This window comes from Girardinichthys multiradiatus, chromosome 20 (assembly GCF_021462225.1).
Source record: "Girardinichthys multiradiatus isolate DD_20200921_A chromosome 20, DD_fGirMul_XY1, whole genome shotgun sequence".
Lineage (NCBI taxonomy): Eukaryota > Metazoa > Chordata > Actinopteri > Cyprinodontiformes > Goodeidae > Girardinichthys > Girardinichthys multiradiatus.
Window position 1 is genome coordinate 32280472 of NC_061812.1, and position 288358 is coordinate 32568829.

Sequence of the window (288358 nt, forward strand, 5' to 3'; positions counted from 1 at the left end):
CTCAACCAGGAAAGTATTGGGATATGCACACTACAAAACTCTGTTCATTCATTCTGTGTCAGAAGCATTAATGGGGCAGTTCGGGGTTAATCGAAATTGCTCACGCAGTCGACTGTGGCTTGTTGTCTGTCTGTTGTGTAACATGGGGACACACGTGAACCGAGCGCGAGTTCCTCACAAGCCGAGGTGTAAGACACGCCCACATGTCCAATCACACAACAGATTCAAGTACTGCCTGTCCAATCACCGCCGACCGGGCGGGGCTATTCTACACCGGTCTCACGTTGCACATTTGTGGACAGGATGACGTTATAAGATGCGTAACTGAGTAACAACTAAAATATATTCTTATACTGGATGGACAATCAATTTTGTGGACGCCTAAGTTTTGGATATTAAACCTAAGACTCACGTGGATCTCAAAAGGTAAAACTTTCCCAAAATAAATGTAATGTGAGATGTAGTTCCAGAGTTGGCTAACTGGATAAGCTAGCTAAGCACACCAAGAGGAGCATATAAATGTAAACAAAATAATGTAATCGTTTTATTTTCATTGTCTGGCGCTAAGACAGTATTATGAGTATGTAACATGCGACTTTGGTTGGATGTTTGACGTTGAAAAAAAGAAAGGTTATTAGTTTGCATTGCTAATATCTTTGCCAAATAACATGTTTGCTGCTGGCGAGTTGCGCAAAAAGCAGCCGATACTGTGGAGCGTCAGTTTTTATGTTAAGCATTTGCTTATTAAACTACATATTAAGTCAGGGTTACGGTATTGGAGTTTTCTGTACAACATTTTAACCATAGTTTAGTATACACGCTATAACAAGTCACTAGCTGTAGCAGGGAAGATAATACGTGTCACAAAATGAAAAACATTAAAAGACGGATTGTCTGTATTTGATATTATTTACATTTCTCTTTGCACGTATTGGGTAGAGACGTGCGGTGATTATGGACGCTATTAGGGTCAGTGAGTTCTTCATGGGAGCGGCGAGGGAAATGTCAAATCTGTGTTGCAGTCGTTTTAGGTTGTTATGGTTTATTATCATTATTCTTCAGAATTGTCTAATTAGGATCCTGATTGGGTGCTTAGCCCTGCCCAGGAATATTTTCATTTTCATAAAAGTAATTTCATGTTAATATAGAACATTTATAAACACTTATAGACCTGTAGGCTTTTATGATGAGGACTTGTTAATACTTGTACTGATAGAAAATGCTTTCTAGTAAAAACAGTTGTGTTGGTTTTAGGTTGTTGTTCTCTTTTTTGTTATTTTGTTTTGTTGTTACTATAGGATTCTAAAACATTGGGGGCTTACCCCAGCAATAATTACATTTTCATACAACGGTATTATACATTTGAGGTAATTATATATATATATATATATATAGAACAAAGAAATGCAGACCATTTATAGTATCCTTTTGTGTGGCTATTTTGTTGTTTTTCGCAGCTATAGTAAAGGACTAAGAAAAATATACTATTAAAATGTTATTTGGTAAAACAAATAATTAAAACATGTGATACTTTATAAAACTTATTGGAAACGGACTGCGCTCAATGTGATCCTTCATCTTGTTCAAGTTTCTGTTTAGATCTTTTGGTCCCATCAAGGTGTTGCACACCTCAGCTCCTATTTCCTCTTGATTACTTTAAAAAGGATACATTTTTATAGTAATCATTCTCTAACCTGATTTTCTCCAGTATTTGTCAGAATAGTTCCTAAAAACAAAAATATTTTTATAAATTTTGGCCTTTTCAGTATTTTAGACTATATATTTCTTTCCAAACTTTTTAACAGGGGAGGCGATATTTTGATCTACCTATGTGAAATCTTGTTTTGGTTGTATTTATATCTCTCAATCCGTTCATTCACTAACTTGTTTCCAATTAATTATTCAGGGTGACAAAGTACATATGTAGGCAAGTGTGTAGATGAACAGCTGAATAATGGTTGATGCTTCTCAAGTACTCTTTCTGGTTTTTGTTGGATTTTTCTTCTCCCTATCCTAGATTTATATGCCTAATTCTTGCTGGCACTCCGCCCTCTAGTTTGCTCTTTTTGAAAGTGCATACTGTCCGATATGCTGACAGCATTTGGTACAAATCCTTTTCTTCAACTCATATTCACAATGAATGTCAGCTGAAGAGACTTAACAAGACTGATGGATTCCATAGAAATATTTTACTAGGATTGGAGATAAACTAAAAAGACCTTCCCTTTAAAATGTTAAAAGATGGTCTTACTCCTTTGTCAGAGATTTTTTTTTAAAACTAATTTGTGTATATTGTTTTAGAATATAGACATATTTCGTCTTGGTTTTATAGCTATTCTGCCTTGTTTGTTCATTAATTTGCTCTTTAGTAGTTTTTCATTCATTTTATAAATGGTGACAGAAGCATTCCTACTGCCTTAATGTGTCCAGCTGAATAAAATCTGTCCAACCTGTTTATGTTGGAGGAAGCAGCTCAGATCTGTTACTGAAGCAACAGGAGAGAAAGATCATCAGCCACATGTGTGCATAGTCACGCTGCTGTGATGATGTCGCATTTGCCTAAATCACCAGTGGTGACAGGTTGTATGGAGTGGACTTATATGAAACGTAGACAAAAGGGGAGCAAATGTTGTTTTTAAGTAAGTATATTAATTTTTTGTAGTATTTAGCTGCTTAATGCAGGTTTTTAATAGATATGCATTTTTTATTTATCTCTTCATGAGATCTGGGGTCATTCAAAACAGCTGACGCTTATGTTTTCTTTAGGTAAACGTGCATTGTGTTTTGCTGCCTGCTGAGCAATAGACCTGATTTCAGCGTTCAGGCCACACATAGCCCTCATTTACACAAGTCTGACGATTTGTCTATATATAACTGATTGAATAAATATGCTACTATATGTTTTTTGTTTAGACCAAGCTAGTCTGTATTACTTTGCATGTTTTTGTGTGTTTATTCTGCTCTCTGCCACCATTCTGTGGTCACTGATACTAGAGAGGAACTCCTAAACATCAGACAGTCCTCTAGACATTTTTCTCCATTTTTCATCAACCCAAACTTCACTGAGATCTTGGTTTGTGGCGCAACGGCTCACTATGGAATTTACCAAAGACACAGACGAGGTAAATGGGCAGGTGCACTCGTGAAGCTTCTGCAACACTGACTCCACACACCCTTCCCCTCAATCCACCTGGCTAATCTCTGCTCCCTGGCTAACAAAATGGACAAACTGCTGCTTCTCAGCTCTAAATACTCAGACTTTTGCCGATCTGCTGCCCTTTGTTTCACCAAATCCTAGCTTGGTGAGCACACCTTGGACAGCACACTTCTGATGCCGGGCATCCGGCTGTTTGGAGCCGGCTGCAGTGCAGAGCTCTTGGTGTAAAAAGTGAAGAGGTTGAATGTGCCAGGATCCTGTTTTTAGATTTCAGCTTGGCCTTCATCACCCAGACATCCTCCACCAGAAGCTCATCCAGCTCAAAGGGCTGGCCGCTACCTGTCAGTGGATCACCGGCTTCCTGACTGACTAGCGGCAGGTTAGGCTGGAGAGCATCTTCTCTCGACCATAACCATCTGCACCGGCGGCCCTCAGGGGTGTGTTCTCTCCCCACTCTTCTTCTCCCTCTACACAAATGAGTGGACCACAGCGGACCCGTCTGTGAAACTACTGAAATTTGAAGATGACACCACTGTCATTGGTCTAAACAGACAGGAGGTGGATCGGTTGGTGCGCTGGTGTGGTCAGAACCACCTGGAACTTAACCGACTCAAGACAGTGGAAATGATGGTGGACTTCCAGAGAACATTGCCTTTACATTGTCTTCCCTCACCATTCTCAACAACACTGTCTACTGTGGATCACTTCTGGTTCCTAGAAACCACCCTTTCTCGGGACCTGAGACTGTACTTCCTGCAACTTTGTAATGAAGTGTAGTTTGTCAAGGTATTTACCCTGTAACAGTTGCTTTATTGTACGAAGTTTTGTCTTTTATTGTAAGAGAATAATGGCTCATCATGGTTCACTTCCACAATAAAGAGTATATGAAGTCATGTTCCCACAAACCATTTTATAATTATAGGCGAAACAATTTTTTGCAAGAAATAAAAGGCTAAAGGTTTCAGATTGCATAATAGGCAATGATGCCAACTCTAATAAACTGACATGCATTTTTGTTTTACATAACTGCAGGTTCCTATTTGACTTGTTTTGCCATACTTTGTCCAAAAGCCATCTACCAAAATTTAGATTCAGTGTTGTCGCCGTATTGTTTTAGGATTACAATTTCTAACATTATTTGAACATTTCTTACAGTGGATTTTTTTATATTATTTTCCCATGTTCCTTTCAAATGTTTTATTGGCCACCAATGCAATTAGTCTGAGTTGAAGATCTATTGAAGGGGGAGTAGTATGCTTTCAATCGGAGCTCTTTGAAGAATCAGAATTTTGGCAGGTTTTGGCTTTAGAGAAACAAAAGATGTGCATCTGCCCGACAACCGTTGGTGCAACTCTTTATTTAACTTATACTAAAATATACTAAAATATGTTTCTTTTACAATAGGATTTTGCTACCCAAAGTACAATTTGTTTATGGAAAGCATTAACGCCTTAACCACTCTCAGAACCTGGCGCGGCTCAATTCTGGACGCTCAGAACCAACACACCTCCACCTTTATTTTTTTACAGCACTGGCAGAACTAAAACGTCTTCTTCTGCCGTTGTTTTATGGAAATTTGACAACTCTGTGCATATTGAAGCGTTTCTACTCTGAATAAAGCATGGTAGCATGTAAGCGGGAGATCGACAGATGCATCGGTGCGGCTGCCGCAGCAATGGGGACACTGTGCCGGTCCGTTGTGTTGAAGAGACAACTGAGCCAAAAAGGGAAGCTATCTATTTACCGGTCGGTCTACGTTCCTACCCTCACCTATGGCCATGAAGATATGGCCTTAGAGATAGAGTGAGGAGCTCGGCTATCTGTTTAGAAGAATGTAACAGAGCTGTTATTAAATGAGTCAAAACTAGTGTCCAGAGAATAATCATATGCAACATCTATAAATCATATTGCGTTAAGACAAATGAACTGAACATAGCTGTAATAGATAGCATTTTAGCTGCATTTCAAATCTGCTCTCTGACCATCGCTTGAAATTTCTAACTTCTATTTACCGTATTTTCCGCACTATAAGGCGCACTTAAAAACCTTTAATTTTTTCAAAAAATGACAGTGCGCCTTGTAATCCGGAGCACCTTATATATGGATCAATTGGTTAATTGGTTGATCCATACTGGTTGTACACGGCGCTCTGTCAAAATGTTTCAGTACGACTGGTAAACTACAAAGCCGCACCGCTTGCAGCATTACGGCTACTGTAGTCAGGGGTGTCGCCGAAGTAATAGCGGTAAACACCTGTACTGAGCTTACTCCTAGTCCAACACCACTTGTGTGTGTATAACGTTTGAATGTACTGTTGCAGGAATTGCCTGAACTATATGTGATTAGAAGCTCAGTGTGTGGGGTGTATGTTTCGTGTGTGTGTATGGAAGATGTTGACATTACTCCTCCGGACAGAGGTGGCGCTGTGTGCTGCCGTAGCTGAGAATCAAGAGTGAAGGAGTGACGTCAGTATTATTGTGTGTGTGGGGTGGGTAGAGACGGCGACCGGAGCAGCGGTGTATGAGTCTGTAAGCCCTGTGTTTTTACGTGCTGCAAAGTCATTAAAAAGAACCCCGAATCTCGTCAACAACTCAGTGTTTTGATGCTGTTTCTTCATGCTCAACTCAGCAACGTATGAGTGAGGGAGTTAACCCTGAGGAAACTAGTAACTTCGGCCCTGGAGAAAGCGTCTCCCCTGTGTCATCAGACTACGGTCAGGGGACAGAAACAGGAAAGGTTAACAGTACTAATGTTTGATTTAGTGCATCAAACTGTTTCTTTTACGTGTTTACTGAATCAGGGAAAAGTTCCCTTTCACGTTTTAACTAACGTTTGATTTCAACTTCAACTTCATAGACTCCAATGCATTCCTAACGTGCGGTTGGCTCTATTCAATAGAATTCTATGTAGAGGAGACCTTACCATGAGAGTGAATGGAGTTATCAGAACGCTGGTTTGTAGTGTATTAATAAAGTTTGACTGACTGACTTATCTGACTGTTTTGTTGACATTCTCTTTAGCACAGCTCCATCTAGTGGATGCATAACGCAACCCCAGTCAAACGTTCGACTGCAGTAGCTTCTATTCTATGCGCCTTATAATCCGGTGTGCCCTATATATGAAAAAATTTCTAAAATAGGCCATTCATTGAAGGTGCGCCTTATAATCCGGTGCGCCTCATAGTGCAGAAAATACGGTACTATAATTTTGTTTAGCACAACATAGTTTTTTTTTTTTTTTTTACTTTACGTTAAAAAAGTGATCAAGTGTCAGAAGTCTCATGTGTTTTTAAGTGGAGACAGTATACTGAGGTGATTGCAGTTGTAGTCTATTAATGCTCATGCCAAGGTCCTGGAGTACACATTGGGAAAATGTAATGTTTAAAAACAAACATTACTTCAGAATCTTTCACTAGACATCTATGCTGTGCACATGACTGAGTTGATGTTATAATTTATTACTCAAATCACTTGCAGCTGTTGCATCACAGTGTAAATGGATGCTGATGGGAGTGAGTCAGACAGCAATGAGTTGGTGTGATAATCAGACTGACCAGTAGTTTTACATAAGAGGGCAGATTGTATTTCTTCATGTTTGGAAAATTAAAAACGGTATTGCATTACACAGAGCATTTTGTGTTTTTGTATTTTGCAAAGGTTGTAAAATAAGGACTACATTCGGAAATGTGTGTTTTTCTTCTTTTGATTTGAGTATCAAACAAATCAAATGACACAAGTTGATTGTAGGTAAATTCAGGTTTTCTGTGCTTGGAACATGCCTAAAAGTGTTGATGGTTCTGCAGCAGTTATGCATTAAGTACAGGATTCCTTGCTCTCTAGACTTTTGGGTAATTTGCGGATGTCAGGTCAAGGCATGTCAGGGTGTTTTTGAAGCTAATTTTAAAGACAGCAACTTTAGACCAAAGAATTGCATGTCCACAGACATGTTCAAAGAAATGGTGACCTAAAAATGTTATTTACAGTAAAATGACCAAGACCAATGGTGATCCCTGATTGTCCCTCCATTAGTCTCAAGAAGTGACAAACCTAATCTAAAAAATCCAGTAAAGACAGATAGGTGCAGGGTGCAATTGAGCCTCAATGCCATTGTGTATCAATAAGCTATTTAACGTGTTGCCACAATGACAAGAGTATATCCAGTATATAGTGCCATTGAGACCATTTTACCCAGTATCTTTGTTGTTGTTGAGTTTTTAACACTTACCTTAACTAAGGCACTCAGGCCTGCAGTGCTTTAGATGTTGCTTTAGAAGAGACACTTTGTTACTTGTACACATAAATCAGGAGGTGCTTAATTATGTTGGTTGTGCACCTTTGTATGATATAATCTTATTTCAGGTGTTGCACTGTGCTGACTGGTCATTCTTGCATTAAAGTTAAGCCACACTTTCGATTGCCGCTACACACTGTCCATGGATGCAAAGACTTCCTGTGGATTCTTCTTCGTTGATGATCTGTGGTTTCTTCTACCAGTCGGCAGACTGGGTATTGAAAACGACATTTAAAAATGTAAATGATTCCAGGAGAATAAGTATGTTAGTCCCGATTCCAGTCGATTCTCAAGACTCAATGCCCAACCCTAAATAAAGCATGACTCTGTACAGTAAGAAGGCTTTTAATAACACTGAAGCGTAGGCGGAAGAAAGTGTAAATGAACTGATTTATTTTCATTGCATACAGTGAGGCAGTTTTTGTCACCCTGTCTAGGGATTTAGTATGTCATACCATAGATGCTGAAATTTCTCCTTGTTTTGTTAAGCTTTTGCCCAGAGCAGAACGTTCTAGGATGGAGCACACAGCACGATGTCTTTCCTTAACTCTTAGTGAAAGTAGTTTTTTCTTCCAGAAATAAAAAAATGGTTTTGAAAGGCAAATTAATAACCTATAAAAACAGGTGGTTGTCTTAGAGAAACTATGTTCCTTGTCCTTATTGTTTGAGCATTAACATATAATGCTTTTAACAATGTTATAACATAAAACTAATTACTCATGCTGAAAATGACGTTGTTAGTGATGTTTTTTGTCGAAAATGTGGGTGAGGGATGGTAACAACTTATTTCATTATATTCATTTGGAAAATGTGTTTTCAGACACACATTTTCAAACTTCCTGTTGGAACCAAAACATTTATTTTTAGAGGTTCCACTGTATTGCTAAAAACTCAGTGTTCCGAATACTCTTTAATGCAACTTATTGTAACAAATACTTCAAAAATATTGTGATAAAAAATGTTTTGTTCATATCCTTAGTAAAGAGTCACTTGTGTGAAAAACATAATATAATAATGACAGAGAGCAAATCTGCATGTTTTTATTCACTTATTAACAGAATCTGTTGAGTTTCTCAGAAAAGCTAATCTGAGGCCAGTCTATCAGAGACAGGCTATGTTCTTGATTGCCAAAGCAAATGCAGCAGTTGACACTGATGGGTTATTATACGTCATATTTACCATGTAAATCTTTTTTGTCACTCAAATAAATGGGAAGCCATGCTGGTGTGTCTCGGCTTTGAACAGAGAAAATATCACAGTGATCTTCGACTGTTTTAAAAGGCAACTGTTAATTCCCTTGTAGCTGACTTTTAATAATTTACAGTAGCAAGCAAAAGTATTTCTAGTGCTTGAAATACTGAAATAATGCGAGTTACAACCAAAAACTTAAATGTGTTTTTGAGGGATTTAATTTGATAGACCAGCACAAAGTATTACCTAATTCTGAAGTCGAGGGAAACAAGTGACCAGTTTGCAATCATCCATAACGGCAATGCTACCAAGACATGGCGGTCTGCCTAAGCTGACAGGCCAGGCAGTTATTTAGAGAAGCACCAAGGAGGCCCATGATAACTCTTGAGGAGATGCAGAGATCCATTTTTGGTGGCAGACCCAATTTTAACTTTATGGCCCATTTGGTCCACAGTTGGGGTGGGCGATGTAGACTTAAACTTTTATCACAATATTATATGGTATTTGTGTGAATAACGATATTTAAGTGACGATAGAGAAACAATTTAGAACTTCTTTGAAGCCTTTTTTTAGCCAACTGTTGATTTCGTATCATTGCAGTCACAGCCCCACAAACACAAATACAGCTCTTAAAATACATTCCCATTTTGAATTAGGCTCTTTCAGGACATCAGTAACATAAAGAAGCATTATTGTAATAATGAAACTGCACACATTTGCACTGCTCGTACTCGTACTCGTCGTCTTCCGCTTATCCGGGACCGGGTCGCGGGGGCAGCAGACTCAACAGAGACGCCCAGAAGTCCCTCTCTCCAGACACCTCCTCCAGCTCCTCCAGGGGGAGCCCAAGGCGTTCCCAGGCCAGCCGAGAGACATAGTCCCTCCAGCGTGTCCTGGGCCGTCCCCTGGGCCTCCTCCCGGTGGGACGTGCCTGGAACACCTCCCGAGGAAGGCGTCCAGGAGGCATCCGGTATAGATGCCCGAGCCACCTCAACTGGCTCCTCTCGATGTGGAGGAGCAGCGGCTCTACTCCGAGCCCCTCCCGGATGGCCGAGCTCCTCACCCTATCTCTAAGGGAGTGCCCGGCCACCCTACGGAGGAAACTCATTTCAGCCGCTTGTATCCGGGATCTCGTTCTTTCGGTCATGACCCAAAGTTCATGGCCATAGGTGAGGGTAGGAACGTAGACCTACCAGTAAATTGAGAGCTTTGCTTTTCGGCTCAGCTCTCTCTTCACCACAACGGACCGGCACAGCGCCCCCATTACTGTGGCAGCCGAACCGATCCGTCTGTCGATCTCCCGCTCCATTCTTCCCTCACTCGTGAACAAGACCCCGAGATACTTAAACTCCTCCACTTGAGGCAGGAACTCCCCTCCAACCTGAAGAGGACAAGCCACCCTTTTCCGGTCGAATACCATGGCCTCGGACTTGGAGGAGCTGAGCCTCATCCCAGCCGCTTCACACTCGGCTGCGAACCGCCACAGCGCATGCTGTAGGTCTTGGCTAGAGGGGGCCAGCAGGACCACGTCATCTGCAAAAAGAAGAGACGAAATCCACTTGTCCCCAAACCCGACTCCCTCCGGCCCTTGGCTGCGTCTAGAAATCCTGTCCATAAAAGTTATGAACAGGACCGGTGACAAAGGGCAGCCCTGCCGGAGTCCAACATGCACTGGGAACAGGTCCGACTTAGTGCCGGCAATGCGGACCAAACTCCTGCTCCGCTCGTACAGGGACCGGATGGCCCTTAGTAAAGGGCCCCCGATTCCATACTCCTGGAGCACCCCCCACAGGGCGGACCACCACCCCAGTCTGCCAGTCCAGAGGCACTGTCCCCGACCGCCACGCAATGTTGAAGAGACGTGTCAACCATGACAGCCCTACAACATCCAGAGACTTGAGGTACTCAGGACGGATCTCATCCACCCGCGGCCTTGCCACCGCGGAGCTTTTTAACCACCTCGGTGACTTCAGCCTGGGTGATGAAAGAGTTCAACCCCGAGTCCCCAGCCTCTGTTTCCACCACGGAATGCGTGATGGCAGGATTGAGGAAATCCTCGAAGTACTCCTTCCACCGCCAGATAATGTCCTCAGTCGAGGTCAGCAGTCTCCCGCCCCCACTATAAACAGTGTTGGCGAAGCACTGCTTCCCCCTCCTGAGGCGACGGACGGTTTGCCAGAATTGCTTCAAGGCCAACCGGTAGTCCTTCTCCATGGCCTCACCGAACTCCTCCCAGGTCCGAGTTTTTGCCTCTGCCACAGCCCGGGCCGCAGCACGCTTGGCCTCACGGTACCCGTCAGCCGCCTCAGGAGTCCCACAAGCCAACCACAGCTGATAGGACTCCTTCTTCAGCTTAACAGCATCCCTTACTGCCGGTGTCCACCACCGGGTTCTGGGATTGCCGCCGCGACAGGCACCGCAGACCTTACGGCCACAGCTACGGGCAGCAGCATCGACAATAGATGCGGAGAACATGGTCCACTCGGACTCTATGTCTCCAACATCCCCCGGGATCTGGTCGAAGCTCTCCCGGAGGTGGGAGTTGAATACATCCCTGGCCGAGGGCTCTGCCAGGCGTTCCCAGCAGACCCTCACTATGCGCTTGGGCCTGCCAAGTCTGTCCGGCTTTCTCCTCCTCCAGCGGATCCAACTCACCACCAGGTGATGATCAGTGGACAGCTCAGCCCCTCCCTTCACCCGAGTGTCCAAAACATACGGCCGAAGGTCTGATGATACGACAACAAAGTCGATCATCGACCTCCTGCCTAGGGTGTCCTGGTGCCAAGTCCACTGATGGACACCCTTATGTTTGAACATGGCGTTCGTTATGGACAATCCGTGACTAGCACAGAAGTCCAATAACAAAACACCACTCGGATTCAGATCGGCGAGGCCATTCCTCCCGATCACGCCTCTCCAGGTGTCACTGTCGTTCCCCACATGGGCGTTGAAGTCCCCCAGCAGAATAATGAAGTCCCCGGGAGGGGCACTATCCAGCACCCCCGACAGGGACGCCAGGAAGGCCGGGTACTCTGCACTGCCACTCGGCCCGTAGGCTGAAATGATAGTCAGAGACCTCTCCCCAACCCGAAGGCGCAGGGATACGACCCTCTCATCCACTGGGGTAAACCCCAACACGAGACAGCTGAGCTGGGGGGCAACAAGCAAACCCACACCAGCCCGCCGCTTCTCCCCGCGGGCCACTCCAGAGTAGAAGAGAGTCCAGCCCCTCTCAAGGAGATGGGTTCCAGAGCCCACGCCGTGCGTGGAGGCGAGCCCGACTATTTCTAGTCAATATCTCTCGACCTCCCACACAAGCTCAGGCTCCTTCCCCCCCAGCGAGGTGACATTCCACGTCCCTAGAGCCAGCCTAAGCATCTGGGGATCGGGCCGCTGAGGTCTCCACCTTCGTCCGCCACCCAATCCTCTTTGCACCGGTCCCTCACGGTTCCTCCTGCAGGTGGTGGGCCCACTGGGGGATGGCCTCGCGTCTCTCGTTCGGGCTTGGCCCGGCCGGGTCCCGCGAGTAGCAACCCGGCCACCAGGCGCTCTTCGACGAGTCCCGACCCCAGGCCTGGCTCCAGGGTGGGACCCCGGCTCCGCTGTACCGGGCGACATCACGTGCCTCGATATTTTATTCTTCATGAGGGATTCTTGAACCACTCTTTGTCTGACCCATCACCTAGAGCCTGTTTGCCATGGGAGACCCTACCAGGGGCATTTAGGCCCCAGACAACATAGCTTCTAGGATCATTTGAGCACTCGAACCCCTCCACCACGTTAAGGTGGTGGTTCAAGGAGGGGACATTTGCACTGCATTTAATCATATTTCCAAATTTATTTATATTTATTGATGCTCTCATGCAATCAACAGTGGAGAAAAGGTTAAGGTGACATTGCTGATAATACTTTTAATTGTTGGGGCTTTCAAACATCATTAATAACAATTTATTGTTGTCACAATAAGATATTTTTTGGGATAATGTTAAAAGATATGATAAATTTCCGTCCCTTGTCCACAGTTCATAGATATTAGAAGAAATCTATGGGTTTTAGTTGTTCCAGGAAGTAAATCTAGACCTTTCTTCTGATTATATTTCTTACAATCTTTCTTAATCATCTTTTATCTTTCAGTGCTGGAGACACAATGTTACATCCTATTTAGCACTCACCTGAACGATTGTTAATCCATTGTCACCACATGGATCCTATTTCCTCTAAACATATGAAGACACCGTTAACTGGCCAGTATGCTGTTAATGAATGACCAGAGTGCGGTGATGTCAGGAGGTGACAGTGGTCAAAATGGGGAGGAGCCAGCATTGCCATCGGGCACAGCAGAGAATGAAGGGGCAGACGGGGCTGCATCAGGGTATCAGGATGGACACATGCAGTTGCAGCACCTCGCGGCAGAGGGACAAGGAGCTTTAACAGGGGAAGTGGGGCAGGAAGATGAGGAGATGACCAGTGCCTCCAATGATCTTTCCTCCTCGGCCAATGAAAGCCCTGGGAGTGCCAGGGGATGCCCCTCACCTTCGACCAAGAGGTAAGTACTTTTCATATATATACATATATATATATATAAAAAAATTATAATACGGGCTCAAAGAAAACCAAACAAAACCTGTTCACTACACAAATGCATGTACATTTTTTTAACTCAAGTCTCAGAAACAATCAATAACTCAGCAGAGTCATACTAGATATCTCCAAACCTGGCTACCATTACACAAACAGAGCAAAATGCATGAACAACATTAAGCAACAACTCTTACTTTTGGGATGTCAAAGTTGAACGAGGGCAGTCATTCATTAAACTCACCTGATCATTACAAACCAAATAATGGTTAAAAACATGTTTTCCTTTTAAAAACCTTCCTCATATCTCTTTTATTGTTGTACTTTTGATTGTCTAACCTAAAGTGTTACTTCTATTTAGTTTCTGACTGATTCCTAATGTTTTTTTTAGCAGTGAGTTGGATGTTAGAGGAAGAGGACACGCCCACAGAGAAGTGATGAGCACAGTGGCTGAGATGAAAAAGAAGCTTCCATCGGACAGACGCAGCCACAGCAAAGCCAGCACTGTAGAAGCCTTAAATTACGCTCTCAACTGTGTCAAGCAAGTACAAGGTAGCCCTGCTAAAGCAGATGTTGGTGTAGAGTCATCATAAACTATTAGCCTTTTCTATTTCTTAAGCTGTGTTTGTGTTTGTGTGTTGTCATACGTAGCCAACAGTGAATACTACAAACTGCTGATGCAAAATGGGCAGGATCAGAGAAGAGATGACACTGTTTGCACCTTGGAAGAGCTGGAGAGGGTCACCTCTGAGCACAACCTTAAAAACACGGTATGCCCTCACATTTGCATTCGGATCCAAAACATGTGAAAGATGTCACTCCTTATCTTTTTCTCTGCAAAAAGTGACCTCATGTTCAAAGTGTTGCCTACTGAGCATTTGTATTGTTTTATGTTGCTTCACCCTTAAGCAAATATGCTTATATTGATTTACCTATGTTCTACAGTTAAGTGGTTGTTCTACAGTGGCTTGTAAATGTATTTATATTCTTGAAGTTTTTCTGCATGTATTTCTTGAGGATTTTATGTGGTGGACGAACACAAAGTAGTGCATAACAAAGTGGTGGTAGAATCATGCTGGGGGGATGCTAAAGTTGATGGGAAGATAAATGGAGCTAATTGCAGGGTGAACTTGAAAGAAAACCTGTAATGGGACATAAAATACTTGGAACTAGGGCAGGGGTCCAACTTCTACGAGGACAACAACTATAAACATATAGCAAGTACTACAACAGAATGGTTTAGATCAAAACATAAGTAAGTGTTTGAATGGCCCAGTCAAAGTCCAGAGTCAAATCTAATTGAAAATCTGTTGCCAGACTTAAAAATTTATGTTTACAGATGGTCTTAATCCAGTCTGGCTAGGCTTGAACTAATTTATAAAGAAGTATAAAATCTTCCCATCAGGTCCTCCACAAGATGATGCTGCCACCACCATGTCATGCACTACTTTGTGTTGGTCTGTCATACAGAATTTCGATAAAATAGACCAAGGCTTCTGCTTGTAATGTGATAAAATTAAGAAAAAAAGTTCAAAGGCTTTATATGCTTTTGGAGGGGACTTTATATCAGCAGGTACTTGTTTTATGTTTGTCTCTTTGATCCATGTCCTTGCTCACCTGTGTCTGTGCAGGATTCATTTGTGGTGGTTTTCTCTCTGTTGAGCGGTCGCGTGTTGTACACTTCAGAGCAGGCTCCCAGCTTACTGTGCTGCAAGAGGAAGTACCTGGAGTCTGCAAAGTTTGTCGAGCTGCTTTTCCACCAAGACGTCAACGTCTTCTACACGCACACAGCGCAGCCACACTTGCCGCCGTGGAGCAACTCGCACTCTGGTAGGTTTTTGAAACCTTTTCATACTGCGTGTCACATATTTGGTCATTTTTAGGTGATACTGTATTTGATTATCTGAAGAGAGACTTTAAGTGCCTTTTATTCATATGCAGTATCAACCAAATCGTTTATGCATGATCAGGAAACATTTTAACATTTATTTTCTTATCAGACAAGAGTTCCAGAGCAAAGTGATAGAAAGTACCACCTTGGATCTCATTATCTAACTATCAGCATGTACCACAAGGAGATGTTTTATACCTGGAGGCATGCGAAAGATGAATAAAGTTGCTGCTAAACAAGACTGAGCTGTAATGTACAAAATGGCAGCTTTTTCTAAAGGTGTATGGACAGATAAAGTAGTGTTCTTAATGGAGAGGGTGGATGGACTCCTGTGGGATCAGTAATGGACAGAGGCCCCAGCAGGTTAAAAGATTTACATGGTAGCAGTTGCTAGAACATACCACAGCCAGCAAAGCCCTCAACCATGACTGAGTAATGACCTTGACCCCTTACTCACGTGACTTGAATTCTATTAGGAGCTCCCAGGCTCTTCTTAAATGTCGCTTTTAGAGGGAGAAAAGCACAAGAGACATCTTTCAGCATATATTGGGGGGAGCTACTTTTTGATTTAGCTACTGTTAAGACATTTGGACATAGAGAGACAATAAGAGATTCAGATAAGTTAGACGTTAGTTAGATATTTAGGTGAGTGAGCAACAGAGCAAAAATCTCATCCTAGTTTTTTGTTATAAATAACAATCATGATTTTTCACAGCTCTTAAAGAAATATATACACCACTGCAAATGAATTACTTATACAAATATTTTAACCAGTTTGTGTAATTTTTGCCAACTTGTGTCAAACACAAGTGACATTTAATAAATGTCCATATTTAGGACTGTCTTGGACAGTTTTGCCTAATCCAATCCAAAAATTTTTAAAAGGAAACTGACAACAGCACAACCCTAATAAAGCTCACTTTTGGTACAAAAAAAGTGTTAAAAAAACAGAAGAAAAGCGCAACTGGTTTGTCTGCACAAAAGCATAAAGCAGCAACAGCTTGTGCGAAATGGACCACTGTGTCTCTTCTTTTACAAATCGTCAATGCAGTCTAACCCTCCACGACCCAAAATTAGCACACAACTACAAACCAAAGCAAAAACTGTTGAGTTTTCCCCTCTGTTTGTCTCTACAGCTGGAGTTCTATTTGACAGTGCCCAGGTCAAGTCCTTCTTCGTCAGGATAAGGTCAGTTTTTCCTTTCACTTTCATTGTAACATTCAGAAGTTATACTTTGTATCACCAGGGGCTGCTCAACTATGAGAAAGTCACAATCCTGTTTAAAAACCACTGGTTGTTGTCTTTTAACAACAAATTTAGAATATACTTGTGAAGTCAGATGTGGTTAAATACTTATAATAACACTAGTTTCATGTTGATTGCATTATTTTTCCATCGTTTTGTGCTAAAATTAAAATTGAAATACACATTTTATAATTGCACAGCCCTTGTTTTTCCAGTTGATGTTGGTAAAACACAGCTGACAGCCACTTTAATGTAGGTTCATAATATTTCATAAGACTTTAAGAATGAGTGTGCAAATTCGATGGGTTTTTAACAATTTGTGTTTATTCTTTAAAAATAACAATACAAAACTGGAGTCACTGAAATGTAAGTAACTCCCTATAGTATTTTTTTAATCATCAATAAGTGAAATAGTCATTAACCTAAAGTTAATTAATTTTAATGACCAGTTAGATTGGTGATATTGAATGTAGCTTACCTGTGCTGCTTGGAGAAGTACACAAATGGCAGATGTGTAAAGTTCCTACTCAACTGTTCTCAGTTTCTTTTTTAAAATGGTTCCCAGTGTTGTGCAAGTTGATCCTTAACATGAACTAGTTTCTAAATACAGTTTAGCCAGGTTAAAGTTATTGAATTAATGGCCATAATTAATGCCATATTAAGCAATAAAATTTGGGTACAAAAAACTCATTACATTAGTTTTGGTGGTTAGGGCATAATCCTTTCAATTAATATTCTTACCTTTAAAGCGAAGCCAAAACCATTATAGTCCAGTTTAAAGTGAGGAGAAAGCAGACACTATCAGAATTGGATGACCGCAAAGATTACAAGATTACAAAATCACATGGATACTCACCACTCAGCCAGCACTCGCCTTGAGGGAAAGTATTGCATGAGGCTATTTCTCCATTAAATATCCCTAAAGTTTACCCCGGGAAAAACACAAAAAATCTTTTATTTACCCTCGAATAGAGTTAAATGAGGTTAAGATGAGCTGCGCTTCTTAAAGATCTTAGGTAAAACAACAATAAAGTTCTAGTCAAATTCGCTCCACTCATTCATATGCACAACACTGATTACCATATTACAGACTTCTTGGCATATCCCTTTGAAACTTTTTGATAGCAGCTGTGTTACAATGCTTCAGACAGTACACCAACTATGCGGATCACATTAGGGTTAGGGTTCCATGTTGGAATTGGCAGGTGGTCATAATAGTAAAGCTGGTCAATTTATTCGGGTTTATATAAGTGGATGAAGTTAATAAGCATAATAACCTTCTGACTGACAAAACTTAAAAAAATAGATGGATGTGACAGCAACAATATTTGTAGTTTTAACATATTTTGTGTTTGTATTAAAATTAAAAAAATTTGCATATTGTTTTAGGGGAATCAAGGATCGCGAAGGTGAGATGCGTTACAATCCTTTCAGGATCACCCCTTACCTGCTGAAGGTGCAAGGAACAGGGGGCAGAAACGAGGAGGAGCCATGCTGCCTGGCGTCAGCTGAACGAATCATCTCTGGATATGAAGGTACAGTAAATTATCACTGCAAATAGCAAATCAAACGTATCTTGTCAATTAAATAGAATGAGCATTTTTTCTCATTTCTATGTAGAACACCATGTTTCTGTCGAGATCAACTATTTTCTTAGTTGTTCTAAATTAAAAATGATTCCTTTATGCAGCACCTCGTATCCCTGTGGACAAACGTATCTTCACTACAACACACTCCCCTGGCTGTGTTTTCTTGGAAGTTGATGACAGGTGAGCTCTCATACAGCTATATGGACCAACAAAAAATATTTTGTAATGTGATGAAACATGACAGTGACCTAATCTCATCATTAATGTCTTCAGGGCTGTGCCATTGCTGGGATACATGCCTCAGGACCTGATTGGCACATCGTTGCTGACTTGTATTCACCCAGAGGACCGTCCCCTCATGCTGTCGATGCACAGGCAAAGTGAGTGTATATAGGTATATAGGCAAACCTTTTAACCTTATGTACATAAAGTCTATATAAAAGCAATATGCATTGATGTGCAGATTTTCCAAGTGCTATGTGTATTTCAAGAAAAGTACAGAAATGTTAAATATTTAAACTGAACAACGAGGAGACCGTCTGCTGTAGTTTAAAGAGGAAAATGTTGTTCACAAAAGAATTGTCTGTTTTTAATGCATTGCTCCCTAAGCTCTTTTTACAATATTGTTTTTAAACTAAACTTGAATTTAACGATTTGCAAATTACTGCATTCTGTTTACATTGCCATGTAACACAGCCCTGTCTTTGGAAATTATGTTGCAGATGGAAAGTTGAGCGACAGAGGGGTTTCTCTCCTGTTCTGTACTGTGTGAAGACAGTGTTTTTATGTTTTTTTTGTATTTCTATGCTTTACATAGTATTAAAGTATGCAGGGCAGCCTCCATTTGAGCACTCTCCAGTACGTCTGCAGTGTCAGAATGGAGACTACATAACCTTGGACACCAGTTGGTCCAGCTTTATCAACCCTTGGAGCCGCAAGGTGGCCTTCATCATTGGACGACACAAAGTCAGAACGTATGTTGTGACAATACTTTGTTAGATTTCTTTGTCATCTCACTTAATGGTCTGATAATGAAGATAACACGACTGTGCTCTTGTCTTTATAGGAGTCCTCTGAATGAAGATGTGTTTGCGGCTCGGACCAAGGACTACGTTCCTGTCACTTATGAGGAAATAAAAGACCTTCAAGCCAAGATCTATAAGCTTTTCCTCCAGGTAATATTATTTCATTTATTAAAAAATAAAAAATTTCTATATTTATTTAATTTATTAAAAAACTAAAGCAAATTATCTTGTCCACAGCCGGTGCACAACAATGGTTCCAGCGGTTATGGCAGTTTGGGGAGTAATGGCTCTCATGAGCACTACGTCAGCTTTGCTTCTTCAAGTGATAGCAATGGGAACCTGTGGGAGGACTCAAACCGGGAACCGGTGAGCCATCTCAGACAGTAAACGCACCTGCCCGGTGTGCATCCTCAGAATTAGTTGCTAGGGTTACTCATGCCTATATGATCTGTGTGTGCTTCCGTACATTTTCCAGATGACCTTGCAGCAGATCTGTGCTGACGTGAACAAATCGAAAAGTTGGGGCCGACATGCGTATCTTGATTCCAGCCAAAGAAATACTCCTCCTGGCAGACATAACATAGGTGAAGCAGCCATAAAAACACTAAATGCAGTCATCTTGGCCTTTACTGTCATGGATTTAACATGAATTTAAGGCTTTAAATATGCGTTAGAAATTTTCTTTTTTTTTTTTGCATTTGTATCAATCAATTTTTGTTTGGGGTTCATAGCAAACATAGACCCCAAATAATAAAGAATCTGGAATAAAATGTTTGTTTCCATCTCAAAAACAAAGTTTTATTGAAAAAGTTGCTTTTGGCTTGTTCCTGCTCTTTTGGTACTTTACCACATTATCACCACTTTACTTTAAAACTTTTATGCTGCATTAAACATCAAGTATTAACTAAATATATTACAGGAATAGAGAGCCTGAATGTATGGTACTTATATATTAAATATTGAGATCATGATAAATTTGTGATAGATTTTGCATCTCTTGTAAAAACTAAACGTTAAAGTTTGTTGTGTAAATAAAAAAAAAGAAATTAAGCGTTAAGACATTCATGGGCATAATCATCATATGTAAGCTTTCTGAAACTGTTGCTAGCATAGAACCATGAAACACCTTTTTAATGGGCAGACTATCATTGAAGGCTAAGTTTGTGGAGCTTGTTTCTGCAGTGGCTCAAATCCACTCAGCCTCCAAGCCTGAAGTCAGAGGAAATGAAGAAAGCAGGAAGCAAACACACATTCCCTCCTATCAGCAGATCAACTGTGTGGACAATATCATCAGGTGTGTTTTCACAGATTCATCTCTTTTTTTCTTTTAAACTTCAAGTATTGTGTGTTTGGTTTTGTCACTAAGACTGTTTTGTGCTGCAGGTACTTGGAGGGCTGTGTGAGTCAAGTCCTGAAGCGAAAGAATGAATCTCCTTCCTTGGACACAACCTCTTCCTCGTCCTCTATCTCAGAAGAAGAGAAGCCCATAGGTGTGTCTCCAAACGCTTCAGAAGGTAACAGCATTCATTACTCAAGTCTTCGTAATCGACTTTAACAAACGTTCAACCTCTGTTAACATATTTTCACCTCACCTTCCAGTGGTTGTGTTGGTCAGTGAGGTGTCAGTGGGCCCTGCAGCTGCAGCAGTTGTCGGGGCACCTCTGACAGACATCACCATGTCCTCTAAGGCCATGAGTGTTGTCTCGGTCACTAGCCAGTGTTCGTACAGCAGCACCATCGTCCATGTGCCTCAGCCTGAGTCAGGTATACAAACCTACTTGCTTCAGTGAATCGGCTCATGGAAGCTGCTGAGATTTTCTTTTGGAACTTGTGTGTTGATCTGATCATTTATTAAATTGATTTGAAATAAACTTCTGAATTGTATCAAGAGGTAACCTGCACATGGTACATTTCACTACGTTTTAATAGTCTCTTTAGATTTTTGCACAGAAGAGAAAGGTTCACTTCCCTTTTCCCATTTTTCTTGCAGAGGCCACAGCACTGGAGGATGCCCAGATGGGTAGCGAGCCTGCTGAACCTGCTCCCACTCCCGTCCGACCAACCCTGAGCTCTGCAGCGGAGGAGAGAAGGTTGGTAGGTCTCACCAAGGAGGTGCTGTCAGCTCACACTCAAAAAGAGGAGCAGGAATACGTTGATCGCTTCCGCCATCGCATCCTTCAGAGTCCCTACAGCTCCTATTTACAGCAGGAAAACGGCTCAGTGACTCATTCTCACCAACCAGGTATGTGCTTGTTGTTGCTAAAAGACCGGTTACTGTCGGTGCTCCTGCTGGCTTCCTTTTTGCTCTGCGGAAATGTAGAGAAGTTTGTGTTTTTAGACATCCATACATACATCCCCTGTTTCATCCAATGGTCCATCTTCTTATCAATCTGTTTCTCCATCCGTCCATTTGTCAGTTTTTCTTCCATCTATTTGTAAATTTCTTTGTTTGTCCATCATCTGTTCATCCGTCCCACAATTAGCCCATCTCTCCATCCATCCATCTGGAAACGAGAGTCTGAGAAGGTCTGGAACAATCTTGAGAACCCGGAGGAACCTGCATTATTTCTAGTGCAAAATGAATGTGCAAAAGGACAGTTATACAATTGTAATAACATTATTTTTGGTTCTCTCTATTATCACAGGGGACTATCTGCGTCCGATAAGTGCTGGAGGCTGGAATCGCTCTCGAAAAGCAAAGTCCAGACACAAGCGACCCAAACCCCAGGGATCCTCAGACAGCTATGCTTCCCCAGCTGGCCCCACTCGCCCTGTTCCTTACTCATCATGGCCCTCCTCAGAGTCATCACAACCTCAGATGGCAGAGACCTACAGCCAAACATCCCCCGTACCGGTGCCGTTCTTTCCCGTCCTGGGGAATCCTGGTACAGAGCAGCCCAGACCACAGCCTCTGCCTGCAGCAGCTCCTGCAATGTTACAGCCTCCTGAACAGCTCAGTTACAACTTCAATGTCATGCCATCCGGTCAGAGCCAGCCGACAATACAACCAGTTCAGATGGAGCCCATGCAGAATTTCCAGAACTTTTACAGCCCACTCCCGCTAGTTTCACCCCAAAGCTTTAATCCATACATGGCTCCTGTCATGGCTATCATCCTACCTAGCTATCCAAATTTAACTCCAGGCTTTCCGTCTGTGCCCTCTGCAGTACTTCAAGGATCCAACATGATAACAGGTTACGCTCCTGGCAGTGCATCTTTCCCTCAGCCTCAGTTCCAGGTCCAGACTGGCCCCCACACTCAGACATCACCGGGCCTTCTTCTTTGCTCTCAGAAAGCTACCTCCTCTGTTGGGGAGGAGGAGGAAACGGCTGGGCCTCAGCCTTTATTCTCAAGCTCCCGCTCCAGTTCTCCTTTACAGCTCAATCTCCTGCAGGAGGAACTTCCCAAACTGAGTGAGGGGCAGAGCAGCACTGGACTCAACCACTCTGAAAGTCTCCATGAACAACATGCCATTGAGGTCAGTTTGAACTTGTCTATTCTCCTTTAGCTTGTGACTCAGTTGGTTAGACTTAACACTCAATTAATGTAAGATAATCAATTAGCTAAAGACCTATGCTTTGTTAAGGGTGATGCCCCAAGTGAATCTGGCAACCAGGATGCCCAGTCAACATCCAGTGAGCTGCTGGACCTGCTCCTGCAGGAGGACGCCAGGTCAGGAACTGGATCCAATGCTTCGGGATCTGGATCAGGAGAATCTGGAGGTTCACTGGGATCTGGATCTGGCTCCGGCTCCAATGAAACGTCCACCTCACACACTGGTACGAAATGCAACACATACAGTCAGTATTTCAAAGTTAATATTTCGTCATTTTCATTACTTTCCCTTTTCAGTTTTTAGTCTTTTGGCTTCTAATTGTTATCTTCATTTCTGAAGTGGAAAAATATGTGAATAAAAAGCATAACAGAAACCACACAAAGCACATGGCTGCCAAGAAAGCTGCCAAAAGTTGCGGAAGAGTGAGAACATTAGATAAAAAGCTAAACTTTGAAGAGAGAAAGTATAAAGTCTCCTGCTTTGATTTGAGTTCCTAAGGCCAAGATCTATCCAGTAGGGAGGATGAAGTCAGGCGACATTAGCTTACCTAACAAACCAGCACCCTACTCAGGGATTTAAAAGGGCAAGAGAGCCCAGGCAGCCTGTAATTAACCACAGCGGTGAAAGGCCGCTTGTGAGAAGAACAGTAAATAAATTTAACTTAAATACTCTCAGCATTTCAGGGATATTAACTTGTGGTCTGGCTCTGATAAACAGTTGTTTAAAATTCCCCCAAGAACACAATTTTTCCTCAGTGTTTTTCTTTTTTTTCTGTTCCATATTGTCTCCATTTCTAAATAATATTTATCAATGTGGTTTGCTTAAGTCCCAAAATCTTTGAAATGGCTTTGTGACCCTTTCTAGACCCCTAGATGTCAATTAACTCATCTGTTCTTGGATTTCTTTAGATCAAACTACTTGGTGATGTTAGGCAGGATAAGGATGTTATCTGTAAGTGATTTCTTGAGCCTAGAGTGATGCAAAATTCTGCGGATCACAGGCAGCAGCAACAGCAGCAAGTACTTTGCCAGCAACGACTCGTCAGACACATCCTGCAAAGCTCCTAAGAGCCAGGAGGCACCAGTGGAGCGACCACACAGCTTCGAAACTCGGGTGGAGAACTCCTTATGGAGCATGATCCAGCACACGCCTGAGCAGGTTATGAAGACCTACCAGATACACACAAGGTACACATGAGACATTTATATGTAATTTATATGTAAGATGTAGTTTACTGATGCATGGATGAGAGATTTGTGGCTGGTTTCTGAGATCTAGTTTTGTAAAGCTTTTGACCTGTTGATAAGATTTTAGCCAATTTCAGTTTCTCTTTAAGAGCTATAATTATCATCATTCAAAACATTTTTCTAGCCTTCCTGCTCTGAGCGCTCAATAAATATTTTTTTAGTTACAAACTCTGCGTCACACAATGTCTGAGAGAGAGTAGTTGCTGTCAAACAGGGTTTCAATAATATTTGAAAAAAAAAAGACAGGTAGATAACGGAGATGAAATTTAAACTAATTTAAGCTTCTGATGCTGGATGTTGGCCTGGTTAATATTACTAACATAAAACATAAGTCTCTCTGTGCTTAGGCGCATCCAAGGTAAAGCGAGTGCAGCAACTGCTCCCCAGTTTTTAAAAGTTAAGGAGAATTTATGGCTTTCCTGCCCTGTTTTTTGTTTTTTTGGTTATGCTTTGAACTGAGCCTAGCAGTAAACTTTATAACAGGCTGAAAAGGATAAAAATAGATCAAATTTGCTGTAATACGCTCAGCCTTCATGTTTTCTGCTGAAAGTCTCACTTCATGTTTAAAAATAGACGCGTGACAAAATACCGGCATTCCTTTACAGAAAATAAAGTTTCCTTTTTATATAGATTCACTGGAAATTGATAACTTTGAGTCATTCTCTTTCAGTAACATCATCCACACAGAAGAGCATATACAATCATGTAATTGTAATAGACTGTGTGTTTTCATCTTTAGCATACTGTTAGGTGGAAATAATTATACTTAGAACTCTGTTGTTATTTTTTCTATTCTTTAAAAGTATCAAAGCGAAAATCTCCCACCATTTTGATTTTATAAAGGTATTAAAAAGCAGCATTTACTTTGATGCACTTTTTGATATGTGATATAATTCAGATAAAGGTCAGGGGCATATACTTTATTTCATAAATGGGAATAATGTAATTGCTTCATTTTCTGTTGGATTTAAAACGGTCACCTTTTTTAAACTGCAGCACAATTATTCCTTTTTATTTATTATAGTCCTTTTAAAATAAATTATTTGAATCAGCAGGTTAGAAGAAAACTGGTATCGGCCAGGAATAAGCCTGATCAATGTCCCTTTTAACCATAAGATCGCTGAACTTTCCTGTATCTAATCTCATCTGACAGGGACCAGAATGAGGTGCTGGCAGAAGACAGAGAAAAACTCAGAGTGCTTCAGCCATTCCAGCCGTGGTTCAGCCAGGAGCAGAGAGAGGAGCTGGCCAAGGTCCATCCTTGGATCAAGCAGCACACCATCCCACAGGAAATAGACACACAGGTAGCACGGAGCTCCTAAAGTACTCCCCTTCCCATCTATCTTTACATTGAGCCCATGTGAAACATATTTTTCTGTCTCCCCTCAGGGTTGTGTGAGCTGCAACTCAGGGGCAGACCTGGCCTACTCCTCCCAGCCATCAGTCCCAGAGAGTTTATTACCTGTGGAGAGCCTTCAGCGGGACTCTATTGGACATGTGGCTGACACCTCAAACAGCTCACAGTGAACCAGCCTTGTCAAAAACCTCAGAAATACTCACAGTGCATCTCTTTTCACCACTCCACAATAATGGATCTAGTGCTTTAATTTAACATGTTTTGTACAGACAGCAGAAACCAGGTGAGGGCCTCAAGGAGTGGAGGAGAGAGGACATGTTACTGGCCCCTTAAGGAACTACTAAAGTCGTACCTCTCTTCTTTTGCTGTTAATCAAGCCCCTGGAGGGATTTGTGTCACAGTAATGACTCTCCAGATCTTTTGTCAATGAGCCACCTTGTGCTCTGTATATATAAAAAGGTCTGAGCATTGTGTAAAACCTGCACTTCTGGTGTTGTACCAGTGGGACAGGCTGAAAAGTCCAAAACGATGCTGACCTAAAACACACAGTAAACATTTCTCCAATGACACAAAGTCCAGGTGTACAGTTTATAACCCACATCAACTCTTTTAGCAACACACAGCTGTGACCTACCATGAACGCCATACAGGAAACTACTTTTTATGTGATGGACACGAAGACAAAGACATCATTGATGCTCTTGGCTGTTTATAATGTTCAGGTAAAATCCTACAGGTTGTCATTGGATTGTTATGATCTCCTATTCCATAACCTGGATTCCTCTTGTCCAAATCATGCTTTTTGTTGTGTTGTGTTATGTAATGTTGACTCATGAACAACAGCCAACCTGTTGATAACCTCTAATGAAAATGATTCCCGAGTCGATTCTTGTCCTGCTCGGTCATGACCCTGTTTATACCTGTTGTCTGGCTGTGTTGCTGCGCACAGGCACTACGCAGCACCAGGTCTCACTTTTACTGACTAAAGAAATTCCCCGCCAGACCCTGTAGCTGTATTTTGGGCTGCGTATGTGTTTGTGTGATAGAAACAGAAAGGAAACGGACCAATTCTGTGAATGTTCCTGTACTGAAGTAAGATTGTGGGTGTGAATGCGTTGACTGTCTACTTCCTTTGAAACACTTGTCCAACAGTGCAAGACAGAGCAGGGTTTGCATCATTTTTGGATCAAAAATATATACCAGTACTGTGTATTTTATAGAAAATGTACACAAATACATGCTACAAAGTGTATAAAAAGCCATTTGTCTTGAATTCAGGGACTGTTTGTGACACAAAGAATGAATAAATAATCTATGAACTAAGATGCATATGGGGTTAGTTTTCTTTTATGCAGATTTTATATCATCTTTCTTATACCCTCCCCATGTGTCCTGTCTTGGCATGTTAGGTGTACCGTAGGGAGAAGCTGGTTGCCTACACGTGCCAGGGCAGTTTTGCTCTACAAAAAGGATATTAAGATGGTATCCTAATTGCATGATTGACTTTATTAAGACTGCATCTGGTATCAATGTAGACAAGCCAGTGAGGTCAATGAAATGAAAAACTGCATTTGTGACCTTCAGCCATTTGTATAGTGTGTGTCGGTGTGTAGAGGAAGTTTCTGTGTGAATTTGTCATCTGGAGGAGGTAAGTTTGAATAGTAAGCTGCGTAGAAATCTCACAATACCCAAATGATCGAAAGTAGCAGAACAGGGCAGTTAAACTCAACCCCCGAAGGCTGCAGCAGTCCCAAGCAGGAAGACACCTGGTACCCCCACTGAACGCTTTGACCTGGAGGTAGATCTGCAAGGAAGCACAGGTGCAGCAGCTCTCATGCAACACGGCTAGAGATACAGGCTAGACCCCCCCCCAGACTCGGCATCACAGCCATGTCCCTCAGTGCAGATCGAATCCCCATCTGGTGGTGGCCAGAACTCAGAAGGACCTGGAGATATTTTATGTAGTCAAAGAAATTTTAATTGCATGATTGAAATCAAGATGGCCATTTTAATTGAATCTTTGATGCAAATTTGCTGTAATCACTGCCAACATGTAATCTTTGTACTTTACACAAGTCTCCATTTGCCAAATAGAACGCTTGCAACAATACTCCATAAACTTTGTCAGTTCTCTATTATATTTTATAGGTAATACATGTGACAGCTCAATACAAAGTAGTGGCTAATTGTGTTTTCACTAATAATGTCAAAGATTTTGCATTCTTTTGTACTCAGACCATTGTATTCAAACACATTACTTAATATGACTTTGACAGGACCATTCTATAACATTAAAATGCTTTAATGTAAACCAGGTGTCTCCAATCCCAGTCCTGGAGAGCTACTATACTGCAACTTTTAGATGCATTTCTGCTCCAGCACACCTGAATCAAAGCTGCATATTTACGGTCATTTCCTTAAAGGCGACCCTTTATCTCAGTTTTAGATCTTTTGAGGCCTCTTACAGGGGTTGGACAATGAAACTGAAACACCTGGTTTTAGACCACAATAATTTATTAGTATGGTGTAGGGCCTCCTTTTGCGGCCAATACAGTGTCAATTCATCTTGGGAATGACATATACAAGTCCTGCACAGTGGTCAGAGGGATTTTAAGCCATTCTTCTTGCAGGATAGTGGCCAGGTCACTACGTGATACTGGTGGAGGAAAACGTTTCCTGACTCGCTCCTCCAAAACACCCCAAAGTGGCTCAATAATATTTAGATCTGGTGACTGTGCAGGCCATGGGAGATGTTCAACTTCACTTTCATGTTCATCAAACCAATCTTTCAGCAGTCTTGCTCTGTGTATTGGTGCATTGTCATCCTGATACACGGCACCGCCTTCAGGATACAATGTTTGAACCATTGGATGCACATGGTCCTCAAGAATGGTTCGGTAGTCCTTGGCAGTGACGTGCTGATCTAGCACAAGTATTGGGCCAAGGGAATGCCATGATAAGGCAGCCCAGACCATCACTGATCCACCCCCATGCTTCACTCTGGGCATGCAACAGTCTGGGTGGTACGCTTCTTTGGGGCTTCTCCACACCGTAATTCTCCCGGATGTGGGGAAAACAGTAAAGGTGGACTCATCAGAGAACAATACATGTTTCACATTGTCCACAGCCCAAGATTTGCGCTCCTTGCATCAATGAAACCGACGTTTGGCATTGGCATGAGTGACCAAAGGTTTGGTTACAGCAGCCCGGCCGTGTATATTGACCCTGTGGAGCTCCAGACGGACAGTTCTGGTGGAAACAGGAGAGTTGAGGTGCCCATTTAATTCTGCCGGGATTTTGGCAGCCGTGGTTTTATGTTTTTTCGATACAATCCGGGTTAGCACCCAAACATCCCTTTCAGACAGCTTCCTCTTGCGGCCACAGTTAATCCTGTTGGATGTGGTTCGTCCTTCTTGGTGGTATGCTGACATTACCCTGGATACGTTGGCTCTTGATACATCACAAAGACTTGCTGTCTTGGTCACAGATGCACCAGCAAGACGTGCACCAACAATTTGTCCTCTTTTGAACTCTGGTATGTCACCCATAATGTTGTGTGCATTTCAATATTTTGAGCAAAACTGTGCTCTTACCCTGCTAATTGAACCTTCACACTCTGCTCTTACTGGTGCAATGTGCAATCAATGAAGACTGGCTACCAGGCTGGTCCAATTTAGCCATTAAACCTCCCACACTAAAATGACAGGTGTTTCAGTTTCATTGTCCAACCCCTGTACAAGGACTAAGAGGCTTGTCCAGATGCTTTCTCCCCTTGCTGCCTGTTTTCTTGCATTCTTTTACCTTTAGATTCTTACCTGTCAGCTAAAGACTACAGAAATGCTGTCCTAAACTACTTTAAATCAATGTCACTCAAGGATTTTTCAGAGAATTCTTTCACTTATTTTATTTTTATCGCTTTTGAGACAAGGACCAGACGACGTCCGGAGCTGCTCCACTTTTCATGGCAGCACAAGCTAACCCGTACAAGATTCCTCCCTTTTCCACAGATGACTAGGACAAACTTCTTCAAAAAATAACAGTGATGGAAATGAAAATTATTTGGCTTGAAGTGAATGTGGAGGTAAATGCTGGGTATGGAAATGAAACTGCCTTACCGATGATTCAAAACAGTGATAAAACTGACAGGCAACTCAGTAGCACACCAAGAAACAGAATGTTCCAATTAATGAGAGTAAACTGAGCAGTCCTCCCTAGAACTCTCAGCACAAAGCCAAAAGATAAATCCCTTCCTTCAGATCTGGAAAGACGACTAACAGGAAGAACGAAACAGCTTGGGTTAAACCCCAGCAAAAAGGAGACAACAACAACGGACGGTTCTCATAACAAATGATGAGAGTAAACCAACTGAAAACAGGAATTCCTCTAGAAAACAGATTTGCTTCACTGCAAAACTCTGACCCCTTAAGGAAAGTTCATCTTTCACCGGAGAGAGGTATGAGAACAGATTGCCCTTTAAACGGTTTCCTTCTAAACGGCTTCAGAAAGTGCCAGCCACCAGGTCACAAACCCTAATAGTGGGTGATGGAGCCATGAATAAAATAAAACAATTCTGCAGCAAGAAAAACGCCAAAGTACTTAGTTTTGTCAATAGCACAGTGTCTGATATCTTAGAAAAATATTGATGAATATAGAACAGTAAAAAACCTCATCATACACACAGGAAATCTTAAAAGAGGATTTTATTCAGTTGCTGAACAAAGTTCAAGGTCGCAATGTCAAGGTGTTGTTCAGTGGACCTCTGGCGACAGTTTGTAGTGGAAATGAGAGATCCAGTAGACTGCTGATGCTCAACAAATGGCTTAAGATAGCATGTGTGGCAAAATCTTTTAACTTTATTGACAACTTCAATATTTTCTCGGAAAGAAGGTATCTTTTTTTGATTTTGGCTTAAGTCTGGTGTTCCAACATTCACCCCCAACATTTTCTATTCTGTGAATCAGACACCAGCTGCTTCGTCCACAAACAGGAGACAAGAGAGTACGAAACAACTGATAGAAAGGCGTTCTGAAGGACAACTGCAGCCTACTGAGATAAGGATGAACGATGGGAAAAAAATGCCACAGTAAGAGACTCCCCAGACTCCAACAGGACAAGTGGACCCCCTCTTAGCCCCAACAGAGGACCCCAAACCTCTTCCCCCCTAGAATGGTCAAGATGGGAATACATACAACTTACTCGCGCCCAAATCTCGAGTAAGTTGTATTTTCTTCTCAAAACCCCATGATCGTCCAGCTTATGACAAGCCTGTTTGTGGTCAGGATGTTCCAAAAACATATTTGTGATATCTACAGGACCCATGTGATAAAACTAGCAGCAGTGATTATCTCCAGGAAAAGCTTGGGCTCCCAATAGGAGAATGCTGTAATATCTCTGTGCTTATATGTAACGTAAAAATTAAAGCTAATAAGACAAGAAACAGACAATATATTAAACCTAAAATCTATTCCTTGTCATGTGCAACTTGCCACAGAAATCAATTAGATCTTTATCAAGAAAATCATTTTTAATCAATAACTTCATTACTGAGCCTAATCTTGATGTTTTAAACATGGCTAAAGGGATGGCCCCCTTGTTTCATGATTCACTAAAGTGTAAAAGGGTGTTCCTGGGCTAATTTAACTGATTCGAATATTTGGCTGTCCAGGCGAAAGGGCACTGATTGAGCCATATTTATAAATGTTCCCAGACCTCTGTAATCCAAAGCAAACTTTTTCAGTGATTTCAGTTACCTTCTACCAATGATATGTGTTGTTTATGACTGTTTCATAAGTGTGGGAGACTTCAACATCCATGCTGACAACCCTCAAGACAAAGGGGCAAAAAAAACGTGTTACACTTAATCATTTTGGTTCAGTGCAACTAAAACCTTTAACCAAGTTTACTCTACTATTTCCACTTTGTCATTTAACACAATTAATGAGCAAATAGATACCTTACATTTGAACATTTCAGACATTGTTGATTCCATTGCTCCCATTAAGGTGAAGGATGTCTCTGGTAAGAAAAAATCTCCATGTTGAAAAGTTGAATATAGGTAAAAGACTGAACTCTAGGTTCACTATGACATATATAGGCTTTACAGATTTAATTCACAACCGAAAAATACAAAGGAATCTTTCTTTTCTGAAATCATCGACAACTTTACTAATGCTTGTGCCTTGTTTGCTACAGTCGACAGGTAAAAAAAACCCTCCTGCATCTGTAGCATCAGAACTCCAGACTAACAAGTAATTAATTTTCTAAATTCTTTGCTGAGAAAATTCAGAAGATTCGAAGAGTAGTTCGTACATCAATATCAGGTCTAGCACCAATGTTGTGTCCAACCAAAACAGATTTTGACAAAATGACACAAATCTACCAAATCAACTTCAAAAACCTAGATGAAATTATACATTAACTAAGCTCTTCCTCCTGCTGTCTCAATATTTTACCCACAGCTTTCTTTAAGAAAGTTTTGCCTGTCATAACGTCTGATTTGATTCAAGTAATAAACTCACCCCTTTTTTCAGGTGTTATTCCCCCCAGGTCTTAAAAAAGCAATTATCAAACCCCTGCAAAAACCAATAAGCAGGGCAGGTTGCTGTATCAATTACAGGCCCATCTCAAATGTCAAATTCATCAATAAAGTTCTTGAAAAGGCTGTGTTTCAACAGTTAAATACCTTCTTAGCAATGACCAGCTGCTTGGACGTCTTCCAGTCAGGTTTCCATGCTCACCACAGAACCAAAACAGCCCTTGTCAAGGTGTTTAATGACATCCACATAAATGCAGACTGTGAAAGAACCACAGTGCTGGTATTATTGGACCTCAGTGCAGCATTCGACACTTGGTCAGGGTATATTACTAGAGTGACTGAAGAACTGGGCCGGTCTTTCTCGTACAGCACTTGGCTTTTTTGAGACTTACTTCTTACTCCATCCTGGGACCCCTCCTATTTAATATCTACATGTTCCCCCAAGCTCAGATCAACAAATTCAAGCATGAATGTACCAACATTTTCGTTAGTTGAATAAAAACAAATCTACAGTCATTATTTTAGGACCAAAGAAGAAGCAATCAAGAGTCAGCATGTAGCTTCAGTTACTACAGCTAGAAACCACTGATCAGGGATAAAATCTGGGTGTAGTGATGGACCTGAACCTTCAGATGCACATAAAGACAATTACTAGATGTCCTTCTTTCACCTGAAGAACATTTCCAGAATTTAAAGGACTAATGTCCCACCAGGATCTCGGAAAACGTATCTATGCATTTATCTGTGAGGATAATGTAATGATAATGCACTGTGAGGATCATGTTCTTTGATTTCTCCAGTGCATTTAATACAATCCAACATGATTTGCTTTGTCAGAAACTCCAGAAGACTCAGGTGGAGGCCTCAACAATCTCCTGGATTAAAGATTAAAGACTACCTGACAAACAGACCACAGTTTGTGAGACTGAAGGGTTGTGAGTCTAACCAGGTAGTCAGCAGCACAGGAGCACCACAGGGGACTGTACTCTCACCATTCCTTTTCACTCTGTACACCTCCGACTTCCAGTACAAGACAGACTCCTGTCATCTGCAGAAATACTCGGATGATTCTGCAGTCGTGGGGCGGATCAGAGATGGACAAGAAGCTGAGTACAGGAAGGTGGTGGACCGCTTTGTGGCATGGTGTGGAAACAATCATCTCATTTTGAACGTGACTAAAACAAAGGAGATGATTGTAGATTTTAAGAGAAACAGGAGAAAGTCAAAAACTATTTCTATCATGGGAGAAGAAGTGGAGGTGGTGGAGGAGTATAAATACCTCGGTGTTCACCTGGACAACAGACTACAGTGGAGATGCAACTGTGAAGCCATCTACAAGAAGGGACAGAGCAGACTGTACTTCTTGAGGAAGTTTAGGTCCTTTGGTGTTTGCAGCAAGATGCTGCATATCTTCTATAAGTCTGTTGTGGAAAGTGTGATCTCTTCTGCCATCATCTGCTGGGGAAGCAGCATCAGAGCCAGGGACTTAAAAAAGCTCAACAAGCTGATAAAAAAGGCTGGCTCTGTTCTGGGGACTCCTCTGGAACCTCTGGAGATCATTGTGGAAAGACGGATTCTTAATAAAACGAAGAACATTATGGAGAACCCTGAGCATCCTCTTCATGAGACTGTCCTACAACAACAGAGTGTCTTCAGTCAGAGGCTTCTTCAGATCTGCTGTAAGACAGACAGGAAATCCTTCCTGCCCACAGCCATCAGCATCTACAACGGCTCTTTGAAGAAACCCTCATAATGAGCTACAACAACATTTAATTTTCCTTTGGGATTAATAAAGTATTTTTGAATTGAATTGAATCTTTAGTAGATAGACACATGTCTGCCTAAACAGTCAATCAGAACACTGCTGCCTGCATCCTCACTAAAGCTAAGAAAGAAGAACCCAACACCCCAGTTCCGGAGTCATTTCAAAAGCTCCCTGTATCTCAGAGAATAGACTTTAAAAGACTTCTGTTAGTTTAAGTCACTGAATGGCTTAGCACCAAAATACATCAAAGATCTATTGCTGTTGTATCAGTCTTCTAGACCATTCAGGTCTTCTGGTCTATTCTACTCCGCATCCCCAGAATCAGAACTAAACATTAAGAAGAAGCATCCAGTTCTTATGCTCCACTAATCTGGAACAAACTTCCAGAAAGCTGCAAAAATGCTGAAGCCCTGAGTTCTTTTAAATCCAGGTTAAAACTAATTTACTTAAGAGTTGCTTTTATAAACTATTAACTAAAACATACTGGTGAAAGTTTCTACTGGGGATAAAGATGAAATAGGATTTTCCATCTTGGAACAGCGTAAAGGACCTCGATATCCACAGTGAGAAGCAGTTCACTGTAAAAGACACCTGTCAGACAGAACCTGGTTGAACTGGGCTAGGATAGGACAGGATTAGAAAGGCTAGGAGGAAGGTGCAGAGCACCAGGAAGTCTCTGACTCTTGGACTCTTAAAGGGAAAATGTCCCCATTATCGAGATGCATAATGGGTCAAAACTCTTCTAATGAGTTGCCTCCTCCCCCAGGGAGTAACATTTGATTTTATGTTAAGAATATATGGTCCTACAAGCATTGAATGCATAAAATTAACACAAGATATAACAAGAGGCCTAAAAATCAAACCTGGCAAAGGATTTAAAACTATAAAAGTTTAAACGGTCCTGCTAATTAAATTAAAAGTTTAAAATTATAACGAGGTTTTCTACTGGGGACAAAGGTTATTTGGTAATTTCCACCTTAGAACTGAGCAAGGCAGACCTTACTGTGTGCAGTGAGAAGCAGTTCATTGCAGAAGACCCCTTCCCAACAGACCGTGGCTGAGCTGGGCTCTCCTAACAATGGTTAGGGGGAAAGTTACAGAGCAGAGAGAAGGTTCTGAGTCTTGGTCCAGACAAGACAAGTTTAAAGGAACATTCCCCCATTACCCAGATGCGTAATGGCCCAGAAGGGTTCTAAGGAATTACCTCCTCCACGGGGAGAAAGGTTTGATTTTATAATAAACAAATATGGACCAAAAAGCACAGAGTGCATCAATGAAAGATTAAAGATTAACATTTTCCTGCAGGGGGTTTGTTTAGTTTTACAACTTTACAAAAAGTTGAGTTCCTTAATGTCAATCTGTAGCCCTACTTTTCTTTACTTTCCCTTGTCATGCCACTGCAATATACTTTTTAATGTTTTTTGACACGTAAAGCACATTGAATTATCTTGTTGCTGAAATGTGCTATACAAATAAACATCCCATCAATTTTGACCAGTTGGTCCCTGCTGAAGAAAATAACCTCCCCAGGATGATGCTACCACCACAATGTTTCATACTGGTTTTAGTGAGCTCAGGGTGATGTGCAGTGTCAGTCTTTTGTCACACACATATAGCATTTTGCATGTGGCTCAAAAGGTTAGATCTTTGACTCATCTGACCACAGCATCTGCTCCCACAGGTTTGCCGTGTCCCCTACGTGGCTCATTGTAAACTGCACATAGCACTTCTTATGGTTTACTTCCAACGTCGGCTTTTTTTCCCCTGCCACTCTTGCTTTAAAGCCAGATATATTGAGTGCATAACTGAGTTATCTTGTCAATAGATCCTTCTGAGCTGTGGATCTTTGCAGCTCCTCCAGAGTTACCATGGGCCTCTCGGCTGCTTCTCTGATTAATGTTCTTCTTGCCCTGTCTGTCTTGGTAGGTTTCCAGCTGAGCAAAACTTTTCATTTTCATATGATGGGCTGAACAGTGCTCTGTGAGATGTTCAAAGCTTGAGTTACTGTTTATAACCTAATATAAACGGCTTTATACATCTCCACAACTTTCCCTGACTTGTCTTCTGTGTCATTTGGTCTTCCGATGCTTTTTATTCACTAATGTTCTCCAGTAAACGTCTAAGGCCTACACTGAGCACTTGTATTTATACTGAGATTAAATGGCACTCATGTGGACTTTTCACTAAGCAGGTCATTTCTGAAGGCAATTGGTTGAACTGGATTTCATTTTGGGAAATTAGACTAAAACCAACACAAATCAAATTTTTCTGATTTCTTCATTTAAAACAAAAATGAAAAAAAAAACAAAAAAAACAACAAACATTAAAACCATAATTTTCCTTACACATCCCAATTGTGCACTACTCTGTGCACATAAAATCCACTTGTATATAATTTATATATTATAATCCACTTATAATATACAATTTATCAAGAAAATAAACACGAGGAATGTTTGCATTGAAGAGACCAAGGAAGATGAGTTTTTAAAAGCTGTGAAATGACCATTATATAAAAAAAAAAAAAGTGATAAATGGAAAACATCTGTGCACATTTATTTCTTTATTGTATCACATTAAGGTGCAGCCACACAAATGGCTGAACAAAGAAAAAGCTGAATAGTACTCTTGTTACCACACTAGGGGGAGCTCATGACTATGGAAAGTGTGGACTAAAACTCTACACAGCAAAAGTTAAGTGCAGCTTTTTGACATCTATAATGACTATAAGTAAAACACCTAAAGCACAACACTGGAATTCCTAAAGCCATAGATGCCACGATACAAGAATAAACATTCAACAACCTAAGAAAATGAAGACTCTGCTGTTAGAAAAAAGAAAGCTCTGTTCAAATGTTTCCCTTGTCATTGCATTCCTGAATGACTCCATTTGTGTTTGATATTTGAAGAGTTAGTAGCAAAGCAGCAGGGTTAAGGTTAAAACTGACTTTATCTTTTAATCTTTAAAAAAAGAACTTGACAAAAGTCATTCTGACTATTTAAAAAAACTGCTTCATTGGGCAGTTTACATTTGCGACATTGTAGATGAGCTTCTGTCCACTCAACATAGGATTACTAAAGTTAAGAACAAAGGAAAAAATAAAAAAACAAAAACAGCTTTTAACCAGATTACTCTCAATTCTCAGATTAATCTAAATCCCATTTACCATTTAGCTTATTTACATGTTTTCTTTGCGAAGCATTTAGGGTCTGATTTGTGATGTGCATGACACTTCCTGTCTCTACCGTAACTGAGTACAATTGAAAAGATGGTCTTTTTGTGGCAAACTGGCAATTTTATAGCAACAATGTTCTAATACTGGCAAAATAAAAAATAAAAAATCCACCCTGGTTTCCTCTCTCGCTACCACAGAAGGTAACGTGGATGTGTTTTGTCTGGAGAAAACACAGCTTCTGGACCCGCCAGTGACTCAGATTTAGCTTCTATCTCGTTTTCTTACTTGGAAAACTTCTGGATCTCTGCAAGAAGCAAAAGCAAACCAAGACTAAAGTTAAGGAAAAAATAGAGAGGTAATTCAGGATAACTGACTTTGAAGACTGTTAGCATACCTTTGTCAAGATCAATGACTTTTGGCTGAGCCTTCATCAGGGCGTTTTCTTTCAGCAGGTTGTTTTTGTATTCTAAATAATGGAAATGATCAGGTTTGTACCCTATGAGGAGACTGTTTCTTCTCTTTCAGTGAGAACAGAAATTCTTACCATGCATGCACCTTCACAGTTTTTTAGTTTTTCTTAGGATAAACTGTGAAGGTCATGCATCAAAAACCCTCACTTCCTCACTCGATGCTCAGAAAGATGCCAAAGAACAATAAACTTTAAACTTACCAAAGCCTTTCTCCTCCTGACTGCTTATGTTAACCTCACCGAGGTCGATCTCGTACTCATCTAAGCTACTGGGAGTTCTGCTGGACCTGTCAGAGTGAGGATAAATCAGACTGTATGTGAGTTGAAGACTAATGCACCAAATTTGTTAAATTACAACCTAATACTTCGATGCATTTTATTGGGATTTTACTTTACCCAAAACTGTGCATAATTGTGAAATGGTAAGAAAAGGATACTCGCTGTTGAGATATGCATGCAGTTGTATTTACCAACTTTACTCTGAAACCTGCAAGTAAAATTTACTGAAACAAATTGTGTTCAGAAGTCATGTAAATAGTAACCAGAGACCAATTGTGTGTACTTTACTGTCAGTGTAAATACAGCTGTTCTGTGAAGGTCTCAGAATATGGTGGTGTCTTCAGCAGAGGCAGAAGCACTGGCACTGGAATAGGGGGGCCCAGGGGGCCATTGGCCCCTCCACTTTACAACCCTGCCCCGCCGTGATCTGTTCTCATCAAATATTCACATGGGATGGAACCGTTGTACTGAAAACCTGTAACGGATCTCTCTCTCTCTCCGTCTCTGGCGCTCTCCCTGTCTAGATGGAGGCACAAACTTTTTGCACCTCCGTCTTGACAGCACCTCCGAAAACCCGCGCAGCATGTTTTATTTACATGCGCAATGAGATCAGAAGCACAAAAAACACACCTGTCCAGTTAACACGTTTTCCTTTTCACCTAAGCTCTCTCTTTACCACAACGGACCGGCACAGCATCCCCATTACTGCGGCACCCAAACCGATCTGTCGATCTCCCGCTCCATTATTCCCTCACACTTGAGCAAGACCCCAAGACACTTGAACTCCTCCACTATAGGCAGAAACTCCCCTCCAACCTGAAGAGGGCAAGCCTTTTAGTTTAGGCGGTTGTGCAAAGAAGAATGGGCAAAACTTTCAGCCTCTGGATTCCCAAGACAAGTGGAGATGTACCCCAAAAGACAATTCTAATCAGGGTCCCTCACACAGTCTGGAAAAGCACAGAATTTTACTGAAGTATTTTCCAGGTCTGGAAAAGAATGGAAATGCAAATTGGACTATGAAAAAAACAAATTAGCATTTACAGACCCTTCCTTATGGCGACCAACCTACAAAGCTTTGCTTACAAGCTGCGTTCGGACCGAACACGATTCCAGCTAAATTTTCACCTCATTTGCATGTTGTTGCTCGCCTGATATTTCGCCAGCAATTCGCGTGGCCAACGGGCGACAACGCTACATTTGCTTCACCACGTCATCAAATAGAAGGAGCTCTGCTGCTTACCGGTTTCAACTCAACATGGCGGACCTGGATTTTACAGAGCGAGTCACGGTGCTTTATTTGCGGAAAGCCATACAACGCCACCGGCGTCAATGCCCCTAGGCTCACCATATTCTCCAGAGATGGAACCAGTTTGGGGAGTACCACCACCTACTCTAAGAGCTGCATCTGGATGACGGTCACTTTCAGCGGTACTTCCGTCTATCCATGGCCCAGTTTGAGGACCTGCTGTCCCGAATTGGGGGTCCGAATGAGCCTCCAGGACACTAACTTGGTCCTGTATCCCCGCTACATAATGCCTGTCCATCTGTCCGCGGTGAATAAATAAATCTCAGCTCAAAAGAAAGCTGTGTGTGAAGGGCACATGTGTACTTCACAACTTCATGCGTGCCTTAGTAAATGATGAGCCACCTGCTGTGAGGGTTCCAGCAGCTGGAGAGGTGCCACAGCATGGTTTGGGTCGGGTAGCTGCCAGCAACTCAACTGAGGCAAGGTGTGTCAGGGATGCCCTCAAAGACTTCTTCTTGGCGTACGGACTGATTCGTGACGCGAACTGACAGAAAGGTTCTGATTTTTCAACTCCAGCGAAATTCGCTTTGCGTCCATAGCGGATTTCACTTCACTCTTGCTTCACTCTATTCGCCCTTTGCATCAGTACGCTCCTGAACTTGCCTCTAAATGGGGATAACATTAATCAGTAATAGTCAGTAATATTGCTCTGCTCTGGTCAGACATGGAGCTGGTGAAAGGGAATGATATGGAGCACAGCCTGACAATATGCTCTGATGATGTAGCAGACTTACAGTCTGTGGTTGGTACATTTAAGGCAGAGGTGAAAAATCTGCAAAAGAAGCGTGTTGATATGGAAGGAAGGATGAGACGATCAAATATTTGCATATTGAATGTTCTGTTGCTGAAAAGCGCTATATAAATTAACTTGACTTGACTTGACTTGACTTAAATTGCCCTTAGTGTGTGAATGGTTGTTTGTCCTGTGTGTGTCAGTGTTGCCCTGTGATGGACTGGCGACTTGTCCATGGTGTACCCCGCCTCCCAACCATAAACTGCTGGAGATGGGCACCAGTTTCCCTGCGACCCACTATGGAAAACGCAGTATAATACAACTGACTGACTGACTGACTGACTGGTTGCAGACCCTTTTGGTACATTTATCATAGTAACGGGTAGATTATATGAGACTCCTGTTATTCTAGCAAATCTTTACGCACCCGATTGGGACAATCATGTCTTCTTTACAAAATCTTCTCCTGGCTACCTGATATGGACTTGCACAATCTTGTACTGGTGATTTTAATTGTTGTTTTTCCACTCTGGACCGTAGTTCAACCAATTCTTTAGCTGTATCTAAAGTTGCCCAGACAGTACAACTGTTTCTCCGCACATTTGGTATATGTGATATTTTGGCGATTTCTGAATCCCTCTTCTAGATCATATTCTTTCTTTTCCCCTGTCCACAAATCGTATTCACAGATTGATTATTTTTTGCTCCACTGTCCTTAATGCTATAAATACCAGTTTCCCAATCTTCATATCATCCTTGGCGCTTGAATAGCCAATAGCTTTCTGATGATAAACCTGTAGAATTTATTTCAGCGGAAATAACGTCCTTTTTGGAACATAAAACAATGCTGGGAATGTCAACTAATGACAAGTATGGGAAGCCCTAAAACATATTTGTGGACAAAATATATTATACTGTGCCCAAAGAAATAACACGCAACATGAAAATCTAAAGAGAATAACAGTGGATATACTGAAAATAGATTCAATGATTGCTAGTACCCCTTGACAGGATTTGTTAAAGCAGCAAACAATTCTACAAACTGAGTTTAATCTATTGTTGACCAAACATACAGTAAATCTAATAACTAATAATGAAAAGGTTGCATCCTCGCTCATCAGCTACGTCAGAAGACAGCAGACAGCAGATCAATGTATTCCCGAACTAAACGTTAGGCTGAAAGTATACAAATCATTTTCAAATTAATCAAATATTTTACAAGTTTTATTTGACATTGTACACATCCGCGTCTTTAAAAGATTCAGTTTTATTTGCATTTTTTTTGACAAATTAAATTTGCCAACTGTCCATGAGCAAGCTGCAGTCAACTTCGAAAAGCCATTTACGAAATCAGAGCTTCTGTCAGCAGTAAAATCTATGCAAAATGGTCAAAATGCAGTACCTGACAGCTTTCCTAGTGAATATTTATATATATAAGTTTAAGGAGCCATGTCCTGCTTTGTTATCTGTATACCAGAAATGTTATTGTGTCTGGTATACTTCCTCAGACTATGAGACAAGCAGCAATTTCTCTCATTTAAAAAAAAGACAAAAATCCATTGGAGTGTGGCTCCTATCGCCCCATATTGCCCAATTTTCCTCCAATTTTGAATAGTTTAAGAAAAGACCTGGACCATTGGAATCTCTTACTATTATCTTTGGGAAGTAGAATAAATATTATAAAAATTAATATTATGCTGCGTTTTTTGTTTCTTTTTGAATATATCCCTATCTTTTTGACCAAGTCATTTTTTCTTCTATAAATATGCAGATAACCAGTTTTATATGGAATAATAAACCTTCCAGAATAGGAATAGAAGTATTTCAATGGGACCGCATGCATGGTGGACAATCTCTACCTAACTTTCATGATTATTACTGCTCTGATAATATTAAAAATGGGTTTTACGGGATTCATGAACCTCTGGGTGATTGCGATCCAAAGTGGTTGCCGCTTAAGCATAATGCTCATCTATTTCTTTACATGCTCTGGCCTGTTCTAAGTTGCCTTTTTCAGAACATTTATCCTAATATTGTAACAACCCAGTTGTGAAGCATTCTTTAAAAATATGGGCCCAATTCCAATGTGCTTTCTCTCTGACTGACATGTTAAAATATACTCCAATAGTCAGGAATAATATGTTTAGGCTTTTCAAAAACCCTAAAAACGTATTTGTTTAGAGTGGCCTTTGACTGTGCTATCTAAACATTATTAGTTAAGTTTTCAGTCCAACTTTACTTTCATTTTCTTATCAATCAATTTCATTCATTTTTCATTTCTTATCTTTTTTATTATCATCTTATCATTTTAATAATTAATTTTATTTTCTTTAATTATATGTGTTCATTAATTATTTAATTACCTTTATGCCACTGTAATGTACTTATCCTATTATGTCTCTTTTTCTTTTTTTCATGTACAGCACTTTAAATTGTCTTGCTACTGAAATGTGCTATATAAATAAACTTGCCTTGCCTCATCAACAATTAGTGCTTTTAAAAGTTGGGCCAACTGTGGGGTGAGGAAGGGAAAAGATTTGTATTCAAATGGGATTTTTGTGACATTTGACTATTTGGTTACATGGTTTGGTATTCCCAGGTCACATTTTTTAGATATCTTCAACTCCGCAGCTTTGTCTCATTTCATCTGAAGGGTTTTCCTTCACTCCTGAAGGAATCCTTCTTAGACAAAATTTTTAGAATGCTTCCTTGGTCAAAAGAGACAATCGGGGGTACAGCGCTGGTCGTGTAGGGGGTTAAGTATGCGACCCATATACAGAGGCTTTAGTCCTCGACGCAGCCATCCCTGGTTCAGGTCCTGGCCCTGGCAACATTTGCCGCATGTCTTTCCCTCTCTGTCCCCGCTTCTTGTCTATCTGCTGTCAAAAAATACTGGGAAAAATTAAGGCCACTAATGCCGCAAAAAAAAATCTTTAAACAAAAGAGACGATCGGGAAAATCTATTCATTACTTAGTTTAGATAATTTAAAACCTCTAGATATATTAAAATCTATATCGGAAGAGGAGCTTAATTTTGAAATGAGAGATGGGGTGTGGCAATTTATTCTCGAAGGTTTACATTCCTCTTCAATTTGTCAACAACATAGGGTTATTCAGTTTAAAGTAGTCCATCGCTATCACATGTGTTTTGGAGCTGTCCAAAACTGGGCGCATTTTGGAAGTGTGGAGATATATTATGTGTGTGCATTATTATTATTATGTTCATAACCAGTGTGGGAAATAAAATGTATAACCTGTGTTAGTGGCCTGCAGAATAGTATTGCACAAACTTGGCCTTGAGTGTGGTGAAGCAGAAAAAGACTGAAGAGCTGTAGGGGTGAGAAAAGGATGTGAACAGATTAACAGGCCAAGTACTCCCTTCTCATATCAGCAGAAAAGCAGAGTGCAGGTGCAAAATATGCAGAATAATAACTTTCTAAATATGGTCAGCTGGAAAAGTGTGTACGTAACTATATGTGTGAAAAAAAACTGTAAACAGGGGCGTTGCCCATTCTTCATGTGTGTTTCAATAAAAGACATGAGCCCAGTAAAAAGCTCAGAAGACATCTCTGCGTGAGCTCTTCCCCTGGGCCCAGGTATTTTTGAATACAGCTGTCTCCGTGTGATTTATTCTAATGTGTGTGATTCTTTCAGCTTACGGTGAATAAACGAAGGCGCAGGAGTTACCCGTTAAAGGGAAACTTCAACAGAGGCCAGTTTTTCAGTTTTTTTCTAAGGTCTTAAAAACCCATATTGAATTATCCTCAATAACTACTAGTTTTTGGGGTTGTTGAACCCAGACTGGGATTAAACACTGCTGGTAAAACAATGACAGCATTTGCCACTCTTTTGGCCAGATTACTCATTCTTACGAAGTGGAAGGACCAACCACATTTAAACATTGGATTAATGATCTCTTAAACATTTGATATACAGGGCAATACGCAAACATTTGCTGCCATTTGGTAACCTGCCCTCCGGACTATTGAAGAAATGGACTTTGATGCTAAGGCTCCATAATATTTCATTACTTTTTCTTATTGGATTGTGTACACTGGCGCAATAGTTGCCATTTTGTCATGATTTGGAAATTGTGATATTCATTCTTTCATATCTCATTTTATATGTATCTATGTCTATACACGGGTGCAGAGGTCTGCTGGGTGGGAATGAGGCTTGTTTGTTTGTTCTGCTCTGTTTTATGCAAGGAAAATACATTAAAGAAAATAAAAATAAAAAACTTCTGTATCTATACCCTGGATATTTGAGTTTGGAAAAATATGCAATGTTAACATGAAAATGTGTAGAAACTTTGTGTAATTTATGCAAACGGTGGTTCTACAGAGTTAATACCTCAGGGGGGCTGAATGTTAATTTTCAGATTTTTATTTCTAAAACATTTTTAAAACCAATTGTATTCTTTCTTCCACCTCACAGTTATGTGGTACTTTGAGCTGGTCCATCACATTAGATACACTGAAGTTTATGTGATGTGACAAAATGTGTAAAGATCTTCTACAACACACTGAAAAATACATTTTTGTCCATTTAGCACTTACCTAACAGATACTTTAGGAAACAAATCTGAAATAAAAAAACATTTAATAAGAACATGAAATTATGAGAAACTGAAAGAGAAATAATCTGACAGACGGCAGAACAGGCCTTTGGCTTTACGTCGTCTTGTGATGAGGATGATGATGAGAGTAATGAACGCCAGAAGCAGGAAGGAGGTGAGGACGTAGCCAAGCGGCAGGAGAAAATGGTGTCTTTGGTCAGGCAAGATGACGTTGATGACTCGCGGCGCCTCAGCCTTGGTGGTGTCTGAGTGGCACACAAAGTCGAAATGTCAGCGTGTTTCCTTCCATTTAACAAGCCCTGGAGAGTTTGAAATCAACAACAAACTTTACACATGGATCTCATAATAAGCCTCTTTCTGTCCTGACCCAATGTCTCATTTGAGTCACCTGGTCTCATTTGACTTGATGGCCAGCTTCCACGTGTTTGGCTTGTCCCCTTTTAGTTTTCTTTTAACAATTCTCCTTGCCACTCTGTATAAAGGCTATATTTGTAGATTGCACAGCTAATAGTCCAGTAATAATAAGCTGCACGATGCAGCAGTTAGTTGCACTGTTACCCTTCAGCAAGAAGGTTTTGGGTTCAAATCCCAGCCTGGGATGTACTATGAGAGAAAACACACAAGGAGGACATGCAAACTCCACACAAAATGGCTGGCATGCAGCAAATTTCCATTTTCAGATGATGGATGAAACAGTACTGTGTGAGATGTTCAAAGCTTGGTTTTTAACCTTACCCTGGTATAAGACTTTTCCACAACTTTATCCCTGACCTGTCTGCTGTGCTACTTGGCTGTCATGATGCTGTTTGTTCAATTATGTTCTCTAACAAACCTCTCAGGTCTTTACAAACAGTTGAACTGGTACTGAGATTAAATTACACATAAGAGGACTCTATTAGTATTTACTAATTAGGTGACTTCTGAGGGAAACCTCATTTTTATTATGGGAATCAGATAATTGCACACCACACTACAGATTTCTATTTGCAAAAATAAATTTAATCTAAGTATCTAAACATACACTACTTTGTTATGGTCTATCAGATAAAATCCCAATAAAATACATAGACGTTTGTAGTCGTAGTGTGAAAAATGTAAATAGGTTAAGGAAGTATGAATATTTCTGTAACCCACTTTCAGCCGTGACTTCCAAACACATAAATACATTTTTTTTTTTAAATCAATACCAAAGCCCAAACACAAAAGGGATGTGAAGAGTTTTTACTCTGCCAATTTTACTGTGTTACGTGAGGTTCTGCTGAGCATTGAAAAGCAGAGGCTGACAAAAGAAGCTGGTTTCACTTAGTTTAAAAAAAAAAAGACTGCAAGTCAAGAAGCAGCTGTGGACCTCAGACTCAACATACTTGAGCCAAAATCAGATCCAGACTGGTGACATGCTGTGATTTACTTTTCCTGGCAGTAAAACATAGAATAAGCCAAAAAAAAAAAAAAAACAGGAGGAGTGAAGGAAGGACAGAGCAGGGGTGGAATGAGTGGGAGGAGAGGGTGAGAAATTCCTCCAGTGAGAAGACCTTGCCGCAACATCCCAAAAGCCAGACTGTCTGTAGTGTACTTATAATATTATAAGTACACTACAGTTGTGAAACTCAATAGATCTTTCTATTGAGTTTCACAATACTTTTAGGTACATAAGAACATGAGTGGTGTTGTCCTGTATTAAATGTACAAATAAGATGGGCAGATGGGAGCATCAGACTGGGTAATCTGATCTCATCTTTCATGTTTAAACTTCAAAACTCTTTATGGCGGGTCATCAAAGAAAAGGGAGTGAGCAGAGGAAAGATAAAAGTGGAATAAAGGAAGGGGGAAACTTTCGCTGAATGCAAAGGTTGAGCCAAAGTATACATGGCAGCAGACAGCAGAGACGCTACAATAAAGCAGATTTGATCTGATTACACTAAGAGAGACCTCTGAAAAAAGCAAAAATATGCCTGGAAATAAATCCTTACAGGATAAATTGTATGTAAATCTTCCCAAGAAGCAATCCTAAAGTATTACACCTCAGGAAGAGAAGGGGGTTATTTTTGCGGACAGAGCTGGACTTCAGTCAGAAGATTCCACCGAAATGAGATCAGCCTTCTATTAAAGACATGAGCTCGCTTATAGACGCACACGTAGGCGGTCGCAAGCAAAACGTCACTCGGACCCAGCAGGTCAGAAATGTTTGACCTGCTGGATCAGGAAAAAAAACATCCCTCAAGAAACACAAAACATCAGGAAAAAATTCAGTTCTTCCTCCTCTGGTGCTCTGCTGTTTGGAAAGTCTGAGAGGAGATAGAGAAACAACAGTGGAAACAGTGGAGGAAAGACCAGATGTCTACAATGTTACTCAGTTAAGTGCTAAAACATCTGCTCTGCTTAAGAACTGAAGATGACCTATAAAATCTAGAGAAGGAAGAGAGGTTTGTATGTGTTACCTTTGTCTTTGGGAAGTGATATGACCGGCTGTGTGTTCTCAATCAGAGGGGCTTCGACGGTGACCCGAAACTCTCTTCTTTCGTGTAGGCCGCAGTAATGATGGTGAAGGTGACAGGAATATGTTCCCTGGTCTGTAGGCTGTCAAACAAAATGTGAAATAAGCTGTAAAAAACAAAGCCGTGTCTACTTGCAGGACTGAATACTTTTTGTTTAGATAAAGCTTAAAGTTAAAGTTGCAGAGGCATCCCTTGGTTATCTCTATATTTATGATGCTATAGGGTTAGGCCAATAATCCTCACTTTTCTATTTTCTTCTGCTGATCTTTGTTTATGTAACATTTGCAATTACAGCTCCCATTACCTTTGTTTTTTTCATTATAAAGAAAGTACTTCTATGGCCCGGAGCTTCATGTATGTAGCTGTGTCTTTTTCCTGGGGTGATTTGGTCATCCACAGTGGTATTGCTACCATTACCTTTGTGTTCTCTACACCTGAAACAGAGATTTTTGTTGCACAAAATACCTTACATGGAGAGAAAATGTCCTTTTCTCCGAGAGAGCCACTTGACTGAACTATTTCTGCCATTACCTTGGCGTACTAACTTTTATTTTTATTTTCATCGCAAGAGCTCATGGTCGGTGATTCTGTGTTTAGCTGTGTCTCTGTCCTGGAGAAACCCATTGATGAAGCTATTGCTGCCATTAACTATGTATACTATACTTGTTCTTCCATCCATAGAAAGTATCCTTGGCTCAGAACCTCTACGTTTAGCTTTGTCTCCTTCCTACTGGACATAGTAGTTGGCAAAGCTATTGTCACCACTATGTTTAATCTCTTTGTCTTTCTTTCCCACAGAACAGTTCTTTTTTTGTTGTTTTTAGGTTCTCCTTTCTTCTTTCAACCCCCAGTGGGTCATGGCAGATGACTGCTCATACTGTGTCTGGTCCTGGTGGAGGCTCTTTTCCTATTAAATTAAACTGGAGTTTATGTTATTGAGTTTATGTTAAATGATTACATTGGGTTGAAATGATTTGGTTGATTATGGGCTCAATAGGTTGTTTGTAATTAGATACGAATTAAACAGGTTTGTCTTGTAAAGATGACATTTGTTACAAATTGGTCAGAGTTTAATGAACTAAACTGATCAGGACTCAGCTGAACCTAAAGGCACAGGATTATTTTCTGCAAATGATTTTGGGTAGGGTGAATGAATGACAATATTACCCATATTACACAATATTAGTCAGACCCAAGACTTCTGAGAATGTTTTGAACAAACTTGATTAATTCAAAAAGTTCAACATCTGATCTGTTGGTGACAGACAGGTCCAAATTAACTACGCTTAAAGCTGATTCTGTGCTCCATCACATTACTTTATCACCATGAATTATTAAGATTTCCTAGCTTACAATCAGAAACCTTCTTCTACTTGTTGTTGTAGTAACTGCGGCTCCATACTTTTATTCATCTGATTGCTCAACATGTTGTGGTTGCCAGCTCCCAGGTTCCCTATATATTTTGAGTTGACAAGAGCTACATTGCTGATGAGCTTTCCACGTGTTCATGCTCACCATTATAAAACACCTCCAACCACGTGCATGGCTGCAAACATTTTCTATAGTTTAGCCTCTGATTACTCTCATCGAATGCATGCCCCCCCAGGCAACATGAGTATAGCATACTATATGTTTTTCACCTTAATGCATGCATGCGTACCTGCAGATCTGTTATTGTTAGAGAGAAGTCACCGTCTGAGAAGGCTTGATTGCTGATGTTCATCTTCCTCTGCAGGAACAGAGGCCCGTAGCTGCGCTGCTCCCCGGAGGCATACAGGTCCACTAGCCGATCTGCACGATCATGCTGGACTCCCGGGGACTGACGGTCCCAGTGGACAACCTAAAAAGGTTACACAACTTGATAACAATATAATGTAACGACACAAGAATAAAAGCAGATCTATAAACCTTATTTATCCACTCGCCTGTTGGTTCTCCTCCTCGTTGCTCCAGTCTGTCCAGACGCTCCGTCTGTTGATGCAGGACAACAGCACAGTGGTTCCCTGCAGCACCACGTACACCACTTTCTGTCCGTCCCAGAAGCGCTGCTGTTTGCGTCCTGTGTGGAGAAAAGACAAGTCGTCAAAGAGAACACTTGTGTAGGAACACCGGCTGTAAACCTTGACTCACGGTCTGACAGTTGGGGAGATGCAGTACATACTTGATTTGGTCACATTGAGCTGAATTCTGAAGGTTTCATGCAGGTGGCAGTAGATATGGTGGAGGTTACAGGAGTACAGGCCTCTGTCATTCAACTTCACATCTGTTATAACATGGCACAGGTAGGATTAGATGATCATGACACGTAGAAGCAGGAAACTCTATGATTCTTAGATAAACCATGGATATTTTATATAAGTGAAGACATTTCTGCAGTGTTGGTTGTTTACCATGAATACTTTAAACTAGCACTTAAATAATATTTGCAATTGTTGGTTGCCATGAACAGTGATTGAAGATGTCTTCTGTTATTGCTTTTTTGTCATTTCTAAATGCTTTAGATCATCAGACACGTTTTATTATAATGATAAAGATAGCATGAGTTAATACAAAAGGTATATTACAAATGAATAAATTCATTAAGGAAAAAAGCTATCCAAGCCAGCCTGGCTCTATGTGAAAATGTAAAGCTCCATAAACCAATAACTGGTTGTGTCACCTTTAACAGCATCAACTGCCATCCAACCTTTGAGACAACTGATCACTTTTTACATCCCACGTCATGTAAAAAGTGTTGTGATCCACCCTTCTTTAAACTTTTTTTAAATTCGGCACAATTTTAGGATTTTTGAGCATGAACTGCCTATTCATCTAAATTAGATTTAAGTCCAGAAATTGGTCAAGAATCTCCAGAACTTTTCCCAGATATTTACAGGTGAACTTGCTGATGTGCTTTGGATCATTGTCATGCTCCCAACCCAACCCAGGTGCTTCGAGCTTAAGGTCATGAACTTATATCTGCACATTTACCTTCAGCGGCAAGAGACTAGAATTTATGGTTTCATCAATTATTGGAAGTTGTCCAGGTCCTGAAGGGGCCATTGTTCCGTGTTTTTTCTATTTTTGGGTAATGGCTCTCATTGTAGGTCGCAAAGCCTTAAAAATGTCTTTGTAACCCTCTCCAGGCTAATACTGTGGATGTCAATGACTTTATTTCTCATCAGTTTCCTTTTTAGATCTCTCTGCCTACCTCGTGTTGTCAGACAGGTCCTATTTAAGTGATTTCTTGACACCACAAGTCTGATACTAGACCTGGGTGTGGCTAATGAAATTCAAGCAAAGAAATGTTGATCACAATTATTTTTATATTTACACAAAGAATATTTGTGTAAATATAAAAATAATCATTAGTTTAAAATTGCTTCCTATTCAGGTTATCTTTGATTGATCTTAAAATAAGTTTGTTGATTTGAAACATTAAAAGTCTAACAAAAAAACAACAAATAGACTTGCTGTACTGAATGTACAACTGACAAATTTATATATTTACATAAATAAAGTCTAACAAATGTTAAAGGTCATATGAAGCTTGAATACAAATGTCACAATTTAGGCCTCCTATACATTTGTTTCTGCTTTGACTGTTTTATCCTACCGTCTTGATTATACCTTATATTATACCTTATATCTACCTTATAATTATTCCTTACTTCCAAGGAGCCAGACTTTGGAAATTTAAACAATATTTCCTCAGGTTTTCTGGAGGTCTACCTACCTAACCTTTTTTAAAACTATAATATTTTTAAGTGTTTGCTAAGTTATTAACTCTAAAGTGCATTTAGCAATGAGAGGACTCCTAAACTAATGGACTATCCAGTCTTGTTTTGGACAACTTTTCAAAGTACCAATTTAAACTGGTTCTTTAGACACTTTTTTCCTTGCATCCTGTCATATAGTCACAGTTGGTTCCCATTTCTTTAGTTTAATTTGTGAAAAAGACTAAATATAGAACATTGTGATGGAGAGAAAATACAATTTTAGGAACAACATGACTCCCAAAGAGGTATTAGCAATAACTGGTCACACAGTAGATGAAGAGCTGAAGGACGATGCATCTTTAAGGTCCTGTGTCCACCTTTTGATCGATTTTTATCCTGTTTTTAAAAGACATGGGTTTGACCACGCCATCGCTTGAAAAGATTACAAGAAGGAATGATATAAAGTGATAAAGTGATGTAAAGGAATGAGAGGTGACACAAGGTCATCTCAAAAGCTTTGAACATTACTACATGCAAAGAAAAACAGTAATGGAGTATGGAAATGTTTTAACTAGAACATAGAATCAAATCATTGACCTTGGATGACCAGTGAGAAGTTCCCATCCTTGAAGGCTGTAGGGTTGAGGCTGACCCTTCCCAGGTTGTGGGCGTGGTAGAGCCTTTGGTCTCCGGCCGAGAACATGTCCACCACTCTTTCTATGGCGTAGTCTGGGGAGTCCCGATAAACATCCCAGTGGACCACCCTCTGTCTGTCCCTCACTCTGTCCCTGGTCCACACCATGCGACCGCTCATGCACTGCAGTGCCAGCTTGGACCCGGCAGGGCCACTGATATTGTAGCCGGCAACCACCACACTGCTGCTGCTGTCAAACTGACAGGACACTGGGAGAAAGAAGAGCATTTTCAACAATTCCCAGAGCAGCAAAAACACAGATGTAAATCAAAGGTGCCCACATACAAAAGAGTCACATACCTGCCGCGAAGAAGTACACCACTGCGACTAAAACAAAAATAGAGACAAATTAATGTGTTAATCACTTAATGAACAAACAGGAACTGGAAGTTTTTTGTTAGTTTGAGAATATAAACTAACACCCAAGTGAAGTGTGCTTTTCAATGAAGGCCACTGAATGGTTGTTGTCAAATGACTACAAACCTACCAAGACTTGGCTGTCCACCTTAACTGACAGGCCAAGCGAAGAGAGCATTAATCATGAAAGCAGGCAAAAGCGCCATGGTAACTGGAGAAGCAGCAAAGATCCACTGCTCAGGTGGGAGAATGTGTTGACGGGACAGTTTCTAACTGTTTACTTCACAAATCTGGCTGCTATGGAAGAGCGGCAAGAGTTCGTTACTAGCCAAGCAAGTGAGCGCAGCAAATATGTCGACCAAAGCGCTTGGTCAGATATGACCTACATTGAATGCACATCAATGCAAATCACTCTGAACACATCACCCACACTATAAAACATGGTGATGGCAGTGCCATGCTGTGGGGATGCTTATCTTCAGTTGTAACAGGGAAGTTGCTTTGTGTTAATGAGAAGATGGATGGAGCTAAATATAGGGGAGATGGTCCCGGAGATGGTCAGTCATAGACATTCATGTGTTAGAACGGTTCAGTCAAATTACAACCCTAAATTTAATGTGGCAAGACTGCAAAATTGAGCTCCATCCAATATAACTGAGTCTGGGCTATCTTGCAAAGACAAATGGGCAAAAATATCGACATGTGGGAAACTGGTGAAGACATCTCCAAAAACATTTGCATCTGTAGTGCAAAACATACTATTGACTCACGGAGGGCTGAAGACAAATTCATGCCACATTTAACATATTTTGATTTGCAAAAAAATATTTCCTTGAACTATTACCTGAACTAACTAAGCTGCAGATCAATTCGTGAACATTTTACTTTGAGTTAAAACTGGGCAAGAGTCGAGAGTAAATTATTGATGTATTTTCCTCTTTTCATTCTGGAGGAGTTTTAAGAAATAGTTTTCATCTGAGCTACATGTCAGAAAAAGCATTTTCATGTTTCTTTATTTTAATAGCTAGACTGCGGAGACAAGTTACCTTGAGAAACTTTAAAAAAAATCTACTTTGGCATGGATTTTAGTTTATTAATCCAGCAGAAAAAAAATGGCTGCTTTTGCAGAAAGCTCTCACAGCACAAGTAAAACAGTAGCCTACTTACTGTAGATGGAAAGAAGAGCCTGAACAAAGACAGCATCCCTCATGTTCATGTTCCTCCTAAATGCAAGGTTAAATCCTGGGGATCACCCGTCTGATGTTCGTTTGGGAAAGACGTCCTGTTTTGAATTTGACAGCAACAGCATCTGTCAGAGTAATTAATTGATGAGGAGCAGCATAACATAACCAAAACAGGACCGAACGGAACTGGTTTCTTTCGGGAAATGCAACCTGACACTGTCCTGAAATCCCTCCTTAAATCACCTTATTACAGTGAATCATCTCGGATGGACTCAGCAAAAACTGGCAATGGGGGTCTCCTTTCTTTACAACTTACTTACCTTGCTTACATAATGGCCATTTCTCTTTATAAAATGTCTGATTCTTTAGTGTAGCCAACATAAATGTAACGACAAGTAGGTATATAATAGTAAAATCATTGTCAAAGACATATTCTTAGTTTTTGGGATTCCGCGTGTTTATGAAACTAACTTTGCTTCAGCCTTTTAAATACGTTAAAAAACATACGACCAATAATAAATAACGCCTATATAACCAAGTTCTCCATAAAACAGACTATAATTTAAAATGTACCACACCATAAATAAGCCAACTTGGCTCAACGGAGACCTCTAGTGGCTGAGCTTTGCAACAACATGCTGAATCAATCTGAATCGTTCAGCAGAAGTTTTCTGTTGCTTTAAATTATTGCACATAAATAATTTTTTTTAATGAGTGGTGTTGTCGTGACACAAAGCGAAAATTTTATTTTTTGGGTATATTTTACTGTACAGGGTGAAATATGTAGTTTTTATTAAGCTAAGCATCAGAAGGTAATTGCATTTATTGTGGAAGAATGTTTGGATTTGGAATCAGTTACAGTGCCTTGCGAAAGTACTTGGTCCCCTTGAACTGGTCGACCTCTTGCCACATTTCAGGCTTCAAACATAAAGATATAAAATTCTAACTTTTTGTGAAGAATCAACAACAAGTGGGACACAATCGTGAAGTGGAATGAAATTTATTGGATGTGTCAAACTTTTTTAACAAATAAAAAACTGAAAAGTGGGACGTGTAATATTATTCGGCCCCCTTGCGTTAATACTTTGTAGCGCCACCCTCTGCTGCAATTACAGCTGCAAGTCGCTTGGGGTTTGTCTCTATCAGTTTTGCACATTGAGAGACTGAAATTCTTGCCCATTCTTCCTTGCAAAACAGCTGGAGTTCAGTGAGGTTGGATGGAGAGCGTTTGTGAACAGCAGTCTTCAGCTCTTTCCACAGATTCTCGATTGGATTCAGGTCTGGACTTTGACTTGGCCATTCCAACACCTGGATACGTTTATTTGTGAACCATTCCATTGTAGATTTGGCTTTATGTTTTGGATCATTGTCTTGTTGGAAGATAAATCTCCGTCCCAGTCTCAGGTCTCTTGCAGACTCCAACAGGTTGTCTTCCAGAATGGTCCTGTATTTGGCTCCATCCATCTTCCCATCAATAGTGACCATCTTCCCTGTCCCTGCTGACGAAAAGCAGGCCCAAACCATGATGCTGCCACCACCATGTTTGACAGTGGGGATGATGTGTTCAGGGTGATGAGCTGTGTTGCTTTTACGCCAAACATATCATTTTGCATTGTGGCCAAACAGTTTGATTTTGGTTTCATCTGACCAGAGCACCTTCTTCCACATGTTTGGTGTGTCTCCCAGGTGGTTTGTGGCAAACTTTAAACGAGACTTTTTATGGATATCTTTGAGAAATGGCTTTCTTCTTGCCACTCTTCCATAAAGGCCAGATTTGTGCAGTGTACGACTGATTGTTATCCTATGGACAGACTCTCTCACCTCAGCTGTAGATCTCTGCAGTTCATCCAGAGTGATCATGGGCCTCTTGGCTGCATCTCTGATCAGTCTTCTCCTTGTTCGAGATGAAAGTTTAGAGGGACGGCCGGGTCTTGGTAGATTTGCAGTGGTCTGATACTCCTTCCATTTCAATATGATTGCTTGCACAGTGCTCCTTGGGATGTTTAAATCTTGGGAAATATTTTTGTATCCAACTTTTTAAACTTCTCCACAAAAGTATCTTGGATCTACCTGGTGTGTTCCTTGGTCTTCATGATGCTTTCTGTGCTTTGAACAGAACCCTGAGACTATCACAGAGCAGGTGCATTTATACGGAGACTTGATTACACACAGGTGGATTCTATTTATCATCATCAGTCATTTGGGACAACATTGGATCATTCAGAGATCCTCACTGAACATCTGGAGTGTGTTTGCTGCACTGAAAGTAAAGGGGCCGAATAATATTGCACGCCCCACTTTTCAGTTTTTTATTTGTTAAAAAAGTTTGACACATCCAACAAATTTCATTCCACTTCACTATTGTGTCCCACTTGTTGTTGATTCTTCACAAAAAAAATAGAATTTTATATCTTTATGTTTGAAGCCTGAAATGTGGAAAGAGGTTGACCAGTTCAAGGGGGCCGAGTACTTTCGCAAGGCACTGTACATCAGAACCTGATGTAATGAGCTGCTTTTCTTCACAAATTCTCTATACTCTTGATGCCAATACATGCCATATTTGTTAGTTATAAATATAATGACTAACTGTATTTTTTTTACTTTCTCTTGGCAGGATTTTCATACACAGATGTGAAAAAATATTTGGCTCATCACAGATGTCTTCTGTTTTTACTTTTTGGACACCTAAAGGTTTTAAAATTGAGATCATTAAATCAGTCATGGCCAGAAGAATCAAAAAGTCCCTTAAATGGAACCTGTCTGACAACACGAAGCAGCCTAGAAGATCTCATAGAATTATTTTTCCCCAGAACCGTCATCTCTGGTTACAATCGCTTTCTCTTAAAGGAATGACTCTCAAACTGTTTCATACTCTCAACACTTGTATTCTAAATAAGGCAGAAGAATGGTTACAGAGATCAGCGCTGATGGTTCGGTGATTGAAGTGACGAAGCAGCCCCAAAAGAAGGTCACACATGGTTTTGTACATCCCTCCATGGGATGCACACTCCCTCAGTGTTTATCAGTAGACTATATGTCACCATTCTGGTGTCTATATGATAGTGTGTAATAGCAGGTGTCCAACCCTGAATCTAAGTGTGGCTGCAGCAGTCTATTGATCATGATCTCAGTTTTCTAAGTGTTAAGAACCTGGAATTTTAAAAAGTCATCTGTACAGTTTTGTACAGCATATGTGTTGCCCTTCTTCATCTTTATTTGTTTTCACCAAAAATTTTTGTTTTATAGCGCGGTCTTGAAACTCTGGGGGTGGTATAACCTGCACTGCTTCCCAGATACCAAATAAATGATAATAAAAAATAAAAAATGCTGTACATTTCCCAGTTTATATTCTTGTTTAACTACTATTATTATTATTATTATTATTGTGATTATTGTTATTGTGATTGTTGTTTTTGTATGCTTCTAATTGCCTATCCCTTTTGCTGCTATACAAATAATTATATTCTATTCTATTCTATTTATCTGATGATCCAAATTCTGAGAAATACAACTGCTATGTTGGCCATTTTTCAAATGATGAATGCCTAATTAGGGTAATGAAATATAAAAATAAAATATTTCAGACTAAAGGCGACGCGCTTTAGTCATTTTACATAAACGGAAGAATGACTCACAAAGTTTACGTTTATGTGCTCGCAGTAAAGTTACTTTTAAATCATTATAATATAGCAATGCAAAACGGAACTTTAGTTTGTGAAATGCTGTCGCCCGGTCAAGAATCAACGTCGCACCACGAAGCTTTCCCTGAAACAAGCGAACTCATTCAGGCTTTCTGTTGGACGGTAAACGACCCTTGCAAGTTTAGTTATTGGAATGAGATTTACAAATTGTCGCAAAAATACTTAATGAAACACAACTGAGCTGATTTACTGTAGATGTTTGACATATTTGATGAATTATATGAATTAGTTTTCTTTGGTGCCTTCGCTCGGTAGCTAACACGCTTGCTCACTGCTAACTTGCGACCCGCTTTCGTGAACAATTTGAAACCCAGAGGCTTAACTATATCATTTACTTGGGTCTTTAATTGCTTTTGTGGATTAAGGTTGTTTAATAAATGCCTAATATGTGTTTGCAGGCTCAACGTTTAAAGATAAAAGATGTTTTTGACCAGATCGGAGTATGATAGGTAAGAGCTGCACAAACTGCTTTGTCATTTATTGAGCGCGTCCCAGTGGTAAACTACAAACAAATCAGAGGACTGTGGTGCTAAGTTTTGCGTTGCTTTATGCACGCATGGGTAGGCAGTATGACTAAAGAGATACAGGCCAAAGTGATTTTCATTCTTCTGTTTCATGTTGAGCTTGGATGTTTTGATAGTTAGCTAACCGCTAACTGCCCTGCGTTATAGGCGAAAAAAAGTTACTTTCACTTTCGTTATTGGATTTTTTTCCCCTTCCCTTTAAATCTTTATTTTACTCTGAATACATGTTTATGATTATGTGGTTACAGTTGTTTTGTCAAAGTCAACATAACTCTGTAGTTAAACACATGGGTTTTGAAAAAAAGTATGAATTAGTTTGAATTGTTAACCATGATTAAATATATATATTTTTTTTTTCAGAGGTGTAAACACATTCTCTCCAGAGGGAAGATTGTTTCAGGTTGAATATGCCATAGAGGCAATAAAAGTGAGTACCTCATGCAAAGTTGTTCACATTGTCCACTTAAATTCAAGCTTATTGCTTTTCTACGGCCTGATTTTGCTCTCTTAGCTTGGCTCCACGGCCATCGGTATCCAGACATCAGAGGGAGTGTGTCTTGCTGTGGAGAAGAGGATCACCTCCCCACTCATGGAGCCCAACAGCATTGAGAAAATCGTGGAGATTGACAGTCACATCGGTAAGTGGCAGCATGAAGAGCACTTGATGTTAAAAAACATTTGTGAATGTTATGAGATGGTTATATATAACAATATTGCCTTTTTTTAATCAAAACCATTGAAAATAAATTCCAAGTGGGTCAACTACTTGGTTGGTTGTATTTGTTTGGATTATGTTGAATGTAAAATGCAAAATAATAATAATACATTTTATTTAAAACTGCCTTTCAAGACCCCTGGGAACTTTGTACAACAATTAAAATATCAAATCACAATATGCAGAAAGTGTCTTTTACGAGCACCAAAGGGGGGGAAAAATAAAGGTCAAAAAGATGTTTTCAGAACAGCTTTGAAAGTAGGAGCAGAATCTATGTTACAAATGTGATGCAGGACAGAGATCCAAAGACGAGAGCTACTCTGCTAAAAGCAGAGGAGGGGGATCTCAGGGAGCATAAAGATGTAATGATGTGCAGAACATTAGAGATGTATGGAGAAACTAGGACAAAAGAAAAACCTTAAAGTCGTTGTGGTGGATTCCAGGAAGCTAATAAGGTTGTTGAAGGAAAAGAGGAAAGATGTTTGTGCAACTGCGTTTTGTTACCCTTGAAGTCTGTGTACAAGTTTGCAGCAAGGATGCAAGAGTAACAGATGAGCATAACCAACTATTGTTACATCAGGAGAAGCGTGAACACCAGATATCTTTCTGTTTCATTGCTGTTTAATTTAAGAAAGTTAGCAGACAGCCATGCTGTAATTTCCATAGAGAATTACTGAGGGAAAGAAGTGGGAGAGTGGATTTGGTTTTGTAAATATGTTGAGCTGGGTGTCATCAGCGAACGCATGCTTTATTTTCTAAATAGGCGAGCAAGAGGTAGAAGATAAACAATCAGAATCGGCTTTATTTGTCAAACAGGGAGACAGCCTTGGGAAAGAAGCTGTCTCTGTGGTGGCTGGTTTTTGAAAATAGCATATTTTAGTGCTGACCCAAAGGAAAAGTCTAAACAATTTGTGTCCAGGATGTGTAAGGTTTGCATAGATGTTAGCTTCCCTTTTCCTGATGCTAAACCTGTACAAGTCATGAATGGAGGGAAGGTCAGTTCTAATGATCCTCTTCGCAGACCTGATTGTTCATTGTTGTTTGGACCTGTCCTGCTTTCTGGATGAGCCAAGCCCCACAGAGATGGACGAACACAGAACAGACTGACTAATGGCAGTGTAGAAGATGACCAGCAGCTGCTGTTGCAAGGATGTACTTCTTGCGTTGCTGCAGGAAGTACTGTCACTGCCGAGCCTTCTTCCGAACAGTGTCTATGTGTGAGGACCACTACAGGTTCCTAGGAACCAAAAGAGATTCACAGTAGACACAGAAGGGAGTGTGGGGGGTGTTCTCTGGAGGTCCACCAGAAGTGAGGACTAAGAAATAGCTCTGGGGAACGCCACTGAAAAAGGGTGAATCTTGTGATGTGAAATGTTCTGGATCTCTGTTTGGATCTCAGAGGTACGTTTTAAATCAGCAATGTGAAGATCCAATGGTGCCAACAGCTTCCATTCTCTTCTGAAGAAATTCATTAGAGATTGTATCAAATTCAGAAAGCGCAAGTGATTAAACACACATTTCAAAATATTGATGTATTTCATGAAGAAACTTCAAAGTCCTTGTTTAAACCGCTGATCGCCATTCATTGCATATGAAAGCCCTTTTTGGGATCTTTTTTATACATATATTTTGGAAGTATCTTTTTTGTTTAGAGCACATTACCCCTGTATAGCTCTTTGGGTCATAACTGTGTTGTAACGTCTAATAAAACTGTGACTCAACTTCTTAATGTGTTACACGAAGAGTTAAGTTTGCTTTAAAAAGCAAGCATCCTGCCAGCAATACCATGTGTTTTTTGTTTTTTAACTGAAGCTTTACAAGGATATAAATCTGTATCCACGCCATATTTATGGATCCTTAGCTGGTTTGGTTCTGATCCATATATGCATTTATTTGTCATTTTATTCCTTTTGTAGATGAAGATACCACTGCACATAGTGGTCTGTCTTTAAAACGTGTTTTCTGAAAAATAGGACCATTCTATGGGATTTATTAACTTAGACGGTAACAAACCATTTTAATTATATTTCTTATAACTGATGTGGTACAGTCTTTCTTTTTAATATTCTACCAGGTATCTTTGTACAAGTTTGACATGGTTTTCTGTTGTTAAGGGCAGAGTATTCAACGAATATACATCTGCCAATTTCCGTCTTTCTTTCTGCGCTCCAGGTTGTGCCATGAGTGGCCTAATAGCTGATGCTAAGACTCTGATTGACAAAGCAAGAGTGGAAACACAGGTATGAATTCTGCGCTATAGTGTAAGTTAGACGGCAGGCTTAAAGTGGGTTTTAGATGATGTTAACTTGTTCATGTTAATCCCAGAACCACTGGTTCACCTACAATGAGACGATGACGGTGGAAAGTGTGACTCAAGGTGTGTCCAACCTGGCGCTGCAGTTCGGAGAGGAGGACGCAGACCCTGGTGCCATGGTCAGTCACCTAAACCGTCTCCAAGGTTTCATTACCAGATGCAGATGAGTAAAGCAGTACAAGGTGTGTTTACCTGCTTTGTATTTTTGGTCTGTGTTTTGTCCAGAGCCGACCCTTTGGTGTTGCGTTGCTGTTTGGGGGTGTGGATGAAAAAGGACCCCAACTGTATGTATTAATAATGTTGCAGCCTTTTATGGTTTTTATGATGTGTTTGCACATACATTTCTCTTTCCCTTTCTCTTGCTTGTAATGTAGGTACCACATGGACCCTTCGGGAACCTTTGTGCAGTGTGATGCCCGGGCTATCGGTTCTGCGTCAGAGGGAGCACAAAGCTCTTTGCAGGAGGTTTACCACAAGGTACTGGGAACATTTCCCTTCCTGGTCGTCATGTCCTCTTAAAGTCTTGACACATACTGTCTGGGACTGCAGGTTTTCATATCTTTTGAACTCTCTACATTTTGTCACATTATAACCCCAACCTTCACCGTGTAACCGTGTTGTAGAAGTAACATCATTATCGGTTTTCCAAGTGAATTAAAAAATCTGAAAACTGCGTTATGCATTTGTTTAAGCTCTCTTTACCCTAATACCCCAAAATACAATCAAGTGCAACTAACTGCCTTCAGGGCTCACCTAATTAGTAAAATAATCCTCCTTTGGTAATCAAATCCCAATGTAAACTAGGGCTACTTTTGATACGACTGCAAAAAATTATGATGATGACATAAATTACGATTTACCCACATTTTGAAGACACTTTTCTTTATTTACCATTAGTCAATGCCTCCTCCACTCTCCATGTGTTGTAGCATCTCAGCCACTAAAGATATTCATCAGCTGCTGGCATTATGCAGTTTGAGTCCTTCTAATTGGCCAAATACCTTAATAATATGCAGAGTGTAAATGCCTGACACATAAAACATGGTATCCTATCAAATATTGTCTTGAAGCAGTCCTTTATAGCGGAGTAGCAGGAAGAAAGACATTGTTGAAAGAAAGCCATTAGAAGTCCCATTTGCAGTTTGCCACAAGCCATGTACGGGACACAGCAAAGTTGTGGAAGACGGTGTTCTAGTCAGATGAGACCAAATTGAAACTTTCTGGGAGTGTGATGGAAAATTAAAACTGCATGTCATCCCGAACCCACCATCCTCAATGTGAAACTTGGTGATGGGAGCATCATGTAAGGATGCTTTTTGTCAGCAGGGATGGGGAAGCTGGTCAGAGTTGATTTTAAGATGGATGGAGGTAAATACAGTAGAGTTAGACTACCAAAGACTTGAGACTGGGGCAAGGTTAAATTTCAAGCAGGGCAACAGTCCTAAACATGCAACCAAAGCTACAATGGCATGCTTTACATCAAATGATATTCATGTGTTAGTGGCCCAGTCAAAGTCTTGGCTTAATTCTTATTGAGAAAAGTTTAAAGTTTACAGATGCTCTTCACACGTTTCAGCAAAAAATGAATTTACAAAATCCTTGCTAAGGAAAGCTAAAAATGCAACAATACGTGCTGCACTTTTCTGATTTGTATTTGTAAAAAAAAGAAATAAAACCATGTATAATTTTCCTCCCACCTCACAATTAGGCACTACTTTGGTCTATCACATAAAATCCCTGTAAAATGTATTGATATTTGTGATTGTCACATGACACCACATGCAAAAGTTTAGTTAGTGCTTATGGTTTGCATATTTAGTTCAGGAGAAGGGTTGTTTTGTATTTGATCTTTATTAAAATCGTGTATATTCTGACACTCAGAGTAAAGACATCCAATGGGATGTACAATTATATGCAAACATCATTTGTTGCTGATAAGTGACATTTGTTTTAATTTTCTTTCTTTTGCAACTGACAGTCGATGACATTAAAAGACGCCATCAAGTCCTCTCTGACCATCCTGAAGCAGGTGATGGAGGAGAAGCTCAACGCCACCAATATTGAGGTTTGTTCCTGAATTAAAGCTTAATTATGGTGCTGTTAATGTTGGTTTGTGTGAGCCCACTGTTTTCCTTTCTTTCAGCTGGCCACAGTAGAGCCCGGTAAGACCTTCCACATGTACACCAAAGAGGAACTGGAGGATGTAATCAAGGACATCTAGAGTAGAAAACTCTTGGTGGACGTTCTGGGCTGAAAAGAAAGGGACACATAAGTGTCACTACATAGCTACAACTTTCCAACCACCTGCAGCTTTTAGACGTTCTGTTAGGAGGTTTCTATTTGTAATGTAGTAATTTGCCTCTTGTCTACCAGTGTCTGAGCACCTCTTTCCAGAAGGGCGACCAGCACTTTCAGCCGAGTTAGGGGAGGGATCATTGAAGGGGTAGGGAGGGATATCTTTTGTTACGGATCAATGCTATAATAAAAGCTGTTAAACTCAAAAAGTGGACTGACACTTTTTTAATTTTCTTGTTTTGTTCTACGCAGCAGGGTTTATGTTAACACATTTAATTTATTAAATATGCAGGATTGGTTAATGGATTTTAGACATGGTTGTAATAAAATCAGCACTCAGACATGCAAACGATATTTAGCATTAAATTATTACCGGCTGTATTTACATCATTAGTTTTGTGCCTAAAGGTTTGTAGTTGTGTGTGTGTCTACACTCTATACCAATTCTGTGAGTTGGTAACCGCTTCCAGCTAAAAGTAAAATTAAACATTATTCTCATCAAATAATATATTTTCAATGGATTCTGTATTTTTATATTGCGTTTAAAATTACATTGTTCACCACAGTTGTGAGGGAAGAAAATGAGCAAACAGGCGATTTCCTTCCCTTAGGGTGTCTCTCTGATGAACACTTAGTGCCACATTTCTAAACCAACTAATTACTCAACCTTTTCTTCCTTTGTTAAAAATAAACAACTACTAAATAAAACGCTATATATACATATGTACAAGGAAACAAAAAAACTTTTTTCCCACCCAATTGTATATATTTATATTCAAAATATCTGACATTGAGCACAAAACTGGAACTGAAGTCAGATTCTTTGTGTGCACTAATTTGGTGAACAAAGCCGATTCAAGGTATCAGTAAAAGTACAGTAAAATAGATTAGAAATAGACTAGAACAAGGAGATCTAAAAGATCTTAAAAGCCAATATAACAAACTAAGTTTTACGGTTGAATAGATTTTGCTAAAAAAAATCATTACATTAATTTGTTCATCATCATGCCTTTGGAATGTAGACAGAAATAATATACTCCCACTGAGTTGAGTAAATTTTTCAAGTCCTTATTGGTCAGAATTGTTGACCTTTTTAGCTGCCCTGCTCATTATCACAAACATAACAATCTATCTGCTGAGATAGCCTGCCAGCAGTCGGCTGAGCTTAGCGAATGTATTTTTAGAAGAGTATTAATATGACTGATGCTCTTTTACTTGACAGTGGTTATTTTTCCCAAACAGAATTATTTCTGTCTACTCAGCCTCCCAGGTAAGGCCTACGCCAGGGTATTGGAGAGGAGAGTCCGACCGATAGTCGAACCTCGGCTTCAGGAGGAGCAGTGTGGTTTTCGTCCCAGCCGTGGAACACTGGACCAGCTCTATACCCTCTACGGGGTGCTCGAGGGTTCATGGGAGTTTGCCCAACCGGTTCACATGTGTTTTGTGGACCTGGAGAAGGCATTCGACTGTGTCCCTCGTGATGCCCTGTGGGGGGTGCTCCAGGAGTATGGAATCGGGGGCCCTTTATTAGGGGCCATCCGGTCCCTGTACGAGCGGAGCAGGAGTTTGGTCCGCATTGCCGGCACTAAGTCGGACCTGTTCCCAGTGCATGTTGGACTCCGGCAGGGCTGCCCTTTGTCACCGGTCCTGTTCATAACTTTTATGGACAGGATTTCTAGACGCAGCCAAGGGCCGGAGGGGGTCTGGTTTGGGGACCAGTGGATTTCGTCTCTTCTTTTTGCGGATGACGTGGTCCTGCTGGCCCCCTCTAGCCAAGACCTACAGCATGCGCTGTGGTGGTTCGCAGCCGAGTGTGAAGCAGCTGGGATGAGGATCAGCTCCTCCAAGTCCGAGGCCATGGTACTCGACCGGAAAAGGGTGGCTTGTCCTCTTCAGGTTGGAGGGGAGTTCCTGCCTCAAGTGGAGGAGTTTAAGTATCTCGGGGTCTTGTTCACGAGTGAGGGAAGAATGGAGCGGGAGATCGACAGACGGATCGGTGCGGCTGCCACAGTAATGGGGGCGCTGTGCCGGTCCATTGTGGTGAAGAGAGAGCTGAGCCGAAAAGCAAAGCTCTCAATTTACTGGTCGGTCTACGTTCCTGCCCTCACCTATGGCCATGAACTTTGGGTCATGACCGAAAGAACGAGATCACGATACAAGCGGCTGAAATGAGCTTCCTCCATAGGGTGGCCGGGCACTCCCTTAGAGATAGGGTGAGGAGCTCGGCCATCCGGGAGGAGCTCGGAGTGGAGCCGCTGCTCCTCCACATCGAGAGGAGCCAGTTGAGGTGGCTCGGGCATCTACACCGGATGCCTCCTGGACGCCTTCCTCGGGAGGTGTTCCAGGCACGTCCCACCGGGAGGAGGCCCAGGACACGGCCCAGGACACGCTGGAGGGACTATGTCTCTCGGCTGGCCTGGGAACGCCTTGGGCTCCCCCTGGAGGAGCTGGAGGAGGTGTCTGGCAAGAGGGACGTCTGGGCGTCTCTGCTGTGTCTGCTGCCGCCGCAACCCGGTCCTGGATAAGCGGAAGACGACGAACGAACGAACAAATTATTTCTAAAAATTATAAATTTGTTTTTCTTGTAAGCTAGGGAAAAGTCTGCTAGCCTTTCTCTAGCTAGTTGGCCGGCAGTGCACAGCAACATGTAGGGGAGGGGCAACTCTGCTTTATTCTATTTATAGCTAAAACTCCAGTAACTCCTGGGCTTGCTATGGCATATCATTAAATGACTGAAATATTAACCTTTGGCCGTCTCTCATTACACCTCTGGGAAGTTCTTTCAAGACTTTAGAAAACCATTTCAGGTGACCACCTCATGAAGCTCATGGAGAGAACGCCACGAGAGCAAAGCCGTAATCAAAGCAAAGGGAGGCTATTTGGAAGAATCTAAAGTTTATATATATTTAAAAAAAAATATATATATATATATAAATACACTGCTCAAAAACATAAAGGAAACACTTAAACAACACAATATAACAAGTAAATCAAACTTCTGTGAAATCAAACTGTCCACTTAGGAAGCAACACTGATTGACAATCAATTTCACATGATGTTGTACAAATGGAATAGACAACAGGGGGAAATCTTTGGCGATTAGCAAGACACTCAATAAAGGAGTGGTTCTGCAGGTGGGGACCACAGACCACTTCTCAGTATCTATGCTTTCTGGCTGATGTTTTGGTCACTTTTGAATGTTGGTGGTGCTTTCACACTCGTGGTAGCATGAGACGGACTCTACAACCCACACAAGTGGCTCAGGTAGTGCAGCTCATCCAGGATGGCACATCAATGCGAGCTGTGGCAAGAAGGTTTGCTGTGTCTGTCAGCGTAGTGTCCAGAGCCTGGAGGCGCTACCAGGAGACAGGCCAGTACACCAGGAGATGTGGAGGAGGCCGTAGGAGGGCAACAACCCAGCAGCAGGACCGCTACCTCCGTTCATGCAAGGAGGAACAGAAGGAGCACTGCCAGAGCCCTGCAAAATGACCTCCAGCAGGCCACAAATGTGCATGTGTCTGCACAAACGGTTAGAAACTGACTCCATGAGGATGGTATGAGGGCCCGACGTCCACAAATGGGGGTTGTGCTCACAGCCCAACACCGTGCAGGACGCTTGGCATTTGCCAGAGAACACCAGGATTGACAAATTCACCACTGGCGCCCTGTGCTCTTCACAGATGAAAGCAGGTTCACACTGAGCACATGTGACAGATGTGACAGAGTCTGGAGACACCGTGGAGAGCTATCTGCTGCCTGCAACATCCTTCAGCATGACCAGTTTGGCAGTGGTTCAGTAATGGTGTGGGGTGGTATTTCTTTGGAGGGCCACATGGCCCTCCATGGGCTCACCAGATGTAGCCTGACTGCCATTAGGTACCGAGATGAGATCCTCAGACCCCTTGTGAGACCATATGCTGGTGCGGTTGGCCCTGGGTTCCTCCTAATGCAGGACAATGCTAGACCTCATGTGGCTGGAGTGTGTCAGCAGTTCCTGCAAGATGAAAACATTGAAGCTATGGACTGGCTCGCCCGTTCCCCAGACCTGAATCCGATTGAGCACATCTGGGACATCATGTCTCGCTCCATCCACCAACGTCACGTTGCACCACAGACTGTCCAGGAGTTGGCGGATGCTTTAGTCCAGGTCTGGGAGGAGATCCCTCAGGAGACCATCCACCGTCTCATCAGGAGCATGTCCAGGTGTGGTAGGGAGGTCATACAGACACGTGGAGGCCACACACAATACTGAGCCTCATTTTGACTTGTTTTAAGGACATTACATCAAAGTTGGATCAGCCTGTAGTGTGTTTTTCCACTTTAATTTTGTGTGTGACTCCAAATCCAGGCCTCCATTGGTTAATAAATGTGATTTCCATTGATGATTTTTGTGTGATTTTGTTGTCAGCACATTCAACTTTGTACAGAACAAATTATTCAATGAGAATATTTAATTCATTCAGATATAGGATGTTATTTGAGTGTTCCCTTTATTTTTTGAGCAGTGTATATATATATATATATATATATATACACACACATTCTCTATTGCCAAAAGTATTGGATCCCCAAATCAATTAATTCTGGTGTTCCAGTCACTTCCATGGCTGCAGGTGTATAAAGTTTGGTGTGGAGAACCCTGCCTGGTCTGCACAGAGTCCTGACCTCAACCGTCTTGATATATCTTTAGAAAGAATTAGAGCGGAGGCTGCATTTCTGGTTTTCTCATCTGACTACGAACACACTCCTCAACCTTGTGAAAGATGTTGACAGATTAAGTTGCTATTGCTGGCAGTGGATCCAAATTGGACATTAAGGATTAAGAATAGGATGTCAGCAAAGTTCACGTAAATGTAAAAGTAAACAGATTCAAGAGCTTATCAAAAGATTCTCTATTAGATTTGTTTGATCTCATTATATTTTTGTGGATATGAATTGACATGTCTTGTAGTTTAGAGATGACATTCGTGGTGAATTATTCAATTAAGTCAATTAAGCTCAAATTTGTAGTAATTAAGTCTGTTTTTATTGTTTCATATTCACACACAACCATATTTTAATAAAGTATGCATCATAGATGCTGAAATGGATGGTCTGCTTATTTTAAATCACTCTGTCTGCCTAAAAGATTGAAAAGATATTTCCTTTCATTGGCATTCCTGTGTGTTCCAAGGACTCATAAACTTATTTTCCACTCGGCTGTTTGACAGTATAAATAATCATGTTGTGTAAGACCATTTCTTCTGGACTTTTATAGTTTCTTGGAACGCTAAACAGATTCGCAGAATAAATCCTTCTTTAATGAAGTGTCCTCCGGGCTGTTTGTGGGCTTTCCACCAGGGGGCAGTGTGACCTTAAAAGGAAATCATCCCTAAACTGAGCTCTCGTCCAATTAGATTGTAGGTTGTTCTGGCCCTGACCAATCCTGTGCGGCGGTGAATGAGCTGTTATTAAGAATGCTTTCAGAGATGAGGGGCGGGGGGAACATGTGAGGCCAAGTGGTGGGACGGCGGAGTTTTCTCGCAGTGTCCCAACCTCCGCGGTGCCAGTTTTTGTTTTGTAATCATCATGATCTGCTGCGTTTTGGCGCTCGGATTGTTTTCGTCCGCGCTGGGCAGACATCTGCAGGAGGGAAACGGCTTGTCCCTTGTCAGGAGACTCCATGGGGAGCCTGGTGATGCTGAGGAGCGACATGGTGTGGAGAGGAGGAAGCTGTCGAGGCGCAGCGCAGGACTGAATGAACAGACATGCACGGCTTTGCGTGGAATGGAATCAGCGCTGCAAAACAACACCAGCACTGTAAGTGACTGAAAACTAGCAGGGATCGGGGTTATAATCTCCGAATGAATCAAAAATCAGAATAAACAGTTTCCGAAGTCCCGCAAAGAGGCTGTGTTTGTCTAAAACCACTGGCTTGTAAACTATTTAGCCTGTTGCTACTCTAATATGTGGAGACAGGAATGAATCCCTAAGGAGACACATTCAATCATCTAACCATGAATAAAATATATTTAAAAATTAGTAAAAAAAAATATGATGGAAGGGAAACATTTTAAACGAAATCCTGTTTGCTGTCCGATTATTGGAATTTGACTGACTTTAAGTAATAATTTCGCATCTTTCAGCTGCACCTGTCAGATATAAGTCGTTTAATGCAGTCATGTCCATGTTGATCATCTTAATTTCCACATCTCAGTGCCTTGAATTCACAACCCCTTGAAGTTTTTCACATCCTCTCTTGCTGCAGACACAAACCTCATTGTATTTTATTGGCATTTTATGTGACAAACCGACAAAAGTAGCGCATAATTGTGAAGTGGAAGGAAAATGAGACATGATTCAAAAACACTTTCACAAATAAAAACCTGAGAGGTTTTTATTTGTATTCTGTCCAATAACACCCAGAGCCACCAATTGCCTTTAAGGGCCATATAATTGATAACGCCACAATTTTTTGTTATTCAATAGTACAGAAAAATGAAAAACCATGCATAATTTTCCATTTTATGGGTCTATCACAAAACATCCTAAGAAAAAAAACGTTAAATTTGTGGGTGTACGTTGATGAAATTAAAAAAAAAGGTTCTATGGGTATGCATACTTCTGCAAAACAATGACTTTTATGAATAATCCCATAGTGGTCAGTAGGGTTTAGGAAGAAGGGGAATTTCCAAATGGAAATTCTTTATCAAGCAGAATCTGATTTGAATGGCCTTCAAAAAAACTTTAATTTGAAGAGTAATTTAAACCCAGAGCTGTCAGACAAATGTAGTGGAGAAATGATGAATGAGCCTTTTTATAGAGAGATATAAATAAAGCAGAAAAACTAACTTCTTATTTACTGAAGAAATACTTCTCTGAAGTTCCTTAAAGTTTTAAAGGGGATCAAAAGTAAGTAACGGACATCAAGGCACTTTGCAACACAAACGGATCCATTTATACACAGAAAGACAGTATATGATATAGACAGACAGTATATGATATAGACAGACAGTATATGATATAGACAGACAGTATATGATATAGACAGATAGGCAGGTTTTATGTCAGTCACATGTATTCCAATTTGATTAATGTTATAAACCATCTTCCTTCTTTTTGAGAAGGCAGTGATTAATCACACTCAAATGTATTAGAATTTGATAAACGGGGTCTTCAGTTTTAATCTTTTGTCTGAGAAGCCTCATTAAACCACAAACTGACTGAATAACTCAGGTAATTTAGTCAGTGAACCGAGGGATGGATATGGTTTTTATCCTGTTTGCACAAAGAATTAAGGAAATTAGAAAAATAGGCACTAGTAGGGAAGAGAAGTGGGCATTCAGTGCTGGAAACATGAGTATCAGTTTGTCAGCATTAAGGTTGCTGAATTTTCTATCTGTTTTTGTCTTGCTCTAATTGATTTGGACAAATGTATCTCATCAGTTCATTCCACTTTCACTATCTCCACTGATGGAGGCCAGGTCGAGAATCTAATCAATGCTTTTTGTTAAGTTTTCCAGATTATCACATCTCATCCCATAAGAGCAGTTTCTTGATTTCAGATTACGAATATCAGGTATTTATGAGTAGCCTTGTTTGGAGTGGTGTTTTTTATTACTTCTCTTATTGGTCAATTTATCCTTATCCTTAAACAGCCCCCAGAATGTGTTTCTGTTACGTCATTGCCATAATCGAAGGAGTGATAACAGGAACGTACAGCAATAATAACTTTATCCCACGCTGTTTGAGGCCTCACAGTGCAGTCTTCCTCCTGTTGTGTGTGAAATGGCACATGTTACATCATTCCTGTGGCTCCAACACCTGGGTTAACTTCTGAGCGTGAAACCGATTCAGCATGCTCTCAGAGATCAGACTCCTCTCAGCTCCTCAGGGCCTCTCCAAGCCTCCCAGACATTCCCACATTTGTTTTTTTTGTTTTTGCTAAGCTTTATCTTCTGTGCCAACCAATGTCTGGTCTAGGTTATCTGATCTGCTGTATAGATAACTGTTTGCACCAGCAGGTACCCTCACCTTGTCCTGCCTCTAACTCATTTTCTGCAGCTTACATCTTGATAAACTGCGATCCATGTTTTGACAGCCAGTCCAAGCTCTGAAGTGTTTGTTTGAGATTCCTTTTGCTGACTCACAGGTTTCAAACTAGCCGGTTGCATTTTTTCCCCTTCTTGTTTGGGCTCCGTCCTGTTCTCTGTTCCTTTGGCCAAAAATACAGAGAAAGAAAGTGCCAGCTGTATTTACCGAGCGAAGGGTAGCTGGGTCACAGCAGAAAAGCAGCAGATGATGTTCCACATGGTGTTTAAAAGGGACCCAGAGGGAGAAGGACATGAACAGTGGGAGTCTGTTTGTACACAGGAAGAGATTTTTTCTAATTGGACTATTTTTTCCATGAAAGGTGGCTTAAACTCTAAGAACATGTATAATTTGTGAAAACAGGATTTATTATTAAGGAATTCAGACTTTTTTAAAGAGAAGAAAATACCCTTTTATGGATCTTCAGCTATAAGATGTGGCCCTACTGTACTCAGAAAAACTTTTTCCAACAGATGACTTATTCTTTGGTACAGTGGATCTCAAACATTTACACACTGCTCTTAAATCCAGGCTTTTGTGTGATAAAACATGACAACACTAAATCTTTTAATTTTCCACAATTTGACAAACACCATTTTGCCAAAAGCATTTGCTTGTCTGTCTTAATGCACATATAAACTTGAGGGACTTCCCATTCTTAATCCATAGTGTTCAATATGATGCTGTCCCACCTTTTGCTGCTATAACAGTTTCAACTCTTCTGGGAAGACTTTCCACAAAGTCAAACAGTGCGTTTATAAGAATTTATGAGCATTTTTCTAGAAGTGCATTTGTGAGGCCAGACACTAATGTTGGACACTGCCAAACCCAAACTGGCCCATTAGTTTACAGGTAGGTAGGCATGGTTTGTCACTTCAGAGAACACATAGTGGCAGCCTGCTCTATACAACTGCATCTGACGCTTTGCATTGCATGTGGTGATGGATGGCTTGAATGCAGCTGCTCAGCCATGGAAACCTTTTCCATAAAGCTCTCTACGCTCTGTTCTTGAACTAATCTGGGGGGACCACATGAAGTTTGGAGGTACTATCACCCTGCTCTGTGATTTTACTTGGCCTGCGACTTCATGGCTGAGTTGCTTTTGTTCCTGATCGCTTTCAATTTGTTATATTTTATATAACAAAGAACAAATTATAGTCCCAGGGTAATTTCACAGCTAGACTTATTTATCACAACTGTTTGTAGAAGCAGTCTCTATGTCCCTTTTCATCCATTGACAAAAGAAACATGACCACAGAGCATGATGCTGCCACCTCCATGTCTCACTGTGGGCTGTGGTGTTATTTTCGTATTGCTTTGTGTTTTTTTTGTATTAAACATACCTTTTTGTGGCCTAAAGTTCAAGTTTGGTTTTCATCAGACTAAAGCAATCTTCTAACATGTTGTGGGAGATTTTTGCCATATTTGGACCTTTTCTTTGGAATGAAAGTCTTGCAATCCTTTTTGTTACGCTAGATGTATGAAAAATACAGGATAATGTTATCACATGTAGAACATAACCAGTATTTCTTCTTGGATCTTTTGATACAATCAGCCATTTGGCAAACTCCCAGATCATTTTCCATTGGGTCTTTGCATTAATATTGAAGAAATGTCCAGTTTTGTAAGGTCCCTGTTGTCCCCATATTTTCTCTATTTACTGGTGACTGTTTTCACTATGCTATTGTGTAAATGTATGTAATGCTGTGTAGTTTTTGTACTGTTCTCTTAACTGCTACCTTTTGTACATCTTTTTGATTCTCTGTAACCTCTTTGCAAACTATGGCTTTAGCTAAAGGATATTTGTTTTTTATTTATTTATATAATACCAGATACATCTCACAGTAAATATATTCAAAGTTTTGAAATTATTTTTAATGGTCTTGGTTTTTTACAGCACAAACCAGGGGTATGTACAGATAAAAAAATTAAAAAAAAATATTTTGTGTTGTTTTGGATCACAGTGGACCAGTACATGTAATATAAAAACTGGAAATTTGTACAGCATTTTGGAATACACATGGTCAATTTTAATAGATACATAGATATGTGTGCATTTTAGTGTGCAGAATATAACTTTTTATTACACAGTTGGTGTTTTATATATTTATGTTTAAACATGTTTCTGTGAATCACTAATTTCAGGGAGTAAAACACAGATATTACAGCAGTGTCGTGCGAGGTCTAGGATACTGAGGATTGTACACAGATACTTCAGATGTACTTAATGAAGTCGCTCTTCTAGCTTGGGGGTTAAGGCCAGATATGATTGCATTAACTCTTAACAGTCCAGCTTTTACCAACGCACAGTAAAGCCAGTCCTGCAACATGGAGCACCACTAACCCTACTAACTCACTGACCCTACCGAGTGATGATTTGTACCATGAATGAATGAAAATCTTTATTGTTGTTTCAGATAAGTACAATGACATTTTGCTTTTCTGTGGCTTAATTTAAGATTCAGTTACATCCACAGACTGCCTCCATTCAATGCAGTCCAATTTAATACAGTTCAACGTAGTTTATCCTCATTTTATACTCATTTTCTAAGTTTCTATAAGTTTAAGAGTCGTTATAGATGTTTTAACAGTGAGCAGCAATGATCTCTTTTAGCTGTTTTTGTTGCAGTGGATTTGAAGTCGTCTGTTGGATGGATGGCTTTTGTTGTGCAGAGGAAGTTCAGGGCTGTCGGTCATAGTTTTGCTTTTATGAAACATTCTTCTTGGCACAGTGAGCTCTAGCTGTAAGTCACTGGCTCTGATGTTGACCCCAACAGGTCTGCTATGTCCCTTCATCTAAACAGACGTTCATGAAGTGTAACAAAAAGCATTTCTGATTTTATTTTATTTTTTTCCTCTCTTGACATAGAGCAGGGTTTAATGAACCTGGATTATTTGTGGTATTTTTGGAGCTAGTTGCATCCTCAGGCCATCTAAAGCAACACTGGACTCTCTGATGTTTGTTGGTTTCTAGTGGCTGTGGTTGTCGCCTCAGGGATGTTGTGCTAGGGTTTAATGTGGCAGCCTTGAATTTTGGATTACATTTGCTGCTTGCATGCTGGGTGCAATAGACACATTCAGTTCATTGCATCTTGTTTTATTTCCATTTTTTATTGACCTTCTTTTTTTTCCGTCTTTGTTGCTTTCGTTAAATGCATTGTTTTTAATTTACCTGAATCTACCTCCCATCTATATCTCCTTGTAGCTGTTGTGGTCTGTACACTTTGTTGCTTAAAGCGGAGCTGTTGTGCCATTAAGTCAGTAAAGCCAAGCATGCAACGGGAGGAATATCTTACACTCCTGGTTTTGCAGAGCAATTCTGATCTGACACTGCTCGTCAATCAGACCCACCATACTCTTTTCATAAGCTTCCAGAAAAGGACACACACACACAAGATTATTAAATGAATAAATCCAGTCCACATACAAGATATTCTTGTGCATACTGACGCAGTACGATGTTCTGGATAACGTATTGCTGACATTTGGCTCGAGATCGAGACATTTTGTACTCGGACACCTGATAATATATTAAATCATATGCATATATCAGAGTGACTTCATTTTTAATAAACCAATGGCATTAAATGTTGTGCTGTATTTAGTAACCTACTTTTTGTTGCAGTTATTTCAGCTGCTACACTATCCCATTTTTGGGATTTTGTCTTCCTACCCCTCTTGTACTGCATCATCTGTGTATCGGTGCAAACAAGAAGAGCAGAGTTAGCTGTGGCCAATGTTTTCACAATCCAAACATCAATCCAATTCATGAAAATTAACTTTTGTGGCTGTCAAAAAACATGCCAACTTTAGTTATAAAATTACTAATGTCTGTGGTATTTCTCAGGTAAACACAATGAGCCACGATGCATTTCCTTACACTCTACCGACTAAATAATAGATCAACAGCCTTTACAGCCAATGCTCCATCCTTCTGATATATTTTCAAAGAATGGCCAGTTGTTGTGATCAGCTTCTCTTCTTTTATGGTTTTTCTGAATGTTAATTTAGCTAAATCAAGGCAGCCTTCCATTCTGTCCAGTAACATAGGCCTGCTGCCATTGATGCAGCTTTGAGTGTTAGATCAGAGACTTGGAGCTTGACCACTTTGTCCGAAGTTTTGCGGGTAAACAGGGCTGAAGCTGAACGTTAAGCCCCAGAGCGGAGGGAATAAGGACCTCATTGTGTTGTCATCCCGACCTCTCTGAGAGGACATCACCCACATTCAAGGGTGTGTGCCTTCATACCGACTGTGAGAGTCTGCAGGGGCATATGTGCGTGTTTGTTCTGGTGCAGCTGCAAGATGGTCACGAATCAAACGCAGCAGGCCATGTCTGAAAGCTCAAAGTTGAACATCAGTGTCGAGAGTGGAACTGCAGATAAAAGGGTTGAGGAGCCTTTTCAGGAGCAGATCTGAACTGCACTCTGCATGCGGTCCTCTCTGGACTCTGAGCCCATGTTCGGCTCAGTCTGGCACTTGTCTCCTGACTTTGATTTCTTATAACAATAACTGGTTAGAGTGCTCAATAAATGTATCTACTTCATTTAATTTACCAAAAGATGTCGACTGTTGCACATGTAACTATTCAGACTGACATTGGTACAACTGGAATCTCAGTGGCTCAGATGTAAATGCAGCGACTTTTACATTTTGACACTTCACAACTACAAAGTTCTGTATTTTATTGGGATTTAATGTGATAGATCAACACAAAGTAGTGAATAATTGTGAAGTAGAAGGAAAAGCATATGTACAAGCATATTTACAATTAAAAGTCTGAAAAGTGTGGATTGTGGATTCAGCCCCCTCTGATTCCCCTTAATAAAATCGAGTGGAACCAATTTCCTCCAGAAATCCTCAGGAAACACGTTACATGTCATGCGTTATGCATCATGAAACTGTTGCTTTTACAACATTCTGGACATTTAATGACAAAGTATTCATCTTCAGCTGCTTAAATAGTACTCTTATTTGTGAGTGCCATAAAACCATAAAACAACACAAGGCTAAAACTGGCTTCAGTGCGGTATAGCGTCATTTCACATCTTTTTTGGCATCTAAACTGACTTACACAAGCTTTATTTCAAAATGTGTGTCTGTTGTATTTAACTTTTACTGGAACACCCTAAATAAAAATTCTTATTTCTTTATAACCCTGTTTGGCTTTTTAACCCAACTCCATTTAAGGACCCCTGCATTTTTAGTAATTATTAAATTTTTGACTTTCATAAAATTGAAGATGAGTTTTTTTTTCTATACTAAATCATCTTTTTTCTATACATTTATAGACTGGGAATTTACAAAAGTTGCTTTTCCAGACTTTTCAAGATGGCAAAGAACCCTCTAAGGTCTATTGCCCCACTCCCACCTGCTGCTGTGCACTGACAGTCAGCTTGCTGAAAGCAGCCGACTACTATTTTCCTTCTCTTGCAAAAAAGACAGATCCGATTTCGAATACAGATTTTGTTGCAATGTTTGTGCTTAGGGGTATGCAAGATCAAAAAAATAAGTCAGTGTTATAAACAACAATATTATAATAACATTATTATAATTGTAATAATCAGTAACCTATAATTTTTTAGCTAGAGTAGGAATAATTGTTGCTTATCTTTATTAAAAAAGTACTTAAATCTTGCTAGGCACTTCTGGTTTACACTTTTGTGTCCTTAAAATATTCTACACTGAGTTCCTATTTTGAATAGTTTCTATGTGGAGCAAAAGATAATGCTTGAAGAACTCTAGGCTCTACATCACAATCATGTAGCTTTATATTTACCTTGTAAATGGTTGATAAAGTGTTTATAGGGTTCATACAATACAATTCTGTTTGAGGAATGTGCGTGATAACAAAAACCTTTTCAATAGAGAAACTGGTAATCTGTTCTCCCACCTGAAAATTTGCATCACCTCTAGTAGTCGTTTTTTTTTTTCCCCATCTTTTTCGTATGTTTGATCAGGGTTGAGGTTTCCAGTCTATCTCAGCTAAACAGTTGCATGTGGTTTGATAAATGTTTGCTGCGCACTAACTGCAAATACATTAATTGCAAACAAGTATATTCAGGGGAGTTCTTCTGATCTTGCGTTCATGGGGTTATTACCTAATTTTATTGATCAGAACAGTTCTCACATGGTTTCATTATCCTGGAGATAGTTCCTGTGTGGATGATTCACTTTGGGACGAAGATCTTGGCTTTGACAAAAGAAATCCCGGCCAACAGGACTTCTCTGTTCCCTCAGTTTTAAGTCAAGTTTACAGGATGTTCTCCCAAACATTGAGCTGTGTGTTTTGCATCTGGCTATATCTGTTAAAAAGAACAACAGGCACAATTTTTATGTGCCAGGGAAAATGTGATCTGATAATGTGTAATGCTTGATATAGTCAGGGTCATCTCACTGCATGTTGTTCTCGCCTAAACCAGTTCTCTGAACATGGCTGCTCCATTACTGCAACTGTTCTGATCACCTCGGTGACTGTTTTCTCAAAAGTGTGTAAATATTACTCTCCCCAATGAAGACCCCACCCTGTCTTACCGTGTGTAAAAAGAGTGCAGCTTTTCATGTGTTCCACCTTTGTTTCGGAGAAAAGTCATGACTGGATAGTGTCACAAAACATTTTCTTTTCTCTTAAATTTGATATAGTAGTGGGATGATGGTGAAAGTTTTAATTTTTTTATTTCACTCTAGCCTGCTGATAGGGATAAAGAGATGTTTTGTTTTAATTTGCACTTCATTTGCGGGTTTTGATGTTTTATTTGAGCTGGTCTTTTCTTGGCATAGTCTGATAAAACAACATAAGATTTCAATGAATACATTTTCCTGGCACAGACCTGATTTTAAAGCATACTCCATAAACTTTCAACAGGGTGGAGGTCAGGGCCATTCCAGAAAATAATAAGGCCATATCCATTTCTGATCCATCTGTTTGTGTTTGGGATCAATGTCCACCACATTTTGTCGAGGTTTCAACCATCTGACTGTTTGAGGTAAAGTAGAAGAATTCAGAAATAGTTCTCCATCTTCTTTATTACCTGCTTATTACTACTTTATGCAGTGCAATTATACCACTAGCAGCAAGACAAATCCTTGGCGTGATGCTGCCACCACCATGCTTGACAGGTTGGTTGGTTTTCTCATGTCTAAAAGCTTAATCTTGATTTTTCCAAACATATTTCTTGTAATGGGGGCCAAATTGCTCAATCTTTGTCTTGTCTGATCATAAAACTTTTCTCCAGAAGACATTTGGCTGGTCCATGTAGGTAACCGCCCCATTTTGGACCTCTCAGTCCATAGCAATGTGAAACTGGCTTTACTGTGGGAAGTGACACTGGTGTTCCAGCAGGCTCAAGTTACTACCTTGCACCTTGGTGGTTCCTGGATTTCTTTTGAACATCCTAAGCAATTTATTTCCTACTGAGTAGTAGTAGCTGGTAGTTTGGTCAGATGGTTAAAACTGGCAAAGTTGGTGCTGACAGCATCATGCTGAGGTTCTGTTTTTACACTGAGCCCAAACGCAATCAAACTTGGTTTTCAAATGGATAAAACAGGCTAAAAATAAGCTTCTGAAATTACCTCAACTTCAACCTTATTAAATATTTGTCAACTGTGACTGAAATTCTCAACCATGAAGATAACCAATTTACATGAACTTTACCATTCCTGCCAAGAACAGTTGTCAAACTCTGCACTAGGATTTGCACCAGGATCTTGTAAGTTAGAAAAGCGTGTGGTTTCTTTGCAACTTGCTAAAGGACACTTAGGCACATATAAGAGGGGCTTGTATGTATAAGATTGACCTTGTTCAGTTTAGAAAAAATTCACAAGAAATTTAAAGCTCTGAACCAAATTCTAGTTTTTAAAAATTGTTTAAAGTGTTTTCCATAACCCTTCCACCCTGGAAGAAGAACAGTTTAATTAAATCCTTCAGAGTCCCAGATGAATATGTCATTGACTCCCATAAACAATGTAGGTAGGCGTTCAATTTACACTTTAGTTTGAGTTGGGAGTTTCAAGAATAGGCTCAGAACTGTCTAACAGTGTCGTTGAAGTAATGACAGCTAGCACCACGTAAGCTGCCAGCTCTTTAGCACATGACTGTAAAGGAAGGGAGAGTTATTTACGACTTTAACTGATCGCATACATGGAGAACAGAACAGATGGATGCTGGGAAGTGTTGCGAGGTGTTTAATGCGAGGGAAACTGAGATTTGTGTTTGCAGAGTTGGGCAGAATGGAGCGGGTCCAGGGTCTGTTAACTAGGATTTTTCAGCTCACAGACAACGGACCATTCAATCTTCTGCAGATTTATTGACCTTTACGGACCTTGCCGAGCCTGTATTTACCTTGTAAACACGCCTGCCTCATCAGCTGATGAGAGAAGGGAGGGAAAAATAACAAAAACAAAACAAACTCCGCTTGCATTCCAAACAGCGTGGGATGAGGCCTTAAAACTTGCACACGTTTGAGTCACAGCGGATGAATGGATGGAAATGTTGCTTCCAGTCACAGCACTTGTTTTGAAATTTAAGCGAGGCTCTACACACTCTCTCTCCCTTGCCTCTGCTATTATGTCACAACTGTTTTAATTAATTAATTTTTGTTTTAAACCTAAAATTCCCTGAGAAATGCGTTTAAACATATACTAATACCAAGATAACATTGTTATATTTTATTCTTAAATGAATATGAGTGGAATATGTTGAGATCTAATGTATACTAGGTGTGTTCAGCAGTTGCCTTGTTGTCTGGCCCAATCTTGGTGATTTACACAAGAATGTAGGTCACACATGCAGAGTGCATCCAAATGGCTGAGTTACTCTGGACAGTATGGACATTCTGTCCTGTCAGCTGGTGTGTCCACTGTGCAGGGGAACAACAGGAACACTCTCATACTGTGTTTGGTCTACACTTCCCTTTGGGTGTTTTTGTTCTTAAGCCAAAACAGTGTTAAGCAAATACCTTCAGCATATTTTAACTCGTTCCCTGTCAGCTTCCATTTGTTTTGTATGAGGAATGTTTTACCTCCTGACTGTTTGTTTTTTCTGTTTCAGTTTACGTTCAGAGTGCGATCAGTGGGGTCACTCTCGCTCGCCTGGGTGGGAGACGGATCAGGGGTGAGTTTTTTCACAAACGTATCCATGCCCATTTAACTTTCCAAACAAATGTGAAATGCATTTATATTTAGCTCCCTTTGCTTCAATGCCAGTTGCCACCAGAAGTCACTTAATTAATAAATATAGTTTATAGAGTGTGAATGTTATTTTAGTATAGGTGCAAGTGTTGTGTGGAAAACCCAGAAAACTTTAGGAAACAAACAGCATCATTAAGACCAAGGAACACTGCTGAGATGTCAGGAATAAAGTTGTGGTGAAATTTAAAGCAGAGTTAAGTTATAAAGCAATCTAACATCCCTAAGTGGTGAGAGTATGATCTGACTGTAAGCCTACCAAAACATGGCTGCTCATCTGATCTGGCAGGCCAGGCGAAGAGAGCATTATTCAGTGACACATCCCCATGGTAACTCTGCTGAAGCTACAAAGATCCACAGCTCAGGTGGGGGAAACTGAAGAAGTACGCTATATGAAGTACTGTTTAAAGTTTGCCAGAAGTCATGTAGGGGACATGGAAAACATGTAGAAGAAGTGCTCTGGCCAGATGAGTTGAAAATTGTACTCTTTGTTAGAATGGTCTAGTAAAAGTTCAGACCTAAATACAATCGAGGATCTATGACGAGACTTGAAGATTACTGTCTGCAGATGCTCTCCACCCAGTCTGTTTAAGCTTTAACTATTTTGAAAAGAAGGAAAATAAATCTCAACACAAATGCATGCCAAATTTTTCTGATTTTTTTTTTTTTGAAGAAACATTTTTAAACTATGCATCATTTTCATTCTCTTCTCAATTATCTGCTACTTTGTGTTGGTCTATCACTTGATTTCCCCATAAAATACGTAGACGTTTGTGGTTTTAACATGACAGAATGTAGAAAAGCTCATTTTGCACAACACTTTATAAATGCATCAATGTGTATAAAGTTTATGTATGAGAGCAACCCTTTTTTTCACAGGTGCTCCTGGTGCTGACAACATTTCAGGTGCCGTTGTTCCTGATGCGATTCGCCCAGTCTAACCTCTACAGGAGGTGAGGAATGGCTCTTTTAAAGATGGGATTGGTGGGTGTTTTAATGTTGCTGTGTTTTGTGCGGCTAAACTAGAGCTTCTCTCTGTGTGTCAGTGAAGACTACGGGAAGACTTTCAAAGATGTGACTCATGTGATCAACCACACTTTTATTCAGACGGAGTTTGGCATTGTCATCAGTCCGGATCATTCAGGGAAGGTGAGCCGTAAAAAAGTCGTGACTTATTTATGATTTTTAATTATATTTTTTTCAAGAACTTATTGAATTATTTTGCTTGGATTCAGGTGATCCTGACTGGTGATGTGTCTCACTTCGGCGGGTTCCGTCTTTTTCGCTCGCGGGACTTTGGCCTGACCTTTGAACCAACGGACCTACCGTTTGTGCCCCTCATTCAGATGCTATATAACCCCGGGGACTGTAACACGCTTCTGACCCTTAGTATAACGGTAGCAGCACTAATTAAGCTAATACTTAACTTCATCAACTATAAAATTAGAGTTATTCAGTAGTAGCCAGTCAATCGTTTCTGATCAACAGTGTTTATGACTAAGATTTTATTTTCCTTCCAGTTGGATCTGTGGCTGTCTGAGGACTTTGGCGCCACCTGGAGGAAAATACACAACAGTGTGTGTTTGGTCAGATGGTGAGATATTTTCTCAGATTAACATTTTCTACAAATAGATGCGGCAGTTTTTACATACATTAGGTCAGTTTGCAAATGTATTTTAAGTTTTATTAAACATGATGCTGAAATAAGCTTAATAGTTAAGTAAAAAAAAAATGTATGCATTTGCCTAACAACAAATGTGAAAGAAACTGCTTTAAAATCATTATATATTTTTTCTGACATCATCAGCTTTTGTTGGTGAGACCCAAGATGTTCCATAAAACAGAAAAAAAAATCGACAACCAGAGTAAAATCTACTTTCTGTACATATTTTTTAATGAAATAGTCGATCAATAAAGTCGTGAATGTTACAGCTGTGATAACGGATATGTAAAAGAAATCACAGCCTGGAAGTATTTGACTGTGACATATTATGGAAAGGAATGTCTGTAAAACATGTCATTTAATTACTAAGAAATAAATAAGCTCTCAAAATGTTATTGAAAGCATTTTTCTTCATAAATGGCATCAGACATAGAGGATCAATAGCATATATCCTTGAATTACTTATGTTTATTGGTGCTTGTCTCATGACTGACGGCACTGATTGGACTGACCAACACTGTGTCGTGGGAGAGAATGGTAAAAGGACAATCCAGCTTGATTGATTTTGAGAGTTTAACATAAAAAGAGACAGGAAAGAAAATATGGCTATCCTGACAAACATAGTCATATCTGAACAGTGGTGTGTTTTGATATGGACCATATGGGCAGTTGCCCTGAGTGGCATTAGAAAGGAGGGGCACATGAGCAACAGGTTAAAAATATATAGCTTATCTGTCAGCAGTCCACTATTGTTTTTTATTGTGTCATGTTGTCTTGTTTGATGCTGCTAGTTACTATCAGTTTGGTTTCTCGCAGAAATGACATTGAGATACAACTCTTCCAGTAGTTTGTCAGAGTGTAATAGTAAGTTGTCTGCGGCAGTCTTGTTATATGTTTTGCACAGCTGGACTGAAAAAAGTTTCAGGCAGCTTAGGTCAGACATGAGTTCGTTGTGCCGGCGGTTGAATTTTAATGTGATGGTTTTTTCTGACATTGAAGGAATTAGATTGTGCAAAGTTAGTCTTTCAATAGAGAGGTATGGCTGCATTAAAACTATTTAGAAATTAGAAAAATACACATTTAAATCATATTTTGGCTCTTGTACATGAGTTTGCGGCTCTGTACTGGTGAGCCAGAGTAAATGATTGTCACCACAGTTGCAGTACCTGGCTGTTGAGGGACTTCAGCACAAGTTGAAAATAGTTAAACTGCTGATCAATATATTTAAGTCATGTTTGCATGCTGTAAGGTGCTTGTCTGTGTCCATGAAATCTACATGCTCATCTTTGCTTTTCCTATAAGATAAATGATAATCTCATTTATTTGCTGTTATTTCCAGGTGTCCTCATCCTCACTATTCAGCTCACTTTCCTGACTCTGCTTTTCTCTGAGTTTCTCTGAGTAATCGGACCGCGGTAGCTCCTCTGCTCGGCCACCACAGTCATTTTGGGCCTTAGCCTTATACTGACCACAGAGTGCAGAATCTGAGGTGGTTCTCAGGCTGAATCACAACTCAGGAATGTCTTTCCTATTCAGCCTGCACTCCTTCATCCAGCAGCGGTGTAAAAACTGTTGGTCTTATTTGGCAGCAAAGCTGGGAGTGTTGCGTGGGTTTAAATGAAGATTAAATGAGTGATTGGCATTGATAAAACCATCAATGTTTTTTTTTTTTTTTACATTTCAACTAAGAAAGCTTTCACTAAATTTTCCTCTTTTTTAAATTCTTTCCCTTTTTTTCAGGGGCCCAAGAAACAGCATCTACTTTACAACCAACAACAATGGATCATGCAGTAAGACAGGATGATATAACCCCATGTTAACATGCATTTCAGTCTGAGTTGTTAAAATAATTCATTTTCCTTTTAGATAACAAAGGGATGCTAGATTTAAAGAAGACAGTCGACTACGGCAAAACGTTTCATACAGTCGCATCCAGAGTTTACTCCTTTGTCCTGGGAGGAAAATTTGTCTTTTCCTCCATCATGACAGGAACGGTATGTATGTGTGTGTGTTGACTTCCTTCATGAAAACTAAGAAAATGTTTTTAGAGTATTCAGTCGTTTTTCTGCTTTGCTTCAATCCAAATGAGAACTTTCCAAACTGCTTTGCTCCTTTTTAAAGCATTATGTTGGATAAAATGTAGCAGTGCACATTTAATGAAATGTCTCACGTGTGTTTTTGTGTGTCAGGGTACAGAGCGTGCGATCCATGTCTCGGTAGACGGAGGGGAGCACTGGAACATTGCTCAGCTTCCTGCTGTCAACCATCTGCAGTTTTACTCCATCCTCGCAGCCAATCAGGATATGATCTTCATGCATGTGGATGACCCTGGAGGTCAGCAGTTGTGACCCATCTTTAGTGATGATTGTATCTGAAGATGTTGACCATATTTCTGTTTTCTGATCATTCTGTAACACACAGGCCTCACCTTCAGGCAAACATTCCTGAAGATCAGAGCACTGAGTTTGTTATCAGCTCTTCTGTAGGGATCCAATAATGCATCACAGTGTAAAGCACAGACTGTCATAGTGTGTGTGTGTGTTTGTGTCCTATCTGGAGCAGACTCTGGTGTTGGAACCATCTATGTGTCAGACGACAGAGGAACTATATTCTCCAAGTCCCTGGAGCGCCATCTCTACACAACCACAGGAAGCGAGACAGATTTCACCGCCATTTCTTCCCTGAAGGGCGTCTACATGACCAGCATACGCACAGACGGTGGGTTAACTTGGTTCTAATGTTATTTTCACTGAGGAAAGATCGTACACTGCCTAACACTGCAGTCATGCTGTATGTTATTGAGATTTTATTTGATAGACCAAAAGAACGCATCGCGTAGTTATGTAGTGGAAGGAAATTGGAATGGTGGGTGGAATATGGTTTTCACAAAATCTGAAAGGTGTGCTGAGCATTTTTATTCTTCCACCTAAGTCAATACTTTGAACCTCTTGTTGCAGTTACAGCTGCAAGTGTTTTTGGGTATGTTTCTACCAGCTTTACAAGTCTACAGACCAACTATTTTTGTCCATTTTCTGTAAAATAACTCACGCTCAGTCAGATTGGATAGAGAGCATCTTTGGACATCTGTTGTCAAGTCTTGCAACAGAATCTCAGTTGTCTGGACTTTGACTGGGCCATTCCAACACATGAATATACTTTGATTTAAACCAGTCCGTTTTAGCTCTGGGTGTATGTTTAGGATTGTCATCTTGTTGGAAAGTGAACATCAGCACCAGTCTCAAGTCTTGTGCAGCTTCTAACAGGTTTTTTTCCTGGATTGTTCTGTATTTAGCTCCATCCATCTTCCCATCAACTCTGAGCAACTTCCTTGTGCCTGCTAAAAGAAAACATCCCAACAGCATGATGCTCCCACCACCATATTTCATTGTCGGTATGGTGTGTTCAGGGAGATGTACAGTGTCATTTTTCCTCCACACATATCATTCATCTGACCAGAGCTCCTTAGTCCACTTTTTGCTAAATCCCCAGCTTGGTTTATGATAAAACTTCAACAGGACATCTCTTTCATAGTCCTGATTTTGACTTATGGTTGTCCTGCTGACAGAGTCCCCTACCTGAGCTGTGGATTTCTGCAGCTTCTACAGAGTTACCATGGGCCACTTAGCTGCTTTTCTGGCAAATACTCTTCTTGCCTGGCCTGCCAGATTAGGTGCATGGCCATGTCTTGTTAAATTATTATAGTTTCTAATGATAAGAATGTCTTTTCCTGCAAATTAACATGTTCTCAATTTTTCATTTAAATCTGGTTGTAAACAAAGATTTTCCTTTATAGTTTGGCTACATTTCTGTGTAAGTTGGAAACTCTCCAGCTCTCACCAGGTCAAGACTTTTTGACACAGACAATCTGACACACTTTTGCGTTCTTCTCACAGACCGTACGATAGAGACAGTGATCACCTATGACCAGGGAGCCAAGTGGCAGCCACTGCGCAGACCTCAGAACAGCGACTGCGACTCTGAAACATCCACCAACAGACCTAACAGGGTGAGACGCACGCGCATCTGTTGCTCCTTAGATAAAATGCTGCAAAGTCGTTGCATTGTGTGTTTTTTGGTGAAGGGGTTTTCAGTGCTGCTTCTCTTGCTGTTACAGTGCAAACTTCACATATATGCCTCGTACAGCACCGCCATGAAGATGAATGTCCCTGTGCTGCCGCTCTCGCAGCCCAATGCGGTGGGTCTTATCCTGGCTCACGGTAAGACGGGACCACACAGACATCCTTCAGTCTGAACCTTCTCCTGAATTATTCTTCACACTGAAGCCCTTCCCCTCTCTTTTCAGGCAGTGTTGGAGAGTCAGTGTCAGCTCTCACTCCTGACGTTTATGTGTCTGATGACGGGGGCTACTCGTGGCTGCAGGTTCTGAGGGGCCCCCATCATTATGCTATCCTGGACTCTGGAGGACTGCTGGTTGCGGTGGAGCACACCAACTCACCTCTCAACCAGATAAAGTAACATTGTAGATAATTATTTCTTCTTTCTTGTGCAGTATATTTTATTTTAGGCTTTGGATTTTCTTACCTCAGATCGTTTTAACTGTGATACTTCTAAGTAATTAGGGGTTGGTTAGTTTGTAAATTTTAAATAACTTTTAAAGACAGCTTTTGCAGAAGAATGTCACTGTTTATGATTGTTTGTTTTTAATCAAAGTTTGATCTTGAGCGTTTATTTTGTTTCGTATTAAGAATTTGATTTATATATGAAACTTTGCTGCTCATTCTGTGCTCCCTGGTAGAAAAGATGTTGTTTCTCAGTGGAACTTGGTTAAGTAAAATAAAGAAATACAGTTGAGTTCAGCCAGTTGCATCAGGGTGGCAGCATCATGCTGTGGGGATGTTTCAATGTTTTGCAGAAACACCTTTTGCTGCAGCTTCTGCCGCATCTGATTTGCTCATCTAGAGACTGAAAAATTGCCCTCAATTTGTCCAACTTTTAAGTTTTGCCACAGAGTATCCGTTGGGTTTAGGTCTGGACACTGACCTGGGCATTCTATCTCATGGACATGCTTTGACTTAACTATTCTGTAGCTCTGGCTGTTTGCAGGTGGTTGTTATTTAAAACTACGGGGAAAAACAGTCCAGAGAAAAGGTTTTCATACTTCGCAAGACACTGTAACTTCTTCCTCCTCCCCTTTAGGTTTTCCACAGATGAAGGACAATGTTGGCATACGTACAACTTCACCAGCGACCCTTTTCACTTCAGTGGCATGGACAGTGAGCCCGGCTCTCGCTCCATGAATGTCAGCCTGTGGGGCTACAGGAACAACTACACTAAGTGGGTGGTGATCACAGTAGACTTCAAGAAGCTCCTCACCAGAGACTGTAAGTATAGTTGAGAAACACCGGTAATGTTGGATTATAGTGTGTTAGGGCAAGTTTGCTTGAGCTCAAGGGCGTCTGTGGTTGTGCAGGCATTGAAAGAGACTATGAAGAGTGGCTGGCTCACTCTGCAGACCCCAGTGGATCCTATGATGGCTGCGTGATGGGCTACAAAGAGACCTTTTTACGCCTGAAGAAAGATTCAGTGTGCTGGAATGGAAGAGACTTTGCGGTTACCAAGAAGCAGTCGCCCTGTCCATGCTCAGTTTCAGATTATCACTGGTTTGTCCCTTTCCTTTCACATCCTCAGTAAAATAGGATTGTTCAAAAATACTGAATGATTGTAAAATTTCTGTTCATAATATTCATGAAAACAGATACAAACATACTTTTTTTGTTTCTGTTTTTGATTTTTGCAGCACTCTTAGGAAATTGCATTATGTGACAAATGTGATCAGTCTAACAGAGAAACGTAGATGATGATAAATCAGAATCAGCTTTATTGCCAAGTTCATACATACAAACAAGGAATTTGACTCCGGTACACTTTGCTCTCTGGTTTTTGTTTTTGTATTACAGAATATACATACATACAATATACAAATATACATATATATAAATAAAAAGGTGCATTTGCAACATCTGTATGCTGTTGTTTTGTACTCTATTAAATGTTCATCAGAGAAACAGCCTGGGGGAAGAAACTGTCTCTGTGGCGGCTGGTTTTAATGAACAGTGCTCTGTAACGACAGCCTGAAGGTAAAACTCTAAACAGTTTATGTGCAGGGTGTGTGGGGTCTGCAGAGATTTTAGCAGCTCTGTTCCTAACCATAGACCTGTATAAGTCCTGGATGGAGGGAAGGTCAGCCCTGATTATTCTCTCTGCATTCCTGATTATTCGTTGCACTCTGCACCTGTCCTGTTTTGTGGATGAGCCAAACCACACTGAGATGGATGAAGACAGGACAGACTGAATGATGGCAGTGCAGAAGATGACCAACAGCTCCTGTGGAAGGTTGAACTTCTTGAGTTGCCTCAGGAAGTACAGTCTCTGCTGGGCCTTCTTCCGAACATTGTCTATGTGTGAAGACCTTCTCAGGTCCTCAGAGATGATGGTTCCTAAGAACCTGAAGTGGTCCACGGCCAGAGCGGTGTTGTTGAGGATGGTGAGGGGGGTGTATGGTGGTGGTGTTTTCCGAAGGTCCACCACCATTTCCACAGTCTTGAGTGGGTTGAGTTCAAGGTAGTTCTGACAACACAAGTGTACCAGCCGATCCACCTGCTGTCTGTATGCAGACTCATCACCGTCCTGGATCAGTCCAATGACAGTGGTGTCATCTGCAAACTTCAGGAGTTTCACGGACGAGTCCGCTGAGGTGCAGTCATTTGTGTACAGAGAGAAGAGGAGTGGAGATAGAACACACCCCTGGGGGGCACCAGTACTTATTGATCTGCTGCAGGAGAAGATGCTCCCCGGTCTCACCTGCTGCTGTCGGTCCGTCAGGAAGCTGTTGATCCACTGACAGGTGGAGGCTGGGATGTTGAGCTGGGTGAGCTTCTGGTGGAGGATGTCTGGTATGATGGTGTTGAAGGCCGAGCTGAAGTCTACAAACACGATCCTGGCGTACCTCCCTGGATGGTCGAGGTGTTGCAGGATGAAGTGTAGACCTAAGTTAACAGCATCATCTGCCGACCTGTTTGCTCGGTAAGCAAACTGCAGGGGGTCCAGCAGGGGGCCTGTGATGTCTTTCAGGTGCTTCAACACCAGCCGCTCAAAGGACTTCATGATCACAGACGTCAGGGCTACAGGCCTGTAGTCATTTAATCCTAGGATGGTGGGTTTCTTGGGAACCGGGATGATGGTGGATCGTTTGAGGCAGGAGGGGACCTCACATTTCTCCAGTGACTTGTTGAAGATCCTTGTGAAGATCGGAGCGAGTTGATTTGCACAGGCTTTCAGGCATGATGGGGAGATGTTATCAGGTCCTCCAGCTTTCTTTGTTTTCATGCGCTGAGCCTGTTTACATCTTCCTCGGAGATCCTTAGTGCAGGCAGAGGATCTGATGGTGGGGGGTTGGTTACTTTGTGGGAAGAACTTGTTCCTGAATGGGATGTAGAGGGGATGATTTGAGGTGTGAATGGCTTCCTGTCATGTCTGCAGTAGAAGCCATTCAGACAGTTGGCCAGGAGACGACTCTGTTCAGGAAGGGTTTCTCAGACAAGTCCATACAGCTGAAGTGTCACCAGTAGAAAGGCTGTTCTTAAGCTTCTCACTGTAGCTTCTCTTGGCTGCTTTGATCTCCTTTGTTAGTTTGTTCCTGGCCTGCCTGTACTGCGCCCAATCTCCACTGCTGTGAGCTTCTTCCTTTTCCCTGCGCAGATTCCTGAGGTGTGGAGTAAACCATGGCTTATTATTCCCAAAGGTGCAGAAGGTCTTGGTCTGCACACACATGTCCTCACAGAAACTGATGTATGATGTCACCACATCAGTTAGTTGGTTTAAGGCGGTGGCTGAGGTTTCGAAAACAGTCCAGTCTGTGCATCAATGATAGATTAAACACAGGTGTAAAGGACCCTCAGTTATTGACACTCCTGGTAAAGATGTGTTTAAATATATTGATCTTTTATTATAGTAGCATATTATCACAGGGATTTTATCCAGCTTTTAATATGAGTACATTTAATCAAAGGGAGAAAGAAAACCTACTTAAAAAATTGTTTATTGGCAAAACAAACTATGCCTCAAATACTGACCCTCTGAACCATATTCCAATAAAATAAATCTAAATGATAATTATTTTAATTTCTATTTTACTTCCATCAGAGTCCACCAGATAATCTTTTAATCAATAATCCATGGCTTCCTATTTCCGTGGGGTATAAATAAAACATGACATGAGTCCTGCTTCTCTCAGCCACTTTTCAAAATGAGAAAAACCAGAGAACATGCAATTGAAGGAAACTAGATGTGTGCTGATCTGGATAAGTTGGTAAACTGCTGCAAGACAATAACTGCCTTAACATGTCCATGTCTACAGTCAGAGCATTAATTGAAGTGTTTAAAACAACATGTAGTGTCACAAACAACAAAGTATAAAAAGCTATAAAATCTTTTTTGCAGTGGCATCATCTCAGGGTGAAAATAGAAAAGAGTAATCTAAACCATTTCCCATATGCTTACTTAAGTGGGGACAAAGTCCAACATCAGAAAATAGTCGATGAGAGTTTTTTTCTGCAACTTTCCGTTAAACTTGTTGTTTCTCTGGGGTGTAAATATAAAGCGACACAGAGGCCTATTTCTCTTGCATATTATATAAAATGTGAAAACAAGGGAGCATAATGAAAAAATTAAAACAACCGGGCTGGACGAAGACCGCGAGGAAGTTTACCATGAAGAGTGAGGAGGATCTCAAAAGCTCACTTAAAAGTGGTATCTTGTCACCAAATCTCCATAGCAACCATTTATTTTAAGGTTTTTGTACACATCTTTACCAGAAGGGCCGGTATTTGTGAATGGGGAAGTTTCACCTTCTCCAGGCAACAGTGTATTATTTAATTCTTTTTATCTGTGACTCATTAAATATGTGGCACAAAAACTTTTCCCCCGCAGTGACTTTGGTTACTACCGGCCCGAGAACAGCTCAGAGTGTGTGGAGCAGGAGGAGATGTTGGGCCGTGCTCTGGAGTTCTGTTTAAACGGGACCACTGAACAGCTTCAGACCAGTGGGTGAGGAGGCTGATCACACACAAAAACATCCTCAAATCCCTTAAAAGGTTTTAAATTTCACCTCAGGATTCATTGCAGGATTAAATTTAATTTATTCTCTGAAAGTCTGAAATTAAACATAAACTCAGTCATAAAGACTAAACAAAAAGGAAGAGGGTTTTAAACTGTTATTTATTTATTTTTTAATAATTTATTACTTGCTTTTCAAAGTATTTAGTACCTTGTTTCATCAGCTTGTTTGAACATTATTCACACTTTAATGCAAGATGTTCATTAAATAAGCCACAATTTCCCTACCAATAATAAATGACCTCTGGAAATATTTATTTGCAAGACATTTATAAGTTTGTAGTATTTGGTGTTTGAAAATGATCCCGTACTCCGGACATATTTTAAATGTTAGTTTGTTCAGTTACTTTAATAAACTTAATCAACAGCCTGTTAATTTATATAAACATATACTCGGAGGACCTTTTTAAACATCCAGGATATTACATTTCAAACTGTCTTTATTAGTGACATGGTTAATACAATAAGTTTGCTAAATGTATTGTTCTGTTTCTTCTCACTTAATCCATGTTTCGAATGTGCATCTCCAAATTCAAGTTACCGGAAGATTCCTGGGAACCAGTGTGAGGGAGGTTTCCAGCCGGACAGAAAGGAGGTTGACTTGAGGAGGTTGTGTGCCAGCGATGCCCTTCATCCCAATTCTCTGGTCAGTTTTTCTCTGCATTAGATTTCTTGAATCATCCATATTTCCTTCTTATGCTGTCCATATTTCCCATATCAAAAACTACCAGTGCAGACAGTGTCTTTTCTGGAAATATAGTGAAAATAATTTTAGTATTTCATGCATGGAGACAGAGATTATAAAGAGCAACACAGATACATTTTCTCCTGGAACTGACAGAGCACAAAAAGCTACTTGAACGTCCACCATGTTGATCCTGTTCAGTCGTTTTATAGAGGATGACTTTGGTTTTGTTTTTGTTTTCTAATGGCAACCCTGGTAAAGATGTCTAAACAACCTTAACTAAACTCGTACTTGTATTGCAGCAGCATACTGACACCGAAAACTTTACAAAAAGCCATACTTTAATTTGAGTACACTTTTTCAGCAAAAAGAAAACTGCCACATTAAGAAAATGTTCCCCTATTTTTTGACACCCTTAACAAATCCAATAAAATAAATGTAACTGAGACATTTTTTATTTTGTACTATGTTGTTTTAAGTTAATCAGAATGTCTGGGAGATTTTAATCAAGAAGCCATCATTTTTAGTTTACCTGCGGTATTAATATGATATGAATTGGAGGACTGCTTTGCTTTGCTGCTCTTCAAGATCGGAAAGACCGGAGAACATACCATTAAAGTAAGGTACATGTGTGTTGATCTGTATAAGACAGGAAACATCCGCTGAGCAAAAACTAAAAAGTTTTAAACAACTTGAGCTGTGATGAACAAGGCTTGATGAGTACCCAAGTTTACTTTGTATAGTGCAGAGGATGGTGATGGATGTAAAAAAAAAAAAAAAAAATCTCCTAAGCCCACTATTAGAGATCTGCATGAAAGAGTGGCATGTTGTGGTCACCATAGCAACAATTTATTTTAAGATTTTGGTTCACATCTTTACTGCAACCAACTGTGACACACGTGGCTGGACGAGGATCCATTTGTACTTAGCTACCATGCACAGTTAAGAGGAGAATAAAGGTTGAAAAAGAAATCCCCAAAGGTCACTGTTGGAGAAGAAGTGGCATTCTAGAGTCACCAAGTCTCCATAACAACCACTGATTTTAAGCCTCTTGTACTAAGCTTTACCAATACTTTACAATACCAATACTGTAAATTATAAATGAACATGTATAAAGCACAAATAACCTGAGCTGTGGAGAGGATACAGTGACAGTACAGTGCGTTGATGTTCTGCAGGATGTTTTATGTTTACATGATGATACTCGACTCTTTCCTGCGCAGATGAATGTTGTTACAGCTCAGCAGGGAAAAAAAATCAATCCTGTTAAGGCTTTTAACATGTTTGTATTTATCACTGAAAACCACAGACTGACACCAGTTCACCCAGCACTGCTGTCATAGTGATGGTTGTCATGGCGATCCTTCTGATGAGTGCTGTCGCAGGCGTCTGGCTGGTGAAGAAGTACGTCTGTGGAGGACGGTGGGTTACCGTTTTTTCATCTCACCATCCACACCCGCCAAACACTGTTGGCATTGCTCCTGTTTTTCCTCCCTAACGGACGTTCTTTCTGCTTTCTCCAGGTTCCTCGTGCACCGATACTCTGTCATGAGGGAACATGTGGAGGCCAACAAAATAGAGGGAGTAGATGATGTTGACACAAACTACATGGAAACAGAAAAAACACAGTTCAATGAGGATTCAGATCAGGTGTGTAATACTGACATATAGATACATGTAAATGAATCTAAATGAGAATACATTGCCTTGTGAAAATCTGTGCCAAAAAAATCTGAAAAGTGTGGCATGCATGTATTCAGCGCTCCCTGAGTCAGTACTTTGTTGATCTACGTTTTGATGCAGTTACAGAAATCTTGGGTGTGTCGCTACCTTTTTCCACATTTAGAGGCAAACATTGTTGCTCATTCTTCTTTGCAAAATGCCTCAAACTCAGACAGATTTAATGGAGAGCATCTGCCAACATTCTAAAACATGAATATATTTTAATCTATTGTAGCTCTGGAAGATGAACCGTCGCTTCAGTCAAAGGTCTTGTATTTAGTTCCAACTCTGACCATCTTCCTGGTTCCTGCAGAAGAAAAGTGCCACCACACCATGATGCTGCCACTACCATGTTTTACTGTACTCATGCTGTTTTTAGGAAGATGTGCATTGTTAGTTTTCTGCCACAGATAGAGTTTTCAATATAAAAGAAAAAAGTTTAGCTTTTGGTCTCATCTGGCCACAGTACCTTCTTCCACATGTTTGCTGAGTCCCCTCCAAGCAGAACTTCTACTTCCACAAAAGCCGTAGTTGTGAAGTGCAGGATTGAGAGTTGCTTCAACAGATTCTCCCACCTAGACTGTGGATCTCTGCAGCTTCTTGGCTTCTTCTCCTATCAAAGCTCTCCTCGCACAGGGACGGCCATGTCTTGGTAGATTTGCAGTTTTGCCATACTCATGATGATGGACTGAACAGTTTTCTCTGAGATCTTCATTTGCACTGGATTTTATTTAAGGGTATCAGGCTAAATCGGGCTGAATACAAATGCACATCATACTTTATAGACTTTGTTTGGAAAAAAAATAAACTGTAAATTCCAAAACTAAATGCTTTGTTTTGTGTCTCTAAAGGATCTCTTGGAATAAAATTTGTCCACAGTTGAGGCTTTCACAATAGCTGGGGATTCCCGTTTTGACATCTGCTTCTTTTTCCTCGCTGGATGACCCCGCAGCAAGTGGTACTCATACATCGCGTATCAGCTTTGGCTCCTTAAAATAATGGGAAAAAGTGTGTGACAGAGAAACGCCTTTTGGACTAACGGGTCTATCAGGAAGTTTAAGGGAGTAACCAAGCAACAGAAAACATAACATAAGCAGCGTCTTGCATTCAGAGCTGTTGCCTGCTGTTATTTTAGTACTTTGTAAATCTAAAACCTGCCAGATATGTTTCTTTGGCATTCGGAGTCTGTTTGAAAAAGCATTTACTCCGTTTGTCACCACCAAATCGTTAAAAACTACTCACTTTTCTGGAGTTGCTTAATTTTTAGATGTTTGAGTGTTTTTCTTTTTAATCAGAAACAACTCATGGCAGTATTGTTTTATTTTATCCTGACTTGTGGCTATATTTAGTCATGTTTTTATTTTTACAATAGAGTTTTTCATCCTTTACTGATAGAAAAACAGAGCACAATTTTTTTGTCTATTTGCAGTTCACATACAAACTCTTCAAGTGGCTCCAGTGACTTTTAAATTCTAACCTATAAGATGTTTTTTTTTAATATGGTCAGATTTTTGTTTCAATTAAATAATAACAAATGGCTAAACAAAATATGTTTAAATTGTCTAAATCTATCAGTCATTAGAACATATTTGATTTTATTATTTTAATTCATATAAACTATTTTACATTCACAAGTAACATTATACCAAAAGATGTAAAGACAGTTTTTTTTTTCTCAAAATATTAAATATTTTAATTAAAGGTTTTTCATAAATAACAAGAATACACAAAATCAAATGGTACCCCTACCCACCCCACTGAAAGGACTAAAGACAGTTGCTTGTAAAATGAAGAAAATGCTCATATTCAATTTTGGGGAACTTTTTGAAAACATATTTTCTCCAAAAAAGGTTCAACAAGGATTTTAAACTTGTTCTCATGGACAGTCCTCAAGTTTTTATAAATATGTAATAATTAGTAATTATTTACTAATGGCCACAATACAATAGCTTGTAATAGTGTAATTACATGCTTTTTAAAGGTAGGTGACAGCTAACACAATTGGAACTTCCAACTTTGAAAATTTAACTATGACTTCTATCCAGATTTGGCCATTTAAGTGAGATGTGGGTGCTGTGAAACGTATGTTATTGAGCCCTCCTTGTATAACATTTTAATTCTGAATGTGCTGAGACCCTGCCTTCAGTATTTGTCTCTGTTAAATAAGTAAAGGTAGAACGATTGAACATTTTTTTTTTTTAAGTGACATTTTCATCCAGCTATTTTTAAAGGCAGCACCCTCTACGTTTATTGGCATCTTTTTCACGAATATTTATGAAGTTTTAAAATAAATGTGTTTCATTGCAGTAGCATAATCTCATACTGAAAATAAAAAAATAACCCGTTTCCTCTATTCAGTCAGGAGGAAAAAATGTCACTGAAGCACCTTTTAAGATATAACTTACTTTACCTTAAAACTAAATTACTTTTCTACGTTCATTTGTGACGAAGTTTAAGAAACTCCAACTGAGGACCCAAGTTTCTATCCTTTTTATCATACACAGTGAGGATTATGGTAAGGGAAGAAAAACAATCTAAAAAGGTCACTGTTAGAGAACTGCAGCACATTTTTCCATGTGAGATTACAATTATTTTAAGACTTTTTATACATCTTTACATGGGGCAACAATAAATGTGGAGGGTACTGTATGATTTGAGAGTTTATCCATATAAATTTTGAAACTTCATTACTGTGACAGTCCCTTGCAAAAAGGCTTTCATACAAGAACAAATATTGCCATTCGTGACCATGCTAACCAGAGTTGTAGAGCCCGGAACAATAATGAAAAGGATTATTCTTTGTCCTATTGTGTGAGGTGACAATCTGAACTTAAATGTTACCTTTACTTCAAGGATGTAACGTGATAGACTTTTTCTCCTCCCCTGTTTGCGCGGTGAAAAAGGAAAGACTTGAATTGTTGCCAAAGCACTTTGATTGTGAGTTTTGCTGATGTTTCATGTGAAGTTTTAAAGACTGAACCCAACATTAGCCTATTTAGCATTTTATGGGCATAAAGGTGATACTAACACAAACTTGAACTCACTTTTTTCCTAATGGTGTCAATACAGTTACTAAAATTATCAACATATTTTTGTAGAGACTTTGATGTTAAAGATGGGGAAATACAATATCACCAAGGTTGTACTTTTTACAGTAATAATAAGTTGTATTAACTTTTCTGCTGGCTCGTTAAATAAGCTTTTACAGTGTTTTCATTGATTAACTGAGTTCTATGTTTTTTACATTAGACTGGTTACATTTCTATTATCCACATTGTAAGACCCAGGACATTAGTCAAACACACAGGGTTCTATAGTCAGTGCTTGTATTCTCTAGCCGAGGCAATAATATCCCAGTAAATAAGCTATGTAGTGTGTACTAAGCAGACCTAATACTGAGGGATTTTCTCAAAAACGGTTGGGTATCTGCAAGCAAATTTAAATGCCCGATACGTCCTAATTTACTCAACTGTCAGTAAGAGTAAAGAGAGCTATTTACTGGATTGAATTAAATTTTTTGCACTGTATCTTCAGATCTGTGAAAGTTTTGAAATGATCTGTCAATTTTGCAGGGCGAGAGGTGTGACCTGTTTCCCATCTTGATTTAATTCATGCTGGGATGTTCAGTGATCTCTAGGTTGAACTGATCGGTGGTACAGATGTTTTGTAACAATTTTTTGCATTTATGCATTAAAAGAAATACACAAATTTCACGTATATGCTTGTGTTGTTTAATTATGCTGTGTTTAGAATATTTTTTAACAAAGACCTAAATATTTATAGAATATTAGGTGTACATTGCATGTGCTTGTTTTAAAAGAAATACAAATATGGAATATGAACTTTGCTTTTAGATCTACATAAGTATGTTTAAAAGAAAATAGAAAACGGAACAATTTCTGAACTTCCAGATTTATTTCTTTATTGTGTTATGTCGACAAACAGAACATTCTTTCAACATTAACATCTATTTAAATTACATCTCTTGTCTTTTACATGTGTGGAACCAGCTTAGAGATGCACCAATCAATCAACCAGCCTTTAGAAATGGCATGTTTTTCCTTGATGTGATTTCTGCCACACCCCTTTTTCATTAAATGCATCCAAACTTGGAACTCCCACCATGTTGGGTTTATAAATGCATCAATGGATGTTATCATTTCTATATTCTCTGCTGGATTTAAAACATAACTCTATCACATAACCTGCAGAACATTTCTTTCTATCATTTGCTGTGCTCCTTAGAATAAAAAATCAAATCAGAATCAGCAGTTCAACCCTGGAACAAAACTGGATACTGATATTGGCCAGGAAAAGTCTGATTGGTGCCTCCTTTAAACAAGGGGCGACAGTTGTGACAACCAGTGGGTTGCCAGTTAGAACCCTCGCCGCATCCATCTCAGTCGTTGTGTCCATGGGCAAGATACTTCATCTGCCTTGCCTGCTAATGATGGTTAGAGGGTCTGGTGGTGCTGAATGTATGGCAGCCTCGCTCCTGTCTAGTCTGCCCCAGGGCAGCTGTGGCTACAATGTAGCTTACCACTGTCAGTGTGTGAATATGTGCATGAATGGGATGATGACTGATTGTAGTGGAAAGAGCTTTAGGGTCCTCGGACTTGATAAAGCGCTATACAAGTGCAAGTCGTCTACCATCTACCAAATTAATCTTTTCAAAGTTATCACATAATCTACTCTAAGCCCTTAGTGTAGGTGTTAGAAAAAAACTGTTGACCTTAGTCAGTTGAAATGCCATCACTTCCCATGCAAACCAGATTTCTGTGATAAAGACTGAATAAAAAGACTGAATAAAAACACAATATGTTCAAATTAATTTTTTTGAAGATTTATAATACAATGGCAAAAGGACTTATCTGTATGACATGGACTGAACATGATTGTTGTGAAAGAGTTTATTGGTTTGTTCTGTGCATTTAACAAAGAGTTCTGCTCTAAATAGCTTATGACGTAACTAATAAGAAATGCAGCCAAGTGTAAAAGTGACTATAAGATGTTTACTGTATGTAAATAATAATGAAGAAAATTCCATGACTCCCTGCATTTCTGTGGCAAGTCTCCCCCTGAGAAACCTATGATAAAATTGTTACACTCCAAACTCTAGATGGCGCTGCAGGTAAAGGAGTCTATTGAGTTTAGCCCCCGACAACGCATCGCTCAACCTTAGTTGCCTAGTGATAACAAACTATCCAAAGCTTATTTCCTGCCTTTTCAAAAATCTCATCGCTGCCTCCCAAGCTAACTTAAAGTTTTCCGAACAGTTTTTTTTATATTGTTTATGTTGTGGTTTCTTCCAAACTATGGGGCAAAGTAACAGTTACACTCTCTCTGGAAGTGTCGTCTAGCGGCGGCTGGATTTTTGACCAGTGATGAATAACTATATTTTCATCAGGGTCGTTGGGAAGGGAAGCTACGGAGAGGTGAACTTGGTCAAACACAAGACAGACCGAAAACAAGTAAGAAAGAAATCAAATAACAGTTAATGCTGAATTTGTTTTTTAAAACATGTGATTTTGTAGGGATGACGCTAAAACATAGTAAAGCTAGCTAAACGTCGGTTTAAAGACGAGAGATTTGCTGAGATTTTTCCAATCCACTAAAAATGTAAAAACGGGGTTGTTGAAAAGCTATAGTTTTATAATAACATTAGTTTTCTTTAGCCACACAATCAATATAGACACTGATTTATAAACGAAAGCAGTGTCTATATTGATTGTATTTATTTATAAATGTTCTGAAGAAATGTGACATTTAGTGAGATAATGCTAATGAGCGGGATGCAGTGGGAAGTAGTGCATAACTGTGAAGTGAAATGGATTTTCTAAGGTTTTACAATTAGAAATCTATAAATGTTGGCTTGCCCCCAGACATCCAAAGCCCAGGAGGGAATTGCTCCATTGCACATCACACTTTTTCACGTATTAAAACCATGTTTTATTTTTATTTTTTTATACAGTACTTTGTGTTGTTTTATCACATAAAATCCCCAAAAGATACGTTGATGTTTCAGGTTGACAGAATGTGTCTGTTTGTTGCTCTGTTACTTCAGTATGTGATAAAGAAGCTGAATTTAACCACTTCATCCAAGCGGGAGCGACGTGCTGCAGAGCAGGAGGCGCAGCTTCTGTCCCAACTGCGACATCCCAACATTGTGACGTACAGGGAGTCATGGGAAGGAGACGACCGTCAGCTGTATATTGTGATGGGTTTCTGTGAAGGCGGGGACCTCTATCACAGGCTCAAGCAGCAGAAAGGAGAACTGTTGCCAGAGAGGCAGGTTGTAGAGTGGTTTGTCCAGATAGCCATGGCACTCCAGGTACAATATACTGACATGGCTGAAAGGGTGAACTGGGCTGAATCATTTTAGGAAATCAGGAAGTTATTGTTGTAGTTTATTTGCTTTTCAGTACCTCCATGAAAGGAACATTCTTCACCGGGACCTTAAAACGCAGAATATCTTCCTGACAAAAACCAACATAATCAAAGTTGGAGACCTGGGCATTGCACGTGTTTTGGAGAACCAGAATGATATGGCCAGCACTCTTATTGGGACCCCGTACTACATGAGTCCGGAGCTCTTTTCTAATAAACCCTACAACTACAAGGTATGATGGGTTCCTGCTCTCAGTAATAAAGGAGCCTGTTTGCACTACTAATTGATTGTCCTAGAGGTTTCAAACCAGGATAAAAGAAATATAACTGATTCTCCTTTAAATTAAAATGTCATATATATTTTTTTCTATGTTGTCTCTAGTCAGATGTATGGGCCCTGGGTTGCTGTGTGTACGAGATGTCCACACTGAAGCACGCCTTCAATGCCAAAGACATGAACTCACTGGTTTATCGCATTGTAGAGGGAAAGGTTGGTTTCATTCTTGTGTTTCTCTATTAATGAAGTCGCAAGTCTGTAGTTTTATGATTATTTTATTTAGAACAGACAGTTTTTTGTTCTTTTGGGACCCATCTGCAGATTATTCTGGTGGATTGAGTTTTCTTTTTTGTATTTGTCAGAGGAGGTTACTTTACTGTGACATAATTTAAACTTCATCATCAGATTATAGTTTTTTAAATAATTTGATCATTTTCTTTGTTAGTTGCCACCAATGCCAAGCCAATACCACCCCCAGCTCGGAGATTTGATCAAGAGCATGCTGTGTAAGAGACCTGAAGACAGGCCTGATGTCAAACATATCCTCCGGCAGCCCTACATTAAGCGACAAATTGCCATGTTCCTTGAAGCCACCAAAGAGTGAGTGTTATTCACATCAGACATTACGTTATTGGCTTTTTATAGTTCTTTTCAGGCGACACTTAAAGAATACAAGGTTGGAAATGTGAAGAATTTCTTTGGGGGTGAGCAAAATAGACGGGAATAGAGAGGAGCATGAGTTGAGCAGTTTGAAGTGAAAGTTAAAGGCAAGGCTGAGATGTTGTGGACATGTCCAGATGCGGTAAGGGTGATATATTGGACACACGGTGTTAGAAACAAAGCTGCCTAAAAGGAGCAAAGGAAAAGGTTTATGGATGTAGTGAAGGATAGGTAGAAGGTTGGTGTGACAGAGGAGGCTTCTAGGAATAAGGTGAGACGCCAATAAATAATCTGCGGTAAATAGAAGTAAATATTCTATTTTCTTTTCATTTTGATTTATAGTTGATGAAGATGGAAATTGTGCATTGATGAACATTTTGAATAACAAAAATGTAAAAGTACACAATTACAGCCAAGGTTGATTTCCATTCCTTGTCAGGTGGTACCAGCTGAATGATCGAAATTCTCTCGCAAAAATATCAAATAAATTTTCTACAGTTGTATTTTAACTTACATTACCACCCCTCGTTGATGTTACTTTCATGGTAGGCACAATTTTGTTAAGGTCTGGTGGTGTCATCAGGAGACATGACGATAGTTTTCATAGCTACGCTGATGACACTCAGGTATATATTTCCATGTCTCCTAATGGCCCCAGACCTAATGATGCACTCTTTAACTGAATGTAGATATGAAGTCATGGAAGGCAGAGAATTTCCTTCAGCTAAATCAAGACAACAATGAAGCTTTAGATAACGTTAGAGACGTTCAGCGAGAGAAACCTACAGCACAACTTTAAACAACGAACCCTTCAGTTTAGCTCAAAACCCTCATTTCACAAACAACAATAAATGTTACAAAAAATTCATTTTATCATCTGAGAAACCTGCGACAATGCAGAGACTCTAGTTCACGCTTTAGTTATTAATAATTATGGCAAGAACTTTCATGTTTTAAGTACGTTGTTCTTTACTGTTTTAGATTTTATTGCTTGACCTTTAAAAATGTACAGATATCTCCAGTGTTTCCTCACTAATGATTGTGTTTTCACCTCCCCTCATCCTCTATATCCTCTATAAATGATTGATTACTTTCACTTTTAATTCCTTATTATTTTATGATTAATTACCTGTTTTATCTGTGTGCTTTTATTTTGATCGTTTTTGTGTCTCTCTCTGGTGGTTAAATGTCTGCCTTTTTGTTTTCAACCTTTGCTTGACACCTGACTGTGTGAAAAGTGCTCGAGAAATAACGTCTGATTGATTGATTGAAGTTTGAATGATGAGTATTTTACCTAAATGTATGTTTTGGTTTTCACATTTCCAGAAAAACCGCCAAGTCGAGAAAAAAAGCTGTGGCTGGAACTGGAGACTATGGGACCATCAGTGCATCATCTGGTGCATCATGTCACTCAAAACCTGTGAGCCCTCCTCCATGTCCAAATACTGACACTGTGAGTTGGTGGTTAACAGCAAGGCTCGCTTGACTTATGTAAATGAATCCTTTAGCGTTTTGTGTTATTTACAGGTCATTAAAAAATCAATACATTGCATGTGCTAAAAATTTATTTCACAAATTTACATGTCTTTAGTAGTTCCCATACATACATTCGCCTTCTCTTTGAAACCAACAATTAAATAGTTTATTGTTTAAAGGTCCGCCGATTTCTCTGATTGGTCCACTGTGGACCTAAATCTTATTCTTTATTTGATATTGTGGTGATGGTTTGAGATTAGAAGGCTGTGAAGTCCAGTAAAAAGTGGTGGACTATACATGTACATGGCTAAAATCTTCAAGTCTGTCTTCAGAGGAGTACAATCTCACGAGGTGGGACCAACTGGGTTCAAACGTTGTCTTGAAAACTCTGGAAAAGTATAGAATTAGCGTTTTTCAGATCTGGTTAAGACTTTAGTCTAAACGTTTTAGCCACTGAAAGCAGATTAGATTTGTTAAAATGTATTGTATACCCTACATCTTGGGATTTCCTCACCTCCAGTTTTTCTCAAACATACAGGTCCTTCTCAAAATATTAGCATATTGTGATAAAGTTCATTATTTTCCATAATGCCATGATGAAAATTTAACATTCATATATTTTAGATTCATTGCACACTAACTGAAATATTTCAGGTCTTTTATTGTCTTAATACGGATGATTTTGGCATACAGCTCATGAAAACCCACAATTCATATCTCACAAATTAGCATATCATTAAAAAGGTCTCTAAACGAGCTATGAACCTAATCATCTGAATCAACGAGGTTAACTCTAAACACCTGCAAAGATTCCTGAGGCCTTTAAAACTCCCAGCCTGGTTCATCACTCAAAACCTCAATCATGGGTAAGACTGCCGACCTGACTGCTGTCCAGAAGGCCACTATTGACACCCTCAAGCAAGAGGATAAGACACAGACAGACATTTCTGAACGAATAGCCTGTTCCCAGAGTGCTGTATCAAGGCACCTCAGTGGGAAGTCTGTGGGAAGGAAAAAGTGTGGCAGAAAACGCTGCACAACGAGAAGAGGTGACCGGACCCTGAGGAAGATTGTGGAGAAGGGCCGATTCCAGACCTTGGGGGACCTGCGGAAGCAGTGGACTGAGTCTGGAGTAGAAACATCCAGAGCCACCGTGCACAGGAGTGTGCAGGAAATGGGCTACAGGTGCCGACATTCCCCAGGTCAAGCCACTTTTTGAACCAGAAACAGCGGCAGAAGCGCCTGACCTGGGCTACAGAGAAGCAGCACTGGACTGTTGCTCAGTGGTCCATTTTCAGATGAAAGCCAATTCTGCATGTCATTTGGAAATCAAGGTGCCAGAGTCTGGAGGAAGACTGGGGAGAAGGAAATGCCAAAATGCCAGAAGTCCAGTGTCAAGTACCCACAGTCAGTGATGGTCTGGGGTGCCGTGTCAGCTGCTGGTGTTGGTCCACTGTGTTTTATCAAGGGCAGGGTCAATGCAGCTAGCTATCAGGAGATTTTGGAGCACTTCATGCTTCCATCTGCTGAAACGCTTTATGGAGATGATAGATTTCATTTTTCAGCACAACCCTGGCACCTGCTCACAGTGCCAACAACACTGGTAAATGGTTTACTGACCATTGGTATCACTGTGCTCAATTGGCCTGCCAACTCTCCTGACATGAACCCCATAGAGAATCCTGTGGGATATTGTGAAGAGAACGTTGAGAGACTCAAGACCCAACACTCTGGATGAGCTAAAGGCCGCTATCGAAGCATCCTGGGCCTCCATAAGACCTCAGCAGTCCCACAGGCTGATTGCCTCCATGCCACGCCGCATTGAAGCAGTCATTTCTGCAAAAGGATTTCCGACCCAGTATTGAGTGCATAACTGTACATGATTATTTGAAGGTTGACGTTTTTTGTATTAAAAACACTTTTCTTTTATTGATCGGATGAAATATGCTAATTTTGTGAGATAGGAATTTTGGGTTTTCATGAGCTGTATGCCAAAATCATCCGTATTAAGACAATAAGAGACTGAATATTTCAGTTAGTGTGCAATGAATCTAAAATATATGAATGTTAAATTTTCATCATGACATTATGGAAAATAATGAACTTTATCACAATATGCTAATATTTTGAGAAGGACCTGTATATAAGAGTAGCCTGGACTAACTTTGAAGACTTTATGGGAAACAAAAAAAAACACATCACCTTTTTTATTTTATTTTCTCCTAAATCTTAGACAGAAGATAAATCCCAGGAGCATGAAAACGGTGTTGCTGATTGCTCTCCAGCCCAGCCCTCACAATCTAAATCTTCATCAGCTGATATTCTCGGAGCCGGTATCTCTCCCATGGCAACCATCAGCAGCATTAACATTGATCTCCCATCACAACAAAATGATGATGTGGTGAAAAAACAGGTTCAAAGGCCCCCATCCGTCAAGCAAAGCAGGGAACCTGTGGCTCGCATCGTCCACAGAGACAGCAAGGTGAGAGGGAAACCAGATCCCTCGCCTCCTGCTTCCCCTGTGAATCCCCCTGTCAGAGCTGCGTCAGGTGTTTGTGGCAGGGGAGGACACCAGAGGACAGCTTCCAGTGGACTGTTGGATATCCAGCCAAACCCATGCGGTGCTGGTCCTGTATCTGTGGAGAAACCGGACTCAGATGTGGACAGTAAGGACGACACCAGCGAGTTACTTCGCGAGGCTTCTGTGCAGAGCTCGAATGCAGAAAACATCTTAGTGGATGTGGACAATAAAAATGATGCTGTGACTTTAATCACGCGTGCGCCAGCAAATCTACGCACCCCAGATGTTCTTGTAAGTGTTCAAAGGAAGTCTGAAAAAAAAAAAAAGAAAACGCCATTGAGCGTCACCTTTTTATATGAGTCTTTATGTTTGCAGGACAGCCTCGAAACTACGGAGAAGCTGCTGGAACCTCCAGCAGTGGTAAGCAATAAACCATTCCCAAAATAAATCTGTTTAAGTTTTAACAAAGCTGATAACAGATGCAAAGAGGGTGCAAAGGTTTTCTCTTGTAGTGTTGGAAGCTTTTATTGTGTCTGTTTAGGAGCCTCTTGAAGAAGAAACGTCTTCTGTCTCAACTAAACAAGATCAAGCTTCCTTTGGTCAAAATCCCGTGGTCCTCTCAGAGCCTTCAGGTTCAGAGCAACAGATGCTTTTAGATCTGACTAAAGGGGAACATAAACAGGTAAACATTAGTGTTTAAAATATTTAGTCTTAAATACATAATGTAACTTTTATTATGGCTTTGCAACAATACAGAAAGCATCAAATATAGAAAAGTGTGTTTTTCGTTCTTCATCCGTCGACTGCTAAGTTTTTCCTGAACTGAATATCTGTGTTGTTTGAAAAGTGACTCTGAAATTGCACTAAGCAAATATGAAGACAAGTATGATTATATGTATTAAGATTAACGTAGCGACGTATTTTGTCTTTCGTTAGTTGATGTTGGCAGCTCCCAGACCTTTACCTCAACCTCCTATTGACGCTGCAGCTGTGGAGAGGAAAAACAGGACCAAGAAGACTACAGAGAGCAAGAAGGTTGACTTGACTGCAGCCCCCACATCAGTTAGCTTGTCTAAGGATGGAGTGTTTCCTCTACAAGTGAGAACAACATTCAAACCCCAACAGCTTCATTTGGAGTTCAAGCTCTTAAATCAATCTCTGGAGTTTTTTATTAGTTGTTCTTCTTTATACCTTTCTCAGCTCTTTAAAACAATTTTTCGATTAGTTTTTTTTTTTATCATTTTACCTTAAAAATCATTTCAGAAATCATTCATTAGGATTAATGTTTTCTTTCATTACAATCTGTGATCAGTTAAGGACTCCATCACTCAATAGTTTAAAAGCTTTACTAAAATGATCATCTTTGAAAACGGTGCTAATGAAACACAAAGTTACTTTTCAGTTTGTGTTTTTTCAAATATGACGAATAGTATTTCAGGAGTGACGTTGTTGTCTTCTATAGTTACTGTAATTAGAAATGCTTTGTCTGAGTTTGGCGTTTCTGTTTTATTACTCTCTTTCTAATCATGCTTCATGGTACATTTTACTTAAACTGAAGTGAAATTCAGTTTATGTATCAGACTAAATGAGACCGATTTTGTTTTTTAGGATCGTCCTCTGACTGCCAGAGAGAGAAGACGCCTGAGGCAGTCCCAAGAGAGCGCAAGACAAGCAGGTAATGCCTCCAAACCATCATAGCTAATCAAAATAGACAGACAATATATATATATATATTTTTTTTTCTTCTCGAGAAAAACATCTAAAAACCAAAACCAGACAGAAAGACCAAATAAAGATGACATTTTCAGTTATGTTTCTGATCAAGAAGTAAATCAGATTTGGTTGTTTTCTACTTCGCTTAGGTCCTAGTGCTGTGCGAAGGGCATCGTATGATGTTGCCAAAGCTGAGCGACATAATGTCCCCGTTACTCGATCTACTTCATACTCCACCCCAGAGTCCAACAGTAAGGTACAGACACTCTGCCCTTTTCTTACATGGAACTTTATTTTTTATACATTTAGAATCTTATTGCTAAATCCTTTTTATTTCGGGTTGATTATATCACAGCACGATAAACTGATGGCGCAAAGGTCAGATGAAGATGAGTGCAGCTCTTCTACAAGTTCCACGGAGCGCTCAGAGGGAGACTGTAGGGAAAGGTGAGAGAATGTCCCTGAGCAGCAACAGGAGTTGTCTTTGTAATTAGCAACATTTTGCTCCTGGACTCAAACAGAGGAACATGTACTCTATGTACGCAGCAGAAAAACAGAATCCAGCGACATGCATGATTTGGTCCATATGATGACTCAGACTTTGAGAATGGATGCTGGACATGAGGTGGGAAACGGCAGATTTGACTCCACCACGCTGCCTGAATTCAAGCTGAACCGGAGGTACAGGGACACCCTGGTGCTTCATGGGAAAGCCAGAGAAGAGGCAGAGAACCTGTCGCTTCGGGAAATACCAACAGGTTAGATACTCTGGTTTAATCCTGACTTCATATAGCAGTCAGCTACACTGGAACTTTCCTGAGGTTAACTGCTCTGTTTCTCCAGAAGGCTCTTCGTCCGGTCCAGCCAAAGTCAGAAGAGCAATAGAGCGTCTGAGAACAGATGTGGTGAAAGGCCTGGGTGTTAAGCTTTTGGATAAAGTGCTTGAAATCATGCAGGAGGAAGATGAGGTCAAAAGAGAAGTAAGTGGAACAGACAATATAACCCTAATGTAAAATCTCTGAAATAAATGGAAACAAGCAATATTTTCTTTCTTCCTCTTACCAGTAAGAATAAATTAAGAGCAGACATTTGCTGATCCAGAGTACCAAATAGATACGGCATCACAGTTAAGGGAATCAATGTCAGGTATATGCTGGAAAGCTCGGCTTTCACTAAATTAGTATTATGATTGTGTCAATACTTAACTTGCCTACCAATGATGTTCAGGAGGTTGTTTTCTCTCCTTTCTGACAAGTTTAACCAAAAACTATGTGGCGTTATCAGTCGTTTTTGAAGAAAATTAAATTCAGTTCAATTCAGATTACTTGTATGATTCATTACATATGTCTTCTCAAAGCACTTTACAGACTCAGTTTATACAGAAATATATATTGAATCTAATCCAATCACATAGACAGATTGAAAGGCAAATTTGATCCTAGTTATTAAGCAATGCCGTCAAGATCGGTTTATTGATCGCATTGAATCCCCTCCTTCTGGACTAACATGTAGACAGTGGACATTCGATTGTAGCAACAATTTTTTCAAGGACTTAAGATAAGAAAGGAAAATTAGATATTGGTCTGGAATTTATTAAGGCATCTTGATTAAGAGGTTTCTTAAATTAAAGTTTATTACAGTAACATAGGATCAATCAAAGTCAAGAATTCCTTAAGTAATTTGGTTGGCATTGGATCTAATTATACAAGCTGAAGGTTTATGAAGCTAATATTTTACAAATCACAGTCAGAAAGCTCAACTGGATTCAGTCCAATATTCTTGTTCTTTATTAATGATAAATATGCTGTTCTAGTATGGCAATGTTTTTTTTTTTTTTTTTTTTTTATATACCACAATACACAGTATTTCTCCAGATTAAGCACGGCTTCTCTCACCAAGGTCTTTACTAGAGGTCTGCTCCTGGTTTTAAATGACAGTATTTAGGCAAAACCCTGCTGCATGACTGTCTTTTGTACGGCAGACATTGAACCACAGCCAGGAACACCAACAGGGATGGTAGGTGACTTTAGACTGGAGCTCTAATCCTTTAAAAAATGCCCTCATTTAGACACCCATCTGATAGTTGGGATTGGATCAGGACATCCCTGGTTGTCACTGTTCATTTTGAAAACAGCTTTAAATTTAAAAAATATTTTCAATGTTCTTTTTTTGTTGGAAACTAAACTGCATTAGGTCAATAGGTTAGTATTTTTTATGGTAATTTCATGTTAACTGGTTTCTGTTTATAAGACCAAATTAAAGAAAAAGATAATCCTTAAAAACTCCCATCAGTTCACATAAATTCATTTAGTAAATTAGTGGTGCAATAAGGGAATTTCTTTAATTTGGGCTTTTTTGGGACATATTTAACTTTGCTACCTGCTATTTGCAACCTAAGCTCAGCTGCCTTCGATTTTTTTTTGCAGATGTGCCTTCGTCACCAGATGGGAGATGAGAAGTACCAAGCTTATGCTGTCATGGTGAGACAGCTGAAGTTTTTTGAGGACATTGCCGTCAAGTTATGAACAGCACTGTAACTACGGGAGCACACACACACACAATCTGGAAAAGCATAGTTGGGTCAATCAAATGAAGCATTCTTCCATTTACTGAGGTACGAAGGTCTTTACCACAAATGTTTTTCAAACTGAAATTTGTACCAAGGTAAAAAGTTTCCTGTGAAAAGAGAATCTTAGTACAGACATGTATAGACATATGGTCAATTATGTAAATGACTGCATTTTATTTCTGCATCTTACTGTTTATCAACACTGAATCTAAAAATGAGCCTTTAAAGCCCAGGTTGCCTATGCAAATAGTTTAGTCATTTTAAATCTTCAATTTCTTTTTCCTGCATTTACTGTTAGTGACTTTCATGTCTCACCCAACACACACTGTCTTTGTCACTTGTGCTGTACAAATAACTTAAGATGTAACTAATGTTGACTAATTCTCTTTTTAAACAAAATAATGTAAAATAGATTTGTTGTAGATATTAAACATGAGTGATTTCTAATAAAACTAAAACTGAATGCCTTTTTTGCTTCTAGCTTATTTATTAAAATTTGAGATTTGCACAATGTTTTTATAGCAGACAAGAAAACAAACTGACTTTTGTTTTGGGTTTAAAAGATTTCGCTATCGTGTGCAGAAAATGTATTGTAAACTGAAATTTCACATCAGTAAAACAGACAGCATCAGATGTTTATATACTTTTTAAACATACTGTATTGACCAACCTAAAACAGTAATTGTAGGACAAACTTCACTTTTCCATTAAAAAAAAAAGAGATTCATAGCCAGACGGAATAGCTGAGTTATTTATGCTTCTTTCTCTTGGTGTTGTCCTGAGGCTTTTGGATGGGCTCTCCGCTAGATTCTGCTACAACTGGCTGCCAGGGCAGAGGATTCCTCCTGTAGATAGGCCATGGAGGCAGGGTCAGCTGGAGAGAAGACAGCAACAAAGTGACAGTTGTTTACAGGGCACCATGAAAAGGCTTGATGTGATGTAAGACCACAAGACATATGACAATGAAAAGAAAAAAAAAAAAAAACAACTTACCAGACAAGACACTGCAAAACCAGCCAATACTATGTACACTGTCCAGCCAAACTGCTGAATAAGCAGTCCATACACAAATCCAATCACCTGAGGAGAAAATCCAAACCCTATCAGTAAAACAGTACGATGTTTTTACCACTAGAGCTGCCACACATCCCTTAAAATATGGACAATTAAATTGTGGTTCCTGTTATAAATCAATACAGGACATGTTTTGTTACATATTTGAGTTCGAAGCAGCCTCGTCATGTTCACAATTAATTTGCTGTACTCCAGGACGTTAGCATTTAAGCAACATGTTTAGGATTTGAGCCAAACGATAAGGATCTACACCAACATTTCCACATAGCACTTCTTAAGGCTGACACGATGATGTAAACCATTTAAAATTTGTTAATCGCAGAAGATTTCATATGTGACTGCCTAATTATTAACGAACACCTTCGGAAAAACAGATGTCCTCAAATTAGAAGATCAAAAAGTTAAACTAATTACACGGTACAGATATACTGAACATCTAATTTAGTACCCCACCTCTCGCCTGTAAACCGCTGGAGATAGGCACCAGCTCCCCTGCGACCCAGAATGGAAGAAGCGGGTATAGACAATGGATGGATGACAAACGGATAATAAAAACCCAAAATTGCTTTTTAGAAAGTTAAAATATTTAATGAGACGAATATGGATTTCTAACAAATGTGTTATGACCAACACAATCATGGGTAGACTGTTCACTGTCCAGTAAACGGTCATTGACACCATCCACAAGGAGTGTAAGAAACAAAAAGTTATTTACTAAAGCTGGCTGTTTACAGCCACATGCGATGGGACTGTTGAGCGGAATGAAAAAGTATGGAAGAAAACGTTGCTCAATCAACAGAGAGAACAGCAGCCGAATGCAATTGTGAAACAAAGCCTATTCAAGAGTTTGGGGGAGATTACAAAAGATGGACTACGGCTGGAGTCAGTGCTGCCACACACAGATGCACCCAGGACATGGAACTGTTAAATTCCTTCTGTCAAGCCACTCTAGAACCAGAGGCGATTTATATTTATAGATCTCTCATCCAAGCTAAGAAGAAAAAGGGTTGGACTGTTCCTCAGAGGTCTAAAGTCCTCTTTTCAGATAAAAGTAAATTTTGCTTTTCAATTGTAAAGCAAGGTCCCAGAGTCAGGAGGTACAGTGGAGAGGCTGTTTGAAGTTCAGTGTAAAGTTTCCACAGTCAGTGAGGATTTGGGGACCATGTCTCCTTCTGGTGTTGGTTCAAAGAGTTTAAAGTCAGCACAACCATCTACCAGGGAATATTAGAGCACCTCACATTTCCCTCTACTCCCGACATGCTGATTTCCTTTTCTCTTTGCTCCGTACTCCTAAAAAGAAGGAATACCACGTCGGGATACTCACCTTACCTAAACCCCATAGTCTATGGTGCGATATCAAAGGAAGATGAGAGTCACCAGATCCAATGATGGACATGAGCTTGAGGCCGCCATTAAAGCAACCAGGGCTTCCTTAACACCTCCATTGCATGCTGCACCGATGGAGTAATTCATGCAAAAGGCGCACTGAGCAAGTAGTGTGTGCATTTTAGCCATAATAGTCAAAAGTAGAAAATAGGCCAGTCAGATATATCGAATCTTCATACACGTTTCAAATTATTGAACGGACTTAGTGACATAAATGAAATGTTTTCCAAGTTATTGTAATTTTAATTATGCTTGAAATGTGGAAGCCATATTCCCCCAGTATAAATTAGTTCGAGTATTTACCGCAGAGATGAGTATAATTCCTTGGAAAATCTGTTCAGCCAGCTTCTGGCCCTTGTAATCCTGCAAAACAAGAGTTCGATAAAAGTAAACAAGTCAGCAATGAATCAAACAATCAAGTCCGTCAGCAAAGATGTTTGGCGCTTTCTTTAACTGGTTTGTTACATATGAGGAATAGCTTGAACTTATTTTTAAATCCCTGTTTGACATAGAGAATTACCTAGTTAATAGTAAGCCAAATGTTATCAACGTCAAATACTGATTTAGGTCAAAAATGGTCATGTTTCGTCTGTGCAGAATAAAACATGGCTTTAGTTAGCATATGTTACCAAAGTAATCAGAGCGCCAGAAAGCTAACGTTTCGTGACTAAAATAATGAGCATAATTAAAGGTAAATTACTTTACAGCTACCGAACAAATTAGTTAATCACTTCTTACCATGTGCGAAGGAATGGACTTGAATATAGACAGCATTTTTCCACCTGAAATTAACTGCCTAAACGGAAATATATATGGCTCTTGCTAGCAAGTCCAAAGCAAGCTCACTTCCGCTTTCAAAAGATACGTCTTACTGTGAGGAAGGACCCATTTACTCAATACGTGTGCCTTAATGTAACGGAACAGCGCAGATTCCAAGATTCGTATACCATGTGGATTCATCAAAGCACTTTAGTGTACGTTAATATTGGTTCCAAAGTCTGCAAAATGGGCAAGCTGTCTTCATAAGTGCCTTGTAAAAATGTGAAATTCTACATCTGTTAAATCAACCGACAATCTTTTACACATGTATATCTTTACAATATTTTAAAGTTTGTTTACTAACTGTAACTGTAAAAGGCTTCTGCACTCCCAAAACCCCAAGATGATGGAGGTTTTCAATCAGGCATATCCTAAACACCTATAGTTGCGTGCTGTCGTGATAGCGGAGGGCACAAACTTGTTGATGTTGAGTTGGCAGTTTGGCTTCAATGTGCATATGAGTGTTTGTCTTAAAAACTGCGCCTTAAAAGCGGGCGTCTTGAATTTCAGCGCATAACAACACCCAGCGGATTGTTTTTGGTCTATGTCGTTACCACAGAGAGGCGTCGCAACGTTACGGTCTGGGGGCGACTCAACCCACCGCGGGCATTTAAACCAGCTTTGGTTCTATTTGTATTCTCTTCGTTTTGAATTTTTGTTTTAGTGCTGGGAGGATTAATGCGGCCATGACGCTAAGGAAAGGTGAGAGAAATGTCATTAGTAATAATGTTACCTGTTTGTCCACACATTGAAATGATTAGTAAATATTTGTGTTAATACTTATGTAAAACTGGCTGTAATTTAAATAGAAATTGCTCCAAGATATTAAAATCAATATTAGTAAACAGTGCCTCGCAAAATATATTTTCCCCTAATTTAAAAACCACAACCATCAGTGTTTTTTAATGGGATTCTTTTTGATTGACCAACACAAAGTGGTGCAGAATTGTGTTAAGTTATAGGCAAATGATACATGTTTTTTCTAATTGTTTTACAAATAAAAATGTGAAAATCAAGGGCGGAGGGGTTGTATTTAACCGTCAAATAAAATCCAATGCAACCACTTGCCTTCATAGGTCACCTAATTAGTAAATGAATCTGCCTGTGTGTAGTTTAATCTCAGTATGCATGTAGCTCCTCTGAAGGCTTCTGAGGTTGGTAAAAAAAAATTTTACCAACAGGATCATAAACCCTGAACACACCATCCTCACTGTGAAACAGGGTGGTAGTGGCAGCATCATGCTGTGGGGATATCAAGCAGGAACAGACACTGGTAAAAGTTACTGGCTAGAGAGATTGAGCTCAATCAATGAATGTACAGACCCTAATACAGGTCCTTCTCAAAATATTAGCATATTGTGATAAAGTTCATTATTTTCCATAATGTAATGATGAAAATTTAACATTCATATATTTTAGATTCATTGCACACTAACTGAAATATTTCAGGTCTTTTATTGTCTTAATACGGATGATTTTGACATACAGCTCATGAAAACCCAAAATTCCTATCTCACAAAATTAGCATATTTCATCCGACCAATAAAAGAAAAGTGTTTTTAATACAAAAAACGTCAACCTTCAAATAATCATGTACAGTTATGCACTCAATTCTTGGTCGGGAATCCTTTTGCAGAAATGACTGCTTCAATGCGGCGTGGCATGGAGGCAATCAGCCTGTGGCACTGCTGAGGTCTTATGGAGGCCCAGGATGCTTCGATAGCGGCCTTTAGCTCATCCAGAGTGTTGGGTCTTGAGTCTCTCAACGTTCTCTTCACAATATCCCACAGATTCTCTATGGGGTTCAGGTCAGGAGAGTTGGCAGGCCAATTGAGCACAGTGATACCATGGTCAGTAAACCATTTACCAGTGGTTTTGGCACTGTGAGCAGGTGCCAGGTCGTGCTGAAAAATGAAATCTTCATCTCCATAAAGCTTTTCAGCAGATGGAAGCATGAAGTGCTCCAAAATCTCCTGATAGCTAGCTGCATTGACCCTGCCCTTGATAAAACACAGTGGACCAACACCAGCAGCTGACACGGCACCCCAGACCATCACTGACTGTGGGTACTTGACACTGGACTTCTGGCATTTTGGCATTTCCTTCTCCCCAGTTCAAACGTGGCTTGACCTGGGGAATGCGGCACCTGTAGCCCATTTCCTGCACACGCCTGTGCACGGTGGCTCTGGATGTTTCTACTCCAGACTCAGTCCACTCCTTCCGCAGGTCCCCCAAGGTCTGGAATCGGCCCTTCTCCACAATCTTCCTCAGGGTCCGGTCACCTCTTCTCGTTGTGCAGCGTTTTCTGCCACACTTTTTCCTTCCCACAGACTTCCCACTGAGGTGCCTTGATACAGCACTCTAGGAACAGCCTATTCGTTCAGAAATTTATTTCTGTGTCTTACCCTCTTGCTTGAGGGTGTCAATAGAGGCCTTCTAGACAGCAGTCAGGTCGGCAGTCTTACCCATGATTGGGGTTTTGAGTGATGAACCAGGCTGGGAGTTTTAAAGGCCTCAGGAATCTTTTGCAGGTGTTTAGAGTTAACTAGTTGATTCAGATGATTAGGTTCATAGCTCGTTTAGAGACCCTTTTAATGATATGCTAATTTTGTGAGATAGGAATTTTGGGTTTTCATGAGCTGTATGCCAAAATCATCCGTATTAAGACAATAAAAGACCTGAAATATTTCAGTTAGTGTGCAATGAATCTAAAATATATGAATGTTAAATTTTCATCATGACATTATGGAAAATAATGAACTTTATCACAATATGCTAATATTTTGAGAAGGACCTGTAGAGTTGAGAATTTAAGGCAAGACATCATACAGTCCAACTGAGTTAAACGTATCTTTAAAAAGGAAAAAAATAGGAAAATGTTTTAGTCTGTAGATGTGCAGAGCTAGTAGAGTCATACTCCAAAAGACTTGTAGCCGTCATTTTGGCGAAAGGTTGTTCCATGAGTATTTCTTCAGGGTTGTGGTGGGGGGTGGGGGATTAGGCAAATCAAAATTAATATCGTGCCTTTTAGATTTTTTTTGTTAAATTTAGAAAAGCATGTATCCTTCTCCTTTCTCTTATTATGTGTTACTTTGTGCTGGTCAAGTCCCATACATTTAAGTTTGTGGTTGCAATATGACAAAATAAGGAGAAATTCTGTACCTTAAACTGCAGGCTTATACGTCTAACAGCTCTATCTAATCTGATCCACAGTAAATGTTGTAATTCTCATACTGCTGGCTGTGGCCTTCCTGATCATAGTTCAGCGAAACCTCCTGAACCTTAGTGACTTCTTACACAAAGAAAATCCAGGTAAGCTTGAGAGCTGAAGCTTTACAGGCACCTATGTAGTTGTGTATGTCATATCAAAGTATGTTAGTGCAACAAAACAGAACTGTAAAAGGTTAACGTGCCTCTATCCAGATGCTGGACAGATTCTTCCTTTCGAGGCCGAGCTGTCTCCAGACATCAAGCTAAAGATGGAGAGGAAAGGAGAGGAGATCCCTGTTCTCATCACTGCCACCGAGGACAGGCTTGGGGCTGTGATCACTGCAATGAACAGTGTGTACCAGAACAGCAAAGCCAATGTGGTCTTCACCATCGTAACCCCGAATGACACAGTTGGTCATCTAAAGTAAGTGTATTGTCCTTGTCGTAGTAATTCAGCCAGCACTGGAGTTCTTTAGCTTCTAAGTGAATTGAAACAATCCTTTCTGTTTTACCAACAGGGCGTGGATGAGTAAGACAAAGTTAAAAAATGTCAAATATAAAGTAGTTATTTTCCAACCAGAGCTTCTCAATGGGAAGATATCGAAAGATCCTACAATGCCAGAAGCTGCAAAACTAGTAAGGCAACTGATAATACTGCAATCCAGACTCTACAAAATATATTATGGCTGCTGTTTATGTATTTAACGTTTTATGGTGTGTGTGTATTAGTTGTCTTTTGCCAGGTTTTATCTGCCTGTGTACATCCCTGAGGTAGAGAAGGCAATCTATCTAGATGATGACATTGTTGTGCAAGGTAGGAATAAACCCGTAATACATCAAATCAGGTCTGTTTCACATCATGCAGCGACTAAAGTAAGTAAAGGAGATTTGTGCAATTGTTTTGTATATCAGGAGACATTCAAGACCTTTATGAAACCAACCTGAAACCAGGACACGCAGCTGCCTTCTCGGATGACTGTGACTCAGCTTCTGCTAAGGGCATCGTCCGAGGGGCAGGAAATCAGGTGGTCTAGTCTTCTAAGAGCTGCTTCTCTTCATTCCTGTTTCTACATATTAGGATCTGAAATCTGGTGATGCATTATTAAATAACTAATCCTGTTCTTTAGAACAATTACATGGGTTTCCTGGACTTTAAAAAAGAAGCTATTAAAAAGCTGGGGATGAGGGCCAACACATGCTCCTTTAATCCGGGCCTCATTATTGCAAACCTGACAGAGTGGAAGAACCAAAACATCACCCAGCAGCTGGAGCACTGGATGGAGCGCAACTCTCAGTGAGTGCCCACACAAGCTAAATAATGGATTTCTTATGAAAGCAAAAAAGTTGTAGCAAACATTTAATAATTTGATGTTTTCTTCCTTTAAACAGAGAGAATCTGTACAGTAATGCACTTGCTGACAGCGTTACTACCCCTCCACTTCTCATCGTCTTTTATAAACGTCACTCCTCCATCGACCCAATGTGGCATGTCAGACACCTTGGTGAGTTCAGGGTAATTTCTGAAGGTCGTTTCTTATAGGAACTGAGACAGGCATCTCTCATAAGATAATGATGTACAAGAATTACATGTCTTTTAAATATTTTTGTTAATCATTGGAAAAAATCTTGTAACTACTGACCAGCTTTTTACGTTTCCACCAGTATTTTGTTGGAAGGCATCCTTACCATCACCCTAATCTTAAGCTCCATCCAAAGATTTTCTATCAGATCAAAGTTGAGACTGTCACTGGGCTGCTTGAAAACATCACCTTTTTATTTTTCAACTGCATTCAGGAAGAGGAATGCTGTAAAGTGATTAACTGTAAATTTACAGAACTGCACTTGAAAATTTCTGTTAGACACTTTCAGGTATTACATTGTTCTATCAGTTTTGTTAACATTATTTGACTCTTTGTGTAGCTTAATTAGCTTGTGAATTTCAGTGTAGTTGATTATCTCAAAGCTGTATGTATGCTCCCTAGTGGATGGATTGGGCTCACAGATTTGAGCTTATTTCTCTGCTTACTAATTGGCTGCTATGAGCATGGTTGTGAAGATCTCCATTTTCATCTTTTTATTTTGGAAAAAGCTGGTCACAAACATCTGAAAATGTAGGATTCTGTTTATGTTCTGCTTTGTTTGGCAAGGATGCTATACTAAGGTTTGAGACTGAGGGATCTGAGGTAATATAAGCACAGATGGGACACTGAAATAATCAATATTGTGTCTTTATAATAATGCTAAAGTTAAAATCGAATATGTTGGGTACAATAAATGTAAAAATCCCAACTTTTCAGGTACTACAGGTGCTGGAAACCGCTACTCTCCCCAGTTTGTGAGAGCTGCCAAATTGCTGCATTGGAATGGACATTATAAGCCCTGGGGGAGAACATCCTCCTTCTCTGACGTGTGGGACCAGTGGTTCATTCCTGACCCTACAGGGAAGTTTCATCCTGTGCGAAGACACGCAGACTGAAGAATTATTCTTAGACCTTTGGACTAGTGTGGTCTGGGATGGAGCACAGCACGGCTCCTTTCACCTCAGGAATTAAGTGAAGCCTTTTCCTTCGCCAGCAGTCTTGTTAGTCATCCTCTGGATTTGTGGACCTCTTATTCTGACATTACCTTGAACAGACGTTTTTCCTTGCGATGCCTTTGACTCTATTGACATAACTTGAGATGCAGTTTGAATAGTATTGTTTTAAACTTTTGCATACTTTTTAAGGATTCTCAGTCTTTTGGGACCATATTTGACCACAAACATTTCTTTTTGTTTAGAAATCCCACAGCAAAATGGCTTATGTTCTATTTAGCTTGATATTGCAGTTTTAGGTGCTGTGGTTCATACAGATCAGTTACTGCCAAACAAGTGCACTACAGGTCCTTCTCAAAATATTAGCATTTTGTGATAAAGTTCATTATTTTCCATAATGTAATGATGAAAATTTAACATTCATATATTTTAGATTCATTGCACACTAACTGAAATATTTCAGGTCTTTTATTGTCTAAATACGGATGATTTTGGCATACAGCTCATGAAAACCCAAAATTCCTATCTCACAAAATTAGCATATTTCATCCGACCAATAAAAGAAAAGTGTTTTTAATACAAAAAACGTCAACCTTCAAATAATCATGTACAGTTATGCACTCAATACTTGGTCGGGAATCCTTTTGCAGAAATGACTGCTTCAATGCGGCGTGGCATGGAGGCAATCAGCCTGTGGCACTGCTGAGGTCTTATGGAGGCCCAGGATGCTTCGATAGCGGCCTTTAGCTCATCCAGAGTGTTGGGTCTTGAGTCTCTCAACGTTCTCTTCACAATATCCCACAGATTCTCTATGGGGTTCAGGTCAGGAGAGTTGGCAGGCCAATTGAGCACAGTGATACCATGGTCAGGAAACCATTTACCAGTGGTTTTGGTACTGTGAGCAGGTGTCAGGTCGTGCAGAAAAATGAAATCTTCATCTCCATAAAGCTTTTCAGCAGATGGAAGCATGAAGTGCTCCAAAATCTCCTGATAGCTAGCTGCATTGACCCTGCCCTTGATAAAACACAGTGGACCAACACCAGCAGCTGACACGGCACCCCAGACCATCACTGACTGTGGGTACTTGACACTGGACTTCTGGCATTTTGGCATTTACTTCTCCCCAGTTCAAAAGTGGCTTGACCTGGGGAATGCGGCACCTGTAGCCCATTTCCTGCACACACCTGTGCACGGTGGCTCTGGATGTTTCTACTCCAGACTCAGTCCACTGCTTCCGCAGGTCCCCCAAGGTCTGGAATCGGCCCTTCTCCACAATCTTCCTCAGGGTCCGGTCACCTCTTCTCGTTGTGCAACGTTTTCTGCCACACTTTTCCTTCCCAGACTTCCCACTGAGGTGCCTTGATACAGCACTCTGGGAACAGCCTATTTCGTTCAGAAATTTCTTTCTGTGTCTTACCCTCTTGCTTGAGGGTGTCAATAGTGGCCTTCTGGACAGCAGTCAGGTCGGCAGTCTTACCCATGATTGGGGTTTTGAGTGATGAACCAGGCTGGGAGTTTTAAAGGCCTCAGGAATCTTTTGCAGGTGTTTAGAGTTAACTCGTTGATTCAGATGATTAGGTTCATAGCTCGTTTAGAGACCCTTTTAATGATATGCTAATTTTGTGAGATAGGAATTTTGGGTTTTCATGAGCTGTATGCCAAAATCATCCGTATTAAGACAATAAAAGACCTGAAATATTTCAGTTAGTATGCAATGAATCTAAAATATATGAATGTTAAATTTTCATCATGACATTATGGAAAATAATGAACTTTATCACAATATGCTAATATTTTGAGAAGGACCTGTATAACAAAACTGTTACCATTTTCACAACTTTAGTCTTAAATGTTTTGCAAACCTAATTAGCGGGCACCCTCTTCTACCAGCTCAGCCACAGACACCCCAGCTGCCTACAACAAACTACAGAAGTATCTGTTGGTTCTCAGTGTACCTTTGTCCCAGAAATTTAGGGGAATGAAACATGAGGCTTAAAGTGGGTTGTTCCTATCCAAATTTAAGTTTCTTTTTTTCACGTTTTGAAAGCTGCAGGAACGCTGGCAGGAGTAATGCCCATAACTGTCCTAAGATCTTTTTGCCTATTTCATGTCATCATTGCTTAATTATGGCCTTATTAGATGCTCATCTGTTGCTAAATGATAGTTTGGCATAAGATCTGAAAGGATGTCTTGGTTTACAGTGCAGTAATAACATAGTTACCAGTTTATTGTGCTTACCTCCTCAGTAACCATCTTTGGGGATTTAGTTTGACACACGTTATCCAACCTTTGTTTTTTTTTTAACTAGTATGTAAAAACCTAAAGTTGACCACTTTAACTACATTCTCAGCTGTTCCCAACCATGCTGTTGTAAATGAACACTAACCTCTGGATTTTTAATGACATTTCAGACCGCTGCGTTAACCCAATGTTTGCACATATACCGCACGCTTTTTAAATTAGTTTGTTATAAATGTGTTTTGTACAATACCAATAAAATTTATTTACAGTTTCCTAACTATGAAATTGTTACTTTTACGGGTTAAAGAAATGTAAACACCGTTTTAGCGAAAGAAAAACAACAGTCTTGTCTCTTGTTAGATTTATAGGTGCAGATCTTCATACAGTGTTATAGATGAACATCCTAGAAATGATCTCCTGTCGCACTAGTCTTTAATCAGATATATATACAACTGTTTAATAATAAACAGCCACATAGGCAATAAATTGACCTGGGGGAAAATCATTATCGGATTTGTCTGGGGAAAAAAAACCTAGCCGAGGGTAAGTCCATGAGTCAAGATACGCTCCCTTGTTCTTCGGGTTTGAGTACAAGCAGGAGTTTTGGATTTAGCGGCATTCCTGGAAGTGACTCGGCATTTCCAAAAACTATATTTCCATAACATGATACAGTTGAGCACTGTAATTCCCTGCTTTGTTTCCTACAGCCTAATGCAAGTCCAGATGGGATCAGGTCTCAAACAATGCAGCACATTTAAAGCTTTGACGACTGAGAACCATCCTCTGTGCTGATGGTCAGCTAAAGTCTTCTGTCCAGATTGAGGTGGACATTTTCTGGAAGCTATGACTACTACAAAGCTCATCTCTAGTCTTCAGATAAAATAGGGGTAAACATGTGCAGGTAATAATTTCTGTGCACATAACGAAATGTGTACACAACGTGTTTCCACCCATGTGTGATATAATCTGACCAATCAGCAGTTTGTGTTTCCACATTACTTCATGGAATCAGCCTGGCTTGTTTGAAACCTCACCTGGGCTGGCTGAAAAACGGGTATCAGTTAAACCCTGTAAATGACAACGGCAGAGGAAAGAAGAGAGAAAACACAAAGCTGTTCACCATAAACGAGCATCATGAGCAGTTCCAGCTCTGGATGGCACTAAGACTGCATGAACATGAGCATTAACCCAGAGCCAAGGAGGAGTTCATTTAAAATCAGTGTTGAAGTCGTAGGCGTCATCGGTATAAACTGTAGAGAGGCTGATGTCAACGGGGGCAGACTGAAATTGCACCTGCCTGGGTTTATCTGCAATGAAAAAATGCAAAACATTACCTTACTAATGTGTTTCATATACATACTAAAAAACTGATATAAAATCTACACCAAAACAAATTACCTGTGACTGGTTCCTGGGCTTCCTCAAGTTCCTCTGTTTCATGTGACTCTGTTTGTTCAGGCTACAAGAAAAGCAGATGTTTTATTTATATTCAGGCACTCTTCAGGCTTCAACGAATAAAAACAGACAGCAGGATCAGAGTTGGATTAGAAGTCTTCACAAACAAATCGAGACTTGCATTTTTGTCCTCATTTCCAGAAGAAACAAAATATCACTCAAGTGGATTTATATCTGGAGTTACCTCATCATCCTCATCGCTGTGCTGCTCTTCTCTCTCTGTGGATGGTGGATCGTCAGGAGTGGCGGACGCGGTCAGCAGACCCGCTGTCGGTCCTCTAGAGACAAAGCTTATGCTGCTTGACAGGTTTGGAAATTTAACACCTGTAAAGAAAAATGTTTTTGGGAGAAACATTAGATGGAAAAGTACAGAATGTACATTGCTTTATAAAAATTAATAACACCACCTGAACTATTTAACAGTTTGTAAAGTTACAACCCCACACTTCACTGTATTTTATTTGATCAAACCACAAGGTGGAGCAAAACTATGAAGCAGAAGGAAAGGAATCCAGTTTTCAGAAAAAAAGAAAAATGTATCTTTAGTTGAAGTTTGTGTGTTGTCTGACAAAATGTGAAAGGTGTTTGGAAGATGCTGTGGAAACAACCATTGCTCAAAAACCTCTGAATGTTTAAGTTCAATTTAAAACACCTACCTTTCAGTGTCTCCTTGTTGCCCTCCTTCACTTTGTCTAGATCCCAGCCGTTCTGCATTTCAGTGACCACTGCGTCAGTCATGTAGCTCGGGAGGCTGTAGCTGCCCGGCACTTTACAATGGTAGCTTAATTTGGCGCTAAGGGAACACCAAAATAGAGATATTTCTGTGATCAAGGTGACAGAAAAGCCACACAACACTAGCCCCTAGCCAGGCAAGGGTTTGGATCAGAGTTGGATTAGAAGTCTTCAAAGTGAACTCTAGAATTGCACGTTTTCCTCATTTCCACAGCTACACGATTATCACCGAACATTATGAGAAATGCACCCACCCTGTCCAATCAGTCAGAAAAGTGTTGGCTGCCTGCTCTGTGTTTGGAACGCCACCTTTCTGCAGGTACCCACGCTTTTTGGCAAACAGAGTCAAAAACTCCAGGGAATTCTTGAAGTCTGGGATGTTGTACTGAAGCATAATCTAAAACAAGGAGAAAAAAAATAGGAGCAAATAAATGTCTCAAAATTCCTTCATCAGTTTACAGCTGCTGTGTAGCTGCAACAGGTAATACCTGGGACTTATCACACTGCTTGAGCAATGTATTTACAGCATCCATCACGCTCTCCTGACCCTCCTCCACCTGCAGGCTCCTCAGAGCCATGGAGACTGCTGAGTTGGACGGCGACGCAACGACCCCTGGACTGTCCATTAGCTTCACAGTCTTTGACATGTGCACCTCCTGCATAGTTCTGATGCGCAGGAGAGGGAACATTTATTTATGACATAACATTTGGAGGTAAGATGTTTTGGCAACAAATTCCTAAACACTTTGTTTACTTACTTTGTGGTGCCTTTAGTGATACCAACATGGCATGCCATCATGCCTTTCAGGCTGTTAATCAGGGTGCTCTTCCCCACATTAGGAAATCCTGGGAGGAGAAAATGTAAAAAAACAAAACACAAAAATAGAAATTGTTACATAAGGCAAAGCCAAGGATTTGAATCCAACCGCCACTTCTACATTTTCATAAAAAGGGGGCAAATGTACAGATTTGAATAAACTCACCGACTATTCCCACTTTGAGTGCAGCTTCACTCTGTGTTTTAGCAGCATAAACTGTTAGCAGCTCAGCAAGACAATCATTACCAAAGCACGCTGCTCCTTTGGATTTGTCTAGGACTTCATTGGAGGCCACGACTCTTCTCCTTTTGGCTTTCTGATGAACACAGAGCAGCACAAGGTTGACTTTAAATGAGCCTCAACATGTTTGAGACAGGTGAAGCCCACACCCACCACTACACACACACTCAAATGTTCCACAAACGCACACATCATCCCTTCTGACAACAGATGGACTTCACTGTGTTTGTTGGTTGCTCTTGGAGGCTATAACCAGTTATAACAGCACCGAACAAGCTGTTCAACCTTCTCAGTCCTCCACATCTATATTGGTAAGAGATGCACCGAGTCGACCAGTGACTGGAAACCGGTGATAGCTTGACCAGCCGTGAGCAGTCACTAGCCGGGTGGAAACTCAAAAATCAGATCTTTTTTCCAAATCTGTGAAACCCCAGACTGTGCTCGGGGTTTGTGCGTTCACTGATCGGAAAAAGATCCGATTTTTGAGTTTCCACCTGGCTAGCGACTGCTGCTGTGTATGTTGTTACAGAGGAAAGAAGACTCAAAGTTGGCTTGTTTTCAATATCAGTGAGGGATTAAAAACAAAAAATGAAGCACAAAAGGTTTAAGAACATCTTTAAAAAAGGAAACTATTTTCTACAGAGGTACATCAACTGTTCATGACAATGCTCTTATAGTCGTAATATTTTATAAGCCATGCCTCATAAATAAAAGGAACAAAAGCTAAGGTTGGCTTCCAGCTTTAGCCATGTATTGTAGCGTGGTAAAGGGCTTTTTTTTTTGGCATCTAGGCTAACTGAGATCAACACTTAGGACTAAATTCAGGTTCTTTAAAGCCCAGTTTTTGATCTTTAATAGTAGCTGTTCCTAAAAATAAGATAAATCATTGTTTCAATGATGACATCTAAACCGGACCTAGATTAAAAACCAAAGATTCAACTGTTCCACAAAAGCCGCTGAATGCCCCTTTTTGATTTTTGAGTTTGTACTCCATTTTGGATTCTCTGTCAGCAACTCTGCTAATTTAGAAATGTTGCTTTTGTAATATTAGAGAAGATACTGAAAAGCACGTCTTACCACAGTTTTGTCCCGGATCTGTGTTGAACCTTTGAATGCCATGACTGGAAACTCCCTTTGGAAACACTTTATCCACTTTTCTACATTTTCCTTTGGTACAAGATCTACAGCAGAAAAAAGGGTCCATGAAAATCTAATTATATTAATAGCAAATAAACCAGTTTAATTCTCTTTAGTTGGGAGCTTGTCATGTCCCTTTACCTATCTTGGTTAACACCAAAAGTAATTTCTTGTTGCTTCCCTTCAGTAGCACAGCCTCCTCCAACTGTGGACACCTGCATCCTAGCGGATCCCGAGCATCAAGGACTTCTATTACTACATCAGACGCATCTATTACCTGCAAGAGACGAGACTCTGTGAGTAAACATGTCAGTGCATTGTAAAGGATCTCATTGTAAGTGTGCAGATTTACTTTGTTTAGTTCATTGCAGAGGTGCTGTTTTGAGCTCTTGTTTGGACCTGAAGGTTTCTCTGATTTGTTTGCTGTGGTATCCTATGCAAACAGGTGGAGATAAGACATGTAGGTAAACAATGGAGATACCTTAAACTTCTGTCTTGCTGTTAAAAGGAAGATCAACTACATTCTGAGTTTAATTGAGACATATCGTGCTCTTAGCTGGACACAACTGTAAATGTTCGATTGCATCGTTCAACCACGTTATCACTGACTGCCGTGCTTTCAAAACCTTTAGCATACAAAATATTTGCTTAACTTTATGTATAAAAATCCAAATGATAAATGGTGCATTATATATTTAAAAAATCTATATAATTTTTGCTGCCGTAGGAATAACTGTTGATTTTCTGTTCTTGTAATGCATTTTAGTTAAAGTTTTCATATAATTACCCAGAACCTGACCAAAAGGCTCAAAAGGCTACATTCCCATCTGATTTACAGTGATGCTATGGCCTGTGCATCATTTTGTATCGGTAATGAAAAACAAATTAAAAAAAAAAAGTTATTTCATCTTCGTTTTGAAATATATAACTGTAAATTGAAATAAAAGCTTTTAAATAAAATCATAAACAGATGAATAGCTATTTTAATTCAATTAGATTTTTTTCACATTTTGAATAAGAAAAATGAAATCCACGGGATCCACATGAGAAATAACTGTGCAACCAACATGGTGGCAGCATTTCCTCTGTGCACCTCAAACTTGTTGCCCTGTGTATTTTTTTTCCCCCACCACAAAACAAATGTAGGTAAGACCCCTGTCTGAACAGAACAAATATGCCATTATTTCAGCTGGGCTTAGCTGACAATTGACTATTGAGGTGGCCTTTTACCTTTCGAGCCTTCTTGGCACTGGGGTCTGTTTCTTTAACAGCTGCTTCCTTCTCCTTTTTCCTTTTCTGGGCTCGCTCTTCCTTTTTGGCTTGTCGTTTTCTTTCTTTTTCTTCTTCAATCTAAAAAAAAGTAAGTTTTTAAATATATATATATATATAACAAAAAAATATTTCCTTAAAACCCGTCTGAACAAATTTGTGCCAGCCAGCCCACCTGCAGCCTCCTCTGCTCTGCCTCTCTGAGGACCTCCTCTTTGAAGGGGGCGCTGTTGGGCACTCCGAGATCCTTCTTTACATGTTTCTTCAGTCCTTTCTTTTTAGCATCTTTTCTCAACTTTTTATTATGATCCCGGACCTAAAGTCAGACCGAAATGTAATCAAGGCTATTGTGGATGTTGCAGTAATGTAATTGTATACATTTAAATGTGAAAAAACGATTCGTAATGATTTACTATAACAACCATGCGAGAATTGCCGAGTTAAACATTTTTTTATTTACAATTCAATGTGATAAACAGCCTACAGAGGATATAAGGCCACTTACCTTCTTTTGTATTTTATAACGTTTGGCACAGGATAGCCGCTTACTTGCTTTTCTTAACTCTAAAGAGAATGAAAGGTTCGTTAGCTCTGTTAAACATTGGTTAGCTTAGGAAAAGGCTAATGTAGGCTCACCCACAGCAGCAAAGAGGACAAACTGGCCACTAAAACATTGAAATGCTGGTCTTCACGGACTTGTAACAGTGTGTAAATACACTTACTTGGTCTTTTCATTGTACCGCTGTGGACCTGCCAACGTGACTGAAGCACTCACACGTGGAAACAGCAAAAGTCCGATGTTGCGTCTTTTCCGTTTCAGGCACTGAACAAATGTGGTGCTGCCACCTGCTGACCGGGAAGTTTATCACACCTTCTTATCCCAAACGTTTACATTAAATTTTTCACATTAAATAATAATGTGGAAAACAAATTGAAAAAAATCCTTATAATATGAAATATGGTTTATCTGAAAGCATCTATATTATATATATATTATAGGTCTGGAGTTTGGGCTATTTTAACATGCTTTCAGATAAACCATTCTATTGTAGCTCTGGATGCTGGTTAAGGTGAACCTCCACCCCACTCTCAACTATTTGCAGCTTCTACCAGGTTTTCTTCCAGTGTTGCCTATATTTATTTCCAGCTATCTTATCTTTAGCTCTGACCACCTTTTCAGTCACTGCTTAAGAAAATCATTCCCATTGCTTGATGCTGCCACAAGCATGCATCATACTAGGGCTGGTGTGTTCAGGGATATTCATGTGATGTTGGGTTTCTGTCACAAAAAGCATTGTGCTATGTAGGCCAAATATTTTAACATTAGTCTTATCTGATTAGAGCACTTTTTTGAAATTTTTGCTATATTTTGCTGTACATAGTTTGTGGCAAACTGCAAACACAACTTTTTATGGATAATGATTGCCAATTTGACAAATTCTCCCACTTGAGGTGCCTGAAGGAGCTGCAGAGTTAATCGACTGTGCGTGGCTCTCTTTGCCTGGCCTGTCCGTTTAGGTGGATAGCCATGCTGGTTTGCAGTTGTACTTGTACTCGGTCCATTTTCAGAAATGGATTGAACAGAGCTCCGTGTAATGTTCAAAGCCTGGAATGTTGTTTTATAACCACACCCTGCATTAAACTTCTTCAGCGTTTTATCCCTGACCTGTCTGCTGTGTTCCTTGAACCTTTTATGCTTTCACATAAGAGGTGTATGAAAACAGAAAATAAATTACACAAATTTAGAATTATTAGGGGACTTCTTAAGGCAATGTGTTGCACCAGTCTTAATTTAGGGGTATCAGAGTTAAAGAGGGGTGAATACAAATGCACACCAAACTTTTCATTTTTTTTATTTGTGAAAAAATGTTCTCCTTCCACTTCACAGTTAGGCACTAATTTGCGTTGGTCTGTCACATAAAATCCTGACATTACTGGCTTTAATATATTTGAAGAACTATTTTGGGATGTTTTGCTTATTAGCTTTGTGTACTAGTTAATGAGCTTTATATTTAACTTGTAACTTTTAAACCAAATTATATAGAAATATCCGAGAGGTGAGTGGAAATTGTGTATACAGCACATTACCGTACAGTCGGACTTATACCAAAGTTAGAGAACTCTGAATGCATTCAATAAATTAAACAGTAACACAAGGTCCTTTGTAGGCAGCAAAGGCAACAGCGAAAAAGTGAAGCTACCAAGAACTCAGAGTCAACATTTAGGTGGTAGAAGGATTTATTTTGGCATGTAATCATTGCTGTTAGCAGTATCTTGAAACGTCTGATTGAATTTGGCAACAAATACATCCCCCAACACTATGCTGAGAATCGTTTAAGTCTGATGAGTCTCCAGCTGAAAAGAAGAACGCAGCACATCATCAGAAAGACACCATATTGGTGGTGCAGCCTGGAGGTGGCAGCAGCAAGCTTTTCTCCAGTTTGTCTGAGGCGGGAACCAACATTTCACCTAAACTAAATAAAAAAGGGAATTACTACTTATATTGTTTACCCTAGCAGACCAAAGCATATTACAGTAACCTCACACAGCTTGACTTACAAGTAGAACAGCAGCATTACACTGCACACATAATCAAAAAGAAGTAGACGTTTGTTTATTCTGTCACTGTATAAAGCCAAATTGCATGAAGGTTTCTATTCATATTTTTGCTTATAAACCTTCAAAACAACTAGGTAAACCAATAGTTTTAAAATTATAAGTATTCTTTTTAATATTAACAGAGAGGCGTTTTAAAAAATGACATTGCGTGCTTATGTTCTCATCTTTATTGGACCTAGTGGACTTTGCATGCAATAAAGATTGCACACCGAGGTCTACATCTAGAAAATGTATGGGGTCAGGTAAACCCTCTGTGTTTACCTGCCAATGTTGTTTGTTATGCATGCGCATCCTGTAATTCCTCCCTACAATTAACCAAACTGCTATCTGCTGATGTTCCTGCAATCCCTGATAGATCTGCAGTTTTACGACAGCCTGTTATACTTGCTTGAGAGCTTCATCGACTTTAACTTTCAAATGCTAATGCAACACTAGGAGTCAACTCCACACTTTTTACCAGCCTAATTAATGAAGACATGTTTCAGGAAGAGCACACACCTGTTTGTGAAACAACTTCTAAGATGTCAGCTGTCCAGGCAACATTTTGGCCAACAAGGAAATAGGTTCTACACATCAAGGAGCTGTAATTTTAAAATCATCCAAACTTTGATATTAGTTTTTCTTTTAGCAAACAGGTTTTTAAGATGTAAATTATAATTTAATGTTTAATAACATTCTCCCATGCTTGTAAAACACACAACTTCCTTCAAATATAAAAAAGCTGTGTGAAAGTAAACCAAATTAAGAGGTCTAGTTTGCTGCTGTCTAGGGGCTTAAGCCACCCTCTCAAGATTAAAATTTAGCTGGTTACTGTATAACATTAGCATTTGGATACTCACATTAGGTACGAAAAACATCTATGCTGTCATTTGTTCATGTTTTATCTTTGAATCAGAGATTTATCTCAGCTCATCGGTGTGTGGTGGTTGATAAAGCTATTATTAAATGTCAGTATCATGCAGCCTATACTGTCCTGCTTGACATGCCATGTCGCACTCTCAAAAACCACAAACAGATACAAAGCAATCTCAAACTGACAAATGTTTAATGTCGGCTACAAAGGGATGTAAAACAGCAACAGACACAATATGAAAGAGATTTCGCAACTTCAATAGGATGGAAAACAACAAGGCAACTTCATGAAAAGACAAACAAAAAGACAACAGGAGATCTCTTAAAGGGTGAACGCCAATATGTGCATGTGGACCCCATATTTATTTTGCTACAGCTGAATGGGTGCTAAGTGGGACTGGGCCCATAATGGTCTTCTTGTTTAGGATTAACCTGTGTTGACTAAATAGACCCCATATCGGCGAAACAAGCTGGGGACCCTATGCAGGTCTTAGCTGGATCTCAAACTGTTTAAATAGTATGCCCCATCTAATATGTGTCACACTTTTGACCCAGAGATGTCATAAAACCTATATGGACAATTACTTACGGGCCATATGTAGCCAATGGACAATGATGATTATGGCTTACAGCTAAGGAAAACCAAAAATGTGACTTCTAAGAACATTCCTTAAGACCATAAAGGATTTGTTTACCCAAAAATGTTGTGTTATAGCCTACCCAGTCTGCTGATTTGAAAATTTTCCACTGTGATCTGAACAAAGAAGTTAAGCCATAAAAAGGCATTTGCAAAAGACGCTGGCTGTTCATGGGGCCCTGTATATAAGCATGTTATGAGACAGTTAAGTGGAAGGGTATGGGGTATAGAAGCAAAGCCCATTCAAGAGCTTGGGTGAGATCACAGTGCTTGTGCTGCAGTTGGAGTCAGCGCTTCACAAGCCTTCACACAAACAGAGATATCCGAACACAGTTTACAACAGTCTGGTTCCTTGTGTTAAGCATCTTCTGTATCCAGATGAAAGTTAGAGGACTGAAATGCACATTCTCTTCATGGTGGTTCGAACCCTCAAGGTTCTGAAATTGAGATTTTCCCTATAGTCATAACCCCCCACTCTATCAGTGAACAGCTTTTGAATATTTTCTGGTAGTTGTTTATTTCTAGCTTTATACATCAGCTGAGCTGTTTGAAATTCTACCAGATCTGGGAGTTTGAGGAGGCGGGACTCTATAAATAGTATGTTAGTATGGTCGTGAAATCCTGCCTTATGAACCATTCTGATGGCCCTTTTTTGTAATGTGCATAACGGTCGCAGTGAGGTTTTATAGGTGTTGCCCCATATTTCCACACAATAGCTCAAGTAAGGTAATATAAGTGAACAATACATAATATGAAGAGCATCATGATTTAGAAAATATTTAGCTTTGCTGAGAACAGCAATACTTCTGGATGTTTTTGTTTGAATGTATTTTATATGAGGTTTCCAGCAGATCTTATTGTCTATCATTACTCCCAAAAACTTAATTTCCTTAACTCTCTCTACTGCTATATTATCTATTAGGATCTGAACATCTGTTCTTCTTCCGCAGTTTCCAAACAACATAAACTTGGTTTTATCCAAATTTAATGATAATTTGTTCATATCAAACCATATCTTAAGTTGACATAACTCTAAGTTGATTTCAGCCATAAGCTGATCCAAATTATCACCTGTACAAAAAATATTAGTATCATCTGCAAACAAAACAAATTTAAGTATTTTAGAAACTTTACAGATGTCATTAATGTAAATAATAAACAATCTTGGCCCCAGTACTGACCCCTGGGGAACACCACAAACAATGTCCAAGCATGGTGACTGGCAGTCACCCATTTGCACAAATTGTTGCCTGTTGCTTAGATAACTTTCCATCCAGTGCAGAACTACTCCCCGGATGCCATAGTGCTCCAATTTCTTAATTAATATTTCATGATTTATTGTGTCAAAAGCTTTTTTGAGATCAATAAATACACCAACTGCCAATTTCTTATTATCTAAGGCGCCAGTGACTTCCTCTCAGTCAGTGGTGTGAAGGTCTGGAATAAACTCCAAAAAGAGCTGAAGCAATGTCCTAGCATGAGTCTGTTTAAAAAAAGACTAAAACTGATGTTTTTCAACATGTATTGGGATGAAGAGGCGAGGTGAATGGTATCTCATCTGAGCACGGTATGTATGTGTGTGTGTGTGTGTGTGTGTGTGTGCGTGTCTGTGTTTCTGCTGTGTGTTTGCATGGGGTGCATGGGGGTGCGGGGCCCTCTTCTTTGCTTCTGGTACTCTGTAGCTGCAGCCTGATGCTGCAGTTGTTGCAGCCTGGCTTCTCTCGCTGCTCCTCGCTCTGTGCCTCGTGGTGGTGGGGGGCAGGTGGGGGTTCAGGGGACTCTTGTGGACGGCTTGGTAGTTCAGGGGGGTCCTGGGGATCTTGTCTGCCACCTTGCGCTATGGGGTGTGGGGTTGGGATTGGTGGGGGGAGCTGGTGGTGGTGGAGCTGTGGTGTTGGATTGTGGCTCTGATGATTTGGGGGGGGGTCTCTAAGTGCCGATATACAAGAATGTGAATGTGGATTTAGGCCTAATGTGTGGTGTGTTTCTGAGAGTGTAGGTATGCATGTGTGCAGTTACATGTACATATGTGGAGGTGCATGTTTGTCTGTATGTGTACATGTGTATGTGTATGTATGCGTGTGGGTATTTATGCATGTGTATATATGCATGTATGTATGTGTATGTGTATGTATGTGTATATGTGTAGATATATATATGTGTATATGTGTGTATATGTATATATATAGATAATTGTGTATATATATTTATTTATTAGTTTTTGGTTTGTGAATTCTGGATCAAAAACATAGATGTTAATTAGGAAGGTTACTCAGTTAATTTAAGTGCAATTAGAGGGAGAAGGGGTATTAAAAATAAGTTTTACTTCTTCATACCCCTTTTCAGACAATTTATATTAATTAATAATCAATGTCAGATCTCAGGTTAAATATACTGACAAGTTTGCTTGTTGGAATATGTTTATTTTATGTTTATTTTACTGGTTGCTATTTGTGTTTAAGTTAATTTAATTTATTTGGAACTGGAAATTTAATTTAATGTTTACCAAACACTTTTTTGTATGGTATTTGGATATTTGTTCGTTTGTTATAAGCATTTCTGAAATTGATTTATTTACCGAAAGCATTGTCTGAAATAAAAATAAAAAATAAAAAAAAGAGGAGGGTAGAGACAGAAAATATCGGTTGCTTGAGGACCAATGTGAAGTTTCCACAGTCAGTAAGGATTTGTGGAGCTTTGTCATCTGCTGGTGCATTGGTCCACTGTGTTTTATAAAGTCTAGTTAGACCAGCCACCTTCCTCTGTTGCCAAGAGGAAGATGAGAGACACTACACCCACCAATGCAGTATAAAATCAGAATCAGAATCAAAATATATATATCATGTCGTCTCCAATGACCCGCTGCATTGTTTCAGTAATTCATGATGCAAAAAGAGCCCCGACCAAGTATTGAGTACAAAACAGTACAGCAAATATTTGTTACTGGATCAACATTTCTGTGTTGGTCTTATGCGATATTTCAATTAGCTGTAAATCATAATAGACCATATGTAACAATTTGTGTGAAATAAATATATTTACTCAATCATTTTTTTAATTGAATTGCTGAAATTAGTAAATGTATAAGAATGTAAAGCTGTAAATCTTTTTAGGAGGCGTGGCCAGATGGAGGGGCTTGCCTTGGGCGCAATGCATGCAAAAGCCGCCTCTGAAAGCACCATTGGATCTAATATCAGCAGTGTCGAGCAGATCTGTACTGACTGTATTCAGCAGCAGGGATCGTTCGTCACAGCCCCTATCAAAGCACCTCTACACCTATTATCACAAGTATACTCAAGTGGAGTCACGTGCTCTCCGGTACAGTAAACCTCTTTACCTGAGCGCCGCATCTCCTGCGCTGATTGGTCCGCTGGGCGTACTACCCTGAGGTGACGTCAGGAGGACTGCTGCGGGTGAGGCTTCCTCAGTCCAGCCTCTGTGTGAGACAGAAAGCGCCCCGAGCAGCAGCAGGGGACAGACGGGACGGACACAGTAACTGGACCTGACTGACCCGCACGTTCACAGGTAAGGAGGACTTACGTTGAACTGTCAGCACACGAACTTTATCTGTGACTCTCCGTGGCAGCCCGCAAGGCGTGGCTTGTCGGTTATTTGACAGCTTTCTTATTTTCCCCCACGCAACATTTATCAGCCTGTCTGTTATGTCTGCTTTCATTATCTGGCTGCCTTACCCACTGCTATTATTACTTCATATATAGAAGCTTGTTAATTAGTATTAATGAAAGATGTGTTTAACTCGTTTTCTAAGAGCCTGCTAGTTATAAGTGCAGTCGACTCAGCCTGTTTTGCGCTCTCGTTCACATTAAAGAGGACCTCTGTGTTAGGAGCAAATACTCGCATGTAATACGGCCAGCATTGAGATTAGAGCTTTCCCTTCCCGTTTCTCATGAGTCAGTACTATAAAAGTGAGTACTACCGGAATTAATGTGGCTTAAGACGGATTTAAACTCTTTGGTGTGACTACTAACAAATACTTTAAGGTCCTGGGACCCCACCCTCGGTGGTGTTATTAGTCCCCAAAACACATTCAGTGTCATGATATAAAAAAAAAAAAAAAAATCTCCTCTGCTTTTTATTCTAGTTCGGTTTTGGCTCTTCCAACCTTTCTCTTTCGAGTCTTCCTCTCAAATGTGAAGCATGCTGATCAATTAAGAGGGCCCACATTAAGAGATTTGTTGTGCGTCATTAACACAGGCTGACCAATCGACCCCCATCCTCACCCCGTGGGTGCACAGGGCCGATTGATATGCAGCCCTGCCGAGGCACTGTGCCAAGCTGTTGAAATCTCTTTTTGTGAATCAAACAACAACTGATGATGGGAGAGACTTGAGTTAATGAACTGAATCATACAGACTGCTTTTTCTTTGTTTTTTTGGAAAAAAACAAAAATGTTGCACTTGGAAAAGCACTCGCCCACTGCTGTAGAGGTGATGGGATGTGAAATATGATCCAAAAACGGAGGCGCTGATGAGGAAAGGACATACCTTTGATTGTCAGACTGATCACATCGTTTCTATAAACGATGCTGTGAAAAGTACCCCCCCCCCCCCCCACCCCCACCACCCACACACACACATTAACAGATGTTTTTGCTTTATTCAAACTTCAAACTAAGTTTTTGTCGGACAAAGAAAGCCTGAGTAAAGACAAAAGGGTGGTGTCAACCCGACTATGAACATGTAATTGCCCAATATTGACCTAATAGCTGATTGAGCCCCCATTCTCAGCAATAACTGTTACTGCGAAACCCACTTGGTTTGTTTGTTTTGAGCTATTTAGAGATGGATTTGCTGTTTCAAATCAGTCTGCTGCATAACCCCATTGTGCTTGAGCTTAAGGCCACAAACTGATGGCTGGACATTTCCTTTCAGTGTTTTCTGTTAGAATAAAATGCATTTTTCCATCAATTACAATGAGTCATCCAGGGCCTGAAGCAGTAAAGCAGGTCCAGACCATCACAGCACCACTTTGAAGTTATTCAAGTTTATTTTGTCTGATAATAAAATTAGTTTGATAATCTGAAACATTTAAGTGTGACGGAAAACCGAAAACCATTAGAAATCTGTTAAAGGGCCAATACTCTTTCACAGTGCTGTATGTAAAAGAAAATATCGAGCAGCTAATTAAAGTAATGGTCATTAATTGATCACAAAGGCTTTTATCTGTGGGTTAATCACTTGAGAATCACCAAACAAGCTTTTACATGCTCTATCTGATGTTTGATAAGCGCATCACTATTAATTACATCACCATGTAAAATATTAAGCCTATTTTTGACCAAACAGGCTAGTCTAGCACGCCTCAAACTACAAATAGAATCCAACAGTGTACATAATGTTTATTTAGCTGTTATGTCTTCATTGGCACCATGCAGGTTAAAACCCTACCACAATATGGCGATATTTCACCAAGTTAACTGCGAAATGGTAGCTACGTTTTGTAAAACACATCTATCCAAAGAGAGAAAAGATCAAGTGTTAACTAACGCGGGTATTTTGTCGAATTTTCTGCTGTGTTTGCACCTACTGATATGCAGACAAAAATTTTTGGTCTGGAGAAATTGAGATTTTGAAAAGCAGTGTGGGTGGTGGTACACATTTGGACTGGGTTTCTGGAGAAAATGACAAAAAAATGACATGGTTGCCCACTTTAAACACATCCATCTTGCTACACACAGAATATGAAGAATTTCTTTTCTCACATCCGTCTGACCTTGTCTGACTCTGTTTCTCTTGAACCTTTAATTTGAGCTGAAGAAGTCCAACCCCTCCCCTTGAGAGGGGTTGGACTCTCTTCTACTCTGGAGTGGCCCACGGGGAGAGGCGGCAGGCTGGTGTGGGTTTGCCTACGCCAGGGTATTGGAGAGGAGAGTCCGACCGATAGTCGAACCTCAGCTTCAGGAGGAGCAGTGTGGTTTTCGTCCCAGCCGTGGAACACTGGACCAGCTCTATACCCTCTACGGGGTGCTCGAGGGTTCATGGGAGTTTGCCCAACCGGTTCACATGTGTTTTGTGGACCTGGAGAAGACATTCGACCGTGTCCCTCGTGATGCCCTGGGGGGGTGCTCCAGGAGTATGGAATCGGGGGCCCTTTATTAGGGGGCATCCGGTCCCTGTACAAGCGGAGCAGGAGTTTGGTCCGCATCGCCGGCACTAAGTTGGACCTGTTCCCAGTGCATGTTGGACTCCGGCAGGGCTGCCCTTTGTCACCGGTCCTGTTCATAACTTTTATGGACAGGATTTCTAGACGCAGCCAAGGGCCGGAGGGGGCCTGGTTTGGGGACCAGTGGATTTCGTCTCTTCTTTTTGCAGATGACGTGGTCCTGCTGGCCCCCTCTAGCCAAGACCTACAGCATGCGCTGTGGCAGTTCGCAGCCAAGTATGAAGCGGCTGGGATGAGGATCAGCTCCTCCAAGTCCGAGGCCATGGTACTCGACCGGAAAAGGGTGGCTTTTCCTCCTTAGGTTGGAGGGGAGTTCCTGCCTCAAGTGGAGGAGTTTAAGTATCTCGCGGTCTTGTTCACGAGTGAGGGAAGAATGGAGTGGGAGATCGACAGACGGATCGGTGCGGCTGCCACAGTAATGGGGGCGCTGTGCCGGTCCATTGTGGTGAAGAGAGAGCTGAGCCGAAAAGCAAAGCTCTCAATTTACCGGTCGGTCTACGTTCCTACCCTCACCTATGGCCATGAACTTTGGGTCATGACCGAAAGAACGAGATCCCGGATACAAGCGGCTGAAATGAGCTTCCTCCGTAGGGTGGCCGGGCACTCCCTTAGAGATAGGGTGAGGAGCTCGGCCATCCGGGAGGGGCTCGGAGTAGAGCTGCTGCTCCTCCACATCGAGAGGAGCCAGTTGAGGTGGCTCGGGCATTTATACCGGATGCCTCCTGGATGCCTTCCTCAGGAGGTGTTCCAGGCACGTCCCACCGGGAGGAGGCCCAGGGGACGGCCCAGGACACGCTGGAGGGACTATGTCTCTCGGCTGGCCTGGGAACGCCTTGGGCTCCCCATGGAGGAACTGGAGGAGGTGTCTGGAGAGAGGGACGTCTGGGCATCTCTGCTGAGTCTGCTGCCCCTGTGACCCGGTCCCGGATAAGCGGAAGACGACGAGTACGAGTTATTGAATGAATAAATGTGTAAACAATATCAAAGAAACACGAGCGATGTTTGTGGAGAATCTTTCTTCGAGTTTAATGGCGGCTGCCAAGCAACCTTTAGTACATAACCACCACCAACTGGAATAAAGTGTGAATTGGGATGCTAACTACTAGCTCTCACAGATTCTCAATGCACTCTGAGTGGTCCTTTCTTTCTGGTTGGTGCATACGCAAAGGAAAACCTGTCTAAGTTCTCTTCTGGTGCATGACTTGACACATGATGATAAAAAACATATAATTGAGCAAATTATAAATGTAGCCTGTGTTTAAGCAGGGCTTTGTGTTTGTGTTAGGGCTCTGTTAAAGTCATGATGAGGTAAATTTAATCTGAAAAATACTGAGAACAACACTTTCAGCTCAATTTGGGGGTGAGAATCCCTGTCCCAATACCCACACTACACCCTACGCCCCTTTATGAAGTGCGCAGGTTACAAGCATGCAAAATTGGAAAATTGTGACAGTAGGGATTACGTCATCGACTTGCACTTCTGCGCCATAACAGCAACATCAAAAATGTCTGGACCCGTCGGTGTTTTTGTGGTCTTGACTGCAGGGATACCCAGAATCACCCTGAAGCTGCATGGCTTCTCACATTGTTGAGCCTGGAAAATCAGTAAAAAAATATATCGTCGGTCTGCTGTCTAAACTTTAAGTAGTTCTTATTATTCTGATTTGATAGTTGATTGATGGCTGTGATTGGTTTTTGCTCAAAATGTCACTTGCAGCAATGAATTGTGGGTAATATACTTCGACGAAGTCAACTTAGATGCGCTTGGCCTAAGTGTGGATCGAGGGCGCAAAGGGGCGGAGCGAAAGACCACTCTGGAGAATTGGGCCACATTATGCACACGAATCCACCAACGGGAACGCACAATTGAGGGACACAAGAGTGGAAGTGTGAGTATTGGGACTGGGCCTAACGCTACTTTGTAATGTGCAGGATCGTCTTCTTTTGAATTTTAATGTAGTTAAGGTTGGCGTTATCACCACCTGCTGGAATTTTGTAGATATTGCAGCAAGTGGAGCTCCTGAAACCACACAGATTTTTTCAAAAACAAAAGCACACCCTAACCCTATCTAGAGTCATCTAGCTGGGGCTTCAAATCAATCATGGTCCTGTTATTGGTATGACAGTTTTATTCGGGAAGTAGAAACTACAGCCACAGACGAGAGGGACCATTATTGCCTGGTGAGATTTTCTGTACTTTAAACAGGTGAAAACTGAACTGATTAGTAAAGGCATGCCTGCAGAATTATCTCCAGTTTCTGCAAGTTTTCATCCGAACGTAGAGACCCGATTATTTATTTGTTTAGAATCAGAATCAGAATCAGAAAAGCTTTATTGCCAAGTACGTTTTTGGACATACAAGGAATTTGTTTTGGCGTAGTAAGCAATAATATGAAATAGACAGTAGTCATAAATCATAAACTCATTGCTATCATAAGCTTTACTCAAGATGAATAAGGTCCATTGTTCTTTCATACGATTGTTTTCCTTCTCTCAGATACATTTAGGATGTCTGCCCATAATTGGATTATAATGGCGATGTATGTCACTTCCCTATTTTATCTAGCACTTAATTACCACTTATAATTTCTGAATTCCAGCCAGGTAATCAGTCAGAACAGATTTGGCCATTCAGCAGAGGGAGCCTTAAATGGATGTTAAGTGTTTCACAGCTGCTGGAGAAAAGTCCTCTGTATTAGAAAACACTTTCTTTCACATTTAGGCATGTAGAACATGTTCTAAAAGATGATCCTTAGTAAATAAATAAAAAATCTAATCTAGTCATTAAAAAAGTTATTTTCCCAATATCATAGGGGATCTGCCTCTGCAACCATGAAGTCCTTTGACATGTGTTTTTGACATTTCCATTTGTTCACAGTTTGGCAGCAGAGTTCCTTATAGTCTGGGCCCCTGCCAGAGAAGGTCTTTGGAGAGATGACAAAATAATACTGCAAAAGACCAAAGAGAAACCATTTTAAAATATGTCTGACTCTTATCTGAAGTTCAGACACAAGAAAATACGTTTTGGGGAAATGACTGGACATGTCCAGACAAGAGCAGAGTCGTAAATCTTTAAATATATGCCTTCCTTGGTTGTGTTAGCATGTATTATGTTTGGTTCTTTGTGTGTGTGTGTGTGTGTGTGTGTGTGTGTGTGTGTGTGTGTGTGTGTGCTTGTTTAAAAGGTTTGCTGTATATCTAAAGCCACTGCAGTAAGGTTTATAGTAATAACTGTGACTCCATGTCAGTTTGTCAAATTCAATCGTTATTTGTCTATGTGTGTGTTTCTTCCGTCCGCTGCACATCACAGGAATGGGAAACCAGTGAGTACAGCGACTCTCTCTGTGTACAAATAAAACGGGGATGAATGCTGCATGTGACTTTCTGCTCTGGTTATGATGTTGTGCATCACCCAGCATCAGGCTTCTTCAGTCCTCTTGCTTCTTGAGGATTGAGCACCCTATCTTCACCCACTGGTCAAAAACTTGCCATCAGTGGACCTCGAGGAGCGTCTTTTGTTCCTCTACATGCTCATATAATACCTGCATGTGTTTTTCCTCTACAGTCCCCAATGTTTAAGCTTTGTCCCTTTTTTGCCCCTACCTATGTAAAACTTCAACCTTATTCTGCTGTTTATAGCATTTGTCTGTTTGACAAACAGACCCCCTTGCTCATCTATGATTATGTCCTGAAAACTTCAGTGGCTTGATAACTGTTTAAATATGACATACAGTGCTTTGCACAAGTATTCATACCTCTTGAACATTAATACAATCACATTGAAAGCACACAAAAAAATCAGAAATTTGTGGCATGCATTTGTATTCAGCCCCCCCATTACTTGGATTCCCCTAAATTAAATCCAGTGCAACCAGTTGTCTTCCAAAGTTGCCTGATTAGTGACTAAAGTCCACCTTATTGGCGTTTCTGTTCCGTGGTGGTCTCCAAGGTCTGTTAGAGGCCATTTGGTGGAAGAACCGCCTCATAAAGACCAAGGAACACACCCTGCAGGTCAGTGATAAGTTTATGGAAAGGTTTAAAGTGGGGTTATGTTATAAATTAATATCCCAGCTATTGACATTCCCTAAAGCACTGTTCAATCCATCACCCGAAATGAAAAGAGTGTGGCGTAAATAGAAATCTACCAAGACTTGGCTGTTCACCTACGCTGACAGGCTTGTCAATGGCACCATTAATAAAAGAAGCAGCCCAGAGACTCAACTCTGGAGGAGCAGCAGAGATCCATAGCTCAAGTTGGACATTCTGTTGACAGGACTACCATCTTCACTCTACAAAACGGGCCTTTATGGAACAATGGCAAAAAGATAAAAAAAATAAATAAGAAAATAAAGTCATAGGATGTCACTAGCAGTTGGCCAGGAGCCATGTACAGGTCCTTCTCAAAATATTAGCATATTGTGATAAAGTTCCTTATTTTCCATAATGTCATGATGAAAATTTAACGTTCATATATTTTAGATTCATTGCACACTAACTGAAATATTTCAGGTCTTTTATTGTCTTAATACGGATGATTTTGGCATACAGCTCATGAAAACCCAAAATTCCTATCTCACAAAATTAGCATATCATTAAAAGGGTCTCTAAACGAGCTATGAACCTAATCATCTGAATCAACGAGTTAACTCTAAACACCTGCAAAAGATACCTGAGGCCTTTAAAACTCCCAGCCTGGTTCATCACTCAAAACCCCAATCATGGGTAAGACTGCTGACCTGACTGCTGTCCAGAAGGCCACTATTGACACTCTCAAGCAAGAGGGTAAGACACAGAAAGAAATTTCTGAACGAATAGGCTGTTCCCAGAGCGCTGTATCAAGGCACCTCAGTGGGAAGTCTGTGGGAAGGAAAAAGTGTGGCAGAAAACGCTGCACAACAAGAAGAGGTGACCGGACCCTGAGGAAGATTGTGGAGAAGGGCCGATTCCAGACCTTGGGGGACCTGCGGAAGCAGTGGACTGAGTCTGGAGTAGAAACATCCAGAGCCACCGTGCACAGGCGTGTGCAGGAAATGGGCTACAGGTGCCGCATTCCCCAGGTCAAGCCACTTTTGAACCAGAAACAGCGGCAGAAGCGCCTGACCTGGGCTACAGAGAAGCAGCACTGGACTGTTGCTCAGTGGTCCAAAGTAATTTTTTCGGATGAAAGCAAATTCTGCATGTCATTCGGAAATCAAGGTGCTAGAGTCTGGAGGAAGACTGGGGAGAAGGAAATGCCAAAATGCCAGAAGTCCAGTGTCAAGTACCCACAGTCAGTGATGGTCTGGGGTGCCATGTCAGCTGCTGGTGTTGGTCCACTGTGTTTTATCAAGGGCACGGTCAATGCAGCTAGCTATCAGGAGCACTTCATGCTTCCATCTGCTGAAAAGCTTTATGGAGATATGAAGATTTAATTTTTCAGCACGACCTGGCACCTGCTCACAGTGCCAAAACCACTGGTAAATGGCTTACTGACCATGGTATCACTGTGCTCAATTGGCCTGCCAACTCTCCTGACCTGAACCCCATAGAGAATCTGTGAGATATTGTGAAGAGAACGTTGAGAGACTCAAGACCCAACACTCTGGATGAGCTAAAGGCCGATATTGAAGCATCCTGGGCCTCCATAAGACCTCAGCAGTGCCACAGGCTGATTGCCTCCATGCCACGCCGCATTGAAGCAGTCATTTCTGCAAAAGGATTCCCGACCAAGTATTGAGTGCATAACTGTACATGATTATTTGAAGGTTGACGTTTTTTGTATTAATAACACTTTTCTTTTATTGGTCAGATGAAATATGCTAATTTTGTGAGATAGGAATTTTGGGTTTTCATGAGCTGTATGCCAAAATCATCCGTATTAAGACAATAAAAGACCTGAAATATTTCAGTTAGTGTGCAATGAATCTAAAATATATGAATGTTAAATTTTCATCATGACATTATGGAAAATAATGAACTTTATCACAATATGCTAATATTTTGAGAAGGACCTGTAGACGACATAGCAAATATGTGTAAGAAGTTGCTCTTGTCGGATGAGACCAAAAGTGAAGTTTTTGGCCAGAATTTAAAACACTGCTATTTGAGGAGGAAAACTATCTTTACACATCATGCTGCATACCCATCCTAGCATTCACGTGGTCTTGTGGTCGTATCTTCTTGCTATATGAAGGCATTTCTTTAGCAATATTAAAGCAATCACAGAAAAAAAAATACTCTTAGAGGATGCGAAAGACTTGAGACTTAAGTAGAGATTCAAAAATGGCCCAGTCAAATTCCAGACTTACTGTAAATCTAATTCAGCAGACCTGAAGGCTGCTGTTGGCAGACGCTCTCCATGCAATCTGAATGAACTTGAGCTATTTTGCAAAACAGAATGACCCCAAAAGACTTGCAACAGTTATTGCAGGAAATTGTGGCTTCATTAAATATTGACTCATTGGGGGTTGAATACAAATGTATGCCACACTTGTTAGATTTGTTTTTCATTTTTTATTTTTAATAAACAAAATGTGAAAACAAGGTATCATTTATTTCCACTTCACAATTATGTGCTACTTTGTATTGGCCTATTACATAAAAGGGCATGACAAAAAAGTTCAAGGGTGTGAATACTTTTCAATGTATGGTAGGTTGCCCTGTAGGGACCGTGACCTTCGGCCATTTAAGCTTAAAGACTGAACAGAGTTTAAGGTGCATGCTGGCATTCGCTGGGCATAGCTACGTGCAGAACCTGAATGCAAACCAAAACCAGCAAGGTTGATGCATTCAGACATTAAAATAACTTTTGTGTTTCAATATCACCCATTCTCAGTGCATGAATTATAATCCATATCTTCACATGAGCAAGGTGAGATGCTACAAATAAGGTGGATGTAAGAGGTGCTTTCACTGTTTCTCTGGCTTCAGTTTGTGCAGTTATTTCTTATTTTAATGACTTCTTCCTTGCCGGAATGGTTGGGATGTCTTGCTGAAATGTTGTTGATCAGATAAAGAAGATAAACTGAAAAATGTCAAATGATTTCTTGCAGTGCAGTGCATCAAAGTGACGTCTCAGAACCAGTTTTGATAAAATCTGTACAAGCACATTCCTTCCAGCAGTTTCAGAAATTAATTGAAAGGTTTTCACCTAATAAATAAAATGTCATATTTGAATGAATTTAGATGTATTCATTGTGTTTATACAGGGGTTGGACAATGAAACTGAAACACCTGTCATTTTAGTGTGGGAGGTTTAATGGCTAAATTGGACCAGCCTGGTAGCCAGTCTTCATTGATTGCACATTGCACCAGTAAGAGCAGAGTGTGAAGGTTCAATTAGCAGGGTAAGAGCACAGTTTTGCTCAAAATATTGAAATGCACACAACATTATGGGTGACATACCAGAGTTCAAAAGAGGACAAATTGTTGGTGCACGTCTTGCTGGCGCATCTGTGACCAAGACAGCAAGTCTTTGTGATGTATCAAGAGCCACGGTATCCAGGGTAATGTCAGCATACCACCAAGAAGGACAAACCACATCCAACAGGATTAACTGTAGATGCAAGAGGAAGCTGTCTGAAAGGGATGTTCGGGTGCTAACCCGGATTGTATCCAAAAAACATAAAACCACGACTGCCCAAATCACGGCAGAATTAAATGTGCACCTCAACTCTCCTGTTTCCACCAGAACTGTCCGTCAGGAGCTCCACAGGGTCAATATACACGGCCAGGCTGCAATAGCCAAACCTTTGGTCACTCATGCCAATGCCAAACGTCGGTTTCAATGGTGCAAGGAACGCAAATCTTGGGCTGTGGACAATGTGAAACATGTATTGTTCTAAGATTGGGCCACCTTTACTGTTTTCCCCACATCCGGGAGAGTTACGGTGTGGAGAAGCCCCAAAGAAGCATACCACCCAGACTGTTGCCTGCCCAGAGTGAAGCATGGGGGTGGATCAGTGATGGTTTGGGCTGCTATATCATGGCATTCCCTTGGCCCAATACTTGTGCTAGATGGGCGCGTCACTGCCAAGGACTACCGAACCATTCTTGAGGACCATGTGCATCCAATGGTTCAAACATTGTATCCTGAAGGCGGTGCCGTGTATCAGGATGACAATGCACCAATACACAGAGCAAGACTGGTGAAAGATTGGTTTGATGAACATGAAAGTGAAGTTGAACATCTCCCATGGCCTGCACAGTCACCAGATCTAAATATTATTGAGCCACTTTGGGGTGTTTTGGAGGAGTGAGTCAGGAAACGTTTTCCTCCTGCAAGAAGAATGGCTTAAAACCCCTCTGACCTCTGTGCAGGACTTGTATATGTCATTCCCAAGACGAATTGACGCTGTATTGGCCGCAAAAGGAGACCATACACCATACTAATAAATGATTGTGGTCTAAAACCAGGTGTTTCAGTTTCATTGTCCAACCCCTGTAAGTACAAAAACAGAATCTTGCTCAGTTGTTTTTTTAATGCAAAGAAACCAGAAAGAACTTTCCAAGGGATTTGAATCAATGTTATCTTCACTCCACAGTCACAGGCGTCTCTTTCTCTCTTACCCAAGTACCAACAAAGCCACTCTCGATAATGTCTTCTTAGAAACGGAGTACACTCAACAACAAATAGTTGCCCTAGTGCAAAGAAAAATAAAAAGTAATTTCCACACATACAGTGAACAACATCCTGCAATTGGATAAACCATCCATTGTTGAAACTGAGAGCTTTTTAACCATTTGTTTTTGCGCTGTCCTTTTCTTGGTTCTTTCTTGACAACACTGAGACAAGTCTAAACAATCTTTATAATTGAGCACAAACATACAAAAAACTGCTGGAACTCCCTCAGATCAGTTTCCAGGGAAAACGCTGAAATAAAAATCTTGCTCTGTAATGGATCCTCATCCCACAGCAACCAACTGGTGTCAAGTTTAATGTGCACTTGAGCATATAGTTACAGTCTACTCTTTATTGTTTGTGTTTTTTTTTTTACTTCAGAGCTGTTGGTGCAAGATGCAGTGGTTGCAAAATGAGATGTACCAGCAAAACCTTTACCAACATTCAACTAGACTTCCGCTTTATTGCTTCTCTACATCACTTTGAATGCTATTTTGTCGAGTCTAGCTCAACAGCACTTCCTTTTTGTTTAGCCTCTGTAATAAATGACAACGCTATACAGCTGAAAACAGATCTTTAGATACACTGTTTATAAATATACAACCATTTTCTAGAAGCATTAGGTCAGAGTAAAATCTTTTATGTTTTTTTTAAAGACTTTTTTTTTAATTACTTAAAAATCAGAAGTTACATACCCCAAGATTGTTATGCCTGTAAACAATTTGTAAAAGCCAAGATGCCATGACTTTGTAAGCTTTTGATGGTTTGATTCACAACATCTGAATTAACTAGAGACACATTCCTTATGTGATATCATTGTGAATTTAAAGAAATCAGCCAAGATTTCAGGGAGAGAAATGTAGACCTCCACAAGTCTGGTTCCTAGTTGGATACAATATGTAGATGCCTGGAGGTGCAACGTTATTGTATTCAAAGAATTATTTGTAAGTATAACCATCATGGGAATGTTCAAGTATTATACTCTTCAGGAAAGAGACAGTTTGTGTGTGCCAGAGATAAACGTGTTTTGATGTCAAATGTGTGAACCATCCCCAGTTCTATACTAACATGGGCTAAGAGGCCACTCAGAGACGAAGAAGTCATTACTCCAAAAGCAACATAAAATAACAGATTAAATTTTTCAAATGAAATCATGAGCAAAAAACGTACGTTTTTGGAGACATGTCCAGTTGTCTGATAAAACAGTATTTGAAGGTTGAAGTATTTGGATATAATGACCCTTATGACATTTGGAGAAAAATGGGAAAGCTTGCAAGCTGGAAAACACCAACCCAACTGTGAATTATGGGGGTGGCAGCATCGTGATGTGTAGATATTATGCTCTAGGAGGGACTGATGCACTTTGCGAATTTAATGGCATCAGGAGACAAAAAAAAGCATTATGTAGAAATATTGAGGTTACATCTTAAGACATCAGTCAGGAAGTTAAGGCTTGAGAACAAATGGATCTTCCACCGGAACCTTAACCACACCACCAAATTAGTTACAAAGTGGTTTAAGGAAAACAAGGTCAATGTTTGGAGTGACGATCATATTCAAGTCCTATAGAAATGTGTTAGCAGAGCTGAAAAAGTGTGCAAACAAGGTGGCCTACAAACCTGATATACAGGTCCTTCTCAAAATATTAGCATATTGTGATAAAGTTCATTATTTTCCATAATGTCATGATGAAAATTTAACATTCATATATTTTAGATTCATTGCACACTAACTGAAATATTTCAGGTCTTTTATTGTCTTAATACGGATGATTTTGTCATACAGCTCATGAAAACCCAAAATTCCTATCTCACAAAATTAGCATATCATTAAAAGGGTCTCTAAACAAGCTATGAACCTAATCATCTGAATCAACGAGTTAACTCTAAACACCTGCAAAAGATTCCTGAGGCCTTTAAAACTCCCAGCCTGGTTCATCACTCAAAACCCCAATCATGGGTAAGACTGCCGACCTGACTGCTGTCCAGAAGGCCACTATTGACACCCTCAAGCAAGAGGGTAAGACACAGAAAGACATTTCTGAACGAATAGGCTGTTCCCAGAGTGCTGTATCAAGGCACCTCAGTGGGAAGTCTGTGGGAAGGAAAAAGTGTGGCAGAAAACGCTGCACAACGAGAAGAGGTGACCGGACCCTGAGGAAGATTGTGGAGAAGGGCCAATTCCAGACCTTGGGGGACCTGCGGAAGCAGTGGACTGAGTCTGGAGTAGAAACATCCAGAGCCACCGTGCACAGGCGTGGGCAGGAAATGGGCTACAGGTGCCGCATTCCCCAGGTCAAGCCACTTTTGAACCAGAAACAGCGGCAGAAGCGCCTGACCTGGGCTACAGAGAAGCAAAAGACCACTGGTAAATGGTTTACTGACCATGGTATCACTGTGCTCAATTGGCCTGCCAACTCTCCTGACCTGAACCCCATAGAGAATCTGTGGGATATTGTGAAGAGAACGTTGAGAGACTCAAAACCCAACACTCTGGATGAGCTAAAGGCCGCTATTGAAGCATCCTGGGCCTCCATAAGACCTCAGCAGTGCCACAGGCTGATTGCCTCCATGCCACGCCGCATTGAAACAGTCATTTCTGCAAAAGGATTCCCGACCAAGGATTGAGTGCATAACTGTACATGATTATTTGAAGGTTGACGTTTTTTGTATTAAAAACACTTCTTTTATAGGTCGGATGAAATATGCTAATTTTGTGAGATAGGAATTTTGGGTTTTCATGAGCTGTATGCCAAAATCATCCGTATTAAGACAATAAAAGACCTGAAATATTTCAGTTAGTGTGCAATGAATGTAAAATATATGAATGTTAAATTTTCATCATGACATTATGGAAAATAATGAACTTTATCACAATATGCTAATATTTTGAGAAGGACCTGTATATATATATATATATATATAAATTATATAGCCTGCCAAAACCAAGTTCTCCCTTGCTTTTGGCTTAGCGTCTCATACACTCACATCACTTGAATGAGCTGATTCAGAGCTATCTGGTGAAAGTCTACACAATTATAAAGTATTAAGCTAAGTTTAGTTTAATACTACTTAATAGTATTTACTATTAATACTAAATACTCCTATACAGTCTCCAACAATGCATTACATTATCTCTTATTCAGAGTGTGAAGCTGCCAGGAAGGCACCTGGAAACAGAGGAGGAGTGAAATGCGCTGAGATGAACAAGGCTATTTTAGTAACTCAAGGTCTGAAGTTATAGACAATTTCTGGGCTTGTATGACGAAAACTGTGACAGCAAGTTCCCTTGCACCACTCTGAAGAACTGGAAAAGACAAACATATGATTGTGAACTTCTTTGGAAGGAGGAACTGATGCAACGCTGTGACACAACATATTTGTGTTGCTTTAAATTGACCCCAAATCTGAGTATAAGACAAATAATTTATAGCTTAGCATATATTATATAGTGTTAAATAAAGTTCGCCTGTGTCTAATTTAATCTCAGTATAAATGCAGCCTCAGAGGTTAACAAACCATAACCCAATCTTTGAACCATTCACAAAGCACTGCTCAGTATATTAACCCAAAAATGGAAAGACCTATGGCACTACTGCAAACCTACTAAGACATGGCCATCCAACAAAACTGACAGGCCAGGCAAGGAGAGCATTGTTCAAAGAAGCATTCAACCGCTACATTCACGTTCTAGTAGGATAGCATAGCATCCCTAAACATGCAGCATGGGGTGTGATGGAATAATTTGGTTCAATGATTTAGAATGGTCCAGCCAAAGTCCAGACTTTAATCCAAATAGAGTTTGTGATCATACTTGAAAACTGCTGCTCACAGAGGGTCTCTATCAAATCTGTCTGACCTCGAGCTATTTGGCAAAGAAGAATCCAGCGTCCAGGTGTGCAAACCTGCTAGAGACGCACACCAAAAGACTTGCGGCTGTAATTGGAACAAAATGTGGTTGTATAAAGTATCCACTCAAGGGGAATGAATACAAATGCTCACCAAAGTTAAGAAACAATTCTTTTCATAAACAAAATTAAATCATGTTTAATTTTCATTCCACCCCACAATCATGAACTACTTTGTGTTAGCCAGTGACATCAATTCTGATAAAATGTGAATAAGTGAATACTTTTGCCAAGACACTGTACATGCTGACATTATAAAAGGTTAACTCCTGAGATTTAAATCTGGAAGTCAAGGTCATGCTCTTCTTAGATTGCTATTTTACTAAAACACAAGCTCTAAAAAGTCCTAGCCAAAGTGCAACATTTTAATTTGTATGTACAGTACAGACCAAAGGTTTGGACACACCTTCTCATTCAAAGAGTTGTCTTTATTTTCATGACTATAAATATTGTAACTTCACACTGAAGGCATCAAAACTATGAATTAACACACGTGGAATTATATACTGAACAAAAAAGTGTGAAACAACTGAAAATATGTCTTATATTCTAGGTTCTTCAAAGTAGCCACCTTTTGCTTTGATTACTGCTCCGCACACTCTTGGCATTCTGTTGACGAGCTTCAAGAGGTAGTCACCTGAAATGGTTTTCCAACAGTCTTGAAGGAGTTCCCAGAGATGCTTAGCATTTGTTGGTCCTTTTGCCTTCACTCTGCGGTCCATCTCACCCTAAACCATCTTGATTGGGTTCAGGTCCGGTAACTGTGGAGGCCAGGTCATCTGGCGCAGCACCCCATCACTCTCCTTCTTGGTCAAATAGCCCTTACACAGCCTGGAGGTGTGTTTGGGGTCATTGTCCTGTTGAAAAATAAATGATGGTCCAACTAAACTCAAACCGGATGGAATAGCATGCCGCTGCAAGATGCTGTGGTAGCCATGCTGGTTCAGTATGCCTTCAGTTTTGAATAAATCCCCAACAGTGTCACCAGCAAAGTACTCCCACACCATCACACCTCCTCCTCCATGCTTCACGGTGGGAACCAGGCATGTAGAGTCCATCCGTTCACCTCTTCAGCTGTGTACTGTATCCACCTCCTGCACAACACAACTGATGGTCCCAACCCCATTTATAAGGCTTGAAATCCCACTTATTAAACCTGACAGGGCACACCTGTGAAGTGAAAACCATTTCAGGTGACTACTTCTTGAAGCTCATCAACAGAATGCCAAGAGTGTGTGGAGCAGTAATCAAAGCAAAAGGTGGCTACTTTGAAGAACCTAGAATATAAGACATATTTTCAGTTGTTTCACACTTTTTTGTTCAGTATATAATTCCACATGTGTTAATTCATAGTTTTGATGCCTTCAGTGTGAAGCTACAATATTCATAGTCATGAAAATAAAGACAACACTTTGAATGAGAAGGTGTGTCCAAACTTTTGGTCTGTATATTGAAACTTAAGCACCAATAATTGTGCCACTTTAACTGTGAAAATACTGGGTGTGACTGTTTTCTGTCTCTACAATAAATTCTTGTACTGTTTAATGTAAAGACTGGCTGCAATTGTAAACGTGGCTACAGTCACATTTTTCTCCCAAATCCTTAAAAAGTAAAATAAATAAAATAGATTAATAAATAAATTCAATAATTAAATCAACAAAAGCAAACGAGCCTTTTGCTACCAATGACTTTCTATGCTTTGTCACACAAATACACTCTATTTCATTTGATCCTATTTTTTTCCTTACTAGTATTGTTTCTGACTGCCACAACAAGAAGATGCCACTGGGTGAAGATGGACACGCCTGGAAGAAGAAGACCTCAGATATCAAGGAGAAGTTTGATTTCAAAGACATTCTGGGAACGTAAGTGTGCTTTTATCAGCAGCAAAATAATCTTTCTTTTTGTTTTTGTTTTAGATTTGATTTACATGTTTTATACATTTTGTAAAATCTTTTTATGTTTCAAGGTGAATATGCAGCTTCTTAACTATTTATTGTTTGTTCATGCTAAGCCGGCCGCTGCCGTCTTCTTTATGCTGCTTGTGTGGATGTTAGCTCATGAGTTGCTTGGTGTTGTTTTCTGTGTAAAAGCCAACCTGTGGGACTCTTTTTATGTGTTGTGTTTATAATGATTTGCAGATTAATATTTATATAAAAATCAGACTACTTTGTTTGTTTTAATCAAATATTACTTGTTTAGTTTATTATTGAACAAGTGGAAAAAAAAAAAAAAATCAAAGACGCTAGTTGTGCATTTGCCTGAAAATAGTCATAGATTGTGATACAAAAACAATTTTGGTCCTTCTTTTTCTTGAACATTTCTGCCAGTTTTTGGGCACCATTCAAAGCACAGTAGACTTCAAAAGAATATAAAGCCTTCCACATCTTTAATTTTAAACACGAAAATCTAATTTTTGTGTTTAAAATTCCCTCCAACTTTTTTTCCACATTTGTTAAATTACATTGAATTTCTGGATATTTGTAGATTGTATCTCTTTGCACTATTAGAGACAGAGATACCTTTTTTAGAGCACATGGTTTTTCTGGGTAATCCAGAAGAATTACCCCTGTGTCTATTAGCCGTCAGTCTGTGACTTATGTAATTCAGTACTGTTGTAATAAATGGTTGGTAATCAAATAGCCTTCTAATACTGTGTACCTTGGTGGGGCTTCAAATGTTGAATTTTGTTGACACTGTATCATGTGAAACCTTTTACTCATTCTTACAGTTTCTACAAAGCAACCACAAAACACTGGAACACAGCAAACATTAGAAACTCTTCTAAGATTCTCGTAACAACTCTGAAACTAAACTCCTTATAATAATGTTACATATCTAGATGTGTTTTGTCATGAACACACTTCATTTATTCATTTTTGCATCAGGGTTGTTTAAATCTACATCTTAAAATAAGGTAGTTGACCATATATAGACATTCTATTCTGTCAACCCACAGTAAAATGTGAACCAATTTTTTAAGGAATTTACATTTGCTTAAGTCTTAGATTCCAGCTTCAGTGTTTGTCACAAACACCCTTGAACACCATTTAACACCAGAGCTAAGCACTGAAAATAACCCTAAAAAACATTGCAAAAGATTTCATAGATTTAAAGTCCAAATCAGGCAATTTGACTGAAGATTTTACAGTTTTCATGTCAGTATCTAACATTGTTTTGCTCATTTGGCCATGTTTTGAAGTGTATTGCTCTGTGAAAACCCAGTGTTTTTAATTTAAGCTAACACACATCAGCTAAATTAATTAAATTAAAAAGGTATCAACCGTATGTCATATGTTGAATTGGTTTTGTTAATATGTCGATGAACACGGCAAGTCTTCTTACTTGCCTTTTAATACCAGTTTATGTGCCAGGTTCCCTTGCATATACACAGCGGCATGCAGAAGAACCAGACTTGGGGCTACACAGAACTCTGCCTATGTTAAAGTGCAGGTTAGACCATGCAAAAAAACAGCGTTCTGCAATTTCTCCTTGACAGGCTGATGCAATTTTGACCGCATATTATTTTCCTATTTACAATGAACCCAATAAGTTCAAGTTAAAACTAAACTTTAATTCTCTGTTTGCTCTGTGACACTCAGTGTTTATATTATTATAGTAGCAGTCGATGTTTCTCCAAGGCGTCATGCCTGAGCATCTTTTAGACACACCACATCCTTGTTTGTCCAGGATTCAGTCATGTGAGAAATAGGACCCTCCAAGGTAAAGCGGAAGATTGTTTACTGATGTTATGAAATGTTTCTGGCCTACTTTAACACTAATAAGGCCTGGGTATGGTAGGTGAAATTAAACTCAATCAATCACAGTTCATTTATGGTTTAGAAAGGGTGAAAATTATTTTTTTCACATAGGTCAGGTTGGTTTGGATATCTCTTTTGCTGAATAAATGAAATTGTTATTTGCACGTTGTACTTTGGCTGTTTTGGTCTTGTTTTTCCCAACTTCTTCGGGTATGGAAAGGAGCTTTCTGTCACAGGATGTCGATTCATACCCAGCTAGGAGACATTTTGTGGACTTGGCAAAGGGGCACATTGACCTTGAGTTGACTTCAACAGATACCAGGACAGCTGAAAATACTACAGTAAAATGGTTCTTTTTTTTCCTTTTGAGTTTTTTTTTTTTCCGTTAATCATGAAGACATGCTGGATTTGTAAATGTTAGCAGCTTTCTGCTCAACAAGAACTGGAAATCAGAAATGGGCCACAAATCTCAGATCTGTGCATCTTTGCGCATAGGAATATATAAAGAAGGGAATATAGGATCATAGTAGCAATAGCTAAAGTTTAGACTGCTAAATAAAAATGTGATGCAACTTTAGGTGGCTGTTGTTACTTCTATATGATAAGGCTCCTTCCACCTTAAATGTATTCCCTAAACCTACTCTTTGCAACATCTCTACAATTAAATGAACAATCCCATCTGAGCCCAACTCATGAGCTCATACATGAAAAGCCTTCTCATCCTTTCAACACTGTCGCTGTCATTGTTCCAGTTCTCCACCTGCCTCTGGATCGGGGCTGTGCCCGTCTGTGGAGAGATTACCCGCTTTCTGCCATCGCTCAGCTGTGTGCGCCACATTCATTTGCCATTGCTGGATTGTTGTCTTGGTAACAACAGGAGACACTTTCCATAATGGACTCAAACAGTCTCTATGGAAACAAAGTTTTTGATTTGCTATTAATAATCCAACACTGGGTACATATGTGTGCATTGTGCATAAGATAAACCCGCTTACATGGGAGAGCACAGAAACAACTAATGAGCATTCAAACATTTGTTTATTGATCTGCTTACTTATGAAGCATCTCTCACATTTTGACCATACAGGGGCTGTTAGTGATGTCGTCAAATCGTCAGACTTTAAGGATAAAACTGCATCAATCTACCTGCCTCGTGCTATTTCAATTTTATTAATTTGATGCCAAATAAAGTGCTGTGTATTTAAAAGCACATTATGTGCGGTTTGTGTCTCTAATCGCAAATACACATCTGTGATTTAATGAGGGCAAACAGCACCTGATGAAAAAAAGCTCATACAATTAATTCATCAGATAATTAAAGCAAAGTCAAAAAGCAAAGCTAAAATTTTGTCACAATTGCACAAAAAAGTATTTAATACATGCAAAAAATATATGCTGGGTATGAATCCCAGTGGCATGTGTTGATTTGTACCGATAATCCCCAGCTAAAAACATGTCCTGTAATCAAAACAGATGGGGATTAGCAAGACAACACTGGGCAATAGCACTTTAACTGCAATCAACTCAGATCCTCATCTGCCTCATTTCTTTAATTTCTGTGACTATTTTAATCACCCTCAGCTATTATCCCTGCCTCTCTGCCTTTTGTGTTTAGTGCAGTGCAAAGCAGCAACCCTGCTGCCAGAAATCCAGACCTATTCTAGCTAGCCTTTGTTGTCACCTGCTCTTTGTGTCCCAGATTCACACCGTGTTTGCTGTAAAATAGGAATCCCAATGTATCCTGCAGCCCTTTGAGTTCTATCTAAAATTAGGATGTTCGCTATACATGGGTGAGGGCACAGTACTATGCCCTAAACCAAACTGTCATCAGGGTTGTAGTCAGTGAAATCATTGTTGGTTGCAATAAATGGGGATTAATGGGAGTCTGTGTGATGGATCAAAGACAAAGTGGTGCGTAACTGTGAAATGGAAGGTTTGGAACAGTTTACACGGTTTTCACCAGCTTTCATTGCAATTACAGCAGCAAATATTTTGGGGTAAGTTTCTATCAGCTCGGCACATCTAGAAACTGAAATGTTTACTAATTATACTTGCCAAAAAAGCTCCAACTCAGTTAGATTGAATGGAAACTGTATTAAACACCAATTTTCAAGTCTTGCCACAAATTTGATTTAGGGCTGCATGTTGATGGGGTCATTCTATCCTATTACCAGGCTTTGATTTAAACCATTTTGTTGTAGTTGTGGTCGTATGGTTGTTGTCCTGCTGAAAGTTGAAGTTCCAGTCACTCTTAAGTCTTTTTCAGCCTCCAGCAGATTTTCTTCCAGGATTGCCCTGTATTTGGCTCCATCCATCTTCCCATTAACACTGACCTGCTTCCCGGTCCCTTCTGAAGAAAAACATCCCCACATTGTGATGCTGCCTCTAATATTTTTTTTTACTGTGGGGATGATGTGTTCACGTTGTTGTGTAGTGTCAGTTTTCTAAAACATAGTTTTTTGCATGTTGGCCAAAAAGTTTGGTTTTGACAGTCAAATAGTTCTCCTGTCAACAGATTCTGCGTATCTGAAAGCTTTGAATATTGCTTTAAAACCTAACTCTGCTTTAATCCTCTACAAACCCTTCTTTCTGACCTGTTTGCTGTGTTCCTTGGTCTCCATGATGCTGCTTGTTTACTAATGTTCTCTACCAAACCTCTAAGGCCTTCACAGACCTGCTGCATTTATTTTTATTATTTAATTACACAAAGTGGACTATACTACTAAATAAGGGACTTCAAAAGGGAGTTTGTTGCACTGGATTTTATTTAGGGGTATGAGAGTAAAGGGGGATGAATACAAATGCACACCACACTTTTTTAGATTTTTATTTGTAAAAAAACATTGGTGAAAACCATGTATCCTTTTCCTTACACCATTACCTGACGCTTTGTGTTGGCCTTAGACCAAAAATCCCAGTAAAATGAATTAATGTTTATGTGTGTAACATTGCAAACGATGAAAAAAATGAATTCATTTTCAAGGCACTGTACATCTGCCCGTTTAAGTCTTCTTAGTCTTAACATTTTGATCTGTTTTATTCTTATTTCAAATACTGACATCATGTAAAGACACTTTCATTGACTTCATACTAATATTAATAATGGATTGACTGCAATAACCTTATGCCTGATAAAAATTATTCTTAGCACAGGCAGCCCTACTCTGTTAGTGTTTGACTTCGACTTATCCTGCTGCTTCCTTGCAGTTTTTTTTATCAGATGTTGATCTCTTTTCTCAGAGCCTGGAAAAAGCTATATTTCAAGTGTTCCCACACTCAGCTGCAGGCTGTGAGATTTTTCTTCTGATGACAAACTGCGCTAATGAACCATGTTGACTTTTCTGACATTTAAATAGCAGCACATGTTCTCATGCTGTGAGCAGAAAAGAGAAAAATCCTTGGAATTTTCTGTCCAGAATATATGGTAGAACACACAGGAGATATAGGAGCAAAGGGGGGGAAGCCATGGGAGGAAGAGGAGGGTGAAAGTAGGAGAGGAGTAATCATCTAAAATCGTTAGAGCTGATGGGAGCGGCTTGTCTGACTCTGTCAAGCGGTAACCCACTGGCCCCTGCCCTCGCTGCTTTTATTGATTTGGAACGAGCAGTGCTTGTTGTCCTGTTTCTTCTTTGCATTTGTCTATTCTCACAAGCTAAATGCTTGTATCAAATGTCTGTTTCTGTTCCCTCAGAGTTTTCCTGTCATTGACCTTTGCCTCCACTGCCCCTGTCTCCCTTCCTTCCTCTATGAATGAACAAAGAGAACCAATTCTTCTCATTTCTGTTCTTTTCCATGGCAAGAAGAACAATACATTGCAAATATTTTTGTTTGACAGACTCATCTTCACTCTACAGTTTATGCTTTTATCACCGTGTAAACCATATCCATTGACTAATGGGGAAGAAATATAAAATGTTTATAATTTATGATCAGCTTTAACTGTTGTATGAGGGGAGTAAATATTCAAATCCAAGAATGAACCCAAACATTGTTTTATGATATAAAACGTTTGTTCTAGGCTAGTAACAAGGTGGTTGTCAAAGTAAAAACATTTTACTCCATTTGTCCCCTCACATTGTACCTTTTGGCTATATTGTATGAACTTTAGTTTGCCACCTTTACTGATGGCTAATTTTTTTTCTTAGTGGAGAAATTCAACAACTCCCAACTCTCAGGAGGAAGCTGGAATTGAACTCACAACTTTCTAAATTGCAAGACAACAAATTTTCCCACTGAGCCACAATTGTCCACAAAAAGCCATGTATTGGTCACAGCCAATATTTGGGTCAAGCCTCTCTTGTCAGATGAAACCAAGGTTTAGTCTAATCTAAATTAGAGAATCCATTGAGAATCTGTATTTGTGGTTCTAATGTAAAAAATATGAAATTGTCCAAGCAGTATGAAGACTGGCACTGATGCTAATGTTACTATGAAATCCTCATTAAAAAAGATACACAGGGTTTTTGTTGTGCTAACATTTTTAAAACTTTCTATTGTGTCCTTTCTTCCTGGAATTCTGGAAGTTTAAGCCTGGAAAACTATATGATTTCTACATAAAAACTGTGTAGTACCTGTGTAATGTTACAGCACATTAATAACTTTCTTAGAAACTCATTTTCAATAAATTCCTGTTAGTTCAAAAATTACTTTGAGGTGAAGACACACTGAAGATCCATGTATATGCAAATAGACTTTAATTTATGAGGGATTCTATTCTTATCACTTGTTAATTATTCAGTGTTTGTATTTTAAGTTAGCATCAAAATAATTTAAATATCTGAGAGTCGTTTAGACAAAGGGGAAACAGCCACCTCTATGGAGCAGATGAGTCTCCCAGTATGAAAGCTGCCCTGCTTCATCTATTTTTCATCTGCGTCTCTCTCTGGGCTTCCTTTTTTTGCCTCTGTCTCAACTTTACCCCATCGTTTACTGTCATGTTCACCCAATTATATCACAGTGATGGCTCACCTCACGATTTCAGTTGTTTTCCCCCCAGTGCTTCCTATTGTTCTCTGCAAGAACCACTCTTGAACTGCTACCATCATTTTTAGTTTAAACTAAAAAAATTAGTTGTTCTAAGTTTTTTTTTGTTGGGATTTTTTCAGACTAAGATCAAAGATGAGAACAGCTTCCACCTTTTTTGATACACAGCGCTGCTGTCTGTTGAAAGCACCGGACACAGTGTTAATGTAACTCCAGTTGTTATTCTTTCTTAGTCCCTGATTAGATGGTAATACCCTATAAACAAGCCTTGTGGCTCCCTATTTTTATATATATTCTGCTTTGTTCCTATTACTGACTTACTCTAGCTTTATTCTGGCTTAGTGTGTGGACACACCTTTAAGATGAGACATTATGCAATTTAAGACCACAGTAATAAGAAGTAAGTATGGTGGAATTATTCAAATAAATGTGGATAAATTTTTTTTCTATAAATTCTATGATACTGATTAGCTGTTTGATAAATGGGAACTTAAAGCATTTTCTAACTCCAGCTCCATCCTAAACATTCAGCCCTGCTTATTTCACTCTCAGCTCTTCAGTCTTACTCTGACCTAATTCAAACAGAAGTCTGTGTCTCAGCACAGCACAGCACAGCTCAGCTCAGCATGGCATAGCTTATAGATCTTAGAACACAAACATACACAGACGCACACATGTATGTGTCCACTGCATGGCCCCTTATGCACCTCCATCTGCACATAGCAATAGACTGCCCCTAACAGTTTTGAGAGCACTCTCTGGTTTTTCATGCATATCTTCGACAGTTTTCCTCTTTTGGAATAATACAGCATTCTCTAAATTCCCCACATTTCAAGCTGTCTAAATGTCAAGATCCTGGCGTGTAAAAACAACTGGTGCTTAATACCTGCAGTTATAGAAATCCTCAGCAAAGCATTTTATATGCTTTCCAGTGAAATAAGAATCCACTGTATGTTTGGAATCAAGTTATTTTCCGTTAGGGTAAAAATAAAGTGAATTTGCTGCACTTTGGAATTTGTTCCAGAGATGTATTGTAAAAATTGCTTGCAGTGATACAATGTGGGGTCTATGATCAGAAGTTCATTTGCAAACACTAGAAAATTGTTCCTCCATTTGTCATATCATCTGACCTACAATTAAAACTAACTTTACATCACAGAAATTAAAGAGGAAATAGCAGCATGATGCTTCTAATTAAATGTACACCATCAGTTGGTAATCACCATGTGAGCGTTCCTCTAAAAAAGCAGAAGTTTTGTCAGTTGCAGCTCCAGATGTGTGACAACCAGTGTTGTGCCTGACAAGAACTAGTTCTAAATTTAATTCAGCTAGGTTAAATGAAGTTACTCACAAATTAGCACATTGAATATGTCATTGTCTAGCTTAATCCCCCATGATGTTTCTCTTTAATAAAATCCACATTTTGTTTAAGCACATTAGTTGACAAATTCGTAAACCATGTAAATTAAATACACCTGTTAAATTATTAAATTGTTCAGTTACTTACCTGCCGAATGATCGGTCAGAAGAGTTCAGGGCTGCAGATTCTCCATATGTTTTTGCTCCATATTCCTTGCGAAGGCAGCATAGTAAAATTTAAAACGAGGGCAAAAGCAGCGACCTAAATTACCAGAGTGAGTCTACACGCAAACACTCATTGGAAGCAGTGTGGAGCCTCGAGGTAAAATGCTGCGGCCTTTTCTCATTAAAATATCCAATGTTTAGAAAATACCATGAGATACACTATATTTCCAAAAGCATCTCTGTCTATTTTTACATGTACATGAACTTTGATGACATCTTATTCTTAATCTATAAGGTCCAATTTGTTGATGGACCCACCGTTGCCAGCAATCACTCCTCCTTCTTTAAAGAATACTAAAATAACAAAATACATCTGTATAAAACTGTAAGACTTCTAGAGCAATGTTTTTTAGAGGGATGAGACCAGAGTGGAGACATTTGGCCATGATGCATTGTGGGCAAAAACGTAGCTTATCAGCACAAACACTGTACACCAGCAAGGTGGCAGAGGGCTGATGCATTTTTTATTATGCAGTAACTAGACTTTTTGCGGTTTGCAACTCATTTGTACTAAAAATATTCCAGACTCAAATGTAAGACCTTTTTTCCAACAGCTGTAGCTTGGAGGTGATGTAGAAGGGCTGGAGCAAATCTACAGTAAAACAAATGAGAAATGGAAAAAAAAAAAAACAAAGTGTGGCAGTGTTCCCCTCAAAGCCCAGACTTCAACCCATCTAAAACACAATAGTGAACATAAATAGCTGATGGACCCTTCCAAGTCAACTGTTTTCTCATTTTTCTTTCCCCTCTTACATTAAAGTAGAAATAATATTAATAAAAAAAAGAATAGGCAGTAAACCTTTCTTGTGGCTCCTGAGAGACTGACATACTGTTAATAAATTTAAAGTCTTTTATCAGTTTAAATAATAGCTGAATATTCATTTTGTGGCCATAAAATTATCTTTTAACCTGTTATAGAAAAGTAGAATTAGTGTATTGTGCCTTCTATTTTTGCTTGATTGTGTGCCTTGTTAATTATTCATTAATAAATATATCTTATTATTCATCAATTCATTTTTGGGTTACATTGATTATTACTTCTCATTACATTTTAATTGTCTTTCATTGATTCTAGATAACTCTTAATCATGAGAAATTATAAAGATAAATTTGTTTTCTTTTGTTTGTAATAAAGAGTGCTTAATAGGAAGGTCAAGAATTAATCCTTCAGCTTTTAAAAGGTTATGAGATTAATTGATTCTTAAGTCTTAATTTAGTTTAATAAAGCTCAATTAAGCTAGACAAAATCTTGGTTCAAGTCAGTTTACTGGAATCAAATTATAATAAATGAATGTTGATGAGTTATCACTCATTACTTCAGCTGTATTATCAGTACATTATAGCAGAATATAAATAGTTATTTCTTTTTTGCTTTACATAAAAACATTTGTTTAACATGTTAATTTTATATAAACATGCAGTACATATACATTTTATTAGATTTGGCTCTTTTGCATCTTCATGTTTAGAAAGAACACAAAGCAAGATTGTCTTTTTATGTTTCAGGGCCAGTATCCCAGTTGGGTGTCTCTCAACTCTGATTGGACCAGATGGTCCTTCCCTATGTCTCTCTGACCTTTCCTCCGTTACTATTTTGTTATCTGTTTACATTCCTCCTTGACCAACTTCTCAGCATGGCGGATGGCACAATTAATGCAGTCTGATAAACAGGTTTTTTAGATGAATAATAATAATAATAATACTAAATTATGAATATTTTAAAAAGAATAATTTTAAACTACATCAGCACAAGAGGAATGCCTCCTTGTCTGTTTAGAGTTGTCTCTGAAAAAGTGTTAGTATTGGCCCTGGCAGCTGAAGCAGATGGTTGCAACAGACTTCCTACTGGCTTTCGATTACAGAAAAAGATGCAAAGAGGACGATGACTCTTGTTTATTTCAAGAACAAGCTAAATGTGAAAGTCAGTGGTTAGCAATGTGCTGTATGTTTTTTGTAGCTACTGTATTTAATAATAAAAATACTCCATTTGGCATTGGATTGTTTTCTGTTTGCATTTCTAACCCAAACATTGACATTCATCGTGGGCTTTCGTCCTAATTTACATGCATGTACTGGTATAGTTCAATCACAGAATTGATCTTAACTAAGGTTAGAAATGTTAAGCATGTTGAATTACGATGTGTATTTTCACATTTCAATAAAAATAAAAAAAAGTCACTATGAACTGTTTGATTTTACTTTCTTGTTAACTTTAAACTGGTGTGTAAACAGTAGATTTCTGAGAACACACCCAAGTGTTTGTATTGTGGCAAGTGTGTCTTTATTGAGGATTTAGTGGCTATCAGTTGCGCTGTGTGTACGTGTTTGGGTGAATGTGTGTGTGTCCTTTTCCTGGACACACGTCCCATGGTGCTTAGAAGAATGTCCTGTTTGGAGCTGGGGTAGTTCAGTAAACACTGTTGTTTACTTTACAATTTAGCTGAAACTGTCAATGGGATTAAGCTCCCTACAAACTCTCAACAATCATCTACTCCCATATACAGTTGAAACCCAATATTTACAAATTACATTTAGCAAATAAAAAAGAATTGAGAGTTCTAGTTGACCTAAAATTGGTAAAGTTTGATCTAATTTAAAGCCAGACAGTGAGAAAAAATGAATATGTCTCTTTTTATGCAATGTATTTAAAAGTCTAGTTTAATTGATGCTACGGATTTTAATAGACTTCATTTATAACCAACTGAACAGATTTTTGTTCCATCTCTCTCTTCTTGTTTTACGGAGTCACTGTAATCATTCTGGATAACAGTTTTGTTTGAACAGCGAAGTCTGTGTAACATCTGCTACTCTTCCTCTCTGAAGATTATCCTTTTCTTTCCTTTTTATGGCTCAGAGCTAAAGTACGCTGCAATGCAGTTTTATAATGTTGTTTCTATCAATGTGTTCTAACCTCTGGTCTCCTGGGGACATTTTCTTGCATTCTTTACATGATTCCTTGTATCTAATTGGTAGAGGATAAATAACATCTACAAAAGTGAAGGACAGGTTTTGAGGAGGTTAATTCTCTTGAATCAGGTGTGTTGCAGCTGTTGTGGAAAATTCTTTTTTAATGCTCTGAACTTCCCTTACCTCTCTCACCTCTGACCTCTGTGTTTTGTTACCCTAGAGGAGTTGGTCTGTAAAACCATTATCAGACGTTTCATGGTTAAAACACATCCTGGAGGGTTGTGTCTCTGGAAGAGCAGATGGTCCGCTCATAAATGACTTTGTTACCTCTGACCCGAGGAGGGTCTAGGGCCATAAAGCACAAACTCTTTTAAGTTGAGGTAACACCGACATACTCTTTCAATGCTGTGTGTAAATGTGGATCGGGGCTCTGCTTCACTGACTAACCTCAGTGACAGGGTCTTCAAACGCTGAATGCCTTTGAATAAAACTTATAAAGACAAAGTCCGGATTTTCTCTTGTTGTGAGTCAACTTCTCTCCCACTTTGATAAGAAAATTCCACACAGCAGTAGCAGATCGAAAACATGTAGAGCAGTTTGGCCTGAGGAGAATGTTTGGGAGAAACCAGTTTAAAGGAATGCATGTAAAATGCTTATAACTGAAATGCATTAGGGTTTGGCAATGTAAGAACTTTGTCATTTCATTTTTTTTTATAAAAACAGCTGTACATTTTAAGAATCACGTTAGTATTTTTGTCAGACATTTTTTATTATAAACACATACAATACAGCATTCCAAAATAACTTTATGATCACCTAGATCACTGGATTCAAATCTGTGGAATTTGGAGGTCATCTTGAAAGGTGGTGCTCCTGAAGTTGTTGTTCTGAAAGAGGCCACAACTATCATGGAATACAGTTTCCATGAAAGGGTGTACATGCTGTGCAACAGTGCATAGGGAAGTGGTACATGTGAAGTAACATCCACATAGATGACAGGATCCAAGGTCTTTTAGCAAAACATTGCTTAAACATTACAGTTTCCTGCTTCCCATAGTTCATCCTTGTGATGTGTTCCACAGGTAAGCTATTCACTTGCTCCGGCCATCCATGTGATGCGAAAAAAGCATGATTTATCAGAACAGGCCACCTTCTGCCATTGCTCTGCAGTCCAGTTCTCAGGCTTGCTTGCCCATTGTTGTCTTTAAGTCGGGGACAGCGAATCAGCACAAGCACCCTGACTGGCCTGCAGCTATGCAGCTCCATACATAACAAACTGCAATGCACAGTGTATTCTGACACCTTTATAATAGAACAATCATTAACTTATTTAGCAATTTGAGCTACAGCAGCTCAACTGTTGCATCAGACCACATAGGTCAGCCGTTGCTCCCAGCATCCATAAATGAGCCTTGGATACCCTTTAATAGATACTGACCTGTACAGACTAGGAATAGCCCTTGAGAGCTCCAGTTTAGGAAATATTCCCACCCAGTCAATTAGCCATCACACCTCAGCTCTTGTCAAACTCACTTAAATCCTTTCCCCTTGCCACTAATTCTGGATTCTAAGACATCAACCTTGAGGGGAAAATGTTAACTTGTTTACTCATATACTGTATTACACTCATGAACAGCTGCAATGATGAAGAGATATTGTTACTTGCTTTAACTGTTTGTGGTCATAATGTTATGCCTAATGTTTTAATAATTTTCACTGTGTCAAATTAGAAGATGTTGATGGGGAATTAAATAAAATACATTTCCTTCACTTGTAACATCTTGAATTTTATCTGGTAAACAGTTTCAAATTTCCTCTCTTTTCAAGAGATGAAAGGGTATTTTTCAATTCTTCTCAACGTGTAAACAGATAAAAAAAACATTTTAAGAACATTGGACGTGTCCAGATAAGTAAAGCACAAAAGGTTACAATTATCTGTTGCCAAAGTACCATCATCATCCAATGTCTTGATGCAGCTGAGATTGTCTCCTCCGTTCAAAAGAAAAATACCTGAGTTTTATGTTTTTCAGTTGCAACATCTGTAGCATATTGTCCAGAATAAAAAGAGACAAGTGATAAGCGCACAAGGTGACAAAAATTGTCATTTGTTTTCAGTGAATCCCCCAGCAAACAAGGGTGCATTCATATCACAGAGGAGGTTGAAGAGGCTGTAGTGCATAACCTGTTTTAAATGAGCCTTCACGGCCCTAATGGGGTTTAAATCCATCTGACATAGTGACTTTCTTAATCAAGGGCCAAAACTGCAACAATTTAATATATTTAACAGTTTAATATATTTAACAACATATTTTACATAAGTTGTTAAATATGTATATATATGTGATAATTTATATAGGGCTAGAAATAGGTAAATAAATTAATTATAAATACAAGAATACATATTTTTATCATTAATCATTATTTTATCAGACAATTGTAATCATTGTTTAATGGTTAAAAGACAATATGAAACAATTAAATAAATCCTGAAATAATTATATACATATTTCTATTTCTATTAAAGATTTCAACATTTATTTATTAAATGCAGTTTGCTGTTGATAGTTCTCTAGCAATGCACACTTAAAGGACGTTTTGTCTTACTCAGAAAGACTTAAAAAATAAGTTTTGTCTTACATTTGCTGGCATAAAAGCCATACAACAGTTTAAATGACGTTGCATAAACAGCCGGTGACATTTAAAAGCCGGGGTGTTGCATTCAAGCACTTCGTGTAAGATCCCAATAAACAGATTCACTGCTACCAGCTGTTTACATGCCTGATTGTTTAAATACTTGGGAATCACTGGTTCTACTTTGTTTTTATACAATCCATACTCTTTTTGTCTTGGTACATGATAATTTGTGTTGAGCTGATTTTTGTTGAACCAGCTTCTTTCTTCCTGCTGTCACTAAAATAGTGCGTTAAAATTACAGATGGGTGTGAAGATGTATCACATGGCTTTTCTTTTAGCTACGTTTAGTTCAGTATGTGTTTTTGCTGGTGGAAGTCAGAAGTAGGAAGTTGTTCTGTTCTTGATGAGGTCACTCAGTTGTTTGTTGTACAGGCAGTCATGACAGCAGGTTTCACTGACGTTTCCCTCTTTAATCTGTAAGGGAGACCTTTTTTTATTACTTCATGTGAAACAGTTATAGTTTGAGAAGTGATAAAAATGTTTCTTGGAGCGGTTGGTAATGGCTTAGGATTGTCAGGTTTTCCTGATAGGTGTGTGAACCAGGGTTGGATGCTTCACTGCCTAAGTCGTTTGGTCTGCAATGGCCGCATGGAAAATGTCAACGAAATCGTCCAGAAGCCACTGAGGAATTTGCGGCTCTGACAGCATCCTCCACACAGCTGGATGTTTTCCAGGACTAATGGCATTTTTGTGGGAGTGATAGTTGCTAGGTTGTGAGAAGCTTCACTCCCAGGACAATTTTCTAAACACAACAAACCATTGAAATAGTTTCCTCATCAGAGTTCTGCATTTAGGTCTCTGTGACTAAAATGTGTAGTAGAACCAGAGTCTTAACATGTTTCTCAAGAACTGTAAACTGAATATCATGATTCGTGTAATACTTTTGTGAGATTATTCTATTCAGACTACTATTTTAATAACTATTTCCAGTAGAGTATTGTTTGACTGAGCTTTGTTTAGCACTGAGGACTGGAAGAGTAGGGGGATGGAGGAAGATGTATTTTAAAACGCTGATGGTTTTGTTTTGACTGTCTCTATTTCTGCCCTCTTTGCATCAGCATTTAGTTCAGTTTAATATTTAACTGCAGTAAACTGAAGTTGAGGTGCTATCATTTAGCCAGATCTTTGCAAAAAAAAAAAAAGGGTTAAATTGTATTTTTAAAGTATTTGATGTCAACTTAGAGGCAGTTTCAAAGGTTTCTCAGTGTTGTTTTTGTTTTATACAGAGGAAGCTGGGATTTTTAGTACTATGTGTAAGTCAGAAAGTTTCACTGTCTGGTGACAGTTGTGTGCTGCTGTGCAGTCCTTCCTTGTCTGTAAATGATAAAGTATCGGTAAACCAACTGACAGGAGAGCTGTGTTTCCCCTCAGCCCACACATACATTTTTAGCTTTGCTTGAATTGCATCTTTTATGCGTTGCCATTCCTGTTGGAAACCTACCCTCAAGCTCAGCACAGCAAGTTTTATTAAGATGGTAATATGTCAGAACATAGTGTTAGTTCTTGCGGTAAAATTGTGTTTGATGCATTTTAAATCAAACATGCAGTTGCTTGCCATGAACTGGTATGGATTCTAGTTGTGGATAATGGATTATCGCAGAAAAATATGGCAAGCTTTTATTACACATTTCTTTAAAAGTGCAACCACATTTATGCACAAAGGTAATTCTCTTTGGATAATGAAGTTGAGGGTCTTCTATTTTTTTATGTGAAAGAAATGCAAAATACTGAGTTTTTTTAGACTGTAAAGTTGATTTTTCAGCAAGATTTCATTAACTCCTCTGTCCAACATCAGGTTATCTATCAGACAGCTTGAATGAATGAAAAAGATGAGTCAAGGTGCTGAAATTTAGAAAATATTTCTCCACAATGAGGAGAGTGATGATACAAGAGACAATGGTAGTCATACAGAAAATGTCTGTTTTATGTTATTTTTGGATGTGGTAAAAACCACATGATTCTTACTAAGTCTTGATATGTAAAACGTCATAACTGAAAGAGGGTATATATAGGTCAGATACACCATGTTAATAATGTCAAGCAGGGTGACACCCTTTCTTACTTTTTGTCTCTTGATCTTTTAGGAAAACAGTCGTTTTTATCGGGGTACGACATTTTGGACTTTGTTTGTGGTTTTATGTTTAGTTACTTTTCATCTAGATGTTTATATTTTGGATTTTGTAGTCATGTTTGTTTATTTCCTTTTGCTCCCTGTTAGTTTTGTTCTCTCTACCGCTTCCTTGTGTTTGCTGTTTTCTCTCCTCTCGTTCTTAGTTTCTTAGTGGTTGCTTTCTTATTACTTTGTATGGTATTATTATTATTATTATTATTATTATAGTTCTTTGTCTTCCCTAGATTCTCTTGTTTAGTTTCTCATTTAGTGTCTTGGTGTTTAATTAGGTTAGGTATTTGTTCTCTTTCCTAAGGTTAGTTCCTCGGTTTAGTTACTATAGTTCCAGCCTCCCTTATTGGTTAGCTTTAGTTATTGTTTACTTTTGGTTTGCACATATTCTAGTTCTCACGTTCTCTGTTTCCTTTCCAGTTACCTCAGTCAGTGTTGGTTTAGTTTTTGTTTATTTTACGATCAAGGTTTTCATTATGGGCTCTTTGTTAGTTATTAGTTTGTGGTGTTTTCTTCTATTTCCTCTAGTTCTCAGTTTACTTTTGTTAATGACTATTTTAGGTTCCTATGTTTCTTTTAGTTATCCATATACGTCCATAGCTTCGCTTAGTTCTGTTTCCCTGAGTTTTGTTTTGCAGTGCTTACTTTTAGTTCGGTTTTCATAGTCTGGTTCCTCTCTCGTTCCCTTTTCTAGTTTGGTCACCTTAGCAACTATTCTTACTCCCTCAGTTCTCGGCAGCCTGGTTCACACCTGTTTACCATCTTCTCTGATTTTCCTAACTTTCAGTCTCATTGGTTCATTCCTCACTTCCCTCTGTTTATTAGCTCACTGGTTTTCATTATTCTTGGCTGGTTCCTTCCGTTCACTACCCTCGTCTAAGTGCTGTGTTTTTCCATGTTCCTGCAGAGTCAACTTTGTAAGTTTTGGATTTCGACTTTTGTTTATACCTGCCGTGTTTTGCCGTGTTTTGGATTTATCTTTGAATAAAGAAGAAACCTTCTTTAAACATGCTGCTACCCAGCTCTTGTCTGCACTTTGGTCCGCCTCAAAACCCGAACGTGACAGTTTTTTGTTTATTGCAATTTACTTTCACCTATAATGTTTTTTCCAGCATGAATCTAGTCATGAAGTTGATAAATTGCACTGAAGAAAGGCTGTTTGTTTAATCTATTGGTTTCCATTTGTCAATGTTAAATTCTGCACCATTTTAACATCTGTATGACATCAGGTGTCCCCAACTAAACATTATCATCCACACAGTTATAAATGTATACACACTGAAACAGCTGACACAGTGACTAGTGTGTCTTTGTGCCTGAGAGCCTCTAATGATGCTCAAGAGCAATTTGAGTTCTTATGTTTGCTTTATCCTAACCCTCAATATCCTTTTCATACAGCCCATTGTTTCTGCTGTACTACTAATCCCAATAGTGTGGGTGGATGCACACAGTTGTGGGCCAGGAATTTACGCAGTTATGTCATGCCTTTAACTCCAAGTTAGAAATCACTTGGCGTCAGATTTTAGAAGAATTGTTTTGCTCCAGAGTAAAAGGTTTGAGGGGAAAATGATAAAAATTCTTCGGCACTCTCTGTTCATCTTATTGTTTATTGGTAGGAAGACAGAAGATACAGAAATGTAATTTTGATTATTCTCAGCAGCATCTAGTTGAGTAGTTACAGTGTAGACACTGGTGTAACACAGCCCAATTCAATGCTCCCCCTCAAAGTTATAAGATAATATGCAGCTGTATTTATTTTTATTAAAGGATTTTAAGGGTTCAGTCAAGTGAGATGAGGTAAACTGGAAAGATGCGTTGAGTGATTTATACCATCCACAGATACGCCTTCATATAAATTGAGATAACATAAGCCGTCCAAGTGCTTTATTGGCCATCATGTGAACCCCCAGCGTTCAAAACCAGTGCTTCCAAATCATCCCACCAGCTTAAAGGCTCGCCAGAATTTGAGTCAGCATCTCAGAGCCTTCCGGAGGAGGTTAATGTTAAAAATAATCTCAGTCTGGCATCAGTGGGCCAAGATTCTAATCAGCACTTTAACTTTATTTGGCAAGTTCTTAAAGCAGTTTATCCTATTTAACATCAAACTCCGACTTTTCTTTTTCCTCCCTTCCTCTTTACCGTGGAAGCATGTAAAGAACCCTATCTCAACACTGGTGATTGATGCCAGATTTGACAGACTGACCCTTGTGTTTTTGGTTTCAGGGGAGCGTTCTCTGAGGTGGTCCTGGCCGAGGAGAAAAAGACGCAGAGATTGGTGGCTATCAAGTGCATCCCTAAGAAAGCATTAGAAGGCAAAGAAAATAGCATTGAAAATGAAATTGCAGTTCTGCACAAGTAAGTGGCCTATTGTCCTCGAAAACATAACACATAAGTTAAAGTGGTTTCAACAAGGTTTTAAAAAGTTAAGGTTACGTTATTGCTTAAAATATTTGATGCAAGGTTAAGCATAGAACATTTTTTCATCATTAAATCCACATTACCGAACCTTATACTCGATTGTTTATTGTGAATCAATCCTTTTTTCTCAGGTGATCAGACGATTACTAAGTGTGGGGGGACTGGTGATGTCATGGCACTTTGAATTACACCCCCTTTATCCCAGTACACATGCACTATACAAAGCGAGGGTTAAACAAAAGTAATACACATACTTAATACTTCACAAAATGTGCTTCTCACATTTAAGGTCACATAACATGCATTTTTTTGATGTTGAACATATTTCATTTAAAATGATGTTGTTTACTTACATTGCGGTGCTAAACAATGTGCACTTACCTAAAATGCAATTAAAAGTTCCTTTTTAAAATTGACCTTGTTTAAAAATGGAATAACACGCAACAAGAAGTCTTATGCTTTAAAGAAAAACACCTAAAAAATGTGCTTCCTTTCAGTCAAACCCACATCTTTTACTTGGAAAAAGCTTTCTTGCTTATTTTTTACATTAAGACAAAGGAAGAGACATAAACTTTGTAACCCTGAAGTGTTTTTCTGATGTGTTCATTTTATATATTTGGGGATATACAGGTCACAGTAAAAATGGCTGATCTACACAGGTCTCTAGTTATTTTTAGAGGTCTTGTTGCCTGGGTTACTGGAGAAACACAATATACAGTTATGATCCCCTCTGAGGTGAGGACTGTGGAATGAGAGTGGTGGGGGTCAGCTAACAGCTCAGATACAACTGTCACAAATTAAATAAAACAACCTGAGGTAAACACGGCGTGAGAGTCATGTTTGGCTTTGGAGGACGTTTATATTGACTCATGCAAAGGCTTCATTACTCATGTTATGTCCCCATACATCACAGAGCAGGGGGCAGGGTGGTTGTATGTTTGCCTGTGTCGTCACATCATAGCTGAGGATGTTGTTGCGGAAGAGGAGGGAGGAGTTGACGAAGACCAAAACGGGATGAAAGGGACTCTGCTTTACTGAGTGTCAACTTCTTTGAACTCCAAAGGTGTTATGAAGTTGCTTCATGAATATAAGTTTGTTTAATTTATTAATGTAGATGGAGAAATTCTATACTGTTTTTTTTTTATTCTGTATCTCTTAAATAAAGGAACATTATTTATTTAACATCCTATTTTACATAATTTTCCTTATAAATTATGAAATCAGCAGACTAAATTGGTCCTTCTCTACAAATCAGATGATCTCCTGAAGATTTTTCTGTTCAGGTTGAGAGGGTTTGCAACAATATAATTGAGAGAAGCATATGTAGAATTCAATTCAATTCAGTTTAATTCAAAAATAATTCATTCATCCCAAGGGGAAATTAAATGTTGTTGTAGCTCATATTATGAAGGTTTCTTCAAAAAGCTGTTGTAGATGCTGATGGCTGTGGGCAGGAAGGATCTTCTGTAGCGGTCCGTCTTACAGCAGATGTGAAGAAGTATCTGACTGAAGACACTGTGTTGTTGTACAACAATCTCATGAAGAGGATGCTCATGGTTCTCCATAATGTTTTTCATTTTATGAAGAATCCTTCTGTGCACAATGATCTCCAGAAGTCCCAGTGGAGTTGCCAGAACAGAACCAGCCTTCTTTATTAGCTTGTTGAACTTTTTTAAGTCCTGGTTCTGACGCTGCTTCCCCAGCAGAATAGTCACATTAAACCGTCCTTAAAGTGAAGTCTACCCCGCATCACAGTTTCATTAGTATGTCTTCATTAAAACTTCACAGCTTTAACTGAACGTGTGAAGACCGACTGTCAGGAAGAAATGCGCCTCTGAAACTGTTCCACTTTGCAGTTATTTTCTTCACCATTAAGAATTAGGTTAGAAATTCTTTAAGAGGAAAACAAACTACTTTATATATCTGCTCTTTATAGAAGGAGTGGATCTATTTATTACAGCTCTTGTGTTGTGGACCGATCATCTTTTTTTTAAAATTTTTTTTTACAAAACAGTGTATTTAAATGCAGATAAAGGAAAATACACATTTTATGAACACAATAACTCTTTAGATGCCTCTAATTCTAATTCAACCAACAGCTTTCTGAATGTCTACATGCTTGTTAGAAATTGCTGTAAGAGGGAACTGGCTGGACTTGAGGTTTTCCTGGTGGGCCTTTGTTTAATCAGCTACAGTATTATAGTATTATAATAAAATGAAAACAAAACAGTTAAAAAATAAAAAAATCATCCATGCTTATCTTTTACTATGGTGGCTCTGAGGAGATTACTTTTAGGAAGACATTTAGTCTTTTACCTCACTGTGGACGGATTTTGGATTGCTGCTCTTTGCATTGGAGGGGTTTTGAGCATGGACGGCCTGTTTAAAGTCATGCCACGGCATCTTGATTTCACTGGCACTGCATAACCTTCATTTATTTATACATTATTATTTTTATACGTTATTATTATTTTTTGTGGCATTTAGAGGTGGATTTGCTGGTGTGCTTTGTGATCATTGTCTTGTTGGAGGAGCCAAATGCACCAGAGCTTACGTTTTTCAACTGAAGGCCAGGCAATATCCTTTGGGATTTTCTGGTTGGGAACAGAATTTGTGGTTTCATCAGTTACATCAAGTCTTCCAGGTCCTGAAACAGCAAAGCAGACCCCAACCACCACACTCCTTCTACCCTGTTTGACTGTCAGTATAGCCAAAATGCTGTTATTTTTATGCTTTATTTAACATGACACAAACCTTTTAAAATGTTTCACTTTTGTCTCGTTTTGTAAAAGTGTCGGTGATGATTACGATGTTTTTTGGGCAAATGTGTTCGGTTTCGTAAACATTGGATTTTGTCTTGAAAATGATGCCATTTTTGTCCAGTCTATCACATTTTGTTGAGTCTTTATTGAGGTTTGGAGTCATTTACATGTTTATGTCGCATCCTGGGTGAAACATTGATAAGGTCTTGGAGTAATTTTGATAGGTTCACCACTGTTTAATGATTTCTCGGTTTGTGGATAATGGCACTCACTGTGGTTCACTGGAGTCTCAGAGGCTTAGAAAATACCTTTTAACACCAGGCTAATAGATGTCAATGACTTTGTTTCACATCCGTTCTTGAATTTCTTTAGATCAAGGCATGTCTTCGACCAATTGTGCATTTAATGATCAACTCAGTATGCAGAGACTGATCATCCTCCATAGAGTTTCCCCACTTGTCTGTTAGTTGTAGTTTGTAAGATAGCTGTAAGCATTTAATGCACACTTGTAAAATCAATCAACAATAGCTCTATGGCTATCTTTTTCTTTGTCACGGAGCCATCACCTGGACAAACACAGCTGCAATAAAATTCTGTTGAAATGTACAATGTTTCCTGAACTCTTAAGCTCAGATGGGGCCACACGTGACTGATCTCTCTGTAGTTTTAATCCATCACTTATCCTCCAATGAGTCCATCTCTCCCTCAGCACTGTCCTAAACAGATGAATGAAGGTGTCCATGCATTGTTACAGTCTGGATGAGTCACCGCTGTAATCCAATGTGAGCTTGAGCTGACCCATCCAGAGATCCCTTCGGTACATCTCGTACATGTGGCTTTGTGCTTGATGGATCTAGTCTTTGCAGACAGTCTAAGTTTAGTATCCTGACTTTGTACTCAAAATACATCACATACAGTATCTTATAAAAGTATTTATACCCTTTAAATATTTTTAACCTGTTTTCACGTTACAACCACAAATTGTAATAATATTTTAATGGGAATTTATCTGATAGACTGACTCAAAGTAGTGCCTAAATGTGAATGAGAAAAAGTGATAGATGGTTTTCAATGTTTTTTTCCAAAAGAATCCTGAAACACAAACTTGTATTTAGCAACCCCAACTCAATACTGAACCATTGTTTACTGAAGTTATAGCTGCAAGTATTTGGATTTTTGTCTTTTTATGTTTTTAGGTTTATGCATTCAGAGACTGAATGTTTTACCCATTCTTTCTTTCTCAGCTCAGATGCCGAACATGTGTGAACAGCAAATTTCAGGTCATGTCGCAGGTTATCTATAGAATTTGGGTCTGACCTTTGGTGGACTTGGTTTGTTGAGAGTGATGTCCAGTGTGAGTTTTCCCCCACATATGGTGATTTGCATGTAGGCCAAAAGGTGCAAATTTTCCCAAATGATTGCGGTTTCCCCCATATCGGTGGTCCCCAAACCTGGTCTTCAGGACTCAGTGAACTGCATGTTTAGATATGTCCCTGCTTCAGTACAACTGATTCACATGACTGTGTTAGATAGTAAATCTGATCTCATTGAGTGCCAAAAATGCTGAAAAAGCCTGTTGTCACCCATTCATTTAAGTCAGATGTGCTGTAGCAGGGAAATACCTAAAACTTGCCATGAGGGCCGGGGTTGGCCTCATATGGCCTTTGGGAAACAGGATTCTTTATGACTTTCTTTAACATTCTTTTTGCCGCTCTTTTGTGTGGAGTGGATGACTAACAATTTCTGTAACTAACACCTGAGCTGTAGATCACTACAGTTAACACATGACCTTTTACCTGTTTCTCTGGTTAATGCTTGGCTAGCCTTGCCTAGCCTGTCGGTTTAGGTGGGCGGCCAGTAGGATTTTGACATTGTGTCTTTTATCCCAGACCTCTCCTGTGTTTCTTGATCTCAATAATGCATTTAATTTCACTTAAGCTCTCAAACAAACCCTCAGAGGCCTTCACAAAACAACTGGATTTATATGGAGATTACATTACAAACAGGTGGAATGTATTGAAATCAGGTGATTTCTGAAAGCAGTTGGTTGGTCTGGATTTTATTAAAGGATATCAGAGTAAAGCACTCTAAATACAAATCTTTTCTTTTATTTAGGTTTGAAAACAAAATGTTATTTGTTCTTGCTTCCCAGTTATGCACTATTTGTATTGGTCCATTACCTCAAATTTCAATAAAATGCATAAAGGTTTGGGGTTGTAATGTGAAAAAAAACCCATGAGTATTTGGCAAGACACTGTACAGTAAGAACAAGCTCTGAGGTAAAACTCTAGTGGGATTTTGTGAGCAATGCTATTCAAGCAATGATTCCTGGTTCTAGTTCATCTTTTGCGTGATTAATTGTCATACTATTTCAAAAGTGCTACTACGTGTGACATATGTTGTTTTGGATCTATAATATTCAACAAAAACCAAACTTATAATTTATAGCATGTCAAAGAGAAAGAACTTTAACACAACACTGTCATTATTAACAGAACACCGTGATTTAGATGAAAAACGGCAAAACCAATCTGAAGCTGATGACTCATTTTCCCACCACTGTCACAGCACTGACTGGTGTCAAAGGACAGCATAGAGTTCAGCCAATTAGGGAGCTACATGCCATAGAGAGACCTTCTCTTTCCCCATAAAGATAAACTCAGCAAGCCCTGCACATTAGTTGTATTCAATGAGATCAGATTTACTATCTAAAAGCACAGTGTCAGTGCAGTGTTTATGTGTAAACTTATAGGATTATTACAAGCAGGAATATAATAAATAACCAAACCCTTACTTTTTCTTTCTCTTTTCCTTCCTGACAGGATTAAACACCCAAACATTGTATCTCTGGAAGAGATATTCGAGAGTAAATCACACCTCTACCTTGTAATGCAACTGTGAGTATTCACATATGTGTGGCACCTTTTTTTTTTGTGCGTTTCAAACTGCCTACTCGTGTTATCTCCCACACGCTCTTTGTCACATGCCTTGAACTGCACTCATGCAACACCCAGATGTGTGTGTGTGTGTGTGTGTGTGTGTGTATGTGTGGACTACCCATGAGCATCAGTGGGGAGTTTGGCCTCACACTAGCAGCTTGTCAGCGTCCCACCCACCTTAAACTGCCAAAATGTCACAGGGAGGATCTGAATCAACAACAAACCAGAATCAGGAGGGCTTTAAATTGTGAGAATAATAAAAGAGTAAATCAGTCAAAGTAGAAAATGAAAGGCAGCAGGGCTCTTGGAAAACTTGCCATTTTTACTAGATTATTATTTATGATATTTATTTATTACTACTTCTCTCTTACTGGAGACAGTGTTGGCATTTTTTACAGTCCCCAGATTTCTATGTATTTGATGAGACCTTTTGTAAGCAGAGAGAAGTCTCCATCTAGTGGCTAAAATCAACCACTGAGTGAGGTTTCCTTGGATTCTTTTTTTTAGATTAAAGTAATATACTGTATACTTTTTACATGTGACTGTTTGTTACTCCAAACTTCATGAAATGTGTTGTATGTAGAGGTTCATAACTACTTTCAGAACTGAAAAACTGGAAGTAGTTTGTTCTGGTTACTGACTGTAACAGTAAGTTCACGCTTTTCATTTCCTCTCCCGGATTTTCTTTTATGGTTTTTACCGCTTCTCTGGCATCTCCTTTTGTTCAAATTCATAAATTGCATGATATTATATTTATTTCTCTTTAGCATTCCCAACACACTTTCCTGAATCTGCAGGGTGTCTGGTGGGGAACTGTTTGATCGTATTATAGAGAAGGGCTTCTACACAGAGAAAGATGCCAGTATGCTCATTCAACAGATTCTGGACGCTGTTAAATACCTCCACGACTTGGGCATTGTGCACCGTGACCTCAAGGTTAGTCGGACCTTGCTATATGTGAAATTATGGTGTTAATTTTGAGCAGTTTTTGTTTAGTATAGAGTTCTGTATTTTTCAGTTTTTTTCTCCTGCCAGTACTCGTAGTCAGTTACATAAATAAAAAAACATTGATTTAATAATAACAATGGATAATTAGCAAACATCTTCCCCTACACATATGTCTCATGCCTTGCAAGAGTTTAAACCCCTTGAACCTTTTCACATTCCGTCACATTAGAACCACAAACGTTAGTGTATTTTATTGGGATTATATGAGACAGAACAACACAATGTAGTTCACAAAGTGTGAAGTTGAAGGAAGAGGACATGTGGTTTTCACACATAAAATACTTTTGCAAGTAACTTTATTTTTCAAATAGCATGCCTGATGGTAAATTTAGTTTATGCATGTAGCCTGATCTTTATAAGGTTAATTCTTATATGGTGATATGTGTTCTAGTGTATATATGTCATGGTGCTTTAAATGCACACCTGTATCTGGTTTTGTGTTGCTCTTCACCTTACAGCCAGAGAACCTGCTGTACTACAGCATGGAGGAAGACTCGAAGATCATGATCAGTGACTTTGGTCTGTCTAAGATCGAGGGCTCTGGCAGCGTGATGTCAACAGCCTGTGGAACCCCTGGATATGTTGGTAAGGTATTCAGCGACCGAAGCAGTCTGTTTCTGATTTAACATCTCACATATCTTGTTATGGCACAACATCCTGTTTTAAATGTACGTACAAAAGTAGAGTTCATAAAATAATTTGCAGAATATGCTCACCAGGCATACATTATGAAGTTTGTACATTCTGTGTTCAAACCTGCATGCTCTTTTTTTTTTTTTTGAAGCTCCTGAAGTTTTGGCACAAAAACCATACAGTAAAGCTGTGGACTGCTGGTCTATTGGGGTCATATCATACATTCTGTGAGTACAAGTTTGGGTTGTCACCATCTGTGAGAAGAAAACCCTTGCTCCATCTGTGAATCCAAAACAGATTACAATAATGCCAGAACAGCATATCTTTACCTTTCAAATCTAATGTAGCATCAGTTTATTACAAGTATCTCCAGTGATATTATATTATTTATGAGGCAGTACATAGAAGGATGAAAGGTTTAATTGTGTAGTGTGTAGTTTTTAGTGATTATGTTTTTGAGCAAGTTAACCCTAATTCCAACAAAGCAGGACTTTCGTCACAACATGTAAATTGGATGAAGAAAAATGCCACTAATTTAAACCCTTGATTTTCAAATAATGGCACATACAGACTTATAAATACACACATTTAATTTGGGGTTTTTATATCTGATCATGTTACTGCAGGAAAGAGTAGGTGTGAAATTTCCTACCATATGTTTTCAGCTGGATTGCATAACTTTTAGTGTTGTTGCCTCTAAAAAATTAAGACTAAATTTGTAATGTTCAGAAAAACAGTCCAGTCAATAAATTGATGCATTCAATAACCTTTTTGTTGTCGTTAAACTAAATATATTTTAATCATGAATGAATGAATGAATATTTTAATCATTTATGAATGCATGTGCTGTTATTGAACCTTTTATTTATTGCCCCTGCTTTTTGGAACCATGGCTGCAACCATGGGAAAGAAAATTGAATTACAATCATATTTAATAAATTAGAAATGCGTTGTTATGAGGCTTGTTTGTCAGATTGAAATCACCTTTTCAAAATAACTTTAAAGCAGATTTTAAATATACTTTTCCTTAAGCCCACATAAGCCCATATACATTTTTTTTAACTAATCAAAAATGTCATGTTTTAATTGGATGTAAACATAAAATCATCATAATTAACAGAAATAAAGGATTGGAAACATCTGTCTTTGTGTAATAATCTATATAACATGACTCACTTTGTGAATTGAGTTATCTGAAATAAATACATTTTTCAATAATATTCAAATTTATTGAGTATAACTGTATAGTGTAAGTTAGGGTCCAATAAACTGTTCTCTCTTCTTTTATTTTAGGTTGTGTGGATACCCTCCTTTCTATGATGAAAATGACGCTAAACTGTTTGAACAGATCCTGAAAGCAGAATACGAGTTTGATTCTCCTTACTGGGATGATATCTCTGATTCAGGTATAATGCATGTGAAAAATCTCCTATTACTTCTATAAACATTTTATTCAGAATTTTCATGAATTAATCCTTTATTTTTTTGTGCCATGTTGGTATTAAACAATGTAATCTAATATCAAACACTGTGAATCTTCTGTGCAATTTTGCAATCAAAACAGTAAATTTTTCATCTTTTTTATATATTCAGACAGTTTAAAGTGTAGCTTTTTTTGATTGCAGGATTAATCCAAGAAAACATTGATGTAAAAACTTAAGGGAGTCAAAATTAGTGCATGACTTACACAGAAAGCGATTTTAGGTCCTTCCAGTTCCTCACACTGAATAAAATGGTTTCTGAAATGTTCAAAAAAAGTGAATAATTTATTTTCAGGTTTCCTTCGCTAGTGAACATTTTTGTTCTTGAATTACTGTTTGAACAGGAAGTAATATGATTGAGTTCCTTCACATGGCTTTAAAACTGGAACAATGTTTCCATGTGGGCGACTGTGGCTCAGTAGGTAGAGTAGTTGTCTTGCAAACGAAGGGTTGCAGGTTTAATTCCAGCTTCCCCCTGTCACATGTCGATGTGTGCTTGGGCAGGGCACTTAACGCCAAGTTGCCTACTGATCTGCCTATTGGTGTATGTATATTGTTGTATTTACCAGTACTGGGTTATGTAACATTACTGACTTCAAGCTTATGTAGTCTTTATTAGTTCCAATATCTCTTTACATGAATAAGACTGCACCTGTGCTAAATTGTCATTATTCAGATTAATATTTAAAATTGATTACGCTGTGTTTCTTCTCCAAATGAGATTCAAAACTGGTGTTAATCTATAGCTTTGTATTTTTCACAGCTAAAGACTTTATAGTGCATCTTATGGAAAAAGATTCTAATGTACGTTTTACCTGCGATCAGGCTCTGCAGCACCCCTGGTATGCCTCTTCTGCTCTAACTTTTCAAGTTAACAAATAATTTAAAGCTATCCAATTCAAATTGTTGTTTTTTTATTATATATATATATATATATATATATATATATATATATATATATATGTACATATATTTTTTCCCTTTAGTTATCTGTTAGATGCAATATTACAGTGCTCAGTCAAACTTTCTCTGCCCTCTATCAGGATTGCTGGGGATACAGCCCTGGACAAGAACATTCACGAGTCTGTCAGTGCTCAGATCAAGAAAAACTTTGCAAAGAGCAAATGGAAGGTCAGTCAAAATCCTACAGTGCCCTGCAAAAGTACTCATTACCCTTTAGTCTAGATTTCACACTTTTACATCACTTTACAGAGGAAAGTGAAAAGAAAATGATACACATTTTTTAAAGTGTTTAGCTGTCAAATATCTGAAAAGTGTGGCCTGCATTTGTATTAGCCGCCTTTACTCTGACACTGCAAAATGGTGTCCGGTGCAATCAAAGGCCAAGTTATGGAGCTGTTAAAAGCTGTGTAAGGTTATTATGCAATAACCTTGCACGTTTTTATTTTATATTTATTTATTTTTATCGTTTCACGAAGATTACTTTAATGTGACACGCAGTAACGTTAATAGCAACACAGCGCACTCACTACTCACTGGGTCTGTAGAAACACAACTGGTACTGTACCGAGTTGAATGAAACTGAGTGGACTGGAGCCACGCCGTCTAAAACGAGCCAGTGGAAAGGGGCCAATCTAAACAACTGCACATCAACCTGACGCAATAATCCCACTGTGAAACATGGATGTGGCATCATCATGCTGTGGGCGTGTTTTTCTTCAGTTGATGTATGGTAGCTGATCAGAGTTGATGGAAACATGGATGGAGCTAAATACAGGACAAAGCTGCAATGAAACCTTTTAGAGGGAGCAGCATTGGGTGGAGGAAAATATTTTAGCAGGACAGTGGCCTTAAACACACAAGCAAAACAAGAGCCAATGATACAGTGGAATGGTTACGATTAAAACATATTTACGTTTTGGAATGGCCCAGTTAAAGTCCAGACCTAAATCCAACTGAAAATCTGTCAGAAGATTTCCACCCATTTCATTGAGCTATTTTGCAAAGAAAAATGGGCACAATTTCAGTATCTAAACTGGAAACACAGGGACAGAAATATCCCAAAGAACTTACATCTGAATGGTCTTCAGTATTGACTGAGGGAGGGTGCATACAAATGCACACTAAACCTCTCACATTTGTTTTTGTTAAATGTTTGATAAAACAAAAAGTGATAAAGTTCCACAATATAGTAAGGGTTACCATTCAGCTCGATGTTCTAGGACCCCTCCCTAGCTTTTTTTTGTAAGGTCTTTGAGTTGTTAAATCCACTGAAGCATGACAAAAAAAAAAAAAAAACTAGGTATTTTTGTCCATGTTCTTTGTGATTCTGCAGCAAGCATTTAATGCCACAGCAGTGATCCGTCACATGAGGCGTCTCCAGCTGAGCACCGGCAGTGAAGAACCTTGCCCCACCTTGCCCGGTGCGTGCCAAGCTCATCTTCTCATGCAAGAGGAAGGTAATGGGTAGCATCTGTTTGTTTCCACCCAATAATTTGTTTTTTGATTTAGTTTTGAATTACTTTAGTGACTATTTATTGTGGTTTTATCTCCCAGGGGCGCTTTGTGAAGGTGTACTCTCCCAGAACATGGATGGAGGAGCCGACCCTCTGTCCAACTGCACCTACCCCTGCCACCCAGCCAGCAGTGTGTGATACCTAACCCACTTCATATACCTGTTAATCCCAAATCACTTTCCAATTTTAATCCCCTTCGGTGGAACCTGAGGCATCGTCTCCTCCTGCTTATCTGGCTGGGCAGTGTCATTCCAACCTGCCGCCTGCAGGGGGAGCAAGACTGTCGAGCCTGAAAGGGAAGAAATATATCGGTGGAGGGAGACTTGTCATGTTTAAGCACCAAGGCAGATCATTTTTGGGATGAGTTGAAAAAGATGCAAAGGATAGAGGGAAATACATCCTCCCCCTTCTTCATGTTGGGGGGGGGGGGGGGGGGGGGGGGGGGGGGGGGGGGGGGGGGGGGTGTTATTGCAGAAGCAAAACAGAGCTTGCTGGATGTTTTATTTTAAGAATCATTTTCAACTTGCCTTTTATGTTTAATGATTTTGTATTGTTACCCTCCTCTTTTTAGACTTTGGAGTGTTAATCACAGTACGGTGTCTGCATGACAAGGAGATGCTTTCCCATTGCATGATTTATTTTAAAAAACGCATCATCTTGCAAAAATGCAACGTCATATTATACCATTGAGATAGAGTATATGGGACTGTTTAAATGGGAAATTTTGTGATATTACAGATTTGCATTGTATGTCTTTAAAGCAATTGGTGGCAGAACAGTTTAACCAAGGAAAACTTTACAGTTATTTATGATGTAGCCTTTCTTGTTCCATTACGGTGTTTTCGTGAAGTGGTCGGGATATTTGAGAGGAAAAGGCTTTTTTTCCCAAAAATCAAACTTCAGTAACAAGAGATGTTTTCTTATGTAAGGTGCCTTTTACTATCTAATTGGGTGGTAGTTTGCTTAAAAAGTGGTTTCTTTTTATGCTATCATGGGATTGTGTCTCATATTTAAATATTAAATAGCAATTTTTCCCTCATTAAGGTTAAGCACAGATTGGATGCCTGCACAAAAATAACTATTTGTTTTTTTTTAAACACAAAATCCTGGCTACAACATTTTTAGTGTTTTTACATCTAAGTAGTGAGATGTGGCAGAGTTTAAAAGTGATGTTTGCATTTGTCTGCTACACAAATGCTTCTTAAGACCATTAAGATTATATTGTTTGGAAAGCATTAATATGCATCACTTTCACCTATACCTGGGGTCTGCATTCTGTGGCTCTATAACAGGAAACTTGTGAATTTATATATTATCTGTATGATGATTCAGAATCACACCAATAATACAAAAAGAGCAGGTTAATTAGCCCGTGTGTGCTCCTATTAAGACAGTATTCACTCGGCATGTAAACCACTATAAATCCATAATGTAGAAAACATTCCCAACATTTCATAAACAGCACTAGCTAGAACAGATTTTTACAAGAATGCTTTAAAAAAAAATTATTAGTTTGATGATCGATCTGAAACTCTCTATGTTCTGACAAGCAGGGGGAGAAAATGTAAAATGGAGTTTTACACACCTAATATAAATAAATACACTTTTATGGATCCAAGCATGAAATAAAGCTGTTCTTCTAATGAAAATATATGGCAAAGCTTATTTAGTTAAGAACTAGTTTTTTTATTCCCTGTTGATACTTTTATTCATTTTCAACATATGCAATGTGCATAGGATTATTTTTTTTTATTAATTAAAAATAAACTTTTCAAGCAGTTTTGTGACAAAAAAATCTTACAAATAAAAAATGTGCAAATGTGGCTCTTTAGATCACAAAGGTTGCAGAGTTAATCTAATACTTTTCCAAAGTTTATTTCCCGGCCTAAAAAAGTAAAAAAAAAAAAAACTGCTTTAAAGACTGGAATTATGCATCAGACCAACTCATTCCATCTTAATTCACATTATTGTTGAATACATCTTTATTTGTTTTTCGCTGTTGTTCATCTCCCTTTAAAAGTGTTCCCAGCCACACATATAGTTTTCTTTTTGGAAAAGATCTTTCATTGCACATTTTTAAGATATCACTTCCTTTTTAGCATGTTTCTAGTGCAGTTTACCATACTTTTTCTGTACCAGATGTAGAGAAGCTTTATGCAAATGTTTTTGAGTTATCTGGTGTGAACCTATTGCAAAAACTCAAATGGAGAGCAAAAATTAGGATCTTCCCTTGGTGTGAGCTCTGTTCATTCTTGCCACTTTATTCCTTCCTATTTGTAATCGCTATTTATATTTAGGCTCCTGCTTCTCTCTCTCATACATCAGTATTTGGTAATTGATCTTCATGCTTGTTGGATATTCCCTGTCAATATCTCAAACCATGCTTGTAAAAGGAAAGATTTTGTCAGATCTTTTTTTCTTTGACTTAAAATCATGCAAACAATTAAAAAAGTATAGGAAAGTAATAACATTTCAACAGGTTAATAAATCTTGAATGCGCTGCTTTGAAAAGTATCTTCGAGCTTTACTGTGCGGTTTTATGGGTAGTTCTTGTAATGTATTCAGACTGTAATGAAACCAGTGACTCCGAAGTGCAAAGAGCTTACAGAGTCATTATTTTTGCAGGAAAAAAATGTTCAGTGTGAATAGTTTGTATGTCCTGAGGTACTGTAACATTAAAGCAGAAGAGCACAGGGGATCTCAGATAAAGCCAGTCTGCTTACAGCTGAATCCAATATACCATCTGATGTACTGATGTTAAATAAAACAACTTTAATATTTTGGATTATTGTTATTTCTTTTTTTTATTTACTCTAAGCATTTCCTTTGCCTGCGGATACCCTTTTGTCACTGTATTAATGTCCTGTCATACCTAATGGGACTGCTGGTAAAGAATGATAAAAAGCTTTAAAATGATTTAATCTTTTCTCACAATGAGAACTTGAGAAAAATCCTACATTAAGAAATATTTTTTTTAAAACCCCCCAGTGCCACACTCATTGCTTAGCCTGCTGTTCATACTTTGGACAACCTGCTTTTCAATACTTAACAAGGTTGCAGCATACAGGGAAAGGGATTTTGACCATCCTTCCTAGAAAAATTTCTCCTATGTTGAGTTCTCTTCAGCTCACCTCATAGGTTTCTATAGAATTTAGGTTGGTTAGACCAATACCGTCTGGATCAATATTCTGCTGAAAGGCCACTTAAAGACCCATGGTCAGTTTTCTGATGGAGGCCATGCTTTGGAAGAGGAACAGGCTCACAGCCTCACAGATCCTGTCATACCTAACCCTGGGCATCATATGCTTTGCCACATTTTCTGCCTTCACTCTTAGTTTTCATATAGATCGTGCTTAATGGTCATTACGGAGACTAGTGAGGTGACTCCAATATGAAATATTGGATCCAATATGAAATCTTTGCTGCAGATTTCTAATGGTAAGATTATTTTCTTATATCCCTCAGCGTCCTTCTTACTGTGTGTGGTGGCAAAAAACTCTTTGATCCTTGTCCAGTCTTATTGGTCACAGTCCCAGTCATCTTAAAATGTTAAAGATTGCTCTAAATATATAGATTTACGCAAATAACTGTTTTCTTGTAGGCATTGTTTGACTTGTGAACATCAGGGCACATCTGTGTTACTTGCATGGCATTTTCCCTTGTTTTTCCCATTTTGAAGAGCGGCTAAATGAGATCTACCCCAATTTCAAATCATATTTGTACCCCAGGAAAACAGGAAGTCATGGATTAGTTTTAAACAGTTCAACAATTTCTAGACACCCTGATCAGCTTAAAAAGTAAAGCATAAACTATTAAAATGTGATGGTTGTACGTATTTTGTGTGAGATGTAAGGTAAGTCAATAGTTAACACATTTTTAGAATGGTCTTTTTTCCCTTTAAATAAATGTACCTAGATTAAAGTTTGGATTAGATTTTTCTCTGAGTTTCTGCTTCTTTGATAAACGATTAATTTAATTTCATTGTGAAGGGTGATGTGAAAAGCTTTGGAATGCAACCTGTAGTGAGATCTATTAAACCCCTCGCTGTGGTCATGTGACACAATGTGAGTTTCTCACATCAAACTGCTGATTTTTAAAAGCTTGTTTTTTTGTCTTTAAAGATGCAATTTCACAAAATTACCACTTACAACATAGGAGTAACTAGATTACACTTATGCTTCAAAGATTTGGGATGTCTACATAACATCGAGCTCTGAACTGTAAAATAGTCAAGGAAAATCTCATTTAACACACTTGACAGGGAAAAATATAAAGGCTGCTTGAAAAAAATGTAAATGTTTTGATTTGAGTGTTATGATCTCCTCTGCTTTAATCATTAAATACATGGTTTTGGTCTACATTTTTGTAAGAAGAAATGGGCCTGGGTTCCTTTGGGTTAGGCTAAAAGTAGATAATAAAAACAGTAAATTGGGCTTTTTGAGATGTACTGTTCTTGGATTCTGTAATATACCAAACATGGCTGATAAAACCAAGTGTTGAACAGTGCTGTACAAATCAGCAATTGTGTTAAAAACAGGTTGCCTTTTTTAAATATTGTGTGGGCCTACATTAATAACTGTGTCACAGTGGGGTTTTAGGGTGGACCGAAGCGCAGACAAGAGCTTGGGTGCAGCATTGTGAAATCCAGAGCTTTATTCAAAGTATCAAAACATAACAAAAACACACTGCAGGTACTGACTAGAGTCTGGATCCAAAAACTTACAAAAATCTGTAACACTGCAGGAACATGGCATGAACAAGGGTAGCGAGCGTGAGCGAACAGGCAGAACAGAGTGTGAACAAACAGAGGAACCAGCAGGGAACAAAGAGCACAGATCAACTAATATACAGGGAGACATGAGAGGAGAACAAAGAACAGATAATCAAAAAGACACAGAACAGGTGTGGCAAGGAGACAGGGAGGCTGAAGGGACAGGTGGAACTGATTAACCAATAAAGAGAAACATAGACCTAAGGACAACAATAGACTAAGATAAAATAACCAAAACATAAGAAATCTAGAATAACCAAGAGGTAAAGGAAACAGAGGAACTGGAAGGAACAGAAGAATAACTAGAACCTAAGGCCTAAGCAAAAGGAGACCATAAAGAAACCCTGACTACAAAAGTAAACACTGATAGAACAAACTGAGAATGAAGCAGAGGAAATGAGGACTAGAATAAAAGTAAACAGTAACTAAAGCTAACCTATAAAAGGAGGGACTGGAGAACAAAGATAAATTAGAGGAAACAGAGCTAAGAGGGACAATTAATGTAAAGGGGACAAAAACTGAGTAATTAACAACTAAAAGAGGAAAACTAATGACGAGAGGAGAACACACTGGGAGGCAAAAGGAAACCAGAACTGTCGGAACACAGAAAGCAATAAACATGAATACAAACCCTCAAACAAGAAACATCTAGCAAAACAAAACACAAAACCACAAACAAAGTCCAAAATGTCCCATCCTGACAAACTGTACACGCTGTTTTAATTTTTGAAAAAAGATGACTTGTTGTGTGTGAAATTCATTGACTTGGACCATTTTCTGTCCGCTTGCAACTCATTTCACCTAAATTAAATACCCTATTTAATTCAATTCAATTCAGTTTTATTTACAGGTCCTTCTCAAAATATTAGCATATTGTGATAAAGTTCATTATTTTTCATGATGTCATGATGAAAATTTAACATTCATATATTTTAGATTCATTGCACACTAACTGAAATATTTCAGGTCTTTTGTTATCTTAATACGGATGATTTTGGCATACAGCTCATGAAAACCCAAAATTTCTATCTCACAAAATTAGCATATTATTAAAAGGGTCTCTAAACGAGCTATGAACCTAATAATCTGAATCAACGAGTTAACTCTAAACACCTGCAAAAGATTCCTGAGGCCTTTAAAACTCCCAGCCTGGTTCATCACTCAAAACCCCAATCATGGGTAAGACTGCCGACCTGACTGCTGTCCAGAAGGCCACTATTGACACCCTCAAGCAAGAGGGTAAGACACAGAAAGAAATTTCTGAACGAATAGGCTGTTCCCAGAGTGCTGTATCAAGGCACCTCAGTGGGAAGTCTGTGGGAAGGAAAAAGTGTGGCAGAAAACGCTGCACAACGAGAAGAGGTGACCAGACCCTGAGGAAGATTGTGGAGAAGGGCCGATTCCAGACCTTGGGGGACCTGCGGAAGCAGTGGACTGAGTCTGGAGTAGAAACATCCACAGCCACCGTGCACAGGCGTGTGCAGGAAATGGGCTACAGGTGCCGCATTCCCCAGGTCAAGCCACTTTTGAACCAGAAACAGCGGCAGAAGCGCCTGACCTGGGCTACAGAGAAGCAGCACTGGACTGTTGCTCAGTGGTCCAAAGTACTTTTTCAGATGAAAGCAAATTCTGCATGTCATTCGGAAATCAAGGTGCCAGAGTCTGGAGGAAGACTGGGGAGAAGGAAATGCCAAAATGCCAGAAGTCCAGTGTCAAGTACCCACAGTCAGTGATGGTCTGGGGTGCCGTGTCAGCTGCTGGTGTTGGTCCACTGTGTTTTATCAAGGGCAGGGTCAATGCAGCTAGCTATCAGGAGATTTTGGAGCACTTCATGCTTCCATCTGCTGAAAAGCTTTATGGAGATGAAGATTTCATTTTTCAGCACGACCTTGCACCTGCTCACAGTGCCAAAACCACTGGTAAATGGTTTACTGACCATGGTATCACTGTGCTCAATTGGCCTGCCAACTCTCCTGACCTGAACCCCACAGAGAATCTGTGGGATATTGTGAAGAGAACGTTGAGAGACTCAAGACCCAACACTCTGGATGAGCTAAAGGCCGCTATTGAAGCATCCTGGGCCTCCATAAGACCTCAGCAGTGCCACAGGCTGATTGCCTCCATGCCACGCCGCATTGAAGCAGTCATTTCTGCAAAAGGATTCCCGACCAAGTATTGAGTACATAACTGTACATGATTATTTGAAGGTTGACGTTTTTTGTATTAAAAACACTTTTCTTTTATTGGTCGGATGAAATATGCTAATTTTGTGAGATAGGAATTTTGGGTTTTCATGAGCTGTATGCCAAAATCATCCGTATTAAGACAATAAAAGACCTGAAATATTTCAGTTAGTGTGCAATGAATCTAAAATATATGAATGTTAAATTTTCATCATGACATTATGGAAAATAATGAACTTTATCACAATATGCTAATATTTTTAGAAGGACCTGTATATAGCGCCAATTCACAACACATGTTGTCTCAAGGCACTTCACAAAAGTCAGGTACATACATTCCAATTAATCCTAACCATTGAACCGTGCAGTCAGATTCAGTTATTTATTCAAATTGGATAAAAAGTTTTTCTATCTAAGGAAACCCAGCAGATTGCATCCAGTCAGTGACTTGCAGCATTCCCTCCTCCCGGATGAGCATGTAGAGACAGTGGACAGTCACTGGCGTTGACTTTGCAGCAATCCCTCATACTGAGCATGCATGTAGCGACAGTGGAGAGGAAAAACTCCCTTTTAACAAGAAGAAACCTCCAGCAGAACCAGGCTCAGTGTGAGCGGCCATCTGCCACGACCGACAGGGGGTTTGAGAGAACAGAGCAGAGACACAAAGAGAACAAAGAAGCACTGATCCAGGAGTACTTTCTATGGGAAGGAAAAGTAAATGTTAATGGATGTAGCTCTGTTAGTCATTTCATCTAGAAAGAAAGAACAGATAAACTCTGAGCCAGTTTTCAAGGTTAGAGTCTGAAAGAGAGCACATAGAGTTAGTTACAGTTAAGCTCAGTCAATCGCCATGTCTAGGAGAGAGAAAGGGTTAAACGCTAAAAGACAGGGCTATGTGGGTCATCGGTAGTGGGTGAGCATTAAGTTGTTGCCAGAAGAAGCTCGGACGATTCCCCTCTCCAGAAAGGTGTCACAGGTAGACACAGAGCCAGGCCAGGTGTAGCTTCTAGGAAGAGAAAAGAGAGAACAAGGTTAAAAGCTGAAATAACAGCAAATAATGCAAAATTGGAGAGTAGTGTGAGAATGTAGCGAAGAGAGTGAAAGTGGTCATTATGTTCCAGCAGCCTAAGCCTATAGCAGCATCACTACACAGATAGTTTCAGTTCAGATTATTTAGTTAAACGGCGCTTATTTACAACAATGTCGTCTCAAGGCACCTCACAAAGGGTCCCACTGATGGTCATTGTTATACTAAAAACCACAAGGATTGGGATACCTCTCTCTGTCAGACTGATTATAACCATTGGAAAATGGATTTATTCATCCACAGTTCATGTTACGGTCAATTAGTAATTCATAATAAAAACTATAATAAGGCCTGGAAATAATTCAGTCTGTTGATCTGCCATTCTGGAAATGTAATAATTACTACTTTTCCTGAAAGCAAAATACTGTTCCACTTCATCCCATTAAGCCTTGTGGCCTAAGAGCTTCGTCATGAAGGTTACCTTCATGTTCTGCTCTGCCTCTCTCGGCTTCTCCAAGGAATGCCAAGCAATTGGGGCTTGTGGTTTGGCTGCTGGGAGGAACCAGAGAGCAGAAGAAGAGTGACATTGGTGGTCACCCTCTCTCAGCAGACAGTAGACGGAGTAAAAACGATGCGGTCAAGCCAAAAACAAGTGACTGGTCTGAGATAATGAGAGGGATTCTTCATGAATTACAAGGTAGAAAAGTGCTGAGAGACGCAAGCTATGTTTGGATGCAGAAGATTGGAAAAATTAAGAAAGACGCTGCCAAAAATGCAGTACAACCAATGAATACTTCACAGCCACATATCTAAAGAGCTGTTTTTAGTTTAACTACAAAATAAAGTTATCTGCATGGTGATAAAGATTCTGGTTATGCTCCATCCTCCTCCCAGAGCAGGCTGCTGCCCATCCCTGTATGGAATGTGAAACAGATTCGATTGAGAGATGAGCCAAAACAGCTACTGAGATGACAGAGTGGGCCTCGTCACTTGTGAGAGTTGATTTATTTCTGCGCTGCTGGTAATTTAAACCTTAAAGAAGCACTGAAAGCAAATTGCTGATGTGGGAAACTTAGAAGCTTTATGAAGCAAACAACATCCTGTGAATAAAGTCACAAAATCAGAAGAACATCTGCTGTGAAGTTGAACTCACGGATTCATCAAACCGCAGAGGAACTGCTTTAAATATACACATCAGGTGAAGATTTTGATATTTTCTAACTGTCACATCTTCAATGCTTTGTAAAAGTATTCCCACCCCTTGAGCCTTCACATTTTGTCACACTACGTATGGATGTATCTTATTAGGATTATTACTTAGAAATGCTTTTTGCCACAATATTTGCTGCAGATATTTTAGGATATGTCTTTAGCACCCGTGCAACTCAGAAATATTTAACCCAACTTTCAAGATTTTTTTTGCAGCACCAGAGCCCTTTATTTTTCGAAAGTAGGTAGACAGGAAAGAAGGCAAAGAGAAGGGGAGACATTCAGCAAAGGTCGCTGGGTCCAGAACACGAACCGGGGACAGCCGCATCGAGGACTATAGCCTCTGCGCCTGATTGCAGGCCTAACCCGTACACCACCAGCGCCACGCCCAAATTTCAAGATTCATGTAATCTTGTGACAAATTCCCATTTACATTTTTTTTAGATAATTTAAACACAAACCCAACAAATAAACCTGACATGACACATTTTAATTTGCGTAATACAGGCTATTTATTTGAAATGAATAATCCTTAGGTTTATGTATTTAGTATTAATAAAGTGTAAGTAAATTTCCTCATTTCACTTCTCATAACTAAACCAATCGCATAAATTTGAAATAACAGAAAAAAACAGAATCTTGTTTGTTTTACAACTTAGATTATTTAAACCATTTTAGTATATATTAACTAATTACATTTAATACATTTTAGAATTGATTAAATTATGGAGATAATAATAAATTTTAATGCATACTTTTACAAAATTTGAGTTTTTAAATAAAATCAAATGGATGTAAATGGATAAAAATTAACTCTGCCATGAATCATTTCTGTGGATAGAGAGCAAATGTAAACATCCAGTTTCAAGCCTTGCTGCAGAGTTTCAGTTGGATTCAGGTCTGGACTTTGACTGGGCCATTTTAACACATGAATAGATGAAAAGATTTGATCTAAACCATTCCATTCTGGCTCTGACTGCCTGTTTAGGTAGAATTAGGTTTTCTACCAGGATTGTCCTGTATTTAACTCCATCCATCTTCAAATCAACTCTCACTAGCGTAACCTACTCTGCTGAAGAAAAGCATCTCAAGATCATTATGCTGCCACCACCATGCTTTGCCATGGATATAGTGTGACCAGGGTGATGTGCTATAAGGTTAGTTTTCTGCCACACAGTTGTTACATGTAAAACAGAATGTTTGGTTTGATCTGAATAGAACTCCTTCTATACATTTGCTTTGTTTCCAACATGGCTTGAGGCAAAAGACAAATCCTTACGGCTTTTTAACAATGGCTTTTTTCTTCCAACTGTTCAGTACTTTGCAAATACACGACTAAGAGTTGTCATGTCAACATATTTTCCGCTGCTCCTCCAGAGTTCAATAACCTAACCCTACTTTAAACTCCTCCACAAGCTTTATCCTTGACCTGTCTGCTGCGTTACTTGGTCTTCATGATGCTGTATGTTCTCTAATGTTCTCAAACAAACCACTGTTTTTTTTTTTTTTTACTGAGATTAAATGACACACAGCTGCACTCTATTTACTAATTGGGCAATTCCTGAAGACAATTCAATGCCTTGGATTTTATTTATGGTCATCACAATAAAGGGAGGTGAATACACACATTTCAGATTTTAATTTATGTAAAAAATTTAACTGATGCATGATGTGTGTTTCTATCTAATAAAATACCTTGCAGCTTGTGGTTATGATGTGACAAAATGTGAAAGTTCGAAGGGTCTAATAATTTTTGCAAGTCACTGTATAATCCTTTCTTAAGCCTAAAATGGAATAAAATACATTTCACAGCAGCTGTTTTGATCAGTAAGTGATCTTTTTGTCTCCACTCTACCAATAACAAATCCTGAATTTCAGTGCTATGCAAATTAATAACTTGCTCCCACTTTGTGAGCTTATGTGACACAATAGGAAACAAAAAAAAAACCTTCTCAATCATTTTGCTTACATAAACTTAAATTATTTGGGGCTATTTTCCCCCAACCTTCATGTATGAACTCACATACCTTCACATCTGTCAGCAGGAGGCTATTGCATTATCATCTGTCACGAGGTTTCTGCCTATTAGCTATTTGCTGTCCATCAACACCAGTGATGTCATAGAGTGAGACAAGTTTCTACCTGTGATTTGAGACTTACTCATTTCAGTTCTTCTCTAGAAAAACAAATGAGTGAATCAGTTTGTTTTTGTGTCTCCGTTTGATCAGCTGATAAAATACAAACAGAACACACTGAAATCATTTGGAAATATACATATACTGGATGTTACATACCTTCTGAGAAGAATTATGTTGTTATAAATGAGACTTACAACATGTGTGTTTTTGTGCGTGTGAAGATGCATTTGCTTGTCTGTTGAGGTTTGTAATATAAATGAAGGTGCCACCTGAAAGCTCGTCAGACCAAAGGAACATTTCAATTCAGAGCTCTTACTTTCTCTTTAGCCAACAAAGTGTAATTTTTCTGCATCAGTACTATTTTAGACCAGCCCCCTCACAGGATTTAAAGAGGGAAACATAATAGCTTTATGTTCACTGGCAACATTCTTTCCACTGCTGGAAATGCTGTGTTACTGTTCTTCACAAACGTTCAACATGCAGGTTTGCACACAAAGCACCGCACGCTACATTTAAGCCCGTCCAAACTGCTTTATACTTTTGTTTCCAAGGAGCCAAACATTCCTGTAATCCTTATAAAACATCTTGATCAATAATTCTCCAGGCATTCTCAAGCTCTTTTAAAGCCTTGTACTTTTACAAGTTTTTTCTATAATTGTTCCTGCTAGCAGACTTTTGAGCAGGGTGTGCTTAAAAATAGGGAAAGTGGACAAATTGAGGACAACAGAAGAACTGTCATGTCTTTTGGAAGCAGGAATATAACGCAACAAAGAACTGAAGCAGGGCCTGAATGTATCATCCTTTAGCTGATCATCAACTGTATGCCAAGTTTTCAGATAACAGATCTAAACTTTAACTTTATGTCCGGTAAAAAGGTTAGCTTTTTAGAATTTTCATAGATTTAACTAAAGAAGAATTAACAAATTGTATCTTTGTGACAAGATATTAAGCAAAGTGCCAAAACATTCTATTTTTTTTCCTGCAAAGTTTTTTGTTGTTTGCAGACACAACACTGGTGCCCTTCATCTCATTTCAGACGCATCCTGAGGTGTACAGGCCAAAAAAGGGAAATAGAATCCCTCCAGCGAGTTCCCTGTTTTCTACTTCTAGATGGACTTGCTTGGAAAACCTTTGAGAAGAAGAAAGTTGTTTTGATTCCCCCAAAAAATCAGATAACAAATAAACTAGCCAACACTAGTTCAGTTATCCACCACATTTCAAAACACAGAACAGTGGTGGACCTTTCCAGGAGTGGCAAGATCACTGCATTTACTTTATGATTCAACAACAAGAATAAAAACTGGGCACATAATGGCATCTATGGGAGAGTTCCAAGGAAAAAACACTGCTGCCCAAAGAGAATACAACGTCTGTCTTACATTTCTCCAAAAAATATTGATGATCCCAAGATTTTTTTGAAAATATTGTGTGGCTGGATCAATGGAACCAAAAATTCTGCTGTCGAAAATTCAATAGACCAAATCAGATCAGGAAGTTCACATCCGAATAGCTAATAAAATGCAGCTTTTGGAGTGTCCTACTCAAAGTCTGGACTGACTCAGATGACATTCATCTGTCCTTAAACAAGGACGCCATGCTCAAAGTTTATCTGATAATAAATGTATTTGATAATCTGAAACATGTAAATTTGACAAAAAGCAAAAAGTAGGAATCTGTAAGAGGGTAAATACTTCTTCAGTGCACTAATTATCTGTTTTCTTTGTTTAAAAACAGCTAGTAACAGCAGAAGGACACATATTTCCATCCTGAGGTGATGTCTGACATCTTCTCCTGGCATGCTGCTCGGACATTTGTTTTGGGTGCAGGGTCAAATAAACCCGAGCAGCTCAGCCAAATGCACTCTTTGGCTCAAAACAATAATCAACATGCTAACGTTGTTTATATCAAAACATTGTTCCTCAGTTCCATAACTCCTTCGGTCAGTGGGCCCGCAATGGTGCAAAAAATATCGCAGGCTGTTTTAATTTGCACAAGAAAGAGTCCTTTTGAGTTGCTGGAAGCCAGCAGGGGGACTGAGACTTAACTAAACACTGAGATCACCCTCTTCTTCCTAAGGGGGAGAGGAACGATGTGCAGTTGCATTTTCAGTCGTTTCAGCACAATTCATTAGGTTTCCGTACAAAACGTCAGCCTAAACCTAAACTGGGTTCTCCAATGATGTATGCAATGTATCTAAAACAGTCTGAAACACATTCATAAAACTGAAAACTTTACAAATCATCCCGAAAAGGCCAAGCATTAATTTGTGAAAAGTTCCAGGCTCTCGAGGTCCTAAAAGACTGTGCAAACCACAGTTGGTGATTATAAACAGGATGGAGAGAAGGATGAAAAATGAGACATGGAGAGTATCTGACAGAATGAGGAGAACCACTAATTTGCCGCTTTTGGAAAAATTCAGCCTGCAATTAGGGTCAGGCATTGCCAGAAACTTGACATACGTGCAACCTGCATTAAAAACACATCTGATGCTGGACCGGTTCCGAGATGACGGCAGGAGAAAAAGAGAACAAGAGGAGCTTGAAATGTGGAAAACTATGTCATGCTTGAGGGCTGTTTTTTGCACCTTTTTGTCAGTCATATACACAAAAAGGAATGTGGGTTCATTTTTTCAAATCAGGCATATAAACAGGATGCAGACTGAAATTCTGGTCTAATCTAGATTACTCTGTTGTTGCACGCTGCTGACAGAAAAAAATAATCAAATGAGTGTCCTTATCAAACACTCTCCACCATTGCATGTCAAAATATCTAACCTTACCTTTTCTTGGAGTGTTGTTTTGTTACAGTTTCAGACCAATTTATTTTTAACTGGAAATAAAATAGAAAACTCGCTCTGTGGTAAAAACAAATTGTACCAACAATTTGCGAGATATCATTCTGGAAACCTTTTATTAAGGAGTAGTTTATTGTCAGACATTATGCTCAGGCTTGTTTTATAGGATAGGTTCGTACCAAAGTTTAAGCCAGGGTGTTTATTTCCTAGCTGCAAGTTAAATCAGGCCTCATATGCTCAGCTAAGCAGAAAGATTTGGCTGCAACAAGATTTTTACCGCAGCATTTTTTAGCCCTACCTGTTGCAACTCAGTCAGTTACTAAATGTACAGGTCTTGGATGAAGGGAAGGCCAGCCCTGATGATTCTCTCTGCAGACGTTAGCTGTTCATTGCATGTTGGACCTGTGCTGTTTAGTGGATGAGCCAAACTACACAGTGATGCATGAACATAGGAAAGCCTGAATAATGGCGGTGTAGAGGATGTTCAGCATCTCCCATGGAAGGTTGTTGTTTCTTGAGTTGCCACAGGAAGTACAATCTGTGCTGGGCCTTCTTCCGAACAGTATCTATGGTGCAGTGTCAGCATGTCACCAAGAGGGATGCATCTTAAAGCTGCAGGACAGAGGTTCTTATGGATTGAAGGTGGTTTCAAGGTTATACAAAAAAAATATACAGTTTTTGTTGATTTTTGTGGCCTTCATCTTAATTTCCAATTACACTAACGGGAAAAAATGTCAAAATTCTGTGCACTCGGTCCCCCCTTAGCTGTCTGCTCAGTCCCTTGCTCTTCACTGTGTTAACACATGACTGGGAGTCCACACGTAAAAAAAAATCCTGATCTTTAATTTACAGATGACACCACTGCAGCGAGACTCATTCATGGAAATAATACGTCACTGGGAGAAGTCAAACAGCTAGACTTAGGAGATGATCCTAGACAAAAGAGATGATAATCAACTTTCTGAGTTGATTACCTGATCACGTACCTAACATCTGTCATTCTGTTTTCAGATGCTGCAGGAACAGGGCTGGAAACATTGTCGAAGACATCCTCCAAGAAAGATTCACCTATTCATATGGTTTTTCTGTTTTGTTTCCTTTTTAATGAAATGTGTTTTTTATTTATTGAAACATTTTTCATACTAATCTGTCTAAGATTCCAGAGAAACGTTCTCTCATTTAGTTTTAGGCCGTTAGGGATTAAATGACAATAAACTAATTTCATTTTGAAGCTTTTGGCTGGATTGGGGGTGCTTGTTGTGTTCAGACATTAAATCTCTGTTGGGTTTTAGAAAACATTTGATATCTTGTACTTTTTGAAATTGAAAGTATGTTCATATCATGAAATATGGTAACCATGAGAAATAGCTGTTTCTGGCATGTTCACTTTCAGTCTCTTTCTTATTTTTGCTTTTAAGGTTAAACTTTTGTTCATAAAACTATTCAGAATCAATTAACTAAAAGGCTGTCAACTGTCAGCCAATGACCAAACAGGACAAACAACAGATAACAAGAAGGAAAGTTAAACACTGAGTATTTGTCAGCTATTATGCAACGTTTTTATCTTCTGTGAGAGGTTGAACAAAGGTTTCCAAAATCCCCCAATGATCTCATCATCACAGAGCTGGACTCACACACAACTCTGGTTTTGTCAAATTGACTTTTCTTGACATGTTCAGCCCCCTCTGTTCTCTGAAGTAGCTGTATCTAAAAACAATTTCATCTTTCATTTATAATTAACCTCCAACAAATCAGTTCACAGTTCCTAACCCTGGAGCTCAAATTAGTCAGAAAATACTCTTATTGGACCTTCATCAAGAATGATGGGATGCAGTTTTGGTTCAAAAAGGCAATATCAACCTAATCTATAAATTATATGCTAAACCCCCAAAGATTCAGTACAGACACTGCACAGCATACACCCCCTGCTGCTAAACAGTCCCTCTAAATGCTCTAAACATCCATGATGGAAAACATGGCAACTCCAAAGCTTTCCCACGTGTCACCACCAGATACAAAAACATATTGTCTGAGGTAACAACAAACATATGAGCCTTGACTCGTCCTGCGTTCCCTGCAGACCTTTACAGCAAACACAATCACTAAAGGAACATTTACAAGTAAAGAATGAGGGATGAAGATGGGATTAAGAATGGGGTTGAGGTGGGGGGACAAAAAATTAGTTATCAGGTCAGGTAAGAAACTATCAACTTACTTTCACAAATGAAAAACAGATGGAGGAAAACAAAATGGTATGCCACAGCAAGAATAACTTGTTTGGACCCCTGAAGCAGGATCCAGTCTGAAATAAACTTTGTATAATCAGCTCCTCTGTTTGAAAGAAGGGAGGTGAAACAGGTTCCCAAGGTAAATAAATAAAAAAAAAAAAACAGTCCTTGCACCCTTAATTATTCCAAAGTATGAACTTTCAAGGTGCCGTTAATGAACCAAGCAATTATATCTGGAGCTATGCTCACTATTTTTGTGGCTCGCCAACATGCCTGGGCTGTATTTCCAGGCTGAGCTGGCTGTTTAGAGCTGAGCCTAATAGCAGAGTACCGCAGGTTTGGAGTAAAACAGCCGCAGCACTTGAGGTTAAAAACACATCAGTTGGTCTTGCTATAACATAAGATGACAGGCAACAGTGACCAATCACCTGAATATGGCTGTAAACATTGTTGGGGACCCATTTTCACTGGGATCTAAAGTGATGCCAACTGGAGTTTTGTCACTTTTGTCACAACAACCTCACAATATTTTATTTGAATGTAAAGGGATAGACCAGGACAAAGTTGTTTATTAATGATAGACAAAACAAAACCTGTTTTTAAAATATATTTTATAAAAACAAATCTGAAAATGTCATTTATATTTGTCAAAACACGTTCTGTCTCAATTACAGCTCCAAATCTTTTGATGATATTTCTCTACCTGCTTTCCCACATCTAGAGACTAATATCTTTGCATATTCTTCTGCGAAATAGATCAAGCTCAATCAGATTAGAGAGACATAGTCTGTAAACATCAGATATCAAATCTTGCTTCAGACTATCAGTTTAATTTAGTTGTGGACTTTGACTGGGCCTTTCTAACACTTGTATGCTTTTGTTTAAGCTACTGAAATGTAGATTTCGCTGTATATTTAGGGACATTGTCCTGCTTCAAGGTGAACCTTTACCCCAGACCCAAGTCTTCTGCAGCCTGGATTATCTTCATTATTGACACATCAGCTTGGACCAGCTTCTGTGTACCAATTAAAGAAAGGCATTTCCACTGCATGATGCTACCAGCCCTAGGTTTCATGTTGGGGATCTTGCATTCAAAGGGATGGGAAATGTTTAGTTTCCACACAAACCACTTTTCAAGAAAACCTGTAAGATTTAATTTTGCTCTCCTCTGACCAGAGCACCTTCTGCAATGTTCTGTTTTCACCACATGGGTTGTGGTGTAATTTATATAAGTCATTGTTATGGCTTTCTTTCAAAGAAGCATTTCTTTTTGCCATGCTTCAATAAAGGCCGGATTAGTGGAGTGGATGACTCTTGGCTGCTATTTCAATTGTTGCTCTTCCCTGTTCTATAGGTTTAGGTAAATGGCCATGTCTTAGTGGGAGTACATGCCGTCATACTCTTTCCATTTTCAGAGTTGGATTAAACACTGCTCTGCAAGATGTGCAATGGTTGGGAAATTGTTTTATAACCTAACTCTGCTTTAAACTTCTCCAAAACATTATATCTGACCTGTCTGCTTTGTTCCTTGGACTTCATGATGTTTGTTCATTAATGTTCTCTAAGAAAGGCCTTCATAAAACAAGGTGGACCCTACTACTTTGGCGACTTTTGAAAGCAGATGAGAGCATTAGATTTTATTTAGGTTTTTTTTTTTTATTATTAGTAAAAACAATGTGAAATAATGCATCATTTTATTTCCCCTTCATATTTATACACTAATATTTGTTGGTCCATTATACAAAATCTCAACAAAATACATTTAAGTTTGTTCATAATGGGGCAAATTGTGAAAAAGTATAGTCTTTCTTTACTTTTCTCTTTGTAGACCTCTGTTCTTGTTTTACTTTTGTGGTTTGGTTCCTTTTTTGGACAGTGTTGTATTTATTCTATGTTTTGTTGCTACTCATGTTTCTGAGTCTCCTTGTCACCTTTTGTCATAGTATATCAAGTCATTCTTTTTTAGTTTTTTATATATAGTTTTTTTGATATTTTTTCTCAATAGCAATTTATCATATTATCACTATGTCTTTATTTTACATAGTTAATTTTAATCAATGTTCAAACTTCTGCACAGAAGGTAAAATATTGCAGTCATAACATTTTACTCCTTAACGTAACACTGAACAATAGGAATGACCAGCTGAAAACTTTTAAAATGAAGTAAACTGGAAACTAGAAACACTATTTGTGCTCCATCTATTACGCTATCGTTAACACAAAGGTTAAGAGACAATTGTGAACCTTTACAGCAAGCTGTGATTTCAACTCGTTATGCTTCGAGCTGGAAACATCTGGTGAAGTTTTTATGTGAAACAAGGAACGATGAAGCAAAGGAGTATATGTTGCTGTCAATCTAAAACTGCAGATTTTATCTTTTTAACTGATCAGATTCTGCTGGATTACTTAAAGAAAGAAGTAAAACCTAGAACTAGGGGGGGTAACAGCTTTTGACAACATGAAAGAAGGCCAAATGAACAAATCATGTCAGCAGAGAGCCAGCTCAAATAGCCTCCTCAAAGGGACCACCTCTAAGCAGTTGCATTGTTTGACATCTGTTTTGCAGCTTGGCTCTGTGTAGCGGTTTGTGTTGAGAAAGCAGTGTGCTTGTATCATCTTTGGCCCAGATCCAAGGGATCCTGGCCGCTGGCTAGGTAGTCGGATGCAAACGTTTCATGGAGAGGACAATGAGCCGACAAAAAGGACAACGGGTGCTGAGCTGTTCTCCCAAAACATCTTTGCTTCACTTCAGAGTTTAAATGATGCTTTAAAATAAAAGTTTTCTAAGTACACTCGCTATACGGCAAAGCCACCTTGTAAGAAAGCTCACAAACATCTTTCATTTATTTGTTTCTTCTCTTCCAGTTTAAATGCAGCATCTCACCCTTTCTGTTTCATACAACTAATCCCTGTAAGCAAATTTGTTTAGGTTTCCTAAAAAGTGTTTGAAATTTCATTTGTCAAAAAGATTAGCATCATTCTGAAAATGCTGTTGTTCATCTCAAGTGACCAATATAGGGCCAGTTTGTACTTCTGATTAATGTTGCCTTTGATATTGTACCTGGTTTTAGACACCTCTAAATGCATAAGCTGTAAAGCTCCCTAAACATGCTCTGTGTAAAGCATGTATCATCTCTTTCATTGAAAACATAGAGGGGAAGGAAACATTCCTACGGCAGTCTGAAAGTTTCACCTAAATTTAACAGCTCTGTCAGGGGGTTCTTTATTTTGTTTCTTGGCGAGACACATTTCCAGACACATTTATCTTCAAATATTACAGTTCCAGATTTTCAAACATTAAATTATGTTAGCCTCTGAGTGCACCAATGTCAGGAAACAAACCCAAAGAAGCATTTCTGATTAAGATTGTAACATGAAACCCCCTTGTTGTTCTGACTGTCCAAAGCTGGAGCAATGAGAGACAAGAGGATGTAGTCCTAAAAGTATATATCTTCCACACTCATGACTCAAAGTGAAATTATAGCATCCACAGCAAAATATTTTTTTTTTGAAAAAGATAATTTATTTTTAAAAAGCTGCATTTAAAAAAAAAAGATGTTACAGAACTGGCAAAGCAAGAAGTTTATGAGACCAATAGCCAAAGCAATCACAGAATGCTTCTTATAGGCAACCTTCATCCCTGACACATAATAAACAAATCCTGTACCATGCCAGCTTTACTGGGTGGACTTAAATGATGCTCAACACCAAATACAGAACAGATACGTTCACTGGAAACAATTTTAAAATGAAAAAGGAAATTTAAAAACGAAAGAGGAATTAGGTGTTGTGATTTTAGCTACAGCAAGCCAAAGCTGACAAATTCTAATTTACAAGAACCCACAAAAAACAACTATATATGTATATGTTGTGCACGAACACAGGCTTAACTTTAAACTGAACTGAAAGTAATTATTTTTAATCAATATCTCATGAAAAAAATGAACGATACATATTTATGGCACTATGTCACATGGGACCTCAAGGATAAAATAAAACGTAGCAGTGTCTTAAAGAACTAGAACACATTTTCTAAACCACAGCATCTTTAACTTAACACCAAGGGGTGTAACAATGTGTCTCTGTTAGAGTTTACGAAAAAGAAGCATGATTTTAGCAGCTACCCACATGTTTGTGGTAAAACAAATGTGTTTGACAAGTCAGTATGTTGCATTTTAAGTTGGTTTCAATGGAAGTTGATTTCAAAACCAAAAAAACATTATAAATGCTCCCTTTTTGTGTTTTTACAAAGATTTTATGAACCTCAAACTGTTACTAATAATCCCTGTTCAGTGTAGAGTTATTAGGTTTAACCAGTCTTATTGTAGTCATTGAACAAGAAATGTTAAAATACACGCATTCTTAAAAGAAAATCAGTGAAATAGCCTTTAGTATTAATATGAAGTCACAAAGCAGATGCAAAAGTTTGCAACGATAGCGGATAACAGTTTTCAATCTCAGCGTTCTCACAGTGCTGACAAATTGTTAGCATCTTGTTTGTTATGTTCCCATGGTTTAGTTTTTTCCAAAATGCTGCCACATAAATGGTGTAGAAGTGGTGGAGGCATCTTCTGTGCTAATCTGTCAACCAGCTCCGTCAACAAAACAGGGCAACTCAAGAACTACCTACTTTCTTATTTTAAGATAAGAGTCTCCAACATATAAACAGGCTAACAACCCAATAGGCACATGCCTTCATAACTAAGGAGAAATTATAATGGCATACACTTACTCCACCGGATGTCACATGATAACAGCAACTACACAGCACTGTATGAGACAAACCTGACTTGAAATATTGTTGCGTTTTAACATGGAATCATTACTATAGTGACAACCCAACGGAATAAAGTTGAATGCCATACAGCATAAATTTTGACCTGATTGATCTGATTAGCCTCAATGGAGAACATTTGCACCGTTAGGTTTGTGTCGGGTAACCTGTACATTAGTAAAATTCCCCAGGAAATGCTTTAAAGAAAGACCTGCTTGACTAAATTTCCTAACACTTCTTGAATTATGGGACAGCCTAATCCCAGCCATATGTCTCAATCTTTTGAATGCTCACAATTAAGATATTAGTATATGCTATGTTCTGCATTCCATAGCCAAGGGCATAATGTTAATGCAATGCATGATGTGTCCAGCACTAAAAGAGAAAACAAGTCATCAAAAGATATATTGTGTGCTTTAACACTGAATACATGAAAAAAATGCTCTTTTTGCTGTTGCTTAAAAAAGGACACTTAGATTTTTAGTTTCTTTGGCCGGACCTTTGAAAGTGCTTGGTTCTTTTGATTTTGGGTAGTCTCCTGGTCAGGGTGAGCTTGAGGCATCTTTGACTCATGAAGTTGTTTAAGGCTGAGAGTTTGTTGCTCCTTTGTCGTTTCTCGTTGAGCCAGGCGCAGGAGACGTTTCAATGTCTTCACCTTTTCCTTCAGGTGGCCATTGGCTTTCTCCAAAGTACGCACTTTCTGGGAGAGAGTCCTCACCCTCTCTTCCTCCTCAAACAGAGCTTTCTGAACTGAGGAGCACAACAGCTGGGAGGAGACAGAAAAAAATATAATATTGTTTATTCAAGCTGTAAACCAAAACAATTCATAGTTATCTTCTGGAAAACAACCAAAACATCTTGTACATCCTTTTATCGTCTTTACGTTTTGTCACATAACAACCACAAATTTCAATGTATTTTGTTTGGATTTTATGTGATTGAATGTACCAAATAATAAATAATTGTGAAGTGGAAAGAAAGTGGTACGTGTCTGAAGTGGAAAGAAATTAAAACATGGCTTTCAAAACTTTTTATGAATATAAAATCAGAAAATCGTGTATTTGTATGCTGCCCCCTTTCATTTAACAAAGGAAACCCCAAGATGTGACATTAATCCCCCCTTGGCCATGCACAGTGCAGTATAATCCATTCTGCAACAGAATAACTGAGGTTTCTAAAGACTCAGATTATCACCATGAAGAGGCATATTTCTCTTCCCTGAAAATTTTGCATGTACAATCATTACTATTATGACAAGGTGAAGCTGCGATTACACAGTAAATGATGGCAATGCTTCATTTAGTGATTCTGAACTAAAAGATTCTAAATAAATCCTTCCATAATATTCCTTCGACAGTTTTCATGTTTGAATGTGCTTTCAAAGATAGAGGATTTCTCCTGGCGTCTGTGTGGGGCATGTCATCTGTTTTGGGAAGAATACAACAACTACCACGCTCTTATGTGTCAGTTGTTCATTTGCTGAACTGTTGCTGACATGATATGGAAGCAAAACACCAATACAGGTCAAAGATTTAAAAGCAATTTCAAATTTCTGTTTACAAAGCATTTCTTAAAATCTGCATCAGTTTGATGCATTTCAGGATCCATTTACTGCATGATCAGACTTTGCTTTCATTGATTTGCACCATTTTCCTCAATTTGCCTTTAGGGATACATTGCTGTTACCAGACAATTGTTTTAAACAAAAAAGAAGAGATTAGTTTTAGGGTTGAGAAGATTTACAAAAGTCACAACTTCACTGCAAAAGTAAATAAATCACGACTAGATCAACTAAACAGAAGATTTCTGTAAATTGACCCCGTGTCTTTTAAGGTTGCCTGGAACCTGCTGCTAAAACACCTGGGTTTGAGTCATAAACTGTATGGATGTGTGAAAAAATACGTTTTGTTACATATGTCACATGAAACTGCTGTTTGGATATGGATTTTCTTTGAATATGTCCATATGTATGAGGGAACACTGCTCACAGGCTCTTTGGGCCGGAGCCTGTGTTGAAACCGCTGACAAGTCGTCCAAGATATTCCACTGTTTGGGTAAGAAGGAGCCAAAAAAGGGTTTGTTTTGGATGCTTGTAGGTTGAAACAAGGGATATGGGAACAAAAACAAAAAACACCGAATGGGAAAAAAGTGAAGACAATCATGTTTCTTATGCCTCTTGTGTGAAGCTGTGTATGGTGATAGTGAGGAAGAGTCAAATTCAGGCATAATTTCAGAGGAAAATGTGCAAGAAATAAACTTCATTTTACACCAAAAACTAAAAGCTAGTCACAAGCGGATGTCAATGAAAAATTGGGCGAAATGAAAACTCGATTGGATGTTAACAGACCAAAACAAGGACGAGGAGATACAAAAGTCATAGTCATAACAGGACAAGAAAAACCTTCATTGACAACACAGCAATCCAGCTAAGCAAAGTGACTAAAATAAAGCTGAAGTAAGGGAAACATTAAATGGCCCCCCTGTTTCACTGAGACACTGGTGTGAGCTGAAACCCAACCAGCCTGTGAACCCGAGACAGACCATCCAAAGACATGGACTTTTCCTGGCTGAAACAAACAATTACCTCCATATGCCTCTGACTGTGTTTCTATGTGCCTGAGCATGGATTTCCTCAGCAGAGTCTAATGCTTCCACATGGGCCAGCAGGACAACCGATGTAAATTCTCTGCCATCAGATAACAACCACTGAGGGTTTTGAGGAAATGTAAAAAATGTGTTGCAGACCCACATCATTGGCTAGTACATTACTTGTTGTAAAGTTAGCCATAGACTCTTTCCATGTGCTCCTACTTTGGTGCCAGAGGATTTTCTGTGAAAGTATGACATTTTAAAATGGAAAGAATCACATTTAGATATTGAGCAGTGAAAATCAAAAAGTGTTAAATTTAACACGTTATTTTTGCAGCCACAGATGACTTTAACATGAGCACACATTCAGTTAGACGTGGAGCAGGCCCAGACTATGCCTGTCAGAATTACTTAAGTTGGTCAGGAAGGGTAGCAGCTGCATTCAGGTATTATTTATCATGTGTCAGTGGGATTTTGGTGACATTTACTGTAATTTGTAATGTTTTTTTCCGCCTCCTGTACAACATATGTTGAAACTTTTCTTCTGAAGAGTATTGTAAATGGAGTAGAATCATTGTGAAGAGTGGAGACATAACATCTGAAAAAGAATCCTTGGAAACTATTAAAAAGTACTAATTTGGTCAGCAGCTACAGCATGGAAAGTTTACTTTGGACTTACTTGCAAAAGTTATTTTTACTTTAACCTTAAATGATGTGATATCTAGTAATAAATCCAGTGAGGCATTGTTATTTTATATACATCCAAAATATCCATCCATCCATTTTCTATACCAGCTTCTTCTGTACAAGGTCACGGGGAAGCTGATGCCATTCTCCAGCGGTCTACGGGCCAAAGGCGGGGTACACCCTGGACATCTTGCAGTCCATTGCAACACAGAACAAACAACTATGCACCAAGTAACCCAACAGAGACCAATTAAACGAACAGTCATATTTTTCGACTGTGGGAGGAAGCTGGAGTACCCAGCGAGAACACGCAAATTCCATGCAGAAAGACCACCGGCCGGTAATTGAACCCTGGACCTTCTTGCTGTAAGGCAACAGTGCTACCAACTGTGATACTGTGCAGCCCTCCAAAATATACATTCAAACTAATTTTCATTCTTCTTGTCCGGAAGATATTAATGAAGAAATGTATTGGGAGGGGCAGCGCGTTTCTTGTTTCAAAGTAAGAGGCTAGCCAGTGGCTATTAATGTTGCATCTCATTAAGCTTTTTTTAATCAAAGCAAACTTGACCATGTTCTAGTTATAAGTCAGATCAATATGACCTATCACTTGCTGCTATTAGCAAGACAAGCTAAAAGCAATGCATGTGTGTATACTGTATGGTTTTAAACACTTGGGGGGCATGTTTACAAATCAAGTTATAGATCTATTTATTTATGCGAAGATTTTTTCAGATACCAACTACCAAAGGTGCAATTTAACAGTTTAATATTACATCTATCGCTGGATTTTAAATGCACAGCGACCATGTTGGATTTTGAGGTCTGTGTTAGTCCAAAGCCTTTGTCTTTTCCTCTTTAATTTCTAAATTCAAAGGCCATACTGTGTAATTTTCCAGCTTTGAACTTGGAACATTTTGAAAAAACATACAGTGCAAGGGGAAAATAATATTTATTTTTCCTTTCCTTGTGACAAAACAACTAACATGAAAAAGTCCAAATCATGTTAAAAAACAGTTTCAAAATGTCTTGACAAAATGGTTTTCCTTGGAATGTTTAGTGTTTAGCAATGTGTTAACTTTTGATAAAACATTTGAAAACCACTGCTTTATACAATATAAGGGAAACGGTTTACTCATTTGATGTATCAGGCCTTAAAGAGCAGTTGAGGCTGAGATGTCCTGATATTCATGACCAGAATGATTTAAGATAAGCAAACATTTAATGCTGCATTTCTCACAAGGCAGTTCTGCTACAGGTACCTTCTTGCCTTGTCAGTGCCCACATCAGTTCAACCAACTAGTTCAACCAACTAGATAATAAGATAATGTGATCTATGTGATTTAATGCTTCTACTTTATGATTGTTCCTTGTCAGCAACAATGTCAACATTATTTCAGTATGTTTGCACACAGGGATTCAGCTAGTCTCAATTACCTGAAGCAATAACATTGATTGACTAAATTGGTGCTGCATTAGGTTTTGAAAAAGAATCCGCAGCAAGGACAGAGCTAAAATGTTTTACCCCAACATAATATTTAAGGTGCCTGTAAGGAATCAAACCCAGGCTGACATTTTGACAGCTATGCTATTGACATACTCTTGTTGTTAAATGCTCAGATGACTCAATGTTTTTTACTTTTACTGTGGTTTAAGCTGGATTCTGTTATGTGTGTGGTGTGATCCAATTTGATGAGTGTTGAGGTCAGTTTACATAGGTTGCTTGATACCAAATTAAAAACATGAGTGAAACAAAGTGTGTTTTTATTTTTAAAGAAGATTACTCATCAACCCATTGATGTAATCCAAAAAGTAGTTTTGTATTTAAAATCACAAGTCTGATCCAAGAGTTAATGCAAATACGAATCCATAGCAGATTGTTTAAATAGGTTTGTAAAAATAGCCAGAAAATAATAATAATCAGAGAGAACAAGATGGGACTAAATTAGATTTAATAGAATGAGCGAGGATTAAGCAATTCTTTAGAAAATAACTACTATATAATGCCATAATTTAAAACAATACAAACTATTTTCTAAAGATTTATCAGTGGATTACTAGTGATGTTTGTGTGCAAAAGAGCTTTGCTCATTAACATAAGCTTACTAACACAGAATAGGAAAACAAGTTGCGTGTATCATCATTACAGCCATGCTTTTATTAGTTGGATGGTGCAGAGGGAAGTCTTGAAGCTAATTGGTGTGTAAGAGTATATTTGATTCAGCAATGTGTGCTCTATCTCTGGCTTTAATTTCCTCAACAATTCAGTTATTGACTTTTGTATTTTTTCAATTTTCCTTCAGACATTGCAAGTTCTTTGTGTTGCCAAACCTCAGGAAATGTGCTTCTGGTTTCTCATATATCAATAACTTTTTAACTTGCCAGCTTTTTTCCCTCCATTTCTTTGAAAACAAAGGGAGGTAATACCCAATCCTTTCTGTGTGTTCTGTCCAACTTCTGGGTCTTATGAGTGTAAAACATTTGCGAAACAGTTAAAGCTAAGTCTCATGTTTCATACCTTTGAGGGCAAATCTTTTCTTGTTTTGGCAAATCTAAGTCAAGTCTCAAGTCTAAGTCCAAGTCTTGAGTCTCCACTGACTGATATTAAGATTCACACATTGTATTTATACTGTGTAGTCTGCCAAACACAGAAATGTTGTAGGTTATGGATTTGAAAAATGACCTATGAGCCAATTATAGCACATTAACCTTAGAAGTCGGAACTGGGAAGTTAGAGTTTACGTAATCTCCAAGTTGTACGAAGAACTAAATGTTACATAAATAATAAAGAACTGCTAAAAACAGTCAATGTAAGAACGTTTTAATACCATTAATGCAAGTTGCAGCCATCTTGAACACGGACGTCAAGTGTTGGCCTGACTTTCTGACTCATAATTCTGACTTTTGGAGGCATCCCAGTTGAAATTTCCTACTCAGAGGTTGGAAATTCCAACTTCCTAGTACAAATGTACCACACCAGTAACCTGCTGCTCGCTCTATGACTTTTTGTCAGAACCAAAGTTAAAGACAAAAGACGAGAGCCAGAGAAGGCTATGGGCGGCTGGACGAAACATTGGAAAAGTAAAGGAGAGCGTAGGAAGCCATAGAGCAAAATCAAACTGAAGGGTATGAGTTAGATGTGAGTTAGATACTATCTTACTATTGTGGTCATATAGAAATAAGCACGATTTAATGGCTGAAGATACTTGTTACTGAAGTATGTATGCTGTGTGTTTCAGATGACTGTTTTGTTGCAGATGTATTGCCTTCGATGAAATATATTAAACTTATCCTGTAAAAAGCAGAACCTGGAGTCAGTGGCTTACTAACCCTATTGTTCTGCTCAATGGACACATTGAATGACTGGAGTTGTTAAAAGCTTCCTTAAAGTCTTTTTCCTGCCAAGAAACATTACAGAGAACCCATATATGCTGTGTATAACACTGTCATGACAAGTCATTTGTATATATGAGGCTTACCCAAAGGGGATTTTTACATTAATATTTACTCACGTGATCTACATTAACTTTCACCCTTTATTACACGAGATAGATGGTTAATTCTTGAGTCCCAAACCTTGAATCAGAGTTGAATCTCAAGTCTTTATAGCGCAAGTCCAAGTCAAGTCTAAACTCTTTGTTACTCCAACTTAAATGTGGCTTAGTTATAAGTTACAGACCTAAGTCACTATCTTTGGTGCCTACATACCCGGCTGTCCTCTTGAGCCTCCCACTCCGGGGTGAAGCTGTGGACTTGAGTTCCTGGTGTGCAGTTGGAAAACTGGAAGAGGCTGGCAAACATACGGTGGTTCTCTGGAGTGTCTGGGAAGATGGGGTCCTGGAAATTAACTCCATGTGGAATAATGTTGTAGTTTTCATCCATCCTACATGGCATAAAGAGCACAAATAATCTTAATTAACAATAAAAAAACGAAGCAAAGGTGTATGCATGTCTGACTATAAAGCCAGAGGCAAACACACAAGCAGAAATAAAATATGTAATAATCAATTCAATCGATCTAAAGTTCACAAGCAGACTGCCAATTCATTTTATAAATATGCCTGTATGTTAGTGTTTAAAAAGATGTGGAAAAAAAGCATAACTATGTAATTTGTTGGCTGACTGTGATCTAATATTATCAAACCCTGGGAATCATGTGGATGACTCAAACCAGTAAATTACAAGGCGAAAGGGATTTATGAAGTGTGTTTCATATCTTCAGGAAGTCTTGTGGTATTCATCTGGATTTCATTTTATGGCCCTCAGGGAGCGTCTTCAGCCTGTCTGTCCCTTTCAGAGGCTGCGGTGTTGGTATGTTCAAATGGCAAGGGAGAGCTCATATTTTACTTCAGCAGATTATGTCAAAGGTTAGATGTAATCACAGAAACTAAAAAATATATAGACTTGTAGATTGAGGGTTACAGAATACAAACCTTAGACAGGCAGAAAAAATGTGAACTAAAAGAACATCAGGTATAGTGATAGGTGATGGCACATAATATTGTTTAGGGGACATGTTTTCCTTGACAGAGAAAGTGAGAAAGTAAAAATCCAGAAAGAGTGAAAAATAAGCCAAATATTTTATAGCAAACGTATGGCTTTAGCAGAAAACTCAGTCTGTGTTAATGGATCCTGAGGGAGCTCCTTCGATGTTTTTTTGCAGCGTTTGGCCCTGATTTATCCTGTCCAGGGAGCATGTACTCATGACTGATTGGAGAAGCTATTTTTGTTCAAGAAGATGTTTTGGGGGAGAGGAAAAGATGTTGCCTGGAGATTTGATAACAGGTCCGTAAATTACCATTGCTAAGCACCATTTACATCACTGCCTTAAGACTCAAAATGTTTCTGTTCTGGAAAACACAGCATTTTAAGCTATATCTAATTTCTTCAAACTAATTCTTATTGAAGTAAAGGTAAGTTAAAGGTCATAGGTCAAATTTCACCTACAAAAAAGAAAACCTCATATTTGAACCTAAATCTGTGTAAAATAGTCCTAAAAGCCTGAAAATCACAAATGCATGCAAAACTATGAACATCCCTCACATTTTTTTTCATGTTTTGTCACATTACAACCACTGCAATTTATTGGGACCTTATGTTATAGACCAACAGAAAGTAGTATATAATTGTAAAATTAAAGGAAAGGGATACATGGCTTTCTAAATTTTCAATAAATTAGTCTCCTGAATTGAAACTTTGTGGAACCACCCTTAGCTGCATTTAAAGCGGCAAATCCTATGGAGTACGTATCTACCACCTTTGCACAATAAAACTGCCAATTCTTCACTGGAAAATCGCTGAATATGAGATTGGATGGAGAACTTCAATTGAATTCAGATGAATTCAATTAGCACAGTTTTGCCACAGATTCTCAATTGGATTTAGATTTAGACTTTAGGCTTTCATTTAAACTATTTCATTATTAGATGTATGTTCAGGGTTGTTAACCTCCATATCAGTCTCAAGTCTTTTGCTACCTCCAGCAGGGTTTTTTTTCTTCTGATTACTCTGTATTTAGCTACATCCATCTTTCCATCAACTCTGACTAGATTCCATGCTGAAGGAGAGCAACCCCATGGCATGGTGTGAGACTGCCATCTGTAACAGTTGGCCTGTTGCGTCAAGGTGATGTGCCGAGTTAATTTTCCTCCACACATGGGATGTTGCATTTAGGATAGAAAGTTCAACTTTGGTCTCATAGGGACAGAGTACCTTCTTCACATGTTTGTAGTGTCCCGTACATGGCATGTGGCAAACTGCTATTGGAGCATCTTATGGCTTTCATTTAACAATAAATTTCTTCTTTCCACTCTTCCATAAAGGCCAGATTTTTAAGTGCATGACTAATTGGCAGATTCTGGAGGAGTTGCAGAGATCCACTGCTCATAGACCTCTTGGCTGCATCTCTGATTAATGCTCTTCTTGTCCAAGCCCTCAGATTAGGTGGCTGGCTTGTATAGGCAGATTTGCAGCTGTACCATACTCTTTCCATTTTAAGATAATAACTTGACGAATGCTCCATGGGATGCTCCAAAGTTGGGTTATTATTTTAGAACCTAAACCTGCTTTGATCTCCCCCACAGTTGTCTCCCGGACCACTCTGCTGTGTCTTTTGGTCTTCATGATGCTGTTTGTTCATCACTGCTCTCTAATAAAACCTTTGAGACCTTCTAAGAACAGCTGTATTTAAAATGAGATTAAACTCTAAGTATGTGAACTCAACTGGTATCTAAAGCAAACTGGTTGCACAGAATTGTATTTTGGGGTATCAGAGTGAAGGGGGCTCAATACAAATACAAAGGTTTTTAAAACAGGCTTTTAAAACTTTTTCTTTCCGTCTAATTCTCCCTATTTCACAATTACACACTACTTTATGCTGTACTATCACACGAAATCTCAATGAAATACACTAAAGTTTGTGTTTGTAACATGGCCACAGGGCACTGTAATGGTTATTTTTATTCTTTAACACAAACACAAATAATAAGTTGTGCTTTTTTTCATGTGGAGAACAAGTATTAAACAGTCTCAGGATAAAAGGACCTCCAAACTCAATGATAGTAATCAAACACACGTTAAGGTCTTATTTTTCTTATACACAGACAAAAAAAAAACTGTTTTTGGGAGAGACCAAATTAATTACAAAATGTCTTTAAAAAAGAAACAGAGCATCAGTGAGGTGTCACAACCAGGTCATGCATGTCATTTAAGGAGAGTAAAGCAAGCTGCAAACTCTGCACAGCGGAAAACTGCTCCAAACAAATAACGTAGTCTTTAGAAATAGTTATATATGCAATATAATGCAAAGGGGAAATGAACACGTCCCCAAAAAGTGCAACAAGAGCTTTTTGCTGTGATGATGATGTATATCACTCTTGGGTGCAATAAAACTTTAGCCCAGTAGCACGCATGGTTGAATTTTAATAATGACTCAATAGGGTCCATAAATAAAGGATGTAGAGGCTGTTCACCTGAGAAAAAAGTAGTAGTTGTTGTTTTCGGTGACGCTGTAGGAGAAGCACGGCAAATATCCCAGGCCGCTGACATTGAACCTGGAGCCTGCGGGAACCTCCAACATGCTCCCCCAGGACTGGTCGCACAGCAGCTCGATCTCTGCGGAGAAGAGCAGGTCGGTGTCGTGCTGCCACGGCAGGTAGTTGTACACGCTGTAAGACTCCTTGTGTAGAGCCAGCACCTTGGCAAAGACGATGATCTCCGCCAGCTCAGCGCGGCACGCTTCCGTCTGCGGTCTCCAGTCGTGGGGTAACTGACATCCCCAGCTTCCATCAGTGCTGCCAGCTGCCAAAACAAGCCCCAGAATAATCCACATGATGCGACGGAGAGGACTCATCTGTCGCTCCGCTGGGCGCACCGCGGCGCACAAGACTCAGTATGGATACAATTAAAAGGAAATATGGTATTTCTCATGTGCTTTCTGTGGAACTGAATTATAGTCTTCCGGTGGTCTGTTAGCAGAAGGATTTTGCAGGATATAAAAGCCCTGAAGATCACTGCAGTGTAACCCTGCTACCTTGTGCGACCAGAGTTGCAGCCTAACCACGCCAGCATCCTCTGCAAAAAAACTCTCTTACCTCTCAGACGAGAAGCAGCAAAGAAAATAAGTTAGTGTTAACAGGTTCAAGTTAAATTTTCCTAACTTACTATGTAACAACAACAAAAAAAAAGTTTACATTACATTACATTTGACATTATGTTGTAGCTAATTAATTTCAACAAATCATCGGAAAAAAAGTTAAAAACATTAAACACTGAAACTGATGAAATATCACTGGCGCCCTCTGATGCCCATCTTGAAGAGACGGCTGTTATTGGGTTCCCTTCTTTTGGCTTTTATTGGTCATTTGTATTTTTCATTTGTTCATTTATTAGTCATTTGTAGGGGTTATCTTTTAAAATGATCAATTTTAAGCTAAGGTTTGATAAGCTCCTCGATTTCAAGGGGAAGAATTGTGTAACTTGAAAAGAATGTATGAAATTAGGTGTAACTGAATGAGTGACAACATATTTGACATAGCCTAATGAGGAATATATGTAATTACAGCAAGATTTATAGAAATCATTAGTTAGTGAATAAATAATTAGGACCTTAATGTAAGATAAAAAAAAAAACTTTTAATATAGGTAAGTGATTAAGAATATTTATAATAAATACAACCTTATCATAATTAAATTTGTAGTTTTATTGCACTTTAGTTTGACTTATAATTTTATAATATTGAAACGTTTGATTGACTTTTTGTGTTTGTTTTTTTTATTAATATTATTAATAAACGTTCATACAAGGTGTCTGAATTAAAGAAATATTTTAGTTTACTTCTATTTATTTGTTTCCCCCTTGCTTAGCTTCATTCAGCTCTAGCTTTCTGATTGCTTTGCTTTCGTTTAGTTTTTCTCATTAGCGTCTGTGTTTCTTATCTCTTTATTTTGGCCTCCTGATTTATAAAAAAGTGCTCAAAGATTGGTTAATTGCCTTGATTGATTCATTGGTAAGAACAAAATCAGTTTCATGGTATTTGCAGGATCTGTCTGTAGATTATCTAAATGTACAATTACTTTTTTAAACTTTCAATAATGTTTTTCTGTTGTTAAACAGAATTGCAAGAAAATGTTGACACTAATAACCTGACTAATAACTTCACTAATAACCTGTGAATCATAGATATCGTAAAGATTGTCAGAATTGTAAGTCAGATCAAATCTTAGAGTCAAAACTTTGTAACAGGCAACTTTAAAATTGTGCAAATGGTCTTTCATTTCCACATGTAACCCTAAGAAAAACTTTTAAATACTAAAATAAATGCATTGGTCCATTTCATAATTCCTGATGTTTTCTTGTTTTCTCACAGAGATTCAATTCCGTATATCTATATATCACCAATTCACAACAAGTGTCGTTTCAGGGCATATAAAAAGGTCAGTTCAATACAATCATACAGACAGATCCAAACTAAATTACAAACATTCCAATTTGAAGATAAGATCAATGCAAAACCTTTTATTGGACTGCATATTATTTAGGAAAATGAAACAACTTCTAGATGTGAAGCTTAAATAGGCCCATATGACAAGACATGCCTGTGACATAAATTTAGTCTGGTTTTTATTCTGGAGTGAGTAGAACTTATGATTATTATTTGATTATAACATTCTGTTTTTAGGTAGGGGAAATTCAATGTTATATTATCAGTCAGTCAGTTTCTACTGCTTATTCCATAGTGGGTCGCAGGGGAGCTGGTGCCTATCTCCAGCAGTCTACGGGCGAGAGGCGGGGTACACCCTGGACAGGTCGCCAGTCCATCACAGGGCAACACACATACAACCATACACACTCGTTCATTCACCTAAGGGCAATTTAGAGTGACCAATTAACCTAACAGGCATGTTTTTGGACTGTGGGAGGAAGCCAGAATACCCAGTGAGAACCCACACATGCACAGGGAGAACATGCAAACTCCATGCAGAAAGACCCCAGGCTGGGAATTGAACCCAGGACCTTCTTGCTGCAAGGCAACAGTGCTACCAACTGTGCCACCGTGCAGCCCTATTATTATATTATCGTTTATTCCAATTCTATTTAGTTAATGCATCCAAGTTAAAATTTGTATTGGTTAATGATAGCGCTAGACACAAAAGGTGTGACCTACTATTGCTTCATATGCTTAGTGAGTATGCATCATTGAAGAAAGGTCGATTATTGCTTTCGCCACAAGAGCGAGAGCTTGCAAATTCCTGTCGTAAAACTTTGCTATGCGCCTTGTTGTAAGGCGTGTCCTAGCAACGCTCAGAGACGATACTTCTGATTGGCTGTAGAAGGCACGCAAGAATCGGCATGGAGTCGATGATCTATAAATAGATTTGTAAAGACCTAAAATATGTAGCAATGTGTGTTCAGTGTTGATGTTTTACGGAACTGACTAAACCCCAATATCATCTTATTGTTTATAATAATATATTTAAAAAAAAACACGTTTTTTTGAATAAGAAAAATTTACCTTTGGTGTAAACAAGGAGATTCTAGTTTATTGGAATATTGAGTGTGGAACTGAGTGTGAATTATCCATCTGTTTGGATAAAGACTTTCAATTATACATACCTACCCTAACAATTCTGTTTATTATATGACAAATCGGCCTGACATATCGAGACTCTTTTGGGAGAAGGCGAAGATTAGGAGGAAAGAGAAGAAGAAACCACGTCACGTGACTGGGACAAGCATCCTTTTGGTCCATTTTGGATGATTGTGGGATCTCCGTGCAATTCAGGAAAATGACCAAACTGCAGTTTTTGAACGTCTTTCTGACTGAGCGTCTGATGCTTGCCGCACAGGAGATTTACAAGTCTGTCGAGGACACGATTTTGGAGTACCAGGAAGAGATAGCGATCAGGGAGAGGGAGAACGACCATTTGAGACGGAGGCTCCGAGACGCTGGGATAGAAATATGGCCAGGTTAGCTATTTTAAAGTGCTAACGGTCTTGCTGTTTGCGTTGTTTGCACCAAGTCTCGGTGAAGCATGAGCTTTTCGGACTAGGAAAGAAGTATTTTGGACAAATGTGAAATTTATAAATAAATTGCTGCAGAGTGTTTTTGCAGAGCCGTTAGGGAAAGTTAACTGTCGTTAGCTGCTGCTGGGAAGCGGCTAGCATGTTAGCGACCTTTGTTCGTTAGCCAGTCAGCTAGCTGTCATTCAGTTTAGACCTGACCGAGTTTGGTTTCACTCTGCCCACTTTCTTCCTTTGCAGTATAGCATATTAGTTTCTCTAGTTCTGTATTAGTTTGGCACCAACAACTGGTGGCAGCTAAACAAATTCTTTGATATTACTGTTTATGTTTACAGTCGACTTACCTTTGGCTCAGCTCTTTTTTTAGGGGAAAATATTTCTCAGTTTTAATCTTAGAGGCATATTTAGCTCAGATTTACACTTTTTTTTTCTTTTTCTGTTCGCAGCCTCTAAAAATAGTTACTCAAAGATAGCCTTTAAATGAGGAATTACCGGTTTAGTTTTCATCAAGTTTTTAAGTATATTTTTGTATTCTATATTTAATGTTCTGCTCGGACAGAAAACTATTTCTGAAAATATATCCTCATCTCACTATCAGTGTAGGCGGTATTAATCAGAATCAGAAAAGCTTTATTGCCAAGTACGTTTTTGGACATACAAGGAATTTGTTTTGGCGTAGTCGGTGCAATACAATACAAATTAAACAGTATAAACATATCTACAATATAATATAAATATATGTGCACAGTTTTAAGTGAGTGAGAGTAAATATAGAGCAGTATAAGATGCAAGAGCAATACAACAGTGCAGATGATCATTGTGCAAGTAAAGCAGTGCAAGTAAAGCAGGAGTCCAAGCTGAGCGTTAATGTAACGCATAGAGTTACAAGTTACGGGTGTCCTGTCAGGGTGGTTTCCGGGCTTTGTTAACCAGGCTGGTGGCAGATGGGAAAAAACTGTTCTTGTGGCGTGAGGTTTTGGTCCGGATGGACCGCAGCCTCCTGCCAGAGGGGAGAGTCTCAAAGAGTCTGTGACCGGGGTGGGAGGGATCAGCCAGAATCTTCCCGGCCCGCTTCAGGGTCCTGGAGGTGTACAGTTCCTGGAGCGACAGTAGACTGCAGCCAATCACCTTCTCAGCAGACCGAATGACACGCTGCAGCCTGCCCTTATCCTTGGCTGTAGCAGCGGCGTACCAGATGGTGATGGAGGAGGTGAGGATGGACTCAATGATGGCTGTGTAGAAGTGCACCATCATAGTCTTTGGCAGGTTGAATTTCTTCAGCTGCCGCAGGAAGAACATCCTCTGCTGGGCTTTCTTGATGAGGGAGCTGATGTTTGGCTCCCACTTGAGATCCTGGGAGATGATGGTTCCCAGGAAGCGGAAAGATTCCACAGTGTCAATTGTGGAGTCACAGAGGGTGATGGGGGCAGGTGGGGCTGGGTTCTGCCTGAAGTCCACAACCATCTCTACTGTCTTTAGAGCGTTGAGCTCAAGGTTGTTCTGGCTGCACCAGTCCAACAGATGGTCCACCTCCCATCTGTACGCAGACTCGTCACCATCAGAGATGAGTCCGATCAGGGTGGTGTCGTCCGCAAACTTCAGAAGCTTGACAGACTGGTGACTGGAGGTGCAGCTGTTGGTGTACAGGGAGAAGAGCAGAGGAGAGAGAACACAGCCTTGGGGGGAACCGGTGCTGATGGTCAGGGAGTCAGAGACGTGCTTCCCCAGCCTCACGCGCTGCTTCCTGTCAGACAGGAAGTCAGTGATCCACCTGCAGGTGGAGTCGGGCACACTGAGCTGGGAGAGCTTCTCTTGTAGCAGAACTGGGACGATGGTGTTGAAGGCAGAGCTGAAATCCACAAACAGGATCCTGGCGTAGGTTCCTGTGGAGTCCAGGTGCCGGAGGATGAAGTGAAGGGCTAGGTTGACTGCATCATCTACAGACCTGTTGGCTCTGTAGGCAAACTGCAGGGGGTCCAGGAGGGGGTCGGTGATGTCTTTTAGGTGTGAGAGCACAAGGCGCTCAAAGGACTTCATCACCACAGAGGTCAGGGCGACGGGTCTGAAGTCATTAAGCCCTGTGGTCCTTGGCTTCTTGGGAACAGGGACGATGGTGGAGGACTTGAAGCAGGCTGGCACATGACATGTCTCCAGTGAGGTGTTAAAAATGTCTGTGAAGACTGGAGACAGCTGATCAGCGCAGTGCTTCAGGCTGGCTGGTGAGACAGAATCCGGTCCAGCAGCTTTCTGGGGGTTCTGTCTCCTGAAGAGTTTGTTGACGTCCCTCTCCTGGATGGAAAGAGCCATCCTCGGCGTGGGTAGGGGGCTGGTGGGGGGAAACTTCAGGGTAGGGGTTGGAGGTGCCAAGGCCCCTCTTGAGGTGGGGGTGGTGGATTGTGGCTGCAGCTGTTGGGGGGTGTCGTGGGGGATGGTTGCAGGACTGTCCCTTTGTCTTTCAAAGCGGCAGTAGAACTCGTTCAGGTCGTTGGCGAGGCGTCGGTCGTTGATGGAGTGGGGGGCTTTCGGCTTGTAGTTGGTGATTTGCTTGAGCCCTTTCCATACAGACGCAGAGTCGTTGGCTGAGAACTGGTTTTGGAGCTTCTCAGAGTACAGTCGTTTGGCCTCTTTCACTGCCTTGCCAAACTTGTACTTAGCCTCTCTGTATATGTACAAATACAGCAAAGGACTGTTAAGAATGCAATAGTTTATATTAAATAATATTATAACTATTATGAATTGCTGCTTGGCATGCCAACAATATATGTATTTGACCGAGTCCACACTCACGCCTGATACAGAGGATAGTGTTCAGGATGCTGAAAGTTACAGAGAAATTTGGAAGCACTGAAACCACAGATCAGAAAGAGAGAAATGGGTAAATTGTGAGTTCATTGCACATCATCAAAATATTCCACATTAATATTGATTATGCATGATTTTCCAATATCGTGCATCCATATTCCTTATAGATTTGTTTCCCAATAAACCAGGTGAGTTTTCAGATGTTTCGAAAGAGTTGTAGGTTAAAACAAACGATTTATTCTGAAAGAACATTAACTAAAATTTCAAATTATGCCAAAACCATGTATTTGGATTAAATATTAAGACAGTTAACGACATTTTAATAAGCTGAAATTCTGGGGGGATTAATGTCCCTCAGTTTACATTGAAGCAAAGGAAAATTCGAAACAAAAACTAAAAATGTAGCTTAGTTTCAAAATTCTTTATAGAAATGGCTGTTAAATCTTCAATAAATGATTTAAATGTTATGCTGACAGTTAATTACAATTATATTTTTGACCATTTAAAAACAGTAACAATGAGTATTCCGTCTTGAAACAAAAAGGCATTCAGCTTTCATTTCTTTTTCTAATGAAGCATTGTTAAATCCTGAAATAAGGCTACAAATAATGTCCAATTTTTAATAGAATCTGGACCTTGCATGGACATCTTAAGCTCATGCTCTTATCAAATCAGGTTTTTGTAGTGTGTATGTAAAACTACAAAAACCTGTAGTAAAGATGCAGATGCTCTAGATATATATTTCTTATGTTCAATGTTTGCTACATTCAATTGTTAAACTAAAAGAAAGAAAGAAAGTTGAAATAGACCAAAATCAGCACATCAGACATAAAACTAAAAACATCAATTTTTAAAATCCAAAATAGAAATGAAGCCACCACGGATTTTGTGGCAAGGTTCCAGTCACATCTGTAATAAAGCTCTGACCCGCTGATTCAGAGTTTTGTTGATTGCAGTTTCTGAGAACTACAAGTACCAACTCAATACTTTTGTTCTACTTTCTGAAGAAATAAAAAAAGAACTGTCTCAACATTAATGTGTTTATGGTAAATAAAACAATTATCTTTCAAAAACAGTCCAAACTTCCAGCTGTCTATGCATCACTAAAAATCTACAAATACAATAAAATCTTCAAGTTTTTGAGAGTAGTTCAGTGCCATGAAAAAGTATTTAACCCTTACATATTTCTTCTGGGTTACTGCATTTGCAGTAACTGACATTGGTCTCTCACATTGCTGTGGAGGTATTTAGTCTGACTGCTGCCTCTCTCCTGTACCTCTGAAGACTCTCAAAACGACCATCCTTTGTATCAGACATGTCCTTGATTGCATGATTTTTATTTTCGTCCATTCTACTTCTTGCCACTGTCCTTTCAGATCGCCCATCCATGGTGCTGTTGGAGGAAGAGGATGGTGAGCATCCACGTCGAGAGTGGAGTCCAAGTATGGGACATCAAGAGCGTATTCCCATTCAGATCAAAGACAAAAGAGAAATGAGGCCAAACCAAGGAGACGATCAGCTTCGAGGACATGGCTCCTGCAGCACCACAGAAAATATGTTCGCCCCTTCACGCGTCACAAATGAATACCCTCAGGATGGTCCCCACACATCCAGTCTTCCTCAGAATCAGGGTGTGGAGAACAGGGAGGTGGATCCTGCATCTCGTAACCCATCGAGGCACGTGAAAGGCGAGAGCGGAGGTAGTCACAGAGGTGCTACATCATCCAGCGGTGGTGCCCAGCCTCTAGCACCAGTCAACCCAAACTGCTCAAATGAAAACAACATTGACATTGCAGTTGAGAATGGTGGACAGATGGGTGGTGTTAAAGGCGCTGTAACTGGAACTAACAGAGGACAAACTGCTCTTATGAGGAACCAAGGATCCAATGCAATGGACTGCCCCCATCAAAAATCTCCCCTGCAGGGCCAGATGTCATCGTTCTGTTGTAAAGTCTGCGGTGAGGCCTTCAGTCACATCGGACACTTACACGTCCACGTGCAAGTGCACACTCGAGAAAAACCTTACCGCTGTGGAGTATGCGGAAAATGCTGCAGCTCCTCCGGCAGACTTCAGGAGCACCAGCGGAGCCACACGGGAGAAAAACCCTTTCGCTGTCAGATCTGTGGAAAGGGCTTCACACAGATGGCTCATCTGAAGGTCCACATGAGGATCCACACCGGAGAGAAGCCATACAGCTGCCCTGTGTGCGGCAAGTGCTTCAGCCGCTCTGACAAAATCAAAAGGCATCTTCAGACGCACAGTCGCGAAGGGACCTATTTCTCAGGGCAGTAATGGAAGGAATCCAGTTTGGGAGTCATTGTCGTGGGAAAACCTTTCAATAAAAACAACTACAACTGCTGTCACTGATGAGACATTTCTTCCTACTTTTTAAGAACATAGAAGTTCTGCTTCTGTAATGAACTCCTTTTAACCAAATCTGTAACTTCTCAGTCCCTTTATATAGTTTGTATTAGCCAGTTTAGTATGTTATTTACAGTATTTGGTATTTATCATTACGTATTAAATTAGATACAATTTGGATTACTAGCTGGACTTTTATGAATTATCTACTGTTTTTCTAGTCTTATAATTAGCATGAAGTCTTCCACACAAGCCTTGAAACAGGGATGAACAAGACTTGCAAGAACGATCAGCACCTTCAGTTCATTATCATGTGGTCACTTTATATCCATGTGTCTGAAGCTACCGACTAAATATTTGCTTTGTGTTCATTCTTGTTTTGGTCTTAAAATTAAGAGTAAGCATAATTCTTACTCATTTTGTCAGTTACAGAGAAGAAGTCTTATTTCAGGGGTGTACCATGAAGCAGTATCAACAAGTTGGAAAGCTACGTTGAACCCAAAGCCACAATATTCAGTGTCATACTCTTAATCCCCACGGTACCTAATAATGTGGAGGAGATTAAGCCTAGTTATTCAGTGCTTTCATGCCAGGATAGTCCGGGGGACTCTGTTAAATTGGGTGGGGAATGGGAATATTTCACACCTTTTATTAGGTATGGTTCCCTTTCACACTCCGCCTTTGGAAGAGGACCAAGCCGTCTGGGCAATCTTTTTACATTTACAACAGCAGCTAGTTCGGGGCGCTATCACAAGAAGCTGCCCAGTATGAGCTGCATGTGCGGCAAGCCGCGTTTACATTTACTAAACTGTTCACTCGTCGAAAAGCAAAGAGTTAATTTGTTGCAATCCAGTGTCTACTGTCTAGAAAATCGTAGAGACCATAGAGGGGACATAATCCATTGTGATGGAACCCTTAATGAAATGTGATATGAATGAGAAATTGTAGAGAGGAAAACATATTTGACTCTATGTAAAAGTTTGACATGGAAAACAAAATCAGCACATTATGGATGCTGACTGACAACAGTTTTGTCATCATAAATGTGAAGTAAAATGCTGGTATGAACTGATATGTTGGCCAACTACAATCTGTAATTTTGACTAACCTGTGTTTATACAGAAAATTATGTCGGATAATCTGAATTTTACTTTTATTTGGTGGAAACACTAACATCAACATTTTTGTTATTGTGGGATAATGTCATGAGTTAAACAGCTCTATGTGCAATTTTCTTGTTTGTTGTATAATGACAGAGCATCATTTTAGAGTACACAGTCAAAGTCTCATTTTGTTATGATGAACAAATAATGCCTAAATGCTTAATGTTTTGGTACTGTCCATACAGACCAAAGGGGAAGAGCCTGGGTTTGCAAAGACAGCTGATTATGATTGTCATATCTATAATTTCTGACTCAAGTTTGCATCTCTATATGTTTTACTTTTATTCATCTTCTATCCCTTTAGTGCTGTTACATTCTTGCAGAGCAACTTACTGCCATCTCTCAGGATCATCGACGAATCTAATGTGAGACTGCAACAAATCAAACAATGTAATATTGTGTGTAACTCATCAGCTTTTTTAGGAATTCATGGTGTTTTTATTTCATAAAAAACATGCACTTTTCTCGCAAATGCACAGATGAACTCCAGTTGAACCATACAGTATTAGCAGAACCACTTTTTTTAGGAGTTCTTAGTGGGTAAAGACTTTTGTACACCAGTGTTTCCACAATGTTTTGATGTCTTAAGGTTTCAGGTTTGCTTTTACATTTTCATTTTCCAATGTGATGGTTGGATTCTCGTGAAATAAACATACTTCCTCTTTACATTCTTGGGCGTATCACCAGAAAGTAACCTTTCTCCTGAGGATTAAAACTGTATTTATAAAACTGTATTTATATGAAGAGGTTGTATTAGAGTGATATGTCGTTAGTTGCTTTTTTTTTTGATACTAAAAACAAAAACACAAAGCTGACTTGTGCTGCAGGATTCAGCTAAAAGATAATGCAACCCAGATTTGAATATGAATGGAGGTTGTTACGATCCAAGTACACCAGAGCCTTGGTTGCTTATCACCTTGTGTGTTTAATTAGTGGTCTGTTTTTCACCACATGCAGTCTTCCTAGGGAGATCTTGGCTCCCCAGCACATACCCTGTACAGAGCCCTACCCACACTAGCTAAATGTTATTTTGAAATAAAGTTATACCTAAAGATCTACTGTGCATTCCCTGCAGTCTGCTACTGAGTCCCAAATCAGCTTAATCCAGCAAAGTGGTGAGAACCTTGTCAAGGTACAAAGAAACGTGCTACAAAGTAGGTTAAGATGCTTCCAAGATGTATCGAATATAGAGATCAGGCTGCCATGATATATTTTTGAAGCAAACCAAATCGACATTGCAGGAAATTTTTTGAAATGGGAAAATCTTAATAAAAAGCAATGGTGGTGTGCATATACAGTGCCTTGCAAAAGTATTCATACCTCTGACTGTATGTTTTGTCAAATTACAACCACACCACAACCAAGAAAAATAATAATTTTGAACTTGTTTTTACAAATACAAAATTAAAGATCATTGTATGCATTTGTGTCCAGGGTGTACCCCGCCTCCCGCCCATAGACTGCTGGAGATAGGCACCAGCTCCCCCGCGACCCACTATGGAATAAGCGGTAGAAAATGACTGACTGTATGCATTTGTACTCAGACCCCTGAGTCTATACTGATCCTACAGTATACTACTATACTGTAGGATCAGATTTTGCTGCAATTAGTGCTGCTGGAGTCTTTTGGGATATGTCTACCATCTTTGTGCATTTTGAGACTAAAGTTATTGCCTATTCCTTGAAAAATAGTTCAAATTGTCAAATTCGATAGGGAAACAGTAAAAACGATTTTTCAAGTCTTCCCACATATTCTAATTTGAATTTAGATGCTGGCTTAGACTGCCATTCCAACAAATGAATATCTTTCCATCCAAATCAGTCTATTGCAGTTCTTGCTGTATGTTTAGGGTTGTTGTCTTGTTGGGCAGTTGCTTGTAGTTTAATCCATCTTTCCATCAACTCTGACTAGCTTTTCCCTGTTCGTGCTGATGGAGACTTAGAGCATGATGCTGCCACCACCATGCTTCACTATTTTTAGTTTCCCCCAGCACGTAGTGTTTAACATGTTAGGCCAAAAACTTTAATTTCCGTCTCATCTGGCCAGAGCATCTTCTTCCACATGCTTTGTATGTCCCCTACATAGCTCAGGGCAAATTATAAACATTTCTTCTGATGACTTTCTTTAAAAATTGATCCTTCTAATATGCTCCTTCATCCTCATATGATTTGTTAACTAATATTTTCTAACAAACCTCTGACATCTTGCTCCTAATTCAGCTTTTCTTCATTTGACAAAAAACGTGGTTGCATCAAAACAGCATACTTAATTCCTGCTGCTGTGCAAAGACACGCGGTAGAGAAAAACATCTGCTATGAATATATCTGTGAATGTCCTCTTACAATTGTTGATATAGTAAAACTGGTTTAAAGGAAAATGATTATGTAGTAACAGGTTTACAACTCTTGGGGGCGTAGTTATCGCTTTAATTGTAGAACACTTTACAGCATTTGCACAATAATAATAAAAAAAAGACACGAGCTATGATTAAATCCTGTAAATAAATGTTATAGATATGCATGGTTTCAGTTTGTAATCCCAATGCCAAGACTATCAGCTATCATACCACATGTTTGAAAAAGGACTTGATACATTTGTCAAATTTAAAGGAATTCTCTTTCCTGAGATATTTATCAAACTCAGAATAACATTTAACCCAGTTTTATCCCCACATACATGTCAGCAGCCGCTATAAATATAGGGACACCATTCTGAACACTGGTCTCCTCTAAAATGCCACATCTTGTAAAGGTGCCAGCAGGATACAGATTACAGCAGGAAGGATGAGAAGCCAGAAGAGGGACACCAAGCTACAGGTTTGTTTTTGTTTTTCTTTACATTTTATTGGCTTCTAACAAGTCTAAACAAAATAAACAAACTTTAATTTTATTGGCTTCTAACAAGTCTAAGCAAAATAAACTTAAATTTTATTGGCTTATAACAAGTCTAAGCAAACTAATACACTTTGGGGTTGAGTCATTGTATTTGTTAACTGGCAATCCTTCTTCCACTGAAAGTATTTAGATTTTGCTGATAACCCTGAAGGCCCAAGCTTCCCAACAAAACAGCCTCAGCTCTGTTCTTTGAAAAATAGGCTCCATGTTGACTTTTCGGTCTAGTTAATGTGAACACAGTGATATCTCCTGATCCAGTCATGACATGTTTTGTTACTTTGGAAGAAATTCCTCATTTGCTGTCATACAAATCGTTCTTATAAATTTGCATTTGTCTGTCAGGTTTAAATTATTCAGTGTTAGTCCTGTACTTTCATTAATTGTAATTAATAACCACATTAAACTCCCCAAATGATGTTCTAAAACTATTACATATAAGACAAAAAAGAGCTGTGGCTTCACAGCAATAAAGGACTTTAGGTAATATTGTTACCTATAACAGACACATTGCTAAGTCCTGAAGAAATGCACCTTTGAAAACCTGTTAGCTTCACCCCTAAAACCAATCTCAGTGCATTTTTCACTAAATATTATCAGTTATCATAACTTCAACTATTTGAATTTAAACAAGTTGAGAATTTCATTTTCTCTGAACTTTTATTTTTAAAATGTATGCACATCCATGCATTGATTTTTAAAATGTGGTTTAAAATACCTAATTCCTTGAACATCAATAACAATTAATAAATAAAAAGTATCTACTACAATTTAGTCAGAAAATATGTAAACGTCTTAATCAAATCAATAATTATTCTAAACAATGACACTGATTCAGTTCTTAAATGAGTAAGATTGAAAACTTGAATAAATCTCCACTGACAGTGATAATTATTTAAAGCCAACATTTTTATTTTAAGACTTCAGTTTCTTAACAAAAAGGATATAAACATGAAAAATAACAAACTGTATGTAAAGATAACTGGATTTGAATCTATGACTGAATTATTCATTAATTTAGCTCTTGTATGTAAATTCACTCATATTTTTTACATTTTCACAGAAGTACGTTTCATTTAGATAATTATCAGTAAACAAAGGAATAAGTTGGACTTTCAAAATGAACCTTAACAGAGACTCTTTAAAACAACAGTCTAAAATGTTCCTAGGTCTGATAAATGCACAAGACAGTTCAACATTTTTAAGGGTAACTTACTAATTCCTCATGTTTTTTGTTGGGCTTTTCAATGTAAATATCACAGATATCCATAAAAATAACAAAACACCTTATCCATTGTTTTCATTTTTTCATTGCTAAGGTTGGTTCTCTCTCAGTGGGCCTTAAAGACCAAAGCTGATGTATTTTGTGGCTCAAATATTAATGGGAAAAGGTGATGGACAGCATACAAGTCGGTAAGCATTGCCAAACATCTATTATGTTTGAAATAGAGAACTGGTATTTGATTCCAAAAAATAAAGAGATTTGTAGAAACAGAACTTTGTTGAATTTATTCTTATCATTCAATTGTGTGAAAATTATCAGCTGAATACAAACTACTCTCATTCTTTCTGTGCCTGGTACAGTTACAACACCACAAGGACTAACCCACAACCAAACCCTTTACAGCGCATTCTCACACACGGGCACATTATTACTTTGTCACAGGTCACATATCCTGCAGCTTTGGTCGATCGATCTCCCCTCCACAGAGAGTGAATGGCAGGTTTACGTGTGTGGCTGTATGATCCCCCCTCTATCTCAGTGTACGTCACTGCGTCTGGAGGACAAGGGAAGTGAAAGCACATATTGTTTTGTGCAGGAGATGAAGTAATGGGAAAGATAATAATAAGTGTAGCTTTTAGACCGATGCTTCATGAGACTCTAAGTGAGCCAGTTATTTGCAGAGGCTGTTCTCAGTAACCAGTGAGAAACACTGAAGGATGCTGGTGTACTAATAAAGCCTGCTATCTCATAAAAAAAAAACATGTATGCATGTACTGAAGACATTAAATAGATTTGCTTTTAAGACTGATTATTAAACAAGGTTTCCTAAAAGTCTTGTAAGAATGGTGTAACAGGATAGGAAAAAGTGGATTGGTGTGGTTCTGATAAAATATAATTAAAATACTCTTAATGTTTCATTTAAGCCTTTTCCTTTAATCTGATAGCAGCCTACTGTGTCAGTGTAACATTTATATAAGCACTCAGGAGCTCTTCTGTAAAAATGGACAAAAATCTTAGACAGTCAGATCTGACATTTAGGTATTGAAATGGCACAAGTCCAGAATCTGATTCACTAATGGAGAGCTGCTGTTGTTGGTTGATCTCTCATGATATCTGCTTGTCAGAGGAATCTAACAACTCTCATCATTATTTAAACAAACAATTAACCACTGTAAGAATTTCCCACAGCCTTGGAAGGTATTTTCCCAATATGTTTGAGGAAAAAAAAAAGAAAACAGGCAAAGTCTCGCTAAGTGAGCATTAGGCCCACTTCTTTTTACACAGGGTAATGGATTGTGAGAGCGAAGATAAAATGACCGTAATTAGTCACATAACTGGGCTTTGTCAGAAATAGTTTGCACATATGAGTTGTCAATTTTAATTCAATGAAACTGATTATTTTATATCTACCAAGAGCAGAAATGAACATTTTATTGGTATTATAAGTAGTTTCAAATTAGATTGATGCATTAGTAATGATAGCAAACATTTGAAACTTTCGAAATGGCTCAACAGACAATTTTAAGCTCTGTCAAAGTTACACATTTCTATGGCAGATTTAAAAAGCGATATTTGTATATGTAGTGCCTTGCAAAAGTATTCAACTTTCAGCCACATTGTAACCACTAATGTCAATATATTTTACTGGCGTTTTTTATAAAGAGCCACAGAAAGAGGCACATAATGGTGAAGTAGAAGAAAAACAACATGTTTTTCATAAATATAAAAAGTGCATTGTGTTGGCGTAGGAGTAGAGCGATAGAGTACATATTCGGTGGCCTCAGTCCTCAACGCAGCTGTTCCAGATTCGAGTCCCGACCCCGGGGAACTATGCTGCACATCTTCTCTCTCTCCATCCCACCTCCTGCCTGCCTACTTTGGAAAAATATCAAAAAAGGCCACTAGTGCTGCAAAAATAAATAAAAAGGTGTAGTGTGTTTGCATTTATCCCTCCATACTCTTATACACCTAAAACTACTATGCAACAAGGTGTCTCTAGAATTGCCCTAATTAGTAAACAGACTCCACCTGTATTTAATATTAAATAAATGATTACTGTACAGCTGTTTTATTAAGGTGTTTGGAGTTTTGTTGGAAAACATCAGTTAACAAACATCATTAAGACCAAGGAACATAGCAGACAGTTCAGGGATAAAGTTGTGGATTAATTTAAAGTTATGTTAGGTTATAAACAGTATCCCAACCTTTGAAAATCTCACCGACCGCTGTTCAATCCATCATGTAAACGTGGCAATTTATGACACAACAGCAAACCTACCAAGACATGGCTGTTTACAAACTGACAGGCCAGGTAAAAGGAGCAATAGTTAGAGAAACAGCCAAGCAGCCTATTGTAACTCTGGTGGAGCTTGACATCCACAGCTCAGGTGGAAAAATCTGTTGCAGCACAAATATTAGTTGGTACTCCAGAAATCATAAGGTAAGAGTGGCGAGAAGAAAGCCGCTGCTGAGAGACTGGCGTAAGAAATTCTATTTAAAGCTTGCCACAAGCCATGAAAGGAGACACACCAAACATGTGCAAGAACTCGCTTCATTCAGACAAGACCAAAATTTAACTTTTAAATGCAAAACACTGCACACACATCACGCTGAACCCATCACCCCCAATGGGAATCATGGTGATATAGCTGCATTATGCTGTGGAGATCCTTTTATGATTGGGGACAGGGAAACTGTTTAGAGTTGATGAGAAGACAGATGGAGCTAAATACAGGGCTAAGCTGGAAGAAACTGTTAGAGGTTGTAAAAGACTTGTAACTGGGACAGAGATACACCTTCTAGAATGATTACAGTAAACATACAACCAGAGTTATAGTGGAATGATTTAGGTGAATGTTTATTAATATATTAGAATGGCCTAGTCAAAATCCAGATTTGTGAAAGGACTTTAAAACTGCTGTTTACTGATGCTCTCAAATTCAACCTCAGTGTGTTTTCCAAAGAAGGCTCAGCAATAATTTCAGGCTCTAGATGTGCAAAGATCGTGGAGACATGGGGTAAAATAAGTATTGAACATGTCACTGTTTTTCTCATTTTAAATATTTCTAACAGGGCCACTGACCAGATTTCGGTAACAACCCAAATAATCCACATATACAACGAATCCACACCAAATTATTTCCTAATAAATTATGAAAAAATGTTTTATGACACAGGGAATGAGTAATAAACTTAAGGAAATGTATTAAATACACAGTGGAACAGCCTTTTTCCCCTGTATGGAGAAAGTAGTCACATATAAGGTGTGATCTTTCTTACAAACTGAAATCTTGAAGGTTTTGGTGGTTCTTTCTTTTCACTTTGATTTTCCTTTTCTTCCTATAGTTTCAATTGGATACAAATCAGGTGACTGTATCCATTCTGGCAGTTTTCCTTTGTTTCCCTGATTCAATTAAAGATTTAATTAGCTGGACTATTATCTTGTGTGGAAATCCACCCTTATTTAACCATCAGATTCTCATGAAGAAGGCCCCTTCTTTCAATTAAAAGAACTCCGCCATACCCATATTCTGTAAGACAGCCCACGTCATGATGTTCTTATATGCAAACTTCACATCTGGCAAGGTGCTTTTGGGCTGATGTGTAAAACCATTCTTCTTACAAACAAGGTGTGTGCAATGACATCAAAAGAGTTCAACTTAAATGGCTTGTCCAAATCTTCTACAGCAAATGTCAAGCTACAACATGCTTTTTGTTTTGCAGTGGAGCTTTATGCAGTCTTGAGTGTGCATAGATGTCTTGCAGCTTAATCAAGTCATGTCAAGTCAAGTTTATTTATATAGCTCTTTTCAGCAACAAGGCACTCAAGGCGCTGTACGTAAGGAAAAATGTTACAATGATACAGAAAATCAAACAACAGAGGTAATTAAAAAATAAAGAGAATAGAATGATGGATAAGAAAATGAAAGGAAAATTGGACTGAAAACGTAACTAATAATGTTTAGATAATACATTCAAAGGCCACTCTAAACAAATAAGTTTTGAATCTTGATTTAAAGCAACTTAGGGTTTCTGCGCTTTTACAGTTTTCTGGGAGTTTATTCCAGATTAGTGGAGCATAAGAACTAAAAGCTGCTTCTCCATGTTTGGTTCTGTTTCTGGGTATGGTGAGTAGATTTGAGCCAGAAGACCTGAGAGGTCTGGGAGGTTGATATACTGACAAGTCTGTAATGTATTTTGGTGCTAAGCCATTCAGTGATTTATAGACTAACAGAAGTATTTTAAAATCTATTCTCTGAGCTACATGGAGCCAGTGTAAGGACTTTAGAACCGGGGTGATGTGCTCCACTTTCTTAGTTCTAGTGAGGACGCGGGCAGCAGCATTCTGGATCAACTGCACCTGTCTGATCGACTTTTTAGGCAGACCTGTGAAGACACCGTTGCAGTAATCAATTCTACTAAAGATGAACGCATGAATTAGTTTTTCAAGGTCCTGCTGAGACATTAGTCCTTTAATCCTGGAGATGTTCTTTAGGTGATAGAAGGCCGACCTTGTTACTGTCTTTATGTGCCTCTGAAGGTTCAGGTCTGAGTCCATCACTACACCCAGGTTCTGAGCCTGGTGGTTTCTAGCTTTATTAACTGAAGCTGTGTGCTAACTTTTAAACGCTCTTCTTTGGTCCGAAGATTATTACTTCAGTTTTGTTTTGATTCAGCTGAAGAAGATTTAGGCCCATCCATGCATTGATTTCTTCTAAGCATTTAGCCAGCGTTGAATGGGTTCAAAGTCACCTGGTGACATCGTAACGTATAGCTGTTTGTCATCTGCATAGTTATGATAACTTACGTTGTTGTTTATTAAAATCGGAGTTAGGGGGAGCATGTAGATATTGAATAGGAGGGGCCCTAAGATGGACACTTGGAGAACGCCACAAATGATTTTTGTGGTCTCTGATGTAAAGTTACCTACTGACACAAAAAAGTCCCTGTCGTTCAAGTAGGATTTAAACCAGTTGAGTGCAGTACCAGAAAGGCCGACCCAGTTTTCCAGGCGCTCTAATAAAATGGAGTGATCAACAGTGTCGAATGCTGCACTAAGGTCCAATAATACCAGCACTGTGGTTCTTCCACAGTCTGTATTTATACGGATGTCATTGAACACTTTGACAAGAGCAGTCTCTGTACTGCGGTGAGCAGCAAGCCTGACTGGAAGACATTGAAGCGGTTGGTCATTGTTAGGAAGTTATTTAACTGTTGAAACAGCTTTTTCAATAATCTTACTGATGAAGGGGAGGTTTGATATAGGCCTGTAGTTCTGTAGTAGCAGCTTGTCCAAGTTGCTCTTTTTCAATAGAGGTTTGATAATTGCTGTTTTTAGGGCCTGGGGGAAAACACCTGACAAAAGGGACGTGTTTATTATTTGAGTTAAATCAGATGTTATTAAAGGCAAAGCTTTCTTAAGGAAAGCTGTGGGTAAAAGATTGAGACAGCAGGAAGAAGAGCTTAGTTGCTGTACGATTTCTTCTAAGTTTTTGTCGTTTATTTGGTGAAATTGGGAAATTTTGTCAAAATCAGTTCTAGTTGGAGACAACTTTGGTACTGGAGTTGATGTGGATGTGCTGACTGCCCCTCTGATCTTTTGGGTTTTTTCAGTAAAGAATTTAGCAAATTCATTGCAGGCCCTGGTAGAGTGGAGTTCAGATGCTACAGTTACAGGAGGGTTTGTTAACCTGTCGACCGTGGCAAATAATGCACGAGCATTGTTAATGTTTTTGCTGATGATCTCAGAAAAGAAAGATTCCCTTGCATTTTTCAGTTGTAGGTTATATATGTATAGTCTCTCTTTATAGATCATATAGTGAACCTGGAGTCCAGTCTTTTGCCACCTGCGTTCAGCTTTTCGACACTCCTTTTTTTCACTTCTGACTGGTGGAGCACTTCTCCACGGAGACCTTTTCTTCCCAGAAACGACTTTCACTTTAATTGGAGCAATTGAATCAATGATGTCTGAGATTTTAGAATGAAAGTTTTCTACCAGCTCATCTACAGTGTTACAAGGCAAAGTGGAGGTAGAAGAGTAAATCTGGTTAAAGGTTTCAGTAGCACCGTCCTTAAAGATGTGTTTTCTTATCATGTCTCTTTGGCAAACTGAGCCATTGGAGATGATGCTTTCAAAAATAACAGAAAAGTGGTCAGATAAGGCAACATCAGTTACAAACACCTTGGAAATGTTTAGACCCTTAGTGATGATCAAGTCCAAAATATGTCTCTGTTTGTGCGTTTGCTGTTTAACATGTTGAGTCAAACTAAAATTTCTAAGAGTGTCACATAGATTTATTACACTTCTGTCTTCAGGATAATTAAACAGTCATAATCAACACATATCACAGATAAAAGCTCATTAAAATCACTGAAAAAGTTTGTTTTGGACTGAGGAGACCTGTAAATATTCAAGAACATGTTTCAGACCGTGCTCTTTACCTGGAGAGCCAAATATTCAAAAGAGTCAAATTTGCCCAGAAATACTTTTTTACACTCTAATAAATCTTTAAACAAAGTGGCCACCTCTCCACCTTTTCCTTGCTGTCTGCTCTCACAAAGAAAATTGTAGTTCGGAGGCAGCAACTCTATCAGAATGGGAGCTTCATTAAATTCATGTAACCTTGTTTCTGTTAAAAACATAACATCAAGATCGTGGTCAGTAATGAAGTCATTGATTAAAATTATTTTCCTGACAGAGATCTAATGTTTAATAACGGCAGTTTATATGACTTAGTTGCTGATATTAACTCTGCATCTGGTTGTACCTAACAGTTTATGGCTTTTTTTGATTATTTATTACCGTCTCTTATCCTTTTGGCTTTGTTCTTTCTGTCACGTATAAGCACAGAGATTTTACAACTATCTCCTATTAGGGGCCCAAGTTTTCCCTGGACATGCTCATTTCTGATAGAGTTACCACTGGGGCCCAGACTGTAAAGCAAAAAGCGGGCTCAGTTGGGAGATGGGAGAGTTCTGTGCGGTCTGGGTCGGGGTCTTGGGGGAGGGGGGTATAACGGGGGGGTCCACTTCTCCTGTGGATTTCAGGGGGGGAGACTTTTTGTGATGACCTCTCTTTCTCAGCCAACTGGCCGGTTATTTCTGCTGGAGCTGTTGGAGGCAGCATTATCATTGTTGTTGATACTCCATGTTCTCTGCTGAAGGTCGAAGCTGCTGGTGGAATCGAAGAGATTAGATGTGAGACCTCTGGTTCCCAGCTTGTTCAAACAGAAACCATCTTGCTTGAAGAGTTGTCTATTTTCCCAAAAAATATTGAAGTTGTTGATGAAGTTCACAGATGTAGTAGCACATGTTTTTTTCAACCACTTATTAATCATCAGAAGTCTCGAAAAAATCTCATCTCCACAGAAAATCGGTGCAAAGGGTCCGCTGAGAAACACCTTGATATTGAGACCTCCAACAATGTTCAGAAGATGAGTGAAATCCTCCTTCAGTCCTTCTGACTTTTTCTTAGCCACGTCATCCATGGCTCCACAGTGTCTAGAGATGGGTGCTTTTCTGTGATTGCAAGAATATTCTCTGAGATATCGGACACCACGTTACTGGTACCAATCATAACTTCTGTGTTGTTCTTGTTGCAGAAGTTTTTAATCCCATCCACAGCTGTGTTGCCCACTATTAGGGTTCTTGGTCCGGTGGGGCGTTTTTTCTCTGGCAATTTAGGAGAAGACTGTTTAATGAAGGTTGTTCTCAAACCTTTTATTGTTCTCAGTAGATGGATAATTTTCCTGGTTTTCATTCTGTAGTGGAGCACATTTGTTTTGGAGGGGAATTCCATTATTTCCAGCTGTCTCACTCCTATCAGTTGTTGTGATAGCAGCTCGCTGTCGAAGTCTCCTTTTCCCAGGGGAAACCGGGGCATTTCTCTGTAATTCCGGCCATTCTAATTTATTTAATTGCTGAGATCTTCCAGTGAGTCGTCCACCTTGATTTTTTGGGCATGCGTCTAAAACATGCCAGGGGGGTCTGCTGGTAGGTTTATTCTCAGTGTTTTGATTGCCGGCTGAGTTAAGGTAATCTGAATAATAAATGGTAAATGGACTGAACTTATATAGTGCTTTTCCAGTCATACAGACCACTCAAAGCGCTTTACACTAGAGCCACATTCACCCAATCGCACTCGCTAACGCTCACACATTCATACACCGATACGCAGATCGGTAGGCAACTTGAGGTTAAGTGCCTTGCCCAGGGGCACATTGACATATGGCAGGAGGAAGCTGGAATCTAACCCACAACCTTCTGATTGCAAGACGATTACTCTTCCTACTGAGCCACCGTTACCCACAATATAAACGGTCAACATTTTTATAGAGAAATTGTCAGTTGTATCTTCACTTATACACACAATTGCTCATATCTTTATGAGCATTAAAATGATCAAGATAAATAAGGAAAAAGAGTAATTATCTCATTCAGTTTGGCTTCAATAAAACCTGAGACCATGGCAGTGCATTCTCACATCAAAATGAGTCATGGCTTTAGATGAATCTGTTTTGTCATAAAGACCACCTCCAGCAAAGTCTATAATAAGCCTCACAGGAAATTAACCTGTTAGTAATTGGATTAAATTTCCAAGTCACACAGAAATGCCAGCAGCAGTAGACAATGTGTAGAGCAGCATGTGTCCATCTCTACAGGGATTTCATAAAGGAATCCAGCATTAACTTTGGAAGCTGTGTTAGGGATAAACTTAAATGTGCTTTCTGAGTGATCATTTTAAAAGGAAAAAGATCATAACAAATAAAAAATGTAATTCATATGTCATCTTAACCCTGTTCTTGCCTCCTAATACATTATTATTTGTCATTATTTCTCACCTTCACAGTTTCTTCCCACAGCACCATTTCCATCACTTCGACCCCCACTCTCCCTGTCTCCTGCCGCCTGACTGTCTCTTGGCCTTATCATCCTATTTCAAAGGTCTTTACAAAGCTGATGGCTGCAGCAGTGCAGGTACACAGTCTGAAACCACAAATCTCCAGGGTTTTATGCACAGTCATATTTCTGATCCTTCACAAGAAGGTGTGTAGGCTTTTTATTTTATTGAATGTGATTGACCATAAGTGGGAAAATAAATAGCTTTGTTTTATGATGCTCTGGCGAAAATGAGGGTTTGACAATATGTTGAAGGAAATATCAGCAGGCCTTCTGTCAAAACACTTTGCTTTGAGCTATAAAAGTAGATGTCAGTCAGTCATTTTTTATACCGCTTCTTCCATAGTGGGTTGTGGGGAAGCTGGTGGCTATCTCCAGCAGTCTATGGGCAGGAGGTGGGGTACACCCTGGACAGGTCGCCAGACCATCGCAGGGGAACACACAAACAACCAAGCACACACTCATTCACACACCTAAGAGCAATTTAGTGAGACCAATTAACCTAACAGGCATGTCTTTGGACTCTGGGAGAAAGCCAGAGTACCCAGAGAGAACCCACGCATGCACAAGGAGAACATGCAAACTCCATGCAGAAAGACCCCTGGCCGGGAGTCGAACCCAGGACCTTTTTGCTGCAAGGCATCAGTGCTACCAACTACGGGATGAATTGATGAATTAGAGCAGAAGATTCAGCTTTTGAGAAAAATCTAAGATTTTTCTTTTTAAAACTTAACTTTTTCAGTGTGGAAGTCAAATACAAATAGAACTCATTATTTCCATATTATCTCCATAAGCTTAAGCTTGCTAGTATTTTAGTTTTTGTCACACTACTCAAACTCCGTATTTCAATAAGACACATACACAAGTAGTCATACCTGTTGAACCTTTTCTTAGGTTACAAACAGACATATAGTGTTTTATTTAGATTTTTGTTATAGGCCAGCAGAAAGTAGTGCATTCTTATCAAGTGGAAAGAAAACAATGCATCAGTTTTAACTTTTGTTGTGTTTACTAAATAATACCATAGAAATATGTGACATGGATTTGATTCAAGCCCTCTTTGGTCAATTCTGTGTAGAACCAAGCTTATCTACAAATACAGCTGTAAGAAAAAACAAGGTTTAAAATGCTCTTTTGTGTTTTCATAAATAAAATAAAGGTTTTGTAAATCTCAGAGCATGTCTGTTCAGTGTAGACATGGTCAAATGCATGCCAAAATATTAAGAAATACCTCTCTAACTTAGTGCAATCATATTCAGACAGTGTTAACACTGTGTACACAGTAGACATGCAAATAAGCAATTAAAATGAATTAGCATGAATGAAAATATATAAAAAAAGAAAATAAAAAAAAAAGAAATATATATATATATATATATATATATATATATATAAATATGTTTTTTGTTGTTTTGTCAAGGTCTTGCACGGTCCTCAGTCCATGACGCCCTGGGCAGTAAACTATTTCACCCATACCAAAAAGCACAACTGTCACTTGCATCTAAATACAGCAACTTTACAAAACGTATAGTAGGAATTACAGTAAATAAAACCATTGAAATATAAAGATAGCTGCAAAACAAAAAGCAACATTATAATTTACAGTCCTAACACCTGCATCTAAACCAGCTTCATTTCGATCTGCAGCTGGACGAAGCTTGTTTTGCAACTAAAACAAACTACATCCTGTCACCATTACTTACTTTTAAATCAACCTTACAAATGCTACAAAATCTTTTAAGACTTCTAGATTTGTTTCATGCTGTTGCTCACTGTTCCACAAGTGCACCCCTCTTGCTGTTATGTAATCACACGATGCAAAGCATGCTGGTTATTTGGCCTTTCTGCTCCAATGGACGGTTTTAAGTGGGGTAACAACGTGAGGGACAACAGAGAGCAATGAGCAGTTTATGAGGAGCATACATTAGTCACATACACAGTCTCCAGTCTGCAAAATCAGAGTGTTCTCTAAATGTTTAGATTGAAAGAAGCAAGGTTGTTGTTTAAAAAAACACTTGATATTTTAATCAGCACAATTTTAAGCAAATATGTGTGTATGTCACATCCCTGACAATTTTAATCTAAAACCTTTATTTATTTGATTTGGTAATTGTTTCACACAACTTCTGGGTCAGAAACTGCAAAAACCTGTCACAATGTGTAAAACCTCTAGGATTATTTTTCTCTGCTGCTGCAGGAACATCAAAGCCTCCACCACTTATTCTACCATGCAGTTCGAAGACAAATACAAGGAGGGGAAAGAAAACCAATGAAAAGGGGGAAAACCACAGATTCCTGGACATTAAGTTTATTGAAACTCATTCAAGATGAGGCCTTATAACTGAAAATAGTCACCAACAGTTCTGCTCTTTTGATCCAAAAGAGGCAACAAGGTTTTGAGGGGAGCATGCTTTCAAGATCACATCAGGATCAAGAGTGCCTCATTCGACTCCCTGGGGTTCTTCTGTTGTTTCCACTCGTCTAAATTATTCAGACATTTTAAAAATCAATAACATTTATTTCTAAACCCATTAAATGTTGCTAACTTTGCTCCAGAAAGAGACAAAAAAAAAAGATAAGCTAACATCTATCAATAGTTTTGTGCTGAAAGCTTTAAAAACAGTACTTAGAAGATAACAAATAGTAGTGGTATCTACGATCTACAAAAAGTCTCTATTTTGTTATTTTTATTGCTGTTGTTATAGGAATATTAAGTCAGGAAATTAATTTGATAGTTTTTTTCAGTGTTGAGCAATTGTCTTAAACGACACTGTTTTTCTGCTGGTAAAACTTCCTTTAGTCAGACATATACATATCCATATATATGTCCAGTATATGCACAAAGCATATACTGGAGGATGAAACAGGAAACAGTGTTTTAAATAATAAATGTAATAATGAATGTTTTGTCTATAGTTATTATGTTTATTTTGAACATTTCTGAGTACGAAATTTAGAACACCAGATAAAAAAAATGAATCAAAACACATCTAAAGCCTTGCCTGCCCTTGTATTTCGACATGTCTGTCACTTACTAAGGCACCATGAAAACTCACTCAAAATTCTCCTCACTGTTGCCCTCTCAGATCCTTTGTTTGTGCATTTTTTCTAAAGAACTGCTTCACTGGAAATTAAATTAAATTAAATTAAATTAAATTAAATTAAATTAAATTAAATTAAATTAAATTAAATTCAATACAATTCAATTCAATTCAATTCAATTCAATTCAATTCAATTCAATTCAATTCAATTCAATTCAATTCAATTAAAAAATACTTTATTCATCCCAAAGGGAAATTAAATGTTGTTGTACCTCATATTATGCAGATTTCTTCAAAGAGCTGTTGTAGATGCTGATGGTTGTGGGCAGGAAGGATCTCCTGTAGCGGTCTGTCTTACAGCAGATCTGAAGAAGCCTCTGACTGAAGACAATATGTTGTTGTACAACAGTCTCATGAAGAGGATGCTCAGGGTTCTCCATAATGTTCTTCATTTTATGAGGAATCCTTCTTTGAACAATGATCTCCAGAGGTTCCAGAGGAGTCTCCAGAACAGAGCCAAGCTTCTTTATTAGCTTGTTGAGCTTTTTCAGTCCCTGGCTCTGATGCTGCTTCCCCAGCAGATGATGGCAGAAGAGATCGCACTTTCCACAACAGACTTATAGAAGATATGCAGCATCTTGCTGCAAACACCAAAGGTCCTAAGCTTCCTCAAGAAGTACAGTCTGCTCTGTCCCTTCTTGTAGATGGCTTCACAGTTGCATCTCCACTCCAGTCTGTTGTCCAGGTGAACACAAAGGTATTCATACTCAATCATACTCAACATCAAGTCCTGTCACGTTCTCAAAGTAGGTGCGTTGATTTTGATGTGCCCCCAGTTTAAAAAGTACATGTATATTGGGATCAAGTTGAATTTAGAATGAATGATAAATGCTAAATGGATTGAACTTAAAGAGATTTTCTAGTCATACGGAGCTCTCATTTTGCTTTTACACTAGAGTCAGATGTTACTTTTGTCTGACATCACTATCTTGTTGTCTTTTTTCATATTTAAGTATCAACTGACGATGTTGGAATGAAATTCCCCTAAATTGTCACATAATTGTTAGCTGAATATATCAGAATGTAGGTCATGCCATCAGTTAACTTTCAGTTTCAAGTTAATTAATCTTCATCGGCATATACAAATCATTGGCATTGTGTTTCCTGAGATTAATGTTATAATTAGTTAATTGCTGAAATATGTGAAAAAAAAGTTGTGTAAATGTTTAAACTATGGTGCACATGTATGGGAAGAAACCTGTGCCATCAGAAACTGAATTTGAATTGCTCTGACTGAATTTGTATTTGTGTAATTTGAAATTAAATGCATTGGTTTGAAAATGAAATCCGCTAAACTGAAACTGAATTTTATGGTTTGAAACTGAATTCATTTGCTTTTAAAATGTATTTTGTTGTATTAAAAATTCAGTTCGACTACTTTCACTTTCAGGTCTGTAATTCAATTTCAGTTCCAAAATTCAGTTTTTTGTGTCACACATCCGGGTCCTTGAGGATAGCCACAGATTAATCAAACACAGATTCATCGATTTACGTTTCACATCAGGTTAAACTTCCTTTACGGCATGTTGAGCTGGAGCAGTGCAGCATACATGAGCTTGGCGGATGTCAATCATCAAGTCAAATAAGCATCTATAAACAAATGATGGTCAAACAGTAACACTTATGCTACCTGTAGCTGTTAGCTAAACATGGCAGATTAGCATAGTGTGCCACCGGTGTTACGTCAATCTGCGTTTATCTTGCCCTTACCTCAGCATAACTTCTGTTGCCTAGCAACCGTGTTAACGTGAAGCAGCTGTGAAGCTGAACAAATGGAGCCAGAAGGTTAGTAACGCTGTCTCTACTGTAAATAACTACACGGTTTTTATGTACCCTTTTACATATTGCTGATGGCTTTTAATACTGTTTTGTTTTAAAATGTTATTGTTTTATGATCTCGTTCATTATTCAGCCATTTAAAATGTTGAAAATATCTTTTGTGTTCATAGATATAAAAATCTAACACTAGATAAAATACATTGATGACAAATACCATTTGTTTAATTTATTTGTAAAGCTTTCAACAACTTAAACACCAACATATTATCTTTAGGAGCAAAGTTTAAATCAGTTTATTTGCAGCATATAATAATAATAATAATTATTATTATTATAATAAATGAACCAAACATTAATATTAGATTTCATTTGACTGAATTATATCTGTCTAACTTCCACCCATTGGGGAAACCCAGCGAGATTTTGAAAACAATGTGCAGGCAGTCAGCTGGTCTCTCGGGGTTTAGCACACCTCAACCACCCAGTCAGCTGACAGCTGGCGAGGCGAGCCGGCTGCTGGGGCAGCGGATGAACACGTCGCTGCATTTGTGCAATTAAACGATATCTTGATAAACTGATCAGATATTTTAAGGTTTACACAACTACATTCTCGTATAAAAACATTGTAAAAGTTCAGTTGTTTCACAGAATGTGCAATATATCCAATTTTATTCACAGCTTTTTTCTGTCCTCTGGCCTTTGCTACTTCATTTGAACAATCTACTTCGTTGACTGAATCATGGGATAGGGTGGGACACGGAGGATACACCGGACCATCCTTCAAATCTGGAGAAAAGGACGCATTTGTTGGAACCTTGGAGATTGGACAGCATTTGTCGCCTCATCCAGGACGTTATCGCCCTACAAATGCATCTTTCAAATGATGCAGTCCTGAATCTGGACACAGCAATAGTGAATGGCATCCATGAATCAGTAAATCTGTGTTTGATTAATCTGTGGCTTCAAGAACCCAGATGTGTGACACAAAAAACTGAATTTTGGAACTGAAATTGAATTTCAGACCTGAAAGTGAAAGTAATCAAACTGAATTTTCAATACAAGCAAAGCAATTTTCAAAGCAAACACATTCAGTTTTAAACCATTATATTCAGTTTCAGTTTAGTGAAATTCATTTTCAAACCAATGCATTTAATTTCAAATTACACAAATACAGATTCAGTGTGTGCAATTCAAATTCCGTTTCTGATGGCACAAGTTTCTTCCCATACACATGTGCAAGATACAGAGTTGCAACACCAAAAATCTGATGCATCTTTTGCAGTGGTAGAGGGTTATTTACCTGAGGCAGAATATCTTCCTTCTCAACTGAAATGCAAGGCAGACACTCAATAGTTTGACAGATGTATAATGTGACTTTTTATGAAGACTGAGAAATTATTGAGATGTTGTGAGGATAACAAACCTCAACAGAATCTCAGGAAAAAGGCTCTATTATGGAGTAAGACAGCAGGAAATAATTTTTGCCATCTCCAAATGTCATGTTTTTGGACTAAAGCAGTAGCACTTATGGGATTTAGCAATTGTTCTCCACTTATTTACAATTTTTCTCTTTATGTAAATGGAAACTTTATGCAAATTCCCATTCTGGCATGCAGATAAGCAATTTAATTTCAAATTACTTTAATAGACAAACTATTGTTGAATTTTACACCTCCATATATTCCCCAGAGCTGCCACCACATTTAGTCGAGTCTGTTACTTTGACTGGGCATTCAAATTGTCAGGGTCAGCCGTGAGAGAGACATTGATGTTTGAATCTGTGAGTGTCTCAACTTGGTTCCTCAGAGAGAAGCAGTCAGTCAGAACTGGGTGTTTCTCCATGGATGGTCAGACAGTTAAACCAGGTGGTGACAAAAAAGATACCAAAGCACCATGTACTTAATGGAAACTGTTGGAGCCTGCAGCCATCCAGAATAACAGAACATCATCATTCTAGCATTTAGAGACACTGAATATTAATCCTGAATGACTAGGTTAGAAAAAAAAATTATTTGATTCTTGAGTGTGGTAAAATCTATGTGATGAAAAATGTGATTAATAATATATGCAGTACTGAAAGTACATATTGTTACTTTGCTAATCACAAGGACTTGACAATTAAAATTGCGCTATTTAAATGTGAGTTGAATAAATGTTTTAAAAGACAAAAATATAATTTTCTATCTTGTTCTTCTTCTTATATTTACTTGTAATACCATTATCTATAAACCCTATAAAGCAGAGCAATTGTGACCCACTCTTTACAACACAGATACATAACATTGGGGCCCTGACTTTGGATGGGCCATGGCAACACCTGTTTTAGTGATTCTTTTCTTAAATGTGTTTGATTTTACAGTAGGATTGTTGCATTGATTGCCTAGTATAGACCAACCACACATTTCACTCTTGAATATTTAGTTACACTGATGAATTCATATTTGTCACATTGACTGTGCCTCAAGCCCAGTGCATCCTTCACTATTTGACCTTCGTGTGAACTTGAATGAAAGTCCACTTTTGGGACAATAAGAAACATTTTGCAAATGTATAGTTCAGTACCATTCAGATAGTTTATTTAGCATCAGTTCAAACCAAAATGTCATCTACAGATTATATGAAAGGGAAAATAAATTGTATTTAGGCCTGTTGTATGTCTTCGTAGAGGATCTCCATTTCTTTCAGATGTTTTGCATCCAAGATTAGCTTTTTTGTGCTTGATTCAAAAAGGAGATTGCATATGCATATTGAAACACACCCTTCAAGTCTATCAGTTTTGATAAATGTGCTCCTATTATTGCGTCAGGTCGCAGTTGTCCTCTCTTCACAGACAGCACCGCAGGCACACTGAAGCGATCAAAGTGATAGAGAACAGTGCTTACAGAGAACTCTAGGTCTTGACCTGATGAAACACTGATCAAAACATCAGGAACATCTGACAGGAGGTATCATGTTCGGTATGGTTTTGGTAAATTAATGAGTTTTGTGAATGTCTCTAATGCACCGCTAGATATTATTGAAGACAGTGGACTAATGAATCCCTTTAATTAATTAAAATAATCAATAGGTAAAAACCTTTCATTTTTAAATAACTTTGTTTATACACATGTACTGTACAAGCTTGTGAAATTCTGTCAGCATAAGAAAGAAATACTAATGCATGACACAATAATATCTTGTATCATAATATGCCGTTGTGCAGGGCGAAAGTGGCAACAGGACATCGGCAGGCGCATGGTCGATGGATATCTCTTAATGAGAAGGGATGACTAACTTACAGACATGAACGAAACACAGGAACCAGGGAGACAACAGGGATGACAACAGACAGCCTGTTAATGAAGGGACAGAAAACAGGAACCTAAATACAACTGAGGTGAAAAGAACTACATGAAAAACAGGTGGGTGCAATTAATAGAAACACATACAGGTACGGATCATGACAGCTTGTTAATTTCACTTAATATATGAAAATAGGGTCTTTAGTTTCTAATGCACGTTGCTGACTGTGTGCTCACTCACAGCCTCTTCTCTGCTCCTCTCTCCATTTGCTCTAAATATAGCTGTAAAGTTAAAACAGGTAGACAGCCATTTTTTCTAGGAAACCAATTTCAGTTAGTTATTACCCTGTTCATCCTAAATGAATACAGTTTACAATTTAACAGATAAATAAAAAAGGCAGCCAAGAAAATACAAGGATTCAAATTTTACCTTATTTTATTCTGTCACTGTTTAATTATTGTCTCAAAATTGTATACACATTTTTTTATATGTCTTCCCAGATTGAGACAGAGCCACAATTCATGGTGTGTTTTTTTTCTTGACATTGTCTTAAAATACATCTTAATAATGCAAATAGCAAAATCCCAAAACTGTTTTTACAGATGTAGTCACATATTATAGGAGTGATGCAAGTGCATTTAATGAACAGTACCTGAATGCACCCTTCCCTCTTAATTATTGAGGAAGCCCTAAAGACAGACTAAAATAAATTACACCATGTATAATGCAATTTCTTGTTGCTCAGCTGAGCTGTACTTTTAAACATTTTCAAAAACTCTGCTTTTTAGCCTTATTGCCTTAAGTAAAAATAAAAACTTCTTTTGACATGAGGTTTTGTAAGGATTTAAAACGATCATGCAAGTGAAGAAACATCCCAAAAGAATATCATTCAATCTTTGATTGGATAGTGGCCCCAATCCATGCTTGGGAACAGCCCTAACCTCAAAGTTAAGACATAATCGGTGCTATAGTTCACCAATCTAGATGTCAAGAAGATGAATGCTAAATGAACTTAGCCCTGTTCATGGGATTGGTTCAAGCGGCATACAGTTCTCTATGTTGTGTCTAATACCCCACAGTGCTGTCATTTGCTGCTGCAGGACTGCTGTTTCAGATAAAATGACCTACCTGTGGAGGTTGAATTGGCTGTTGTATATTGTGAATGCATCAAAAAAACAGAAAATATCGTTTAGAAAATTCTGCAGATGGTGTTTCCAAAAAAAAGTTAATACCTTAACTACGACCCCCCTCTGTGACTGCATACTACAACAATGAAGCAGGTTCAGACCTTTCTAATGGTTTGGCAAAACATAACAATCATAACACTCTATGGGTAAAATGGCATTCTCAGTAGAAAGCAGTGATGGCTCATGAAAGAGAATCAAAACATGTTGAGGCACAGGAGGTGAGGACAGTAGGAAAATTCTGTCATAGTTTGGTTTTTTGATGGAACAAAATGCAGGGAAGAACTCCTGAAGATCGAGGTTTTCAGGTAAGATGAGTCTTTATTATCCATGGCAGGAAACAGACAGGGTAGCCAACACACGAGATCGCACATACACATAACATAAGGAACCAACGGGGAACAACGGAGACAAGACAATCAGGGGAAAACACAGAACAGGTGTGGGCTTGGGGTACAGGGAGACAGAAAACAAAAGACTAGACCAGGTAATTTAACAAAAACACAAGCAGGTATCTATTAGCTATGCAGCAACATTTATTGTTTCTTACAAGGATAGAGAAAAGGAAGATGCAACTCTCATGTTATCAGATATTAATTTACAGTTAATGTTTTTTCTGTTTGGTTTCTGAAAAGTTTGAATTTAATTAATTTAATAAAAAAATTCTAGTCTAGTTTTTGAAAAACGTCAACAAAATTTAACATTAGTTTAAAAGGTACTCGTTGGGATTTAAAAGAAAAGTTAATCACAACAACAGGATCTCTCTTCCTCTGGAAAACTAAACAAGTCCAAACTAAGACTTCACTGATGGTGCATATTTGTTATGGTCCATACGCATAAAAATGAAAAATAATTAAGTCATTATACCTCATCCATCATTTTCTTAGACTTTTCATCTGAATCGACTTCCAAGGTCTCTCACTTCTGAGCCAATGAAGCAAATGATCTAATACAGATTAGAAATATGAATGGATTATGACTGTGCTTCATCTACATACAGTGCCTTGCAAAAGTACTAGGCCCCCTTGAACTGGTCAACGTCTTGCCACATTTCAGGCTTCAAACATAAAGATATAAAATTCTAATATTTTGTGAAGAATCAACAACAAGTGGGACACAATCGTGAAGTGGAATGAAATTTATTGGATGTGTCAAACTTTTTTAACAAATAAAAAACTGAAAAGTGGGGCGTGCAATATTATTCGGCCCCTTTACTTTCAGTGCAGCAAACTCACTCCAGACGTTCAGTGAGGATTTCTGAATGATCCAATGTTGTCCCAAATGACTGATGATGATAAATAGAATCCACCTGTGTGTAATCAAGTCTCCGTATAAATGCACCTGCTCTGTGATAGTCTCAGGGTTCTGTTCAAAGCGCAGAGAGCATCATGAAGACCAAGGAACACACCAGGTAGATCCAAGATACTGTTGTGGAGAAGTTTAAAGCCGGATTTGGATACAAACAGATTTCTCAAGCTTTAAACATCCCAAGGAGCACTGTGCAAGCAATCATATTGAAATGGAAGGAGTATCAGACCACTGCAAATCTACCAAGACCCGGCCGTCCCTCTAAACTTTCATCTTGAACAAGGAGAAGACTGATCAGAGATGCAGCCAAGAGGCCCATGATCACTCTGGATGAACTGCAGAGATCTACAGCTGAGGTGGGAGAGTCTGTCCATAGGACAACAATCAGTTGTACACTGTACAAATCTGGCCTTTATGGAAGAGTGGCAAGAAGAAAGCCATTTCTCAAAGATATCCATAAAAAGTCTCGTTTAAAGTTTGCCACAAGCCACCTGGGAGACACACCAAACATGTGGAAGAAGGTGCTCTGGTCAGATGAAACCAAAATCGAACTGTTTGGCCTCAATGCAAAATGATATGTTTGGCGTAAAAGCAACACAGCTCATCACCCTGAACACACCATCCCCACTGTCAAACATGGTGGTGGCAGCATCATGGTTTGGGCCTGCTTTTCGTCAGGAGGGACAGGGAAGATGGTCACTATTGATGGGAAGATGGATGGAGCCAAATACAGGACCATTCTGGAAAAAAACCTGTTGGAGTCTGCAAGAGACCTGAGACCGGGATGGAGATTTATCTTCCAACAAGACAATGATCCAAAACATAAAGCCAAATCTACAATGGAATGGTTCACAAATAAACGTATCCAGGTGTTGGAATGGCCAAGTCAAAGTCCAGACCTGAATCCAATCGAGAATCTGTGGAAAGAGCTGAAGACTGCTGTTCACAAACGCTCTCCATCCAACCTCACTGAGCTCCAGCTGTTTTGCAAGGAAGAATGGGCAAGAATTTCAGTGTCTCGATGTGCAAAACTGATAGAGACAAACCCCAAGAGACCTGCAGCTGTAATTGCAGCAGAGGGTGGCACTACAAAGTATTAACGCAAGGGGGCCGAATAATATTGCACGCCCCACTTTTCAGTTTTTTATTTGTTAAAAAAGTTTGACACATCCAATAAATTTCATTCCACTTCACGATTGTGTCCCACTTGTTGTTGATTCTTCACAAAAAGTTTGAATTTTATATCTTTATGTTTGAAGCCTGAAATGTGGCAAGAGGTTGAAAATTTCAAGGGGGCCGAATACTTTTGCAAGGCACTGTAAATGTCTTTAGTGCATTGTATAGACAAACTGATTGAAACCGTACTTAACTGCTTAATGTGTTATGCAGCAGCAGTTTAAAGAGGTTTGTCAGGTTTAAATCTTTTTCTGTGGTGACTCAAAACAACAAAAACAAGCATTTATATGGTAGTTCTGTAAAAATATTGGATCTGTAACAACACATAAAATGAAAATAAATAGGTGGGTGTAAAGGTAGAAAGTAACATAAAATGACATAAAACACAAGTACAAAGTATTATGGAACATGGTAATCAGGCTGGTACCCATAGAAAACAGACCCAAAAGCTCACACAATGTAAAGATTCACTACAGGTAAAAATGTAACACAAAGTGTCACATATACAAAACCAGAGTCCTTGGAATTATGACAACAATCTTTGATTTTAGGAGTAATAGCAGAAATGTACAAAATATCTTGAGTGAATTGAAATGAGGCAATGTTGATATCAGCTATCCAAATAACTTTAAAAATAAAGTAAATAAGAGGTGTTATGACTTTGAATAATCATATACGATACATATAAAAAACGACATCCATGTGTTGTAGAAGGCTGCATGGTGGTGGAGTTGGTAGCACTGTTGCCTTGCAGCAAGAAAGTCCTGTGTTCAAATCACAGCTTGGGGTTTGTATGTTCTCCCTTTGCATGCGTGGGTTCTCTCCAGGTACTCTGGCTTCCTCCCACTGTCCAGAAACATGACTGTTAGGTGAAGTTAATTGGTCTCTCTAAATTGCCCTCATGTGTGTGTCCTTGCATGCGTACATGGTTGTATGTCTCTGTGATGGACTGATAGAAATGCCTGTTTAAATGCATGGCATGGTTCAATAATTCTGCGTATCCTTCTTTGTGATGATCTCTTCAAAACATTGACTTCGTTTTCCTTAAGTCAATTTGTAACCAATTTGGAGGTAAAATAGGGTTATTGTCCAAGTGGAAGACCTATTTATGTCCAAGGTTTAACTTCCTGGCTAATGTCTTGAGATGACGCTCCAATATTTCAACATAATGTTCTTTCTTAGTGATGCCCCTCCTGCAGCAAAACATCCACACAATGGGATGCTGGTACCTTTGTAGTTCACAGTTAGTAGTAATGGCATTCTTAGTCTTGGAAACCTCCCTCTTTGTGTCCCAAAAGTAAAGATGATCATGATCGTCTTCAATTTTAGATTAATCTCCAAAAAACAAATCCTGGATCCCTTTGAAATTGTTACCTGGCTTTCCTCTCTGAGTGGCCTTTTAGCCTATGTCAATATATGATTAGTTTCACTGTAGATAGTGGCACTTTTGTACCAGCTTTAAGCAGCATCTTTACGAGGTCTTTTATATTTGCTTTGGAAGCGATTCACACATCTTGCGCCAAAACACGTGTATCTCTAGGACACATAACTGCTTTCTCCTTTCTGAAATTATGATGGCTGGACATTCACATGATGTTTATACTTGCATATAATTGTTTGAACAAATGAAAGTGGCATCTTCAAGCACCTGGGAAATGACTGAAGCCAGACTTGTAGAGTTTGTCTGTTTTAAATTAACATCTAAAGCTTAATATTAAATGACATCATCTGGGCTTTCTTAAACTGGCATAGTAATGTTAACCCTTGTGAGGTGTTCGGGTCTGTGGGACCCATTTTCATTATTTACTGAATGAAAAATGATACAGTTAATGTAAATTAATGTAAATTTGTTTCCACTCATATCATGATTTTAATTAAGTGTTTGATTGTGAGGCATTACAAATCACAAAATGCAACGGGTCCACCAGACCCAGAAACATTGGCTAAGTAAAAACAATATGAACACCACACAAGGGTTTATGCATGTAAAATCCTGACTTTGAAGAAAGTAATAAAAAAATCACTTATTCTGAGATTTAAACAATTTTTACATAACACTCACCGAACTAAAACAGGAAAAGTTAACTCTGATTTAATGGTGTCTGTCTTTTTGCACAGTGGATGTAAATATCTGTTTATTATCATGTATATTGAGCACTCCAATTGCTAAGTGAATAATACTACTTTCTTGTTCTAATACTGCTGTCTGCTTCATTACATACGCCTCAGCTCTTGTGTGTCTGAATCATCACTTGAGCGTGAGAGAAGAATCACAAAGAAATAGAAAGTTGGTAATGTGGAAATAAAGGGTGGCCAGCAGAGATGGGAAGGGTTAATTAAAATTGACTGAACAGTCATAGAGATGAGTACAGGAAGATGGGCACGAGGAGATGTTTGTTTTCCTAAGCCTGACTTTTTTTTATATGTATTGATTAAAAATATTGTTAATGGAGTCATGAGATATTATTTTCCACTTCACTGAACTGACAGAAAAGAACAAAGAGTCCAAAGCAGTAAGATCAAGGAAGATATTTTTTTATTTTTCTACTCACCTTAATCAAAAAATGTAATGACCAAGAACGCTCCCTTAATTCCTTCTCAGCTACAAAAGTATTTCTAATCAGTTGCTTTAATTAAGTTTTGTTTGAGGTCACTGATTCTTGCTCGCTCTTTTTCTCTCTCTCTGAGATGTTGATGTGCAGTCAACTCTGACAGGATCTTTAAATTAGGTTGATCTGATGTTTAACAGTAACAAAGCATCAGACACAACAATGACTCACTCTTTCTAATTACTTCCCACATAGCAAAACAGTGAATGCAACTACATACTTACAAAAATACATTTTAGACAAGGCAACACTTTTGCAAGCTCTCGGTTACTTAAATATCGCAGTTGTTACTTTTCTTGGTGCACAGATTTAACAACATGTTTGGGTGGATAAGGTTAAGAAAGCCTTGACTTGTGAAAAAATATCGTACGAAATTCTATTTGACCAAGGTTATATAAGAAGATAAATGCTTTCTCACACTGCACATGGTCGTAAAAAACAGAGTTGATGACAAATTCAAATACAATGAGTAATAAATTAAAAATACATGCAACACTTTTGGGATTTTTATTTGTAAAAAAAACATGTAGCATGTACTGACTAATTATACACTGCTTGTGTTTCTATATGACATAAACACCCAATTAAAAACATGGAAGTAATTGGTTTAACAAGGCAAAATGTCAAGAAGCCAAACCAACTTTATCTAACCAGAGAGATGTTTGGAAAGTTTTTGGAGGATCTTGGTTTATAGTTGTTTTTTTAAGTTTGGTATTAAAATGTCTTGTAGGCTGTAACATGAGTGAAAGTCACATGATTTAGGAGGTATGAATATAATGCGAAGCTTCAAACATTCAACCAGTCAATCATGAAGCCAGTTCACTGACTGGGGTACTGTTCACCCTGGATCACAGCCTTCACTGCCCTCAATATTTAAGATTGTGTGTGAAACTTTTTATATTACTAAACATTTAATTCTCACCATGAAAAATAAGTGATCAAGGGACTGGATTCTATACTGACAATAATGATGGATGGCTTCTGAGGCCTCTATCACCGTTTTAAAAAGGGGCAAATAATTTAGTCCACACCTGGTCTGTTGAACTGTTTTCTTTTTGAGTAATCTGAAAGTGATTTTGGAAATTTGAGCTGCCCAGGCTACATGCTGTTATGAAACAGAGTAGAATTGTCAGGATGTGAGATTTTGGACTTTGTTTTCCTCTTTTAGTTGTTAATTACTCAGTTTCTGTTCCCTTTACATTCATTGTCCCTCTTAGCTCTGTTTCTTCTGTTTATCTTTATTTTCCAATTCCTCCTTTAACAGGTTAGCTTTAGTTACTGTTTACTTTTGTTCTAGTCATCTTTTCTCCTGTTCTGCTTGGGTCTGTGTTTCTCCTTCTTGGTTAATCTGTTTCACCTGCTCCCTCTGGCTCCCAGCCTCCTTGTGTCACCTGTTCCCTGTTCCTCTGATTATCTGCCCTATTGTTTCTTGTCCACCTTTGTCTGTATTTAAGTTTGCCTTCGTCCTTTGTTCCACGCGGTGTCGTTGTGTCTTTTCAATGTCCTCATGAGATGTCTTTTGGATTTTGTCCTTGAACTGGATAATCTTGTCACCCTGCACCTTGCCTGCATGTAAGTGGACTCGCTTTAAATTAAAGGAGTTTTTGACCACCTCTCTGCTTTTCTCTGTGCTTGTCTGCCTTTTTGGTCCACCACAAAAATAGAACTATGACAAGAATAAGCTCACAGTAAGACAAGGTTGTCAAAATAAGGCGAGATCTTTCCATGTAATCCATGCAACATTTAATAAATGCTCACAGTTAACTCCATAAAAGTTACAATAAATATCCTTATATCCTTATGTGTAATCCATGCAATAATTAATAAAACACACAGTAGAAGCAGTGAGGAGTGAAACAAGCATGTTCTCATATTCTGGAGCTGAGAGACTGAAGAGGCCTGTGTGGAGCCACATATTATCTTCCACATGTTATCTGTCTTATCTTTTGCAAAAATATAAACAAGTATATCCAAAGAAATGATGTATGATGATTTTACATCCTTTCACATATATTGAATAAAATTAGTAGTCTTTGATTAACAAGTTAAAAGATGTATGATTGAAATGTGGTTAAGAACTGAGAATTAGAGGAAAAACATTAAGGTTTGACATTTTCAATCAGCTATATATGAAATAAATATAACAATCATTTGTAAAGCATAAATAAAAAGAATAAAGTGATGGTTTTGCAACGGTGTTTTAAAGTGAATGCTGAAAGCTGAAGAATGAAATGTGTAATACTGTGTAAAGTTTAAAACTGAGCAGATTAGGGAAAGAACTGGAGGATGACAAGGAGTGATGAGAGACAGCTGCATGCTGACAGCGACGGGAGGATGCGACTACAGACCAGCGTGGCTATTTTTGGCATCTCCAAGGCTGAGAAGCAGAATCAGTGGGTCACAGTGACCATGACTAAAGTATTGAGCAATAATCAAGAAGCTGAGCTGAATAGGTTGCGCAATAACTAAGAAGCCTAATAAGGGTCTGACCGGTGCATGCATGGACTTTCAATTATTTGAGTTACCGTATTGTTGATTTTTCATTGGTGGTAAAAAGTCTTGTTGCCTGGTTCTAAGATATTTTAGGAGGTTTTTATAGGTTGCCTTAGTCAAGTTTGCTAAAACAGCGCCCTTGGGGCTCGTGCTGAGCTACTAAAATTAACCTAGCCCATGTACCAAGAGCCAGTTGTAAATTAGGGAATGAGCAGCCATGAACAAAAGTGACTGTCGAAGGTGTGGATGACTGCGAGAGGCTACTCAGTCGCCCGGACCTCCAGTTGAAGAAGGGCGAGACTTTTGGATGAAGGCTGTCAGAGGCTAGGCGAGTCATTTCCTGACACCAGCTTAAACAGAACTTTCAATCAACCTGCTTAGTAAGACCTTTCAGGTTTAGGGAAGTCCGGACCCGTTGGATGGAGAGCTGGATTGAGCAATCCCTTTAGACATGGGGAAGTAGGAGGGAGGGGTTAGCTCATCGGACAACGAAAAGGTGTAATACAAAACAGGGCACGTGTGAGTTTTCTAGGCATGTCTAGCAAACAGTGTTTTGCACAGAAAGTATACAGGTAAGCTTACACCTATCTATACCACTCGTAGATGGTTTAAAGAAGTTTTTTTTATGTTACCAGCGACTTTCTTCTTACTGGAAGTAATATTAATGTTTTGGCGAATCCTGACTTGATTCTGAGAGAAAATCTGTGGAGGGGGCTAAAGATTAGGGTAATTGCAAGGAGGCCTTCCAGCCTCAAAGGCTTGGAGCCCACAGATTAGTCTTAAAAATACCAGAGGAAACATGCAAAAAGCTGATCATCAATTATATGAAAAGGGATGTAGTCGCAATAAAGATGTTTCTACTGAGAAGAGTACACATATTGAGAAAAGTACAAATAATTTTTGGCATGCCGTTTTTAAAAGAAAGATAAATAAAACCATATTATTTTTTGATATTTTGTGTTTCAAGTTGATATTAATTTTACATTGTTTTCTTACCTTTTGAGATGAAGTTATTTCCAAGACGTTTTTTCCTGACTTGGTTAAATTTAAACAACTTCAAATCTAAATCTGCCAAGTGTATTAATAATTTTGGGCTCAACTCTCTATATATAACACTTCAGTATAATCGTAATATTGAAATAAGTAACAAGTAATAAGTATACTGACTTATTTCAAAAGAAAGACCATTTCCAAAGACAGGCCATTTAATAATATATTATTAAAGTTTGACATCATGAATCACATGGCCCTCAGCCCTTAGATACTGCAGCAGGTCCCTCATCATGTCCAAATCATAAGACTGAGAATGTGGGACAGAGTGAGCTAAAACAGGTAGAAGTTGTTCACCTTACAACCTATCATCTGTAGTTGACTGAACTGTAAGGACCTTAGCAACACTTACATCAGGTATCTTTTCATTTCATGTTAGGCTCTGGTCAGGCTAAGCTAATCCTACCTGCATTTTGCTTGAATGAGGTCTATGTTTCTTGTTGCAGAGAGATAGAAGATGAAAAAGAGGATGATGTAAGTGAAGGAAGGAAAGGTGAAGGCTGCTCCAAAGGTAGGGAGAATAATGGAAATTAGGCATTTTCTCAGTGTAGATTTTAAACTAAGATTATATTTATTACTTTTGTCACATAAAATAGAAAAAATGTGTGTGACGAGATATCTCCATGAGTCATATGACCATGGCCCATCATGATGACACATACATGGGAACCAAAATTCCATGCTGTACTCTTGTTCACTGGTCTACAAAGACAGGCTATCATTTATGTAGGTGTATGTTCCTTTGTCTTATTAATACCTCTGATAAAGAGTAAAAACATACCTCTGCTTGTTGTTCCTTTAATTCACAGAACACATTGGTGCTAAACGACTCAAAATGGCTTAAAAAAGCTGATTTAAAATTTTCACTTTTGCTTTTACTTCACTGTATTATTCTGCTTGAAGAGATGAAGGTTTGATCGCTAAATTGCAATGTACTCCCTCTGAGCACCTAAACCAAGCTGAGTATTTGTTGGTGACATGTCAGCTGAGTTCACACCTTTCAGCTCCTCTCCTGGTGTGAACAAGAGGTCTTAGGAAGTGTGTCTTCTTTTCACAGCTTATCTTACAGAACCCAGTGGACTTGGATGACCTCGCCATCAGTCTGCACCATCTCAGCCAGGCAGAGGCATGTAAACAACAATCCTGCTGACGAGTGGAAGTGATAAGCTTCTAATGTGGATGTCAGAGTCAATCTCTGAACCTTAGTACATGAATGTTTGCAATCAAAGATATTCAATTATTCTCTCAAATGTAAAGACGTGGGTTCCAAGTGCAGTTATTCTTTAAGTAGGTGTGATTACATATGGTACATGTAAAAAAAGTGAAACTCATATATTAAATAGACTTATTACACATTCAGTGAAAACTTTCAAGCCTTTATTTCTTGTAATTTTAATGATAATGGCTATCAGATAATAAATACCTGGAATGCTGTGTTTAAAAAAATGTTTACATTGTGAAAACATTGAAGATCGAATTCATGGTGTCACACCCTAATCAGCAAATTAGCTGAATAAAGCTAAGAAGGATATCTGAGCCTCTAAATGGTCTCTTAGTTTGGGCCAGTAAGCTACACAATCATTTGGAGGACTGCAGACTTGGCAGATGTCCAGAAGACAGTCACTGACACCTTCCACATGGAGGGTAAGACACAAAAGGTCATTGCTAAAGAAGCTGGTACCAAATGGTAGCATTATGTTTTAATGACCATGATGTTTTCTTTTTCTGTTTATTTTTAAATGTTACTTGTTGCAGTGTTTCAGGCATACCATATAAAGTAGATGGTTGCCTACAGGTGCTAGGGCAGTTTTGCTCTACAACAAGAACATCTCAAGGCAGGATGCGTGATTAATTTGATTAATTCTGGATTGAATCCAGCATCAGAGTAGGCAGGGCACATTGATGAAACAGTAACCTGTGGTTGTATGACCAATCATTTGAGTAATTGTGTGTTGGTGCATGAGTGTGTGTGGGAGGGTGGTGGCCATATGTGTAGAAATAGGTGTGTTTGTGTTTAGTGGGAGTGTGTGAGCGCAGGTTTGACACCTGGAAGTGTACATTTGTAAGTGTGCTGAGAACAGTGGAAAGCCAGCAATCCAAAGCACTGAGGATCTGCAGAAAGATCCAGTTCCGGATGACAGCAGCAGTCCCAGGCAGCCAGACATAAATCATCACCCCAGGCCAGCACAGAAGAATGTTGCCTGCATGGTGATCCACCATGCCCATCGGCACATACCCCAAGACCCTACTGCTGAATCCCACTAATAATCCCCCCTTGGTGGCCAGCTCCTCAACTGGTGCTCTCTTGTCCCGCCAGCGGGCACATCAGCATGTGTTTTCATTGTCTGTAAGCCATTATCATCAAATTTACAAGACTACTAATACAATGAAGCCCAAAATCATTGATACATCTGAAAGATTTAGTTTTTAAGTAATTTTTTCATTTTAACACCTTCTGACTGGAAGTAATAATTGTTTTGGAGTGGCACACTGCTGACTTAAATTTGATAGAGAATCTGTAAAGGGAGCTAAAAATCCAAAAAATGCAAAGGATGCCTACCTCACTTGAAGCTCATAACCAATGATAAATTGCCAAAATACCAATACAAACTTGCAAAAAGCTGGTTTAGTTGTCATTAATACTGTGTGTTTTGTTTTTCACTTTGGTTTTAAATTTGTATAGTTTGGGACTGTTGTTATTTTAGGTTTATTTTTTGTTTTGTTATTCTCGTCATCTGTCCTTTGCGTAACAGCTTAGATTCTTACTTCAGAATCAGTGTTTGTTATTCCCTGTTAGATTTCTCTGTGCTCATTTCTGTTGTATTTATCTACTTTCTCTCAGATCCTCAGTATTGTTCCTTACTCAGCTGCTCTGCATTCTCCTGGTTAGTCTCACCTGTTTCTCTTGCCACTTAACCACCTCCCCCACAAGTTGAAAGCCCATCAGTTTCTTTACCTCCTTTTTAGATCCTTCCTGTCTACCTGTTTTCACCTGGGTCATATTACACCACATACCATAATGATGACTGCTGTAATGGCAAAAGGTTTTTTCCATTAATTATTTTCTAGAGTATAAATACTTTTAAACATGCCTTCTTTTTTAAAAATAAAATGTTAATTAAAAACAGATAAATATTTTATAATTATATAATTAAATGGCTAGTATTGTAGGTTGTAAGTTTTTTTTATTCTGTTATACAATGCTTTCCTAATGAAATTCTTCATAAAGGTAAAGATTTGGATCAGAAAAAAACAGAGAAAGTGATTTTGCACAAATGAAAGAGATTCTCGTTGAAATGTATGACCTACAGGACAACTCATAAATGAGAACATAACCCTGTGGAACAGACCAAAAATAAATTGTCTGGTAATGGTCTTATTTTTGCCTCTGACAAAACTAAAAGACCAAGTTATTACTCTCATGGAAGGTTTCTGAAAGAATAGAAATGGCTCTGGAAGCACTGTGAAATAGCAAGTGTAAAATAAATCAATACAGTGCACATGTAGGACCGTTCATCTACGGTTTTCATTTGTGTACTACATTCTTGTGACATTTTTAGATTTATGTATTGTATCAAACCAGTTAAAAAAATTAAAGAGGTTTGTGGTGTTTTAATTTGAGAAACCTTTCGTTTTTAGAAAGCTATGTCTATATTATTCCTAATTTGTGTGCGAAGAGAGTCTGCAATTAAAAATCTTCTCAAAACACCATTATTGTAGATAAATAGTGATTGGATATTATGAAACATTTGGAACAGTGAAAACCAGAACCTCTCCATCATTCAAAATCTCAAAATGTTTATCCTTTGGCATTTAAACCAGACTTAGCTGTGACCTGTTTGTCTTAATTTGTGCTTTTATTTCTGTTATGATGGTGCTGTTTTCTTTTTTACTATATTAATAATCCTTGTGATACTTGTTCTTTTATACTGCATGTACTGTACTTTGGCCAGCCTTGAATGTTTTTAATTCTGCTCATTAATAATAGCCCTCATTTGACCGTAATGGTCATTTTAAAATAGCACACTTTATTTCTGTGTGAGGAAAAACAAGCATATTTCTATGCCAGGACTAACTTCTGCTCTTTCAATCATAGATTAGTTGTAAGATTTCTGGTTGAATCTTTCCCACCCTCTCACACCCACAGACTGACCCATTTTCCTGAGGTTTAAATTTGCTCTCTTCATCTATCATTCTAATAACCCTCCAAGGAAAGGAATTGCATGGTATTAGTCGTCAGATGTAATGGATTTATATTGTGATTGATTTGCATTCGTCATTTCTCACTCAGCTCTTAATCTCGAAAGTCACTGCATGGGTTTGCAGTTGTGTTTGTTGAAGCTCTTGTTTTAAAACCTATTTTTCAAAAGCTGTGATATTTTCCCAAACTAAGGACATTCCTGCACATAAAAAACTACCTTCTGGCCCAAATGGTGTATTTTGTGTGAGTTACATGTCCAACAAAGGCCATTCAAGATTTATGATTCCTGGCAGTAAGATCTGCTACATAACAGCATTATTAAAATAAAATAAAAAGGTTAATAATAGTATTGTAGAAAATTAAAGTAGTAATATATATCTGGTTTTAACATTGCATGTTTATTTTTATTATGCAGAGACGTTTTTTACTGAAAACTAAATAAAAAACTAAATTACAAATTAGATGAAAACACAATGACTACAAAAATTCATGTAAATTTAAATAACTGAAATAAAAAAATCTGTATAAATTAACTTTAAATTAACTTTAAATTAACAGAATTATTTACATTTTTAAAGAGAATACTTAGGTTTTCTTGACGAAAAATAAAATGCAATATTCAATTTAATTCAATTCAAAGATACTTTATTGATCCCCGAGGGGAAATTAGAATTCCAGTACAACCCATCCAAACAGGCATCATGACAAGGGGGGGACGGGTCACCGAGGCTTTGCTGCCCACTCACAGGCGCTGCCCTTGTTAGATGAGAAAAGAGGCCACATTAGGTAAGTAGAGGGAAAAAATCATATTTCACACTTTATCCTTAGCAGGATACAATTTGAGATTGCAAAAAAACCTCTGCACATAGAAGCAACAAGTTTACAAAACAACATCATGCCAAGAACGGTGAAGGTGGTGTGTGGGGTGCATATGTTTATCTTGAGCATGTGTGTGTGTGCAAGTGAGTGTGTGCAAGTAAGTCCATGAAGCACTGTCCCAGAGGCCATTGTCCTTGATGGTTCGTTGGAATGTTCATCAACCGGCCACAAAGTTCTGAGCAGGTCCACAGATGTCCTCAGGGAAGGGAGGGGGCAGAGGGAGCAGAGCGTCATGTTTACATAACATCCAGGAGAAGTTGAAGATAGCCGGCCATCAAGGCCGTGCAGGGGAGCCAGATTCAGAAAGACAACAATTATTTGGGTGACTCTTAATTTTCCGTCAGCCTTGAGAGTCTCGCTGGTGCTTCTCAAAGGCGAATCCAAACAGCCAAATTCCTGGTTTTTCGCCAGATATATAATATAATACAATATAATACATATACTGCAATATAATACAGCTATTCACTTTTTATGTCACAAAAAAATTAAAGCTTAGTTTTGTCCATTTAAATAGAGAGCTTAGGAGAGCTCAAGTTTTTTTTAATTCCATCTGAGAGAAAAAGCTAAAACCTCTTATCAGTTTTTATTATATATTTTTAAAATTGTGCAGTATTGTTGAACTTCATTTTAAACAGCTGTATGTCTATATATCTATCTAGAAAACATAGGGACTGTATTAGGATGTCTAAATTTACTATATGTAGTCTTTTAGGAGAAAATTACACTTTTTAAGGATGTAATGTGACTATAGATACTCTAAACTCTGTTAAAAGATCAAGGTGGACAATCAGGCTTTCTATAGATAATTTCAAACTACAAAAAAAGGATTTTTCCTTCCTAGTGCAGCCACTTCATTTGGTAAGTCATGATGTGGCTGCATTGGCTGAATTACACATGCTGTGTATAATTTCCTTTCTCTCTATGAATTTGTATCCATCTTAAAGTTGTATCTGCTCAGTTCAACAGAATATTTAATGATTACATGTGCCTTAATTGTTTTGTTTCTTTGAAAACCCTGAAACAATGTGAGTCTTGTTTTGACTTCGGGTTCTGGGAATTAGCTAAAATGTTATCTAAAGTCCAAAACATTCAAATTGCTTCCCTTTAGAGGGCCCATGCTTTTTAGCAGAACTGCTTTTATTCAGCCACACAGGAGGGTTTTCAAGTACAAATGGCCTATTTAAGGTCATGCAACTGCTTTCTAATAAGGTTTACGTCTAGATTTGTGCTAGGCCACTCCAATACCATTATTTTTTTTTACCCATTCAGAAGTAGACTTGCAGGTGTGCTTGACCTGCTGCAAAGCCACGAATGATTGAGCTTAAGGTCACAAACTGATGGCTAAGACATTCTCCTCCAGTATTTGCTGCTAGTATTTGCAGCTAGCGAGCAGATTTCATGGTTCCATTAATTACCTGTCGTCCATGTCTGAAAATGCTTTGTTAGTTAAAATGTCTTTGATAAACATGAAACACTGAAGTGTGACAAAAACTAAAAACAAAAGAAAATAATTTTTCACATCACTGAAATTAACAATAATGTAATAACTGATACGCTTCCTTCATTTTAGACATCAAAACTAGTGACAATGTGAAACAAAATCAGAAGGAGTAAAAAAAAAAATGTTAAATAAAAGACAAAATTGAATAAACTCTAAGGTATTGCAAAAAGGATAGTCAAACACTCAGGCCTGCAAGATAGCATGTCGGACTTATTTCACCATTATTCCAGGCTGTTAATGAGCTGAAGTGCTTCTGTCTGCAATGTTTCTTTTTCTCTTTATATACAAAACGTTTGGTGAGTAGATAATATTACATTTCAACATCACAAAAAAAAAGTGCTATACTGCACTTATGCAAAAGAATCACACAAAAAATATATTGAGACAACACAACAAACATGGAAAACACTTGTCTGTTTAATGTCAATAAAAGATTTGGATGAAATGAGATCATTGCTGTCAAGGTTCCTGTCATTGTAATAAATTGGACAAAAAAGATCCTAAAGAGGCAAGAAAATTAGGTCATTTCTTTGAATTACTTATTAAAGACATCCTGAAAATGCTTAAACTTTTAACTGATTTTACTAGTGAGAGACACGAAATGAAAGTAGTGTTTTAAGCTGGATAAATGAAATACATTGTTTACTGCACCTCAATCTAAAATCAATGACATGCTCACTTGGAATTTTTATCCTAGATTTATTCAACAGGTTGCAGTAGAAAGACAAGGACAATGTTGCCATGCATTATAATATGCTCATTCATCCACATCACACTGGCCTGGTCAGAGCACAGCATCTTTTCACTGTGATTCTACTGAGGCTGCCAGCATATAAATGAACACTGACTCACCATAACACCTTTGACATTAAACTGCCTCCTAAAAGCTTTTCCTGGATGCAAAAGCTGTTTTTAGTTAAATTTTGCTTGACAACAATCCATAATACATTGTTAGTATGCAAGATGTCGTGCACTTTGATAATTGTTGATCAGTGCAATCTGAATCTGTACATATATAAAAGCTGAATTTAGCGATTATAATGTTGCCTAGTGGTTTGTTGTCTTCAGGTCCTGGCTGCACCATCCTGCGACCATATTTTAGGAAAAATACCAAGTGGAAAGGACTCTTTAAGACAAGATTGGACAAACAGATTCTTTTTAAGCAATAATATCTGTGTATCTATCATCTGCCCTTCAAAGCTTAAAGTATTAGTACCAACTGAATGCTGTCCTTTTGTGCTGAGCTGGGTGCTGTCAGGGGTGTTTGCTTGAATGCAATGTAGAGATATTTCAACAGGTCAAAGATTGACTGGATTTTTTTTTTTTTTTTTTTTTGCAATGACTCCCCCAGCATCAGCCATCCAAGATGTGGTCAAAACACATTCCTTCACACATTTCTTTGCTCACTTCAGGAATTATTATCCTGATAAATACAAGGAATTTGTAAATATTAAACTCATAAAAGTGAGCAAAAGAGAATCAGTCAGTACCATGTTCTCCAGCCCAAATTTTATGTAAATAAAAAATTTTTTGCTTTATGTAAACAACATTTGGCTTTTATTGGGCAGTTTTCCAGAAATTGTCAATAGCATATTTCAAAGCAACCTCCTCTTATGCTATCTCTGTGATGGAGTTTTGATCAGAGATGAACATGTTGACTTAGGAAGGCGTCTAAATAAAGATATTTATAGTTAATATTTTGTTTGTCTCCTGGCTGATCGTGTTGGGTTGTTTGTCATTTATCTAAAAAGGCAAACATATAAATATTAAAATAAATACAGCAACAATTATTACAATAAAACATATTGAACATTGTAAAACAAAGACTGCTTTTGAGATTCTTCTACAAATTAGGAGGATAAGACAAAATGGCAACCAAGGAAATTGATTAAAAAGAGTCAATCCGGCACTTTCTCTGGCATCCTATAAAACAGAATTTAAACCATAGGAACGATGTGATGGAAAATTTCAGCACTTTTTAAACCATACCGTTTTTTAAAACTTTGGTATATGGTATGTCTACACTAGAGTCCAGCGCATGTCAGCATTCATTTCACATGTCTAAGCCAAGTGAAACATGCAAAGTTACAGGGGTTGGACAATGAAACTGAGGATTTTGGTTAAGAAATACATTTTGTCAAATTATGATTTTTAATTATAATTATTGATAAAGATTATCATAATTCCAACAGTATATATGGAGTGTAAACCAGGTGGAGCTAGGAGACAGATTAGTTTGGAGCAGGTGAACCGGAGAAAGATAATTAACAGACAGAACAGAATGTGGCTGGAGCAAGAACAGAGACTCTTGAATACAAACAAAAACTAAAGCATGACCAGAACCAAAAACCAAACTTGACAAAACATGAACAAGACTCAAACATGACCAGACAAATAATAAACAGAAGCATGATTCAAAAACTGAGACAAATATAAGAAAAACCCAGAAACCAAAAACCAAACAACCCCTAATCATAACAGTTTCCTGACTCGCTCCTCCAAAACACCCCAAAGTGGCTCAACAATATTTAGATCTGGTGACTATGCAGGCCATGGGAGATGTTCAACTTCACTTTCATGTTCATCAAACCAATCTTTCACCAGTCTTGCTGTGTGTATTGGTGCATTGTCATCCTGATACACGGCACCGCCTTCAGGATACAATGTTTGAACCATTGGATGCACATGGCCTTCAAGAATGGTTCGGTAGTCCTTGGCAGTATTGGGCCAAGGGAATGCCATGATATGGCAGCCCAAACCATCACTGATCCACCCCCATGCTTCACTCTGGGCATGCAACAGTCTGGGTGGTATGCTTCTTTGAAGCTTCTCCACACCGTAACTCCCCCGGATGTGGGGAAAACAGTAAAGGTGGACTCATCAGAGAACAATACATGTTTCACATTGTCCACAGCCCAAGATTTGCGCTCCTTGCACCATTGAAACCGACGTTTGGCATTGGCATGAGTGACCAAAGGTTTGGCTATAGCAGCCCGGCCGTGTATATTGACCCTGTGGAGCTCCCAACGGACAGTTCTAGTGGAAACAGGAGAGTTGAGGTGCACATTTAATTCTGCCGAGATTTGGGCAGCCGTGGTTTTATGTTTTTTGGATACAATCCAGGGTAGCACCCGAACATCCCTTTCAGACAGCTTCCTCGTGCGTCCACAGTTAATCCTGTTGGATGTGGTTCATCCTTCTTGGTGGTATGCTGACATTACCCTGGATACCGTGGCTCTTGATACATCACAAAGACTTGCTGTCTTGGTCACAGATGCGCCAGCAAGACGTGCACCAACAATTTGTCCTCTTTTGAACTCTGGTATGTCACCCATAATATTGTGTGCATTTCAATATTTTGAGAAAAACTGTGGTCTTACCCTGCTAATTGAACCTTCACACTCTGCTCTTACTGGTGCAATGTGCAATCAATGAAGACTGGCTACCAGGCTGGTCCAATTTAGCCATGAAACCTCCCATACTAAAATGACAGGTGTTTCAGTTTCATTTTCCAAACCCTGTTTATCTAAATGTGAAGCATGAATTCTTCCTGAATTGGCAGAATTTGTTGAAAAGACAGAACAACTTTGTCGTTCATCTAAAAAAAACATGTAAAGGTGATTGAAATATGAAAGATAAAACACAATCTACTTTTTTCAGCATCTTTGTGTGGCCAAATCTGGATACGACGTGTTGACTAAACATGCCTAGTTTTCATCATTTGTATCTCAGCCAAAAAGGGACAATGACTAAACAAGGAGCTGCAGTAGTTGGAGTGTTTACAATGCATGAAACAAAGAATTACAGACTGGTGATCACAGGATTATTTCTAAGAGAGAATGTTGGGACCCACAGCCATGGTTACAACGTGAAAGGCCAGTACAAACTTTCCTGGAACTTTCAAAATAAATTGCATTAACCTACTTCCCGCACAACTTAGGAATTGGGGGTAGCAGCGGACTTCCCATGATGCTACTGGCTGCATAAAAGCACCCCCCTTTCCAATGATCCGATCTCTACCACCCGCTGAGAGACTGTCCGGAGAGGAACAGCACGCTAATGTCTCTTTGCTGGCAAACAGACATAAACTCTTCAAACTGGATCCAAGGCTGTCATACGATCATTGATCATATGCGCTAAGGTAAGTACTGATGAATTACTGTTGAAAGAATCCGGTATTCATTCATAAAAAGGTGTAATTAAGGTATAAGCATTGCTTACCTTCTCTCTGAGGCCTGCAGAAACAAACTGTCCCAGAGAAGTCCCCAGTAGAGACTCTGCAAGCCGAGTGAAGCGGTTTTCCCTGCCTGAGAGAAGGACCACAGGAGCCGCATCACCGTGGTTACGGTAACGTGCAGTTTGGCCGGCCGACAGAACAGCCGCCACACCCCACAGCTAAGGAGGTTAGCTGTAGCTAACCGTTTAAAGATTGTGGACGTTTCTTCAAACTTCGCCGCCTTGGACAACGCTCCTCATCACAGTTCATGAGGTTAAGTGTTTGGGCAGAATAATATAGAAGTGACACAGAAGATTGATCATAACGCGCTGTCTGGGCTTATGCATTTTAACCCTTTTATTGAGGGTATTTTAAAGGTGTGTGTTTGATTCTGGTGCTAAGCTATCAGCCTCCTTTGTTAGCTTCAACTGCTAACAGCTAAGGACACGTGCTTGCTGCCAAATAATATTTACCCAGAAAGGTTAGTTTTCAATCCAGTAAATAATGTGTCCCTAACATCATTTTACTAAATTTGATAACCAAGTAAACACCATTAAGCCCATTTCTCCAGAAAGATTTGGCTCTTTTCCAAAATATTCCCTTAATAATATTTCTTCAAATATTATTTCAATAAATAAAGGCAGATAATTAGACACCATTGAGAAATTGTCATCCAGAAGGTTGGTTTTATTCAGCAGATCATTCTTAAAACATTATTTTATTAAAATAATATTTTACCTGATCTTGCATTGTGAATGGTTGTCTAAAGGTATGCTGATTATTGCCTAAGTTGGTTCCAAGACTAACTTAACTTAATTTCCAGATTCTTCAAGATAATCCTTGGTTCTCAAACATAAATATTAAATGGTAATGTTGCATCACTCTTTTGGTCATGGGTTTCAATCATCTTTAATCAACTTGTTTATATTGTACATAGCCCATTAGTCTTCCATATTCTTTAATTCTGCTTGGTAGTTTAGTTGGATTGTTTTAGCATAGTAGAGAGCTTGTTGATTGAAATATGTTTGACTTTGAGTTGACTTATTTTTGTTAATAAATTCTTGTATTTTAAGAAATTGTGTGAATTCATTCCATATGTGTGTAGAGTTTATGCTGTTCAATAATGTCAGAGCTCGTCTCACACCTTTCTATTTTGTCCTTATACCATCGCCTTACTGGGCTGGTATTCACAGGACAACCCTGAACAGACCGAAATATTATTTGATAAAATATTAAAATATTAATATTAAATATTAAATAATATTCTCAGATTCATAATCCCAACAAGAATGAAGATGTTGCAAAACTGTATACAAAGGCTATGGTTAGACTTTTCTTTAATCTGGTGATCTCTAATAACTACATGAGATGAATCACTGGTGACCTGAGAGAATCCCTGGAAAGATAACTACTGAAGGGATAAAGAAATGAACCACATGTGTGTAAATTAATAGGCAGTAGCAAACAGAAACTTTCTGTGTTCACATCATTCACACGCCAAAACATTTATTGATAATCCAAGAACCGGCGCCCATACAAACATAGTATGAAACCATAGCAAGACCATCGTTAGATGCCTTGCAAGAATGCAACTTTGAATGAGAAATGTCAAAGAGTCATCCCAGGTTGTAAATTAGCTTCCAAGTAATAGCTGGTATTTTTTTCCTACATTGCACATTTGTCTTTTCCACTTTTTTAGAGACAATAAACCTTGATCACCCTGAGATCCTGTGGTATCTGTGTACACAGTACACAGATACTACAGTACACAATAGGGAAAGTTGAGAGAGATGTAGGGTAGGGAGGGTTGCTGAATCCCTACAGACTATCCTGCTCTTTTAAACCCAACATAATTGGGAACTGCCTAAATGACCATCATCCCATTGCACTGAGTCCAGTAGCGATGAGGCCAGTATTGGCTCACATCAAAAGAACTGTTCAGTGATTTCGGACTCTTACTAATTTTAATATGAAAAGTACAGATTCACTGAAAAACACTGCCAATGCCACCATCCATGCAACACTCACACACATTTACTGAAAAACATATGTGGTGGTGCTTGCAGTTAAATTTAACTCAGCATTGAATTCTGTCATAACACATAGAGTTGATTCAGAAAAAACCCTCCTTCTTCAGCTGAATGTTGAGGTTTCTGACAGACAGGAGCGAGGTCACTCAGAATTGACACTGACCCCACTTCTGTGAGTCCCCTTCACCAGCAATTGTTATGTTTTTGAGTGACAAATTAAATGGGTTGATTACTAATAGGTAGGAGATTTCATTTAGCTACAAGGCCAATGGGTCCGGTGTCGGGCAAGCAATATGGAAAATAGCAAGTGGAGGAATGCTGGTTCTAGAAGGAGGTAAAGAAAGCACAGACATATCACAAGGAAAACTGTTAATGGCCCTCCAGGGCTGTAAACTGACTGATGGAATCAGGCTGAGATGAGGTGACTTTTATTTACAAATCAGATGGCGATGCACTGGGGGACTTGGAGTGAACCAGCTCAGAGGTAATGGAGGGTTGGACTGAAATTTATTTCCGATTTTTTGTTTTACTTACTGGTAAGAATACAAATACTTTTCACTTTTTTTGAAAATGTTTTAAAACCATATACAATTTTCCTTCCACCTAACAGTGGACTAGTTTGTTTTGATGTATTGCATATTCCAACAAAATACAAAAAAATACAACAAAATACACCAGTTTGTGGTTCTGAAATGGCAAAGGGTCAGAAAAAAAAATATTTGCTGCTCAGGACACTGCTGTACTTCAGTTATGGCCATGTTGTGACCATGTGAAGCAATAGCATCTACTAATACTATTGCAATAATAGAGCAGACTTCTAATGCTAGCATGAGGTTTATAAGCATTTTCAAGACAGCCGACAACATCCATCGTTCAGTTTATTCACATCACTGATGTTGATAGAAATCTCACAGATGTGAAATAAAGGACAGCGAGCTTGATCAACAAACTGGCCACCAGACGTCTCCTTTTAAGCCTATAGAGTTAGGAAGTCTTCCTTCTTGTCTCTTCAAATAAAAAAGGAAACAACAAAATAATAAATTAACACAACTTTCCTTTAAATGATTTGCTCATGTGAAGTTTGTGTTATAAGCCCCTGAATCACACACTGCCAGTAGGTTTTCCAATCTTCTCTTCACCCTCACTGTAATCCCACATGATGCAACTACCTCCCTAACGCTTCTCACCTATGAAAATTGCATTTGCTGCTGGTGCTGCAACGGCCAGAGTATCAGAGAATACAAAAAATACTTCATGTGAAAAGAAAAAGTAGGAATGTTTTACAAGATTTAAAAAAGGTTTTACAAAGCATATAAAAATAAGTTTATCTTATGTAGTTTCTGTATGACGTTTCTGCAAATATTTGGCTCATTGGGTAGCCATCTTGTGCTTTGTGAAAGAACATTTTGCAAAATGTAACTACTCTTGTTAATTGCATAGGATATGACTCGGTTGGTCACTAATGGTGTTGCTGAGTCACAGAACACATCTATGTGAAGTCATTTCCAGAATATGCAGTGTGCTTTTATTTATTTAATGACGGAGATAGAGCTGAAAGAACTGGAGCACTATGAGTTGATGAGTTGTTTGAATTTGCTTTCCTTGGTATTTTAACACAGGATGATAAAGCCGCTGATACAAGGAGCAAAATTCCAGATAACCGATTGACTGAAACACAATCCTGGAAAAGATGAAGAGTACAATTTGTCTGATGGGAATATCCTAAGATTTAAACAAGGCACAAATTCAAAACATTACATAAAGTCAGTAAAGTCAGGATCTTTGCCAAAAACAATAAAAAAATGAGCTTGAATGTGGTTTGAATGTTGAAATGTTATTTTTTTTATCATTTATGAGGGAAACATAAAAAAAACAGCAGTGTAAATTCTTTGGAAGCATTTTTTGGAAACACAAATGTACGATAATCAAAACATGACATGTAGTGAAAGTCTCAGAAGGAACTGCTTTTACAAATGAGAATTATGGGCCTCATGAGATTCAGCAATAGAGCCATCCACGTCAGTAAGCTTTGCAAACAGTCGCAGCAGGTCAGAACATTCACTTTGAAGGTCTTGAGATGATAGACGAGAGAAAGATGGTGATTCACTGTTTTCTGGAACTGTGAATTATTACAGTTTGCACAAGAGAGCAAATAAATCGTGAAACAGGAAATATCTTTGTTGGTACTGCATAGTACAGATTGCAACAGATTGCACGGCATTCTGCTTCAAAGAAATAGCAGGCTTGCAGAGCATTTAAAGTTATTATAAAGCAAATTTAAGGTAAACTCTGAGGATCTAATCTCACCTCTATGCATGTCTGAGGATATTTGAGGGCAGTCATTTTGGCAATTTTCTCTCAAGTTGCTTGTCATGCTAGAACAACAAATAATGCATGTTGAAAACCTTCTGTCAATTTGTATTACTTCAATACTCATTTTCCATACATGCCATTTTTGCTTTGGGTCATAAAGAGGCATTATATCCTATTTTTACAGTGCTTTGCCAAACTATTTATAACACTTAAACTTGTTCACCTTTTTTCACATTGGAACCAAAAATGTAAAAGTATTTTATTAAGATTGTATGTTATAGACTAACAAAGTAGTGCATTATTGTATTCAGTCACCCTCATGCACGTTTTGCTCCAATACAGCTGCAAGTCTTTTGGGGTATGTCTCTACCACATTTGCACATCTAGAGACAGATTTTATTTTGTCAGTTTTTATTGATACTGAACACATCAGAATCTTTGATTGGGGCATTTAAACATCCAAATATGCTTTGATTTAAACCATACCATTGTAGCTCTGAGTGCATGTTAAGCATTGTTGTTCTGCTGGAAGGTGAACATTTGCTGCAGTCTTAAGTCTTTTGCAGCCTTTCATAGGATTTCCACCAGTGTTGTCATGTATTTAGCTCCACCCATCTTCCCATCAATTTTGACACGCTTCCCTCTCCCTGCTAAAGAATCCACATTGCATGATACTGCCACCAACATGTTTTATGGTGGGGATAGTGTTTTCACGGTGATATGCAGTGTTAGTTTTCCAATACATAATTACATCATTCATTTCAGTCTCATCTGACCAGAGCATCTTCTTTCCCTCATTTGATGTGTCCCTACATGACCCTACACAGGATTTTTTAGGAGGTGAGATTTGTTGAATGCACAAGTAATAGTTGTTCTGATTCTCCCACCTTAGCTGTGAATCTCCACAGCTCCTCCAGAGTGACCATGGGCCTCTTGGCTGCTTTTTTAATCAATGTCCTGTTCAGCTGGAATGTCAATGTAGGTAGCCAGCCATGTCTTGAGTGACAGGCAGGTTAGACAGATTGCCAGTCTATCAAAAGCAATGTAGACACAAACAAACAGCCGTGCACACACACACTGAGTAAAAAACAAGTGGAATTTAGAGCAAAGAATTCATCTAACATGCATGTTTTTTCTAACTCTGGTAGGAAGTACACAGGAGAGTACAAATAAAAAACAATGCTTATACAGGGAGAACATGCAGACTCCACGCCCTGGATGGATTGAACCTTGGACCTTTTTACTGCACAGAAAAAGTATTGACAACTGCACAGTCATACAACCAACTCATTGTGCAATCCATCAATTAAACTTTTGTTGCATAATAAATACAGGGAACATATTTTAAAGAACATTACAGATGACCTAATAATTTTTTTAAGTTACCTCAGAATTGTTTTGTTTTCTAGATTGCTTGGTGAAACCACTATCTCTGGCTAGTCTGAGCACTTGTGATGCTGAGAGGAATTCTAAAGATGTCTTTCTTCCCTAAAATCCATGCCAATAGTCCAGCTCCACCCCACTCACTGTGCCAACCTCCTTAGTAAATGTATTTCTTTTTTGTTTGTTTTCTGACCTCAGGCGTTTACCGAATTCAAAAAGTTCACATTACAGTATATCTAAACTACAGAACAAAGTTCCCTGGGTCCTTCTGTAAAAAGTGCCCAATTTTGTGCTTTTTTTTTGTGCTAATTTTGAAATGCACCACATGAGATTTAAATCAAACTAAGAACATATGTAGTAGGCCAGTTCAACCTTTACCCAAAACTTTACACAATTATTTGAAAACTGTTTTGAAACAGTCTAATATCCTTGACTTGTGTTGAGATTGTATGCAGAGGAAGACTGATAACACTTTCTATAACCCAGGACATGAGAGTTGCTTCAGTCAGAAGGGAAGTCATCTGGCAGTCCAGATGCCGAGCATATCCTCTCAGATTACCCAATAGCTATGAAGCTATGAGGAAATTAGCACAGCGCCATTAGTACAGCGGCAGCACACTAGCAATGTGTACGCGATGTACAGGGGGGAGTGGTACACAACACGTACAGAAGCATGATTGACCCCACTAAGATATTCCTCCTGGCTCTGATTGGTTGTTTCTGACCAGGAGCAGTGTATTTCTGCAAATGGCAGTAGGACCACTGGCAAGAGCCAGAATAGCTTGATTTTTTCACAGATCATCTGTCTCATATTGTACTGTCAGGACATAATGATAGTTTTAACAAAAATGTTAAACATACATTTTTACAAATGTTACCCACTGCAGCTTTAAACAGAACCTGTCTGATAGCATGAAGTAGGCTAAAAGCAACAGATCAAGCCTCGATCTGAGGAAATTCACAAACAGAAATAAAATAATTGACATCAGTCAGCCTTAAAAAGGTTACAAGGCCATTTCTAAGGTTTTGGAATTCAAGTTTACCAGAATTAAAGTATTTATCCACTAATGGAGAAAACATTGAAAAACGGTGACCTTCCCAGGAGTGTCCTGCCGACTCAAACTTCTCCAAGAGCGCATTAACGATTCAGTTAGGAGGTCAAATAGGAACCAAGAACAACATCTAAAGATATGCAGGTCTCACTCACCTGAGTTAAGGTTATTGTTCATACTTCAACAATGAGTCTGGACAAAAATCACATCTGTGGCACAGTTCCAAGGCACAAAACACTGCTGACCAAGAAAAACATTAATGCCCATTTCACACACCTTGATTGTCCATTATTTGTTAGATATTGAGTGTACAAAGTCTGCCCTAAACTGTTGCTACTTAGGGATTTGTTCAACCGTCTTTATTACTTCCACACGTTGTAACAGGTAAATATGGTATGTTCACTCGCCTTAATGTGACCTTAATCTCAGGCACAAATAGGCTGTTCAAGCTTGAAAACCTCCAACTGTGTCTAAGTAAACATTCATAATTCACTATCTAAAACATGTTTGTCTACTTGACACGTGATCATTTGTCAAATCTTTCTAATATACAGTAACTACTTTTTTACTGTGATGTACAAATTCATAGCCCAAAAATCAAACCACCAAACTAAGCAGTTAAAAAGATGTAAAAACTTTACTTTAAGATTCCATACTTTATATGTTCAAACTTGTCAACTAAGTGCTATAATATGAAGACATTTGTGGAGCAGCAGGAAAACTAATTTAATTTGTGAACATTTTGCTAAATTCTCAACTGCAGCTCATAAAGTTGTCCTCCTCTGGGTCACCAAATGAGCTGCTATATGGAGTCATCCCAGCAGCAAGGCGAACAATTCCCTCCATTTAGAGATTGTGAGGCTTGTTGAGGAGATGCACGATCTCTCCCTAAATTATCATGCTTCAACAGCCACCACAGATTCAACACAATGAAGCCCGCTGGGAGCTGGGACACATTCAGACGGCTCATGCTCGCTCTTTTCACATTTTTTCTTTGAAAGTTTGATATGATGTAAAATATAGTTCGTTGCAAAACCACTCATAACCTTTAAACATTTGTACATTTTATCATGTACATCCACAAACAATGTATTTAATTTTTAAGTCAGTACATCTTCTTCAGCTTTGTACATTTAGAAGGTGAAAGGTTTGCATGTTTTTTTGTGTGAAATAGAACAAGCTTAGTAAGAATGGACTGATATCTGTGAACATACAGTACAGACCAAATGTTTGGACACACCTTCTCATTCAAAGAGTTGTCTTTATTTTCATGACTATGAATATTGTAGCTTCACACTGAAGGCATCAAAACTATGAATTAACACATGTGGAATTATATACTGAACAAAAAAGTGTGAAACAACTGAAAATATGTATTATATTCTAGGTTCTTCAAAGTAGCCACCTTTTGCTTTGATTACTGCTACGCACACTCTTGGCATTCTGATGATGAGCTTCAAGAGGTAGTCACCTGAAATGGTTTTCACTTCACAGGTGTGCCCTGTCAGGAGTAATAAGTGGGATTTCATTCCTAATAAATGGGGTTGGGACCATCAGTTGTGTTGTGCAGGAGGTGGATACAGTACACAGCTGATAGTCATACTGAATAGACTGTTAGAATTTGTATTATGGCAAGAAAAAAGTAAAAAAAAAGTAAGTAAAGAAAGTTTTCTAAGTAAAGAAAAACGAGTGGCCATCATTACTTTAAGAAATGAAAGTCAGTCAGTCCGAACAATTGGGAAAACTTTGAAAGTGTCCCCAAGTGCAGTCGCAAAAACCATCCAAGTCACCAGCCTCAGAAATTGCAGGTTAACAGCAGCTCAGATTAGAGAACAGGTCAATGCCACACAGAGTTCTAGCAGCAGACACATCTCTAGAACAACTGTTAAGAGGAGACTGTGTGAATCAGGACTTCATGGTAAAATAGCTGCTAGGAAACCACTGCTGAGGACAGGCAACAAGCAGAAGAGACTTGTTTGGGCTAAGGAACACAAGGAATGGACGTTAGACCAGTGGAAATCTGTGCTTTGGTCTGGTAAGTCCAAGTTTGAGATCTTTGGTTCCAACCATCGTGTCTTTGTGCGGCGCAGAAGAGGTGAACGGATGGACTCTACATGCCTGGTTCCCACCGTGAAGCATGGAGGAGGAGGTGTGATGGTGTGGGGGTGCTTTGCTGGTGACACTGTTGGGGATTTATTCAAAATTGAAGGCATACTGAACCAGCATGGCTACCATAGCATCTTGCAGCGGCATGCTATTCCATCCGGTTTGCGTTTAGTTGGACCATCATTTATTTTTCAACAGGACAATGACCCCAAAACACACCTCCAGGCTGTGTAAGGGCTATTTACCAAGAAGTAGAGTGATGGGGTGCTGCGCCAGATGACCTGGCCTCCACAGTCACCGGACCTGAACCCAATCGGTTTGGGGTGAGCTGGACCGCAGAGTGAAGGCAAAAGGGCCAACAAGTGCTAAGCATCTCTGGGAACTCCTTCAAGACTGTTGGAAAACCATTTCAGGTGACTACCTCTTGAAGCTCATCAACAGAATGCCAAGAGTGTGCGGAGCAGTAATCAAAGCAAAATGTGGGTACTTTGAATAACCTAGAATATAAGACATATTTTCAGTTGTTTCACACTTTTTTGTTGAGTATATAATTACACATGTGTTAATTCATAGTTTTGATGCCTTCAGTGTGAAGCTACAATATTCATACTAATGAAAACAAAGAAAACTAAGTACATTTTCAAGTCTTACTATATATTTTCAGCTGGATTTAAGTCTAGGTTATTGTAACACATGAAAATGCTTTGATCTTAATGGTTCCGTTGCAGCTCACGCTGTATTATTTTGGTCATTGTCTGGCTGGAAGGTAAACCTGTGACCCTGTCTCAAATCTTCTGCAGTCTCTTGAGAACGATTATCCTGTCTCTGCTGCAAAAAGCATCCCCTCAGCATGATGCTGTCACCACCCTTTATCATGGTGGGATTGCTGTGCTCAGAGTGATAGTCTTAGTCTCTACCACAAATTGCGTTTTAAACGCAATCAAAAAAGTTAAAAATTTGTCTCATCTGACCAGAGCCTTTTTCTCCCCATGTTTCTTGTGTTTCCTGGACTATATGTGGCAAACTGCAGATGAGGCCCTTTGGCATAAGAATTTTGGAGTTGTTGAGTCAACAGATTACCCACATGAGTTGTGAATCTCTGCAGCTTCTCCAGAGTTACCATGGGTTTATTTACTGCTTCTCTGATTAATGCTTTCCTTGCTCGGCCTGTTAATTAGATGGAAAATTACCATGTCTTTTAGATTTGAAGTGGAAAGGAGAAGGTAATTATTGAAAGCCATTAGAAGTCTACTTTGCAGTTTGCCCCAAGCCATATAGGGGTCACAGCAAACATGTGGAATAATGTGCTCTGGTCAGAAGAGGTCAAAGTTGTACTTTCTGTCTTAAATGCTGTGACACCACCAGTAACAACAAAAACATCAAAAACTAAAAGGTTGCTGTGTATCACACTATGTTTGTTAATGATCCAATCCAGTGAGAACATAAGCTTTGACTGCAGAGACTCACTCTTGCTTGTGTCAGCCATATAACTGCGGATATGATTCAGTTCCTGCTTGGAGGTATTTTACCCTTAATTCCTCCTGGTTCTGCTCTCATCCTTTTACTTTCACCCCTCGTCAGTGGAAACACAGACAAGCTACTGATAAGTTGGAGCTGAAAAGGACCCAGCATAAAAAAAAATAATTTATAGCTCTTTCTTTCCCTAATCTCAATTTAAACTTCTCTAAAGTGGTGTGACACCAGAGAAGAGTATACTACACAGCAATTGACCAAAAAAAATTGACTGACATACAAAGTACTTTAGTGCACGATAAAACATGTTTTCCATCAAACAGAGCAAGATAAAATCATCCCGAGGTTACTTCCTGTTTATGCTGCACTTCTCTCTGAAAAAGCCTATATGTCATTATTTGAAGAATTATTTCAGTCTTTCCTGCTCTACAACAGCATTTGTCACATCTTGCACAGAAGGTCACTACTACATTAATCACATTACAACGGTGGCAATTCATCATGAAAATATAGTTGTTTGAGCAATGACAAGATCATTCAGATACAGGTGAATATTGACTGAGCAAAGTAAGTCTACCCAGCTGTGGTTTGGCTCACACTCAAACACATTAAGAGTTACATTCTAATGCCCTAAACAATGATGGAACTGTAAAATTAGATGTAGGGAACGCATTGACCTCTATGCCAACGCCTAAACATGACTGCATTCAGAGATTATTTCATCATACTAGAAAAAAAGATATAGTGTGTTCCCGACTCCTGCAGGTGGAGTCGGGCACACTCAGCTGGGAGAGCTTCTCCTGGAGCAGAACTGGGACGATGGTGTTGAAGGCAGAGCTGAAATCCACAAACAGAATCCTGGCGTAGGTTCCTGTGGAGTCCAGGTGCCGGAGGATGAAGTGAAGGGCTAGGTTGACTGCATCATCTACAGACCTGTTGGCTCTGTAGGCAAACTGCAGGGGGTACCGGATGGGGTCTGTGATGTCTTTTAGGTGTGAGAGCACAAGGCGCTCAAAGGACTTCATCACCACAGAGGTCAGGGCGACGGGTCTGAAGTCATTAAGCCCTGTGATCCTTGGCTTCTTGGGAACAGGGACGATGGTGGAGGACTTGAAGCAGGCTGGCACATGACATGTCTCCAGTGAGGTGTTAAAAATGTCTGTGAAGACTGGAGACAGCTGATCAGCGCAGTGCTTCAGGCTGGCTGGTGAGACAGAATCCGGTCCAGCAGCTTTCCGGGGGTTCTGTCTCCTGAAGAGTTTGTTGACGTCCCTCTCCTGGATGGAAAGAGCTGTCCCCGGCATGGGTAGGGGGCTGGTGGGGGGGAACTTCAGGGTTGGGGTAGGAGGTGCCAAGGCCCCTCTTGAGGTTGGGGTGGTGGGGGTGGTGAATTGTGGCTGCAGCTGTTGGGGGTGTTGTGGGGGATGGTTGCAGGACTGTCCCTTTGTCTTTCAAAGCGGCAGTAGAACTCGTTCAGGTCGTTGGCGAGGCGTCGGTCGTTGATGGAGTGGGGGGCTTTCGGCTTGTAGTTGGTGATTTGCTTGAGCCCTTTCCAGACAGACGCAGAGTCGTTGGCTGAGAACTGGTTTTGGAGCTTCTCAGAGTACAGTCGTTTGGCCTCTTTCACTGCCTTGCCAAACTTGTACTTCGCCTCTCTGTATATGTCTTTGTCCCCACTCCTGAAGGCCTCTTCCTTATCCAGTCTTAACCTTCTGAGTTTGGCTGTGAACCAGGGGTTCTCGTTGTTGTAACTCACCCTGGTGCATGATGGTACACAGCTGTCCTCACAGAAGCTGATAAATAAATGACTTGCTGAAATTAAAATCAACCAACAGAATAGGGAAGAAATAGGACTTAAATTCTTTTGAACATGTCATGGTTGTTGATGCCACATGGGCTGGTCTAAGAGAAAAGGCAATAGTAACTCAAACTACCACTCTTTATAACCAAGGTATGCAAAACACTATCTCTGGAAACAAAGCAACAAAAAACCGCAGCTGTTGTCACTTTTGTCCGTTAAGAACAGGAAACCGAGGCAACAATTTGCACAGGTTAACTAAAAGGGAAAAAACTGATAAGAAAGGGGGTTTCTGCTTTGATGAGTTTCAGTTTTAACTACAGCATGGTCAGAATTTGGCTTGAACAACACAAAATCCATCCTGTGATCCTGCCTTGAACCAACAGTTCAAGCTGCTGCTGGTGGTGTAGTGATGTGGGGTATATTTTCTTGACCCACTTTGGACCCCTTAGTACCAAATGATCATTTTCTAAATGGCACAGTGTTGTTGGTGATAATACCCATCCCTAAATGACCACAGCATACCTGTCATCTGATGTCTTTAACAGAATAATGTACAGTATCACAAATCTCAAATAATCATAAACATGACAATGAGTTAACTGTATTCCACTCACCTAACCAGTCAAAAGATTTCAATAAAATAAAGCCCCTTTGGGATGTTAAGGAACAGGACTTTCATATCATGGATGTGCAGCCAACAAATCTGCTGCAACAATGTGATGCTATCATGACAATATAGACAAAAATCTCTGAGGATTTTTAAGCAGTTTATTAAATCTGTGCTATTAAGAGTTAAGTCAGTTCTAAAATAAATTGGGGTCTAACCTGTTACTAGAAATGTATACCTAATAAAGTTGCCAGTGAGTGTATAGTAAGAACAGAAAATGTGAAGAATTTCCAGACAGACTAACTGCCTAATAGAAAAGTAAGGCAGTGTAAAAAGAAATCAGTTCATTATATTTTTGGCTTAAACCCCACTCTAGTTTTATATCAAAAAATACTTCACATTTTTTGTGAATACTTTTTTTTTTTTTTACCTTTTTCCCATCACACATTTGGTGGTTGTTTACACAGAAGGAGGGAAGAGGTGGTGCACCACCAGTTACCTTTCTGTGTGAAACGCATGCTAAGAATAGTGTAAAGAGTCCATATACATGTGTATAAACCAAAAATATTATAGCAGTTTCATTAGCTTTTTTTTCTTTTACACTTGCTTACGTTTCCATTAAGCAGTTACTCTGGCTGTAAACAATTCTGAGCCAGCTCTTCCAAGGTCACTGATAGAACCACATACCATCAGAGACCCTGGGTATTGGTCTTGCTACTATTAACACTCTGGGTCAACCTTTTCTACTTTTGTTCAAAGGAAAAAACTCTAATCATTCTCAGGAGAAGGATATTAACAGTCTCCTAGGTGAGGAGTGAGGGGAGCCACTGATCATATTCCACCTCCTGTCCATGCTTCCTCTTGCAACATAAAAGTTACAAATTGCAGCCAAGAATGCCCCATATTAAAGAAAATGGACATGATTTTGTGAATGTATGTGCCCATGCTTCATATTTCAGCACGCTTTTATGCACCTTCTAATTCAAATACTTCTCATTTGCATTTTTATGTGTTTATGTCTTAGCATCTGTCTTGCAGCAGAGTGCAGCTGTTTTCCAGTGATATCCCAGCTCATGTTGTCCAATATTGTCTCCAACACAAAACACGACCATCTGTCTTCATCTCCTGTCCGTATATTGTATATCCTCTCTGGAGTACTCTCTAGAGTACTTTGCCCTCTCAGGCTATGACATATTCCTCCTCTTTTTTTTTCAGCCTGTAGCTACAGTCACATTCAAGACACCATAAGTACAGCTGTGGATAAGCCTCCTCTATTTTAACATCCGGGAATCTGATGGCTTTAAAATATGGAGTACCTAAAGTGTCAGAGTTTCATAAATAAATAAATTCGTAATTAAGTGTGGCATGTGTCACATTTGATAAATAAATACATCTATCTGTATCATTTTAACATGTAAATAATGTATAACATAAATAATTAACCCTGAAAGGTATAAATTCATATTTGAAGTCATTATTAAGTCATTTCATTATGTTCCCTTTCTTTGATTATCATAATGATTTATATGATGCAGCCCATCATGAAATTATTTAATACATTGATGTGTCCAGTCAAACAGACCCTAACTGCACAGGCTCTGGATCAGTTTGGCCCTTTGTCAGTTTGTACCCCGATTACATAACTAAGTGCCATTTCTGTTATGATTTGGGGTTTGGTTTTTGGTTGTGGGTTTTTCCTCAAATGTTTCTCATAGTTAAGGTTTTGAATCATGCTTCTGTTTATTATTTTCCTGGTCATGCTTTAGTTTTTGTCTTCTAGTTCATGTTTTGTCAAGTTAGGTTTTTGGATCTGGTTATGCTATAGTTTCATGTTTTTCTAGTTATGTTTCTATTAGTTTGTATCCTTGAATTTCTGTTTTGCTCCAGTCACGTTGTGTTCTGTCCTGTCTGTCAATTAACCTTATTCGGTTCACCTGCACTAAGCAAATCAGTCTCCTCGTTTCACCTTGTTCTTGCTCCATATATACACTCTGTTCTGTTCATTCCTCACGGAAACATTTCAGATCATGTCACCTTGCTTTCTGCCAGTCCTTGTTGTTCATGCCAAGCCTTTTCATGCCTGTATTTGCCACCACCTTCTGAAGTAAATTTCATTTATTAAATCAGTTTATTCACCTACCATCATGCTGCCTGCTTGTCTGCATTCTGGGGTCCTCCGTTACACCGCACCTAACAATTTCGTCCCTTCCTACTTCCATTTGGTACCTGCAAACAAACCCTTTTGTATGTGAACTATTGCATTCAGTTTCAGCTCTTTTTAAGTCCAGCCACAGATTCTCAATAGCATATCTAAGCTTTGATTTGGCCACTCCAGAGCATTCACCTTGTTGTATTTGAAGTCAGTCAGTCAGTCATTTTCTGCCACTTATTCCATAGTGGGTCACGGGGGAGCTGGTGCCTATCTCCAGCAGTCTATGGGCGAGAGGCAGGGTACACCCTGGACAGGTCGCCAGTCCATCACAGGGCATTGAAGTATTATTGTGAATGGTTTGCTGTATGCTTTGGGGCACTGTCTTATAAATAAATCTCATCAAAGTCATAGTTCACACACACTGAATCAGATTGTCCTCCAGGATTTGTCAATATTTTTCTATTCCCCTCTACCTTGACAATCCCTCTCATGTCTGCAAATAAGTAGCATCTCCAGAGCATGACACTGTCACCATCACACTTTATGGTGGAGATAGTAAGTTTTTCGTAACGTGTTTGTTTGTTGTCCGATGAGCTAACCCCTCCCTCCTACTTTCCTATTTCAAAGGGGATTGCTCAATCCAGCTCTCCATCCAACGGGTCCGGACTTCCCTAAACCTGAAAGGTCTTACTAAGCAGGTTTACTGAAAGTTCTGTTTAAGCTGGTGTCGGCAAATGACTCGCCTAGCCTCTGACAGCCCTCATACAAAAGTCTCACCCTTCTTCAACTGGAGGTCTGGACGACTGAGTAGCCCACCGCAGTCATTCACACTTCAACAGTCACTTTTGTTCACGGCGGCTCATTCCCTAATATTACAACTGGCTCTTGGTACATGGGCTAGGTTAATTTTAGTGACTGGGCCCCAAGGGCACTGTTTTAACAAACTTGGCTAAGGCAACCTATAAAAACCTCCTAAAATATCTTAGAACCAGGCAACAAGACTTCTTACCACCAATGAAAAACCAACAATACGGTGACTCAAATAACTGAATGTCCACGATTTAACTAGAATTGTATATGCTTTCTTTAATTAGTAACGCTTATGCAGGGGTCAGTAACAGCTTAAATTCGGCAACACAAAAGAATTTCAATAATAGAAATGAATCAATCAACTCAACCTGTCTTTCCCTGATGCTGAAACTAGTGAATTTGGAGAAGCTTTGAAGACAGAGGCTCATCCATGCACCTGATGGAGGAGAATTCTTCTGGTAACAAGAAGTGGTTTCTTGAAGGGAATACGACTTAATCTTCAGTTCTCTTCCTTTAAGTGGCAGGCACTGATGCTCCAGGCTTTGATGGTTAAGCAGGATCTTTGTTGTTATTTGTCTCCGAAGACAGTAGTTTCCAGAGGCTGAAGAGTTGAAGGAAACCCGGGGACATAACTGAAGTTTATTCAGGACTTCCAGAAGCCTGAAACTTAGAGCAATCAGCTGTTCACTGATCAACTTCACTTCTGTTGTCTGGATAAAAAGGCTGTATATGAAATCAGATTCTTAATTTTGAGGCACAGTCCTTCCAGGGCACACGGGTTGATCCTCTTTTTTAATGCAGTCGATCAGCTGGGCTGTGTCTCTGGTCCTTTTTAAGCTGAGCGTCTTTTCTCCGTCCGATCTTGTTCGCTGGTCTTCTGCGAGGAAACAACCGCAGTTCCCTTTTTTGACATTGCTTTTATAGTGCAGATGCTCTCACTGGTCAGCCCTTTGTTAGTCTTCTCAGCCATTGCGCAACATACTTTTGTGCAGTGCGTTAATGCTCAATACTTAGTCATGGTCATCGTGACTTTCTAGTGCTATTTTTTGGCCTTGAAGATTCCAGTAATAGCCATGCAGCTGACTGTAGTCTCATCTTCCCTTCCTTGCGTTGGTCTTCAAAAGATTCAGTGTCAGCTGGCTCTCGTCACTCCAAGTCATCCTGCAGTTCTCTCCCTAATCTGCTCAGTCTTAAACTTTACACAGTATTACACATTCCATTCTCAGCTTTCTGCATTTGTTTTAAAACACAGTTACAAAACCATCACTTCATTCTTTTTATTCATACATCACAAATGATCAACATTATATCTCTTTCATATATAGCTGTCTTTTAATTTGTTAATTAAAGATTACTCATTTCATTCAATACACTTCAAAAGATAAGACAGTTAATATGTGGCTCCACACAGGCCTCTCCAGTCTCTCAGTCCCAGAATATGAGAACATGGTTGTTTCACTCCCTACTGCTTCAACTGTGTATTTTAATAATTATTGCATGGATTACACAAAAGGATATTTTTATGGATTTAACTGTGAGCAGTTAATAAATGTTGCATGGATTATATGGAAAGATCTCACCTTATTTTGACAGTTTGTTAGCACAGTAGTGAAGTGTTTTGTATTTCCCAAACACAGCATGATGGCTGATGACCCAAAAGCTAAATGTTTGCCTTATCAGACCAAATAATGACCCATTGAAGCTTTGAACTCACTCAGCGGGGTTGTAGGTGTCTTGGTGGCCTCCCTCAGCAGTCTTCTTTTTCTCCAAACACTTAATTTGTGAGTATGTCCATCTTTAGGTCAATTTAGACATTTCTTAAAGAATGTTTTATCTAAACTCCAGATGATATTCAGTGTGTTGCTTGATGGACCAGAGATTGGACCTACCAGATCCCGAGGTTTTACACAAAACACACTTCAGCTACTTTCATGCAACTTCCATTTCTTCCACTGAGATGCTGCTGGCATTCGTTAGCTGGAACTCATTTTAAATAAGGTTTCCCACTTTAAAGAGGGTGACATTTTATGCAATCACTTTATCTTGTATATTTTTAAATAATTTGTACAAATTTTCACATTTGACATTCAAGTTTTTTCATGCCTTGTTAAAAATGTAAAACCACAAAAAGGATGAAACAACCAAAGGGGATGAATACTATTTAGAGGCATCATAAAAGCACTAGGGTCTAAATAATTGACACAATAGGGCATTTTTAGAGTGGGATACACCTGCCATGTGAATCCTCCCCAACACTCACTTTATCCACTCCCACAGAAGGCGAGCTTGCAGTCAAATATGTGACTTTGCACAAAAAAGAAAATTTATAATAATCTGAGCTGCATGTGAGCGTCATCATATCTAAACTATATTTTGGATGATCATAAACTAGACCCTGGACGAAAATAAAGTTTTACACGACAGAGATCTAATATAAGGACTGATTACGCAATTATGGACATGACTCAGAAATCTACAGGAACAGTTACTATTTGGGACTTCTGGGATGGATTTCTGGGATGGATTCTGTGAATATTGACCCAGTGAGGATACCAGATCTGTTAATCCGCTCTTTGGGGATATGCTCATGAGTCATTCTGTGTCTCGGCTCTGCCCCGTCTCTCCACCAGCCGGACTGCGGTGAACTGGGGTGGGGTGGAGGTGGGGGCACTTCTTTCTCGGAAACTGGTGAAGTTTTGCGTTTGGCGCGCATCCAGACTGCACGTCCTGGATTTACATCCTAAATAACCCTCGAGCATCAGACTCTACTCCTCTGTGACATAACAAATAAAATGCAAAACCTAATCCAGTGCGTCTCTGTCGATGCCCACAAACTCAAACCGGGAACTCCTTCGACGTGTTCAGGCTGAGCGCACCCTCGTCCACGCGTCTGTGATCATGACTTCGGCTTTGCCTCCGTCCAAGGCGCTTTACATCGGGATGGAGGTGGTGATCGCCGTGTCCTCGGTCATCGGCAACGTGATGGTGGTCTGGGCTGTACGCATCAACCGGTCTCTGAGAGACACCACGTTTTGTTTCATCGTCTCCCTGGCCTTGGCTGACATTGCTGTCGGGGCTCTTGTCATCCCGCTCGCTATAACCATCAGCATCGGGCTCCAGACGCACTTCTACAGCTGCCTGTTTTTCGTCTGCACGGTGCTCGTCCTCACCCAAAGTTCAATCCTTGCGCTGCTGGCCATTGCCATTGATCGCTACCTGCGAGTCAAAATACCCATGAGGTAGGCCTAAAGGTGAATTTCACTATAGTTTTTAATATTTTGTCTCATGTCTGGAGCCTTTGTGTCTGCTTGGAGGTAAGGGCGCTCAGAGTGAGTGTTCTCTCCAGTGTTTCATTTTAGTCCTGCAGCTTTCTGTGGTGTCTGGTAGACCGTGAGGGTTATTATTTTTTAACCAAAACATAATTCGTTGTCACATTAGTCTTTTGTAATAAACCAAAAAACCCACATTAGTCATACCCCTGACATGTTTAGATTTGAAATTAATCAAATTGAACTAAGAAGTTTGAGAGAGGCATCCTCTGAAAAGGTAATACAACAAGCAGTATCTATTAGAAATAAGTAATCTATTTTGTATATATTTTAATAAAAGTTCCATACACATATACAGTTTAGATACATAGTGGAAACACCTTTATTTGGATTAAAGCAGTTCAAATCAGCACTCCGGCATTGACACTCTAAAGTGGTAATATTACCTACAGTACAAAACAGAGTTTAAAAGTCATTTCTGAGTAATGTCTGTTTTATGAATGAAGATGAATAAAAAATATATTTATTTAGCAAAATCCTTTTGTTAGTCTGGTTTTAACTGGCCCGATGAGCAGATTTCAAAGTCTGGTGCCTAATCATAATTTTTGTCCTGACATGTACTTACGTTTTACTGAGAACTACCACTTTTGAGTTGAGGCATTGGACAATCAGCCATTAAAAGTCTGTCAGAGAATGCATGATTGGTCAATGGGCTCACGGTGGATGGTTCTTGGACTGGGTGATTTGTCAAGCCAGCAAGCCAACACACACAACGAAGCAAATGCTCATGTAAAATGACAGTCCGGCTCTGTCAGTAAAAGAACATAAATACAAGTTACAGTGACAATAATCAGGAAAGATTTATTATTAATTGTCTATTATGAGAATACTGAAGGTCTAACTGTTCAAGGTTCGGCGGGGCATGTCTGCCTGCTTTGTCGTGTCATTGACATGGTGGAAGATTATATAAACAAATTCCACAAAAAAATGAAAATATAATGACATCACAAAACTAGTAAATAATAAATCTTTTCCTAGGTATAAATGAACAGGCAGAAGTGGATTTTGATATGTATGGCTCAGTGCCCAGGGCACCATGGTGCTGAGGGGAAGGAGGGGGGTTACACTAAACATTTTATCATATTGTTTCAGTGTAAAGAATAAGGAGCTTGCCCAGGGCGTCCAGCTGTTATAGACATTAAAAAGTTTATCTTCACTTCATAGAAGCACAATTTACAAAGACATGTATAATTTAGTCATATTCATATTTCAGCGTTGAGTGAATTGTATTTAACCCTAACTTGAACCAAAGATTGATTTCCCCTCCCTAACTGTGGAGGGACATGCTTTATGCACTGATTGCATTTTATAGCTGAGGAGTTTGAAGACGCTTTTTGCTGATAAGGGCGATCCAAGATTTTTAATTTCTTTCTCACACTTTGCTGGTGAGCTTGGAACATATTTTCAGTTGCTGTGATAAGGGAAGATAAATTCCATGTTGCTCATAATATTTGCTCATGAAGTTCTTCTAACTGAGCCAATTAATGTTTTTTTTTACAATGATGGCCTATAAAAACCAACAAAGAGCAGGCTTGTGCAGGACTCAGTCATTGACTTGTATGGGTAAGACATTTCTCATGAGGTCTGGAGCTCAAAGGAAAAGACACTATCTTACATCTTCCTCTTAAGATGCAAGAAAACCACATCTTGTTACTGATTGACAGAAATAGCTAATTCATTATAAAGTTCAGAACTTCAAAGTCCAATTTACAGAACAAGGTATTGTGAACAAACATTGTGTGACTAGCATTCTGAGGCAAAGTACCATAGTAAGGTCAGACTATTACAGTGGGCTCCCAAGCTGAATACAAAGCTACAAACAACATTGTTTAGAGAGGTTTCTGCAGCGACTTTCATAAACCTGTAGGTTAAATGCCACTCAAAGGCTGCAAAAAACAAGCTTTAGTCAGAGAAAGTGATGTATTGGAGTTTTCTCAGCCATTTTACTGACTTTATGGTAGAGTTGCTTAATATCAGGAAAGCATGTAATTGCGATACTATTGAATATTATTGCACTTACAATATCAATTACATTTAAGTCACCTTTTCTATCTATTTTTCAGAATTTTCCTTTATCCAAATGCCCCCACCGTTCTTTAAGCTATAATATCTTACCACTAAAAATATATATCAGGTGGGAGCATCAAGCACATAGAAAGCCCATCCAACTGGGTAAATACAGGTCCTTCTCAAAATATTAGCATATTGTGATAAAGTTAATTATTTTCCATAATGTAATGATGAAAATTTAACATTCATATATTTTAGATTCATTGCACACTAACTGAAATATTTCAGGTCTTTTATTGTCTTAATATGGATGATTTTGGCATACAGCTCATGAAAACCCAAAATTCCTATCTCACAAAATTAGCATATTTCATCCGACCAATAAAAGAAAAGTGTTTTTAATACAAAAAACGTCAACCTTCAAATAATCATGTACAGTTATGCACTCAATACTTGGTCGGGAATCCATTGGCAGAAATGACTGCTTCAATGCGGCGTGGCATGGAGGCAATCAGCCTGTGGCACTGCTGAGGTCTTATGGAGGCCCAGGATGCTTTGATAGCGGCCTTTAGCTCATCCAGAGTGTTGGGTCTTGAGTCTCTTAACGTTCTCTTCACAATATCCCACAGATTCTCTATGGGGTTCAGGTCAGGAGAGTTGGCAGGCCAATTGAGCACAGTGATACCATGGTCAGTAAACCATTTACCAGTAGTTTTGGCACTGTGAGCAGGTGCCAGGTCGTGCTGAAAAATGAAATCTTCATCTCCATAAAGCTTTTCAGCAGATGGAAGCATGAAGTGCTCCAAAATTTCCTGATAGCTAGCTGCATTGACCCTGCCCTTGATAAAACACAGTGGACCAACAACAGCAGTGGGTACTGTGGGTACTTGACACTGGACTTCTGGCATTTTGGCATTTCCTTCTCCCCAGTCTTCCTCCAGACTCTGGCACCTTGATTTCCGAATGACATGCAGAATTTGCTTTCATCCGAAAAAAGTAGTTTGGACCACTGAGCAACAGTCCAGTGCTGCTTCTCTGTAGCCCAGGTCAGGCGCTTCTGCCGCTGTTTCTGGTTCAAAAGTGGCTTGACCTGGGGAATGCGGCACCTGTAGCCCATTTCCTGCACACGCCTGTGCACGGTGGCTCTGGATGTTTCTACTCCAGACTCAGTCCACTGCTTCCGCAGGTCCCCCAAGGTCTGGAATCGGCCCTTCTCCACAATCTTCCTCAGGGTCCGGTCACCTCTTCTCGTTGTGCAGCGTTTTCTGCCACACTTTTTCCTTCCCACAGACTTCCCACTGAGGTGCCTTGATACAGCACTCTGGGAACAGCCTATTTGTTCAGAAATTTCTTTCTGTGTCTTACCCTCTTGCTTGAGGGTGTCAATAGTGGCCTTCTGGACAGCAGTCAGGTTGACAGTCTTACCCATGATTGGGGTTTTGAGTGATGAACCAGGCTGGGAGTTTTAAAGGCCTCAGGAATCTTTTGCAGGTGTTTAGAGTTAACTCGTTGATTCAGACGATTAGGTTCATAGCTCGTTTAGAGACCCTTTTAATGATATGCTAATTTTGTGAGATAGGAATTTTGGGTTTTCATGAGCTGTATGCCAAAATCATCTGTATTAAGACAATAAAAGACCTGAAATATTTCAGTTAGTGTGCAATGAATCTAAAATATATGAATGTTAAATTTTCATCATTACATTATGGAAAATAATGAACTTTATCACAATATGCTAATATTTTGAGAAGGACCTGTATATCAGTGGCAGGCAGAATTTGCATGAATAACACTTTCTATAGAATACCCTAACAAATTTGGTACACAAGTTTTCTTTTGCAATTGTGATATTTCAGAAACTGATATAGCGATTTCAATTGCAATTAATGTATTGTGCAGCTCTACTTTATGGAAACTTTTTCTGTCAAAATTAAATGTTACCTTGTTTTCAACATAGGGAAAATTATAACCATTTTGTGGAAAATCAAGTTTTGTTATGTATTTGAAGTATGTGCTGTTTTTTGATGCACACTGGTTTGCATAGTGTGTTTGTATTGGGATGAAGGTCAGAATCTTCATCAATGCACACAGAGCATCTGCATAGTGTAGCATGAGATTGTGTAATGCCATTATAGAGTCATTGCTGCAACATTTCAGTATTACCTGCTGTGGGAATTGGGCCTTTGTGGTATTTACACTGACTCAAGGTTGTGAGGCTCATATTGCTGAATTTTTGTATACCTCTAAAATATGCATATCCTCTTATACCACTAAAACGCCAGGCAAAACAATAATAGTACAATGGAGGTTGTTAACTCCTACAATTTGTTTTATAACCTCTGGCAAATTTACCCACAGAACCAAAACAACATAGAGAGGATCTCAACATTGTGTCAAATTGGCAGTTTTTTGAGAAGTAAAAATGATAATATGAAAAATTATTTTACATATTTTCTTGGTTGGATAAAATGACATAACCTTTTTTCTCACTCTGACTTTAAACCATCCATCCATCCATCCATCCATCCATCCATCCATCCATCCATCCATCCATCCATCCATCCATCCATCCATCCATCCATCCATCCATCCATCCATCCATCCATCGTTAAAATCAGACTAAGGTTTTCCCATTTAAGTTTCCTGTTAAGTTTACTTACATTTCCTTAGCCTTTAGTAGAATGGACTCTTTCTTGCTACTTTGAGGCCCAGCTTTGTGCTGTACACTGCCATGCAAAGTTATTCACTCCACGTCACTGACACAAACTTTAATGAATTTATCTTAGTATGTTCTGAAGGGAATTGGCTACTCTAAATTTTCTTTAGGATTAACAAAGTAATGGGCATGAATGCAAATGCATTCCACACTTTTCAGTTTCCACTTTACTTACTACAGAACCTGTTTGTCATGGTTTGAATGGGCTGTGGTCTCCATTCTTAGCTGCTGGTGCATTCCTGGGAAATTTTAACAAATCACCAAGTGTGGGGTCTTGAGATTACTTTCAGAAATCAAAATAGAATAACAAAAATCATTGGTGAAAGCATATTCATGCTATAAAAATGAGATAAAAGTCGTACTTACAACTACAGTCATATTCAAAAAAATATTTTTCAATGAGGATTGCTTGTAAGATTAAGAGTCAGTCATTTTCTACCGCTTATTCCATAGTGGGTCGCGGGGGAGCTGGTGTATCTCCAGCAGTCTATGGGTGAGAGGCGGGGTACACCCTGGACAAGTCGCCAGTCCATCGCAGGGCAAGATTAAGAGTATTTTTTGAAAACAACAATCATTAAGCAGGTACAAAACATACCTTTCAAAAAGCCCACATTTCTGTATTAAAATAATTTTCTTTATTGGTCTGATGTAATATTCTAATCTTAAATCTTAAATGTTGCAAATGATGTAAGCAGAAAATGATTATTAACAGAAAAAATGCTTGAAAACATCAGTTAGTGTGCAGTTAATCTATATAATGTGTTTCACTTAAAGAGCTAAGTTACTGAAATAAGTTAACTTTTTAACAATATTATAATTTACTGAATGGGTCTGTACATAGAAATCAGTATATTGGTTGTTGAGGCTGTGTGTGCTGCCATTATACTGCGGCTCATTTAGATTACTATTAATGCTTGTATTCCCGACCAATATTTGGAGTAATAAGTCCTTGCCGCTTTTGCTTTGTAGAATGAGAGCACAGAAGTTAGAGAAGTATCTAGAGCTATACACAAGGAGATTGTATGGCTAATGCTCTTATTAAACACATTTTTAAAGCTAGTCAGTCAATAATGATTCATCTCAAATAAATAAAAATAGTTACTTTTTTATTATATTTTTACCCACTATGGAAGAAGCGGTATAGAAAATGACTGACTGACAAGTATTTTTTGAACATCCAACTTTATATACTATGCTTGGCTTATTACATAAAGTCCTTCAGAATGTATCAATTTAAGGTACAACCAACTTGTAACACAACAGCTGGGTAAATCCTGGTAAGTAGAATAATTTCATCGGCCTCACATTGGGCTCTGGTAACATACATTTCCATTGGCTGATAAGATTTTTCAGATAAGAATAAGTAGTAGATTCCTTAGCAGTAAATAATGTCTATCCTCTAGGAACAATTTTATCAATGCCTCACTTTCTTCTTTGTTGCCCTAGTTACAAGCGAGTGGTGACCCCTCGGCGAGCTGGGACAGCCGTGCTGTTGTGTTGGCTGGTGTCCATCATAGTGGGCCTCACGCCAATGTTCGGCTGGAACAACCTCCATGTTCTCCTTAACAATGGCACATTGATCACGGAAGAGCTTGAGGTGACCTGTGAGTTTGAGACAGTCATTAGCATGAACTATATGGTCTACTTTAACTTCTTTGGCTGGGTCCTGCCTCCTCTGCTGCTCATGCTGGCCATCTACGTAGAGATTTTCTACATGATCCATAAACAGCTCAACAAGAAGGTAACGCTGGATTATTCAGTTGAGTAATTTGCTTTTTGTTACAACCACAAACGTTGATGCTTTAACAGGTTTTCTTTCAGGATTGCCTGGGAATTAGCTCCATCCATCTTCTCCTCAACCCTGACCATTTCTCTGTGCGTCCTGAAAAACAGCATCACCACAGCATGATGCTGCCATCATATTATATAAAAGGCTCAATGTGTTCAGTGCAGAGTGTTTTTTATGCCTCACAAATGTTTTGTTTACTGGCCAAAAAGTTCAGTTTGGGTCTCATCGATCAGAGTACCTTGTTCTGTTTTTTTC

At 39.1% G+C, this 288358-nt stretch overlaps 12 protein-coding genes, 2 long non-coding RNA genes and 2 other non-coding genes across 29 annotated transcripts in view; 9 read left to right on the plus strand and 7 right to left on the minus strand.

The window, feature by feature from the left end:
• Positions 1–269: 269 nt before the first annotated feature.
• On the plus strand, positions 270–26449 carry per3 (period circadian clock 3). Of its 4 annotated transcripts, none has more exons than XM_047347627.1 (22): positions 270–426; positions 12773–13184; positions 13608–13768; positions 13868–13986; positions 14848–15046; positions 16244–16295; positions 17742–17887; positions 18043–18121; positions 18215–18321; positions 18759–18915; positions 19008–19116; positions 19204–19332; positions 19442–19550; positions 20149–20260; positions 20350–20480; positions 20566–20730; positions 20957–21208; positions 21612–22444; positions 22553–22745; positions 23523–23709; positions 24923–25073; positions 25159–26449. In XM_047347627.1, exons 2-22 carry the CDS (start codon positions 12889–12891, stop codon positions 25294–25296), a joined length of 3825 nt encoding a protein of 1274 aa, XP_047203583.1. In that variant the 5' UTR covers positions 270–426; positions 12773–12888; the 3' UTR covers positions 25297–26449. The 4 variants fall into 4 exon arrangements, with proteins under 4 accessions (XP_047203583.1, XP_047203584.1, XP_047203585.1 ...); XM_047347628.1 differs by having other exon boundaries at positions 13611–13768; XM_047347629.1 differs by lacking the exon at positions 20566–20730.
• Positions 26450–28894: 2445 nt separating this feature from the next.
• Positions 28895–32564, plus strand: LOC124857379. Its single transcript, XR_007035579.1, has 3 exons — positions 28895–29579; positions 30088–30339; positions 32499–32564. It is a non-coding gene; the product is annotated as an uncharacterized LOC124857379 (long non-coding RNA).
• Positions 32565–35972: 3408 nt separating this feature from the next.
• Positions 35973–52605, minus strand: LOC124856952 (matrix remodeling-associated protein 8-like). 2 transcript variants are annotated; one of them, XM_047347948.1, is made up of 12 exons: positions 52380–52605; positions 51156–51182; positions 50759–51064; positions 48625–48726; positions 48389–48522; positions 48124–48303; positions 46407–46545; positions 44067–44213; positions 43949–43973; positions 37273–37358; positions 36997–37068; positions 35973–36906 (listed from the first exon to the last, which is right to left on the minus strand). In XM_047347948.1, exons 1-12 carry the CDS (start codon positions 52426–52428, stop codon positions 36884–36886), a joined length of 1290 nt encoding a protein of 429 aa, XP_047203904.1. In that variant the 5' UTR covers positions 52429–52605; the 3' UTR covers positions 35973–36883. The 2 variants fall into 2 exon arrangements, with proteins under 2 accessions (XP_047203904.1, XP_047203903.1); XM_047347947.1 differs by having other exon boundaries at positions 44055–44213; positions 52380–52603.
• Positions 52606–56115: 3510 nt separating this feature from the next.
• psma5 (proteasome 20S subunit alpha 5) lies at positions 56116–62451 on the plus strand. The gene is made up of 10 exons (XM_047346535.1): positions 56116–56199; positions 56496–56546; positions 56982–57048; positions 57133–57259; positions 59509–59576; positions 59662–59769; positions 59876–59934; positions 60025–60127; positions 61629–61715; positions 61794–62451. Exons 2-10 carry the CDS (start codon positions 56518–56520, stop codon positions 61869–61871), a joined length of 726 nt encoding a protein of 241 aa, XP_047202491.1. The 5' UTR covers positions 56116–56199; positions 56496–56517; the 3' UTR covers positions 61872–62451.
• Positions 62452–67409: 4958 nt separating this feature from the next.
• On the plus strand, positions 67410–96118 carry LOC124856989 (sortilin-like). 2 transcript variants are annotated; one of them, XM_047348003.1, is made up of 20 exons: positions 67410–67745; positions 79064–79126; positions 80080–80153; positions 80247–80349; positions 80436–80597; positions 80721–80794; positions 82604–82653; positions 82730–82857; positions 83053–83197; positions 83426–83581; positions 84757–84869; positions 84978–85080; positions 85167–85335; positions 86021–86205; positions 86295–86484; positions 89813–89929; positions 90536–90644; positions 91993–92105; positions 92207–92333; positions 93257–96118. In XM_047348003.1, the coding sequence occupies exons 1-20, from the start codon at positions 67515–67517 to the stop codon at positions 93269–93271; spliced, it is 2427 nt and encodes an 808-aa protein (XP_047203959.1). In that variant the 5' UTR covers positions 67410–67514; the 3' UTR covers positions 93272–96118. The 2 variants fall into 2 exon arrangements, with proteins under 2 accessions (XP_047203959.1, XP_047203958.1); XM_047348002.1 differs by lacking the exon at positions 93257–96118 and adding an exon at positions 92641–93183.
• A 1443-nt stretch (positions 96119–97561) lies between these two features.
• Positions 97562–108475, plus strand: nek4 (NIMA-related kinase 4). 5 transcript variants are annotated; one of them, XM_047347923.1, is made up of 16 exons: positions 97562–97876; positions 98470–98736; positions 98828–99025; positions 99175–99282; positions 99515–99669; positions 101056–101182; positions 103439–104017; positions 104102–104146; positions 104268–104408; positions 104663–104824; positions 105335–105401; positions 105589–105695; positions 105795–105886; positions 105989–106197; positions 106286–106419; positions 107866–108475. In XM_047347923.1, exons 1-16 carry the CDS (start codon positions 97790–97792, stop codon positions 107962–107964), a joined length of 2577 nt encoding a protein of 858 aa, XP_047203879.1. In that variant the 5' UTR covers positions 97562–97789; the 3' UTR covers positions 107965–108475. The 5 variants fall into 5 exon arrangements, with proteins under 5 accessions (XP_047203879.1, XP_047203878.1, XP_047203880.1 ...); XM_047347922.1 differs by having other exon boundaries at positions 97563–97876; positions 105986–106197; XM_047347924.1 differs by having other exon boundaries at positions 97564–97876; positions 101056–101149; positions 105986–106197; positions 106283–106419.
• Positions 108472–111366, minus strand: spcs1 (signal peptidase complex subunit 1). Its single transcript, XM_047347926.1, has 4 exons — positions 111207–111366; positions 110772–110831; positions 109002–109088; positions 108472–108882 (listed from the first exon to the last, which is right to left on the minus strand). Exons 1-4 carry the CDS (start codon positions 111240–111242, stop codon positions 108757–108759), a joined length of 309 nt encoding a protein of 102 aa, XP_047203882.1. The 5' UTR covers positions 111243–111366; the 3' UTR covers positions 108472–108756.
• A 133-nt stretch (positions 111367–111499) lies between these two features.
• Positions 111500–117222, plus strand: glt8d1 (glycosyltransferase 8 domain containing 1). The gene is made up of 9 exons (XM_047347925.1): positions 111500–111989; positions 114501–114599; positions 114711–114921; positions 115016–115133; positions 115227–115311; positions 115410–115522; positions 115625–115791; positions 115887–115999; positions 116795–117222. Exons 1-9 carry the CDS (start codon positions 111974–111976, stop codon positions 116971–116973), a joined length of 1101 nt encoding a protein of 366 aa, XP_047203881.1. The 5' UTR covers positions 111500–111973; the 3' UTR covers positions 116974–117222.
• Positions 117223–119617: 2395 nt separating this feature from the next.
• Positions 119618–125759, minus strand: gnl3 (guanine nucleotide binding protein-like 3 (nucleolar)). The gene is made up of 15 exons (XM_047347064.1): positions 125645–125759; positions 125428–125486; positions 125098–125238; positions 124884–125003; positions 124006–124086; positions 123795–123930; positions 123594–123697; positions 122442–122592; positions 122217–122304; positions 121947–122124; positions 121713–121855; positions 121383–121519; positions 120911–121050; positions 120670–120730; positions 119618–120578 (listed from the first exon to the last, which is right to left on the minus strand). The coding sequence occupies exons 1-15, from the start codon at positions 125655–125657 to the stop codon at positions 120478–120480; spliced, it is 1653 nt and encodes a 550-aa protein (XP_047203020.1). The 5' UTR covers positions 125658–125759; the 3' UTR covers positions 119618–120477.
• Positions 121596–121669, minus strand: LOC124857587. The gene has a single exon (XR_007035625.1). It is a non-coding gene; the product is annotated as a small nucleolar RNA SNORD19 (small nucleolar RNA).
• Positions 122685–122816, minus strand: LOC124857589. The gene has a single exon (XR_007035627.1). It is a non-coding gene; the product is annotated as a small nucleolar RNA SNORA47 (small nucleolar RNA).
• A 6499-nt stretch (positions 125760–132258) lies between the features above and the next one.
• camk1b (calcium/calmodulin-dependent protein kinase Ib) lies at positions 132259–179923 on the plus strand. 4 transcript variants are annotated; one of them, XM_047347065.1, is made up of 13 exons: positions 132265–132555; positions 138524–138536; positions 149471–149584; positions 167994–168125; positions 173773–173847; positions 174687–174825; positions 175356–175482; positions 175682–175757; positions 176824–176936; positions 177775–177853; positions 178055–178142; positions 179308–179431; positions 179529–179921. In XM_047347065.1, exons 2-13 carry the CDS (start codon positions 138526–138528, stop codon positions 179624–179626), a joined length of 1176 nt encoding a protein of 391 aa, XP_047203021.1. In that variant the 5' UTR covers positions 132265–132555; positions 138524–138525; the 3' UTR covers positions 179627–179921. The 4 variants fall into 4 exon arrangements, with proteins under 4 accessions (XP_047203023.1, XP_047203024.1, XP_047203021.1 ...); XM_047347067.1 differs by lacking the exon at positions 167994–168125 and having other exon boundaries at positions 132259–132555; positions 179529–179923; XM_047347066.1 differs by lacking the exon at positions 138524–138536 and having other exon boundaries at positions 132268–132555; positions 179529–179920.
• A 19415-nt stretch (positions 179924–199338) lies between these two features.
• Positions 199339–211963, minus strand: ccdc3b (coiled-coil domain containing 3b). The gene is made up of 3 exons (XM_047346577.1): positions 210860–211963; positions 207597–207771; positions 199339–201378 (listed from the first exon to the last, which is right to left on the minus strand). The coding sequence occupies exons 1-3, from the start codon at positions 211237–211239 to the stop codon at positions 201085–201087; spliced, it is 849 nt and encodes a 282-aa protein (XP_047202533.1). The 5' UTR covers positions 211240–211963; the 3' UTR covers positions 199339–201084.
• A 2091-nt stretch (positions 211964–214054) lies between these two features.
• Positions 214055–221795, plus strand: LOC124857546 (zinc finger and SCAN domain-containing protein 22-like). Its single transcript, XM_047348849.1, has 2 exons — positions 214055–214356; positions 218589–221795. The coding sequence occupies exons 1-2, from the start codon at positions 214176–214178 to the stop codon at positions 219503–219505; spliced, it is 1098 nt and encodes a 365-aa protein (XP_047204805.1). The 5' UTR covers positions 214055–214175; the 3' UTR covers positions 219506–221795.
• A 35356-nt stretch (positions 221796–257151) lies between these two features.
• On the minus strand, positions 257152–278800 carry LOC124856454. Its single transcript, XR_007035334.1, has 3 exons — positions 278628–278800; positions 277438–277523; positions 257152–259442 (listed from the first exon to the last, which is right to left on the minus strand). It is a non-coding gene; the product is annotated as an uncharacterized LOC124856454 (long non-coding RNA).
• Positions 278801–279073: 273 nt separating this feature from the next.
• LOC124856648 (adenosine receptor A1-like) overlaps positions 279074–288358 on the plus strand; it is an 11715-nt gene continuing 2430 nt past the window's right edge. The window contains exons 1-2 of one of the 2 annotated variants that reach the window (XM_047347331.1): positions 279074–281498; positions 287761–288073. In XM_047347331.1, the coding sequence (XP_047203287.1) occupies positions 281083–281498; positions 287761–288073 (729 nt within the window). In that variant the 5' untranslated portion in view covers positions 279074–281082. The remainder of the gene's footprint in view (positions 281499–287760; positions 288074–288358) is intronic. The other variant, XM_047347332.1, reaches the window with a different exon arrangement.

Coding starts and splice junctions, on each gene's coding strand:
- gnl3 (XM_047347064.1), bottom strand. Junction 123,698..123,794: donor TTTGGTGTTAACCAAGATAG/GTAAAGGGACAT, acceptor TTTCTGCTGTAG/ATCTTGTACCAAAGGAAAAT. Junction 122,593..123,593: donor AGATCCGGGACAAAACTGTG/GTAAGACGTGCT, acceptor TGTGTTCATCAG/AAAGCCAAAAGGAGAAGAGT.
- ccdc3b (XM_047346577.1), bottom strand. CDS start 211,239: ATGAGTCCTCTCCGTCGCATCATGTGGATTATTCTGGGGCTTGTTTTG. Junction 207,772..210,859: donor AACTACTACTTTTTTCTCAG/GTGAACAGCCTC, acceptor TATGCCATGTAG/GATGGATGAAAACTACAACA. Junction 201,379..207,596: donor AGGCTCAAGAGGACAGCCGG/GTATGTAGGCAC, acceptor GTCTCCTCCCAG/CTGTTGTGCTCCTCAGTTCA.
- per3 (XM_047347627.1), top strand. CDS start 12,889: ATGCTGTTAATGAATGACCAGAGTGCGGTGATGTCAGGAGGTGACAGT. Junction 15,047..16,243: donor GTGGAGCAACTCGCACTCTG/GTAGGTTTTTGA, acceptor TTGTCTCTACAG/CTGGAGTTCTATTTGACAGT. Junction 17,888..18,042: donor AATCATCTCTGGATATGAAG/GTACAGTAAATT, acceptor TCCTTTATGCAG/CACCTCGTATCCCTGTGGAC.
- camk1b (XM_047347065.1), top strand. Junction 149,585..167,993: donor TTCAAAGACATTCTGGGAAC/GTAAGTGTGCTT, acceptor TTTTGGTTTCAG/GGGAGCGTTCTCTGAGGTGG. Junction 175,758..176,823: donor GGGGTCATATCATACATTCT/GTGAGTACAAGT, acceptor CTTTTATTTTAG/GTTGTGTGGATACCCTCCTT.
- spcs1 (XM_047347926.1), bottom strand. CDS start 111,242: ATGCTGTCTATATTCAAGTCCATTCCTTCGCACATG. Junction 110,832..111,206: donor AGTCCATTCCTTCGCACATG/GTAAGAAGTGAT, acceptor CTTGTTTTGCAG/GATTACAAGGGCCAGAAGCT. Junction 109,089..110,771: donor GAATTATACTCATCTCTGCG/GTAAATACTCGA, acceptor TTTTCTCCTCAG/GTGATTGGATTTGTGTATGG.
- LOC124856952 (XM_047347947.1), bottom strand. CDS start 52,428: ATGAACATGAGGGATGCTGTCTTTGTTCAGGCTCTTCTTTCCATCTAC. Junction 46,546..48,123: donor TAACAATAACAGATCTGCAG/GTACGCATGCAT, acceptor TTTGTTTGACAG/CCTACAGACCAGGGAACATA. Junction 36,907..36,996: donor AGTCATTGATCTTGACAAAG/GTATGCTAACAG, acceptor TGCTTCTTGCAG/AGATCCAGAAGTTTTCCAAG.
- LOC124856989 (XM_047348002.1), top strand. CDS start 67,515: ATGATCTGCTGCGTTTTGGCGCTCGGATTGTTTTCGTCCGCGCTGGGC. Junction 80,350..80,435: donor GTCCGGATCATTCAGGGAAG/GTGAGCCGTAAA, acceptor GCTTGGATTCAG/GTGATCCTGACTGGTGATGT. Junction 92,334..92,640: donor TCAATGAGGATTCAGATCAG/GTGTGTAATACT, acceptor AATCTATTGTAG/CTCTGGAAGATGAACCGTCG.
- glt8d1 (XM_047347925.1), top strand. Junction 115,523..115,624: donor TCCGAGGGGCAGGAAATCAG/GTGGTCTAGTCT, acceptor CCTGTTCTTTAG/AACAATTACATGGGTTTCCT. Junction 115,792..115,886: donor TGGATGGAGCGCAACTCTCA/GTGAGTGCCCAC, acceptor TCCTTTAAACAG/AGAGAATCTGTACAGTAATG.
- psma5 (XM_047346535.1), top strand. CDS start 56,518: ATGTTTTTGACCAGATCGGAGTATGATAG. Junction 56,547..56,981: donor ACCAGATCGGAGTATGATAG/GTAAGAGCTGCA, acceptor TTTTTTTTTCAG/AGGTGTAAACACATTCTCTC. Junction 59,935..60,024: donor GATGAAAAAGGACCCCAACT/GTATGTATTAAT, acceptor CTTGTAATGTAG/GTACCACATGGACCCTTCGG.
- LOC124857546 (XM_047348849.1), top strand. CDS start 214,176: ATGACCAAACTGCAGTTTTTGAACGTCTTTCTGACTGAGCGTCTGATG. Junction 214,357..218,588: donor TGGGATAGAAATATGGCCAG/GTTAGCTATTTT, acceptor CTGTCCTTTCAG/ATCGCCCATCCATGGTGCTG.
- nek4 (XM_047347920.1), top strand. CDS start 97,790: ATGAATAACTATATTTTCATCAGGGTCGTTGGGAAGGGAAGCTACGGA. Junction 97,877..98,469: donor ACAAGACAGACCGAAAACAA/GTAAGAAAGAAA, acceptor CTGTTACTTCAG/TATGTGATAAAGAAGCTGAA. Junction 99,283..99,514: donor ATCGCATTGTAGAGGGAAAG/GTTGGTTTCATT, acceptor TTTCTTTGTTAG/TTGCCACCAATGCCAAGCCA.